The sequence below is a fragment of the Saccopteryx leptura genome, chromosome 6 (assembly GCF_036850995.1).
Source record: "Saccopteryx leptura isolate mSacLep1 chromosome 6, mSacLep1_pri_phased_curated, whole genome shotgun sequence".
Lineage (NCBI taxonomy): Eukaryota > Metazoa > Chordata > Mammalia > Chiroptera > Emballonuridae > Saccopteryx > Saccopteryx leptura.
In genome coordinates, this window is record NC_089508.1 from 31,566,554 (window position 1) to 31,806,845 (window position 240,292).

General features: G+C 47.2%; 3 protein-coding genes and 1 non-coding gene across 11 annotated transcripts; 1 reads left to right on the forward strand and 3 right to left on the reverse strand.

Annotated features, from left to right (window-relative positions):
- Positions 1-7,337: 7,337 nt before the first annotated feature.
- LOC136377867 (U7 small nuclear RNA) lies at positions 7,338-7,400 on the reverse strand. Its single transcript, XR_010746483.1, has one exon. It is a non-coding gene; the product is annotated as a U7 small nuclear RNA (small nuclear RNA).
- A 21,374-nt stretch (positions 7,401-28,774) lies between these two features.
- SUSD6 (sushi domain containing 6) lies at positions 28,775-134,086 on the reverse strand. Of its 4 annotated transcripts, none has more exons than XM_066388395.1 (6): positions 133,809-134,083; positions 85,186-85,386; positions 41,939-42,136; positions 40,510-40,648; positions 35,592-36,019; positions 28,775-32,818 (listed from the first exon to the last, which is right to left on the reverse strand). In XM_066388395.1, the coding sequence occupies exons 2-6, from the start codon at positions 85,304-85,306 to the stop codon at positions 32,793-32,795; spliced, it is 912 nt and encodes a 303-aa protein (XP_066244492.1). In that variant the 5' UTR covers positions 85,307-85,386; positions 133,809-134,083; the 3' UTR covers positions 28,775-32,792. The 4 variants fall into 4 exon arrangements, with proteins under 4 accessions (XP_066244492.1, XP_066244490.1, XP_066244489.1 ...); XM_066388393.1 differs by lacking the exon at positions 28,775-32,818 and adding an exon at positions 131,502-131,643 and having other exon boundaries at positions 35,560-36,019; positions 133,809-134,086; XM_066388392.1 differs by lacking the exon at positions 28,775-32,818 and having other exon boundaries at positions 35,560-36,019; positions 133,809-134,085.
- Positions 134,087-163,985: 29,899 nt separating this feature from the next.
- Positions 163,986-169,417, forward strand: CCDC177 (coiled-coil domain containing 177). The gene is made up of 2 exons (XM_066343459.1): positions 163,986-164,270; positions 165,154-169,417. The coding sequence occupies exon 2, from the start codon at positions 165,182-165,184 to the stop codon at positions 167,279-167,281; it is 2,100 nt and encodes a 699-aa protein (XP_066199556.1). The 5' UTR covers positions 163,986-164,270; positions 165,154-165,181; the 3' UTR covers positions 167,282-169,417.
- A 30,552-nt stretch (positions 169,418-199,969) lies between these two features.
- On the reverse strand, positions 199,970-232,268 carry PLEKHD1 (pleckstrin homology and coiled-coil domain containing D1). Of its 5 annotated transcripts, none has more exons than XM_066388390.1 (13): positions 231,014-232,268; positions 221,665-221,758; positions 220,012-220,101; positions 219,401-219,477; positions 218,463-218,554; positions 217,444-217,496; positions 207,931-208,025; positions 206,003-206,096; positions 204,330-204,508; positions 203,606-203,738; positions 203,145-203,289; positions 202,657-202,806; positions 199,970-202,348 (listed from the first exon to the last, which is right to left on the reverse strand). In XM_066388390.1, the coding sequence occupies exons 1-13, from the start codon at positions 231,160-231,162 to the stop codon at positions 202,179-202,181; spliced, it is 1,521 nt and encodes a 506-aa protein (XP_066244487.1). In that variant the 5' UTR covers positions 231,163-232,268; the 3' UTR covers positions 199,970-202,178. The 5 variants fall into 5 exon arrangements, with proteins under 5 accessions (XP_066244487.1, XP_066244483.1, XP_066244486.1 ...); XM_066388386.1 differs by having other exon boundaries at positions 199,970-202,372; positions 202,651-202,806; XM_066388389.1 differs by having other exon boundaries at positions 219,401-219,504.
- Positions 232,269-240,292: the final 8,024 nt, after the last annotated feature.

Genomic DNA, 240,292 nt, shown 5'->3' on the forward strand with positions numbered 1-240,292 from the left:
CTGAAGCTGGAAATGGGGAGAGACAGTCAGACAGACTCCCGCATGCGCCCGACCGGGATCCACCCGGCACGCCCACCAGGGGCGATGCTCTGCCCACCAGGGGCATCGCTCTGCCCCTCCGGGGCATCGCTCTGCCGTGATCAGAGCCACTCTAGCGCCTGGGGCAGAGGCCAAGGAGCCATCCCTAGCGCCCGGGCCATCTTTGCTCCAATGGAGCCTTGGCTGCGGGAGGGGAAGAGAGAGACAGAGAGGAAGGAGGGGGTGGGGGTGGAGAAGCAAATGGGCGCTTCTCCTATGTGCCCTGGCCGGGAATCGAACCCGGGTCCCCCGCATGCCAGGCCGACGCTCTACCGCTGAGCCAACCGGCCAGGGCTAGAGGCATCTTATAATGGCAGCTTGCCAGAAGGACCTTGGCTTCCCTGTCTGTGGCTGGAGTGCTCACACCCGCCCTGGTGCTGGCACCTCCTGAAACTGGGGCATTCAGCCTCCTGGATCTCATGAGATCCTCCAGTACCTCCCACAGATTTTCCTCTTTTTGCTTAAGCTAGCGCAAGTTGGCTTCTGAAATGAGAGCAAAGTAGCTTTCACACACATTATCCAGTGTAAGCAGCAAAAGTGAGTTTACATCAAGGATTCCGAAGTGTCATGAAATCCAAGGGCAAGCCTGTGCCCAGGCTTGAGAAGGAGTCTGGAAACAGGAAGTGGGAGCTATCCAGAACTCAGAAATATAATTGCCCTCTGCCCTTTCTGTTTTGTTTTTTGTTTGTTTGTTTGTTTTGTTTTGTTTTTTCTTTTCTTTGTTCTCTTGCTGCTGCCTGGTTTTCCCTGTCTCTTGATCCCTATGAAAGAAGATGGCCACACCAGGTCACCCAGGTTTTATATCTCCTCTGTCCAAAAGCAGATCCCAGAATGAGAGTTGAAATTCCAACTTCCTGGAGTGGAAAATCTGATGAGCCCAGTCTGGGCGAGGTGTCTACCTCCACCCAGTCAGAGGAGATGAGGTCATGCAGCGTGAACATGGATGTTGGAGAACCCACCTCGTCGACAAGGATGAAGTTCAAGAGGGCCAGTGTAAACAGGGCTGACATCCTAAATGTTGAACAAATGGCAGCTCAACTTCAAAATGGCCCAGTCTGGCCTAGTTCCAACTTACAACCACCCACCACGCTCTACCAGAGCAGACCAAGCCAGCTTATCTGTCTTCCTACACTGGGCACTGCTTCGGCCAAGACTTGTGAAACCACCTTATCTGCCCGAGTCATGCCTCGCCTCCTCAGTCTAACAGAATAGAAGATAGCCTCATAATTACCTCCTGTACGCTGTAACATTCAGAAATCATTGGGGGCCTACTGTGTGCCAAATACTGTACAAAGGCTTTCAGAGACTTATCTTGTGTGACTTTCTTGAGAACTCTTGAGTACTGCTAACCCTATTTTATGGAAGATAAAATATGCTCCAAAGGTCTAGTTCCCAAGTCCAATAACTGTTTGTGATGGTGAGGGATTCAAACACAGGCTTGTCTGAACTCAAAGCTCAAGTGCTCTTTCTACTGCCAAGGTCAATTCCTACAAGGAAAGGAGGGGCGGGAAGAATGGAGTCGTGTTCCTTAGAAAGCAGGTCCTGAAAGTGAAATTGAGTTTAGACTGCGGGCTCAGACACTGTGGGCTTCCTGCTGGCTTTCTAAGCTCTGACCCTGACTCCCTACAGCCCGAACTCATCCCTCCGCTTCTCTGACTCAACCTACAACAGGAAAATAGGGCCAACCAGGAGGTCAGTGACATGATGGTAATGACAGGGCTCGAGATTCTGTACAGCGATTTATCTGCTGGGTCTCAAAGCATTTTATGAGCATGGCCTGTCCCAGGAAGATTCAAAATAAACTGAATGCGGGGGAACTGCCAATAATAATAATAGCTCACATTTATTGCACGCTTCCTGTTCCTGACCTTGTGCTCAGAACTTCGTGTGCATTAAGTCACTTAAACCTCAAAACAAAACAAGTTTGCACAAGAGGACACTGAGGCTTAGAAAATAATTTCCCAAGGTCACACAACAAGTAAGTATTTGGGTTTCTTTTCGTTTTTGTTTTTGTTTTACAGAGACAGAGAGAGAGTCAGAGAGAGAGGGATAGATAGGGACAGACAGACAGGAACGGAGAGAGATGAGAAGCATCAATCATCAGTTTTTCGTTGTGGCACTTTAGTTGTTCATGGATTGCTTTCTCATATGTGCCTTGACCGGGGGCTACAGCAGACCAAGTGACCCCTTGCTCAAGCCAGCAACCTTGGGCTCAAGCTAGTGAGCCTTGCTCAAACCAGATGAGCCTGCACTCAAGCTGGAGACCTGGGGGCAGGGAGACCTGGGTCCTCCATGTCCCAGTTCAACGCTCTATCCACTGTGCCACTGCCTGGTCAGGCTGGTTGATTTTTGTATGTGCTCTAATCAAGGATCAAACCTACAACCTTGGTCTGTCAGGAGGACATTCTAATCAACTGAGCTACCTGGCCAGGGCACAACACGTGAACTTTCGAATTCTAGCCATTTGTCTCAAAAGAGCCCAAATTTTACTACTATGACAAAGAAATAAATACTAGATATGTGCTGAAGAAAAACTTCAGAATATACCAAGAGAAGTTGAAGGAAAGAATCTGTCACTCCAGAGGGAATATGAGGCCAGAGAGCCATTCTCCCACGTGAGGGAGACCGGCGGAACCACAGGCAGCCCTGGCTGTGATGGGCCATGAAGAGCTCGCTGAGGGCGTGAGGTAGTTTCCACCTCCCAGCCAGTGGGGTTCACGTTATCTTCACCCCAAGTTCTAAGCTGCAGCGGCTGCTCCGCCTGGCTTGTCTGAATGTGAGTGCCTGGGGTGTGTGAACCCCTGGGGGACACACCAAGACTTTCCAAGGGATATCTGGGCGTGAGATTCTGTTTTGTGGTCCACCTGCCATTCTAGATCTGGGCTGCTTTAGTCAATCTGGGCTACTATAACCAGATGCCAGCCACTGGGTGGCTTGTAAGCAATATGAATTTATTTCTCACAGTTCTGGAATCTGGGAAGCCCAAGATCAAGGTAGCAGCAGATTCGGTGTCTGATCAGAGCTGGCCTCCTAGTTCACAGGCTGTGTTGTCTTCTTGCTGTGCCCTCACGTGAAAAAGGCATGAGGGAGCTCACTGGGGTCTCCTTTATAACAGCACGTATTCCATCACCTAATCGCCTCCCAAAAGCCCCACCTCCCAATGCCATCTCCTTGGGGGTGAGGACCTCAACATATGACTTTGGGTGGGACACAAACATTCAATCTGAAACAATTCTCCACTTCAACATGAACTCTTCTCCTAAGTTGATGTGATTGTAAACTTCCCTGTTGGTTTAGGCATCTCCTTTCTAGTAGCCCTTCTCCCACTAGACAAAGATTTGGGGTGGAAGGAAGTTATCTTTCTTTGGTCCAGTGGGAGAGGAGCGCTTCCAAGGCACCAAACAAAGGGACAATCAGAAATATTAGTTAGGTATTGAGAAAGCCAGTGTGTCTAAGGACAGGATAATAATTTGTTTGGAAAATCAAATACCGAATTTTTCGCTCCATAAGATGCACTTTCCCCCAAAAAAAGTGGAGGGAAAAATGCCCATGCGCCTTATGAAGCAAAAGATATGGTATTTTATTAAATATTTTAACACACTATTTGGTTCAGAATAATTTTTTTCTTATTTTCCTCCTTAAAAACCCTAGGCGTGTCTTATGGTCAGGTGTGTCTTATGGAGCGAAAAATATGGTAGTTTCCAGTCCTTTGCTTTTAATCCAATTGGAGGAGGATATAACTAAGTTGCTAACTAAGACCTTAGTAAGTATATATAATTTTTGATACTTCGTAAAATCATTTTTGACATAGAACTCAGAAGAAAAACAAATTGAGCGACATGGCTTTAACAAAATTCCATCCAATCCCATCTACTTGTTTATGTAAACAACGTTTCTCAGCACTTAAACATACTGCTCACAAAAATTAGGGGATATTTAAAAATGAATATGAAGCAATAAAAAAAGAATTTGATTTTTTTTTTTTTATTAAACAAGAACATCAGAAAGCAAATGACGCCTGACCAGGCGGTGGTGCAGTGGATAGAACATTGGACTGGGATGCGGAGGACCCAGATTCGAGACCCTGAGGTTGCCAGCTTGAGTGCGGGCTCATCTGGTTTGAGCAAAGCTCACCAGCTTGGACCCAAGATCGTTGGCTCAAGGAAGGGGTTACTTGGTCTGCTGAAGGCCCGCGGTCAAGGCACATATGAGAAAGCAATCAATGAACAACTAAGGTGTCACAAGAAAAACTAATGATTGATGCTTCTCATCTCTCTCCATTCCTGTCTGTCTGTCCCTATCTATCTCTCTCTCTGACTCTCTCTATGTCTCTGTAAAAATAAATAAATAAATAAATAATTAATTAAAAGAAAAGCAAATGACACGTCAAAGAAAGCTGTTTGATTATGCAAATGAGATGCAAAACGAACTTTTATTTCATTGGTGAAAATGCACTATATAAAAGGCTGAAAGTACTGAAGTATCTGCACGTTCCCTGATCCCCTAATTTTTGTGAGCAGTGTATATGAATATCTCTTTCTTGCCATGAATATTATTCACTCACAGTTATATGAAAAAACAGTCTTGCCTGACCAGGCATTGGCACAATGGATAGAGCATTGGCCTGGGATGCTGAGGACCCAGGTTTGAAACCCTGATGTTGCCAGCTAGAGCACAGGCTCATCTGGCTTGAGCGCAGGCTCACCAGCTTGAGTGAGGAGTTGCTGGCTTGAGCGTGAGATCATAGACATGACCCCATGGTCGCTGGCTTAAGCCCAAAGGTCACTGTCTTGATGCCCAAGGTTGCCAACTTGAGCAAGGAGTCACTGGCTCAGCTGGAGCCCCCTGGTCAAAGCACATATGAGAAAGCAATCAATGAATAAACTAAAGCAGTGGTTCTCAAACTTTCTGAAGTCGGGGCACATTTAAAATCCTACACATAATTGTAGGCACACGATATACAAATTTCTGAGAAATATGTTATAATAAGTAAGTCAAATATTAAACAAAAAATATAAAGTCCAAGCGTGCTTCTATGGTAATTAAACAAAATAAATATGAAAAAATTAAATTTATTCTGACATTAAAAAATATATATTTTTTTTCTGAAGCTGGAAACGGGGAGAGACAGACAGACTCCCGCATGTGCCCGACCAGGATCCACCCAGCACACCCACCAGGGGGCAACGCTCTGCCCCTCCGGGGCGTCGCTTTGTTGCAACCAGAGCCACTCTAGCGCCTGGGGCAGAGGCCAAGGAGCCATCCCCAGCGCCCAGGCCATCCTTGCTCCAGTGGAGCCTCGGCTGCGGGAGGGGAAGAGAGAGACAGAGAGGAAGGTGAGGGGGAGGGGTGGAGAAGCAGATGGGCACTTCTCTTGTGTGCCCTGGCTGGGAATCGAACCCGGGACTTCTGTATGCCAGGCCGACGCTCTACCACTGAGCCAACAGGCCAGGACAAAAAACATTTTTATGTTACATTTTTTGTTATGTGTTTTAGAATTCATAAAAGAGAAGGGTTAAAAAGTTAAAAAATGACAAAATGTTATCTTTTTATATATATATATAGATAGATACATTCTCAGTAATATTTAGTAAATTCGGCAGGTCCCGATGCAAATGTGTTAAGTTTTTCATTCTTGTGTTTATGAGAACCATGAGCCTGATGTGTCCTAGCAATTTCTTCAATGTTTGGGCATATATTTGAAAGGCAAACTCTCATTTTCTCGCCAATACATTGAAGAATTCCTCTCCTTTTACTCTGAATTGTGTTGAGGGTAGAAAATCCTAACTCACATAAATAGGATGTTGAAAATTGTAGTAAAATGTTCAAAGCTTTTTTAGATATTGCCACATATTCTTTCTTCTTTTATAGAAATCCAAAAGGCTTTAAAAGACAATTCCTTATGTTTAATCATCAATCTAAAACCCCCACCATACATATCATCTTAACTTTACACCAAACAAAGGATAGAAGAAACTTGCCTCCAGTCTTTCCGGGGGTAGTGTAAACAATCCAGCACCACAGTTTAACAGCTTTTTGCAACCTAATCAGGCAAGTGAGGTGGGGGTTTTGGCAAACTGTCAGCTTACAGCCAATTCCCCACACCTCTGTCCCCCAAAAATCTAAACTCCAAAAACCCTGTTGGTTTTTTGGTCCCCAACAGGCACATATTTCTCTGGAATACCATAGGGCACACCTGGAAATCTTCTAGGATGCACCAGTGTGCCCTGGCTCACACTTTGAGAACCACTGAACTAAGGTGTCACAAGTATGAGCTATGAATTGATGCTTCTCATCTCTCTCCTTTCCTGTCTGTCTGTCCCTGTCTCTCTCTCTTACTAAAGAAAGTCCTATCCACCTCAGTAAGAGATATGTTTCCAGTAAAATTATTTTCGAAATGAAACAACTGTCAAAATTGGTAATATGTTTATGTTGTTTTGGTCAGATACAAAAAATTTAAAAAAATATTTTTAAATTTCTCTTTGTATACCAGATTTCCATGCATAGAAATATGAAAGGTGCTTAAAAACACTTTCAAGTATAAAAACATGTTACATGGAGATAAAGTTCTGAGGGGGAAGCAGAATGTGTACAGATTTCTGTCCCACTTGGTTTCTCTATATTAAAACGGGACATGATGGGTAGCAAATTGCAATGGGATGTAGATCCCAATGAATTTCTTTTTTAAAAAATTTTTTTTATTTGTTTATTTTTTTTTACAGAGGCAGAGAGTGAGTCAGAGAGAGGGATAGACAGGGACAGACAGACAAGAACGGAGAGAGATGAGAAGCATCAATCATTAGTTTTTCGTTGCACATTGCGACACCTTAGTTGTTCATTGATTGCCCTCTCATATGTGCCCTGATCGCGGGCCTTCAACAGACCGAGTAACCCCTTGCTGGAGCCAGTGACCTTGGGTTCAAGCTGGTGGGCTTTTTGCTCAAACCAGATGAGCCTGCGCTCAAGCTGGTGACCTCGGGGTCTCGAACCTGGGCAGCTCTATCCACTGTGCCACCACCTGGTCAGGCTGGATTTTTTTTTTAAAGACTTCATTTATTCATTTTAGAGAGAATAGAGAGAGAGAGAGAGAGAGAGAGAGAGAGAGAGAGAGAAGGGGGGAGGAGCAGGAAGCATCAACTCCCATATGTGCCTTGACCAGGCAAGCCCAGGGTTTCGAACTGGCGACCTCAGTGTTGTAGATGACGTTTTATCCACTGCACCAGAACAGGTCAGGCCCCAATGGATTTCTTTTTTTGGGGGGGGGCCTTCAGGCAAACACCGGAAGACCTACTAGACAAATTCAAAAAGAGCTGTAAGCACTCCAATGGATTTCTTTAAAAGAGTAATGTGTTTTATTTTGAAATGTCAATACTTAAAATACACTAGAAATCACATCCTTTGTAACTATGTAAATTGCTGATGAAAAGTTTTAAATGTCACCTTAAGTGAACAATCAAATGAGAAGACCATTGGCCTGAGCTGTAGGACATTGGGCAGTGGATTTAAAAGGGTGTCTGTCTGTTGTGGGAAGTACCCTCCCCCCAGAGAGAGTAGGGACCTAGCCTCACACTGACTCCTAATCCAATTTCCCACCAGGTGACATACTGTGATGCAGATGCTTTCTCTGGAAGGCCCTTTTCAGTGCTCTCTCTTGGCCCCTCCCTCCCCTAAGTAGAGTCAGCAAGCCTGTATAAGCACCTTGTAAGTCAATAGCTCTGAAACTCACAGAATCACCAGTGTTAGACCCATTGGAGAGTCTGGTTCACAATGGGATTTCAGTGGACCCTCTTCAGATCCATGGACTCACATTCTCTGGGGGCTGAGGAAGAAATGTCCCAAACCTATGCTGGAATGGAACCCTGTGGTCTGGCATGAACATCTGTTCCATCCCAGAAGAACTTTGCTTTCCTGGTAAAACACTTGAGCAATTTTCTGATGGACTGCCTTCAGAGCCTCTTCTGGGACCTTGCCCAGCCTCCCGAGGACCTATAACCAGTCCTAGCAGGTTTCTGGTAATCTTTAATCAGACATTCTTCTTTGTTCTTTTGTCTCCAGTCTAATATTGATTATCTAAGACAGCACTGTTCGAGAGAAATATAAGGCAAGCTACACTTACCATTTTAAATTTTCTAGTGGCTACATTTCTTTTTTTTTTTTAGATTTTATTTATTCATTTTTAGAGAGAGAGGAGAGAGAGAGAGAAGGAGGGAGGAGCAGGAAGCATCAACTCCCATATGTGCCTTGACCAGGCAAGCCCAGGGTTTTGAACCGGTGACCTCAGCATTCCAGGTCAACGCTTTATCCACTGCGTCACCACAGGTCAGACCTTTTTATTTGTTTTTTTTTATTGTTGTTTTGTTTGTTTGTTTGAGCCAAACTGTTGACAATTGCCTGGAAGCAAAGTCTCAACAGATTGAGAAAGTGCTCTGGAAAATGGTGGTTTCACTACTCATGGCCACACTTTTTTTTTTTTTTTTTTTGGTATTTTTCTGAACTTGGAAACGGGGAGGCAGTCAGACTCCCACATGCGCCCGACGGGGATCCACCCGGCACGCCCACCAGGGGGCGATGCTCCACCCATCTGGGGTGCTGCTCTGTTGCAACCAGAGCCATTCTAGCGCCTGAGGCAGAGGCCACAGAGCCATCCTCAGTGCCCGGGCCATCTTTGCTCCAATGGAGCCTTGGCTGCGGGAGGGGAAGAAAGAGACACAGAGGAAGGAGAGCGGGAGGGGTGGAGAAGCAGATGGGCACTTCTTCTGTGTGCCCTGGCCGGGAATCAAACCCAGGACTCCTGCACACCAGGCCGACGCTCTACCACTGAGCCAACTGGCCAGGGCCATGGCCACACTTTTTAAAAAGTAAAATGAAATAGGTGAAATTAATATCACCTATTTATCACCTGAGTGTCGTCAGGAGGTAAGGACAATTTGAGAGTTGAGTTTCTTAGGAATCTTTGTTCATGAGGTAGTATATTTTATTGAACTAAATATATCCAAAATACTATCATTTCATTATGCAATCAATGTAAAAGTTATTAACATGCAGTTTTACATGTTTACCATATAAAGTCTTCAAATTGCAGAGTGAACTCCACACTATAGCATGGCTCTCCGTTCAGACTGGCCACATTTCAATGCTCAGGGGCCGCGTGCAGCCTGTGGCTACCGTGCTGGACAGCAGACCTTTAAATACTCTTATATTTTCCTTTTAAAGGGTGTCTGCCAAGGAAGAAGTCTTTGAATTGCGTTTTTCCTTTTTTTTTTTTTTTTTCATTTTTCTGAAGCTGGAAACAGGGAGAGACAGTCAGACAGACTCCCGCATGCGCCCGACCGGGATCCACTCGGCACGCCCACTAGGGGCGACGCTCTGCCCACCAGGGGGCGATGCTCTGCCCATCCTGGGGGTCGCCATATTGCGACCAGAGCCACTCTAGCGCCTGGGGCAGAGGCCACAGAGCCATCCCCAGCGCCCGGGCCATCTTTGCTCCAATGGAGCCTTGGCTGCGGGAGGGGAAGAGAGAGACAGAGAGGAAAGCGCAGCGGAGGGGTGGAGAAGCAAATGGGCGCTTCCCTGTGTGCCCTGGCCGGGAATCGAACCCGGGTCCTCCGCACGCTAGGCCGACGCTCTACCGCTGAGCCAACCGGCCAGGGCCTTTTTTTTTTTTTTTTTTTTTTTTTTTTTTTAAGAAAGCCTCCTCCCTTGCAGCAAATTTGAAACAAAATTTTGACATGTGTTTGCAATCAATGCGTCTGGAAAGTTGCTTTACTAAGTGGGTGGGGAGGTTAAAAATCTGCATTTTATCCACTGTTGGGGTGATTTTCAGGCACGCTTCAGTGTTTGAATCACTCTTCTAACTAGTTCACATCTAATTCCAACTTGCAAGTGTCCAGTTCTTTTCCCGCTGTCTCTATGGAAACCTGTTACCAAATTCTTTCGTAGTCCAGAGGCCAACAACTGATACAGCCACTGAATATCGCTTCTCCTGAGCTACTGACCTCAGCAAAGTGGTAGTCCACTCCTAACTCTCAGCCCAGCTGCATGTCCCAAATGTAGAGGCCTGAAGCATGGACCCTGCACGCAGAAGGGCTTAGCAAGCGGCGGATGTGATTTTTAGGTAGCCTGCCTCTACCTAAAACCAGGTTCTCCCATTAAATAGCTACGTGACTTGGACACGTTATTTGACCTCAGGTCTTCATCTGTAAATAAGGGGATATTGATGCTCCTATTTCATAGAGTTGGGCTCATTAGATGAAGCCCACAGGACCATGGCGAACCATGGGCAACTCAACCGGGAGAAGTCGGGAGAAATGTTCACAGGGTTTGGGGCTTCTGCTGAATGACTCAGGGCGGGAAGGAGGGGGAGAGGGAGTGGCTTTGGACTGAGTGTCATCAGGAGGTAAGGACAGTTTGAGAGTTGAGTTTCTTGTTCACCAGGTAGGAGGAACGAGGCTGTCAAAGTTAAGAAAGTAGTAAGGACTCAAAAGAAGAGGGGTAAATAAAAAATAAAAATAAAAAATTTTTAAAAAAGAAAGCCTGACCTGTGGTGGCGCAGTGGGTAAAGCGTCAACCTGGAAATGCTGAGGTCGCCGGTTCAAAACCCTGGGCTTGCCTGGTCAAGGCACATATGGGAGTTGATGCTTCCTGCTCCTCCCCCCTTCTCTCTCTGTCTCTCTCTCCTCTCTAAAAATGAATAAATAAAAAAAATTTTAAAAAAATAAAAAAAATAAAAAAAAGAACGGGTGTGTGGCCCCTGGGCCACAGCTTCTTAGACACATCATTTTAGGTTCTGTTAGATACTTTAAGTCTGACTACCGCCAAGGCTGGACAGTGAACTCAGAACCTTGTTTCTTTACTACAGAATTCAGCTAAATGTGGAATGTCGCGTCCCCAAACCCCTTCTCCCACGCTCTGCACCTCGGTTGGCAATGAAAGTCTCTCTGTTACAGAGACCTGCACAGCTCAGAACCTTCAGGCAGAAGTGGGATAGTCCATTCTCATGGGAAAGATTTCAAATAGCAAAGTTTCTCCTAGTCTATGATTGTATTTTATTTTATTTTCGAGAGAGGCAGAGACGGGAAGGGAGAGAGAGGGTGAGAAGCATCATCTCATGGTTGCTTTCATTTTGGTGGTGTATTGATTGCTTCTTGTATGTGCCTTGACCAGAGCAAGCCAGTGTCCCCTTGCTCAAGCCAGTGACCTGGACTTTCATGCCAGTGACCTTTGAGCTCAAGCCGGTAACCTTTGGAATCGTGTGGACGATCCCCCCTTCCTCTTCCACTCAAGCCAGCAAACCTGTGCTTATGAGCCAGCACTCAAGCCAGTGAGCTGGGAGTTTTCAAGCAGGTTATCTCAGCCCTGTCACTGACATTAAATAACCCAGTCAGGTTTTGTGGTTCATAGGCATAACTAGTGTTAAGTGAGATGTTATATGCAAAGTGCCTGCTGCGTAATAGGTCCCAACACGCGCCAGCTGCTCTTATTAGTGTGTGTTCATGTTAGTATTGGCGGTATTCATCTCAGTTTCCTGCAGCACCCTTCCTTTCCTCCTGCTCCCCGGCTGCTGCCTGGTCACAGTGGGGCAGTTCTTCATGTCAGTCCTAGCCCTCCCCTGGCTGCTCCTGACAGGGGCGTCACGGAAGCTCCCAGTCCAGGAGCCCCGGCGTGCTCACACTGCCAGGCCCAAGGGTCCCTTCACCTGTGACACTGCCTTCCTTACCTGAGCATTATGGCTCCACTCTTTCAGGCTTCACGTCTGGCCCTGGCCTGGTTTCCCATGTACAAATGACCCGAAGGCGCCTGGGAAAGGGAACCTACTTTTATCAGGAGTCAACCACCATTTTCAACCCTGCTGCCCAAAGTGCTGCCACCTACTTTTATCAGGAGTCAACCACCATTTTCAACCCTGCTGCCCAAAGTGCTGCCACACACACACACACACACACACACACACACACACACACACACACACACACACGATGCCAGAAGACTCCTCAGGTGCTACGGGGTGTTTCCTTCCTACACGCCCACACGTGTGCTCCGCCTCCGCTCTCCTCCACACCCGAGGAAGCAGCGTGGTTTTCAGGCCCTCCCTCAGAACCTGTTTTCTGCACACTGGTTTTTCCAGCTCCTCTTCCTTCTGTGAGTGTGGCGCTCAGGGCCACTTCTTGCTTTCCAGTGCAACAATACTGGGCTTATAAAGTAAAAATGTGTACGAGCCCTTTAATGGCTTGGAAACAAAGTGTTTTCTACTTGCATCTCATAGGGAAAAAGTAATGGGAGAGATAAGTAAGAAGACTCCCAATGTTAAGGTGACCAATCGTCCTTCTCTAGGGAGGACAGTCCTTCTTTTGTAAGTTCTGTCCTCCCTCGAAAAGTGTCCTCCTACATGTCCTCCTATTTGATATTGGAAGACTCATCTGTAAATGTCCATATTTGATTGATGCAGAGTTGATCCATTGCGTGTGCTGTGACATATTTGTATCTAAAGAGTACTTTTTTCTGGCCCTGTTCAGTTGGCTCAGTGGTAGAGTGTCAGCCTGGCGTGCAGGAGTCCCGGGTTCGATTCCCAGCCAGGGCACACAGGAGAGGCGCCCATTTGCTTCTTCACCCCTCCCCCTCTCCTTCCTCTCTATCTCTCTCTTCCCCTCCCGCAGCCGAGGCTCCATTGGAGCAAAGTTGGCCCAGGTGCTGAGGATGGCTCCTCTGCCTCAGGCGCTAGAATGGCTCTGGTTGCAACAGAGCAATGCCCTAGATGGGCAGAGCATCGCCCCCTGGTGGGCATGCCGGGTAGATCTCGGTCAGGCGCATGCGGGAGTCTGTCTGACTGCCTTCCCGTTTCCAACTTCAGAAAAATACAAAATAAAAAAAAAAAGAGTACTTTTTTCTTACAATCATTATTAAAAAATTTTTTTCTCTTTTTTTTTTTACAGGGATAGAAAGAGAGTCAGAGAGAGGGATAGACAGGGACAGACAGACAGAAATGGAGAGAGATGAGAAGCATCAATCATCAGTTTTTCGATGCGAGACCTTAGTTGTTCATTGATTGTTTTCTCATATGTGCCTTGACTGTGAGCCTTCAGCAGACCGAGTAACCCCTTGCTCAAGCCAGCGACCTTGGGTCCAAGCTGGTGAGCTTTTGCTCAAACCAGATGAGCCCGCGCTCAACCTGGTGACCTTGGGGTCTCGAACCTGGTTCCTCCGCATCCCAGTCTGATGCTCTATCCACTGCGCCACCGCCTGGTCAGGCAATTATTATTAAAAATTAATAGGCATGTAAGCATAATTACAATATAAAATATTAGATGTTTTTATTATGCATTTAATCATATTATAGTATATTATTGTTGCAATGAATAAAATGTTTCTTTTATTTATGATATTGTTTTCTTCAATCTATTTTTGTCCTCTTTTTCATTGTAAAAAAGGTGGTCCCCTTAGCAAGTCACCGTAAGCAGCCCTTACATCCATCACTAACGTGCTGACCTCTTTCCAGGCCTCCTTCCTCTGCACACGTTCTTTTGTCAGAATCAAAACTAGGGCCCCCTGTTGGCAGTATTATAACTTTTCTTTTCCGACTTAGCAAAATATACCCCAAACATCTTAGTCAAATAGCTCTTGATGCCATGACTTGAAGCAATTGCTTATCATTTATGAATTCAATTGGCAGTGTAACTGAGGCCAGAAACACGACACAGGGCAGGTGAATAGAGGGTTGTAAAACATGTCTGATGTGTGTGACAGACAGCTGTGCATCTCTCTGAGCAGGACAGGAGGCTGCCTCACCCCGTCCCTTTAAACAGGACAACTTCTTTTTTGTTTTTAATATTTTTTTGATTGATTGATTGATTTTTGAAAGAGAGAAAGGGAGGGGTGAGAGAAAAACATTGATTTGTTGTTCCAGTTATTTATGTATTCATTGGTTTATTCCTGTATGTGCCCTGACCAGAGATCAGACCCACAGCCTTGATGTATCAGGACGACGCTCTAACAAGGTGAGCTACGTGGCCAGGGAGGGCTGGACAACTCTTGTTTTAAACAATCCACCAGAATAGGCCGCAGATGCTAAGTGCTTAGCAGCAGTCAGTTGGACAAATTTTTTTTTTTACAGAGACAGAGAGAGAGACAGATAGGGACAGATGGGCAGGAATGAGGAGAGATGATGTAAAGCCAGTGGCCACGGCCACCATCATAGCAGCCTGGCCCATGCAGGTTCACATTGGATTCAGACAGATGGTAAAGAAACAACGGAGCCAAAAACTGGTAGGCCATTATCTTTAATCCTAGCTTGCACCGGGCGGGCAAGTAAAAACACACACTGGGTTCCAATACCCACTCATTCAGTGCTCACAAAGCTACTGACTTATCCGAGTTTCCTAGAATCAAAGGTTTCTAGCTCACCAGACTTTATTCACCTCTGTTCCCCATCTCCTTCCTTCTCTCTGCACAAACTCTGCACAAACTGGCTTCTCACTCAGCACTACACCATCTTAGCTGCTTCTCCTGGCCTCCTCCACGTGGCCTTTATCTGCTCTCCTCTCTAATGCTAATCTCAGTAACCGAGAGAGAGCAAGCTCCCCATCTGCCCCACTTTATAGTGCAGAAATCAAAACCCCTTTAATCTAATATACAAAACAGGGAAGTCTCTGATACAAAGTCCACCCCACATCAAAAAGGGTGGGAAAGGCTTAGTCCTAAAACCAAGCCCCAGGCTAAAAGGATCCTGCCTGCCCACAGCCCACCCCCAACACACATTAATATAATTACGCTCATTCCAAGCATAAGGGCAACTCATATCATCACCTGGGAGATGGGCTTCCACGTGGGCAGCGCCATCTTTAACAAAGTGAGCATAATATATTTTATCTGCCCAACAGTCAGTCAAATAAGTTTGTAAATATGATATATATATATATATTTGTTGTTCACTTATAGTTTGCATTGGGTGTGGGGGACAGGCTGTAAGCAGGCAGGGTCATTATAGCATAAGGCTTAGTTTTAAGACCCTTTTAATACTAAGACCCCACCCTTTTAATACTAAGATCTTCTCAACACCCCACACCCTTGACTGTTGCATGATGTGGGGTGGTGCACTCTCATGAGGAATCCCATTATGCCTCAGGTAAGTGACTTTGTATCAGAGACTTCCTTGTTTGTATATTGGATTAAAGGTTTTGATTTCTATACTATAAAATGGGGCAGAGGAGCCTATGCTTGAGGAGAGCAGAGAAAGGCCATGTGGAAGAGAGGAGAAGCAGCCAAGATGGCAGAGTGCTGAAGGAGAAGCCAGTTTGTGCAGAGTTTGTGCAGAGAGAAGGAGATGGGGAACAGAGGTGAATAAGGCTGGTGAGGTACAAACCTTTGATTCTAGGAAAACTTGGATAAGTCAGTGGCTTTGGGAGCCCTGAATGGAAGGGAAAGTGTTTTCCCACTGTGTGTATTTCTTGCCCACCGGGTGCAAGCTAGGATTAAAGCTAATGGCCCACCAGCTCTTGGCTTCATTGTTTTATTACCATCTGTCCGAATCAAATGCGAACCTGCATGGGCCAGGTGGCCGTGGCTACTAGCTTTACAAAGAGCGACCCACATGTTCTCCTGCTCAGTGTGGCATTGTTTCTTGTTGTGTGAGCATCACTCCACATGTCTAGCCAAACAATTCCATTGCTTTCCAGTGTTTTTGTGCTTTTTTTTATTGATTGCAATTGCTAATACAGTAATTGGATTTACATTGATTCATATGGAAATAATTGCCTTGGTTTTCATCAGTTTCGGATTTTGCCGATTGTTTTTGGATGGATTATCGATGAAAACCAAGATATCACTGCACGCTTGAATTATTAGAAGGGAAACACTCACTGAAGAGTTGAAAGAATAGTACAAAGAACATCTGTGTTCCTTCTACTTAGAGTCAACATTGTTAACAATTTGCCACATTAGTTTTATTAAACGGTGTGTGTGTTTGCATAATTATGACATTCACCTCTAAACACTTCAGCAGGTGTCCCCCAAATCTAAAGACATTATCTGATGTAACCACAATGCCATTGTCACCCACAAAGGAAAATGAACATTTTCTTGAATGTTCATTCCATAATAGCTTGGCATATCCAGGCCATATTTTAAAATTCTGTGATTGTCCAAAAAATGCCTTCCAGAATTTTCTTTTCCACCCAGTCCAGGAACCAATCAAAGATCACACACTACACTTGATAGTTTATATCTCTTCAGGTACCAGCTGTTAGCTGCTTCCTGGAAAAGGGAGCAGCGTCCAAGGGCTTCCAGCGGCCCTCCCCTCAACCCACCCCCACACCACAGCGTGAGTTCCTTGTTTCAGCTGCTATGGCTTTCTAAAACATTAGATATATTGATATTTAAATGAATGCCAAAATCACTTCCAAAATAGGCACAAAGAACCTGGGAGTATCCCGAGTTTTCACATCATATCTCAGGGAGCGGTATCACAAATAAGTTCTGCTGCCATCTAGCACTGTGACCTTGGCAAGTCCTTGGTGATGCCCAGGAACTATTAGATGAATGGATGAGAAAAAACAAACAAACAACACAAAGCAAGCAAACAAACAGAAAAACAAAACAAACAATTGCTTTCACTGCCCTGGACTTATCATCTCTGTAAGAAAAAAAGATTCAAAGGCCTGCTCCAGATCTCACGCCTCTTTTCATAAGTTCCTGGTCCTGGAAAACACACACACACACACACACACACACACACAAATGATTGGATATGGACCTCTCATCTTTTGTTGAAAAATCCGCTCATTATTTCTTCCTTAGATCTCTTCTTCCAGCAGAAATGAACTTCCAACTCTATGCTTAGTGCGCCACCTGATGGACATGGTGCCTTCACTGGAGATGAGAGGTCATAGATGTCAGAAAGCTATTCACGTGTTCTGAAAACAGGTGCTGTCCCTCATTATCAAATCACCTTCACCAGGGTTTTTATTTTAATATGAAAGAGGACCATGTGCCTGAGCAACAAATTATCCAAATAGAACACACGAGAACAGAGTTTAGCATTAAAATTAAATCAACGCATTGCAAAATCCATTGGCATATGTATATGATAGTTCAGGAGAGTGGGCGTAGGACAAGCAACAACTGATAAAACTTCAGGGAGAACAAGGAAAGTTAGCAATTGTAATTTAAAACATCACCACATTCCTCTATGGCCCAAAAGAGATAAGGATCAGAGCAATATCATTAATAAGGGTGAGATATTAGCTGTATATAACCCTGTACCTGGAACAAAATAGAATAAACATTCTTTTTTTGAGATATGTGACATTTAGAATATAGTAAAACATAAAGGAAACCTCAACAACTTCCAACTAGACTCTTTGACACCAAAGCAATAACATTTTAACTTCATAAAAAAATAGAGTTAACAAAATCTCAGGATAGGCAAAGGTCTATGAAATATTTGGAAGGATAGAAAAAATGTAATGACCTCCGAGAAAATGGGAACACAATCTTATAGATTCTCAACCAGCTAAGGGAAAAATAGAGGTGATAGAAAAAAACTAATGAACTTTATTTACATTGGAAACTTCTGCTCTTTGACACTGTTGAGAAAGTAAAGAGAAAAAGAGAGAGAGAGTGCACAAATATTTGCAAAATACATATCTGACAAAGGACTTGTATTCGGAATAGAGAACTCTCAAAACTGAATAAGAAAACAAACAACCCAATTTTTTAAATGCACAAAAATTTGAACAGACATTCAAATGAAAGAAGACAAATGAATGGCAAATAAGCACCTGAACAGATGTTCTACATCAGCAGTCAAAAACGGAAATAACCTGATTGTCCTTCAACCGGTGAATGAATGAACAAATGATACATCCTTACAATGGATATTGTTTAGCTGCAAAAGAAATGACTGCTGATACATGTAACAACATAGATGATAATCAAATAAATGCATTATGCTAAGTAAAAGAAGCCAGACTCAAAAGCTACATAATGTATGATTCTATTTATATGACATTCTGTAAAAAGCAAAGCTATAAAGACAGAAAACAGATCAGTGGTGCCAGGGGCTAGATTGGGGTGTGTGTGACTACAAAGAAATACAAAGGAATTGGGGTGGGGCAGAGAGTGATGAAATGGCTCTCTGTCCTCATCATGGTGGTAGTTACATGGTTGTATGTGTCAAACTAAAAATTACGAAGGGTGAATTTTACTATATATAAAGTACATGTTAATAAACCTGACCAAAACAAATGAAACAGACAAACATCTCATAGGATTGATCAAGAAAAAAGAGAGCCCTGGCCGGTTGGCTCAGCGGTAGAGCGTCGGCCTAGCGTGCGGAGGACCCGGGTTCGATTCCCGGCCAGGGCACATAGGAGAAGCGTCCATTTGCTTCTCCACCCCTCCGCCGCGCCTTCCTCTCTGTCTCTCTCTTCCCCTCCCGCAGCCAAGGCTCCATTGGAGCAAAGATGGCCCGGGCGCTGGGGATGGCTCTGTGGCCTCTGCCCCAGGCGCTAGAGTGGCTCTGGTCGCAACATGGCGACGCCCAGGATGGGCAGAGCATCGCCCCCTGGTGGGCAGAGCGTCGCCCCATGGTGGGCGTGCCGGGTGGATCCCGGTCGGGCGCATGCGGGAGTCTGTCTGACTGTCTCTCCCTGTTTCCAGCTTTAGAAAAATGAAAAAAAAAAAAGAAAAAAGAGAGAGTCACACAAGTACAGAATTCTGAAGATTGAGAAATATAAAAGAGGACATGACTACAGATAATAAGAAATTTAAAATCAAAACAATATCTTGAACCACTTTATACAAATGAATTTAATAATCATACTAAAACAGATAACTTTATAGAAAAAATATCACCAAAATTATTTCAATAAAATGAAAAACCTAACTAAATCAATAATCATTCAAAGGCTCTGGCTGCTCAGTGGATAGAACTTTGGCCCAACGTATGGACATCCCAACGTATGTGCCCAGTCAGGGCACATATAAGAAGTGACCATCTGGCCTAACCTGTGGTGGCGCAGTGGATAATGCGTCGACCTGGAACGCTGAGGTCGCCGGTTCGAAACCCTGGGCTTGCCCAGTCAAGGCACATATGGAGTTGATGCTTCCTGCTCCTCCCCTCCCTCTCTCCCCCCTTCTCTAAAATAAATAAATAAAATCTTTAAAAAAAAAAAAAAAAAAAAAGAAGAAGTGACTATCTGTTTCTCTTCCTTTCCCTCTCCCCTTTCTCTCTCTTCCTCTCTTGCAACAGTGGCTCTATTAGTTCGAGTGTCAGCCCCAGGTGCTGAGGATAACCTGCCTGATTCAAGCATCAGCCCCAGATGGCAGTTGCCAGGCGGATCCCAGTCAGGGCACCTGCGGGAGTCTGTCTCTCTATCTCCCCTCCTCTCATTTAACAAAATAAATAAATCAATAATCACTCGGGAAGCTTCACTGGTCATTAAAAGTCTCTCCCACCAAAAGACCCCAGCACATATGGTTTTATAGGTCAGTTTTATCCACTGCTGAGAAACTAATAAACTTTATATCCTACAAACTTTCAATTAAAGAGGGAAGCTACACATTTCATTTTATGGGGTTCATGTAGCTCTGACACCAAACAAGGACAAGAAAAGAAAATTACTGACCATCTTCACTTATTAACATAAATGCATAAATTAAAAAAAAACCCAGGCCCTGGCCTGTTGGCTCAGCGGTAGAGCATCGGCCTAGCGTGCGGAGGACCTGGGTTCAATTCCCGGCCAGGGCACATAGGAGAAGCGCCCATTTGCTTCTCCACCCCTCCGCTGCGCCTTCCTCTCTGTCTCTCTCTTCCCCTCCCGCAGCCGAGGCTCCATTGGAGCAAAGATGGCCCGGGCGCTGGGGATGGCTCTGTGGCCTCTGCCTCAGACGCTAGAGTGGCTCTGGTCGCAACATGGCGACGCCCAGGATGGGCAGAGCGTCGCCCCTGGTGGGCGTGCCGGGTGGATCCCGGTCGGGCGCATGCGGGAGTCTTTCTGACTGTCTCTCCCTGTTTCCAGCTTCAGAAAAATGCAAAAAACAAAACAAAAAACAACCCAGCAGAATATTTTAAAGCACACAGGCATGCACACCCACATGCTCTTATAACCAAGTAGAGTTTAGTAAGGATACAAAGATGGTTTAATAGCAATAAATTCTATCAATATTCAATAGTGCAATACAGTACATTAACAGGTTCAAGAAAAACATGTTAGCATCTTAATATAATAGATACAGAAAGGATTTGACAAAATCAAAACTGGTTCATTGTTAACAACACTCAGCAAACTAGGAATTAAAAGCCAGTTTCTTAACCAAGTTGAAGACTGTGAGGGTCACATCTATAGGCACACAGATTGGGTTCCTTGGTACTTGTTGCTGCAAGAGAGATCGCACACCTCGGTGAGAAGATGCTTACCAGGGGCTTGTTTTAGAAGTTAGCCTTGTGTTAAGTATTTTGGGGAAGTTTTGAGGCAGCATAGTTTTATTCTAGGTGCTGCCAGAAAGCGGGAGAAGTTCTGTGGCTGGATATTTTCATTTTTATCTAGGAGGCCCTCTGGTCTTCATGGCCTCTGCCTGCTGTACAGTCTGTACCCCTACTAACTGCCGCCCACAGCATGCTTTAAAACCTCCTAGGTTGCCCCTCCACCTACAGGCTAATAGTTAAAGCCATGAGAATGGCCCTTAAAGCCATTCATCAGTGTCAGTCTCCAGGTCCGTGCCATTTGGCTGCACGCCCCCACCCATATTCCCTTTTCAAAGCACACTGCACTCCCCCCAACATCACAGCCCCTTTCACAGTTCTAGTCCACTGTTCACACTTTTAGCTATGAGCTCGGCCTAGAAGGTCCCTCCCCCCATCATTTCTTTTCTGCTTGGCAAACTCCCTTGGCTGCAAGACCCAGCTCAAATGTCACTTGCTCTGCAAAGGCTCCAGCTGACTGTCCTGCACCTTTTCCCCCGTGTCACCTCCCTCCTCATCACTCCTGCAGCCCTAATTCCCTCTCTCCTGCCCTTCCTCTGTCCTTCTCACTGCCTCAGCGAAATGCTGAGTCTCAGGCCTGGCCTGCTGGGTGCTGAGGAATCAAGGGCGAAGCAGGAGGCCACAGATCAGTGACAGGACTATTAAAGAGCCACATGTGAGACCCTCAAGGACAGAGCCATGTCTACTACTCAGCTCAGCAGGCGCAGCCACCAGCACAGGCCTGGCGCTTTGCAGGGGTTCAGGGAACATCTATAGGATGAAAGGGATCCATTGTGGGCCGAATGGTGTTCCCTCAAAAGACAAGTCCTAACCTCCGTGCCCGTGGATGCGACCTTATTTGGAATCAGGCCTTTAGCAGATGTGATCGAGTTAAGATGAGGTCATCCTGGATTGGACATCTTAAGCAGGTGACTGTTGTCCTCATAAGGAGAGGGTGAGCTGGACACAGACATACAGGGAAGAACGCCATGTAAAGACAGAAGCAGAGATTGGGAGGGTGCACATCACCCAACAAAGAACAAAGACTGCTGACAGCCACCAGAAGCTGGGAGACGCAAGGAATGATTCTCCTCTGGAGCCCTGAGAGACCACAGCCCCACTGACACCTTGATTTTGGACTTCTAGCTTCCAGAACTGTGAGGGAATAAAGTTCTGTGGCTTTAAGCCACCTAGTTATTGGTAATTTGTTATGGTAACTGTGGAATTAATACAGTGTCCAAGACTCATTGCTCATAAACTCCTGTTCACATTTCTACCACATCCCAACCTAGGAGGTGGAAGCTGCCCAAACTTTGCGGCTTGCCGGGTCTCAATTTGCCGGCAATCCCGCTCGACTGGCCTAACCCAGCAGAGCGCCCCGCCTCATCCGACACTAGATGGCGCCAGCAGGCTGAGCCATCCGGCTCCATGGGCTCCAGGGGCTCCAGGGGCGGCCAAACGGACTGAGCCTGGGGAGTCAGCTATGGGCTGAGCTCCCACATCCAAGATGAAGATCAAACGTCAACTTCTTTAAATTTTTCCCAGAGAAGTGGCTTTTGCTCTGTCAGCGAAAGGAAATAGGATCCTCTTCCCTGCAAACTGTCCTGCCAACAATCCCTGTTCCCCCGTGGCAGCCTCAGAGTCAGAGTTCCTGCGGGAAGAAATCAGAGGAAGCACAGCACGGCCTCCCAGGTCCTGCCCTCACTGGCTGACTTGGCTTCGGATCTTCAGGTTCCTCTATTTTCACCCCAGCTGCAATTCCCAGAAACAGGCTTCCGTGCTCCTCACTGATCATGTGTGATGGACCCTCCCTGGGTCCCTGTCCCTCAGTCCCATAATTTCTCCACGATTTTCTGGGTTATTTTCAAATTCTGGCTTTCTTAGACAATTGCAATAAATAGCTTGTACACATAGGATATTTCACATATAAGCAAGGACATCTGTAGGAAAAATTCCTGAAAGAATTTCCAGGCCAAAGGGTGCACTGAAATATTTTTAAGTAAACAATCACAAACTTACAGCAAGTTTTCTGAACCATTTGGGAGTTTGTCGCTGAGTCTTCTTCAAATACTTTTTTTTAATTAATTTTGTTATTTTTTTTACAGAGACAGAGAGAGAGTCAGAGTGAGGGATAGACAGGGACAGACAGCCAGGAACAGAGAGAGATGAGAAGCATCAATCATTAGTTTTTCATTGCGCATTGCGACACCTTAGTTGTTCATTAATTGCTTTCTCATATGTGCCTTGACCGCGGGCCTTCAGCAGACCGAGTAACCCCTTGCTTGAGCCAGCGACCTTGGGTCCAAGCTGGTGAATTTTTGCTCAAACCAGATGAGCCAGCGCTCAAACTGGCGACCTCGGGGTCTCGAACCTGGGTCTTCCACATCCCAGTCTGACGCTCTCGAACCTGGATCTTCCACATCCCAGTCTGACGCTCTCGAACCTGGATCTTCCACATCCCAGTCTGATGCTCTATCCACTGCGCCACCGCCTAGTCAGGCTCTTCTTCAAATACTTTAACATGTAATTTCTACACACAAGAACATTCTCCTATATCACCACAATATAACCGACGAATCAAGGCACGAGTACCGATACGTGTCTACCATCTCATCGTCACACCCCATTCATAAGTTTTGCCAATTGATGCGATAAGTACCGTCCTTCGAGACTAAAGGATCCAATTCAGGATCATGGCTCGCATTTCACTTTATCTCCTTCAGTTGAAAACAAATTTTCAGTCTTCCCTCCACTTTCATGACCTTCACATTTTGAAGATTACAGGCCAGTTCTTTTTGTAAAACAGCACTTGACGGGGTTGTGCACGTTTTTCATGTGTACACTTACTCTGCATTTCGGTGGGAATACCGTGGAAGTGATGCTGGGTTCTCTCGCTGCCTCCCATCAGGTGCTGCAGGATATTTATCTGCCCCTTGTGATTAAAATACTGTCTACTTGGCTTCTCCACTGTAAATGTTGTCTGTATGGATGGACTCATGGTCTCCTATTTTATTCAATGAATTAACACCCACAATCATCACTGTTTTCATGCTCAAATTATTCCTGATTTGGTGAGTAGAAGCCCCTTGAGTGGATGTACTTTGGCTCATACACCCATCACTCTTTGAGCACTTTCTTGCTTTCTAAAACAGAAAAATGTTCCAGGAGCCTCTTGTAATCTTTCTTCTGTGCCTCTAGAATTAACCATTTCTCCAAAGAGCCCTAGTTCCTTTCAGTGGAAAACAATATTTTAAAAGCCAAGATCTGAACTCTCTGTGTGCTCAATGCTATTGAAGTGTCATTGCTCCCAAGCCCTCTGGGGAGAGTTAGGGAGTATCTGTGTGTCTGTGTACATGTATGTGTATAAATGCATATGTACATCTATATGTATTTCTTTTGTTTTTCAACTCTCACACTTTATTTTTTATTAAACTTCATGGAGTGGCATTGGTTAATATCTGTATTTCTGTATCTATGTAGGTAAATGGAAAACCATGGTTCACACCAATACCTGCAATTCCAGTCTGATACTGCAGGGTTGGTTTGCTTCCCCTTTCTGATTTGCAGCTCTGTCAGCCCGCCGCCCCCCCCCCCCCCCCCACTTCATGGCTTTAGAATGGAATTGCCCAGTGAGAGAAAGGAAGAGGAACTGCATTGTACTCTGATGGTTGCTGCCAGTTTGCCCTCCATAGAGGAAGTACCAATTTATACTCCCATTAGATATTATAAAGCTTTTCCTTCTGCCAATCTGATAGGTGAAAATTATTTCTGATGTTTAACATATATTACTATTATTATTATAAGATAGCGTAATTATTTTTTAATGTTTCTAATAAAAAACAGAGAAGAAATTGACAAGGAAAGAGTTGTAGTTGGGCTTTAACTACTGTCCCTCAGTTTCTGCCCTAAGGAAAATAATAAAAATGAGTAAAAATGCCTGTTAACATGGGAATGGTTGTCTTGCTGTTGCAGGCAATGGGTGTTTCTTCTATTGTCCATCCCAAAGAGCAACTGAGTTGCCCCTGTACTGGTGACTCGAACCATTCACATGATTTCTGCAGACACTCCCTGCAGGCGGGAGGCAGGGGCTGGGAGGTTGTGACCAGAATCAGCTATGCTTGGTGCTCTATATTTGTAGGGAGCAGACTATGGGTCTGAAAATCTCTGGACACTTGTCTATGGGTCTCCTGAAATTTCTTCCTTGTAATTAAAATAATTCAAGTTTAGGCAACCTAGAGAGAAGAAAGGCATTTCTTATTTTGGCAGATCTTAAAACAATTATGTATTAGGTTGAAATTGCCCATATGTGACCTTTTTTATTTACCTGCAAAAATGGCAGTTTCATATGATTCATAGTTTTATATGTTGGGACTTTTGTTCTTATAGGTCTCTAGAGCCTACAAGTCCTCTTCTTCACACGCCCCACCCCTCAGGTCCTTATCCACTCACTTCCCCATTCATGCTGGTGCTCCAGTGGAGCTTTTCTTTTTTTTTTTTTCTTTTTCTTTTTAAATTCTGCCTTGAATTTTAGGTAGATGTTTAATCTCCTTTTCTCACATTAGTCTGCAAACTCTTTGAAGGCAAAGACAGACTCTTATTCACCGCTGCACCCTGGACCCTGTATCAGGCTTTGCATAAAGTAAATCTTAAAAAGAAAAACAACGTTGTTGTTGTTGAATGAATTAGGAAATGAATGAATGAAAAAAAGATTGCAGCAGGGTGGGAATGGTCTATAGCACAGAAAGGCTATTGCACCAAAAGTTCCTACATCTCTTTGGAGCCTGGATGCTTAAGAGTCTCAAGAGACCACCCAGAAGCCACAGCAGCCTCCATGCTTAGTGTGTTTGGGTTGAACCTTCACACACACACACACACACACACACACACACACACACACACACACACACTGGCCCACACAGTCAGTCCCAGCCAACAGGCTTAAGCTGCAAACAGGCTGCCTTTGCTGGGCCACTGGGCTACTTGCTCCCCCAGTGAAGTTCTGCGGGGGGAAGGTCACACTTGCCCACCTCCTGTGATGCCCTGCCAAGTTGAGCATCATTTCCTAGCCCAGCCTCAGAGACAGCGCAAGCTGCCCCAGATGGGCTTCTCGGGACATTCCTATGTTGTGAAATTTCCTGTTCTGGGGGCACTGGGTGTCATGAGAAATATGAAAAGTCGAACAGCTGTTCACCCCTTAGTGTGGGATGGGACTGTCCCCGAGGTCTGTGATGCCCATAACGCTGCTCACCAGGGAGCACGAAGTTGGCATCCAGGCCTGCCTTGGGAACATCACACATTGTCCCAGGTTCGGATGCTGAAATTCCATATATATAGGGAAAAGTCAAACCCGAGACTCTCCCTTTAAATTCAATAATCCATGTATCTTATACATTCCATATTCCAATAATTCATATTTAATTTAGAGGGGAAATCAGTTTTGACTTTTCCTCTCAAACATGGACATCTTGGACATCAGACTTAAGAGAGTTTTCAATATGTCTTAGCTATAACGAGTAAGCAAATGTATATTTAAATTTTTAAAAAAGTATTTATTTTCTTATTCTGTGAGAGTAGGGGAGGCAGAGAGATGAACTCCTACATGTGCCCTTACTGGATCCATCCAGAAAGCCCACTAGGGTGTGATGCTCTGCCCATCTACGGCATTCCTTGGGTGCTCAACAACTGAGCTCTTCTTAGTGCCTGAGGCAGAGGCCATGGAGCCATCCTCAGCACCCAGGGCCAACTCGCTCCAATTGAGCCATGGCTGCAGGAGGGGAAAAGGGCGGGTGCAGAAGCAGATGGATGTTTCTCCTGTGTGCCCTGACTAGGAATTGAACCCAGGACATCCACATGCCAGCCTGATGCTCTACTACTGAGCCAACTGGCTAGGATCATATTTTAAAAATTAATAAAGCAAATGTGAATCAAAACAGCATGATTTTCTTTCAACTGGCATATTTCTTAAATTAATAATTGCCCATACTGGTGAGGTTGTGGAAAAATAAGCTCTGCCAGTGAGAATTTGGAATAACTTTCATTGTGGGCAATTTGAGGTATATCAAAAACTCCTAAAACATGCATTTCTTTTGATCTAGCAATTTCATTTCCAGTCATTTATCCTAAGAAAATAATTTAAAATATTATTAACCATTGGTCATAAGAGTTGAAAATTGGCAACCTGAGAGTTCAAATTACCAATATGATAGAAAACTTTGCGGCTGTTAAAGTGATGTCGATAAAATGTTTTATGGGATTATAATAGACTGCAACATTTAAAAAACCAAAATACTATTTAAAAAGTGATCTTTTTAAAGTGGAAACTATATATAGGCATAGAAAAAAGAACGTTGCCCGTAGAAGGTGGTATTACGGGTGATTTTAACTTTCTACTGAGATAAAAATGTATCATTACCCTGGTGTATTGAAAGGTATCTTTATGTAGTTTGAAAAACATGCTGAGAGCCAGTTACTCCTTTTGTTGCTGTCGAGAGGGTCTCAATTTTCCAAGCTGTGAGGTGGGGGTTCGGCAGCGGGGCAGGAAATTCTTCTTCTCTCCTCTCACCCACCTTTCTCAACCAGAGGCAACCACTTCAAGGGCTGCCCTGCCCCCAGCAGCCCTACAGGTTCTGTGGGCTTTGATCTTTGACTCCACCCACCATCTGCCTGCCAGAGAAAAGCAAAGACCCCAGTGTTGACCCCATGTTGACACGTCCCCCTTCCCCAGCATTCCTTACCTGATGAGACATGTTTCTCTGCTATTTTCTGCCTGCAGCTAGTTGGGAGAACCGACTCTGAGAGGCAGAAAGGAGGCAGTGAGGGCCTGGAGAGGCAGTGTCTGACAGGGAAGGAAGGGGCAGGGGAAGGAGCCCTTTTAGCAGAACGACCTGGGTCTGAATGAAATCCTGGCTCCACCTGGGGCAAGCTAACGCATGTCTTCATGCCCCAGTTTTGTGGTACGTGGCGTGGGGCTGCGGGCAGTAAGGGTGCCTGCCTTGTGGAGCTAGCTGTGTGTGGGTTCCACAGTAAGTCCTTACAACTGTGTCTGATACGTTTAAGTGTTAAGTCTCAGCTCTTATCACCATTTTAAAAGCTGGCAAAATGCTCTTCCCATCACTCTTCTTGCAACATACTAATGGCAATGATGTTTGTGTGGAACCTCCGGAGGACAGGTGCTACTGGGGCTAAGACAAAATGTTTTCCCACCCAACACTGTGTGTTAGAAAAACACATCCTGACCATTACACCCAGAGCATGTTTCAGCATGGCCTTATTTCTTTATCTAGAAGTGCCCTGTACATCCCTACTCACACTCTTACCACGTTGTGACTGCTCCACACCGTCAGCCTCCTCTAACCGGCAAGGACCTCTACATCCTCTGCCCCTTGGTCTTTAGATCTCCAGCATACCCCCTCTCCCAAACTGGTCTCAGAGGCTAGTGCTGCTGTTCACCAGCTGCTCAAGGCTGTCTTCCCCTCACCACGGACGTTTTCTTACATGGTACAGGGTGCTTTATCCCCCTAAACTCTCTCTTCCCAAGAGATGGAGAGAGCTTCCTCCACTCCCCCAAAATGCAGAGCTTAGTAAGTCAATCTGCTGCTTAAAACTGTTAAGGCATTTCCCATAGCACTTAGGATAAAGTGAAACTCCACAGCCTGGCTGTGAGGGACCCCACAGCCTAACCTCGGCCTCCCTCCCGCCCTCAGCTCATCCTGAGCTCTGAGCTCCTGCTACGCAGCAGTGCTCGACTCCTTTTAGTTTCCCAAACGGGCTGTGCTTCTGCTGCCCTGCACCCAGTGTCCTGCTCCTCAGCCTCGCTGTACCCTGTACCCTTCACATCTCTGCTTAAACGCTATTTTGTCCGAAGGCGCTTCCTGACCGCACACACCCTGACACATCCCTGGTCACAACCAGCACTGCACTGCTGTGACTGTCTGCCTTCCCGGCACATCAGAAATCCATGCAGGCCCCAAATGTGTGTGTGGTCTTGCTCACTGACTGCTGAATCCCAGCTTGAACAAGTGGTTGGTGCACTGAGATTTTTAAAAAGTATATTTCCACTTGTTTGTGCTCTCTCTTCCTTGCAGCTTAGACCACCATCACCTTGTCCCATCTCCATCTGCTGCCAGGTCCCCCCCCCCCCCGAGTTAGTGCTTCATGCCTACAAGAGCTTCTACCCACATACAATCTTTTCACTCTAGTGTTTCCAGAAAAACTGCATGGATCACATTTCTCACAACTACCTCATAAGAATTTTTTTTATTATTTAGAAATGCAGTTATATACATAGAACAATTAAAATTAAATTAAACTTTGTACAAATATTAAAATACTATCTTCACACCCACTGCAATGTACAGGATACCAAAAAAAAAAAAAAAAAAAAATATATATATATATATATAGCAATCCCAAACTGATTGAGTGACATCCTGCACAGTCAATGATGCACATGTCATTTTAAGTCAATGTATGAGTACCATTCTGCAAAGTATTTCGTAGTGGTGCCATAAGCCAGGGCAGGGGGTGGTGGGCAGCCACACAGCCTGCGTCCATCTCTCCTCCCTGCTTGACAAGTGAAGGGCTTTGCCCCTGCACCCTTTCCAGAGAGCTCCGCTGCCTGGTGCAGGGTTCCACTTTGGGGTTTTCACTCAAAATTCTTCTAGGTTTTCAACTGGAGATTAAAAGGAGCTTCCCGGCAAAGCTGAGCCTGCCAAGCAAAATCCTCTCTGAGCCTGTCACTGAGCATCAGTACTGACTGTCCCTGCAGAGCCAGGAGGCCCAGCAGGCCTCAGTTTCCAGCAAGCACACCCAATGATCAGGGGAAAGCCTGAACACACCACTTCCCTTCTCGGTCCTTTTTTCTCTTTAAGGGGGGGAAAGGGGGCAAGGATGTAGAAATGTTTGCAGCATATACTGCTCCTGATGTAAGGACGTGACCTGGGAATGGAAGTGACATTGTTGTGTGAGAGGCAAGTGGTCTGAGAGCTCAGCTGAGACGGGGAGGGGAAGGCCGAGTGCTATCGATCCCTGGGCCACCACTAATGAGGCAGGAAGAGTATACCTTTGTCTGTCTCGCCATTCAGCTTCTCCACAGAACTTGGGGGGGGGGGGGAGAAGATGACATTAGTTCCAGTTTTGTTTGTAAATGGAGTGTTAGTAGAACAGACTGAAACGCCTTAAAAACCAAAGAACTCACAAAGTGGCCAGGACTTGGCCCATTGCACAGTTCATACTGAGTGAAATGGGAACACAGCACACAAAATTCAGAAACAGCAAGAGAGATCCTACTTGCTAAACTAAAGCATTGGAAGGATGAAAGCTTTAAGTGACTCTCATCATACCCCGGCGGCCCTTGTGAGCCACTGGAGGGTGACTACAGGTCGCCAGAATACAATACCTGCATTGACTCAGCTCACATGTACGAAAAAATATTTTTAAAAAAGGTCCTTTGGTGCAGACCATTCTCCTGGACAAGCCCCCGCTGCCCCAGATGTGAGCGCAGCCAAGCCAGGCTGTGGCCAGTTCCCCACTGCCCCCAGATGTGAGCGCAGCCAAGCCAGGCTGTGGCCAGTTCCCCACTGCCCCCAGATGTGAGCGCAGCCAAGCCAGGCTGTGGCCAGGTCCCCACTGCCCCCAGATGTGAGCGCAGCCAAGCCAGGCTGTGGCCAGGTCCCCACTGCCCCTGCTCCTCTGGCAGCCTCCTCCCTGCGGCCTGCCACAGACACCGTCCTGTCTCTCAGCCAGGCCCCACCTTAAGGCAGCTAACTGTAAAACCCCTAATCTCTTGTAAGGGACAAAACCCTGAAACACGGCTGATGGCTAGAATAGCCATCATGGTGTCAGCGGGAAGGAGGCCTGGTTCCTGCACCCTCTGGAGGTAGGCCTCCCCCAAGTCAGTGGCAAAGGGGTGGAGGGGAGGACGGGGAGGGGAGGTTGGCGGGAACGGGGACTCCCATTTACCCTTCTTTCTTTCCTACCAGGCACAGTCTGGGTTTGTGGTTCCCAGGACGGTGTTAATGGTGGCTAGTTGGAGGATGACTTTTCATTTTTCCAAGCCCAAGCTCTTAACCTATGTGGCTGAATGAACTCAACACAAAAAGTGCAAACTCGAGGGAAAAAAAAGCCCAGAGTAATGATGTAAAAAAAGGGTGAAACCTTTCATTAAAAGAAATAGTTCTAGGCTAGCATTCTGGCTTTGTATGATTGGAAATACCCCACAGCATCCGCCCCAGCTTTGTTTCAGAGGCAGACAAGGGGACCCCGTGGAGAAAGAGCTCTTGCAGGGTGAGGCAGCCAGGTCATTAGGGACCCACCCCTCAGACAGGCCCGGAGCAACTGCTGGCAGGCACCCTCTGGAAACGGCCTCTCCTGAGGCCAAGGACAGCCCCCTGGAACATGTATCTCCCTCAGAGGCGTCTGCACCTCCCACAACCTGTTCCGTATCTGACCATGCTGGCCTGGGCTGTGGGCACAGCACTCTGGGGCTCCTGGGCGGGGCGGGGAGAGGTGGGAGTGCCCAGTAGGCACAGCAGGCACTGCCTTACCTGAGAGAAAGGAAGAGGACAAGGGCAGCAAGAGGACAGGAGCAAGTGGATAGTAAAGTGCGTGTGAGAGAGGAGGCAGGAGGCCAGAGGGGGCCACTCCCCTAAACCTCCAGGTGGCCCACTCCTGGCGCTACCCTGTTCGGTCAGGTATTAAAATACATTGGGCTCTGTATAACCTTACCACCCCAAACAGAGGCTCGGGAGGCGCAGAGGTGCAGCGTGGGGTCAGCCCCCCATTTCAAAAACAAGTGCTACTTAATGCCCCATCTTCTGAAGCAGCAGCCTGCCTGTGGCTGCCACCCCAGCCTTGTCAGCACTCAAGACGTAGCTGGCGCGGGTGATGGCGGCAGAAGCCTCTGGAGCACGGAGCCCACTCCTTCAGTGCAGGCTGCTTTGTAACCTTCCACCCACTGCAGCCAGCAAGGTAGGGGGGGGGGGTGAGGACTCAGCTCCTCCCCCAAGTGCCAGAGAGGACTAGGGGTCACCTGTCAGCTGTGAACAGGGGAGGGGACCGCAGGAGAGGGCAGAAGTAGGAACAGCAGCAGTGCAGCAAGCAGCAGGACGTTTCCTGGGAACAGTTACTAAGGCACGTGACTGTGGTGAGGTGGACCCTCGGGACAGGGCTGGAGCTGCCTGCAGCTGCCTGGGGACCCATCCTGTCCCACTCAGGTTCCCCTCCATCACCACGAACCCAGAATGGGGCACCTTGCCCCAACTGTCAGTGACCAGATGGGTGGTCCTTGGCATCTTGGCAATCTCCTGTCCCAGGGGTGACTCACGCTGGGCCTCTGTGGGCAGCAAGGAAGCAGGAGCTGCCCAGGATAAAAACCCAGGAGGCAACATGCAACTTCCCCTTATACTCAAGGGAAAGAGAAAGGAGGAGACTAGGAAGGCCAATGCTGAAGTAGGAGAGAACTTGCATATTAGGAAGACAATCATCATCAGCCACCTTCCTACCCTCCCTGGGATCTTCCAATGCTTCCTGGAAACTCAATTCAGCAGGGCCAGGAAGGAGCTGGCAGCTCTGAGCTAGACAGCGGGTAGAAAGACAGCTTTGGCAGGATTTCCCACATCCTCCATCCCCAGCCAAGGAACTGTGCCGCCAGTGTCAACCAAGGGCAGGCCCAGGGACCACTCTTGCTCCAATTAGAGCCGCTCCCGTCTCCCAGCTCTCACTCTTGGATGTGTTCCTGGTAGAGCGGCAGTGCTAGCCCTCAGAGGAAACACACCAGACCCAGGCCCGGCCCCTCGTGTGGCCGGGCAGCAGTGCAGCCACTAAGGCTTGGAGGACAGCAACAGGCCTGAGGGACAGGGAAATGGACAAGGTGGCGGGAAGGCACAAGTAAACACAGCGGCTCTCTGGCCCATGAGGCTGGTGGGGACTGCCACCAAAGAGTTGGCTGGAGGGGACATGGAGGGCTCAGGAGAAGGGAGAGTTCAATCCAGCACATTCAGATTCGTCCCTGACACAGATGGGAAGGCTGGGCCAGGCAAAAAGCCAGCTCCTCCAGCTGTCCGGCAGGCAGATGTGAGAATCTTCCTTGAGTTTCCAGCGAGGTAGGCCTGCAGGCCCTCAGAGATCCAGAGATCCACAGATCCACAGGTGGCAGCTCAAATATCCGGGTAGGGCGGCTGGAGTACAGAGCGCTCAGACCCACAGGGAGAGGGAAGAAGAGCAGAGGACCATTGCAGAGAGGAGAGGTTGGTGGCAAACCTCATGCTTCTTTCAGCAGTGGGATATCTGCAGGAAGAGAAGGAAGGTGATCCCATGTGGGTCTCTGCAACATACCTGATCCCAAGGCAGGGATCCTCATGCAGCCCTGAGTTTAAAGAAATAAAATCCACTCTTCATATACTTCTAGGTAGTCTACATCCCTCTATTTTAGGCCTTTCTTGTTCACCTTTCCCACTGTCTATGTGATAAAATCCAAATGTTCAGTCTGTATTCAAAACCCTTCTGGTCCCATCAACTTGAACCCTCTTTTGCCTTAACTGCTGGTCTGGCTGCTTCTCTTTCTGTTCTTAGTCTCACCCTATGAGAGTATTGAGCTCTGCTAAAGTCCCACCTCTTCCTTAATGCCATCCTTCAGCTGTGTGACAGTGAATAAATCATTTCCTCTCTCTGGACCGCAGTCAAGGTCCTGACTTCCTACAGTCCTGTCAACCGAACAGCTCTGGCATGGCCTGCTACAAACTTGATAACCTATGTGTTTTGTTTTCTGAACCCCTCATTTGACATGGACCCTGGGATTCTTGGTTTCATTATTTCTCAAGTATAAGCCCCATCTTCCCAAATGAATGACAGTCCTGACTGACAGAGAATATTTCATATTTCTTTGTATCACCCCTGAAACCTAATTTGCACCAGGCACAACTGGGCTCTCAAAATGCCTGATACATGGAAATGTATCTAGGAGGAGAAAAGCTAGGGGAAGAGCAGGCACCAGCTTGACTCCTTAGGAAGGATACGGGCTGAGATCTGCACCTGGGCGTCCGTCATTACGTGCGGACACATAATATGCGTGCACTTGCACAATAGTATGTGTGACTGGCTGCCCCTGAGGTCAATGGCTTGCACCTTTAAACGTGGGTTAATTATTTAGTAGCCTTTTCTAGCTCTATATCCTACCAAGAAAAAAGGCAGGCAGGCTGCTGATCCTCTGAAAACTCCAGAAACATGATCTGCATTCAAGAATTCCCAGTTTCTGGGAGAAGGGGAAAGGGAGGTGGAAGAGGGTAGATGAGGGACAGATGGTGATAGAGAGAGACCTGACATGGATAGGTGAACACAAAATGCAATCTACAGATGATGTATTGTGGAATTATGCACCTGAAACCTGTATTTTTTTTTTTTGTATTTTTCTGAAGTTGGAAATGAGGAGGCAGTCAGACAGACTTCCGCATGCGTCCGACTGGGATCCTCCCAGCATGCCCACCAGGGGGCGATGCTCTGCCCATCTGGGGCGTCGCTCTGTCACAACCAGAGCCATTCTAGCGCCTGAGGCAGAGGCCATAGAGCCATCCTCAGCGCCCGGTCCAACTTTGCTCCAATGGAGCCTTGGCTGCGGGAGGGGAAGAGAGAGACAGAGAGGAAGGAGAGGGGGAGGGGTGCAGAAGCAGATGGGCGCTTATCCTGTGTGCCCTGGCCGGGAATCAAACCTGGGACTCCTACATGCCAGGCCGACGCTCTACCACTGAGCCAACCGGCCAGGGTGAAACCTGTATTATTTTATTAACCAATGTCATCCTCAATTAAAAAAACAAATTTCCAATTTCTTTGCTTTCAGACATGCTAAACCTTAGACACTGCTGTGCCCAGGATCCCAGCAGCATCAAGTTTTCTTGGGGTCGGGAGAGGTTTGGAAGTACAGAAGTACTCATCAAAAAGGAAACATCTAGCCTGACCAGGTGGTGGTGCAGTGGATAGAGCGTCGGACTGGGACATGGAGGACTCAGGTTCGAAACCCCAAGGTTGCCGGCTTGAGCACAAGCTCATCTGGTTTGAGCAAGGCTCACCAGCTTGAACCCAAGGTAGCTGGCTTGAGCAAGGGGTCATTTGCTCTGCTGTAGTCCCCCGTCAAGGAACATGTGAGAGAGCAATCAATGAACAACCAGGATGTTCAATGAAGAGTTGATGTTTCTCATCTCTCTCCCTTCCTGTCTGTCCCTCTCTCTGTCTCTGTCAAAAAAAAAAAAAAAAAGAAAAAGGGAAACATCTAGATTTTGTCTTCATCCTGAACCACACTAAGATTTCATATGGAGATATTTTTTAAAGTGACAGAGTTAATCCCAACATTCAACTCTCCAGGCCCCAGCAAAGGCAAGTGTCAAGAGGCGGCGATTTCATTCTACAGCTGGTTTGCCACAAAGGACCTGGAGTCATCTGGGAGGCAGCAGGGCACCACGGGCTTGTAAATGCAGACTTTGGGACCAGATCCACCTGGCCTCATATCCCAACTCAACCAATTAGCAAGGGGCAACTGCCTTACCCTCTAGGAGCCTCAATTTCCTCATCTGTAAAATAAGGACAGTAATACCTACTTCTCAGGACTGCTGTCGGGTTTAACTGAGATAGTATAAGAAAACCAACTAACTCAGGCCCTGGCATGCTCCTATGTAAGATGAACCAGCTGAATGCAATGGAAAAGAAACAGCACCAGTTTTCTCTGTAATATAACCCACAAACCTCCTTGTCCTTCCTGTCCTTTCAGAAATATGAAAATTATAATGAGGAAACACCCCACCCTCACCTCCAACCAGCTGTCTACCATGTGGTCATGAATAATTTTGAAGATTCCAAACTATCAAAATTCACAGACCACAATGAAAGTCTCCTTATACAGAGCCCAGACAGCTGCCTGGAGCTGAGGGTAAACTCCTGTTTTGCAGGCTACTACCCCAGGTGTTACCTTTGCCCCCCAACACACCAGCTATTACAGAGCCTCACTTCCTCCCTTCTCCCAGTTCAAGGACCTGGAGCCGCTAGTAATTTATGGCCAGTGCAGACCACCTACCATCTGTGTAGTCCTCCGATGTGAGGGATAAAAGGCTTTGTATGTCACTGTTCTCTGAATCTGGGGCTTCTTTGTGTGCCAGCTGGCTGTTCCCTGAGCCGGCCACCCAGGAAGAGCTGGTCGCCTGATGCACCAGCACAGTCTCTGAGCCCCGAGAGCCCCAGGCTTCACACAGTCCAGACTGGCCTGGAGCCTCCTCCTCTCCACCTGCAGAGGAGCAGGCCCCCTGGTCCTGCAGCTGCTGCTCCCTTGGCCCATTTCTCCCACTCGGCCCAGAACCTTCCGACAGCACAATCTGCACCCTGGGGTCAGCGGGCGGCACACAGTGACCAGAACTGCCGTACACAGCCTCCTCGTACGACGGCAACGCAACTTGGACTCCATCCACCATAATGGAGACCTGGTCCCCGGACACACCCTGGTCTCGCCTGCATCCAGAGGAGGAAAAGACAAAGGAAGAATTAAAATACACACACAAATAATACCATAATACTAACACCACCAACCACTATGTGCCAGACACAGCACTAAGTGCTTTATATACACTTTATCACACTGAGTCCTCGCCTGAGCCCTTTCAGGTAGAGATTCACCAAGGGTGCAGGTGAGTCTCAGAGAAGTTAAAGTACTTGCTCACAGTCACACAGCTGGTAAGAGGGGAAGCTGGTATTTGAATCCAGAAACTATGTTCTTAACCTTTGGGGACACAGGCACCTAGCTCTCTGGTCCTGTGAAAAACTAGGAACCCAGAGACCTGGCAGTAAAGCCATTACCTGTATACTTAAATAAGTACACTGACTAATATGTAAATTTTATCTCCATAAAGCTGTTTTCTAAAAAGAAAAGGGAAGTGTCAGCCTGGCGTGCAGGAGTCCCGGGTTCGATTCCCAGCCAGGGCACACAGGAGAAGCGCCCATCTGCTTCTCCACCCCTCCCCCTCTCCTTCCTGTCTATCTCTTCCCTTCCCGCAGCCAAGGCTCCACTGGAGCACAGCTGGCCTGGGCGCTGAGGATGACTCCGTGGCCTCTGCCTCAGGCGCTAGAGTGGCTCTGGTCGCAACAGAGCGATGCCCCGGAGGGGCAGAGTGTCGCCCCCTGGTGGGCGTGCCGGGTGGATCCCAGTCGCGTGCATGCGGGAGTCTGTCTGATTGTCTCCCCATTTCTAACTTCAGAAAAATACAAAAAAAAAAAAAAAAGAAGGGAAAATAAAGCACTATGGTCTTGTAATGGGACACTAGACTTGAACACAAAATTTTGTTCTGACTCAGACATATTTTGCTGGCCTTTATTATTATTTTTTAACTTTGTAAACTATTACATGAGAATTATAACATGAATATAGAAAAAACACATAGAAAAATGTGTAACTCACCAATTTATCCCAAGGTAACTCTGTAGCCCCTACATAGGTCAAAAAAGAATGCTGCCGGCATCCCAGATACCCTGTGTGCCTGTCCTGATCACTTCCCACTTCCCCATTACAAAAGTAAACTGGAATCCTAACTTTCATGAAAAACACTCCTTTGCCTTTTATTTTAATAGTTTTACTGCCTACACATGAATCTTCCCATACTAAGTTTAGTTTAGTATTTCTGATATATATATATTTAATTTTTTTTAATATTTCTGATGTGAGAAGCAGGGAGGCAAAGAGACAGACTCTCGCATGTGCCCGACCAGGATCCACCTGGCAAGCCCATAGGGGGCGATGCTCTGCCGATCTGTGGCGTTGATTCATTGCAACTGGAGCCATTCTAGCGCCTGAGGCGGACACCATGGAAGCGTTCTCAGCACCCAGGCCAACTTTGCTCCAATGAAGCTTTGGCTGCTGGAGGAGAAGAGAGAAGTAGAGGGGAAGGAGAGGGGGAGGGGTGGAGAAGCAGATGGGTGTTTCTCCTGTGTGCCCTGGCTGGGAATAGAAACCGGGACTTCCACATACTGGGCCAATGCTCTACCACTGAGCAAACAGGCCAGGGCGCATTTCTGATCTTTATATGAATGGGATACACAATACATTTGTGAATGTGTGTATGTGTCTGTCTTCTTTTATTCAACATTGCATTGTGAGATTTATTCATGCAGACACCTTTTTGGGGATCACTTGTTATATACATACACTTTTTTAATTTTAAAAAATTTTATTCAGTGAGAGGAGGGGAGGCAGAGACAGACTCCTGCATACACCCTGACCGGGATCCACCCAGCAAGTCCACTAGGGGGCAATGCTCTGCCCATCTAGGGACCTTGCTCCATTGCAACCAGAGCCATTTTTTAGCACCTGAGGTGGAGGCCATGGAACCATCCTCAGCACCTGGGGCCAACTGGCTCTAATTGAGCCCTGGCTACAGGAGGAGGAGAGAGAGAGAGAGAGAGAGAGAAGTGAGAGGGGGAGAGGTGGAGAAGCAGATGGGTGCTTCTCCTGTGTGCCCTGTCCAGAAATCGAACCCGGAACATCCACACGCCAGGGCAACACTCTACCACTGAGCAATGAGCCAGGGTCTATACATACACTTTTTAAAAAATCTGAACCATTCTGAAAGTAAGCAGAAGACATTACTAAGTATACACCTCCCCAGAACCTCATCTCCCATATAACTACAATAGCATTACATCCTGGAAATTTAACACTGGTATAATAACATAACACAAATTTTCCCAACTATCCACAAACACATCCATCTCAGATGTTGTTTGTTTTCATCCAGGACCCAATTAAGGATCAGAATTTGCATTTAGTTGTTCAGTCTCATTTCCTCTTTTATTTTTTAAAGAGTTTACTTATTCATTTTAGAGAGGAGAGAGTAGAGAGGGACAGAGGGAGAGAGAGAGAAGGGGGGAAGAGCAGGAAGCATCAACTCTCATATGTGCCTTGACCGGGCAAGCCTAGGCTTTCAAACTGGTGACCTCAGCATTCCAGGTCGATGCTTTATCCACTGCACTGTCAGAGGCCAGGCTCATTTCTCTCCTTTAATCTAGAACAGTCCTCTACAGCTTTTCTTTCATGACAGTTTTTATAGACTCCAGGCCAGCTGTCTCCTAGAATGTCCCACATTGTGGACATTGTCTCATTTTTCTTTGGGGTTAGATGTGTCACAAGGTGATGTGTCCTCAGTGCATCACAACAGGAGATGTACAGTCTGTGGCTGGACAGCATTACTGCTAGACTGTTATTAGTTCTCAATTTCTTCACCTGTACTTGAAGATAAAAGCTGTGCTACCCAATTCAAATGATGTAAAATACTGTGAGGATGACCGATATGGCACTCACAGAAGTGGTTAGCAGCCGTCCCCAAACTACAGCCTGCGGGCCACATGCGGCCCCCTGAGGCCATTTATCCACCCCCCCCCCTCACTTCTGGAAGAGGCACCTCTTTCATTGGTGGTCAGTGAGAGGAGCACTGTATGTGGCAGCCCTCCAACGGTCTGAGGGACAGTGAACTGGCTCCCTGTGTAAAAAGTTTGGGGACCCCTAGAGAGGTTTCTGTAAGGCAGGCAAACTATGATGGCAAGGTGGCATAGAAAGCAGCTGTATTCTGATATGTGCTTAACTTTCATTACTCAAAATAAAACATATTTGTATAACAAGTAATACATGTATAGAAGTACAAAATTTAAACAGGGTCTCAAATGAAAATCAAATCTCCCTTCCATTCAAGTCAGGCAAAATCAGCCAGTTACTTTAAACAGGCTTACTACTTAACTGCAAAGGGGAAAAACTCCCTAATGTGAATGAAAGGCCAAACAGATCAAGCTGACTTTACGTGAAAATACCTGATTCCTTAAAGTAAGCAGTCCTTTCCAAATCCTCTTTATTCTATTAACTGCTTAACAATCTTTAAAAATAGCTGCTATCCTCCACATCCCCAAACAAAACAAAAAGAAGAAACAGCATGCATAGTACATGAAAATTAAACTGAGCCTGGTTCTTGTCTGTAAATTCCAAATCAGAAGCATTTTATTTAATGTAGTTTAGTTTGTTCCTTCATTCTTTTAGCCTGTGAGTGACAACAGGGACTGATGAAGGATTGAGAATGAACAAAAACTGTTCCTGAGAGAGGAAATGAGCTACTACAGAAGCCATGACGGCCTGGGAGAGAAGTCCCTCCTAAGGGATCCACCTGGGTGGGGCCACTCCCCACCATTTACCAACACCCCCCCGCAACCGCTCCCACCCAGTCTGGGGTGATTTGTGACTAATGCACTCAAATGGAAAAAAGTCGGGTAGAAAACCACTTCCTCTGTTTCTAGTACGGTATAGTGCACTGGCTGCAAGTCCTAGCTGCATATTAGAACCGACTGAAGAGCTTTATAAACCTCTAGTGCCAGATTCCCACTCCAAACCACCTAAATCTGAATGGCTAGGGCTGGAGGCCCAGGTGTTGGTATTCGTTTTCACTCCCAGCAGGAGTCTCTATGGACGGCCAGGACTGGGAATGAGGTACACAGGGCAGTGGCTTATAAATATGAGCCTGCAATAGAATCACTTGTAGAGACTGTGGAACTGTCACTGGACCTTGCCCCAGAATTTCTCACTCAGTTGGCTTGCGGTGGGGCCTGAAAATTTGCATCCTATAAGTTCCCCCAGGTGATACTGATGCTGCTGGAACTACACTTCAAGAAACACTGATGTAGACGAAGGACTTGGTTTTGAAGTTGGACAGATACGAGTTCATCACCTAGAGGGACAACCTTGAGTAAATGACTTAACCTCTTTGCACCCGTTTCCTTATCTGCAGTGTTCCTGTGAGAATTAAGATAAAGTATGCAAAGAAACAAGCACAGTGTGGGGCAAATCCAGGACATGACAGAGCCCTCCCCTTTCTCTGGGCACCTACAGATCAGCAAAAGCTGGTAGACATACCAGCAACCTTCTGCCAGCAGAGGCTGGTCCCTCAGTGACGCTGCTACCACGTGCTCACCTGCTGTGATGGAAAGACTTCAGTTTCGGCTGCAGCAGCACAAACAGCACCACAAGGAGGAGGATGAGGGCCACGGAGCTGGCAGTGGAAGCCACTATGGACAGTGTGGGGACCCCGAGTGACGTCTTGGTATCTTTCTCTACAGAAACAAGCCATCATCAGAAGAGGTCTGTGTCCACACACATAAGACACAAGCCCCAGGGCCGATCTTATCAAAGGCCCCGTGCGTGGTGCCACGCAGAGACACACCATGGCCAGAGCCATTTTAAAGTAACAGTGCAAAGCAGTACATACACACAAGAAAGGAGCCATATCCCTATCTTGTTAGTGAATCTAATATTCTCTTCAATGTGGGCCTTTGAGGACCATCTGACACCTACACCCACTCATCTAGAGATGCTACCTTTATAAACCACTTCTGATCCTAACTTCCAATAGCCAGTTGGTAGACATCAACCATTTTAATGAACACATCAGTCCACCATTTTAAGCCCCACCCATCTTTTTCCCCATGTGGCAGAAAAATTTATGAGTGGGTAGTATTGGAAAACACTGGTTAGGCTTGCTTGCATTTTGCACGATTAGTGCGTGAGCATGTGGCAGAGCCACGTGTGTATGGCCGATATAAGGCTACGGGTACTTTCATTCAGGGTGGCTTTTGCGATTGCCTGCCTGCCACTGCGAGGGGCCCTTTCTTATTCGTTCGCCTGCTGCCATGAGAAGCAGTTTTCCCCTGCCTGTTTGCTCTGTTGTGAGAATCTAATAAACAGGAATGGCCCAATGCTTTCCGGCTCTGCAGTTCCTCTACTGTCTGCTCGAATCCAATGTGAACCTGCCTGGAATCGGCCACTGGCATTACATGTAGCTTTAAGTTGTAACTCGCAGGCTGGTCCCCACCCTTCTCTGGGGTGTGATGGCCTCAGAGCTCCAGTGTGAAGCACAAAGATGGCTGTATGACACATACTTCCCTGCAGGCAGCTGGATTTTCCTGTCATGCATGAAAGAGGCAGGCAGGCAGGGGGAAGACTTCTGTCCAACTAGACTATAGCTCCATAACAAAACAGTTCATTACCATTCAAGAAAAAATAATATAAAAGAGACACTACAGAAGGTGTTAGCATTGTGCTCGCATGTGTTAGCAGAACACGGTCAGAGGTCACCAACACTTGGCTAGGCAAACAGGAGATCACGAGCATCAAAGGAACCTTACTTAGAACAGCTGCCCCTCAGTGGCTGAGCGGAACCACAGTGGGACATGCACCAGCAACCCCAAATATCTTTCACAAAGACATGAAATCCCAAAGGAAGGGAGGACGCTGGGCATCAAAGGGCCTCTACTGCCCCACAGCACAGGATTCTCAGGAGGAAGCAGGCGCCATTCCCTCAGGTTAAAAGAAAACAGAACCCCTTTCTCATCTGCCACACTGACCCTCATTAAGATGGCAGCTAATCTCCATGGCTGGTTTCCATTCGCCATTCTTACACGTCAGGTATTTGTAGTCCCCCTTTAACATGTAGCCTTCAGCACACAGGTACTCGATGACACTGCCTGAGTTCAGGGGGTCTCTGCAGGGCCGGGGGTGGCAGATGTAACCACCATTCTCTGGCTCCGGGGGCAGGGAACACACTGCAAAGAAAAAGAGAAAGTGATGGTACAGAGGGGGCGTTTTCCAGTGGGAGTCCTCTCAGCAACTCAGAGAAAGACAGTTCTGAAGACCTCAACCAGAAGCACTTGAGGAACACAGAGCCGGTCCCTCAGAAAGGCTGGCGGCCCAAGCCTCCAAACGCAGGCTGTCACTCAGAGGGAAGGGCCCCGGCAACAATGGAAGTTTGGCTGCATGGAACACCTCCCCTTCCTCTCCCCACTGTTCCTTAAGAGAACTGCCTCCACAACTGAATAGTAGACTCTGACAAAGTCCTGAACTTACAGAGATGTAGCACCTAATATGGTTTTAATAATACCTACTGAAATACACAACGAATCAGTGAAAAGTGGTAAATACTCTTAAGCTGAGCGGGGGGAAATGTCAGCCTTGCTTCCAGCATCAATACCAGAAAGGACTCCACTGTGTAATAAAAATGAGCCTTCTCGACCACAGAGAGGATTTGATGGATTTCCTGGGAGCACCTCCCATTTCCTGACTAGAACAGTCACTGGCTTCACTCATCTCCAGCCCATAGGAAATCCCACATTTGTTGTTGAGGTAGGACTGTCTAGTTTTAAAAGCACATTCCACAATACGATATATAGATGATGTACAGAGTTGTACACTTGAAACCTATATAATTTTATTAACCAATGTCACCCCAATAAATTCAATGAAAATACTTTTAAAAATAAAAGCACCTTTACCTCCTAACTGATTAATTTGTTCTGACAACACCTTGAGGTAGTTATCATGACTCCCCTTTGAAGACGAGGACACCGAGCCTCACAAAAGTGAACCGACTTTTTTTTCTTTTTTTTTAAATTTTTTTTATTTATTCATTTTTAGAGAGAGAGGAGAGAGAGAAGGAGGAAGGAGCAGGAAGCATCAACTCCCATATGTGCCTTGACCACGCAAGCCCGGGGTTTTGAACCAGCAACCTCAGCGTTCCAGGTCGACACTTTATCCACTGCGCCACCACAGGTCAGGCGTGAACCGACTTTTAACCAAGTGTAAAGCAGACTACATGGCAGGCCTGGAAGCAGAGTCAAGTCTGCTGGTTCTAAAAAGTGTGCTCTTCCCACCAGCCGACACTGCTTCTGCTCCACGAGCTGAGTAGGCCTTCAATAAGTATATCAAGAGTACCATTCAAACAGGTCACTTAGGGAGCTGGCCTGCGTGTGGAGGGAACCCCAGTGCAGACAGGCTGCCGTAATGATAAGTCAGAGGAACTGGATGGTGGAAGGTCTGAGCGGCCCTAGGAGAGAGAGAAGGGTGGCCTCTGATTCCATGGCCTGCCCTTCTGACCCTGGACAGAACAGCAGAACTGAAGTCCCCAAGAAGTGAATAAAGCAGTGCACTCAGACAAAATAGGAGGGGCACAGTGTGGTCACTAAGGGATTACTGTTTGCAAGGCTGAGCTGGGAGAGAAGACCGCTGGCAGGACGGCCAGGCACCCAGAAACTCCGACTCTCCAAAGCCTTACTAATTGAAGAAAAAGAAACGTTTCCAAAAGACATTTGATTTTACCGACAAATACCCCTATTCTGAATATCACAAGGACATCAGTATGAGAACAGGAACTGTGGGTTTCTTTTTTTTTTTTCACTTCCTCTAACAGACCTGGAGTCTCTGTCCCAGATAGGGTGACCTCCTATTCAAAGACCCACTCACCACCTTCTCACTCAAAGTTGCCCTGACAGCCTCTCACCAAATACCACTTCCCATCAACCTACAAATTGTTATTAAGCCAGCTGACTGTTGGCCAGGCTGGGGGTGGATAGTAAATCTAAAAAAAAAAAAAAAAAAAAAAGAGGATGGCTACCTGTCCTCAAGCTGCTTGTCACTAAGATGGGGACAAACTCCATTTTTAAAGAGGTGCTAACAAAACAAAGCTCGGGTAGGTGACATTGGATCAGGAGAAGTCTGGGCAGCTTCTCTGAAACGAATATATGAGCCCACACAAGTCTTCTCAGTCCCCTCTAAGGACACACCATCTTCACACTGTCCCCACACCACCCAGCTCGCCCAAAGTCTTCAACAGGAGAGAGAGAGACGCAAATACTACTTCTGGTGTCTCTTTAAACTTTGGCCAAGCAGTTTAAAGAGTTGGTCAGCTGAATTTCCAAAGAAACCTCAGCAACTGCTTCACCCTTTACACGTTCCCTCTTTTGTTCAGGTAACAAGCCTGACACTGATCCCTCCAGCTCTCCTCAGACTGTGTCTAATTGGTTCATTTCCTGGGCATAATCAATGCTGTGCACCCCAAAACAGCTCCTGAAAGCAGGCAGGACCCACACCCGGGTCCACTGGGCTGGGAAAGATGGTCTCAGGGGAAGAGCTGCTGATTCTAAAGTCACTCCTGCTTTGCTGAGAATTTCTGCCCTTAAAGCCCACATCTTCACGGAATCTTTGAGTGAGACCCTAAAGATCACCTAGCACTCATTTTATAACTGAAAAAAGGAAGGTCTACAAAGAAGTGACTTGCAGTTCAATTTCACTTCAATTCAACTAAAAATACTGATTTTGGTGTACGGGTCATTGTGCTGCGCTCTAAAAGAGGATAAAAGCATAAGCACTTCAGGTACTTGTAGCCAAACAGGGATATGACAAGTACACACACATCTATATACTTTTAATTTTTTTCTGGTGATGAGCACTTTTTAAAAACATTGATTTTAGAGAGGGGGAGGGAGAGAGAGAGAGAGAGAAACAGAAACACTGATCTGTTCCTGTATGTGCCGGGAGAGAGAGAGAGAGAGAAACAGAAACACTGATCTGTTCCTGTATGTGCCGGGAGAGAGAGAGAGAGAGAGAGAGAAACAGAAACACTGATCTGTTCCTGTATGTGCCGGGGGAGAGAGAGAGAGAGAGAGAGAGAGAGAGAAACAGAAACACTGATCTGTTCCTGTATGTGCCGGGAGAGAGAGAGAGAGAGAGAGAGAAACAGAAACACTGATCTGTTCCTGTATATGCCGGGGGAGAGAGAGAGAGAGAAACAGAAACACTGATCTGTTCCTGTATGTGCCGGGGGAGAGAGAGAGAGAGAGAGAGAGAGAGAGAAACAGAAACACTGATCTGTTCCTGTATGTGCCGGGGGAGAGAGAGAGAGAGAGAGAGAGAGAGAAACAGAAACACTGATCTGTTCCTGTATGTGCCCTGACTGGGGATCAAACCCACAACCTTCTCATCTGGACCACACTCCAATCAACGGAGCTCTCTGGCCAGGGCCACACATATTTTGAAAGTCATTTTCTTTATAGCTCCTGAGTTTTGTGTCTTGTTTAAGGACACTTTTCCCTACTCTGAGGTTATAAAAATACTTTCTATTATTTTTAGATTGGCTCTTTGATACAAATAGCACTTTTACAGAAAAACAAACAAACATAGGAAGAACATTTAAAACCTAAGGTAAGTATACAGTCAAAAGTAAGCCTTTCTCTTTTCTCCTAGTCACTCAGTCCCTCTCTCCAAAGGCACTGCACCAGTTTCTTCTGTGTTCTTCCAACAACACTCTATACACAGATTTATTCTAAGACTGTCAAACAATGTGACTGGTGCCACAAGAGAGGGAGCTCAAATCAGGAGAGAGCATGTTGTGTGGGAGACAAAGAAGGCTCATGGAGGAAGCAGCATTTCAAATGAGGCTTCATTTCCTCAGGAAAGGAGGTGGCAGTCTGAAGCAAATGCACTGCCGTAGGAAAGCGTAGGTCAAGTGCAGAGAGCATCACATAGCACAGGTTTAACTAGGTTGGAAAGCATAATAAAGAAAATTTGGCCGAAAGGAAAAAATGTTGGCCCTGACCTGGTGGCTCAGTGGTAAAGTGTCGGCCCAGCGTATGGATATTCCAGGTTAGATTCCAGGTCAGGGCACAAAGGAGAAGCGCCCATCTATTCTCCACCCCTCCCCCTCTTGCTTCTCTCTCTCTTTCTTCTCTTCCCCTCCTGCAGCCATAGCTTGATTGGAGCAAGTTGGCCCCAGGCCCCGAGGATGACTCCATGGCCTCTGCCTCAGGCGCTAGAAAGAGTTTGACTGCTAAGCAACAAAGCAACACCTGGGATGGACAGAGCATCGCCCCCTCATCCCCTCGGAGGCTTGCCAGGTGGATCTCAGTAGGGGAGCATGCAGGAGTCCGTCTCTGCCTTCCCTCCTCACTGAATAAAAACAAAAAAATGAAATAAAATAAATGTGAAGAGCAACGAAACCACCTTGTAGCAGGTTTTGACTGCAACAGGTGTTAACACTACATTCAAAGGAAAACGGGAGCCTCTGCAGGGTTTGAGAAGGGCAGAATTATAGGAGCTGAATTTGATAAAAGATGAGCCAGAAGTAGACACAGCCTTTACAGTAAAAGTCCACAGTATAGCTACCCTAATATGGTCAAATAAACTTTACAAGAGTTCTCTTATATTGACGTGTGAAGGTTATATACACAAAGGAAACAAGCTAGGGCACCTCAGATTCAGCATCACAAGGAGGATGCCTTCAGTCCAAGAAAGGAAATAAAGACTCAAAAGAAAAAAAAAAAAAAAAGAGAGACGTTTTAAGACACCAAAAACACAAGGAAAAAAAATGGCCCTCTTGCTCAAAGAGCATAGTGGGAGAGTCTTGGCAAAGGGCAGGTGTTGGACAGGACCCTCTCAGTGTAGAGCAAATAAATCATCCAGTGGCTTCCTGAAGCTACTGTTTTGGGCAAGAGGCTGACTTAATCTGAGCATCAGGCTTACTCTCTGACAACCCCAGGTCCGCAGAGGGAGTTTCAAGCTCTGTTCTTAAAACCCAAGAAGACAATGAACTCATCTGCTTTGGCAAAGCTGCATAATTTTAAAGAGAGGGAGAAAGGCAGAAGATAGAGATTTTATAGGAAAAAAAAAATCAATTCTCTTTAGCTTCCTTGTCTGCTTTCCATTATCTCTTACAACCACTTAGGCCGCCAGTGAGCACAGGAAGCAGTGAGGTAATTCTTCAGGGGGCCAGCAGTGTGCCTGGAGCACAGCAAGCGCTCAGTGATGGACTCTCCCACTAGCTGGAGAGGGGACTATCCCACCAGCTGGAGAGGGTCCGGACGGAGAAGCGGCAACATGACCTCAGCACCACGGCAGCCTCAAGCCCTCAGTAGAAACCAAGGAAAATCCTTAATGTTTTTTGCATTTGGGGACCAGCTTCTTAGGAGAAGACAAATTAAAATAAAACAAACCTTCACAACACTCCATAAAAAGCGAATAAAAACAAGCTCCAGGAAAGACAGTACTGAAACTGAGGCCCAGAGAGGCTAATGTCCATAGGCACTGAGCACTGACGGTCCTTTTGGGGTGTTTTATTTATTATTTCTTTTAGAGAGAGAAAGGGAGGGAGGGGGAGAGAGGTGAGAAGCATCAACCCGTAGTTGCTTCACTTTAGTTGTTTACTGATTGCTTCTCATACGTTGTCGCGATCCAGCCACGACTAGTCTATTACGGGGTTCTCGAACGGCAAAAGGTATGGCATTAAATAAAATGGTAGACAGAGAATTAAAGATATATACATAAAGATGGGTTCAAGAGTACCGCACGACAAACAGTCTCTACTGTTCCTGAGCCAATGCAATGGCGGCCCCTAGAAGCGCATTGGTCTTTATTCAGGGGGGGAAAAAGTGATCCATTAGCAATTCAATTGTTTCCAAGACAACTCAAAGACAACCCCCCACCATACCATTTAGAGCTAACTTTATACCAATAAGAAACTAGCTTCCAGCCTGTTCCAGAGAACATGGGTGGGACAAGCAATAATCAGGTATAGCTCTTTGTTAACTGGGCAGGTGAGATGGGTGGTTAGGCCCAGCACCTGTACCCTGGATATAAAAAAACACCCTGGGCCCTGGCCGGTTGGCTCAGTGGTAGAGCGTTGGCCTGGCGTGCAGGAGTCCCGGGTTTGATTCCCGGCCAGGGCACACAGGAGAAGCGCCCATCTGCTTCTCCACTCCTCCCCCTCTCCTTCCTCTCCCGCAGCCGAGGCTCCATTGGAGCAAAGATGGCCCGGGCACAGAGGATGGCTCTGTGGCCTCTGCCTCAGGCGCTAGAATGGCTCTGGATGCAACAGAGCAACGCCCCAGAGGGGCAGAGCATCGCCCCCTGGTGGGCATGCCGGGTGGATCCCGGTCGGGCGCATGCGGGAGTCTGTCTGACTGCCTCCCTGTTTCCAGCTTCGGAAAAATGCAAAACAAACAAACAAACAAACAAAAAAACACCCTGTTTAAATTTCAGTCCCCAACAATACATGTCTTGATGGGGTGGGGCCTCAAGCCAAAACAGTGACCCCTTGCTCAAACCAGCGACTTTGGGCTTCAAGCCAGGGACCCCCGCACTCAAGCTGGCAAGCCTGTGCTCAACCTGATGAGCCCATGCTCTAGCTGGCAACCTCGGGGTTTCCAACTGGGGCCCTCAACGTCCTGGGCCGACGTTCTAGCCATTGTACCACCACCGATCAGGCACCTTTGGGGTGTTTTAAAAAGCACTGCTTATATGTTTGCTCTCAAAACCCTTTCTTGATATACAAAGCTCCAATTTCTACTTCTAGTCCTAAATGGTGTGGTAGGAGCAAAGAAAGCAAGGTGAAAACAGAGAAAAAAGGTGTTCAAATGTGCACATTTTTTCTTTTGGGGGGAGGGACATAAGACAAAGGAGGTAATTACATATAGTAAACAGTGTATATTAATGTGTCAGGCACTCTTCAGAGCTCTCCCTTTATGTGAAACGGGTAATGTATTTTCTTCATTTTACAAAGAACACTTGAGTCTTAGCTGAGTTGAGTAATTTGCCCCAAATCAGACATCTGTAAATGATGAAGACAGATTCAACAGACACTCTGGCTCCTAAGCTTCAGGCCTGACCACTAAGCTAACCTGGGTCGGCTGAGCAGGGCAGGACACCGGGTCCCATTCTACAGCTTCTGGACCATCTAGCTACTCTGTATATGAAAGGGAAAGCCATGCTATAGTGTGAACAGGCTCGTTCAAAGGGGAGGTGACTTCCTTCAAGAATGTTGGGACTAGGCATTCCTGACAAATGCAAGTGCAGGTGGAGGGGATGATTACATCTAATTAAAGTCAAAAGGTTTCTTCTGAGCTCGCCTTTAAATCTCAGTAATAACAAATTTATTGACCACCTTACTATACATTAAGCACTAGCATTTTACATGTTTAACTCAAAATAAGCTTTATGAAAACCCTGTAAAAAACATCACACAAAGGGACCAGAGGGAAAGTGGTCAGAGGGAAAGTAGAAGAGAAGGGAAAGAGATTAATGAAATTATATATACATAACACAGCATTATAGAGAATAGGACAGCAAATCCTGGAGGGAAGGGGGAAAGGCATTGGGGGGAGGAGGTATGGGGGGGCAAGGGGGAATAAGGTGTGGGGGGAGATATATTCGGTGGGACACTTGAATCTATATAAACACAAATTTAAATCATAAATTTTAAAAAACAACAACAAGAAAGCATATCACAGCCCTGGCTGGTAGCACAGCAGATAGAGCATTGTCCCAGAACACCAAGGTTCTGGTTTGATCCTGGGGTCACCAACTCGATCCTGGGGTCACCAACTCGATCCTGAGGGCACCAGCGTGAGCCCCAGTCAGGGCACATATGAGAAGCAATCAATGGCATAACTAAGTGAAACAATGAGTTGATGCTTCCCCCACAAAACAAAACAAAAGCGTGTATTACAACATTAGACAGATGAGCAAATTGAGAGGTGAAGAAACTTGCTCATGGTCTCTCAGTAGGGGGCAGTACTTGCTCATGGTCACAAAGGTAGTGATTAGTAACGAAAATTTCTGAGTCTGGCTTCTTCAATACCCACGTCTTGGAAAGGGAGCTACAGTGAGGGGAGCCCAGAGACAAAGACAATTTGGGTACTGCCTGTGGACATGAGCCTCTCTGGGCCTCAGTACATGAAGGTACTGAACCAGATGACCCCAGTGGTCTCTTCTGACATTTTCAAATCTGTCTAAAGTCAGGTGATGTCTTGGCCTCATCCTCTATTTGAGGTTCCTTCACAGAAGTCCTGCAGCCACTGCAGTTTTTGAATTGATCACAGGGTGTGAGAGCTTTGAGGACAAGCATCCCATCTGTGCAGAAGCTACTGTATTCATCAGGGCAGGTGGGAGCAGGGAAAGAGGCAGGAGGAGTTCCATTTCTCAAGAGATAACCCAGGGCTCTTCAGTCCATGGCTCTCCCAGGCTTTCTGCCTTCCCGGCCCCCCACTCAAATAGTCAAAAGTCTAAAACAGGCTGCAGCAGGAGGGAAAAGACAATTTCTCACGCCATTTGCAACCTTCCTCTTCTCTAAGACAAACCTTCCCAGCAGTCCAACAGGAAGCTCATTGTCCAGCCAGGATCCCTTTTCTCAAGAGAACTTTCCACAGGCTGGGGGAGGGCCAGTCTTTCCTAGGATGTGGCCCTGGGGCAGCGGTGGGAAAACAGAGGAAGAAACCACCCACGGCTTAGGCTGCCCCTACAGCTCCTCCTAGGACCCCACCACCACCTTCCTGAGCGAGGCCCAGGCCATGCCCTGCAGTTCACAGGTGGTTCTGGCTTCAGAGCCCATCCATCTCGTTCTAGGTCCCTCCACCTCACAGGAGAGGGGAATGCCAGCCAGCAGCTTCAGAAACAACAAGAAGGAAGATTTTCTTTATTGAACCTGAGTCCAAGCATAAGAACTCTTGTCACCTGGAAGGAGCCACCAAAGTCCTTAGTCATTCTGAAAGAAGAAGTGCTGTTTCTCTCCTCTGCCTGGAAACCCTGACCTGAAAGCACACAAGGTCAGCTGGAACCCCACCCATCTTTCACGATTCAGAACTGTCTTGTGCCAGGAAACCAAAACCAGCCCAAAGAGAACTGCCAGCAAGAATGAGGCAGCACAGGGACAGCTTACCAGCAGGGGCCTAAAATGGGAGTGCCCAGGGATGTACTGCTCAGACAGTCACCCACAGTGTGGGCCTGGCCAGGTCTTCCTACTCCTCAGCTCCCCCTTGGTAGAATGGAGTTACTAACGATGTCTACCTCACAGGGCTGCTGTGTAGATTAATCGCAATTATACGGGTAAAGTGCCTGGTGTTGGGTCTGTGGTTTTATTTTTCCTCTGTGTTTTCGAAACATCTTCACTCTCTATAAACTATCACCACATTGTCTCTACAGTTAGTTTCTCCCAGGTCAGTCCTTCCCCTCTCTGCTCATCCCCACCCACCCACAGGGTAAGCATCTGTTCTGCTCATTTTTGTATCTCCAGTTCTTGGCACAGAATCTGACAGAGAGTAAATGCTTAGCAGAAAACTACTTAACTTGCAAAATTTTGCCCACATTTCAAGGCACTGTCTTGTTTCCAACTGCAAAGGGTCATATGGTTTCTGATTTAAGATAAGTTTCAAGAACAGATAGGTCCCCAGGGTCAGGGCACTGGGGTGGGGTGGAGATGGGAGGGTGTCAGAGCATGGTTTTGGGTGTCAGATAGATGAATTTCGGTTTGAACAGAGGATCTGCTCGGCAACCCTGTCAACTGCCTGAATTCTTCTGAGCCTTACTTACCCTTTAACAGCAAATACTTACTTCTATGAAGCATTTGCAAGGACAGATAAAACTATGTACCTGAATGTGTCTTGCATCATGCATGGCACATATCAGGCACTGAAAACTTTTGTACATTTATTTTTTTTGTTTTTTAAATTTTTACTTATTGATTTCTGTGAGAGAGGAAAAGAGAGGCAGGAACGTCAATCTGTTCCTGTATGTGCCCTGACTGGAGCTCGAACCAGTAACCTCTGCACTTTGGGATAACAACTCTAATCAATTGAGCTATCTGGCCAGGGCTGTACATTTATTTTCACATAGCAAACTAAACCCTTACTTCTGGTTTTTGGGATGGAGTAGGGCAAAGAAAAGAGAAAGGATTGTTTCAGAAATTTCTGGCTATCTGGAGCAGGGAGAGGCAGAGGAGAAAGCGGGATGAGCACTCTGGGGACTCCTGCTTTGCTCTCCCCTTGCTCCAGCTCAGGGACACGCCAGCCCCTTTCCCTACTCCCCCTTCTCAGCAGAATGCACCGGGCTGCTCCTGGCTGACAAATGGCCTCCATATGGCTTGTTACCCTTTCACCTCCTCTTGTTCGCACAGCTCAGGAACTCAGGGGAGCAGGCTGCTGGCTGGGGCCGCACCCTCCCAATCCCACTAGACAAGACTGCTAAAAGAGGGCGGGCAGGAGGATCATTCTTCACCTGACTGGTCCAAGTGACTGAGTGCTCTGGCTCACTCCGTGTCTACAGTCACCCACCCAGTGCAGTGACTACAGCGCAGAGCCCACGGCTGTCCCCCATCCTCATCCCTAGGATGGTGGGATGACAGCAGAGCCAGGGAGCCAGGCCATTCCATGTGCATTAACAAACATGACTATCCTCCCCTTGAGAGTGGCAGTTCAAGGGTTAGGAAAAAGCAAACAACCTTTATTTACTTCCTCATCGGCATTGCTACTTCCTGGTCTCCTCTCCTGCATCCTATCATCTAACTAAAGGCACTTGTATTTGCTCCCCCTCTTAGAATTCCCACCTCCAGGAGGATGCAGGCTGGTCCTCTGGAGGAATGCTCTAGTCAGCTGTGTAAGGCACTATCCCATCTCAGAGGGGTAACTGGTGAGCAGGTGATAATTAATTTAAGAGTCTGCCTTGGAGTTTAAAACAGGGTTGGACTCTTGGATACAAAGGTCACAGCTATAGTTTCATTTCTAACTCTACAATCTAATTGTAACTCCTAATGCTGAGTCTAGTGCCAAGAGTACACAGTAGGCCTCCAAGAAACACAAATTTAAATTTAAAATAAATTTAAAGATGTCTGATGTTCAACAGGGTAAAAGTGAGGAAGAGAGTTAACATTTATTACCGCGCACTACAATACACTGGGCCTTTAAAACTGCTATCCTATTTAATTCTCCTGTCCTGTGAGGAAGGTGCTATAACACTCAGTTTGCTCAGATGAAAAAACTGAGACTTTGAGAAATGTAGTAATGGCCTGAGGTTACAGGGTTACTAAGTATTAACAGTCTAAATTCAACCTCAGGCTTGCCTTCCTCCCTATTATAGGAAAGCCCCTTTTGATTACAGAGGCCACTGAAAAAAATGGAGCCCAAGACCTACAGAAGTGTAGGATGGGGGTGGGGTCTATTTGGACAAAAGTTGCAGTGATTCCTGCATGGAGAAGAATGTGGACTGGTGAGTTTCCTTGAGCCCAGAGGACTCGGCTCATATCTCAAGTGGGGCCACATTTTTCCAGAGAACTGAGGGGAAAAGGCAAGACAAACAGTTTCCTTCACTCACTACAAACAATAGAGCTATTTAAGCATTACAGATACCAAAGCTGCAAGTGAGAAAGGTATAAGAGCATTTTCAGCTGAGAACAGTCTTCCAAGAGGAATATGTGAAAGGAAGTATGCCACTGCACACAGAACGGGGATGTGACCTAGACTTAGTGGGCTGCCTTTCTGCCAGCTGCCCAGACTATACAGGGTCCCTGGGCCCAAAACAAACAGCCTCTGCCACGTACCACCAAACAGTAAGTCAGGCCGCGTTTTGCTTCTCCCAGGTACTCAACAGGCCACTGCTATGCACAGCAGCAAAGAATGAAAGGAAATAATTGGCAAACTAGCTACAGATGATGGCAGAAATCTGTGGAAGAGATGGTCTTAAACCAGCAAAACACTAGAGTTGTTCGAAAACACCAGTCATTGATGGGTAAAGGTCTAGATGGAATTTTCTGGAGATGTTACTGGATCTCCTTGTGATAGACCCTCGAGGCGTAACGAACAGACTATGCTAAGGCATGCCATGAAGTGAGCCCCGTACATTCTGTGGGGGCTTGTATCGGACCTGACCTTCCCATGAGAAAAGAACTAGAAAATATAAAAGGTAAAAGAAACAGTGGGTGTTTTTTTTGGGGGGGATGTAAAGGAGGAGTGGAATGAAGCTGCCATCTTGCCTTTCTCACCTCTGATCCAACTAGGATAAGAATACTGGCGAGTGAGCAGGGGTGTATGGAGTCAAAAGTTACAGTTACAGAGACCAAGATCTGAACAGCCTTCCTGCTCCATCCTGTGGGGGATGAATTCTCTTCTGTAAAGCACCCACTTTAACCACTCTTTCCCATGCAAACACCACAGGAAAAGCAGGTTGTCGGGCCTTTTTGGTTTCCTCTGAACCTCCTAGAAAGGGAAGGTATCACCTTGTGCTCTCATCAGCTGATCAAGGGCAGGGAGGAATTAAAACTACCTGGGTTTTTTGTTTGTTTGTTTTTGGCTCTTCCCTACTTCCGACACTGGGGTCTTTTGAAAGATCTGGACCACAGGGGACAATGAAGATCAATCATGGGGTTGCATACTCCTCATACTCCTCACTGACCCTTCTTCTCTCTCAGACAGCAAGGAAGCCCCTCTCCCCTCCTGTGAATTCTTCCCACAGTTTTCTCTGAGAAAGGCTTACGTAAGCCTCTTTAAGGAATTTGTAAAACAACAGGAATCCACATAAACCTGCGGTGAGGTCCAAAGCTGGGCACCTGGCCTTCAAGGTGCTTTCCCACATACCTGGGACTCGCGTACCTTTGATTTTAGCCTGTGTGTTTATCAGCCAAGCATATTGTTGAGTCTCCCTGATCACTAAACAGACCTCAAAGCAGATAGATTAGCAAATCTGGGGCCTTGATCTGGTTAGTCAGAGTAGAGTCTAAACTCTGCTTTTATTTGTCATGCTGAGCCCGTGGCTTCCCTGTTTCTCTCCTGATCTTTGGACTCTTGACTCTGGCAAGCCACTTTTGACTGACCAGTCCAAGATTCCTGGTCAGAAGGTACTGCCTGCCTGGCCTGTGGTGGCACAATGGATAGAGTGTTGACTTGGAAGCTGAGGTCACCAGTTTGAAACCCTGGGCTTGCCCAGACAAGGCATATTACGACAAGCAACCAGTGAACAACTAAAATGAAGCAACTATGAATTGATATTTCTCACTCCCTGCCTCTCCTCCCCTCTCTCTGTAAAATCAAGAAATAAAATCTAAAAAAAAAGATGCGACCTGTTGCAGCCTCACCCGTTCTGTGTGTCAGTAGATATCTATGTCCAAATGTCACACAGGTGAACAGAAAATACCCTCTCATCTTTTGTCTTCCACAGAGTGGGTTTACTAACTTTCACCCAGAAGAAAGAAAAAAAACATTTACAAGTGTTGATTCTTACTTTCCTTGGGTTTCACTTTCCTGACAGGCACTCCTTCATTCATTTAACAAATACCTATTGAGCACCTAGCAATGCGCCCATGTATCAGACTTAAGGGGAAAGTAGGACTGTGCCCATGTAAAAGACAGTGACTATGGGACTGTTCTGGTGATAAAGGAGAGTGGGAAGAACATGCAAGGAGGAGAATAAGGGTACGAGCAATGGCAGAGAAGCAAGAGGTGGTATGTGTATGGAAACCAGCAAATGATTCTAGGTTTAAGAGGAAAAAGCTGGAAATTCAGGAAGTCAGGCTGGCACCACAACAAGGGCCCTGAATATAAAGCTAAGGAATGAAAAATCTTGGGTTCTTCTTCCATAAAATGAGACTGCAAGGACCCTTCCAGTCCTATAGTGCAAGTCATGTTAATAATAAAATGAAAGTCTGTCCTATAGTACTAATCCAGCCAAAGAAACTAGCCATATAAATCTGCCTATCTACTCTGGAAACTATTTTTCAAGGGAACTGGGTATGCTGGTGTGGTGGAGTGGGGAGGGGGAAGGACAGAGGGAAAACCATGTGAGTTTTCCAGTGTAGAGTCATCATGCTTCTCAAGTTTGTCTAGGAGCCCCAGGCTGGGTAGTTGGGTAGACTGAGCATCAGCCCAATACACCAAGGTTGTGGGTCATGGCACATATAAAAATCAACTAAAGAATACATAAATACGTGGAACAACAAATTAATGGGTTTTCTCCCCCTCCCATCCTCTCTCTTAAAAAAAAAAAAATATATATATATATATATATTGATATTGATATAATTATTATTTTTAATTTAAAGTATGCTTGGGAGAAGGGGGCCAAGAAAGAACTGGAGGGACTGAAGCAGAGGAAAGAAATACAAAGATACCTTGTGGTCAATTTCTTTTCCCAGGGTCCGCTCACATGGCAGCAGATGGCCTATCCCGGGAGGACTAGATCTCAAAAAGCAGCTGCTCACAGGTCCTGCTTCTAGCAGCTGGGGTCACAGGACCTCTCTGCACAAGCTGAATGCCAGAAATGAATGGGTTCCATTGTGCCTGCATGCATGAGTTCTCCTATCCAGGCTCATGTCCTATGTCTGCCTGGAACAGAGCACTGCGAAAAACAACACTACACACTCTCAAAGACCGCACTTGCAAACTGATAAAAGATAAAGTATTATAAAGTCCAATTTTATTAAAATTACCTTGATTTTGCTAGGAACTATTGAGATGCTAATTACTTGAGAGATAAGGGACTTGCCCACAAGAGGTCAAGGGGCAAAGGCCTGTGGGCTAAGGGACGGATCATAATAACCAAAGGGAAATCACAAACTGCCTTTGGTCCTCCTACTCTTGCCAATGCATCAAGGAGTCTGTCTTTACCATACCAACCCAAAAACAGGCTGGATGTACTAGAAAAGGAGATGAAAATTCATAAAATGACATGTGTGTACACAGGAGTTTAAGTGTATGATTACATAATTAGGCACATTAAAGTATTTATACTGTGGAGACTAAAAGCCCCTACTTAAAGGCATTCCACCAAAGTTTAAAGGGGAAAAAGATAGAAAATAAAGCATCTAATTGCAATCTTTGACAAAGCCAGACATCCCAGCTGGTGCCACAGCTGAATTCTCTTAATTAACATGTTGTAATGGCAAGTATGAAAGACACTGTATGCCTATCAACTCCATGCCTCGGCCAGCCAGGCACGGGAGAAGCCGCACACTGCTATAATTAGAGAGGTTCTCCTTTTTCTTTTATAATGGCACCCTGGTGTGAGCATGTTGTTATTTTTTTCCCCTTAAAAACCTAGCTGTTTAAAGCACACACATAAAACAGCTCTGAACCCATAAGTGAGGAACTGAGACAGAAGAACTTGAAAAATTTACAATCTAGGAGCTAGTTTATTTGTTGGTTGTTCTCTTACCTCCCCAAACTTGGGGCTTTACCAGATCGAGAAGGCTAGCAATGTTTGAGCAGTCTAGCCCTTTAAACTGAAGCTCATCTGACAGCTTAAAATCATAGGTGAAATGTATCTAAATGGAAAAAAGTGACAGAAATTACCATATAAGTGAGTATAATGCAGGGGGAAAGGCATTAACACATCAAGAGAGTAAGTCATCATGGAATGTATTAAAGGACAGATTCTGACCGTTTGGGAAAGGCCTTGCACACTTATACAGAAGGGTTTGTTTTTGCACAACTCTTACTCACACCAGAACGTAGTTATAGGTAGTCCTGCATTTCTCTGAAAAGGCCCCCCACGGTCAAACGATAGGTTTATATATTATAAGAAAGTCATGTTCTCTGAAAGCCAAACAAAATAGTAAAATGCCCAATTATACTCTGCCTTTTAGATACAGTCTTGGATAATATAACTGGAGCATTTTACACATTATTCTTTAATTCTGATTTTCATCTTTACAACTGAGCAGGACTACTGACATCCAGTCAATGAGTATTCAACCAACACTAATGATTCCCCACACTGACATGCTCACTGAATTTCAAAATCTTTTCCTCAATTATATCAACTTGAGAAAACCTATCCTTCTTATAACTAACAGCAATGTCATTTTCCCACATTCAACTCATCCTTACAAAATAAAGGTCCAAAATATTCAAGTCACTGCTGCAGCATCCAGGGCCACACGGATGGAGCCGGCGATGCTGCTCAGAGTGTCGTGGGCTGGCAGGCAGCCACACCTCAAGACTGCTGAAGAGGATTTCTCAGCTGCTGCACAAAAGTCCAAATTCATTACACAAAGGCGACTGGGGTGTCGATTTACAAGACACCAGAGTATAGGTTGTTCCTAGGACAAATGTTTAAAAGCTGACTGCTCAACATTGCTTTAGAACCACCTACAAGTATCAAGCTTGGATTTCTTGCCTCCTCACTCCCCTGGCTCCAATGGCCCACGTACATTTTGGTGAACCCAGAGAAAATAAATTTGAGTAGGCCCACATACAAATGAAGACTGTATCCAGAACCAAGGCTCTTTGGCACTCAGTGACAAACACACACCTGCATTTTACAGGAAGCCAGGACTGCATCCAGGGCTCCGAGGTTTGCATTGCACTGGGGAAGTCAAGCTTGTCGGCACCTGCCGCAGGCCTGTCACTCAGGATAACAGCTCATCCTGGGTTTCCTCAGCCTCTATGCCTTGTTAATGGAAAAGATTGGTCAAATGTGCAATCAGGGATCCTTAGAATCCTTGCAGATGCCTCCAGCCAGACCTTACAATAGAATAATGTTAGTAAAACAATATAGTTCCTTCCCCAACTGGTAGCAACCTGACTTATGGGACACAGAAACAGTGTGCCTCACATACTCTGTGCAAATGGGTAACGTCCCCTACAGCTAGGCCATTTGTACTTGCACCCCTTCTGCAAAACAAATGAAACCATTTAACCCAAAACACCACAGAAGTTACAGAGCAACTGATTCTGAACTCTGGGCCTGCTGCTTTCTCCCCTTACCAATCCGCTCAACCTTCCCAGCTAGTCTCCTCTCTCAGAGGCCTGAGAAAAACAAGCCCTCTTTTAGGAACCACCGTTACTCAACTGTAACAAAATGATGACTCAGAACGGTTTTGGTCATTTTATCTACCAGCTATCTAGCGCAGAGTATTGGGGGCCTCACAGCTTTCATGAGAAGGGAAAGTGCTGGTTTTTAAACGTGATGACATGAGGCAAAAGCTGAAGACTCAAAGCTCCAAGCTAAGTGTTTCTCCCTGGTACTTCTCCTGCGCAAGGCCCCCAAACGCCTCAGCAGAGAGAGCTAAGGCTGACAGCGAAGCCTCTGCCTGGTCTACACCCTGGCCTGGCAACAGGCTGGGAGGATCCCCAAAGAGGAACTGTTTGCTTCCGGGGGGGGGGGGCCTGCAGATATGATGTTTTGCACTGGCCACGCCATGCGTCTGGACAAGGGAGCTTGGGGTAGGTCAACCTAGAGTGGCAGGCCCAGCCAGGCACAGCAACTGGTATGGAAACTGTCATTCATTTTCTCATTGAAGAGCCCTGTGCAGTACCTTTCATAGCAATCATTTACTTTTCTCTCCTTCTACTAGACATTAATTATGTGGTAAGCATAACATGTTTATGCTTGTTTGTCCCCACTGATACAATCTCTCTCAACGATTTATTTTCCCAATTTCTGTTTTTCAACAAGAGAAACTACTGGATAGATACTACATTAAGATGAGCACTTTTTGACTGGTCCTCTTTGATTTTACTAATAATCCAAAGTTACCCAGATTCCTTAAGGGAATTGTTAAGGGAATACAGGGCATAGGGGAAGGTGATAATACTCAGCACTGACAAGTATTTTGGAAACAGCACTGTTTCACTGCTGATTAGGCATGAGGTGACTTGTGTCACCAGGACCTAAGCAATAATCCCTGGCCAGTCACATTCTAAAATGACTTGCACAACCTGCTGCACATTATGCCTGGTCCACCGGACCCGCAGAGGATACTTACTGCCTCCACACCGATGAGGGCTGATCAAAGCTTTATTCAGGGTGGCCTCAATAGCTGGTCTACTCAGCCAGCAACAGCCTTATGGCCTGCATTGCTGTGCCTGACAGGAGGATCTGCAGAGGGCCACAGGCCACAGTACTGTGGGACCATGCTCATGCAAGACAGAAGAAGCCATTCGTACCCCCAGTACATAACATAGATCCAAGAACTACGGATGAGGTGGTACTCCCTCCTACTGCCCACCTGGAGGCAACTCCAATGTATTCTGGTCAGCCAATTCCCCCAAAACACAGGCTCTTTTGTTAGAATATTTAAAAGGCTACCAATGTCTTCTTCCCTTGAGCCAAAATGTTTCTGATGGATATTCAAGGCTCTCCACAATTTGGCTTGTCCCATTTCTCCAACATCAAGTACCATTAGGCTACCCTCACAGGCCCCACTCACCCATGATCATGTCCTCAGATCGGCCTCCTGGCTCTTTTCAACTCCTTTTTCCCTTATCCCCAATATCCCCTCCTTTCTCCTCTGTCAACTCAAACCCAACCCAAGGTGCAAGGCCAGATCTTACTGTTCTCTTCTATAAAAATTTCTTCCCCTGAACTAAATAAAGCAGCCACGGCTACACAAACTAGTACATAGTTACTTATCATCTGTCCACTATTGCTACATGTGAATTGGTTCTGCCTCTCCAAGGTACCATGAGCATCTCAAAAGGGCAGAAAATCCACCATCACCAGCCTGGGAACATTTAAGGCACTGGACAAGTATCTGATGGAGTCTGTGTCCACAAGGGCTGATACTTCTTACAACAATGGACTAACTAGATGCCTTGCATCCCGGGGAGTCTTTCCTCCCCACATTCCACTCCTAGACAGTCCTGGCAAACTCGGAGACTTTTCTGCCTGCAGACAGACAGCATTCCTGCTTGCATCAAAGCAGCAGACAAAGGATTTCACAACACCCCCACACCCCCTCAGGCTCCAAAGCTCTTCAAGGGCACCCTGTTTAAACAAGAGGTACAGTATATTTTTGGGAAATGATGAAACAACTTCCCATAAGAGGCAAGAAAAAAATTTCCCGAGTGCAAAAAGGCTTCTTGGAAAACAAATAGAACAGCTTCCCTGCCAGGACAGAAAGAAAGGATCTGACATCCAGGCTCTTCATCCTTGGCAAGAGACAAGAGCTGCAGGGAGAAAAAGGAGGCAAATGCTATGACCAGATGTAGAACTCTGCATAGTTTTCAGAGTCGGAGGCCCAACCTAATGCTTCATTTCATACTGTCCAAGGTGCCAGTGGGCACCTTCTCTCTCTTACACATTTTAAAAAACAGATGTGATCCTAAACAGTTGGGTGTGAAAGCAATCAACTTGTACATACACAGGAACACTTGCTACTAAAAACAACGGCAGTGACTCCTTTGGTGGATGGCAAAATCCTTTGCAAAAATAACAGTTTAAAAAAATTGGTGGGGATTTTTATTTCTTTGGGGCCAGGGAACCTTGCCGGACGGGATGCGCTGTACTCAATAAAGCCTTTTGTTATTACACACACACACACACACACACAAAATTGGTGGGAGTGGCAAGTAATTTTCATACATTTGGTCTGATTATAAGGACTGTCCTCTCATATACTCTAGAGTGCCTGGGCTTCAGGGGAGGGGGCACAGGCAAACTAGGGCAGATCATTCTGCTTGATCTGTAAGGTTTATCTAACTACTTCTCATGTTTCACTTTTATTTTTTTTATTTTTTATTTTTTTCCTTCATTTTTCTGAAGCTGGAAACAGGGAGAGACAGTCAGACAGACTCCCGCATGCGCCCGACCGGGATCCACCCAGCACGCCCACCAGGGGCGGTGCTCTGCCCCCCAGGGGGGGTGCTCTGCCCATCCTGGGCATCGCCATATTGCGACCAGAGCCACTCTAGCGCCTGAGGCAGAGGCCACAGAGCCATGCCCAGCGCCCGGGCCATCTTTGCTCCAATGGAGCCTTGGCTGCGGGAGGGGAAGAGAGAGACAGAGAGGAAAGCGCGGCGGAGGGGTGGAGAAGCAAATGGGCGCTTCTCCTATGTGCCCTGGCCGGGAATCGAACCCGGGTCCTCCGCACGCTAGGCCGACGCTCTACCGCTGAGCCAACCGGCCAGGGCCTTGTTTCACTTTTAAAACTACTACTACTACAGCAACATCAACAGCACTCTTCAAGTAAGAACAAAGAAAAGCTTCACCTACAAAAGAATGCGCTCAGGTGTCTGTCTGTATGAAGACCGAACGTATGCTAGTAACAGCATCTGTGAGGGTTCACACCTCACTTTTTGCGCACAGCCCTTTCTCCTGAACTTGAGAATTCATATCCACCAAGCCTCTTTACACGGGCTAGAAGGCATGTGCAACAGATCAAATCCTAACTGTCTTCATCAGCAAAGGAATAACTCTTGAGCCAAGAATAACTCTTCCCCTTTTGCTGTCTTATTTCCCCCACATACCTAGTAACCACTTTCAAGAACAAAAGGCCCATAAGCAAAGAAAGTCACCTTTTTTGATGAAATAATTATGTGAAGAAGGTTCCTGCGATCTTCCAGCCTCTGGCTTGATTCCCCCTCCCTGCCGAGACTTGCCCTTCTCAGTTCCCCACCCCTGTCCTTTCAGTGCAGGCTGACTGCAGGTTTTCAAGCAGAAGGAACCCAGTTTGGTGTGGATTCTTGATATCAAGGTCTTTCAGAAAATAAAAATGAATCTACCTAATTTCCATCTCTAACAGTGTTCAAGGTTCATGAAATCTTACTTTTTTTATTTTTTTATTTTTCCGAAGCCAGAAATGGGGAGGCAGTCAGACAGAGTCCCGCATGCGCCTGACCGGGATCCACCCAGCATGCCCACCAGGGGGCGATGCTCTGCCCATCTGGGGCGTCGTTCTGTTGCGACCAGAGCCACTCTAGTGCCTGGGCCAACTTTGCTCCAATGGAGCCTCAGCTGCGGGAGGGGAAGAGAGAGACAGAGAGGAAGGAGAGGGGGAGAGGTGGAGAAGCAGATGGGCGCTTCTCCTGTGTGCCCTGGCCGGGAATCAAACCTGGGACTCCTGCACGCCAGGCTGACGCTCTACCACTGAGCCAACCGGCCAGGGCCGAAATCTTATTTTTAGGCTGCTGAAGGGGAGGCAGGAGGCTGGGTATGGCTAAATGGGCAAAACAGCACCATCCAGAACTCCTGTTCTAGGCAGGGCCTTCCTGCGGGCAGCATTAACTCACACACCATTTTTTAAGTATGCCAGTCAGTTTAAAATAAATGTCAATTTATTATTTTTCAAAGTGAGCAATAACTGAACGGGTGGTGAGGACAATGAGGGACTAGGTATTTCCATCCATCTGTTCAATGCATTCCCTCCCTGCAGGCAAGACAGACTTACAGACCATTCGTCAGATGTCCACATCAGCTCCTTAACCACAGAAAAGAAATCCCCTTCTCTTACAGCTACTAAAAAAACTGGGCTGCAAGATGACAGGGACCAATCCTGTAAATAGAATTTATGCAGAAGGAACATCTGGGGAAGGGATAGAGATGTAGCAGCTGTTCCCTAACAAAGTCACAAGTGAAACAGAGACTAATAAAACTTAACTGAGTCTTCATTTTACTTGGAAAGCCTGAGTCAGTGGGAAGACTAAGATGAAAAAGGAATCATCCTCTCAGCATTCACACTTACTGAGTTTTATGGGGTCTGAGAGTCAGACAGGCTCTCCTCCAACAGACAAACAGGGAACAAAATTTAAGATGGAGGGAAAAGGAGAAAGCAAGGCACTGAGGCACATTCTGTGGTATATTACGAGAATGATAAAATTCCTGGTAAGGTTCCAGGACAGAGCACAGGTCAGGGAAGTGGTTGGAGAGCAAGCTGAAAGCACAGATGAGGGGTTATGTTGCTAAGGAGTATGGACCTAAATATAACCCTTATAGAGAGCCCTGAGTTTGTTTTCCTTTAAAGAGAGGAGTAGCGTGCTTTAGTGTCTGAGATTTTGAGTTACCATGACAGCAGGGAGGAAGACAGGATTTGAAGGGAGGGAGGTGGATAAGACTTTGGAGACAGAGAAACCAGTGAGTCTGGTGAGAGATAATGAGGCCTTGGATGTCAGTTGTTTTTTTTCTTGGAGGGGGCTATCATTTTTTACCCGACTGCAGTTAACTTGCTGGCTGCCTGCCCTCCCACACCATGCCCACCGATGCCAACACAGACACAAGAGGGAAGAAGAGCTCTGGTGCTTTTACGCTAACAGAAACTCAAGTGTCCAGGAGAATGGGGGCTTTAGAGAGGTGACATGCTTCCAGAATGGTGAGTTCTGATTCTCTGGACAGCAACCTGTAATGAATTCATGAACTCAAAGATCCAAATGAGTATACATCACTTCAAGGAGAGGCTGCTGTATTTAGCAGAATGCAAGGAGGGTCTCTTGAACAACAGGAGTCTGGAGAAGGTGATAAAATCACTGCCGCCTAGCCTTCCCCCATCTCCTCACACTTGCTGCCCCCCAACCCCCCCCAAAATGATAAGATTGATGAGGAATGTGTTCTATTCAGGCTAATTTAGATGTTTTTGAGAAGGAATAAAATTTAAAAATCTATTCCAAGTGCCTGGGAAATGGCAGATGCCACCAACAAAAATACACCCCAAAACTTCTAAAAGAAAATATAAGAGCCCATCTTTATGAAATGTGGAACGGAGTTCTTAAAACAAGTAAAAGAAAACACATTCCAGAAAGGGAAAAAAAGTTAATAAAGCTGACACTATAAAGCAACAGCAGTTCTCAAACTCTTTGCCACAGTCCACTTTATACAACTGAAAATTATTGAGAACGTCCAAAGTGTTGTCTCTGTTACATCTGTCCATATATACCATAGTTGAAAATAAGACTAAAAAAAATTTGTAAATTCATTAAAAACATAAGAACAGGCCCTGGCCAGTTGGCTCAGTGGTAGAGCGTCGGCCTGGCGTGCAGGAGTCCTGGGTTCGATTCCCGGCCAGGGCACACAGGAGAAGCGCCCATCTGCTTCTCCACCTCTCCCCCTCTCCTTCCTCTCTGTCTCTCTCTTCCCCTCCCGCAGCTGAGGCTCCATTGGAGCAAAGTTGGCCCGGGCGCTGAGGATGGCTCCATGGCCTCTGCCTCAAGCGCTAGAATGGCTCTGGTTGCAACAGAACAATGCTCCAGATGGGCAGAGCCTCCTGGTGGGCATGCCAGGTGGATCCCGGTCGGGCGCATGCAGGAGTCTGTCTGCCTCTCCGTTTCCAACTTTGGAAAAATACAAAAAACAAACAAACAAAAAAACAAAAAACCCCATAAGAACAATAAACATCAGAGTGAACATGTCAACACATGCCATATAGCCTCTGGAAACTCTGACTACACACTTGTGAAAGAATGAATGTAAAAATGGCAAAGAGCATCGTAGTATTAATATGAACATAGTCTGAACCATGTCAATCTCCTGAAAGTATCTCAAGGGTCCATGAGAACCACTGCCACAGAGACAGTTTTAATAATCTACAAATCCGGAGAAGAAAATACAAAATTAAAGCCACATGGGGATTCAGTTATAAAGTGTACATCAGATTGGCAAAAATTACCATAATATCTAACAATACCAGCTGTTGCAATGCATGTGGAGAACTAAAAAACTTCTTTCTTTCTTTCCTTTCATTTTTTTTAAGTGAGAGGAGGGGAGATAGGTGCCCACATGTGCCCTGACGGGGATCCACCTGGCAACCCCCGTCTGAGGCTGATGCTTGGACCAACCAAGCTATATTCAGTGCCCGGGGCTGATGCTCGAACCAACTGAGCCACTGGTTGTGAGAGAGGAAGAAAGAGAAGAGGGGACAAGGGAGAGGAAGAGAAGCATATGGTCGCTTCTCATGTGTGCCCTGATCAGGGATCAAACCAGAGACGTCCACACACCAGGCTGACACTCTATCCACTGAGCAAACCTACCAGGGCCCTAAGAATTTTCTTATACATCACTAGTGGTATATACTAATACTACCAGTTTGGAGAGATATTTGGCAGTATGTGGAGTTGAAATTGTGCACTTCTAATAATCCAGCAATTCTCCTGCTAGATGTCTACACCAGAGGAATCTTGTATACATGCTTAGGACACATGTACAAGATGCTCCTTACAGCACATTGTTCCTAACAGTGAAAAACTGAAGTCACCTATACAACCTGATGGTTGAGAGAATGGTTACAAACACTTGGGTATATTAACACAATGGAATGCCACACTGCACATAAAACAAATCTGTCAACATGGCTAAATTAAAAACAATGATGAGTGAACAAAAGGAGGCTATGGAAGATTACATACATTTTAAAACAATATTCTATATTGTTTAGGAATGTAAAGCCTGTACAAGTAAATGTGTAAAAACACAGAAATATGGTTGGAAGGATACACATCAACTAAGGATACTGGTTACCCCCGGAGGGAAAATATCTGAAGCAAACATGGCAAAATATTTAATCTAATGGCAAATACCCACATTATGATATTAGTCTCTGTAGTTTTCTTTTTTGAGAAAGACAAGAAGGGAGAGAGATGAGAAACCTCAACTCATAGTTGCATCACTTTAGTTGTTCATTGATTGTTTCTCAAATGTGCCTTGATGTGGGGGGGCTATGCTCCAGCCAGTGACCCCGCACTCAAACTGGCAACCTTGAGGTTTTGAATCTGGGTCCTCAGCATCCCAGGTTGACACTCTATGCACTGCGCCACTACCTGATCAGGCTAGTCTCTATATTTTAACGCATTAAATTTTTCACTGAAAAACTGAAAATGGGGTAATAGATTTAAAGCAGCTACCTCAACACCAACAAAACAAAAAAAATAAATCAATTTTAAAAATAGGCGCCTGACCAGGCAGTGGTACAGTGGATGGAGCATCAGACTGGGACGCAGAGGACCTAAGTTCAAAACCCCGAGGTCACTAGTTTGAGCACAGGCTCATCTGGCTTGAGCGTGGGTTTACCAGCTTGAGCGCGGAGTCTCTGGCTTGAGCATGGGATCATAGACATGACCCCATGGTCTCTGGCTTCAGCCCAAAGCTTGCTGGCTTGAGCAAGGGGTCACTTGCTCTGCTGTAGCCCCTGTTGCCTCTCTGTCAAGGCACAAATATATATATGAACAAAAAGGCAGCCTGACCAGTGGTGGCACAGTGGATAGAGAGTATCAACCAGGGACGCCGAGGTGCCAGACTTAAGCATGGGCCCATCCAGCTTGAGCGTAGGCTTTCCAGCTTGAGCCCGGGGTTGCCGAAATCATCAAAATGATCCCAAGGTCGCTGGCTTATGCAAGGGGTCACTGACTTGGCTTATGCCCCCCCCCCACCCACACTATCAAGGCACCTATGAGAAGCAATCAGTGAACAACTAAAGTGACACAAGTTGATGCTTCTCATTTCTCTCTCTTCCTGCCTCTCTCTCAACCTCTTTCTCAAAATAAAAATAAATAAATAAAAAGAAAAGGCAGAGGGCCAGTATAGACATTTCTCCCAAAAGGATATAAAGATGGCTAACAGGCATATGAAAAGATTCAATATCACTAATCATCAGGGAAATTCAAATTAAAAGCACAATGAGGTATCACCTCACACCTGTCAGAATGGCTATCACCAATAAATCAACAAATTGGTTGGAGAGGATGTAAAGAAAAGGGAACAAATCCTCATACATTGTTGGTGGGGTTGCAAATTAATGTAGACACTACGGAAAATACTAAAGAGATTCCTCAAAAATTAAAAACAGAGCTGCTGCTTGATCTGTGGTGGTGCAGTAGATCAAGTGTGAACCTAGAACTCTGAGGTTGCTGGTTCGAAACCCTGGGCCTGCCGGGTCAAGGCACATACCAGAGGAAAGTACAAGTTGACGCCCCCCCCCCCCCATTTCTCTCTCTCTAAAGTCAATAAATAAAATCTTAAGTAACAAACAGAAAACCTCCCAAAAAAGAGCTGCCATATTATCCAGCAATTCCATTTCTGGGTATTTATGTGAAGAAAACAGAAACACTATTTTGAAGATATATGCGCCTCTATGTTCACTGCAGCGTTACTAGAAATAGTGAAGATAATGGAAGCAACCTAGATATCCATCAATAGATGAATGGGTAAAGATGTGGTATACACACCCACACACAATATTATTCAGCAATAAATAAGAATGAAATCATGCCTTTTGCAACAGCATGGATGGACCTAGAGGTATTATGTTAAGTTGGAGGTATTATGTCTCAGGTTAAGTAAATAAATTGGACAGCCAAGCACCATACAATCTCATATGTGGAATCTAAAAAAATAAAATGAATAAAGAAACAAAACAAAATGAAAACAGACCCATAGATATAGAGAACAAACTGACGGTTGCCAAATGGGACGGGGTGGGGGAATATGAAGAAATTAAAATATGTGTGATATAGAAATAAGTAAGTAAACTCATTGAGAATTTAAAAAAAAATAAAGTGGGGCCCTGGCCAGTTGGCTAAGTGGTAGAGCATCGGCCAAACATGTGAAAGTTCTGGGTTCGATTCCCAGTCAAGGCACACAGGAGAAGCACCCATCTGCTTCTCCACCCCTCCCCCTCTCTTTCCTCTCTATCTCTCTCTTCCTCTCCCGCAGCTAAGGCTCCCCTGGAGCAAAGTTGGCCTGGGCGCTAAGGATGGCTCCATAGCCTTCGCCTCAGGTGTAAAAAAAAAGGCTCCAGTTGCAATGGAGCAACACCCCAGATGGACAGAGCACCGCCCCCTAGTGGGCATGCTGGGTGGATCTGTCAAGCACGTGAGGGAGTCTGTCTCTCTGTGTCCCCGCTTCTCACTTCAGAAAAATATAAATAAATAAATAAATAAATAAATAAAGTGGCTGTTGCCCGGAACATACTTCACATGTAAATGTTAATTCTTTTCATTATACCTATTGGTATTTTTATAACAACCCCAAACTAGGGCACGTCATTTCTTAACAGGGTATTTGACAATATCTCTAATCTTCACAACCACCCTAGGTCCCATTTAGTTCCAAAACATAGACAAAAACCCTAAGATTCACCAAGACTGCCCAATCCTATGGAAGATAGGGATTTACCTTTTCCAAGGCTCTCACTGAATATGTCCCTGAATCCCAGACCTGTTTCTACCCACCAACTAACTGACCCCTGACCCCCTTTCCAAATCACACTCAACTGAAAGCTAAAAGTACCAAGCAATATCTGTAAAAACATGTAACAGTCTGAGAAACATGCAGTAACTCTGAGCATGAACTTTGTGGGTGTTTTTTTTTTTAATTTAGTGAGAGGAGGGGAGGCAGAGACAGACTCTTGCATGCACCCTATTTGGGATCCACCTGGCAAGCACACTAGGGGGCGATGTTCTGCCCATCTGGGGCATTGCTCCATTGCTCAGCAACTGAGCTCTTCTGCGTCTAAAGCGGAGGTGGCCATGGGGCCATCTTCAATGCTGGGGCCAACTTGCTCTAGTCGAGCCATGGCTATAGGAAAGGAAGAAAGAGTGAAAAAGAGAGAGAGAGAAAAGAGAGGGCGGGGGTGGAGAAGCAGATGGGCGCTTCTTCTGTGTGCCCTGACTAGGAATCGAACCTGAGACATCCATACACCAGGCTGACACTCTACCACTGAGCCAACAGGCCAGGGCCTGGACTTTATTTTAAAGGCACTCAGCCTCAATGGTCCCACCATGTGCCTTCAAGTCAAGGTAGAAGCCAGAGTGACCCAGCCGCTGTCAGAGTCAACTTATATCACTTAATATCAATTCCTCCCATTCCTCCTTAGTTTATTCTAAACAGTCCTCAGGAGTGGGACCTCTACGATGTCAAAACTCAGGTTCCCAATCCCTAGAGCTTCTTGCAACATGGAGTGTACCAATATTCCCTTAGGACAGTATTTCTCAAAGTGTGGGCTTCTCTTGCTACCTGCAACAGAACTATGGGGGCAACAGCTTCTGCCTCTGGAAGGGCACAAACGAAATTTCCATCTGTGGTTCTCATAAGTAGGGAGAACTGAAGGGCTAGGAGATTTTTTCATATTATTTAAAAACTTTTAAAGAATGCAGATTGCTGGGTATACCCCAGATCATGTGAATGATTCTTTGTGGGCATGGGGTATGGGAATCTAATTTTAAAAGCACAGTCAAATCGGAAAAGCATCACCTCAGAGGATGCTGGTTTTCTAAGTCTGATGAAGGAACCAAACCTCACTAACAACTATTTCCCAGTGTCTCAGGCAGCCAAATGTCAGACAAACTTCCCTTCCCTGTTCTCCTTTGGTTTGGGTCCTGCCTTCCCACAAGGCCCAGTGTAAGTCTCAGCAATTTGGGAAATTATGTCAGGGTTAATTCTCTTCTTTCTAACAGCACTCAGTACCTGAACCACTTAAGGGAACAAAGTACTCTGCCTTATCCTTTCCCCCAATTAGCCTGTGAGGCCCTCAGTTCCTGGCAGAGGGCCCAGTGTATATGTAATAGCTTCTTAACACTTAAGTGGTTGAAATAATACTAAAGACAATGGCATGGGGAAGTCATTAAAAGCATGGGCACACACACAATGTAGTACATAAGATATTTGATTTGCAATAAGAGGACCTGGGTTCAAATCCAAACTTTATTCTTTAGTGGTTGTGATAAGTTTATTGTAAAGACACCAATATGACATAATATAAGAAAGCATTTTATATCTTGTCAATTGCCAATAGTCATAAGCTGTTAACAGCCTTTGCAACCCATTATTTCTCTGATCTCAAGAGGTGGTTCATATTGTTTATTCCCCTTTAGAGTAAAAAAAAGGGAAAGCGCAGAAATAGGTACTACAACCAGAAAAACAAAGAGAAAGAAAGCCTTAGCGACTATAGTTCCCAAAGTTTGTTGGTAGCCACCACCTGCTGAAACCTCACCAACTTAGGCCTCTGTGCCTCCACCAGGACAGGGAAGAAGTAACAATAAGACACTCAGAAATTAGAAAGTGCCTGGCACACCCCAGGAGGTCTACAAATACTGAGTGATGAAACACTTGCATATACTGCCTGGGACAAGAAGAGATTCACAGGGACCCTTTCCACCTGTACACCGAGAACTAAGTAAGCAGAGTTTTATAAGAACAAAGTGAGCAAGACTGAGGCCCCCAAGCAAGTATGAACTTAAGCATAGCAACAGTCTTAGCTTCTGGAAGTACTGTCAAAGCCAGTCATTAAAATCATCTTCAAATTACTCTTCCAGTAAATGAAAAGCAGAGTGCAGTATCCAGCTGCCTCAGATTAAAGCAGGATAGTGGGGGGAAATGAGAAACAGTCAGGATGTCCCATTACTGCTAACAGGAGGATGTTCAGAAGGGAAGAAATTAATGGACTCATCAAAAGGTTGGTGATTCACTTAAAATTAAACTGATCCAATCTTTCCCTGTATCAAAGACCTCAGGTTAGTCAGTGCTAGAGCTGACTGAAGTCTACCCAGGCAGGATGACAGGGGCTAAATGACCATTAACCAAGGCTGGGAAATCTTCCCTGTGCCCCATTAGACAGAGGTTGGAGAGACAGGGCAAGACCATGGTTCTGAGGCAGGATGTGCTGATGTCCTTTAGCCTGCCAATACCAACAGCAGGAACTAAAAGGCTGAAAACAGGGTCAAATTCAGTCTGAAGAACAGCCAACTCCCCTAGGACAGTGAAAACATTCTGCAACCCACAACAAGGTAAAGTGGGCCAAAAAAAAAAGGAAAAAGGCATCTGGTGTGACCCTCACACAGATGGCGTAAGTAGGATCTTCTGTGATATCCATGGGCACGCCACAACCCTTAACACACTCAACATACAAATATTGATGGTAAAGTGCAGAGGAGTTAAGAGTACAGAGGGAGGAGAGGGAGGAGGAAGAGAGAGGGGAGAAGGTGGAGGGGAGGAGGGCAAAGCAGGACAATCATACCAAGTTAAGAAGACGGCAAGGAGGAACTAAAGGAAAGGAAAAGAGGTACGTGGATACTACCTTCTCTTCCATCCACCTAGCAAGGCCCACCATGAGCACAGTGCCAGGCCGTGGAGAATGTGGAATGACAATCCCCAGCACCCTGGAAACTAGAACCGACCATAAAGCCAACGAAACCTTCCAGTCAAATGTGATTATCTGGAGTAAAGGGATCAAACCCAACAAGGACGCTAGGTCATTGCTGTCTGGACACAAGTTTCACGGAAGCAGCGTAACTGCAGAGGCTGGAGACTTTCAAAAGAAAAGTTAATTCCCACTTTTCTATAGTTTCACCTTCAATAAGCCAGTCTCTGGATAAGACTCTGATCCAGTTCTGTTTATCAACAGAAGCTCTCACACACACAAGAAGGAATAAGCAAGCACAGGTCCAGAACCTGGGGGAGGAAGTAGTCAGAGGAATCCAGGGTCTCAGAGTTCAAGGGGCCCTAGAGAGCAAGTCCAACCCTCCCTTCATACTTGAGTATCTCGAGGGGCCTTCAATTACTGCTCACTAGAGATGGGTGCTGGGGCTGATGACTGGGACCCCCAGCTCGGGACTCTGGTCTTCATACCACAACTCCAAGCTGTGGAAAGACTTCCTAAAATGCAGACTTTCAGAGCTTCTTGCTGTCTAAGAGGGCAGACTAAGAGGTGGAGGGAGGAGACGCCCAAGATGACCCAGCTAGGGACTCGCCAGTCTGGCTGCTCTCTGTACGATAAATGGCAAGGACCAAAGCTAGCCCAGAGGAGGTAAGAGACAGACCACCAGCATCCAACTTAATCATTTAACCTCTTACTAGTTGTCAAATTAGGTTGGTCTATCGGTAGCCTCCTACTTCTGAACCTCCTCTCTATCCAGTGGGTTTAAGGTCACTCAATTTCTCTGTCCCCATACCTTAACAAAACTTGCTCTGAAAAGGGTCAGATGGGCTTGTTCATTCCAAGTGTAAATCGATGGTTCACAAAGTATGATCCCCAGATCACCAGCAGCAGCGTGTAGAAATGCCAATTCTCAGTACTCGTTCTAGACCTACTGAATCAGAAACACTGAAGGTGATGACCAGCAATCTGAGCCCTCCAGGAGATTCTGATGCAAACTCAAATCTGAGACCCAACGGAGCCTATAACTTAGAAGGTTCAGCCTGCTGATTCTCTCACAGGTATGTGACTGTTAACTGGCACACTTGAATGACCTCTAGAATTTCAAGCCTAGGAGCCCACAGAGCTGTCACTGGAGGAAGAAGGAGTACCCTAACTCAGCATATTCCCCCACTTCCAGGGCTCAAGACCTTTAAACTGCCTTCAATTCTTGACTAGAGGCAGGAAAGCATGGGCTAAGGGAGAAAGGGTCCTGACTACCCTGGCGGGCCTCACCTGATAGGAGGAAAGCAGGCCTCTCTTCACCAGTTCTAGATATTTCAGCAGGCCTTAGAAGAGAAGAAGGTGGGCCAATAGGCCTAGGCCTCCCCTTGGCTGGAGGGTTGACAGGAGGTCACTCTGCCCGGACGCATCCTTCTAAATGCAGGGTACACTGCGTGTTTTGCAGTGAAGCTGGCCTGGGCCAGACAGACACTCAGGGAAATTCCTAAACCCACCTCCAGGGCATTTCACCATAGGAAAGGCCAAATATAACAGGCACCTTCTGTGGGTTCTCCTGACATTTTCTGGGACACGTCAGAGTGGCAAGTGGGTTTTTACTGGTGTGTGCCAGGAAACTGGCACTGTGATGTAGAATCTAGCACCTCGGTTTCCACCAACTACAACCTAAACAGTACAGAATTAAGAACCCTGCCGGCTCCCTTTCTGCTTCCCTGTTCTTTGCCCCAAACCTGCTCTAATTAGCCCTCTGCTTCTCCAGCTTATACCTGGTCCTCATTCCCAACAGGGACTCAGTGGCTTCTCGGTGGAAAATGGATGTCAGATTTCCAAGTCTCTCAAAATCCTGACTATGACATGATGAGTTGTCTGTGAGAAAAAAATTTTTTTTCATGATCCCTCCCTTTCTCCTCTCACCTTCTTTATTCCCAGGAATGAGGCACTATCATATTCAGAGGTCCAAGTTTTAGATTCAGACAGACTCCATAGATTTGGGCTTCAAACTCAAGATTTGGAGCTCTGTTGGAAACTTTAGTTTGATCTTGTATACAAAGGAGGCTATTAAATGCCAGCATCCTGCCCAGGGGTGAACTTAGTGCTTTGAGCAATTCAGGAAAGAGATTCTGACTAAAAAATAGAGCATAATAATAATCCCTTCCATTGAAACAAACTTTTATTGTTGACCGAGCAATTTAACATATAAATATCTCACTTAATCCTATTATTCACAATCTTAATTACTCCTGCAAGGCCAGGCTCGGCCACTACTGGCTAAAGAATTTCTGAAAGCCAGGGAGAGGGACTACAAAGTCTCTGAATTGCCTAACAACAAATATTGAGAACAATAGCATGGAGAACGGGTTCCTTTGCTGAAAGCTACTTCTAAAGAAACCTGAGACACATCTCTGCTAGAAGTCACAACAGTTCTTTGCACCCCTGAACACATCGAATCACATCTTCACCCCAACATCTCCAATTACCCTGGCCTGATCCAGATGAAGAGTCCTGGAATACAGCCGCATGCACGGATGCCAGCTGTTCCTCTACTTTTTCCTTTCCAGTTAGGAACCTCCCACACCCTCTGGTCTCCCTGTGGAATTTGTGACTCTATTAAGACCCACATGGGATCCCGTGTGGTGCATCAGACTGGCTGAAATAAGTCCTTGTCAGACACAGGCTTGCTGGATTGAAGCAGAGGATGAGGGGCCTGCCATGAGTGCCCCACCCTCAACCTTAGGCAGGCTGGAAGGGCAGCCTCACTCAGCCAGTCATTTCCTGTCCCCCTGGCAAACAGGAGCCTGGCAGCCATTCTTCTCATCCCCAATCTTCTCCACAGCTTGTACCAAAATCAACACCCTCTACCAGCCCTCTTTATTTCCCTCTTTAGGCTCATTCCACCCTTAAGCCATTAACTGGTGTTTGTTTTTTCTTTAACCCTGTGATCCTGAGGACACTCCTCTTTCTCTGTCTCCTTCCTCCTTCCTCCTCCCACCCCTGCAACTCTGACAGCTCCGGAGAGGCACCTGCCTCCACCAGCAGCACCTCACCCCCGGGTGCTTCCTTCCAACTGTGCTTTTGGTGATGTTCAGCCCAAACCTCTGAAATCTTAGGCTGAGGCTAGACTTTATTTTCCTTTTTTGAAACTCCAGCTTCTCAATTTATTCCAAAGTGGAGGAGACCACTCACTCATTCACTCACTACGGCAAGAGGCAATCCAGTTTGGGGGAGAGTATACTGGACTACCAAAAGTGTCAAGACAAGGGGCATGGCAAGTTCCAAAGGAAGGGAATGTCAAGGTGAGCAAAGCAGATACTATGTAAGTCTCTCTCTTGCCTACCTCCAGACTGTCCCCAACATGCTGGCTGTACCTGCCACTGGTGAGGTGCCACGTAACAACAATGATAACACCACAACCCTATAATGGTAAATAAAATATTATCACTCCAACTTCACACATATAAAAACCAAGGGACATCGCCTTTGAGAAACTGGCTCAAAATTACACATGTCAGTGGCAGAACTAGGATTCTGACCAGCTTGTCTAGCCCAAGAGATACAGTTCCTATCCCTCTATGCCATCCTGTCGCCCCTACTCACTAGCCCCTACATGGTGTTAGGTCTCAGTGTACACACTGCTCTCCCTCAGAGAAGTCTTCCATGACCATCCCAATCTGGGTCAGGACCCCTCCAATGTGTATTCCAGTATGGATCAACGACTTTCCTGATTACAGTTACGTCTCACATGGAACTGTAGCTGATATAGTAATCTTAACTCTCAGCAGGAGCTCACTGTGAATAAATCAGAATACCAAACCATCAGCTCTCTATTCCTCCTGGGGTAGAGCGCTGTTCCTAGCTCAGCTGCCCTCCTCTCACAGGCTGACTGAGGACCAAACTACATGTAATAACTTCCATCAAGAGCCAGTCCAATACCTTGTCCCAGAAAGCCTCCATGGCATTACATACCTACCTCCTGCTGCCCTTCCTGCCCACCTTATGCCAACAAATATTAGCTAAACAAGGTAATGCCATTTATGAAAATACCAAACCAAACCTGCCCCACAGCAACCCTGGCAACTCTCACTGGTCATTAGGAATAAGTCTATAGGGTTTGTGTATCAAGATCTGCAGAACAAAGGGTTCAAGTTCCCCAAAGCTGCAATTTCCAGAAGTTTTAAGCAGCTGTCCACTCCCTTCAAATTAAAAATAGTCAAGATTCTTGGAAACAGAATCGTGTTCATAAGAAATCTCTCTGATATTCTCCCAAAAGAAGAAACAGACCAGGAGCTCCTACTAATTCCATTCAAAACATACACACAAAGCTTACTCTCCTTCCTTCAGACCCTACTGATTCTAGGGGTAAGAGGATGGGGGGTGTCTCACAGAGGAGGTGGCTTTGAATTGGATCTTAAAGGATAAAGGGAAGGATGGGAGAAAGGGAAGAAGGCAGGACTCCAGCCACAGAAAGAACATGATAATAGGTTTGAACGTGCTTATGTTCAGGAAAAGGGGAAAAGCAAGTCTCCTTGGCCTTGACTTTAGGGACTAAGCTAGCGGTCACTGTGGGTGAGGATGGAACTCCAAACCCATCCAAGCTGCCCTTCCCCAGGCCGCCTCTCACATCAGGATGTTTTGGAGTCAGCATGGTTTTCACATGCATTCTTCCACATGACCTTTACTCCCCACAGGTAATACAGGTCTCCTTTTCCTCCCTCACCTAAGGGGACCTGCGCTGGGTTCAAAGATCTTCATCCAGGTTGAAAGTTAGTACACTCCATGATAAACTCTTCTGGGCAACCGGCCCAGTCCCAGTCCTTTCCTCTCAGAAGAGCCCCACCACCTGCATCTCCTGAGGCACTTTCACATGCTTCTCAACTTCCCAGACTTATGGGGAGCCATCAATCAGCAGGGAAGCCCCATAGGCGGCAGTCACTCACAGGGCTCAGGCTTGTCCTGCTCATCCTTACATGCAGGACGGGCCATAATTCTGCACAATCTTGCCAGGAGTGACCCTCTCCTTCCCCCAACACCTTCTCCAGTATGTGTTTGCTGGGTCCCCTGAGATGATCACTGGCCTAGTTATAGCGAAGTATAAAGAACTTTGTCCCTTCAAGGGGCTTATGTACAAACACAAAACCAAGAACACAGAACAAGAACCACGACCGAGAGACATGTGTATAAGAAAAGACCTCAAATATCAAAGACTGAAGCTGTCTACTGTATGAGAGGCATAAGCAGAGATCCACACAGCCTACTAAAGTCACCAGCTAAATTTACAGGCCACTAATCAGCAATTCTGAGCAAACACACAGTTATCAGGAGCCTTAATGGGGCTACACTGGCTCAAGACACCACTGGGACCTCTGCAATCTGGCCTACAAAATAATGAGACAACTGGGAAGCAGAAGCATCAAAGGCTTCTCCCCCAACTGCCTTGCACCTGCGCTTAGGTCAGTGCTCAGTAAACACTGACAGGCAGCTCTACATGGCCACTCAGTCCTTACTCAGTGTATGACAATCCCAGCGACTTGTGCCTCCCACCACTGCCAGAGTCAACAAGGCCAAACTATCAGAACTTAAGCCAGTGGCAATCAACACACAGGTCCTGCCCTTTCCCAAGGAGACATGTGCCTACTGCACGTGAACCACTGACTGTCATGTCAGGCCCTTTGTCTTTCATCAGGTGTCATTTGTTATTCACAGTAACACAGGCCACACCAGAAATATTTTATAACCCTATTTGTACTTGGCCATAACTTCCTGAAACACATTTCCCCTCCTGGGCTGAAATGCCTAAAATAGTTTTGTGAATTTAAAAAGAAAAAAAAAAAACTCTGCAAAGAAAAACATTTTCAAGAGAAGCTGTTTATCCTCTCTGCACTACTTCCAGAATTCTGAATGATTACACAATTGTACTTTAAAAGATGTGGCTACTGGCAAATCTAAAAAGTCAAAGAAGTTAAACAAGGGAGAAATACCCATCTCTGGGGAAGCAAATGTATCTAGCTGGGAGAGGCTTTTCCAGGAAGGACTGCTGTCAAGCAGAGCTGAGGAAAGCAGGAGGCGGCGAAGGACTGCCAGAGGGAGGGAAGACAAGAGAGTTCTTATTTTTTTATTCTAATGTTGAATTCTCCCAGATGTGATTAGGAATCTTTTGAAATGTAATCCTTCAATCACATCTCAGTGCTGATGAAATGAAATATCTTTAAAAGAACAGACCCCTGGCATTCTCAAATTTATAAGGTTTCAAAAATCACTCCAAAAGTTCCTTAAAAAGAACAGCTTTGCAGAGCTCAGGCCCTGCAATGCCAGTGAGACAGCTTCACTGAAGGGAATGGCTCACTGTGAGGCTACCGAGCTGAACCCCAGCACCAACACTGCAAAGGGGCACTACTGCTCTTTTCTCCTTGTCTTCATGTGTAGAATGCCAAGATGTGGCATTTGAGAATTAGACATATGAATTATGAATAACTCATGCAGGATGCAGGACGTATTTAATAGATCCAAGAGACTCCAAAAGATAAAAAAGAAACAAGAGCACTTTCCAACCCTGAGTCTGAACTAATTAGCTGTGGTGTCAGAAGTATGGGCTGTACCAAATGGTGCTAGAATCTCACCTTACAACCTATGAATAACTTCTTTGTATGCCAGGCACTATCCTAAGTGCCTTACATATATCATATTATTCAATCATTATAGCAATCTTATGAAATAGGCACTATTATCATTCCTCTTCTTAGGGCACATCCATAGTGAGGTCAAGAAAATTATCCAAGGTACCACAGGTGGCTAGGGGTAGAGGCAGTATTCAAAACCCAGGCAGTCTGACTCTAGAGTCCGTGCTTTTAATCAGATTACAGTGCGTCTCTAAAAACCAAGAGACCTGGTTGGAGCAGAATGACAACTAGATATTACACTCAGCTGTACTAGTGACCCCAGTGGCTCCACGAGAGCTTCAGGTAGTATTTGCCATTTAAAGGCATTTATGAATTGAATCCTATTCCAAATGACAGGAGACAGCTATGTGAAGGAACTCAAGCGTTTTTCACTAGTTACAATCTCACCATCATCTTCCAATGAATTCACTTTTCATGCTTTAGGTTTGCTTAAGGTGAGGTCAGTGAACAGGGCTGGGAGAAGAGATTTCAGCAGTCAGCACCCCTCTCACTCACACATCACAAACTGTCTCAAAATGCTGCTGTCCCTCTAGGCTCCGAAGCTAAACAGGAGATGGGCCAAGGGCACTCCTGATCTGGCCACAGTGCAGGCAGCCAGCCTTACCTGCACAAGCCACCTGGACTGGGAGGGCTGTTCAAACTATCTGAAGCCTCATGCTTCTGAATGACAAGAAGGAAAGGAATCTGTCTGTGGGTAAAAGGTGGTGGAAAAAAAAACACGAAAAAAAAAGGTGGTGAAGAGTTCATCTGCAAACCTACTAGGAAGAAATTAAAGATTGAGTGCTTTAAAGACCCTAGTTTTCTCATTGGCACTCTGTGGCCCTCTTTGGCAGAAGGAGTTGGGCAGATAAGGATAACCTCCCAGGCTCTAAAGTTAGCCCAGGACAGTAGGTCACTTTGCTTCGCAAATGGAATCTGTGTTTAGTGAGGGCTTTCACCCAATTGAGACCCACACACGTGTTCAGTCAGGTGGACTCCTGGTTTCTTTTGTTCAAAAGTTACAGTGCAAGGTTTATACCATGTGTTTGTAATGTCCTAAACATGGCACAACAATTAGCCTGCAGAGGGTAATTTCTCAATGTCTTTTTATGACACCACAGTACAACAAGCCCTGTAATGACCTATCCAGCCTCCTACCACAATCCTCAAGTCTTTTTATAGTGACAGGTAATTACACTATGGAGAGATTACATCGCTTTGTCAGCTAGGTTTGCAGCTGACAGGAAGATGCTCTGCGGATGTTTTGGGAACTACATCCTCACTTAGCAAACAATTTGCTGTGGTCCCTATTGATCCTTCCCAAGAATAGAGCTGCCTTGGCAAATCTTGTGCCTAAACTGTGAACCAAACAACCAAGGGCCATTGTAAATAAGAAGAGAAACAATCACAGAGGGAAAAGTAGTAACTCCTGCATCCTTTATCCAGTCTTTCTTCTTTGTCAAAATGATCTTCTAAAGGTTGATCTGAGTGCTCCAATAGAGCAACATAAGAAATGGGTCTCAGAGAAGCCTGCATTGCAACAAAGGACAGGTTAGTGTGGTTCTCAGCAGACCACATGGGCAATAGTCAACAGACTAGGCACAAATCCCAACCAGAGTCACCACCTACAACTGCCTGTCATTGAGCAAGTTATCTCTCTGTGCCTCAGTTTCTCATTTGTAAAATGGATACATGACCACCTAGGACCATGTATCGGCTCTGAGAGCTTTAAATGAGATAACCCACGCTGACAAATAAACAATGTTCTGCATGCATCAGTTTCCTACCTGTACTCTCCTCTCAGTTCAGTGTACATCATCTATGACTCCAGGCCCCTTAGAGATGGGGAGGTGATCCAGAGCCTCCTGCCAGAATCTTTCTGCCACAGCAATGTCAAGGACCATAGCTACGTCATCCCCCTGAGAGCCCAGTTCTCAATACTGTCCATCTTCAATAAACTCTGCCATGTGGAAATAACCATGACTGCTTTCCCAGCTATTTTCAATTTACTTTAGATGCTTGTGTGATATTACAAAGGGCCTAAAGTGTCATGGCAACATTTTAACAGAAACAAAATCAGAAACTAATAAAATACTGAGTTTTTTCCCCAAAAAATATGCTAAGGAAGGGGTGGAAATAAAAATCAAGAACTTTTTATACAAGTCAGTTGGGATTGTCAGTTGAGACAATCAAACTATGCAAATATGGATGACAAAGAAGATTCCGGAATTAATCAATCCTTCCTCAAATGGTTAAGTTTGATACCATATCCCCATCCCAAAAAGTGACTTTGCTTCTTCAGTTTTGTTTTTTGAAGACAGTACATGATGTCATCTGCATAGTCTCCTGCCCTGCATGACTCAACAGCAGGTCACATACCACTTCTGTTGTTGTTATTATTTGGGAATTACACCACATATTTTATATATATATCAAGTGCCTTCCAATCATTTTTATTAGTCTACACACCATCCAACTAGCATCCTTAAGTGTCTTGTTTCTATTTTATAGAACAGACAAAGAGGTCAAGTGTTGCCTAAGGTCATAGAACAAGTTTCTTAAGATCACAGACAAAGGGAAGGAATTGTTAGATCAGGGAGAAGCTGCTACATAACTGGGGTCCTAATTCCTCTCTAACCCCCACCCCCAAAGGAAAGCTGGGGAGCAGGAGCATAGATCTTTTTATTTCTGATCTTTCCCTGCACAGTGTGACTGGATGTGAAGAATCAGATTTGCTTACTTTGCCACTACTAAAAAGGAAATTTTTCAGAAATTTCTCCCATCTCTGCTAACGGAATGACTTAGGGGGAAGCAAGATCCAATGCCTCTCTGCCACCTTCTCCCTTATAACAACAAACCTTAGCTGTAGACGAGAGAAACCAGGATGGAAAACTGACCGGCAAACATGACATCTTTATTCCAGAACTCTCAAGTGCCTCTTCATACATGATTCTTTTCTCTTAAACCTGAGCAAGTATGACCAAGATTAGGGGGTAACAATGGTATTTATGACCAGAGACTATGCAGATGAATTGCCCCCCAGAATAAGCCCACTAACCTATGTCCAGTGGGATCCTCACAGTCATGACTGAATGTACATACAAACATATTCAGGGTCTAGTAGAGCCCACTGAATAACAAATCTGGGTACTTTACAAGCACTTCATTTAAAAATGTCTCTGGAATGGATGTTCAGAGGCAGCTACAGGAGAAGGAAAGAAATGCAGGAAGAGGAAGGCCTGCATGTCATCTGCTCATGGCAGGCACAGCCATATAGGTGTGCTCTGGGTTTCAGGCCATGGAGTAGGCACCGCCTTATCCCAGAAAACACTTTAGAGAGAGGGAAAAATATTGGCAGCACCTTGGTGCACTGGACCTAAGAAATGGTCCTACCTGCACCCTGATCTGTGCCAATACACACATGCTTTGTGGGTCAAGAAAGACTTGGGAGGTGGGATGGCAGGGCAGGAAGGATTCTTTGCAGATGGGTGAGAGAAAGAAAACAAGAGCCAACTTTCCATCCATCTGGGCTGAGCCCACACTATAGACATACTTTTTCCGTGGGTAGAATAATAACCCCTTATCTGTCTAGTCTGGAACCATCAGTCCCTAATTGATTTCAGACTTTGGATAGAAGCTTGGGAAGGTGTGGAGAATTTGAAAACGGAAGGAGGAAAAGGTGAAGCCCATAAAAAGGAGGGTAGGGTAGGGGGGATGGCTTAATAAAAATAAGAAAAACTAAAGACTTCAAACAGAGAAGGCAGACCCTAATACTGCCAGGTAACAAGCTGAGACAGCTTCCCCAGTGGAGTCTTGGAAGAGGACGGTCTCAGCAGTACACCAGGCACTAGGCCAGGTTCCGGTCCTGGTCCCAAGACCCTGGGCAAGTGCGCAAACTCTAAACTCCACCCTAACCCTGACCAGTCCTAGCTTCCATCCTTCCTGCTCTGACAGTCATTCCATTCATGCATATACTTATTAAGCACTGTCTGTGCTGGGCTGGGGTAGGATGGCAAATCTCTTCTATGAAGGAAAAAATATTTAAAGTCTACATATTTTAGGCTCTGGAGCAACATGGTCTATGTCACAACTATTCAACTCTGCCACTGTAGCACAAAAACAGTCATAGACAATGTATACACAAATGAACACTATGTTCCCATAAGACTTAAATTTACAGGTACTAAAATGTGAGTTTCATACAAGTTTCACACATTATAAATTATTCTTTTTATTTTTTCCAACTATTTAAAAATATAAAACCCTAAATTCTTAGCATGCAGGCCATGGAAAGACAGGCAGCAGGGAGGATTTGGCCAGTGGACCAGTTTGCCAACTTCTGCTCTAGAGATACAGTGATGAACAAGAGTGGGTCTCCAGCCCTGGCCGGTTGGCTCAGCGGTAGAGCGTCGGCCTAGCGTGTGGAGGACCCGGGTTCGATTCCTGGCCAGGGCACACAGGAGAAGCGCCCATTTGCTTCTCCACCCCTCCGCCGCGCCTTCCTCTCTGTCTCTCTCTTCCCCTCCCGCAGCCAAGGCTCCATTGGAGCAAAGATGGCCCGGGCGCTGGGGATGGCTCTGTGGCCTCTGCCTCAGGCGCTAGAGTGGCTCTGGTCGCAACATGGCAACCCCCAGGATGGGCAGAGCATCGCCCCCTGGTGGGCAGAGCGTCGCCCCTGGTGGGCGTGCCGGGTGGATCCCGGTCGGGCGCATGCGGGAGTCTGTCAGACTGTCTCTCCCTGTTTCCAGCTTCAGAAAAATGAAAAAAAAAAAAAAAGAGTGGGTCTCCACATTCTGTGGTTCTGTGAATACCATTCTAGAGGCCGCCTCTGGCAATGGAGTCGCCCTATGCATGTAGGCCCCGCTTCATTCTGTTGCACACTGGTGTAGGCTGTCCTTCTGTTTCTTTGAAACCTCATGCAACTATGATATCCACACTGTAGTGTCCCAACCATTAGTGGTCCCCTTGGTTGTGCCAGGGGGCTCCTCAGGCCAACGATGTCTCAGGCTTAGGGGAAAGGTTTTAAGTGTCAGAATGAGGTGAATGAAAGCAGCAGAAGAGAAAATCTGATGTGGGTAATGAGGAAAGCTATGATGGAACAAAGAAAATCACTAATTGTTTCTCCCTAAAAATCAGAAGAAAAAAAATGATGAAATGATATTGTACCATTATCTGTATGTGCTGGGCAAGTGAGTGACACAAGTTGATAGAAGGCCACACTACATCACACAGCCTCCCTCCAAGACACCTTCAGAATCTAGATATCATCCTCTAGACACAGTGGTTTTCAACCTTTTTACACTTGGGGACCAGTGAAAATAGACAAATGATTTCGGGGTCCATTAAGGCAGAAATGACCCTGAACATAAGTGAATTCAACTAAGACCACTGGGTCTATAATCTCCATACAATGCCAGGGTGGTTAACCGTTTTTGCGGAGCGGCACGAAATTTCTGGCAGACCAGTGGTTGAAAAACACTGCTAGAGAACGCTGGTCAAAGAAAACTGCCGTATACATGTATCTACTGAACTCCGGTGGGGCACCGTTACTGGTGAGCTCAATCATAACTGACTGACACCCCTAACGGTGTTTGAACAGAGGCAGGTTCTGTAGCATCACCCAGAGCCCTAAGATACACACCCTAAATATGGTCTTTCTAAAAAGAATACAAGGTCCAGAGGACCACATGAAGAGAAACTAGAGGGCCTTCAGAGCACTGCTGAAGTCAACAAGGACCACACAAATCCCAAGGGCTCCCTGCTGCAGCTATAGCCGGTTAGGGCTTTTCTAGCTTATGCTCTTCAACCAGAAAATCCTTAGAATCATGAAAGTATAGACTGAGGGAGCTAGATGTGATCTTCAAGGTTATCCAGGTCAACCTCTTCATTTGACAGCTGCAGAAACTGGCCCAGAATGGTTAAGTGGATTGTCCAGATCATAAAGTTTGTAGTGTTAATGACCAGGTCCTGCTTCACCAAATTATAATACCTCAACTGAGAAAAAGAATAGAGAGACAAGAAACAAATAATAAAGAGCTAACCATCAGTAACGCTTAACTGTTGATTAAGACTGATTATGTCAGTCAATCTTCACAACCACCTTCTGAAGTAGGTACTATTATTTTGCCATTCTGCAGCTGAGGAAATTCAGGCTTACAGAAATAAAGAGACTTGTTCAGTCAGAGTCACAGAACCAGCAAGTAGTAGGAATGGGTTCTGAACACAGGCCGTCTGGTATCAAAGCCTGAACCCTTACCTGCACATCAAGCTCTGAGTCCCACATGTCCTACCTGATAACAACAGCTGGGGTGGAGTGGGGTGGGGTGAGGGTGATAATGTCATCACCAGCAGGTTCCTACACAGTCGTCCTCCATCTGGCTCATGAGGCCCCTTGGTGCCACACCAGCAGGACTGGCTCCCTGCTACACTACAGTACAAAAGCATCACCCTTCACTCTCCCTGTAATTGCCCAAAAGACTGAGAATCCCCTACCCCAGCTTTTGGGAGAAACAAGGGTAGTGTGTCCCTTCCCTCCACAGGTAGAAGGCTGGCCGGGACTCACCTGAGGCAAAGCCGTCTCCAAGGAGGGTGCTAAGGATCACCAGCGGAAGGAACACTCCATGTCCCACAGGAGCCACGGCAGACACTGAGGTGCTCTTTGGTGCTATCCTGCCATGGCACATCTTTTATCCGTCCAAGTTATTTTAAAAAGAAAAAAATTAAAAGCCAGAAAAATTCTAAAGTCAGCCAGAGGTAGATTCACCTGCAGAAAACAAACAAAAAACAAAGACGTAAGTAAAGTGAAAACTTTATCCATATATTAGTTATAAGTAAGCACTTTGGTAAAATGAAGCCATACACAGCTGAAAGAATTCTAGCAACTTAATTCCTGCTTTCAGAAGAGAAAGCACAGAAGTGGCTTTTCAATGCGCCCCACCCCACCCCAACCCCACCCCCGGGAAAAATACCAAGGCCTGCAGCAAGCAGCCATCAGCGTCAGCACCTAGGAGCCAAATCCCTGTGATAGGACTAGGGCACAGCAAAGCTTTCAGAGACTGTCCTGGCCCCAGCTCTGCCCACCTGCCGACCTGCCTGCCTTGGAGGCTCCAGCAGAGAAGAAGAGAGGCAGCTGTTAATACACAGCTGCTACACCGAGTCTGGCTTTGCCTTTGCCACTTGGACTCGGAGTAAGTTCAACTTAACCAAAAGAAAAGAGAGAGAACACGTGTCTTAAAGGGAGAACTACACCGCCTAGAGAAGGAATGCAGAAGGGGAGCCAAGGGCCCCCAGCTTGGCCTGTTCAACTACCTGAGGTTGGATGAGGCCCCGAGATCCGACTCTGTCTTAACAGCTCACCTGACACACCTGTGACCCCAGGGGCCATACCCGACAGTGAGTGGGGGTAGGATGGCTACAATTGTTAATTAGCTCCACCACCCACTCTCCTTCAGACAAAGACTTCAGAAGAGGCAGAACCAGTATCTTAAAAAAAAAAAAAAAAAAAAAAATCAGGGGTCAAGACTTTTAAGGAAGTTTTTCTACATGCCTTTAGGGAAGCAGTTGGATTAATGACACAGTATGATAAGGGCCTACTATTTTTTACTTAACTCATTTGATCTCATTTATCCTAGTTTATAACAGGTATTCCAAGGTAATAAGACCACATTTAAAAAAATTTTTAATTCCATATACACCTCCTTCTCCATTAAAAAGACCTTATGTAAGTAGGGAAGCCCGCCATCTACAACCCCTGAAACCGTCACAAATATTATCCAGACCTGACTTTAATCCGTGACTGAAGCCTTGACTCAGGCCTATCCTCCCTTTACAAAAAGAGTTACTTGCCCTGGCCAGGTAGCTCAGTTGGTTAGAGCATCGTCTCAACATGCCAAGGTTGTGGGTTTGATCCTCAGTCAGGGCACATACAAGAAGCAACAAATGAATGTATAAACAAGTGGGACAACAAATGGGTGTTTCTCTCTCTCAAATCAATCAATAAAATGTTTTGTAATCTTTGAAAGAGTTACTCAAACAGCAATGAGTTATCTCAGACCACAGGAGAAGCAGCTGTAAGGGTCTTCAATGAGTATAAGTCAGGGGTTTAAGAACAGAGCTAGCCACTGGGTCCTCACCCACTATCCACAGTATTGGTGACTTGAGTCTTCTGTCTCCAGCTTTTACCCAGACTCCAACTTGAGCTTTTACAGTTGTAGAACAGGATGGTTCATGGAGAGATCTACGGAGGAAGTCTGTGAGTGACCCAAAAGAGTACACAAAACTGTATGTATATAAATGTGTATACATTTATGTGGCTAAGCACCACAAAGTCAGAATGCAAGAATCAAATGTTTCTTCTTTTATAGCCAAATTACACTCTCAGCCTCAGTTTCTTCATCTGTAAAATGGAGACAGTAACCACCTGTTTTCATAGGGTTGGTATAAGGATTAGGATCAGGCAAAGTACTTGACAGAGCGCCTGAACTTTGCAAGTCCTCAGTAAACACGGCTGCTGTTGTAATTAAGAATAAGATATGAACTGTGGGACACTGGAGGTTATCAGGCTTTACCTATTCATTTGAAAGATGCCAACCTAAGGTCTCAAGAGGTTAAGGGCTATGCCCAGGGCCACCAGCCAGTTAGCAATAGGCCCTTTGGCGCTGCTGTTTCACATCCAGCCACAGCAGGTAACCCTACCAGGCAGTCACCATTCCCTCAAGGGAACAACTGTGGATCATCAAGAATGACACCTGCTTTGGCCACATCACAGCATGTACACAACACATATTTCTGCAGTGAATGGATGAGGCTGGATCCAAGTGGTGCTTAGGTGTTCTGTGCAAGAGTGGAAATCATCAGGAAAGACTACCCACAGGAGGTGATGCTAAGCTCACTGCTAAAGGATATGTCTAATGAAAAATAAGGGAAGAAAGGAGATAATGAATATAAGTGGATCAAAGTAATGGGAGCACAGCACTCTGGGCAGAGGCTAGGCTAAGGAGTTAAAACTGTACCCTGAAACCACATGGAGCTTATAAGGATTAGATAAAGGGAAGTTACAATATCAATAGAATACTATGGAGCAGTTAAGAAAGAACTGGACAGTTCAGTCTGTAGTAGTATGGAATGACTTCCAAAATTGTTATGTGGAGAAAACTATTTCTGTGTAGGAGTGTATTTTTAAAGGACACACACACACACACACACACACACACACACACACACATACACACCTCTAGGTGCACTGAAAATCTCTCTGGAATAATGCACCAGATAATGATAGCTAACAACTGCCTTCAAGAAGGGGACTGAATGGTTAACAGAGTAGGAAACTAATTTTTCACTGCATGTATTCCCTTTTAATCTCTTTGAGTATTTTTTATTTTTATTTTTTTACAGAGACAGAGAGAGACTCAGAGAGAGGGATAGATAGGGACAGACAGACAGGAATGGAGAGAGATGAGAAGCATCAATCATCAGTTTTTCGTTGCGACACCTTAGTTGTCATTGATTGCTTTCTCATATGTGCCTTGACCATGGGGCTATAGCAGACCCAGTAACCCTTTATTCGAGCCAGTGACTTTGGGTCCAAGCTGGTGAGCTTTGCTCAAACCAGATGAACCTGCGCTCAAACTGGTGACCTCAGGGTCTTGAACCTGGGTCCTCCGCATCCCAGTCTGACGCTCTATCCGCTACGCCACTACCTGGTCAGGCTCTCCTTGAGTATTTTGCCTGTGTATGTACTACCTATTCAAACAGATAAAATATAAAGTTAATGTAGCAAGGCTATCCTGCAGACCACCTGTTTCCTCTGTCAATAAACTGACATTCAAAGAAATCTGACTGCTCCCTCTGCCAGGAATATCGTCACTTTCAGGGCTCTGCACAGGGTCATCTTCTGGAAGAATTCTTTTCTGACACTTCACACCATGCGTACCTTCAGGAGAAACCCCCTCTTACTCTCAAACCGTCACTCTGATTGGCCTCATCCATTCATTACAAAAATATCTGTTGTATGCCATGATGTGGCAAAGCAGGTGGCATTCTTGATGATCCACTGTTGCCTTGATGGAATGCTGACTACCTGTTAGGGTTATCTGCCGTGGCTGCATGTGGAGGAGCCAGTATAGAATTGGGGGAAAGATGCACATATATGAGCTCCTGCTTTGTTTTGTTTTCAAGAAACAGCTGGCTCCTTCCTTACTGCCATGGAACCAACTCCACCATGAAGCCTAAGGCCTGATCAAGTGCAGAACAGATGGGGTGATGAAAATGGCAGCTTTGCAAAGAAAAAAGATGAATGGAGAGCAGTTGATGGAGTATTTACATGCAAGACTGAGCCAAAGGTCAGTGCTTCAGAAATAATACAGAGAAAAACATATCCCCACAACACCCAATGAGAATTCAGCTACTATGGAGAGAGGGTCACAATATCTATCTAATAAATTTTACAAAAGGATCTGCTTTGAACACACAGGAAGAGAGAGAGGGAAAGAGGGAGGGAGGGAGGGAGGGAGGGAGGAAGGGAGGGAGGCAGGTCTGTCCTTGAATTGTGGCTTTAGACCAAGTCAAAAGCAAGATATATATTTTAGAACAAATTAAGACTAGGTGTTCATTATCCCCAGAGAAACACAAAGGCACAAAATTTAAAAAAACAAAAGAATACATTTCACTTTAGTATTCCTTTGGTGTGTTAGTGACCACTTCCCCTAAGTAAAAAAAAAGTATGATTAAGTAGAGATGGAAAGCATGGTGGTTATCAGGACAGTGGAAGAGGAAGTTACACTGTTTAATGGGTACAGAGTTTCAGTTTTGCGAGATGAAAAGTTATGAAGGTGAATGGTAGTGATGGTCTCACAACATTATGAATGTACTTAATATTACTGAACTGTACACTTAAAAATGGTTAAGATGGTTGATTTTATTTTATGTATATTTCATTACAGTAAAAAGAAAAAGAAAAAAAATACAATTAAAGAAGAACCTGGAACTAAGCTTTATTTTCAAAACCTGCACTTATACCATTACAAGACATACGAAACTTAAACATGAGAAGAAAGAAGGCCAGGCCCTACGGTTAGTCCCACCTCTGCCACTAACCAGAGGGCTGGTCAGGACTCTCTGGCTTCCATTCCCACATCCAAAGAAGGCTCTAAGTCTAAGGTCTCTCTCAGCCACAGAATCCTATATGACTTCTCTTCTTATCAGCCACCTCTTCCTCCAGGAGCCAGCGTTCTCCTCCAAAACAAGGGTGAGGAGTCACAGAAAATCTGCGTTCATCCTTCTTATTTTCGTTCTTGGGAGTAGTGCTGCTCACCTCCCAACAGAATGTGGTAAAGGGAGACCCCATGAACTAGACTGTCAGCCCCTCCAGGGCAGGGTCTGGGATTTCCCAGCTCTCTAACCTCAGAACATCAAAAGCGGGGTGACTGTGCTCTGCTGAATGTGATGGCATGAACACTCATTTCCTGTCCACAATGACCCTCCAAGAGGAAGAGCACTGCCCTTGTGCCATCACTCTGACCATAGGGAAGCCACTTACCTCCTCTCTGCCCATATTTCCTCATCACTAAATTAGGGCTATTGCTTGCTTGGAATATCTCTAATCTCTAGTGAGGTGCAGAGACACAATGTAAGAGACTACTCTGTAAACTGGAAAAGACTCCGGTCTTTCCATTTATAGGCTTAGCCCAGAAGCCACGACAGCCATGGCCTATCTTGAGAAACTGCTCAACATAAAAATGGTGATGACAAGCATGGTAGGTTTACAGTGTTAAGGAGAACCTGGAACATAAGCCCAAAGTTCACATGGTTTGCTTGCTTGTTGTTGCCATAGATGCTTCCAGGTTAACCAAAGAGCCTGCAAAAATTAAAAATATTCTGGAAGTCATCTTCAAAACTGGCTCATAGCCTGGGGAGGTAGCAGCAGTAGGTGGGGCCAGCTATAAAGCAGCAAGGACATCCTGACCCTAGATACCCTGTGCCTGGCTGCTTCGGGGTCTGCTCTGCAAAGAACCATAGTCCTGCTGGAAGGACAGCGTTGGTTTACACTCTACTGAGCTCACCTTTGTGGAGGAAAAAGGGTCCTCCTGACTGTCAAGCTTGGCTCCGAGATCCCAGGTGGGTTTCTCTACAGTTCTGTTAGCTCAGCTTAGTCTATGTCAGGGGTCCCCAAACTTTTTACATAGGGGGCCAGTTCACTGTCCCTCAGATCGTTGGAGGGCCGGACTATAAAAAAAACTATGAACAAATCCCTATGCACACTGCACATATCTTATTTTAAAGTAAAAAAACAAAACAGGAACAAATACAATATTTAAAATAAAGAACAAGTAAATTTAAATCAACAAACTGACCAGTATTTCAATGGGAACTATGCTCCTCTCACTGACCACCAATGAAAGAGGTGCCCCTTCCGGAAGTGCGGCGGGGGCCGGATAAATGGCCTCAGGGGGCCGCATGCGGCCCGCGGGCCATAGTTTGGGGACCCCTGGTCTATGTCTAATTTTCAGGAGAAACTGCTTCCTAAACCTTAGCTCATTTCTCCATTAGTGAGGAAAGGGGACTGGATCAGTAAGACCAATATAAATCCTTTTCTTGACTCAAACTAATCCAAAACGGGGATGATGGTGGTGGAGGGTCTAGAACAAGAAAGTTTATTCCTTTGATTAATCATCTTCCCTGACCCTAATACTGCCATGCAAAGGTGGAAACCAAAGAATAGTTTCTGAAGTGTTAACAGAATATAACTAATTACATTCAGAGTATAAGGATAAGAAGGCCTAACTCTGTGAAGTCTTAAATTCCCCAGAGGGGTGTGATAAGAGAAGTGACTAATATGCTAGGGAGGCCCTCCCTTATCTCTCCTTTTTTCCCTCAATATCTCCCCCTCTTTACTCCCACCCACCCTGAAGTGGCTGGGCCACAGTACAAAATACATATAAATATTGATCAAATCTTAATGCCTCCCACTCTTATCCCAAAATGACAACATTAAGTTACTTCTAGATGTCTTCAGCTTATTCTTCTCTCTGAATAAATGGCTCCTCCCAATCTTGCTAACCTCTATAGCTTTTCCCTTTCTTCTATGCCACTAACATCTGAGTGTTTCAACAGGCACAGTCTTCTGTGGGACACTGAGATCATTGACAGTCAGATTGTTACCTTATCTATTTCCTTTTCATTTCCAGTTCCAAAGCCCAAAAGACATAAACATCAAACTCTTGTTAAAATTCATCTCCTACAAATCACAAAAATAACCCTCACTCAGCTTTCCTCATAAGTCACCTGAGCCACGGTAAAGGTGTTTTTGAATTGCTCTGGTTTTCCTTGTATCCCTGGCTTGCTCCCCTAGAACTGCTCATCGCATCCTCTGATTGTCACGCTTTCCTCCTAATCTATTCTTCAGGCTTCAGACAACAGGAGCAGCAGCAGACCCACACTGCCATCCCATTCTTAAGCCTCCTCTTTAACAGTCTCCAGCATCTCTCTTCTAGAACCTAAAAGCAGGATGACTGCAGTACAGACCTGAATGTGGGCGGGATCCCTAAACCCCAGCTCCACCAACCCACAGTGAGTTAGCCTCAGGCAAGTCAATCCTTCTTCCTAATCCTCAGGGATGGACCTGGATGATCCCCAAATGCCCTTTCAGTTCTGAGAAATCAGGAATGTCTTCTAGGGAATAGGAGGGGTCCAGAAGTATTTCTCTCAAAACAATGAAAGTTCTGACTGGAAGAAATGTGAAAACCAGCCTCTTTGTCCTGCATTAGCAGTCCTTTCTCCCTACGTCTCCCAATACCTGTCCTAGCATCTATCTCCCTCTGCATTGCAGCAGGATAAGGAGACTCCACTTTCCCAGTTAGAGTTTTATCAATCCATCAGTACATTTGTATAGGCCATCTGTACACAATGTTCCTAAAGTGCTTTCCAAAAATAACAAACATCTAACAAAAAACCCCAGCCTCCACACACAAACAGATCAGTGCAGAGCTGTAGTGGCCCAGAGAAAAGGTGCAAGAGAGGACAAAAAAGAACAAAACAAGACAGACTCAGGATAGGACAGAACATGGGAGAGAGAAGGCACAGTGCCTGTGAGCAGGAACTTGGTTCAGGCCCTAAATTTGTGACCCTGAAGGCAGGAAACCACTTTTCTAGGCCCAGCTTCATCAACCACTGAGAGGCCAAACCGGACAAATCTCTTCGCCTCCCTAGTCCTGTTTCCTCATCAGTAAAATGAAACAGTGCAACTAAATATCTCTCAGGGAGGCTGTGATCGTGGAAAGATGCAGCCAGACCAAGCCAGAATCTCTGGTCTGCTTGGATATTATTAGTTTGGTGGCGATCTAGAAAAAGTTATTTTCAGAGCCACCTATAAATTGGATAAACAATACCGACCACACTGAGTTATTGCGGTATGTAAATGAGATAAACACGATGGATGCAGGACAGTATCTGGCACAGTGGACACCCAAATCAGTGCTGGCTAAGGCACTTTCTGCTCTAACAGCCTATGACTGAGCCCCCACTAGACTCCCAAAGGAGCTGGGCTGGAAATATGAGCCCTGAGACCAGGCTCAACACACAAAGTTAGTTTAGACAAAAAAAAACAAAAAAAAAACAGCCAACAGGTTAAACAAGTGAATTGCCAGGGTTCTCTCCCATGATGTTATAAAAATATTTTAAAGAATTTAACAATCCCTCCCCCAAAATTAAATAATTGTGTATATGACTATATTGAAGTGCTATTTGTATCTACGGGAACTAGGAAGTTTTCTATCCTGAATAGGTTGTTGTAGGGAAAGACAAGGGCATGGAGCTTACACATGTGTTTTATTTATAAACACACACACATACATATAGTCTTGTTACCTCATTAAATAGGTGCTATTACCCCCATTTTACAAATAAATGGAGTCCAAGGGACCTAGAAGCCTTTCTTAATGCTTTCCTATTGCAAAGGGCTCCTTGCTCTTTTATTTCCCAAATACATGGTCAAGCTCAGTTGCCTCACTTCTGGGAAAACTCATCAATTCAGCCCACAACCATGAAAGGCTCTTCTGAACCTTTGGCAGAGCTGCCTGGACTATGAATGAGACAACCAATCATATCCCTCTCCAGGGTCACTCACAGTTACTTAACTATTGTATGTTGCATTTATTGCAAGCAGTAAGTTCCTATAGAGACTACCAATTCTGCCTCTTTCTTTGCCCAAGGTCCACAACATTTACCTGTTCTCTGAAAGGAGAAAAAAGATACATCCAACCTGACCAGATGGTGGTGCAGTGGACAGAGCATCAACCTGGAACTCTGAGGTCCCAGGTTCGAAACCCTGAGGTCACCAGCTTGAGGACAGGGTCCCCGGCTTGAGTGTGGGATCATCAACATGATCCTATAGTCGCTGGCTTGAGCCCAAAGGTCGCTGTCTTGGCTGGGGCCCCATCCCCTAGTCAAGGGACATACAAGAAGCAATCAATGAAATGAAGTGCCACAACTATGAGTTGATTTTTATCATCTCCCCCCCTTTCCTGTTTCTCTCTCTCACAAAAAATCGGTAAGTCCAAAAGACATAATTTGTGTAGGCAATACCAGATGGCAAAGTAGCAGCAGATACAAAAGAGGAGGGGTAAAAGGTATAAATTTGAAAGTTTGGCCAGGTAGCAAAATAGATGATTGGCAGAAGCAGCTATAATTGGTCCATAGATCCCAGAGATATATCTATCTATCTATGTGCTATCATATACCTCTATTTGGTTCCCATCAGAACTGACTGGAACAGGCTTCAATACCCATTTGGCAAATAAAGTCTGGGGAGCCAATTTGCTAAATCTGACTTCTTAGAGCTCTGTGCTTGCAGTGACTCGTCTACAATTAAGCAAATATACTGCTCACAAGTATTAGGGGATATTTCAAAATGAATATGAAGTGATAAAATATCCCCTAATTTTTGTGAGCAGTGTATATTTTCTGGCTGCCTTCCATGTAAGGCTTGGCAATCACAGATAGAGTGGGACACAGTTCTTACTCTCAAGAAATTCACAATCCACATATGAGGAATTACATGTTTATCTGTATACCACTGTATACCACTGTTACTAGGGCCCCAAAAAAGGTTTTCAAAAATAGTGGTACGAGAATACAGAGGAGACAGGAACAGATTCTTAACTGGGAGTAGAGGGAAGGCAAAAGAGAAAGCTTTGAGCTTGACCTTGAAGATCATGCACATATTTAGTGAGGTCTCAGGACAGTTTTGCATGCATGGTGCTAATTATAAAGAAAAGGAAATGGAAGAACTACTCACCAAAAGGATGACAGGAGGGGTAGAAGTAAGTGATAGTTTTGTCTGCCAAGACCCACAGAACACTGCTGTCTGGTAACAAGAAATAAATATCTGTCTATACCCCTGTTTACTCAAGGGGATGTTTAAGTGCTAGATTTTGGTTTTCAAAGTATTCATAGCTGTTCAGGAAACACCTCCTCCAGGTCAAAAATAGCAAACCCAAGAGAACTGGCTGATGCAGTTACGTTTACTTTTTACCATCTCTGTGGATCACTATCCAAGGCCTCCAAGTGGGATGGTATAAACAGGTCTGTGTCACTTCCTGGTTCTCAGGCCTTCTGCTACATTCCCAGTCAGTCTGGGAAGACTGCCTATTTTAAAATAAACTTTAAAACCTCACCAAAAACCCCAACTCTAAACCAACCTTTCCTCTATTTTATTCAATTTCACTGAATTTGAAAAAGTTGAGCAAGAAATGAGATAAAAATGACCAGAGAGAATGAATTCTCATGTCAAAACAAAAACAATATGCTCACTGAGTTCAAGATCAGGAGATCTGGATTCTACGCATGTCTGCCTCTAACTGGAAAACTTGACCTTGAGTAAACAAAATGTTTCATCTTTCTGCGCAAAAGCTGCTTCAGCATACTTTTAAGCCCAACGCAGTTATCCAATCTATCTAGACCTGTAAAATAGCACTAATAACAGGTACTTCATAGGGCTAGCATAAGTATTATATGGGGAAATGCATGTAAAGTACTTGGCATAGTACCTAGCTCTTAATGAGTCATCAAAAATGGTAGTAGGGCCCTGGCCAGATAGCTCGGTTGGTTGGAGCATAATCCAGAAGCGCAGAGGTTGCCAGTTCAATCCCCAGTCAGGGCACATACAGGATGGATCAATGTTCCTGTCTTTCTCTCACTCTCTCCCTTCCTCTCTCTCTAAAATTAATAAAAATTTTAAAAAAATGGTAGTAGGTATTATAGTCATCACCATCTATTATTATTATCATCTGAAAATGTAAGGGTTGAGAGGGCTGAGCTAGATGACTGCTTCTTGAAGAGCTTCTCTGGCTCCAATATCCCATTACTGAAATTCTTTAAATCACTTTCTTTGTTTTTCTTTCTTTTCTTTTTATTTGGAGGGTTGAATGGAAAAGAAGGTAGATAAACTTGGCAAAGCATGACAGCTACAAAAACATCCTCAGTGTTTGTTAGAACACTAGAATACAATTGGGAAATTTCATCCGTAAGGGGGCATATTACCCTGCCCAATGGAAAAGTCTTATCCTATTCCTTGCATTAAGTCCATAGCATGTGGCAAGCTCTCCCATTATATACTGCCTCCACTCCCATGAGCACCGAGGAAATGCCCTCCTGGGCCAGCACAATCTAACTTCACCAACCTCATCTTTAACTGTCAGCAGCTCCTTAGAGCAGCCCTAAAAGCACAATGGCTGACTCATCCATTTCTAATAATAACTAATCCTTCCCCAAAGTGTTCTTGTTTTAAACAAAAAGTGCCTTTTCCTTAACATAATGTGAAAGTGGACAAAAATCAAATATCCTTCCAAGAAGTTAGCCTGTAACCAGAGGTGTTTAGCTTTATCAAGGCCAAAGTGCTAGACTGTAATTAAATTCAGATGAAACTACGTTTCTGTTATTCATTCATTCAGTGCCCACGATGAGCCAAACACAGATGCCAAAAACCAACAGGATGGGATAAGTGAGAACAATAAAGATGACATCTAAGTGACTGAGTAAATGGTAGAAACTATCACAGGAGAAAAAGAACACAGGTGGATAAGCAGATTTTGCTGAAGAATGTAATGAATTTATTCCAGATTGAACTGTAGGTACTTGAAAAATATCTAGATAGAAAGGTCTGGCAAGCAAGTCATAAATGAGTATAAAACTGCAGAGCACTTTGAGCTTGGGATACAGCCCTTGAGTTATAAGCCTGTGAGTGATGGCTGAAACCATGCCAAATAGAAGAGCTCACCTAGGAAAGAGAGTTGAACGGGAAGAAAGTCAAAGCCACAATTCTGGGGAGAACACTAACTTTTTAAAGAGGTATATCAGGGAAGGAGAGCCTATGAAAGACACTCCAGAAAGTACAAAGAAAGCAGGTGCATCACAGATGTCAAAGGAAGGACACAGAGATGCAAGGAGGATGTAAAGGGTAGTTGGCAGATACAGCAAAGGTTCAGCAAGATGAAGACTAAGAAACGCCCTTTGGACCCAGCCACCAGGAAATCACTGGTGACCTCACCAAGAGCTGTTTCATTAGAGTGGAAAGGGCAGATCCTCTTGACTTTATCATGAATTCAAAGTGAGAAAGTGGACACAGTAAGGGCAAACCTATTTGGTGATGAGAGGGGAGTTGGAAAAGAAGAAAGACTGGATGATGGCTAGAAGAAATTTGTATCTTGTAAACTGGACCTTCTCCACACCTGACCTTAGCCAAAAGGCCGAGGAGGATGTTGCTGCCTCTTCTCAGCTAACTCAAGGACTTCAGTTAAGGCTTCCCGAACTGCCCAGATAGCTTAGAGATGCTGTATGGAGAGTCCCTCTGAAATGACCTTCCCACAAGCTATGATTGGCCAAACCTAGGGAGAAGCTGGGGGAATGAATATTAAAGAGTTGTCTGCTTCCTTGGTGTTCAACAGCAAAAATGCCTCTCATCCTGTCACCCCTCCTCTGAAACTGCTAACACTTCTGTAGATCTCATCAGTGCGAAGAAACAGTTAACCTAGTGGCAGGGCCAGAGAATTGATCATTTCCTAGTGACTCTCGGGCTTTAAGACTCTCCATAAATATGGTCCAGGTTTCGGCCACTTCCTTCCTTTCTATTCAAATATCACCTAAGTATTTTTTCCTGAGGTTCGCTCAGTTTCAGGATTCTAAGAGCATGTTCTGCAGCTCCATCTACTGAGATTAACAGCCCCCATGAACTACGCACTTAAGCCAAACAAGATACTGTTTTTTGGCTCCAAATGTTCTCCCCATCTTGTATAAGTTCCAAGAAGCCTCCTAATTTATAACCAAACCATGACTCTTCCTGTCTTCTTTCTCACAAATTACCCAAACTTCCTGTACGCTGTCAAGATTGCACTGTGAGGCCCCAAGCAAAAATAAGCAGCAGGAACTTGCCCACTACCCTCCCTCTTTATTAGTTGCACACCCTAGCCCCCACTTGTGCCTTCCTTATATAACACTCTGATTGTACAAAGTCCCTCCAGTAAAGCCTCCAGGCACCACCTAGTTCTAGTTTCAATCATACTTCCAGCTCTCTCTATGTGAGGCTCTCAATCAGGACCCTAGAAGAAATCTAATTAATTCCTAAGGGATACTACCTTAAATATCCAAATAGAGACTCCAAAAGCAGTATCAAATTAGTCAAAGTTCAGGCAGAGGTACCAAATGAAAAACTTCATAAAGTTCAGGTAATGTCCTGGAAGATATTTAAAGGGATAAACAGAACAAATGAGAAAGAAACATCATAAATTAATGAGAGAATCTGACGTTTCCCTTTAGACAAGGCATCTGAACTCATTCCTTATATATCTTTCTTAAGAAACTTACTTCATTCAACACACATACTGCGTACCTACATACACAAGATTCTATGAAAAGTACAAAGATGGACGAAAACACATGCCCTTAAAGAGTTTAAAGTCAACTTGGAAAAGATACATACACAAATAACTACAACATGAGGTAGAAAGTACAAACACATGGGTGATATATAGCCAAAGACAAAACAGGAAAGAAAGCTGGAGTCCAGAAGAGGGAGATGAAACAGTTAATGACAGGATCGGTCAATGCGGGTTTCAGAGTCACACAGAAGGAAGTTCAAATCCTGATTTTGCTTCTTACAGGTCTTAGTTATACTGCTACTGCTGTGATCGGTATATACATTTTGTCACATAAAAATTAGGGTAACAATACCTATGTCATAGAATTGCGAAGTGTCCATGATTCACACATTTAAAGGGTTTAATATAGTATCCGGCACAGAGTAAAGCTAGGTAAGATAGAAAGGTCACTACATATACAGTGTTACTTTCCCCATAGGGCTATTTGGGCCTAATTCACGGAAGGAAAGGAAGCTAGGCACCTGCTATTTGCTCATCAATTCTGCTTATTAGTTTAATTAGTTGCCCAAGTTAAGTGGGGCTATGGTCAGGAGGTAAGGAGTAAGACTCAAAGTGTATGTGTATAAGCATGTTTGTGTTAGCATACACCTAGAACACAGGTAAAGTTACCTACCACGTACAGTGTGATACTGAACCATGCTACTCTTCTGGATACAGTAGGTGTTCAATAAATGCTTGGTAGATTGATATGATTTAAATTTCACTGAATTCTCAATAATGAACACAGAAGGAGAAAAGAACATCCAAGGTCAAAACCTGGTCTGAGGAACTTGTAGCTCTAGTCATGATGGAATAACAAGGTCTAGATTTACTCTCTTTCCTTAAACAACTAGAAAGCTAGATATAACATACGAAATGATGGTTTTCAGATATTCAACCATAGGCAGCACAGGGCAGTGATCCTGAGAAAAGGGATTAGAAATGCAGTGAGCCCTTCTTGTGCACCAGCTAACTCCCTAAGAAGCTTCCAGGCCACAGAGTAGAGAGAAGAACCCTGAAAAACTCCAACAATCTCACTGAGTTGAAGAGAGAATTGGGAACTCAGGGCAGCCAACCAAAGTGGCTAGAATTTGCGGAGCAAAGTAATTGAAAGGAGGGAGAGGCAAAGAGAAAAAACTCCAGATCTGCAGAGGGATCCTCTTGAATCTTTAGCTGAGTAGCTGTGTTCTGATTACACATTTGTGAGACTAGCAAGGTGGGGAAAGAATCAAGGGAAATAAGCAGGTGTCATAACCCCCAGGGCTCACAGAGAGCCAGAAACAGTTCATGTTCCCACCAGCAAAGTGGAAAATATCTCCTCATACATAGGGCATCAGTGTAATTTCCTGATTTCCAGAAGGGTTTAGCCTCAGTAGAGGGACCATCCTAGCCTTAGACTCAAGGATGTTCTAGACCTGTCCTAACAAAACTGGAGACCAAGTCTTGAAAGGATCAAACCAATTTCAAATAATCGAAATTGCTTCTGAGAACAGTCCTATGTTTTTTAGGGGGGGGGGTATTTTTCTGAAGTGAGAAGCGGGTAGGCAGAGACACTCCTGCATGCGCCTGACCGAGATCTACCCAGCATGCCCATCAGGGGGCGATGCTCTGCCCATCTGGGGTGTTGCTTCCTTGCAACCGGAGCCATTCTTGCGCCTGAGGCGGAGACCCGAGACCCTGGAAGCATCCTCAGCGCCCGGGCCAACTTTGCTCCAGTGGAGCCTTGGCTGCGGGAGGGGAAGAGAGAGACTGAGAGAAAGTAGAGGGGGAAAGGTGGAGAAGCAGATGGGCACCTCGCCTGTGTGCCCTGGCCTGGAATCGAATGCAGGACTTCCACATGCTGGGCTGATGCTCTACTGCTGAGCTAGCCAGCCAAGGCTTAGAACAAGTCTTATTTAAAAGGATACAAAATGTTCCATCACCCAGCAACATAAAACTCACTGTATCTAGCTTCAAATTAAAAATAAAAAGGCCTGCAAAGAGGCAAAAGAAAAAAGAAAAAGAAAAAGACCATAACTATTAGAATAACCAAACAATGAAAGATCTAAAAATGACACAAATGATAGAATTAGTGGACAAGAATGTTAAAGTCTCTATTATAAATATACTCCATGTGCTCAAGAAAGAAGAGGAATCTAGAGAGAAAGATAAAAATATCTGAATGAAAAAATATGAGACAGGATTAACAGATTAGACAATGCAGAAGAAAAAATAATAAACTTGAAAACGTAGCAATAGAAACTCTCCAAAGCAACAAGCACAGAACATCAGTCAGCAGTGTGACAATATTAAGTAGACTAACATGTATAACGGGCAGGGGGACACATGGGTAGGCACAAAACATATTTTAAGAAATAATGGCTGAAAATTTTCCAAATTTGATGAAAACTCTAAAATCACAGATCCAAGAAGCTCATCAAACCCCAAGAAAAAGAAACACAAAAAGAAAACACAAGGCATATCATAATCAAGATGCTGAAAACTATGTAGTAATAAAAGAAAGTCTTAAAAGCAGCCGTGAGAGGTTAGGGTAAGGAAAGACAGCTGAATTCAGAGGAACAAAAATTATAGCAGGGCTGCTGTCAGAAACGATGCAGCCCAAGAAGCAACAGACGATCATGTTTAAGGTATTGGGGGACATCAGTCTGACAGTGATAAAGACAAAGTTGACAAGAACTATGAAGTTCCCATCACAAATACTTTTTGTGCTCTGGAACAGTATTTTTCAGGGAGGCTTGTGGGGGTCTCAGTGGCCATAAAAACATTTTTAAGTACAATAGCCTATAGAGTAAAAAGGGGTAAAGACCCTTTCTTCGGCTCACACAAGGGGCATTTACCCATGTTTTTTATCTATGTACTCAGAATATTACAGACTACAGGTCTTATGTAGTCTTATGGAGATACTGCTTAACACTCTGGAAAAAAGACAAGAATGGTCTGTCAGAGGATTAATCCTAAAGCAGAAGTCAGGAATAAAAAATAAATCTCATTAGGAAATGAGTTAGCCTTAACAGGATCAGGTTTAAGTAGGCCTCACTCTCTTCAAGTGTACACATCTATTGGTTTGTGTGTCTGACTGACCTCTATAAATTCAGATAAAATGCTTTTCAGAATGGAAGAATGCTCCTTAAGAAGTAGTAAGAATAACTTAAGAGGTGAGTGACAGTTGCTTAATTCTTAGCTATACAATCCAGTCCAGGGCAGCAAAATCTCCTTCTCCTTCTCATGAAGTACCCTGGACTGGCACCCCATTCTTTAGAGTCCAGCTTGGGGCTCTCCATCCTGGAGGGACCATTCAGAGGCAATTTATCTATTCCATGCATTGGTTGGTCTGGTCTCCTCACTAAACTATAAACTAAACCATAAAGTCTCAGGAGAGCTGGGGCCCCATCTGTTTTATGCTTTCTTTGTAACCCTGAGACCAATATACACTGAAAAAAAACACCAAGAGGGACCCTCCTCCCCAAATTACTTACTGCTTAACTAGTGGTTCTCAAGTGAGGACAATTTTACATCCCTTTGCAAGATGCTTGGCAACATCTGGAAGCATTTTTGCATATCATAACTTGGGCGGGGGGGGGGGGGGGGGGGGGCTTCTGACATTTAGCGGATAGAGGCCAGATGCTGTTAACCATGCTATGATACACAGGAAAATCCCCATAATAAAGATTTGGCTCAAAAATGTCAACAGTGCTGCAGCTGAGAACCCTGGCTAAGTGAATGCATGCTGAACTGCATGCAGCAGTAGATGCCAGTAGAGCTACCTTAGTTGTGCATGTAGTACAGATTCCCTCACACCAGTGGAAAGCTTCCTGTCCTACCTCCAGTCATCAAAACATTTTGATTCTCCAGTTGTCCCTAACTTAAAGGGAGAAGCTCAGGCATACAGATATCTGGCTTTTAATGCCACCTCTGCTACTAGCTATTTGATTCTGGACATGTCACAAAATCTTCTAGGCCCATTTCCTCCTCAGTAAAATAAAAGGGATTGGAAAAGATGATTTAAGAGCTCCTCCATCTCTAAATTCTACTTGAAATGCTGCTACATTTGGCCTTATCTACTTACAATGAGCCAAAGAGAAAGAGGAAGAACCCAGCCTTGTATGCACATCCACCCTCTGGAGCAGTGGTCCCCAACCTTTTTTGGGCCACGGACCAGTTTAATGTCAGAAAATATTTTCACGGACCGGCCTTTAGGGTGGGACGGATAAATGTATCACGTGACCAAGACAAGCGTCAAGAGTGAGTCTTAGACGGATGTAACAGAGGGAATCTGGTCATTTTTTAAAAAATAAAACATTGTTCAGAAATAAAACGGAAATAATGTAAATTATTTATTCTTTCTCTGTGGACCGGTACCAAATGGCCCACAGACCGGGACCAGTCCGCGGCCTGGGGATTGGGGACCACTGCTCTGGAGGACAGAAGTTCTTATGTTGTGGGAAACCAAACTGGGCCAAGGGGAGCTCCAAAGAAGCCAGGATCAGGCACAAGGGACCCAGGAAAGAGCTCTGTAAACACTGGCTGAAAGCCCAGCTCCTGCTCTCAGGTTTAAAATATGAAAGTCCTTAATAGCCTCCCTCCTGCCTTCTCTAGGTCAATCTTTCTAACGGGTGTTAAGAGGAGGAGGAAAGCTAGGCCTTTGCGATTCAGCATACGGGTATGGGCTACTGATCGGCAGCACTGACATCACCAGGAAGCTTATTGGAAATATTGACTTTCACCCTTCCTCCCCATCTACTGAATCAGAATATGCATTTTAATAAGACTGTCAGGTGATTCATATGCTTATTAAAATTTGAGAAGTCCTGGTTTAAGGTTTGCTTCCCTTCTATTACCTGCTTTGTCACCTCTTCCCTTGGTCAAGATAACTTTTAAGACTGTCCACATTCTCCCCTGACCCCACTTCCTTGCAGTTGTACACACACACCACGTACACCAGTTCAGAACCTGCAAACCCAGAGACACCAAGGGTAGCGGGGATAGGTTACTTTCTCTTTGTCTTTGTTTTATGTCCACACAAAGCCAGAAAGAAGCAAGGCCTGAAGTACAAGAAAAACTAGAGCTTTTCCAAAAGTAAGTAATTTGGCCCACCCCTGCTTTTATTCTCCAGGAGGAGGTATGGGAAAAGGACTAGTAAACCCAAAGATACAAACTCTGATGGAAAGAGACTCATCATTTGCATCTCAACACAGACCAATAGGGGTCCAAAGTTTCATTTCTAAAGGTTTCTTTTTTTTCCTGCTGCTGTCTTATATTACATAAAAATTCCTGGGCACATGGGCTAAAGGGCAAAGCACACACACAGAGTAAACAAAAACACAGCAAGGGTTCTCCTGGCAGAGTGGTGGGGGACAGCAGCTGGAACAAAAGCAAGACCTCGATGAATGAAGAGTAGCAGAGGACAGAATGTGGGGAGAAGGGGGGCTGGCCTCTGAATTGTCAGAACAGTGAAGATTAGGTTTCTGCTCACCACCCACTGTCACAAGCAACAGATGGCCCAGCCCCAGGCAGCTGGTGAGACAGCAATCTGCACGTGTCTGTCTGCCCCTCCTCCAAGGCTGGAGATGAGAAGGCACAGGGCAAAGTCTGGGGCCCATCTAGGTGGAAGCTACACCTTGAAAGAGCATCTAGGGCAGGGTGGTAACATCACCCAATGCTTTGCCACAATGAGAAAAGCTTCTAAAACAACTCAGCGTTATTTGAGGTTCTCCAGCACCCACACAGAGATCATCAGAAAAACGGCCTTGGTGAGTTGGGGATGGGGAAAGACCCAGAACAGCTTCTGGAGTGGACTTGGGCTGTACTGGTCTAGGAGGGAGTCATTTAATAATTCAACATTTACTGTATATATACCACATTCTAGGCACCACCCCAGTCAAGTGCGGATCAGCCTAAGTGGTGATAGAAGACAGTCTCTGCCCTCTGGATCTCACACCAGGGTCAAGAACAACAAGGAAACAGAGTAATATAGGGGTAAGTACTGAGCACAGGATGATACAGCAGCACAAAAGAGGAGCCCTCCTACCAAACAGGCAGCAGTCTAAGATGACACTGACTTAAGGAAAGTATTAGAGCAGAGCGGGGTGGGTAAAGGAAGGATGAGATGTTACAAGAGAGGGAAGAGCACATGTAAAAGCTTGGAGGCAAAAGAGAACTGGGAACTACAAGTTCTGTCCCAGACTTTGCTGCCATATGGTTACCCTCACCAGGAGCAGACTCATGGGTTTGTTGTGTAAAGTCCAACTTTTTCCATTTTAAGGGAGGAACTGAGGCCCAGAGATGGACCATAGCCTTCCTAGGGACACGGGGCTTATCAGTGGCTGAACCAGAACTCAGTTCTCCTAACTTTTTTTTTTTTTTTTTGCAAAAGAAACGGAGAGAAAAAGAGAGAAAGGGACAGACAGGAAGGGAGATGAGAAGCATCAATTCTTTGTTGCAGCACCTTAGTTGTTCATTGATTGCTTTCTCATATGTGCTTTGACTGGGGGGGGGGCGGCTACAGCAGAGCAAGTGACCCCTTGCTCAAGCCAGCCACCTTGGGCTCAAGCCAGCCACCTTTGGGCTCAAGCCAGCAACCATGGGGTCATGTCTCCGATCTCATGCTCAAGCCAGTGACCCCACGCTCAAGCTGGATGAGCTCATGCTCAAGCCGGGGACCTCTGGGTTTCAAACCTGGGTCCTCTACATCCCAGGCTGACGCTCTATCCACTGCATCACTGCCTGGTCAGGCTTTTTTCTTTTTTTAAGTGAGAGAGAAAGAGAGTGGAACAGATAGGAATAGACAGGCAGGAAGGCTCCTAACACTTCATAAGCAAAGTTCACTCAAATATCTCCCAATCGGAATCTGACCACTGACCCCTCTAGGACAGAGTGTCAGCCCCAACACTGTTGTCCACTGTGTTCCATCTATTCTGAGCACCCAAGGAATGGCTCGTGTCCAGGCCCTGCCAGATGAGGAAGTCCAGCAACATTTGTCCCTAGGAACTCCAACATGGCAGGAGCAGCTCATGAAAAAAACCAAGAGTGGCTATCTGCCTTTTCTGGAAAGGAGGTGGAAGGCACATAAAATAATACTCAAGGTAGGCTGTAGTTCTGGGGTAGGAGTATTTTAGCAAAATCGGGTAGCCCTTGGAAATGAAGAAAGGCTGTTCTGAGAGCTTAAGGGAACTATCAGCCAACACAGAAACAGGAGGTGAGTCTGAGTAACTGCCAAACCAGGCAGGCTTAATTAAGAGTCCTCCACCTCTACCCTCTTCCCCAGGAAGCCCACCTCCTCCCTCTGGCTCGTCACCCTAACCTAGCTGGAGAAGCAGTCATTTCAGGGAAGCTGCAGGCCTCCCTTTGGCCCAGCCTCAGGGGGTGCGCCATTAACCAGAGAGTCAAGCCACTGGAGTTTCAGGGCAGAGCTGCCCTACTGTCACCTCAATATCAACCTTCCATAGCACCTGCTATATGAAGGTCCCTCAGCCTCTAGCCTGCCATCCACTCTAGATGAGGGTGTGAGCATAATGGAAGAAAGTGTTCATTAGCTTTTTCAGTATAACCTCTATGGAATCTGAATAGAAGGCACAGTTACTAAACTGCAGAGCAGAATTCCTCCTCTGCTCATAACAAAACAAAGATGCATATCGACAATCAGCCAGTTGGTTAAAACAGTGCAGAAAGAGGCTAAGGAGCATTAGGGTTAAGCCCATTTACTAACCTCATCCAGACGCCTGGTGAACCTCAGCTCCAAGGCCTTGGTGCATTGGTATGATCAAAACATCCGAATGATCGGAAATCTTTCCTGACCAAAATATTTTCAGATGCTGCTTCTGACCCCACACGCAAGTGCAATCACCATAGGCTGGTCCTGGCCTTCAGGGCCAACACCAGCCCATGGATACTCAGGGCAAGGAAGTGACCTGCCAAACAACTACGGTGCTGCAATGAAGAATTGATGCTTCTCATCTCTCTCCCTTCCTGTCTGTCTGTCCCTATCTGTCCCTCTCTCTCTGTCAAAAGAGAAAGAAAGAAAGAAAGAAAGAAAGAAAGAAAGAAAGAAGGGAGGGAGGGAGGGAGGGAGGGAGGGAGGGAGGGAGGGAGGGAGGGAGGGAGGGAGGGAGGGAGGGAGGGGAGAGAGAGAAAAAAGAAAAGAAAAGAAACCTGCCAGAAGAAATGATTGAAAAGCAATGTTATGCCCTGCCCTGGGCGAGTAGCTCAGTTGGTTAGAGCATCATGTAGAAAAGCAGAGGTTGCCGGTTCAATCCCCAGTCAGGGCACATACAGGAACAGATCCATGTTCCTGTCTGTCTCTCTCTCCCTCTCTACCCCTTCCTTTCTCTCTAAAATCAATAAAATAAACATTAAAAGAAAAGAAAGGCAATGTTAGGTCTAGAATGGGCACTCTATGTCCTAAGCTCCTTAACATCTGCCATTAGGAACCTCTGGGTGGAAGGTGTTTATGTGTATGTGGTGTACACTCAGGGGTGGGGAGTGTTACTGCAGCCAGACTTGCTCTTTTTTTTTTCACACAAACAACTCTTTAGAACTTGCCCTCCTGAAAAGCAAATGCAGTTCTGATTTCCAAACCTCACTGTTGAGAGAACGTCTTGTTTTCTCTCTCTGCTTTTTAAAATAGATGAATGCTTCCCTAGGGGAAAAGCAGCTGTAAATACAGGATAGAACAGAAAATGAATCCTGCTATGAGTTCCAGGGGAACCACTATACTATTGTAAAAAGCTTTCTCAAAAGAAGCAACACACCCCATTCCAAGTAAGAAACACACAACTTTGTTCCAAGTATTTCTCTAAAGTGTAACCTTTGGGCAGATGATTTCTCTACACTCCAATGCTGCTTCCTCCTCTACTCAATACTAAGACCTTCACATGTAAAGGGAGTTAACTTACTGGGAGATTTAGAACTAGCTCACAGCTCAACCAGTGTACCTGCTCCTGAGCATCTATTATCATTATGAATGAAAAGGGAGCTATGCCATTAACCTGACAGGCTAAGGCAGGGGCCACATGGCAGCCCAACAAACTCACACAGGATGGGCTGATCACAAATTCCTAACTTTGGGTAGGCCACAGTGGTAGTCACTTTGCAGGGTTAGCAAAGGTCAGCCTTTACCTTCTGTGAGAACCCTGTCCACTGTTCTTATATATCTAGGATAACAGAACTTTAAAATATCAAAAAAAAATTCTTTTCCTATTTTGGAAAGCACAGCTGCTGCACGAGAGCACAAGCCCACAGAACCCCACATTGCTATCTTGTCCCCCGAAGACCATCTCTGTCTGCTATACATGTTAATTATTAACTATCCTGGACCCACCGATGTAAAAGTATATGTTTTTCCATTTTGGCTTTTATCCAGTTCTAGAGAGTCCCTGCTCCCATGCTTTCTCCCACGTCTTTAATTGACCTCCAGTAGATTGCATATAATTCTCTTTATGTCTCCTGCTTTGATTCTAATGTATAAAGTAAGTTGCAAAACTGCCATTCTCAGGAGCATTTTCTTAATCTGTTGAGATTTTGCTTCCTAGCATATGTCATCAGTTTGGCTCAAATAAGTTCATAAAAAAATCTCTACAAAGTTGAGCATTTTCGCCCAGGCCGGCTGGCTCAGCGGTCGGGTAGAGTGTTGGCCCTGAGTGTGGAACTCCTGGGTTCAATTTCCAGCCAGGGCACACAGGAGGAGCGCCCAACTGCCTCTCCACCCTTCTCCCTCTCCTTTTTCTCTATCTCTCTCTTCCCCTCCCACAGCCAGGGCTCCATTGGAGCAAAGGTGCTAGAATGGCTCCGGCTGCAACGGAGCAATGCCTCAGATGGGCAGCGTCACCACCTGGTCAGGTGCATGTGGGAGTTTGTCTCTCTTCCTCCCCGCTTCTCACTTCAGAAAAAACAAACAAACAAACAAACAAAAAAACTGAGATGGGTAGCCTGGTTTCTGCACTTATTATTTTCTAAAAGGAAGGATGCCACCCCAATACCCATTTGCCAAAAATGAAAGATCTAACAAGGTGTGCCAGAGAAAGTTTGTGAAAATAAAATTCAAACTGGTTTTACTTTCATACAAGCTACAATTAAATGGCTTTGCCTTTGCAACCACACTTCCTACCTACAATTCCAGTAAGTTTAGATATGCCCCCTAAATTTAAACAGGATTACAAGGAATTTAGTTGGCTAAAACTGGCCCCAGCCCTCAGACGTTACTAACCTTGCTCACAGTGCTAGGTGGGTCTGAGAAATAAAAGGGAAATGGGGTGAGGGGAGTTGGCACAATGCTTAAAAATCTGTCCAAATCAGCCTGACCAGGCAGTGGTACAGTGAATAAGAGCGTTGGACTGGGATGCGGAAGACCCAGGTTTGAAACTCCGAGGTCACCAGTTTGAGCACGAGCTCATCTGGTTTGAGCAAAGCTCACCAGCTTGGACCCAAGGTCGCTGGCTCGAGCAAGGGGTTACTCGGTCTGCTGAAGGCCCATGGCCAAGGTACATATGAGAAAGCAATCAATGAACAACTGAGATGTCACAACGAAAAACTGATGATTGATGCTTCTCATCTCTCTCCGTTCCTGTCTTTCTGTCCCTATCTATCCCTCTCTCTGACTCTGTCTCTGTAAAAAAAAAAAAAAAAAATCTGTCCAAATCAAAAAGACACTGCTTTTAATTTCATGCAAGATTCTATCATTCAAAATAAAATGCAATATAAATCTAACCCCATCAGTGACAAAGCAAAGGGAATGTTTGTATCTGCAGAATACATTCAAATCCTCAAACTTCCCAGAGGAATCAATATAAATGCCATTAATACAAATAAATCAAATCATCAGTTTAACAGGTCTGTACACTGTTGCCCCTTGATTGTTGTTCCCTTAAGTTATAAGCTTCCTCATAGCCAGGGACCTTTCACACCCTCGTTTTGGGAGGGTTTACCACCCAGGCATATGGCCTCGCCACAATTCCCCAAGAACCCTGGTTAACTTCTAGTTTGAGCACATTTCCAACTGGGGTTTCAAGAGAATCTATGAATGAACTCAGGAGACAAGCCTGACCCTTTCTGTCCTTTCCATTTTCTCTCAGGTCTTGGTTTCCATAGTTCTAAAACTCCTGAATGGTTTTCCAGCCACCAGCACCTGCTCTGCTCCAGGCCATCCAAAATCCTGCCAGGAACCACACTCCCAAAGCACCCTCAGATCACCTTCCTTCTCCAATGGATCACCTGGTCTACCTCATGTATCATCATGTCCTGACAGTCCTCCGTATAGTCTGCAAAATGAACAGAAGGCATAGGCCCCAGCCCACCAGGAACCTTCAATGGAGTTGAGGGGGCTGCATACCCAGGAAGCAAACAACCAAGGCACACAATGAGGCAAGAATATCTATTTCAGTATTCTATGTGGGTGCAATAAAATGCTAAGTTGTGAGGTGTAAATAATTAGAAAATAAGAGAGAACAAGCAGCTACCTGAAAGGCTATGGACAAAATAATGAAGAATACAAGGAGAAAGCTATCTGAACCAAGACCATCTAAGAGGCCTCTAAAAAGGAAGAAAGGAAGATTTGATATGAAAGTCTTGAGGGCTGAATAAACATGAAGGAGAGAGAGAAATCGGGGGGCTGGAGGCTAAAGTAAGCATGATAAATTGTGGGGTTAGAGGACTGGGTGAATGGGAGGGGAGAGGAGTAAGAGGACAATAATAGGGGGAGGACAGGGGGGAAAATTCTATTTGAGATCCTTCAGGGCAAGGGACAATTCTTATAGCTTCCCTAGTACCTATCACATAGCAGACTGGTTTTTTCACGAAGTATTAAGCATTCAACTGAATAGTTTCCGTAAGGCCAGTTTGTACAGCCATGAAAAACAGGCAGAGAAATTCAGCCTTGGACCAGTAAGCTGTGGGTCCCAGTGAAAGTTCTTGAGCAGGAAACTTGACCTAATCCAGTCAGCAAGCATTTACTATAGGCCCACTAGGTGAAAGGCACCAGAATAAATGGTCCTTGCCCTCAAGGAACCTGCCACCATGGGAAAGGTTGGTAACTCTACCTCCCACACACACAGGGCTTCTTCCTTCTCTTACCTAGTCTCACTTGAGACAAGAACCATGTTTACAGGAGATGAACCTGGCAAGAGAGATTAAAGCAGCCTAGGAGGTCAGACGGATAACAAGGTCTGATCAGGGTGGTAGTGTTAACAGAAACCTATGGAAGAACTGGCACAGGCTGGCTAACAACTGGGAAGGAGGGGCTCAGTGATGATGACATAAAAATCAGAGAACAGGAAGACTCAGATTTCAGTTCCCAGATGGTGACATTATCTTCAAGCCAAGCTGTGGCTCCCTGACTACCAAATGCTAAGGTCAGTCAGCTTGGCCATTCTGCCTGTTTCTGGGAATGGAGATTACACATTACATCTTTCCCAGTCTGTCCAAGATTTTTTTTTTTTTTTTTTTTTTAACAGAGACAGAGAGAGAGTCAGAGAGAGGAATAGATAGGGACAGACAGATAGGAACAAAGAGAGATGAGAAACATCAATCATCAGTTTTACATTGTGACACCTTAGTTGTTAATTGATTGCTTTCTCATATGTGCCTTCACCGTGGGCCTTCAGCAGACCGAGTAACCCCTTGCTCGAGCCAGCGACCTTGGGTCCAAGCTGGTGAGCTTTTGCTCAAACCAGATGAGTCCACGCTCAAGCTGGCGACCTCGGGGTCTCGAACCTGGGTCCTCAGCATCCCAGTCCGATGCTCTATCCACTGCGCCACCGCCTGAACAGGCCTGTCCAAGAGTTTTTAGACTAGTTGTGACTTCCTGTAATTCCATTTGCAAGAGGGTAAAGGGTAATCAAAACCAATACAGAAAAGCTGACAATTCCTTTGTCTATCACAATAGTGATAAACACATCTCAACAGTCCAGCACTAAAAGTTTTACTAGCAGCTCTTATTCTGGGAAGAAGAGAAAAGGGGGAGGAAGCATTACATTTAAAAAGCCTTGAGGCACTGTTCTCCTTACCCACTGAGTTTTCCTCCTAGGCAGAGCCTTCCCAGCCGCTTTTAGTGAGGGAGGAAGGACGAGAGGGGAAAGTGTCAACCTGAAGAGGCAGTACCAGTTTCTATAGCAAAAAAGAGGTCCAAGGTCCTACATCATTTGGCTCTGTGAAAAATGAGCATAAAACCAGAGGAGTAGAATGTACATGAACCAGGCCAAATGCTTGAGTACGCAGTATCACTGGAAAGCAGCAGCTGGCCTTCCAAACTAACTACTCTGAAGGGGAGAGGACATTTGGGGACAAAGATATTGCTGAGTCCTTGTCCTAAAGTAGCGCTGCCTCATATAAGGCTATGAGCCACAGGAGGGCCAGCATGGCTCCCAGAAATATGGCCCCTCCCTCTAATATCCTGTGAGCCACTCTGCCACTCCTGACCATCCTAGACTGAAGTAGCAAAATAACAGGTAAATATTATAGTAATGATTTTCTGGAAGGGAAATCAAATGACTATGAGTAACCTGTATTTCCTAATCTTCCTTCAAGAACCAAGTAAAACTTGTGGTTTCTTCAATTTTTGAAAACAAGTAAGTTTGGGGAGAGGTGTCGAATCTGAGGTGTGCACCTTTACAAAGAAAAGTTCAACAAGCCCTCTTTCCTAACCATTAAACAAGAATAGTTGGGAGAAAGAAGAGTGCAGATTGCAGGAAGAACAGAGTTGGTTAACACAACTTTGTGGAGTGTCTGACATTTCCTAAACAAGCACTTCCCTCCCACCTGTGACAGATTCTGACTACTTGAGAACAGTTACACTATACCCTTCATACAGGGTCCTCAGAGAACCAGAACTAGAATTTGCCTGAGATTCCCCATTATCAGAAAGCACTTCCCAGCACTCTCCTGATGCTTCCTAAGGATAGCTAAGGTCTTTTTATAAGCCTGAGTCTGACTGTGTCAATGGGGAGTGAGATGTTTGGTCACCTACAAGACTCGATTCTGTAACTGGGGTGGTTATACTACCAGTAACATGAAATCTCAGAATAATAATAGTAATAGCATCATTATTAACTGGCCCTTGACTGCTTAGTTATTGTGCATCGATTTAAGCATCTTACATCTACTATCTGATTTAATCCTCATAGCAACCTTAAAATATAGGTACTATTAGTATTTGCATTTTTAGGCAAGGCAAAGGAGTTAAATTCACCAGGGTCACAAAGATAGCAATTCATGACGCCAAGATATTCTAAGAAACTTCTGAAGCGCTGCAAGATTTGGAAACTAGGTCATTAGATGTTGATGGCTAAGTCCCCTGAACTGCACATGAGGAAGATAAATCACTCTTCGTCCATCACAGGAACAAGCTAAAAAAGCAGTTGACAGAATGGAATGGAGTGAAACAGGAATTCAGACTTCAACTCCCAGAGCTCTCTTTACCTTATGACATGCATCCATGAAGACACTGCCCTCTCCATGATTTGCGTAAATGATTACCCCTAATCTTCCATATCGCAAATAACCTGGATAGAAGTTGCCTCAAAAAATTAACTCGATTTCTCTGGAAAATAACCGCCAAAGATGGATACATTGCATATTAATGATCAAATGCAGATATCCTTAATAGAAACTTCAACAGTAACAGGCTGAGAGAGGAAGAGTTTTTGTTTTTTTAAATGTGTGCTTTAAAAAGTCCCAACACAAAGCACATTTCCTGGGTCTTTGCACTGGTTTGTAAATTTAATAAAGAAGCACTTGCTTTAAAATCCTCCTCTGTTCTAGTCAGTCAGTAAGTGTCCATCTACACATGTGAGCTCACTAATTCTGTTCTTCCTCCTTGGCTTCAATTACCTATTTCAATTGCATTACTATCCAAGAAAGATGGCATCAAGTTCAAAACTGGTTTCAGTAATCTAATTAAGTTGTGCAGAAATGCTAACGCTTTCTCAAGCACCAGCATGACCTTCCGCTGCTCCTTTCTGGTCTCTGAGAATAAGTCCTGGCTGCTGCCTCTCCTTGAGGTGGAATCCTCTATTTCTCTGACTTCCTCAGGGTCTTTACAAGAGGCCACATAGTGTGAACAAGAGTTTCAGACTGCCTGACTCTGCTGCTTACTAGTCTTGAATTCTAAAAAGGCGGGGTTTTTTTATCCTCTTTTGTCATCATTTTTCACAACTGTAAAATGAATATAATATAAGCAATCTACTTCAAAATTGCTGTGAAGATTATATCAGCTAATTCATATAAAGCACTTAAAACAGTGTCTGACACACATAAGTACTCAATATGTGTTGTCTTCTATATGAGTCTACTATGTAATATTAAGTTTTTCATGAATCTAGAGCTTTTTATTTTTCAAAGCAGTCTTCAATTCACTATTACTACAATCAATCCTCAAAATAACCATTTAAGTTAGACAAGACTAGAGTTTATGAACACTTCCTGCTATAAGAAAAAGGACTAACCTGGCCACTAAGCTGTTTACTCAGCATCCCCCTCCCTGGGTCAGAGACCTAAGTCACCTTTGTATACCATCCCCCCACACACATACTAGCACGTCAATAAATCAGCATTGAATTGGACTACAGGGAAAAGCAACCCCAGCCTTGTGGCAAGGAAATGGAACAAATCAAAATCATCATTCTAGGGAATTCCTGGCTACCTTGAACACCAACACAAGAGGCTACCTTTCCCAGTCCTGACTCCAACTAATCCCTGAGAGGAAAAAAAGCATCTGCAGGAGAGGATGCAGGCAGAGGTCACTCAGAGGGAAATGTCCCTGCACAACCTCTGAGGCAGCAGGGAGTCAAGATAATAACAAGGGGGCATTACCTAGCCTCTGCCACTGGGCCAAATGAGGATCTATAAATGCGGTGTTTCAAAGGCAGATACTGCAGCCTTCACTAACTGAAATGGGAGCTGCCTTTCAGTAGAGTAAAGGCCAGTCTATAAATACCAGGGATTAAAAGGCTTCCTGCAGGGCCCAACTGCCACCTGCCTAAATATGAGGCTATCTGGTCCTCTAGGTCCCAAACAAACCCCACAGAGCTTCCTTCAGGGAAGAGTTGTCATTATATTATGGCATACCCCTTCCAAATGATACCCCAACCTTTTTTTTCCCCCCACTGGTTTATTTTTATTAACTTCTCCTTTCCACACCCTTCACCCAGGACCATCCACTCCCAAGCACCCCTCCAGTGCAGCTCCAACTTGGCCTTGTCCTCCTCTCTCCAGGCATTTGTTCTGTCTCTCTCACCACCTCCTTCTCCACCCCAACCTCCAAATCCACATATATTTTATCTGCTATAAAAAAACACCGGCTATAGCCTGACCAGGCGGTGGTGCAGTGGATAGAGCGTCGGGCTGGGATGCAGAGGACCCAGGTTCGAGACCCAGAGGTCGCCAGCTTGAGCGCAGGCTCATCTGGTTTGAGCAAAAGCTCACCAGCTTGGACCCAAGGTCGCTGGCTCGAACAAGGGGTTACTTGGTCTGCTGTAGCCCCACGGTCAAGGCACGTATGCGAAAGCAATCAATGAACAACTAAGGTGTCTCAACGAAAAACTAATGATTGATGCTTCTCATCTCTCTCCATTCCTGTCTATCTATCCCTATCTATCCCTCTCTCTGACTCTCTCTCTGTCTCTGTAAAAACAAAAACAAAATTGCTGTGGCTATAGAGTCACTGCAACCTTGGTTCTAGCTCCAACACAGTAAATGATGGTAATTAACTTTTTAAGCTTGGTTTTCTGATCTGTACAGTGAAGATAAGCCCACCTAGGTATTGTGTATGTACTCAACACTTCTGCCTTGTCCCACTCCCCACAGGATTTTTCTTCTCCTTTTTCTAGGCTCTGTGACCCTGATACAGTCACTCTTTCTAGGTATCATACCTGCTTCACCCACATGTCTTAATCCACAGGAATCATTCGAATGATGAACATTTTCATCACCAATGTTTTCCATGTAGCAGGTACATTCTGGGTACATGGTCCCATTAGCAACCTTCAAAATACACTAAAGAGAGGACTGGTCACCTTATACCTCCCAACACAAATGACCCATTTTTTTGGTGAAGACAGTAACCAGAGGGGGCAGAAAGACAAAAGTTGAGAGTCACTTCTGGCCAGAAGCACAGGATAAATAAAGGCAAGGGTGGCACTAAAACCCCAAAAGGAAGATTCCCATAATTCTACACTTACATGTAAAAATGTTTAAATTAATTCTGACAGCAAGAACATCTACCAGTTTTACCAGAAACACCACTTGGTTCATTTCTTTTTTTTTTCCCAAAGATTTGAGAAAGGTGGGGGGAACAAGGGGGAAGAAAGGGGAAGGAAGAGAAGGGGAAAGGGGGGGAAAGGAAGGGAAAGAGAAAGAGAGAAAAGGAGAAAGAGAGAGAGAGAGAGAGAGAGAGAGAGAGAGAGAGGCATCACTGTTCCACTTAGTTGTTCCATTTAGATGTGCACGATTGATTGCCTTTCCCTGTGTGCTCTGCCCGGAGACTGAACCCATGACCTCGGTGCACCAGAACGACGCTTTATGCACGATGCCGCCCAGCCAGGGCCTCTGGTTCATTTGTGATAAGGCCCAGGCACAACTTCACAAAGGCTAGGGACTGCCTACAGTTCAGCTCCCAAAAGGTGGCATCTTAGGTGCAGCTCCAGGACAGTGTGCCACTGTTCTCTCCCTGGTGCCTACAGCTGCTCCAGCAAGTTCACGACTAGGCCTGCAATAAACCTAGAGCTTGGTTCCTTTATAAGTATCTCCTCCAATACTTCCAGGCATCATCCTTATAACCAGAATTAATTTAAGCAAGTCTATCTTCAAAAACCAAATAAATACTACAGAAACATGATAAACAGCCTGGACAACCTGTGCATTGGAGGGTTTTTTATAAAGGAGCTGGGAGGGGGGCTTCTCTACTGCCGAGTCTTATTTTGTGATTAGCTTTGAGTAACAGAGTCCTTTCCATGAGGTCTTTATGGTCCTCCAGGAAATCTTCCTTTTGCCAAGCAAACAGGAAGCATTTTGATGCCATAAATAAGGAAAAGAAATCAAGCTGGGAGTCAGAGCTGACTTGTCTAAAAGTGCAGTGACTCAGTTAGTATGAAGTGTTAAAGAGCAGGTGTCTCAATAGCAAGCCCCTCATACTCTTTAGATCCTGACAGGGAACAATAAAATGTGAACTCAATACCTACACCAAGCATATAGTCCAAAGAAAAGTGGATAAAAGGTTTGCCAGCCACCATTAACTGTAAATTTGGGAAATGGTGTATTTGAAACACACAAAAACTATCACGTGCAAAAGTCTGTACAAATATGCATGCTCCTTCATCCAGTCCACTAGGCAAACTTAGATTGGTACAACTTTTGACACTGCATTGCCTGTATTTTTTACCAGCTGGTTAATATTTCATGACCCCCATGGAGAAAGGAGTGAATATATAGCACGGAACTCGACAGCAAAGCTCAAAACCTATTTCCTACCAAGTCTGGCTTCAATTCAACCATTCAATCCCACAAACAGGCAGATAGTTACTGAGCAGGTGGGAAGTCATGGGCAGTACCAAAGTGGTGTGGAGAGATGCCATGCCCTAGGGCAGGGGTCCCCAAACTACGGCCCGCGGGCCATTTATCCGGCCCCCGCCGCACTTCCGTAAGGGGCACCTCTTTCATTGGTGGTCAGTGAGAGGAGCATAGTTCTCATTGAAATACTGGTCAGTTTGTTGATTTCAATTTACTTGTTCTTTATTTTAAATATTGTATTTGTTCCCGTTTTGTTTTTTTACTTGAAAATAAGATATGTGCAGTGTGCATAGGGATTTGTTCATAGTTTTTTTTATAGTCCGGCCCTCCAACGGTCTGAGGGACAGTGAACTGGCCCCCTGTGTAAAAAGTTTGGGGACCCCTGCCCTAGGGCGTGGTTCTCAAACTTTCTGAAGTCGGGGCGCATTTAAAATCCTACAAGTAATTGTAGGCGCACTATATACAAAGTTCTAAGAAATATACTATAATAATTAAGTCAAATATTAAAGAAAAGAATATAAAGTCCAAGCGTGCTTCTATGGTAATTTAATGAAATAAATACGACAAAATTAAATTTATTCTGACATTAAAAAACATTTTTATGTCAAATTTTTTGAGTTATGCTTTTTAGAATTCGTAAAAAAGAGGGGTTAAAAAATAAATAATGACAAAAGGGTTATCTTTTTATATATATAGATACATTCTTAGTAAGATTTAGTAAATTGGGCAGGTCCCGGCGCAACTGTGTTTTTTCATTCTTGTGTTTATGAGAAACATGAGCCTGATGTGTCCTAGCAATTTCTTCAATGTTTGGGCATATATTTGAAAGGCAAGCTCTCATTTCCTCATCAATACATTGAAGAATTCCTCTTTTTATTCTTAATTGTGTTGAGTGCAGAAAACCCCCACCATACATATCATATTAACTTTACACCAAACAAAAGATAGAAGAAATTTGCTTCCAGTCTTTCTGGGGAACATGGGGGGTTGTGTTAACAATCCAGCACCACAGCTCAACAGCCTTTTGCAACCTAATCAGGCAAGTGAGGTGGGGGTGTTGGGCAGACTGTCAGTTTACAGCCAATTCCCCACACCTCTGTCCTCCAAAAATCTAAACTCCAAAAACCCTGTTGGTTTTTTGGTCCCCAACAGGCACATATTTCTGTGGAATACCATAGGGCGTACCTGGAAATCTAGGGCACACCAGTGCGCCCTGGAACACACTTTGAGAACCACTGCCCTTGGGAGAGATTAGCCGACTCAGAGCTGTGAGGATGTCAATGTAGACTACAGCAGCAGGGCAGTTTAACAGAGAAGACCAGACCTGAAGGAGCTGAGAGACCTGTACCCACAAGGACAGAGGTAAGGGGTCTACCACCTGCCACACCAGGAGGATGTAAAAGAACAGAGAGAGGACACAAGCCCCTCCCTTTTGTCATTCTGGATGTGGTCTGTCTGCCTTAGGAAGCAGAAGAAACCTGGCTTCTCCACCTCACTCAGCCCCACCAAACTGACCATGGATAATCCCCTCTGTCCAAATCAGTAGTGCCTTTTACATCCAAGGCCCTGACCAGTGCTGATAAGTTAATACTGAGCAGTTACTATGTGTCAGATGCCAGGCTAACTGCTTTACATGTCTCTTCCAAACCCTCTAAATATAGTAGGTACTATTGTTATCCCCCATTTTCAGTTGAAGAGCCTAGGGCCTAACAAAGAGAACTACCCAAAGCCATACAAACAGACACAAAACCTAACACAACAAGAGCAGGGGATAACTACTAATTAATATCACTTCTTCCCCAAATAAACTGCCATTTGAATATCTTTTGGTTATGAGGTACTGTACCTAGTGTTTTTTTGTCTTGTTTTGTTTTGTATTTTTCTGAAGTTGGAAACGGGGAGGCAGTCAGACAGACTCCCGCATGTGCCCGACCGGGATCCACCAGGCACGCCCACCAGGGGGCGATGCTCTGCCCATCTGGGGCACTGCTCTGTTGCAACCAGAGCCATTCTAGCACCTGAGGCAGAGGCCATGGAGCCATCCTCAGCGCCCGGGCCAATTTTGCTCCAATGGAGCCTCGGCTGCGGGAGGGGAAGAGAGAGACAGAGAGGAAGGAGAGGGGGAGGGGTGGAGAAGCAGCTGGGCGCGTCTCCTGTGTGCCCTGGCCGGAAATCGAACCTGGGACCAGGCTGATGCTCTACCACTGAGCCAACCGGCCAGGGTTCTGTACCTAGTGTTTTAAATATCCCATTTTATTTAATTTTCAAAATAATCTCACAAGGGAGTGCTTTTAAACATAATTTTCATTTAGACACACTAGTAAAAAATTCAAATGGCACAAAAATAAAGTTTAAGAAGTTATAGTTTCCTGTTACTCTTCCTCACCTCAGAATTCCCCACTCCAGGTAATCATTAATATTTCTGGTAGCTACCCTGCTAGAAATAGGTAATGTTGTTACCATCTCCATTTTACAATAAAACTTGAGGATTGGAGCTTAAATTCGCTCAAGGTCATACAACTAGGAAGTGGCTCAGCTGAGACTCAAAGCTGGATCAGTAGGATTCCAAGGCCAGCTGTCCTCCACTGCCTCCCACTCAGTACCCACTTCTTAAGACAATCGGCCATTTTCATTCACCACACGAAAGGGGAAAACTATGCCTGGCCACAGCCAGTCTTACTCCTCCGCTTTCCCAACTCAATGGAAAAAAGAGGCAGAGCTGGCCAAGTACACCCTGTTCTAGTAATACTAGCACTGCTTTATGCTTCTTCAAATTGAAGCTGTCATGGATAAGGGAGGACCTTCACCTCTAACTTCCTCACTGCCCATGAAGGCTCATCACCTGCCTCTGTAAACAAGGATAGGCAACGGGGAGGAGGAGTTCAGACCTTGCCTACAGGAAAGCCTGGATGCCCAGGTCAGCAAAAAAAAAAGAAAAAGAAAAAGAAAAAAAGGAAGGACACTACTTCAGGAAGCCTCATGAGTTCTGAAGCTAAGACAACCCCCCTTTGGAACCCATGGAGGAGGGCATCCCAAGGGGGCCCTGGACCGACCACTGCTCTCCGGACTCAGAATACACCTGCAGAAGACAGAAAGAAGACTGCAACAATGCATAAGAGTATGCAGGGCCACTTAAAATCCTCATCACAGAGAACCTTAAACCCTAGGAACTCAGAATTTTTCTCTGGCATAGCCAAAACTGGACCTTCTAATAACCTGGAAACTGTACGGATTTCCAGGTACCAGGGTTTTGCCCCTATGGCTTCCCCCTCCTCTAAAAAATAAAAATAAAAGCCCCTTGGGATGTATGGACATGCTTTTTCCATAGGAGACAAAAGTTGCTCTTTCAAATTATGTACACTTTCACATTTTTATACCATCAGTACACAAAAACATATTAACACACTGACCTTTAGTGTCACCTATGCTGAGATGGAAGTGGGGAACAAACAGGAAAGGCGTTGTTATATGCACTACTGCTTTTCATGAGCAAGCTAAAATTCAGCCTTCAATTCCAGGAGGTTTCCTATTTCCCTGCATGGGATACCAATATTTGATTGAGCCTGAGCACCAACTGACTCAGCATTACTATCAGTATGTACAGTAGCTAGCTGCTAACTGTCTACTGGTTACCAAAGGCTTTTGCTTTCCCAGTTGTAAAATGGGACTAAAACCTTCCTCACAGTGTTATGATGTCTTCTATGAAAACACTCTGTAAAATGAAAATATCTTTATCGCTACTAATATATTATAGATACCCAGCCTGCAGAGAGAACTTAAACCAACCCTTTCCATCTTTGAGGGGCTTGAAATCTACAAAGGCAAAAGAGACTAATCAAAACACTGGAGAACAATTCAAAAACTTGTTAGACTGTGTGCTGCAAAGAATCTCTGTGGGGGTAGGAGGTGACTGTGTGGGAAAGAGCATTCAATAAATATTTGAATGCTCATTCAATTAATACACACATTCAGATGCACTGCTTGAAAAATACCTACCTTATTACTATTCATAGAAAGTTTTACCAATCCCCAAAGCTCTGAAATCTGTTTATTCTTCTATTGCTCACATCTATCCTAAGAAAAGCAGCCAGCATTTGTAAAGTAACTCTTCTTTCAAAAATGTGATTTTGCAAAAGCATACACAGACCTTCAAAGATGACCCACATAATTATATTTTATAATTCCAGAAGTAACAGAACCACCCCCAAAAGAGCTCAATTCTGGAAAACAAACAGAAACAAGCCAAAAAGAAAAGAAAAAGAAACAAGCCAAACTGTGTCAAGTACTTCACTGCCTACAATCAGATCAACAGTGGATGCTGAATATATATATATATATATATATATATATGTAAATATATAAAAGTAAATACATATGTAAATAAAGCCAAACTAAGATGCACATGTGTAAATTGAATTTAGGTAGTGACTAATGCTTCCTGAAGCTCCTAAAAGAATGACAGAATTCTATACACAAAGACCTATACCTGAAAATAGCAAGGGAACTCTCTGGTCTTGGATCAAAATTCTTAGTTTGTTTTTGACTGACCTTGCTAAACATTCTGAGCAACCTCCAATACCCTCTCTTTCCTTCACCTCCTCCCACCTCCATGGGTCCTTAACTGTCTTCTTTTCCTGGCACCAGTCACAGTGAACCTGGTAAATGTTAACAGTATTTTATCACCTAGTTTCTATTTGTTTTTTATTCAAAACAGGCCTCCCTCCAAATGTCTCTTTTTAGAATTTCATTAATAATACTGCTCTTCGATTCCTCCTCATCAAGGCTCATGTCCTCAAAATCACCTTGACCCAGAGGCGGATTAAGTTCAGTTGAGGACCTGGAAGTAGAAGAAAATATTGGGCCCCTTACATTAGAAAAAAGTGTAAAGTTGGGGGTTTTGCGGGGTCCTTCAGATGTTGGGGCCCAGGGCACGCACCTGGTGCGCCAGTCATTAAATCCACCTCTGCCTTGGCCTCTCACCTTTTTTATTTTAATCCTCTTCACCTGGTCAATCACTTATCAATTAACAAATTAATCCAGGCGCTAAATACAAAGGAGTGAATGAGACAGTCACTGACCTGAGGGAAATTTCAACCTCAACCTGGAACCTGGGCCTACACAGAGAGGGCCACCCAAAGAGGTAATAATATATGGGTATATGCGTTTACTGGGAACCTTATCTTTTCTTTGAAAGTGAAAGGAAGAGAAATAGTGAGACAGACTCCTACATGCGACTGGGCCAGGAATCACCGACTGGACCCGGAACCTCGGAGCAACCCAGTCTAGGGCTGATCAACCAAGCTATTTTTAGCACCTGAGGCAGGCTGAGGGACCAACCAGCTAGCCTCAGTGCCTGGGGCCATACTCTAACCCAGGGGTCGGGAATCTATGGCTCGCAAGCCAGATGTGGCTCTTTTGATGGCTGCATCTGGCTCACAGGCAAATCTTTAATAAAAATAATAAAGTTAAAAATATAAAACAGTCTCATGTATTACAATCCATTCATTTCCTAATGCTCATGTTCATGGTTGCGGGTGGCTGGAGCCAATCAGAGCTGTCCTCCGGGACAACACCAAATTTTTATTGGATAATGTGTAAGGTACATGGGTCGTTGTATGGCTCTCACGGAATTACATTTTAAAATATGTGGCGTTCATGGCTCTCTCAGCCAAAAAAGTTCCCAACCCCTGCTTTAACCAATGGAGCCAATGGCTGCAGGAGAAGAGGGAGAATAGGGGGAGAGAAGAGAGAAAGTAAGAGGAGAGAGTAGGGGAAGAGGGAGGGAGGGAGGGAGGGAGAAAAGGGGGAAAGGGAGGAACAGACAAGCAGATAATCGCTTTTTCTGTGTGCCCTGACTGGGCATTGAACCTGGGAGATCCGTATGCTGGGCTAACACTCTACTGAGTCAACCGGCCAGGGCTATTTTTTTTTTTTTAACCAGGGACCTCAACATTCCAGGTCAACATTCTGTCCACTGTGGCACCACAAGTCAGGCTTTTTAAAAAAAAAAAGATTTTATTTAGGCCCTGGCTGGCTGGCTCAGTGGTAGAGTGTTGGCCCAGTGTATGGATGTCCGGGTTCAATTCCTGACCAGGGCACACAGAAGTGCCCATCTGCTTCTTCGCCCCTCCCCCTCTAGCTTCTCTCTCTCTCTCTCTCTCTCTCTCTCTTTCCTGTAGCCATGGCTTGATTAGATGGCCCCCAGGCACTGAGGATGGCTCCAAGGCCTCCACCTCAGGCGCTAAAAACATGGCTCCAGTTGCAACAGATGGGGGGAGGGGGGAGAATAGCAGAGCATCGCCCCCTTGTGGGCTTGCCAGCTGGATCCCTGGCGGGGCACGTGCAGGAGTCTGTCTCTGCCTCCCCTCCTCTCACTAAAATTAAAAAAAAAAAAAAAAAGATTTTATTTAGTCTGACCAGGTGGTGGTGCAGTAGATAGTATCAACCTAGGACACCTAGGACTCAGGTTCAAAACCCCGAGGTCTCACTGGCTTGATCAGGGGGTTCATCTCGCTTGAGCTCGGACTCACCAGCTTGAGCACAGGGTCTGGGTTTGCACGCGAGGGTCATAGACATGACCCCATGGTTGCTGGCTTGAGTCCAAAGGTCACTGGCTTAAAGCCCAAGGTCACTGGCTTGAGCAAGTTGTCACTGGTTCAGCTGAAATCCTCCAGTCAAGGCATGTATGAGAAGTAATCAATGAACAACTAAAATGCCACAGCTATGAGTTGATGCTTATTTCTCTCCCTTCCTATCTGCCCCCCCTCTCACGGGCACGCAAAAAAAAAAAAATTATTTACTGATTTGGGGGGGAGCAAGAAAGGGGATGGGGGAAAGGCAGAAAGTGTCAACTCACAGTAGTTGCTTCTCGCATGTGCCTTGACTGGGCAAACCCGGGGTTTCCAACCGGTGACCTCAACATTTCAGGTCAATACTTTATCCGCTGCACTACCACAGGTCAGGCAGGAGCCTTATTTTTGCCAGTATTGTATTAGGTCCTTTACTGCCCCCAGCAGGTTAGAAAGCCGCAGATATATTGGAAAAAGAGATATAATAAATCAACATTTATATCTAAAATTGAGGACTGGGGAAGATGGGAGAAAAAAAAGACCCCCTAAGGAACTTATGCCACTGATCCAATTTCTCTTCTCCCAATTTCTCACTATTTAATCCAAGCTGGCTTTTTCCTCTCTTAATAACAACAACAAATATATATGTATAAATGTCATAAGTTATTTCATGGTCAGAAAACATTTCCACACGAAAAGTTGATTGACTAAGTAAAGCCAAACAACAGGACTCTTCACACCAAACCAAACTCCTAGACCTAGCTCACCCTGCAGTGAAAGGTAATTTGCTTTCTTCATCGGGAGGACTTCTCCAAGAATATTTTTCAAGCCCTTCTCCCTTTCAGTGTGATTAATGATTTGAGGCACAGATATCACTGAAAAAGAACGATTCCTTCAGAGTAGTCAAGCAGCAAATCAACTGTGTACACAACATAACTCCAATACTACTTTCAAATTAAATAATCCAAGGGTATTCCCAGCAGAAGACACCAAGCAGGTGCACAAGCCTTGGCATGGGGTTTTTTATAGAAAGAAAATGCTTCTGAGAACTATAAATTACTATGATAAGGAAGGCTCTGTGGGGTTCAGGGTAAAGTTCTCTCCATAAAACACAATGATGTGATTTAGAACTGAGACTCCATGAGGGCAAGTATTGTGTCCATTTTGTTCTCTGTTTACCAGTGTATATACCTAGCACTGACCCCAGGTATTCACTCAATACCTGTCAAACAAATAATTAGATTTAGTTCCTTTCAGTTTCTACCACAATCATGTATCTACCTCCCACCAGCTTGACTTCACGGCCTTTTCATATTACCAGTTCACAAATTCTTATGACTTTAAGGTGCAAGTAAAGGGGGGAAAAAGATGAGCCAATGAACTCCTATGAAACCCAGAGCCTGTTTTTCTTGCCATACTGCTGTGTAACAAGCAAAATCCCCACAAGACTGAAACAAGGAGGCAGATGGCCTTCCCATGGCAGAGTTTCTACCTGGAGGTGGATGGGAGTCCAGGACTGAAAAGGTGTGGACCAATCAACATACCATTTCTTAATTCTCTAGAAATGTCTTGAGCATGCCAACTGAAAGGGCAGAAATTTTATTAGCATACATGACCTCAGCCCAGGCAGCTTATTTCCTTCCTGGCTGGTTAGAGACACAGAGATGTGTGTTCGCACTCCATTTAAATGAGTGGCTGATCCCACATAAAATAAACCCAGAGAAATCAGAACCACGGCCCTGAAGGGTTCTGGTCTGGGGTGGGAGGGAGGGGGCATCGGCCCTCCCAGACAGCATGTTCCCAATTACTGGGCAGTTCTACTACACCTAGGGTGCCACCAGAGCTCCTGCCACTGTCCCTGATGGGAAAGGGAGACTCAATGGGGAAAAAAAATTACTCAGAGGACACATCTTATTGGCCTGGAGTCAAGTGTTGTTTTCTAACTGCAAAGAAGCACAGAACAGAGACAATAACGCCTATTTTAAGAACAGTTTTACCCTTAGAACTCATTCCCCTTTGTAATTTCAATATTATACTCAAAACCACAATCACAAGGACGGCATGAATTGTGCCTAGCCATATGAATCATATACCCTGTTGGTCTCCCAATCCCTTCTCTGGACTTCCTGGGACAAGTCCAGAGAAGAGAAGTCCAACACAATGGGACAGAAAGAGCAGTAGACTAGGAATCTGGAGCCCTGGCTCCTACCCTGGCCAGGAGAGTCACCACTTAGGTAAGTCAGCTAAGCATCCATTTTCCATTATTCCTTTCTATAAAATGAGGAGGTAGAATGAGATGATCCCCAAAGTTCCAACCTTCCAATTCCAGAATCTCATAAGCCTACAGTCTCTCTGCTCTGCAAGTTTTATAGTAACATCTGGATACCACAGTCAAGAATTCAGATCTTCAGGTAAAAAGTCTTGTCTCACTTCATTCAGCCTTTGAGACTCCTAGGAGTTGGGAACAGAATTTGCATTAACAGGTAAAGCCCACTCCAAATCCAGAATTTTTGGCAATGAATTGTAGCAGGGAAGTTACGGCTTCATTCACACGCATTTACATACACACAAAGAGGAAGTTTCTGGAAGGACTGATCCTTGGGCTTGACTCCAGGTACAGAAACCTAATATAGGTATAGGAGAAAATAATTCAAGTTCCTGGTTTCTGTCTTGTTTGTTAGCCAAAGAACGTGTGCATCCCACATATTTCTGTGGAGTGAAACCATCTTGACTTTCCAATAAAAAAATAAGGTGGCTGGCATATGCACCCTTAATCTAGGAGCAGGGAAAGCAAAACCAGCTACTGCATTATTGCAGTAACATGACTGGTATGATGTAAAACCACCGAGGGGTAGATCCTGTAGAGGAAATGACACTCCCAGCAGCACCATCTGTTCCTCTTTGTGTCTGGCATAATCTATATTTTTAACCTGTGGTGCAACTGAGGTCCACCAGTAAAGAGCCCTCCCCTTGACTTCGCTGGCTGGCTCTCTATTCAGTAAGCTTTCCACGCCCAGCCTAGCAGAAGCCACCAAGCAGGTGCACAAACCCTGGCATGGGATTTTTATAAGGAAAGGAAATGCTTCTGAGAACTATAAATTACATTTGATAAGGAAGGCTCTGTGGGGTTCAGGGTAACGTTCTCTCCATAAAACGCAATAACATGATTTAGAACTGAGAGATCATGCTGAAAATTCTCTTTTTAAAAAAAGCCAGCAGGCCATGTACACTGAAATTAGGCACTATTGCATCTGTCAATTCATAACACTGAATAAAGTTTACTAAAGATTTTTAAACTTCATAAACACAAGATTCTCCGTGTGTGTGTGTGTGTGTGTGTGTGTGTGTGTGTGTGTGTAACATCGTCCCTTAATTCAGGGCAATATCCTTAACACCAAGAAATTTTGCTGTAACACTGCTCTTCCCCAAACAAACTGGCATAACCAAGTATAATGGTAACTACAAGGTAACTCCAAAAGTAGAAATATGAATGCAGCTTTTAAAATAGCTCCCTAAGAGATAAAAGATAAGTTCACAAAAATCCTTACATGTGGATGTTCACAGCAATATCATTCCTAATAACAGAAAACACAAACAACCCAAGTGTCCATCAGCTGGTGAATGGATAAACAACAGATTATTTAGCAATAAAGTAGAATGAAGTACTGTTACATTCAACCACATAAATAAAACTCAACAAGATTATGCTAAGGTATAGAAGTCAACTACCCAAGACCACATGTTGTCTGATTCTGTTTATACATATTGTTCATATAGGTAAACTATAGCAAGAATAGATTAGTTAGTGGTGGCTGTGGGCTGGGAGCATTGTGGAGGTACTGGAAGTGACTATGAATGGAGTTTCTTTTTAGGGTGATGAAAATGTTCTAAAATTAAATTGTGGTGATGGTTATACAACTCTGTAAACATACTAAAATCCACTGAACTGTACAATTTAAATGGGTGAAATTTATGATAAATTATCTCAATAAGCTTTTAAAAAAAATGTATTAGACAAAATTAAATCACCCCTGAGAAAAATCTCCTTGAGCAAACTTAGAAATGATCTAGATGTTATAAGAGATATATTTAAATCAGAGATGATCTATTTGTTAGAATATTATAATGCCATCAAAAATAATTACAAAAAAGCTAGCATGACCAGGTGGTGGTGCAGTGGATAGAGTGTTGACCTGGGACACTAAGGACCCAGGTTAAAAACCCTGAGGTCACCAGCTGGAGCACAGGGTTGCCAGCTTGAGTGTGGGATCATAGGCATGACCCCATGGTCGCTGGATTGAGCCCAAAGGTCACCAGCTTGGCTGGAGCCCCCACCCCCACTCCACGGCCCATCAAGGCACATATAAGAAGTAGTCAATGAACTACTAAAGTGCCACAATGATGACTGATGCTTCTCATCTCTGTTCCTTCCAGTCTGTCTGTCCCTGTCTTTATCTCTCTAAAAATAAATTAAAATAATAATTACAAAAGGCGATATGCCGTAATAAAGAAAATGTCTATGGAACAGTGCTAAGTAAAAAAAAAAAATACAAAATCAAATGTACTCAGAATACCAACTAAAAAAAAAAAATAGAATACACGAAAATGATGTTTGTATTTATATTAGGATGGTAGAATCATGGTGACTTTTTTCTCCTTTATTTTCCAAGCTTTCTGTAAAATTGTCTCAGTGTATTGATTAAAAAAAAATCCCTCTCAGTCTTCCTTCAGGTTGCCAATCTACAATTTAAAATGCAAAATAAGCAAAATTATCTTGTTTTCTTTATCAATTTCCCTTTCCTAAATCTCTACCCACTTAGTTCATTGAGATCAACTCATAACAGCCCAAAGAAGGAAGAATGGGATTGAATACTCCTATTTTCATTCCCAGAAGCCATTTTCATTTTCCTGGCTTTGTCAGAAGCCAAAGCTAATGTAGCCAAAATCTCAACATGGAAAGACTACACACAGAACAGTTCCACCCTCTGATCTTAAACTTCTGTGGGTGAAGAAGGGTCACTGCTGGTAGGAGGTTGTACTTGCAAGGACCGGACATGCCCCTCCCAAGAAAGAACGCTAAGAAGGGAGGACTGGATAAGAGCCCTTATTTGTGTTTCTTCTCATGAGGTTTTGAGTCCCATCTCCAACTACAGGAGAAAAGAAGAAAAGAATCTTTTTTTTTTTTACAGATAGAGAGAGTCAGAGAGAGGGATAGCTAGGGACAGACAGACAGGAACAGAGAGCGATGAGAAGCATCAATCATCAGTTTTTCCTTGCTACACCTTAGTTGTTCATTGATTGCTTTCTCATATGTGCCTTGACTGTGGGCAGACTGAGTAACCCCTTGCTTAAGCCAGCGACCTTGGGTCCAAGCTGGTGAGCTTTTTGCTCAAACCAGATGAGCCCGCGCTGAAGCTGGCGACCTCAGGGTCTCGAACCCAGGTCCTCTGCATCCCAGTCCAATGCTCTATCCACTGCGCCACCGTCTGGTCAGGCAAGAAAAGAATCTTGAATCATTTCATTTTCACCATAGAAGATCCTTTTCTGAGTAATAAAGAATTATCAGTCACCAACTCTGCCATCTGCAAACCCACTGAGAGCCTATTACTATCAGGAAGAATCCCAGGCGAACTTGCCCCAAAGCAAGGAAAAGGGCTCTGCCAAAAAAAAAAGTATAACACTTGTTTATGTGTGTGGGAGTTGGTAGTACATTTTAAGAGCACATAGATACCAGGTAATTTTAAGGATCTACTAACACTGGCGACAGTAACAGAACTACATCTGTTTCTGTTTGAGAAAAATGCTTCAATAATATCCTGTTTCTGATTCCTGGCATGCAGCCTTCAGATGTTTCGAGGGTAGCTATTTTCTTTTTTTCTTTTCTTTTCTTTTTTTTTTTTTAAATGTAACAGCCAGGGAAAGAGAATACACGACAGGCAACACCAAAGTCTATGAAACCCATTTAGTTTTCACTACAGCTGCATTTTATGCAGTTGCTATACCAATAACATCACAGGGACTCAATTGTCCCCCAGCCTTGACAATAGCACAGGTGGACTTTCATGGCTGCAGTGAACCAGCTTGGTGCCACTGCAAGGTCTACCAGCAGAGTGGAGACTTCCACCATCAGGTAAGAACCAAAGAATGAGAGAACAAACAGGAACCCTGCTGGCTTCTAGGCCAAAGGACTAAAAGGGTAGGAAAAAAGACACCATCACAGAAACACATGAACACAAGAAAAAGAAAACATCTACAGGTGCCTGACAGTTTCTGCTACTAAACCCTAAGCCTTGTAAAGAGGTCATTCTTTCCCCAATTCCTCTACTTTTTCAGATAAAGGTTTTTACACAGACACAAATTTACTATCATCCTAGGAACAAAGGCTGTTGCCTTAAATCCAACCCAAGGTGGGAGTGAATAGATCTTGATGCTCCAGGACAGTCACCCCAACGTTGTCCTGAAACTACTTCACTGGTTTCACATCCACAGCTGTTAGCAGCTTCAAATACTAATCACAAACCCCCCAGCTCCAACCTCAAACGACATCCTTCACTCCCACCAATATGAAAATAGCCCTCCCACATTACTGGCCTTATTTCTCACTGCTCTAGTTTCCAAGTTCCTGAAATGTTGCAACATAACTTATGAATATAAATTTTAGAAAACCATTCCATTGAATATGTAGGTGGCTGGCCCCTTGACTGAAACCATCTTGAGGAAAAACTGGGGGACAGAGTCTCTATTATCACATATGCATTTGTCCCTATGCTTACTCTTAATTCAAGTCTTAACCCTCACCACTCAAGTCTGCACCAGAGCAATATTTGCTTTCAAAGTCTAAAAAAAAAGGGCACTGGGCTTCTCCTATTGCTTGATGGAATGCCCCCTACACAACACATTCCTACTGTCCAGGCAGATAGAAGAGGAAAATGAAGACTGCCTGTCAGATTCAAACGGAGATCACATGTCAGTTCAGGAACTCAGAAAAATGCTTCATGCGTGACAATTACACAACCTGGCCCAATGGATCTGCTGACATCCAGGCCTCCAAGCAGGCACTTCAGACCTGTAAGAGGGCAGCCCTGCTGCTACCTCTCAGTGAACTGTCCCTTGGTAAATGTGAAACTAGAGGGAAAACACAAGCACATGTGCTTTCTGACCTTCTTTCTCTGCCTGTAAGTGGCTCTGCTAAAGACTTTCTCCCCAGTTCACTTGTTTGGGTTAAAAAAAAAAAAAAAGAGTAAGATTATGTGACTCACTAATTTTTCAAAGATATTTTAATTCTCTGAGCTCACAAACATACACCGCAGTTACCTGATTGTCAGAAAAGACAAGGATATGGAAAAAGAGCACAACGAAAGTACTCTTTTAACTAATTAATCTAGTTAAGGCAAGTTTTTATCTGTAGGATGGAAAAGCACGAAGAGAGTAAAACAATGCGTAACAGCAATAAACCTGAAATAAGTTCTTACTTTTTTATTTTTTTTTTTCATTTTTCTGAAGCTGGAAACAGGGAGAGACAGTCAGACAGACTCCCGCATGCGCCCAACCAGGATCCACCCGGCACGCCCACCAGGGGCGACACTCTGCCCACCAGGGGGCGATGCTCTGCCCATCCTGGGCGTTGCCATGTTGCGACCAGAGCCACTCTAGCGCCTGAGGCAGAGGCCACAGAGCCATCCCCAGCGCCCGGGCCATCTTTGCTCCAATGGAGCCTTGGCTGCGGGAGGGGAAGAGAGAGACAGAGAGGAAAGCGCGGCGGAGGGGTGGAGAAGCAAATGGGCGCTTCTCCTATGCGCCCTGGCCGGGAATCGAACCCGGGTCCTCCGCACGCTAGGCCGACGCTCTACCGCTGAGCCAACCGGCCAGGGCAGTTCTTACTTTTAAGAAGTCAAGTGACTTACTACCTTTGGAGGTTGCACATGTGTGTATGGAGGGGAGGGGGTAGCTGTAGGAATTGCTGCCCCAGCAACAGCGAGGAAGGAAATGCTCTGCCAGGAGATGCACCATTACATAACAGCGCACGTTCAATCACCACGAGATGGAGACCTGCCAGCAAACCAGACAAAGTGCGAGGTCTCTTTATTTGCCAGCCTGCATCTGTAACACCTTATTCTACTCTCTTCCTCTTCTTTGTCAGCCCAAATTCTGGGCTTTGAGCAGACACACCTCAGCAAATAAAAGGTGAACTCCTGTTCGGCAGTGAGTTTGCTCTCAGGGTTTAAACACTGCAGGGCAGAAGTGGGGGCAGGCCCAATCTGAGACCCGGGGACTTGCCCCAGTCTAGCTGCAGGTGAGGATTTTGTTTCACATGCCATTTCTACTGCACTACCCAAAAAGTCGCTGTGTGGACAGGAACTCCTAGCTATCAGGCATCTAGTTAACTCATTGGCAAAAATTCCGAAAGCACTGTGAACTCCACAGGGCATGGCTGGGTTCAGTCTTATTTATTCCAGTATCCTCTGTACCTAGCCCAGTCCCTGACATACATTCTGTTATCACATAAATGCTTGTGAGTACTGAAGGAAAGAAAGAAGGACTGAACAAATGAATGCTGTGCAAACATACCAAAATTGTGTACCTTGGAGAAAGAATTAGGGGTGCTCAGGACCTGAAAAATAGCCTTAAGTAGTGCTTTGGAAAGACCTAGAATGACACCAGTTTTACCAAAAGATAAGTAAACTAGAAACTAACAGTAGAATCTAGTAGTTCAGGGTGTGGGCTCCACCACAAGCTATTTTTGTGAACCTGAGCAAGTTATTTGCTTGGCTTTGGTCTCAACTGTAAAAAAAAAAAAAAAAGAAAAGAAAAGAAAAAAAGAATACAGTAATAATATCTACCAATAAAGTTTGTTATTAAATGGGATCATGAAAGTAAAGTTCTTGGCATAAGGTTGAGCCTTCAAGAACTCTTCCCTCTTACTGCTACTGATGCTTTATTAAATACATACCTCCTTCACTGAGGGGAAGGTAGACGACCCCTTCCAAACTGAAAATTTTCACTTCTGGTTATGTGTGTCTAGTTAAAAATGCAAAGCCCATGCAATTCTGAACTCAATGCCAAGCACAGGTCTCTTCTAACCTCCACTAGGTGGTGACAATTTGGGTATGGAATTCCGAAAACAGAAAAAGGTGTGTGCACACACCACTCATACGGACATATATTGTAAACCAGAGGAACGAAAAGGAAAGAGAAAAATTAATGACTTAAACACTGGGAAGGAAGGACGACCCACTTCCCAAGTCTGTATATCTAGAAAGGGAGTAAATACCTACAGTTTAATTGAACTGAGTAGTTTCATTGCATCTCTGCAGAAAGCACACACAAACTCAGTAAGCAAGAGCAGCAAGGCCCAGGGAGCAGCCTGGCACTCGGTGGAAACAACAGCATTAGGCCTCTTGGCCGAGACGTGAACTTCCCTGAAATGAACTAAACACCTGATTTTGACTCCTTTCTTCTGGGTCTTTCGGTTCCCCAAACCACCTCCCCTTCCTTATCTCCTTACAGGTAACTTTTTCCACTTTCAGCAGCCCCACAGCCACAACCCTACCGGAGGATCAGATCTGCACCAATATTTGGAGTCTGTAAAAAGCAGGAGTCAAAAAAAGAAAGTCTACATATATAAACAGGAAATGGTTTCGGGGCGTCTCAGCCGGGATAATAAATTTTTGAGATTAAAGACCAGACAGGACGCGGGGGCTGCAGAAAGCTCCGGGGCTCACGAACACACGAACTCCAAGGTTTGCTCAGGAAATCCGCCGTCGCCAAGTTAACCCTGCCCCCGCGCGGGACCCGCAGCTTCGGTCAGCTGGCGGAGAAAATATATAATAATAGTGATAAAAGAAAAAGGGCCTCTGCCTACCTCCTTTCCAGAGACCCACCAACTGTGGTCTCCACCCTGATCTCCCCGGCAGCGAGCGCGACCCCGCGTGCCGCGCGAGGCCAGGGCGGCGTGCCCCGATCCCGGCTGCACACCAGCCGTCCGGTCCTGCTCGTGGCCTCGGCACAGCTTCTCCGGCCGCCCTCCCGGCACCGGGCCCGTCCGGCCGGGTGACAGCAAGACAACGTAGAGCAGCTAACGCCGGGTGGCCGGCCAGGGCTTCTCACCGTCCCTCCCGGGATTTAAGTGCCACCTCGAGCCCCTGACAGCCGGCCGGGCGCTCCAGTGACACAATGCCGGACCCCGCCGCTCCTCGGCCACGGTGACAACTTACCCGGGGAACGGCGCGGCGACCTCCGGGATGGGGGCGCTCCGAGCTTCCGCGGCGCCGGGATCCGCTCCGCCGCCTGCGCGCGCCCGCAGCCCTCTCGGGTGTAGGTGAGGCCCTTGTCTGGCTGGAGCTGGCCGGCGCTGCGGGAGGGGGAGGAGAGGCAGGCGCAAGGCTGTCGCCGGCTGAGGAGAATAGAACACGGTGGCTTCGGTGGCGGCAGCTCCCGCGTCACTGGCCCAGCTGTACCGCCCGGGCGGGGGAGGCCCGGGTAGGGAGAAGGGGAAGGGGAGGGTGAAGGGGCGGGGCCAGGCGCGCACGCAACAAGCGCCGGCGTCGCGCCGCCGTGACCGCCCCGCTGGGAGGCTCTGGCGTTCCACGGCTGCCAGCACGCACGCGCCGCCGGCTGGGCCACACGCCCCACTGAAGGAGAGCCGGGGGGGGGGGGGGGGGGGGGGCGGGAGGGGCGGGGGGCGCGGAGGAGGGTCTTAAAGAGACAGTCAGGTTGACGCCGCTGGAGTGGATTGGGCCGTGGTGCTGGCTCGGACTGTATCGTTTTTACAGTGCACCCTCCAGTTCTTTTACTATTATCATTATTTAGATGTTTTGGATACTATTAGATTATTGGATTACGATTATTTGCAAAGAAAGAATTGGTCTGCTCTCAAGTTTACAAGGCACTTTCTTGCCTGTTGCCTTATTAGCTTTTGGATCATTCCCCAGACCTATCGCTGAGGCAGGTTTTTATCTCCCTATTAAGCAGTACTTCCCAAACTATAGCACTGTAGCCTGCCTACGTCAAAATTGCGCGGAGGGTTGTGGGGTGGTGTAAAAATGCAGATTTGGGGTCCCACCTCCAGCCTTTCCCATTCAGTAAAGCTAGGGTCAGATTCAGAAATCTATTTTAATGAGCATTCCGCAGTGATTCCTCAACACGCTATAAGCACACAACGAATCTCACGGTTGAGAAAACTGAAGTTTAGAGCGAGGACAGGCAGAGGTGCGGCTAGAACCTGCCACATTCCTAACTTTATTTTCCATCCAGAGTTGCCTCCTGCGGCTATTTTCCAGCACCTGCTTTATGAGTAGTTTGTACACTGTGGTTACTTCAGTTATTGGTCATCTCATGAGAAGTCCTAGGAGATAAACCCTCCGCTGATGTGTTATAGGGTTTGTGGCCCCTTGGTGGCGATGATTGTGATTTTTTTATCTGTGTGCCCCAGGGTCTTGTACAGTGTCTGTCTCAGAGGTGCTCTGTAAATGTTGAAGCGCTCTGTAAAGGTTGAGGCGCTCCTACTTGAGAAGCAATGCCAGAGTCTGCACTTGGAGCCACAGACTTCAGCCTTTCCTGCAGTTTGTAGAGAAGTCAGTCATCCAGTTTGCCTGGGGCTAAGGGACTTCAAGGGACTAGGAATTCCAGTGCTAAAGTAGAACAGTCCTGGTCATTCATGTGGTATGTCAAAGGGCACCGTATTCCTTCTCTCCCAGGAATCTAACTAGTAGCTTGTGCCTGTCCCACTTAGAAGTCAGGAAAGAGGAGCTTAGCTCCCTGAAAGTGATGGAGATAAAAGGTTCAGAATTAGAATACTGTATCTCTGTTGTTATCATTATTACTTGTAACAACAGGAATGACAGCACCTTTTATTGAGCACCTACTGTGTACTAGGTACTGAGTAGGGACTTTTATACATGTAACCACTGTCACACGAACTCAAAAAGATTCTGGAGGCTTTGTCTAGAAATAAGTGATAAAGATTTACTCAAGGGCCTTAGTAATCTTTTGTTTCATAAACCTGAAACAACTAGGCCATACCCAGAGTGTTCCAAAGAAGAAAAAAAGCTAAAAGTTCTTATAGTAAAAAATACATTCTTGCCCTGGCCGGTTGGCTGAGCGGTAGAGCGTCGGCCTGGCATGCGGGGGACCCGGGTTCGATTCCAGCCAGGGCACATAGGAGAAGCGCCCATTTGCTTCTCCACCCCCCCTCCTTCCTCTCTGTCTCTCTCTTCCCCTCCTGCAGCTGAGGCTCCATTGGAGCAGAGATGGCCCGGGCACTGGGGATGGCTCCTTGGCCTCTGCCCCAGGCGCTAGAGTGGCTCTGGTCGCGGCAGAGCGACGCCCCGGAGGGGCAGAGCATTGCTCCCTGGTGGGCAGAGCATCGCCCCTGGTGGGCGTGCCGGGTGGATCCCGGTCAGGTGCATGCGGGAGTCTGTCTGACTGTCTCTCCCCGTTTCCAGCTTCAGAAAAATACAAAAAAAAAAAAAAAAAAAGTACATTCTTGAGAAAAATCAATTCTGCATTCTTAGCCTCTGGACTGATCTGAGATGTTACCGTAATCTTCTATGACCTGTGGTCTGGATTATGGATGTCAGGTGGTCTGGATACATGAACATTTTTTACTTAGTCCTTCAAGAGGTAATCAGGGGATTAATGGAGGTTTGATATATACCCAGGCATTGATGCAGGACTAGAAAGTTCAAAAGTTTAAGTTCCCAGGCTAGTTAAAACAAGAATAGAAGTGTTTCCTCATGCCATAACCTACCTGATTTTAGTATTTAGCAGCTTGACTATAGAGACTCCATTTTATATCTTCACTGTTATTCACAACTAATTTTGATAACAATCCTCCAAGTTTACTATCATTAACACCATTTTACACATGAAGAAACAGGCTCAAAGAGATATTTATGACATCAAAAACTACATTGCATATATGCTGCTGCAAAACCAGAATTCATACTTATTTGTTCCAAAAGTCACACTTTTTCAAATAAATATATGGACCCCTCTACCCTCCATAAAAATAGCAAATGATGGCCTAAATTGTCACTACATATCTCTTGATCTATTAAAAAGTGCTTCCTTGCACACCAGCTCATTATATGCACAACATCCCCAAAAGGAGCCATTATTATTCCCCAGTTCTACCCATAAGGAAGTTGAGGCACCAAGCAGATGACTGACTTGCTTGACTTCAGACAGGCATTAGCATGGAGTTTCCTTTGTTTTGATTCAAGATTCCTTAGGCAGCCTTCAAAGCCCCAAGAAATAAACACATAAACCTACTTGATCCCAGAGGAGGGGGAAGTATTCAAGCCATGTCACCTCAGAAAGTCAAGAGTCCAAGATGCATGGACTGGCAGGACTGGGCCAGCACAGCTGAGGGGAGGTTCCCACTCCTGGGAGGAAGATCTCTTGAGTTCGGGCAGTTGTCTGAATGCATGGGCCTGAGCATGTATTCAGACAACCTGAGGCACCCCTCCTCTAACTTGTCAGAAACCTATCAGAGCCAGGCTTGGTGGCCTAGTCCCTGTTAGCCACTAATTTGAGGGGGCTTTGCAGAGGTCAGAGCTCAGAGAAGAGCTGCCCAGAGCAGCAACTTCCATTCCCTGCACTCCCCAATTCTGAGACCAGCCCAGGAAAATGGGTACCTGAGGCAATGTGCACCCGATGACACCCAGTCAGCAGGTGTGTATAACAGGGTGATCCAGTCCCTCCTGCTTTTTCTGAAGCACTGACGAGTCTTTGACATTTTTATCTCTGACACAGACAAGGTAACCTGAGTAAAAGTATGAGCCCCATTTTACACTCAAAGATAAGCCAAGGTAGCAAAGAGAATGTCTATCTGCCGTGTCTTCATAACTGCCCAGGTCCCCCTCCAGCCTGATTAGCTGCTTCTCCTCCCTGCCCTTTGCCCAGGGAGGTAGCCAGCGGTTCACACAATGTGGGTGAATCTCACAATATGATTTTTTTTTTTATTGATTTGAGAGAGAGAAGGGAGAGACAGACAGACAGACAAAGAGAGAAGCATTTATTTGTTGTTCCACTTAGTTGTGCACTCATTGTTTGCTTCCCATATGTGCCCTGGCCAGGGATCAAACCCTCAACCTTAGTGTTTTGGGATGGCACTCTTAACCAACTGATCCAACCCGTCAAGGCCTCACAGTATGATTTTGACTAAAGGAAGCCAGAAAGAAACAAACAAAAATATATGCCAGGTGATTCCATGTATATAAAGTTCAAACATGTAGGCAAAATTAATGTAAGGTGTTAGAAGTGGTAGAAAGTATGGCAGTTACCTTCAGTGGGAATTGTGACTAGAAGTGAATATGAGGGCACTTCTGGGTGCTGAGAATGTTCTGTTTCTTGAACTGAGTGCTGGTTACACAGAGGTGTGTTCACGTTGCAAAAGTTTATAGAGGTTAATACTTATGACTCATTTTTTTGAAGGATGTAGTTATTCAATAAAGAGTTTACTTTAAAAAATGAATTGATCCAATGTTTGCACCAAGAATCACCATGACTTCAGCAACTATAAGTGCAAGTGGATGTAGGTGTAAGGTTTTAGTGATACAGATTCCTTGAGCAATGTTGCTGTCTACTGTGTGATTTTTCTGAAATGATGACCTCTTGGGAAAGTGCTGAAAAATAAAGCAAACTCTTCCTATAATTTACATGATAGTGGTATTTCTGATCATTAGAAAGTTTTTCTCTACATAAACATCCAAAGGGGCATACAAGAGTCTGTGGAACATAAGATGGTTTCTTGCTGTGCGGGGCTGTCCTGTCTCTTGCAGACCGACTGGTACCCCTGCCCCCCCCCCCATGACACCTTCTCTGAAATGAGGATAATGGCAGTATCTACATTGTAAGACTGTTGTAAAGATTAATGAGTTCACTTCAATTAAGTGTTTGGAACAGAGCCTGGCACACAGTGAGCACAAAATAGTTGCTTGGTATTATTTTTATCACCCTGACCCCTCATCCACTAAATGGTGCCTTCATTCAACAGCCAAAAACACCCCTACAGGTGTCCAAACAACCCCAACAGGGTGACACTGCCCATTATAAACCATGGCTTTAAACCCACTGGGTAGCCAGAGTTTACAAGTAGTAGCATCAAAAACTCATTCAGGCCTGACCTGTGGTGGTGCAGTGGATAAAGCGTTGACCTGGAATGCTGAGGTTGCTGGGTTGAAACCCTGGGCTTGCCCAGTTAAGGCACCTAAGAGAAGCAGCTACTATGAGTTGATGCTTCCCGCTCCTACCCCACCTTCTCTCTCTCCTCTCTCTAAAATCAATAAATAAAAATCTTTTAAAATGAAAAATGAAAAAAAAACTCATTCAGGCCCTGGCCTGGGCTCAGTGGTAGAATGTCAGCTGGGCACGTGGAAGTCCTGGGTTCGATTCCTGGTCAGGGCACACAGGAGAAGTGACCATCTGCTTCTCTACCCCCCCCCTCTTCCCTTCTCTCTCTCTCTCTCTCTCTCTCTCTCTCTCTTTTTCTCTTCCTTTCCCTCAGCCATGGCTCAATTGGTTTGAGCAAGTTGGCCCCTGGCACTGAGGATGGCTCCATGGCCTCCGCCTCAGGAGCTAAAAATAGCTCAGTTGCGGATCAACAGAGCAGTGGCCCCAGATGGGCAGAGCATCACCTGGTAGGGGGCTTGCTGGGTGGATCGCAGCAGAGTGCATGTGGGAGTCTCTCTTTCTGCCTCCCCGCCTCTCACTCAATACAAATATAATAATAATAAAGAAACTCAGTCATTTATTCATTCACAGGTATGTGCTGAGGACTACTTTGTTCTAGGCTCCACCCTCAAGCTGCCACATTGCTGAGTGTTGAGGCAAAGACTTCCACAAATAGTGACAACACAACATGATAAGTGTTGACCCAGCCCAGCAGCAGCAAATTGCCTCATCTGAGGTCCTAGCCTCCTGCAGAGTGGTTTGGTCTGCCTGTGCTTGGTTTGTTTTAATTTTTTTATTTAGTTGCCAGGATTTGAAAATCAGATTTCACATTAAAAACCCAGACTTACGCCTGACCAGGCGGTGGCACAGTGGATAGAGCGTCGGACTGGGATGCAGAGGACCCAGGTTCGAGACCCCGAGGTTGTCAGCTTGAGCATGGGCTCATCTGGCTTGAGCAAAGAGCTCACCAACTTGGACCCAAGGTCGCTGGCTCCAGCAAGGGGTTACTCGGTCTGCTGAAGGCTCATGGTCAAGGCACATATGAGAAAGCAATCAATGAACAACTAAGGTGTCGCAACAAAAAACTGATGATTGATGCTTCTCATCTCTCTCCGTTCCTGTCTGTCTGTCCCTATCTATCCCTCTGACTCTCTCTCTGTCTCTGTAAAAAATAAAAATAAAAAAAAAAATAAGGCCCTGGCCAGATGGCTCAGTGGTAGAGCGTTGGCCTGGCGTGCAGGAGTCCCGGGTTTGATTCCCGGCCAGGGCACACACACAAAAAAGAAAAAACCCAGACTTACTACTTTTCTTTAAAAATCCAAACATAAACATTGAGGCTACATTTGTGTATGGGGTCAGGAACCCTACATTTGCCCGAGCCCCCACCTGACCTTCATTTACTTCTCCTCCCATGAAGACCTGAGAACTTGGGGCCACTGTCACAGATCTGTCTGCTGTTAGTTATAGGGAACTTGAGGAAAACTAAAAGTTTCCAGGAGGGGAAGACAAGTGAGTCCTGAAGGCTCAGCCAGAGACAGTCAAAGTGGGAAAGGTCATTGTGAAGGAAGCAGCATGCTTGAAGGCATGCTAGAGGACCAGTCCCTACGATGTGGAGGCACAGCGCAAAGTCCTTAGGCCCAGTACAACAGAGGGAGGCCTGGGATCATCTGGGATCTGGCCTGAGCTTTGACAATCCCAGGCCTGAGATTAGCCTGCTGTCTTTTCTCTGCATACTTGCTTGACAGAGGTACAAGTTCAAAACCAGAGTTCCAGGATTGAAGTGCTGTCAGACACTACTCACAGTGTGCTTGCACCTGGGCCTACCGGTCACATGCCTGGGGGTGGGGGGGACTTGGGAGATGAGCAAGAAGCAAGAGGAAAGTGGCAGGAACAGCGTGGTTCTTGGGCTGTAGGGCTGGCATGACTGAACAGGCAGAGAAGGGCTCCCTCCCACATGACTGAAATATACCATTAGAGATTCACACCCCCTAGCTCAAGGGTCCCCAAACTTTTTACACAGGGGGCCAGTTCACTGTCCCTCAGACCGTTGGAGGGCCAGACTATAAAAAAACTATGAACAAATCCCTATGCACACTGCACATATCTTATTTTAAAGTAAAAAAACAAAACGGGAACAAATACAATATTTAAAATAAAGAACAAGTAAATTTAAATCAACAAACTGACCAGTATTTCAATGGGAACTATGCTCCTGTCATAGACCACCAATGAAAGAGGTGCCGCCCCTTCCTGAAGTGAGGCGGGGGCGGATAAATAGCCTCAGGGGGCCGCATGTGGCCCACAGGCTGTAGTTTGGAGTCCCCTGCCCTAGCTCAATGGTCGGCAAACCGTGGCTCACGAGCCACATGCGGCTCTTTGGCCCCTTGTGTGACTCTTCCACAAAATACCATGTGCAGGTGCTACCTCAATAAGGAATGTACCTACCTATATAGTTTAAGTTTAAAATATTTGGCTCTCAAAAGAAATTTCAATCGTCGTACTGTTGATATTGGCTCTGTCGACTAATGAGTTTGCCAACCACTGCCCTAGCTCAGTGCTTTTCAAACTTTTATGTGCACACCAATTACATGGGGATCTTGTGAAAATGCAGATTCTGATTTGCAGTGGACACTGAGAGTCTGCATTTCAAACAACCCACCAGGGATGCTGCTCTGCTAGCTTGAAACCACAATTGGAGACCCTAAATCAGGGTTTCTCAACTACAGCACTATGGATATTTCAGACCAGATAATTCCTTGTTGTGGGGGCTGTTCTATATATTGTAGAATGTTTAGCAATATCCTTGGCCTCTACTCACTAGATGCCAGTAGCAACCCCCTAGTTGTGACAACAAAGAATGTCTCCAGCTATTGCCACATGTCTCCTGGGGGAGGGCCAACATTGCCCTCCATTGAGAACCACTGCTCGGGAATCTAGAGGAATTCAAAACATGAGTTTATATGTCTATGGGCTTTGCTAGAGTATAGAGAGCCTTCAAGGAACTGAGGCAGGGCAGAGCACATAACTTGTGGAGCCCAGTGCAAAATAAAAATCCGTTATTCAAAGAGTAGGAAAAAGTGCAGCTCAAGACTCTAGAATATAAAGCTTTTGCCTTTAGAAATATTTTATTCCTTATGAAAGGTTATGGAGTAATAGTGACACAAGTAACAACAAAAACTCACAAATTATAAAAAAAAGTGTTTTTGGTATCATATTTTATCAACTTAATATATAATAATACTTCATTAATGTTAGATCTTGATTTGATCATAAGAATTTTCTGGCTAGCTTTCCTGCAAATTCACTTAGTTAGGGCATCAAAATTTTTAATTTAAAAAAATTATAATTTTAGCAACTTTATTTTTAATCAGTATAATTGAGAATGATGTCAGCTGCTCTTTAGCCAATGCAAGATTGCAAAGAGTTTTCTGCTGATATAACTTACTGAAGCTGTTATGAGTATTTATTTGATGGGCTGTGACAACCAACATTGGATTACATTTCTGATCAATTATTTCAAAACATAAGTTTTAGTGGAATTAGAGCTGATGATTCTCATGGAACATCCTTTGTAAGCAGATTTAATTCTACATACATATCAGTTTCAGTCTGAATTTGATTTTTTTTACAGAGATAGCAACAGTCAGAGAGAGGGATAGATAGGGACAGACAGATAGGAACAGAGAGATATGAGAAGTATCAATCACTAGTTTTCCATTGCGACACCTTAGCTGTTCATTGATTGCTTTTCTCATATGTGCCTTGACTGCAGGCCTTTCAGCAGACCGAGTGACCCCTTGCTCAAGCCAGCGACCTTGGGTCCAAGCTGGTGAGCTTTGCTCAAACCAGATGAGCCTGCGCTCAAGCTGATGACCTCAGGGTCTTCAACCTGGGTCCTTGGCATCTCAGTCCAACATTCTATCCACTGTGCCACCTCCTGGTCAGGCTGAATTTGATTTTAAATGTAAGTTTACACAACAGCCTTTTAATGTTTCCTCTGACATTCTCTTGTGGAAGTTATATAAGAAACTGAAAGTGGTTTCACCTTTTGCTTAAAATTTAAACTACCTATTTATGCATTCTTTCACTGTCTTCAATTACAAGAAAAAATAATTTTGATCATCTTATTAATTGGTTTATCCAATACTTCATATGAATATAGTGTTCTTTTCCATCTAATGCAAAAACTTTTAAATCTAATTTCCATTTCTAAGCCTGTGAATATTTGCTTTGCAATTTTACTGCAGTTTTTAAAACCAAAGACTCTAAACACCTTGAAGATTCTAGTAATTTCCACCTGACCAAGCAATAGATAGAGCAGTGGGTAGAGTGTTGGACTGGGACGCAGAGGACCCAGGTTTGAAACCCTGAGGTCGTTGGCTTGAGTGTGGGCTCATAGACATGACCCCATGGTTGCTGGCTTGAGCCAAGGTCACTGGCTTTAGCAAGGAGTCACTCAGTCTGCTGTAGCCCCCCGGTTAAGGCACATATGAGAAAGCAATCAATGAACAACTAAGGAGCCACAACGAAGAATTGATGCTTCTCATCTCTCTCCCTTCCTGTCTGTCTGTGCCTCTCTCTGACTCTGTCACTCACACACACACACACACACACACACACACACACACACAATTTCTAGTAGTTCCCTAACATACTCTCTTACAGTGTCTATTTATATGGTTTTTTTATTTTATAATAATTTACGACAAAATTTACAGCCCAAAGGCAAGTCTTGCCCGGGAGCTGAGCCAGAGGTTATTTGTACAGACATTGCAAGGATGCGCTCCAGGTGCCCAAGTAGTCCTCCCAGCTGGGGTCCTAATGCTGCCTTCCTGTAGAGCAGTGGTCCCCAAAGTCCGGGCCGTGGACTGGTCCTGTCGGCAGAGAAAGAATAACTTACATTATTTCCGTTTTATTTATATTTAAGTCTGAACGATGTTTTATTTTTTTAAATGACCAGATTCCCTCTGTTACATCCATCTAAGATTCACTCTTAATGCTTGTCTCGGTCACGTGATACATTTATCCATCCCACCCTAAAGGCCGGTCCGTGAAAATATTTTCTGACATTAAACCGGTCCGTGGCCCAAAAAAGGTTGGGGACCACTGCTGTAGAGCCCCTCCACTTTCCTGTGGTGCTGCTGCTGCGGCTGCCGCCGCCACCACTGTCACTGCCACCGATCTGGGCCCAGGTTGAGATCCAGTGCAGTCCCAGACTGCCCCAGGCATGCATCTACATGCAGGGCCACCAGATCCATTGCCCGGTGTTCCTGCTGCCTGCCCTGCCGTGTGCTGTCACCACATGTCTTATCTCATCATGCTCCAATGACCCATTGGATTTCACTTACAAAACACTTATCTCTTTCAAAACTTAAATTCTTAAGAATTTCAAGATGATGACAAAACAAGAGCATTAAACCAAAGCAAGGTCCTTCTGAGCATGGACCTTGTCCAATTACACAGGTGGCACACCCAGGAAGCCCGTTCTGCACCGGGCAGTGATAGGCAGGGCATGAAATGGGCCTTGGTAAAGAATCTGAGGGCCTCTCTGAGGCAGCTGGAGGGCATCTGGAAACAGGAGCCAGAAGACGCCTTGCATAAACGTGGCATTGGTTTTAGAATCAACACAGAGGCATCCCCTCCACAGCTCCTTGGGGGCAGGCCGCTCTGCACTGACCACGGGGACAGCAGTTCCTGGGAGAGAGCAGTTCCATGGGGACTGCTGCTTCCCACAGGTACTCAGGGAATGACCCTCAGGTTTCAGTCACCTGGAGGGTGGCCTCTGATCCCCTGCACTTTCTCTTAGTGCTGCTCTCACACCAGTTCCTGGTCCTGACTTGACTCCAGCTTTTTCTCTCCCTTTTCTGTCCTGCCCCCTCTGCAGATTCGTCTGGGGAAGGCCCAGATCTTCCTTGGTGGTACGAAATATCAATACTTCCAGAGAAAGATTAATTTCAGGGGAGCCGGAAAGATGAAAACCTTCCCCCCAAAGCCAAGAATCAATGGAAAAACATGACAAAGGGGAACTGGCTTCAAAATGCAAATACATTCTGAAGGCTTCAGTGAAATCCAAGCCTCCAGCCTCTCAGCAGCTTGCAGGGAGCATCACCGTGGCTTCTGAAGTAACTAACTGCCCATGAACAAGCCGGAGGCTTGGGCTGAGATGAGCAATGAGGCAGAGAGAAATGCGCTCGCTGATGGGACATCCTAGCCCCAGACAGGCACCGGCAGGGACGACTGGGGCCACGGCTCCTAACAAATTACATGTGTACACAAGGTCTCAGTAAAAGAGCATGTTCACATTCACAACGGCCCTGTGAGTCCGAAATTATTAGCCCACTTTCACGATGGGGAATGGGGGCTCAGAAAAGTCAAGTAATTAGCTCAATGTCACCCAGCCAGTGAGTGTCAGAGCCAGGATTCAAACCCGGGTCAGTCTGACTCCAGATGCAGTGTTCATCCACACTCAGCAAAGTGTATCTTTCACCAGGTCTTTTCAGACTTTCTGGTCTCCCCCCTTGTTTGCTCTCTTCTTCTTTGCCCTGACTCTGCTACCCAGAGCTTCTACTGGGCAGTGGTGGAATATCAGGCATCGAAACAAACCTGTGGAGGGAGATGTCCTCCAACTGGCATACCTGTCTGGTCCCTCAAATCACCTCCTTCCAAAGGCAGTAAGATCACACATCCACTGGGATTTGTGTGTAAAACTATAGTATACGGCCTGACCTGTGATGCCACAGTGGATAAAGCGTGGACCTGGAATGATGGGGTCACTGGTTCAAAACCCCAGGCTTGCCTGGTCAAGGCACATATGAGAGTTAATGCTTCCTGCTCCCCCCCTTCTCTCTCTTTCTCTCTCTCTCTCTCTCTCCTCTCTAAATGTAATATATAAATATGGTGCCTACATTATCTCTACCATTTCTCAAAGCCTGAGTCCTCTGCAAATTTCAGGAATTACGTTCCCATTTAAAAATTCTTTTAAATGGGAAGGCTGAGTGTAAAGCTGGGAGAGGAAAGAACATCCATTGGGAACTGTGTGAGCGAGATGTCAGGGCCTTGTTATGTCCCTTTTCATTCCAACTGAAATAACTCACTGTGATTCCAGTCTCTTGGGCACTGAGCGGGCTTCCCCAGGGACTCCTGACAGCTGACCCTTCCTTGGCCTTTACATCAGCGTAGTGTCTACAGGTCTTTGTTCACCAGTTTTGTGAGCTACCCACATCCGAGTCCATGCCTGCTGCCTGCACAGCTCTCTGAATGCTGGCAACTCACAGCCAACATCTGCTCCAGAGGCTTAATCTAGCATTTGGAAGGTTTCCCTCCCGAAATCGCTAGCCTGGCATCACTCCCGGCCCCAGTCAGCAAAGAGCTGCTGCATTTATGTGGCTTTTCCAGCAATGGCTTTGTATGATCTAGGGAGCGGCTTTGATCTCCACGGAGCTGGGAAGGGCTGGGGATGGAGGCAGGAAGCACAAAGATGAGAAGAAAGGAGGGCCTGCACACACTTGCTCAGGCTCTGGGCTGTCCACCCAGCCCTTGAAGGCTGTGCACAACCCCAAAGAACTGAGAGTGTGACTTCCACACTTAAGATTCAATTTTGATGCCAACCCTCAAGAACAAATAGTTGTCAGTTCTAATGATACACTGTGGAATTTGGAGTTAAGACGGGTGTCTATAAATGCACTTTTTCATCTGGGACATTTGAATATTTTGTGATCATATTAACAAACACTCTTTCCACAGTGCTGCTCTCTGGGTTCCCCAGCTTTACAGGTTATACAAAAGTATTGCCCTATAATATGCCTCGGAAGAAGACAAGGATTTTGTGACAAGGGATAACATAGATGCTCAAAAACAACTAGTAATCTGATGGAGGTCACAGCAGTTCTGCAGAGAAAACCTAACACATTTAAAAAACAATCCAATGACTTGCAACAAACAATTTAACTCATCTCCATGGTCTCTCTGGCCTTAGAGCCCTTCAGCAAGTCCTCCAGACCTTTCTACCCAGTTCCAACCCCCCAAAGCCCTCTTGCCCTTTCCCAATGAGTCTTCTGTACCCTTCCTAGAAGCATTAAGTGTTCACTTTGGGAAAGCATCCTAAGATCTCGCAGGTGTCCCCCACCATGTGCTGTCCTATAGCCTGCCTTGGGCTCTAGCCCTCCAGATGTCTAGTCCTCCCCAGGGCCCCTCGGAGCCAAGGCTCTCAGCAACCCCCCACCTGCACTCCGTCCTATCCCCAGCTTTATAGGACTGGCTCTCTCAGGGCCTGTAGGGTTCAGGATTGGACTAGTTGAAAGCCCATTACCACTGACTGGCCATTTTCTGTACACTCTCCAAGGAGCCAAGGACCCTATTAGGTTCTTATACTCACACCCTATAGGCCTTATCCCTCTCTCCCTGAAACTGGCATTATTGGTTAGAACACTGAGTACAAAGAAGACTCCTGAGCGCTTCTCTCCCATGGCAAGGACTCAAGCGCTAATGGAAGCTGAGGGATCGCCAGCTCACTCCTTCCTGTTGGCCATGTCCTTAACATCATCAGAACATCTCCATGAGTACATCACTTTTTGTGTGTTTTCATGGGCTTTTATGACACTTATAAGTCTTCAGGCAATTTACTAGGCCATTGGTTGAGTTAGTATTGCCTTTAACAGAGATGTAAGTACTGTGGCTTAAACAAACTCAAGATAGCTGCCATAGCTCCAGTCATCACATCCACATGCAGACAATAAGAAGAAAATGGGGTGTTTTCTGGGAAGCCCCACCCAACCACTTCCAAATATATCTTATTGGCCACTCTTATTTGCTAGGAAGTGGAGTATTTTAGCTGGGCATACTTCTAATCCCAATAAAATCAATCAGGGTTCTATATTAAGCAAGATGGTAAGAACAGATACTGGGTAAGCAATTAGCAGTCTTTGCCCTGTTAGTTTTTATACCTTTTTTATTTTTGTCACTTTGGGCTAGATGTGTTTTGGAAGTCAGAATTCCTTGGATTTTGTAAAGGTGATATGGAGCTTACATTGTATATTAAATAACACCCACACGGGTCTGGTACAGCACTATGCAGCCAATACATTTACTTTTCTGTAGTGACATGTTTGAACTATCTCATTAAGTGTGATAAATAAAACTATAAATGGCCTGACCAGTGGTGGTGCAGTGGATCAAGTGTTGACCCGGAACTCTGAGGTTGAGGTTCAAAACCCCGAGGTTGCTGTCTTGAGTGGGGAAATCATCAACACAATCCCAAAAGCTCGCCAACTTGAGCCCCAAGGTTGCTGGCATGAAAAGATCAAGGTCACTGGCTTGAGCAAGGGGATACTGGCTCAGCCCTGGTCAAGGCACATATGGGAAGCAATCAATGCACAACTAAAGTGAAAGCAACTACGAGTTGATGCTTCTCTACCTCTCTCTCCCTTCCTATCTCTCTCAAAAAAAAAGAAAAAGAAAACGAAATAAAGAGGAAAAGAGAAAAGAATATAAACCTTTAAATGACTTCGCATTAGTTCAGGTCAGATTTTGTCACTCAACCAGTTTTTATGCCAAACTTAGGGGAAAACTCAGTTTTTCGAACTTTTGGGAATTGTGACCCTGTATCCTTCTTTACTTAAGGAGAAAGCAAGGCTGTTCTTCCTTGGAGAAGTTAAGTAACTCACTGAAGGTCAGTAGCTGTATGTGGTAGAACCCAAATTGGAATATGGGTTTTCTGACTCCAGAGCAAGTACAAAGGGGAAGAGGCCTGTGGGAGTCCAACGTGCCATGACGATGCCTGGAGCCACACAGACACAACACAGGATTTCCTGCTCAGAGTCTGCTTCAGGGAGATACTGAAGGCAAAGTTTTATAAATTCATTTTAAATGCACATGGATAAACTTAATTTAAAAAAAGATTTTATTTTTTAAAAAGAAAAAAATATTTTATTTATTGATTTTAGATAGGGGCAGAGAGGAGTGGGGAGCATCAAATCACAGTAGTTGCTTCTTGTATGTGTCTTAACCAGGCAAGCCCAGGGTTTCAAACCGGCAACCTCAGGTCGATGCTTTATCCACTGCACCACCACAGGTCAGGCAGATAAACTTAATATATTTTTTAATGATTTTATTTATTGATTTTTACAGAGATAGGAAGCAGGGGAGAATGAGAAGTAGTTGCTTCACTCTAGCTGTTCACTGGTTGCTTATCACGTGTGCCTTGACCTGGCAAGGCCAGGGCTTTGAATTGGTGACTTCAGTGTTCCAAGTCGACTATCTACTGCGCCACCACAAGCCAGGCTGGATAAACTTAATTTTCTTTTAAACAGAGACAAAGAGAGAGTCAGAGAGAGGGACAGATAGGGACAGACAGACAGGAAGGGAGAGAGATGAAAAGCACCAATTCTTCATGGCAGCTCCTTAGTTGTTCATTGATTGCTTCTCATATGTGCCTTGACTAGGGGGCAGTCAAACCAGTGACCCCTGCTCAAGCCAGCAACCTTTGGGCTAAAGCCAGTAACCATGGGATCACAATGATGACCCCATGCTCAAGCTAGCCACCTTGAACTTAAACTGGTGAGCCTGCACTCAAGCCAGCGACCTCGGGATTTTGAACCTGGAACCTCAGTATTTCAGGTTGACGCTCTATCCACTGTGATACCACTGGTCAGGCAAGAAATCTGATTTCTTAAAACTCCTTTCCTTATATCCTAGGTTTTTTTGGACACAGCTTGCATACTTCCCTAAATCTTCTCTACCAGGGAAAATGATTTTTCTGACCTGTTCTGCTCACCACTCTGGTGTGTGGTCCTATAGGGCAGTGGTCCCCAAACTTTTTTGGGCCACGGACCGGTTTAATGTCAGAAAATATTTTCATGGACCAGCCTTTAGGGTGGGACGGATAAATGTATCACGTGACTGAGACAAGCGTCAAGAGTGAGTGAATCTTAGATGGATGTAACAGGTCATTTTTTAAAATCTGGTCATTTTTTAAAAATAAAACATCGTTCAGACTTAAATATAAATAAAATGGAAATAATGTAAGTTATTTATTCTTTCTCTGCGGATCAGTACCAAATAGCCCACAGACCAGTACCGGTCTGCGGCCCGGGGGTTGGGGACCATTGCTATAGGGGACAATTTAATTTGTTTATTGACGTATTAAAGTAGAGTGTCCAGAACACACAGAAATCTCCAGGTGGGGTCTGATCTGCTCAGAGTGGACAGGGTCATCTCCTACTCCACCCCAGATGCTCCTTTTATCAGAGTAACTCAAGATTACATCAACTACCAGATCAACCAAAACTCTAGCTTCTCTCACCCAAGCCCAATTAAGCAAGTCCATCATGTCCTTCGTTTAGAAAGTTTGCTGTTCTGAGCCCAAGTTCAAGACTACATTTATGGCTCACTTAAAACCCATTCAAGTCCAACATTCTGTTTCTCAAAGGTGCCAAACCCACTTCTGCCCAAGGGCCTTCCCCAAGGTCCCCCACCAAGGCTCATGTTTGCACAGATGTCACTTCTTTAGAACCACCTTCCCTGACCATTCAATTGAAAATAGCCCTATGTTAGCCTGACCTGTGGTGGCCCAGTGGATCAAGTGCCAACCTGGAATGCTGAGGTCCCTGGTTTGAAACCCAGCTTGCCCGGTCAAGGTACCTACTACCACCAGTTGATGATTCCCGATCCCCCCACACCCCACTTTCTCTCTTATCATCTTCTCTCTCAAAAAAAAAATACCTCTGTTATTATCACACTTTATTTTTATACAGCACTCCTGTGAAATGATCCTTTTAGTTATTTTTCTTCTCCACTAGGATGTAAATTTCAGGGGATCAGGATCTTATCTACCTTAATTCAAACATTGCCTGGAACATGCAAGGAGTTCAATGAACTACCTGTTAAATGAATGAATGGATGGAGTTTGTCAGTGTTGGTGAAGAGCTTTAGATGGATTTCCAGACCCATCTTACCACTTACTAGCTGTATGACCTCGAGCATTTTAACCCCTCTAAGTCTGTTTCCTCATCTGTCAACTGGGGACAGATGAGGAATTATTCCCACTTCTTGGGGTCACCATGAGCGTTAAATAAAAAGTAAGAAGTATGTGGTCAAGTGAAACATGCCTGGCATATAAATGCTAGCTACAATTGTTTATTATTTCTGTCATCTTTGATCACCCTGTCAGCACAGCATTCAGGACAGAACTGCCACTAGAAATGACACCATCTGGCTAAAGTCTGACCAGGAACACGCTTCCCCATCGCACCCATGAAGTGTATCCAGCATCTTGCTTTTGATTGCCAGCATTGTCCTAATCTGCCAGCCTAGTCAAGAAAAGGAAGTGAAAGCCTAGCTCTGTTCTTGGCTAGACTTCTTTTCCTCTTGAGGCTCACAGACCATCTGTTGGCTGACCTCACCCACAGCTGACGTCAAGTGCACTTTTTGCTCTGGGCTGGACACAGTTGCCCAGCAACGGAACACCTGCGTGCCCTCTTAGTCCCCTGGGCTGCCCCAGACCCTGGCCTTTGCCAAAGCAGGAAGAACAGGCTCTGGGTGTTGCCATTGGGTTGCTCTGGTGTGGAGAAGCCAATAGGTCCAGTGATTAGGGAGAGAAGAAAGATTGCAGAACGTTGTGCTCAAGATACAGTCAGCAGCCACTTGTGATTCCCCAAAACACGGCCAAGAAAAGTGCCTGAAAGTCTCAGTGTTTGGAATCTGTTTTTTGTGGTTTTTTTGTTTTGTTTTGTTTTGAGAGAGAAAGAGAGATGGGGAGGACTGACAGGGAGAGAGATGGGAAGCATCAACTGGTAGTATTAGATGTTCATTGATTGCTTCTCCTATGTGCCTTGACCGGGGGCTCCAGCCAAGCCAGTGACCCCTTGCTCCAGCCAGCAACTTTGGGCTTCAAGCCAGTGACCTTTGGGCTCAAGCGAGCGATCATGAGGTCATCTCTATGATCCAATGTTCAAGCCAACGACCCTGTGCTCGAGCCGGTGAGCTGGGGGTTTCGAACCTGGGTCCTCAGCATCCCAGGCCAACACTCTATCCACTGGTTAGGCGGAATCTGATTTTTGAAGACAGTTCCTTTGTATACATGAGGAGAAGGCAGTCTCCTTGAAAGGGACACATTTCTCAGCTGCCATCTTGGGGTAACTTCCATCCTTGGTGAGTAGGAGGGCCACGGGGCTGCTATGACGTTTGGCAGGTGAGGCACAGCGAGGGCTTTGTGACAAGGAGCTCTGAGTGGGGTACCCACATGGAGCACCCCACAAGTTGATAGGAAAAGATGAGCCAGGGTAGGATGGAAGGGTTCTCTTTTCTCCATGCTCTTGGTCTGCTAATTCCTATTTGTCCTTTATGTCTTGGCTTCAAGGTCACTTCCTCAAGGAAGCCCTCCCATCCCCGAGGTTAGGGTAGAGCCCCATTATACCCTCTCATTGCCCACACTTTTCATCCATAGCCCTATCCCTTGTTTCAGTGTGCACTTGTTTCTCCCTTCACCCCATCCACAATCACCACAGGCTCTGGGAGGGCCACAATTAAGTCTGTCCACCACCAAGCCCCAGCCCCTAGCCCTGTGCCTATACACAGAAGGCACTCAAGAATATGGACTGTTGCCTGACCAGGCAGTGGTGCAATGTATACAGCATCAACCTGGAACCCTGAGGTCACTGGCTTTAGCGTGGTCTCATCTGGCTTGTGCCCAAAGATTGCTGGCTTGAAGCCCAAGGTCACTGGCTTGAACAAAAGGTCACTGGCTCAGCTGGAGTCCCCCTCCCCCATCAAGGCACATATGAGAAAGCAATCAATGAGCACCTAAGGTGCTACAACTATGAGTTGATGCTTCTCATCTCTCTCCCTTTCTGTCTGCTCCTGTCACTCTTGCTAAAAAAAATTAAAAATACAGAGGTTGAATGAATGAATAAATGAATGGCAGAATGGATTAGCAGAACTGGAGAACTGGAGGACACAGTGTAGGGGCCTCCTACCCTTTCCATTTTACCTTGGCCAGTCTGGCCTCTGTTTCCAGAATCAGAGGGCAGGGGTGTGCAGGGAGACTGCTGTTCCATTTCCTGTGCCCGGCAGGGAAAGCCAGTGTTTCCCAAAGATCCGTGTTGTCATTGTTCCAGCTGCATAATGAATAACAGCCATTCTTCTACAGGGATGAAGTCATTTTCCTGGAATCAACATAAAACCCAAAAGAAAGGAAACAAGCATCTATTACACCTGCTATGTGCCAAGCAACTGGGTATCTTATTTAATTCTCACAACAGCTCTGTGAAGCAAACAATTTTTATTTTTATTTTATAGATAATGCAACAGAGGCTCGGAGATGTTAAAGTAATTTGTTGTCTGTGGTGGTGCGGTGGATAAAGCGGCGACCTGGAATGCTGAGGTTGCCAGTTCAAAACCCCAGGCTTGTCTGGTCAAGGCACATATGGGAGTTGATGCTTCCTTCTCCTCCCCCTGTTCTATCTCTTTCCTTTCTCTCTCTCTCCAATAAAAATGAATAAATACAATCTAAATAATAATAATAATTTGTCATGGTCATTAAAACAACATGACCGCTGAAATTTGGACATGTGTGTGTGGTTCCAAAGCTCACACCAAACCATGGTGAAGGGGGGGTGTCATGGTGAACCACACTCAGTCCTGAGTGCTGCTTGGAGTGTCCGTGGCTGCTCCTCAAGGACTGGAGGTCTAGATGGGGAGAGCTTCCCAAACAAGGGAGGGACGAGGAGGAAGAATATGAATAGAGAAATTGGACCAAGTGTACTTCCACTTATACCTCACACCTTTACTGAGTATCTATGTCAGGCACAGGGTAGAGACTCGTTATATCCTCTTCACAGAGGTATAAAATATAGATCCACTCTTCACAGAGGTCCCTATCTTGTGGGGGAAATTAATCAGAAATTAGTTCCATAAGATTGATATTCTTAGATCATTCTTTTTTTATGCTTGAAGTTTTCTATAATAAAATGTTTAAAAACATTTATTGGCCTGACCAGGCAGTGGTGCAGTGGATAGAGCATCAGACTGGGATGTAGAGGATCCAGGTTCGAGACCCCGAGGTCGCCAGCTTGAGCGTGGGCTCATCTGGTTTGAGCAAAAGCTCACCAGCTTGGACCCAAGACTGCTGGCTCGAGCAAGGGGTTACTCGGTCTGCTGAAGGCCCGCGGTCAAGGCACATATGAGAAAGCAATCAATGAACAACTAAGGTGTCGCAACGAAAAACTGATGATTGATGCTTTTAATCTCTCTCCCTTCCTGTCTGTCTGCCCCTATCAGTCCCTCTCTCTGACTCTCTGTCTCTGTAAAAAACAAACAAACAAAAAACCAAACAAACAAAAAAAACCAAACAAACCAACTACACCCCCAAAACATTTATTGTAGCTCCATCCAAATGAAATGCTCAGGATGTGGTGAAAGCACAGAGGATTGGCCCCAAATAAAAGGCCAATCAGGGAAGGCTTCATTGAGGAGGTGATATCTGAGCTGAGTTTTGCTAGACGAGAGGGAGTTAGTGAGGCAAAGTCAAATGGAACAAGTATTGCCAGCAAAGGGTACATGCAGAGACAGACAGAAGCATGAAACAGCATGGCCTGCTTGGAGACTTGTAGGTACAAGTCAGTTCCTACAGCCAAATGCGGCATTTTCAAGTTCCCTTGTGAAATTGTTCTTCAGGTGCGATGGACATTCCTCTGAGTTTCAGGGATTTGGTTTGGTGCTTTCAGACCAGGTTTCTGACTTCAGAGAATTAGTTCTACAGGAGGATGTGCAGAGGAAGGGCGCCACCTGCAGTGAGAATATGATTGCGTTCCCCACTAAAAATTTACCTTAGGTAAACAAAATAATCTTGCCTTCTACCCAACTCTATCAAAGAACTGAGAATCAGGAAACCCTTTGAGCTCCAGGAACAAAAATATAAAATAAGCAGAGGGCAATGTTTCCAAATAAAGCAGAAGTACTAAAATCCAGGTTAGAGTCATGATCTAAAGGAAATCAACCAGAGAGAGCTTGGATTTGCTCACCATTTCATTAAAAAAAAAAAAAAATTCTTTTTAAGTGAGAAGAGGAGAGATAGACTCCCACACATACTCTGACCAGGATCCACCCGGCAACCCCTGTCGGGGGCCAATACTCAAATCAACCAAGTTATCCTCGGTGCCCGAGGCCGACACTCAGACCAACCGAGCTAACCTCAGTGCCGGGGTGACGCTCAAACCAATTGAACCACTGGCTACAAGAGAGGAAGAGGGAGAGAAGGGAAAACTGGAGGGGAAGAGAAGCAAATGGTCGCTTCTCATGTGTGCCCTGACTGGGGGTCAAACCCTGGACATCCACATACCGGGCCAATGCTCTATCCACTGAACCGAATGGCCAGGGCCACTCAAATTTAATAACAACAATGACCAGACATTTTTTGAGTGCTTACTATGCACCATGTACATGGGTACACTGTGCTATGTGTTGAACATAGTTTACCTCATTTAATTCTCAGCAACAACATTATAAGGGAGATATTACTTTATCCATTTTATAGTAAACAAATGGCAGTTCAGAGAGGTTGAGTAACTCTCCCAGGATATGAACAAACTGGGATTCCAACCCAGATTTGTGGACTCAGAAGCTCATGCTCTCAACTATTGGGTTAGATAACTGATGGACATGGCCATTAAACTGGTCCAAAGAGGAGATACTCATCTTTGCTCAAAACTCGTTCCTCTTCCTCCTCCATTCCCCATCTCAGCAAGTGGCACTAGCCCCTGCAATCTGTACCAACACACCCAGGCCCCTAAGCAGGAGACCTGAGAGTTGTGGACCCACACTGAATCCCCACCAGTTTTATTGATTCTTTCTTTAAATTAGCTTCAACATGTTTCTCTTCGCTGTCCTCACTGCTGCTGCCTTAGTTCAGGTGATGGCTGCCTCTTGCCTGATTAGATGCTCTCTCAGGAGTCCCTCTCCTTCCCAGCACGTGTGATTGATTCATAATTGTTTCCCCCATCACAGACTCCGTGTTGATGGGGCTCCACCAGTGGTTCCAGTGCTTGGCACACAATAGGCACTCAATCAATATTTGACCAAAGATAGCCAGAAATCGTTATTTTCATTTTGTTAGTTATGAGCTGCACTGTGGACCCTCAACAGTCATATGCTGCAGTCCTAACCCCGAGTACTTCAGAATGATACCAGAGACGGGACCTTTATAGAGATAATGAAGTTAATGTGAGGTTGTCAGGGTGGACCCTAATCCAATATGACTAATGTCCTTAGGAGAAGAGGAGATTATGACATTGGAAACACAGACAGAGGGATGACACACCAAGGACATAACAAGACAGCAGCCATCTACAAGCCAAAGAGAGAGACCACAGAAGAATCCAAACCTGTGGACACCATGATCTTGGACTTCCAGCCGCCTGAGTTCTGAGACAATAAATGTTTGTTGTTTAAGCCACCTAGTCTGTGGTATTTTGTTATGGCAGCCCTAGCAGGCTAATACAAACAAAGGAAATCAGACTTAGAGGTTGAAGAACCTACCCAACATTAACTAGTAATTACTAATTAGTAATGCACTAATTAGTAATGCATTAATCACATTCTGCCTTGTCATCACTTTTTTATCCTGTGTACCTTGTAACTGATTTAACTTTTTTATTAGTTAACTTTTTGCCTGACCTGTGGTGGTGCAGTGGATAAAGCATCAACCTGGAATGCTGAGGTCGCCAGTTCAAAACCCCAGGCTTGCCCTGCCCGGTCATGGCACATATGAGAAGCAACTACCACAAGTTGATGCTTCCCACTCCTCACCTTCCCTTTCTTTCTCTATAAAATCAATAAATAAAATCTTCTAAAACCTAATAATAATAATTTGGATAACTTCTTAAATGTTTGGGTATTGTTATTGCAACTAGCATTTGGGGCAAGGACCCTGTCTTACCCTTCTCACTATTCCCCGACTTCCTAGCTAAGCTTGGCACTTTTAAACAATGTCTTCTATGCATTGTTGTTGTTGTTGTTCTTGTGTGACTGACTGACATGTTTAGAAGGGTTAAAGGAGCCTGATGGTAGATTCCTGATCCTCAAAAAAAAAAAAAAACTTGCAATAAAGGGGCCAGTAATAGAATATGATTTCTCCCTGAATCTCCAAATGTAAACATCAGATGACTGGTGACCAGTCTAAGACATGATGAAGGGCAATAGTGTACAATGTTTGAAGTTATAATTGTGCACTTAAAAAAAAGTGTGTGGGCCCTGGCTGGTTGGCTCAGCGGTAGAGCGTCGGCCTGGCATGCGGGGGACCCGGGTTCGATTCCCAGCCAGGGCACATAGGAGAAGCGCCCATTTGCTTCTCCACCCCTCCCCCTCTCCTTCCTCTCTGTCTCTCTCTTCCCCTCCCGCAGCCAAGGCTCCATTGGGGCAAAGATGGCCCGGGTGCTGGGGATGGCTCCTTGGCCTCTGCCCCAGGTGCTAGAGTGGCTCTGGTCGCGGCAGAGCGAGGCCCCAGAGGGGCAGAGCATGGCCCCTGGTGGGCGTGCCGGTGGATCCCGGTCGGGCGCATGCGGGAGTCTGTCTGACTGTCTCTCCCCATTTCCAGCTTCAGAAAAATACAAAAAGAAAAAAAAAAAAGGAAAAAAAAAGAGTGTGTTTGTGTGTGTGTGTGTGTGCGCGCGCGCATGCGTGCACTACCAGATAGTTGGAGAAGTGGCCTGTGGGGAACAGGAGCTGTAACCTCAGAGTAGCCTTTTGGAAAACAGGAGGAGCCTAAAGCCTTTAGGCAGAGGATCCAATAAGGGAGGCAGAGAAACTAGAAATCTTGCGCCTGAGCAACAGTCTACTCTTTCAAGCAGACCCATAAATGTCTCAAATGCCCACAGGACAGCACCCCCAATGCATGTTCATGCTCAGGAATGAAGATACTTCTCCATACAGAGTGAAACAGTGGATGGCCCTATAGAAGTGAGAGAAACTCCTGTTAGGTTAATTGTAAGAGTCCCTCTGGCTTGCCTTGCTGATACACCTCCACGGATTAGTGCAGGTTGGGGTCCCGTGTCCCACAGGACAGTTCTCAAACATGAGCATCACCTGCAAAACAAGCCTAAGTGAAGATTCCTCAGAGTGGCTTAATGGATCAGGGTATTTGACAAGGCCAGTTTCATGGTGCACATGCTGGGAAAGTAGCACTTCTTAGACTCCATTCCATCTCACGGATGCACTCAGCAGGAGGCGCCTACTAGGTACCAGGCCCTGCACAGTTGTGAGCAGAAACAGACATGGATGGTCCTCCTGCAGCTTACAAGTCCCTGCTACGTACACCAAGTTGGTGGTCTTAGGGTGATTTTTCTCCTTCCTTTTTTTTTTTTTTTTGTACTTTTTAACTTCAATCAAGTCTGAAATAAAATCCTTTATTTTTAAACAATTACTTTTACCTGCTGGTTTGTGTCCCAAATTTCTCCTGAAGGCTTTAGTCTCAAGAATTAGGAATGGTATCTGACCTGTGGTGGCGCAGTGGATACAGCATTGACTAGAATGCTGAGGTTGCCTGTTTGAAACCCTGGGCTTGGAACATACAAGAAGCAACTATGAGTTGATGCTTCCTGCTCATATCCCCTGCCTATCTCTCTCTCTCTAAAATCAATAAGTAGGCCCTGGCCGGTTGGCTCAGCAGTAGAGCATCAGCCTGGCGAGCGGGGGACCCGGGTTCGATTACCGGCCAGGGCACATAGGAGAAGCGCCCATTTGCTTCTCCACCCCCACCCCCTCCTTCCTCTCTGTCTCTCTCTTCCCCTCCCACAGCCAAGGCTCCATTGGAGCAAAGATGGCCCGGGCGCTGGGGATGGCTCCTTGGCCTCTGCCCCAGGCGCCAGAGTGGCTCTGGTCGCGACAGAGGGACGCCCCGTTGGGGCAGAACATCGCCCCCTGGTGGGCAGAGCATCGCCCCTGGTGGGCGTGCCGGGTGGATCCTGGTTGGGCGCATGCGGGAGTCTGTCTGACTGTCTCTCCGTTTCCAGCTTCAGAAAAAATACAAAATAAAATAAAATAAAATAAAATAAAATCAATAAGTAAAATCATTTTAATAAATAAAAAGAATTGGGGATGGTTGCAGTTTATACTATGTATTATTCTGAGTCTAACCAGGACACAGAAACCATATAGTAATTTAAGCACAAGGAGCTTAATATTAAGAGGCTTTAAACTGTAAACCAAAAGTAAATATAAAGAGAACTCTCAAGGGTTCCCTAAGGCTGAGAGAGAGAAATTGAGGAAAGACAACCGGGAAGAGGAGCACCTTCCAAAAGGTCCAGGTTCGGACGTCAGTGGAGAAGGTATGACTGTAGCCCTTAGGGGCAGCGCCGAATTTTGTCTGGGGCATAGCTGCTTCATAATTGCCAGGCAAGCAGGAAATGACCTTCAAGCATGGAATGAGGCTGGTAAGAGGGAGTCAAGGCACAAGGCTTAGAGCTGCTGGGTGTCTGGGTGTCTGCCTCAGGAAGGCTCAGTCGGGAAGGTGCTTACCAGGCCTGGGCCTGTGCTGCAAGGTCCCCAAGAGACCGCTCCAGGCACCCAGCTGGAGCAGGAAGCCATAGGATGTCCCCACACTCTTGTACCACTCATCATGCAGCAGGAGCACACAGGAACCAGAGAGAAAAGCACCTTTTTTCTGCAACATCCCTCCAGCACCCTCTACTGGCTAACTTCAGGATTGTGCGAAAATGCATCCAGTCCAGTATCCCAGAGTATGTAGTGAAGACTGAATTTGGAGGAGCAAGGCAATAAGCTGATAACTGCCACAAACTGTTATCAATCATTAAAACAGGTATTGGTAATATTTTCCTGTAAAAACCCTTATAATAGCCTGACCAGGCGGTGGCGCAGTAGATAGAGCGTCGGACTGGGATGCAGAGGACCCAGGTTTGAGACCCCGAGGTCACCAGCTTGAGCGCCGGTTCATCTGGTTTGAGCAAAAAGCCCACCAGCTTGAATCCAAGGTCGCTGGCTCCAGCAAAGGGTTACTTGGTCTGCTGAAGGCCCGCGGTCAAGGCACATATGAGAAAGCAATCAATGAACAACTAAGGTGTTGCAACGCGCAATGAAAAACTAATGATTGATGCTTCTCATCTCTCTTCGTTTCTGTCTGTCTGTCCCTGTCTATTCCTCTCTCTCTGACTCTCTCTCTGTCTCTGTAAAAAAAAAATAAATAAATAAAATAAATAATAAAAAAAAACTTTATAATAAATGTTTTAAGCTTTAGGAGTCCTACAATCTTGGCCAAACCCATTCAATTTTGCCATTGTTTCATGAAAAGCAAGCAGTGTAGACAATATGTAAGCAAATAAGCATGGCTGTATTCCAATAAGAATTGATTTACAATACAGCCAATGGATGCAGCCCACAGATCAGTTTACCAGCTCCTGATTTAGAACTGTGGAGCGAATAATCTCTATTTGGTGCATAGAATTGTACTAAAGGGAATAAACACACATATACAGAGCTGAGACAGGTGGTAGGGACTGATTAGAAGGAATTTAAGTAATAATGTCTACACTGTATAAGGTTTTTTGTCCAAAATAAGTGAGTGCTATAGACTGAATGTGATGTCCCCCTGCCAAATTCGTATGTTGTAACCCTAACCCCCAATGTAATGAATGGCATTTGGACGTGGGGCCTTTGGGAGGTGATTAGATCATGAGGATGGAGCCCTTACAATGCATTAGTGTCCTTATAAGACAAGATAAATGAGCACTTGCTCTCTCTCTCTGGTTTCCTCCATGTGAGAATACAACCAGAAAGTGCGCCCTCACCAGACATCAGGTCTGCAGCCCCTTGATCTTGGATTTCCCAGTCCCCGGAACTAGGAAAAAGAAATTGTTGTTTAAGCCACTCATTGCATGATAATTTGTTACAGCAGCCCACACTAACAGTGGGCTATTACTGTACATTCAAGGATCTAACAGGGTACTTAATAAATTATTATCTCAAGGGGTATATCTCTGTCTATACCAGGGGTCGGGAACCTTTTTGGCTGAGAGAGCCATGAACACCACATATTTTAAAATGTAATTCTATGAGAGCCATACAACGACCCATGTACATTAGGCATTATCCAATAAAAATTTGGTGTTGTCCCGGAGGACAGCTGTGATTGGCTCAAGCCACCTGCAACCATGAACATGAGCGGTAGGAAATGAATGGATTATAATACATGAGAATGTTTTATATTTTTAATGTTATTATTATTTTTATTTTTTTAAGTATTTTTTTAAATTTTTTATTTTATTCATTTTTAAAGAGGAGAGAGAGACAGAGAAGGAGAGAGAGGAGAGAGAGACAGAGATAGAGAAGGGGAGGAGCCAGAAGCATCAACTCCCATACATGCCTTGACCAGGCAAGACCAGGGTTTCAAACCGGCGACCTCAGCATTTCCAGGTCGACACTTGATCCACTGCACCACCACAGGTCAGGCCATCTATTATTTTTATTAAAGATTTGTCTGCGAGCCAGATGCAGCCATCAAAAGAGCCACATCTGGCTCGCGAGCCACAGGTTCCCAACCCCTAGTCTATTCTATGCATTCCTCTTTTGAGGCAGTTGAGGCTCTGAGGGGCTAAGAAACCTGCCTCAAATCACACAGCCTGGCTGAACTGGCATTTAAATGATTAGTGTCTAACTCCCAAGCCTCCCTCTGGGGAAAAGGTCAAACAGGTTTGCTAGTAGCCCCCTTGAAAGGATAAGGGTTTACTAACTTAAGGTCGTTCAGCTGCAACACATACCGACTGTATGTGCAGTATGTATCTGAGCCCACCTCTTCATTACTCCATGGACTTGAGGAGCAAGGTCAACCAACAAAAACATTAACCTCATGTTGCCAGCTGTACCTCAAGTAACAAAGTTCTTTGTTTCTGATCCAAATGTCTCCTATCTTCCGCCAGCATCTATGACCCTGCTCGCATGGAAGTAGTGTAAAACCTCCAACCCTTCACAGTCTTGAACAGTCTCATCCAAATGTCAAGAGTCAGTAACTCTCACTTTCTCAGCTTCCATTGCACCTCAACCTCCTGTGCTTTGGCATCAGCCCCTAGTACAATACTGCAGCTGTTTTTCTGATGTTACCAAAGACGCTCATCACCAGTTTCAGTGGGTATTTGATTGCAGGCAAAATCTTCTGACCTCTGCAGCCTAACACTGGGACACACCCTCTTTCTGAAGTGCTCTGCTATTAGTCTCCACAAGCCCCTGCTTTCCTGTCTGTCCTTATTGGTCCCTTTAACGGATTCCTTGTCCCTTAGCAATCTCATCAATGCCCTCGTCCCTATTGCTCCACCTGCCCTCCCTGGGTAATATCACTCACACTGTTGGTTTTAGGAATCTCAAACATGGTGACGATGCCCTAAACTTTAGTTCCAGTCCAGACCTCTGAGACAGCTTACCCAGCCACCTGCTGAGCAGCAACACCTCCAAGTCAGGTGTCCAAAAGGAGCCCATCCTTCCCTGGCCCTCCACACCAACCTCCTAATCCTCCCACTTGAATCCACACTCTCTGCAGTACACCCACCACCTCATTGCTCCTGGAAGTCATCCCTGACCCCTCACCGCTCCTCACACCCCAAACCAAGCTCTCTCTGAGCACTGCTTTACTCTCTACTTTAGGAATCTCTGCCCCCACCTCTCACCGGGCTGCTCCTACTGTTGTTCTCCTTCAGGTCCCAATCATTGCTGCTTCAGGTGACTGCAGCGTCCAGCTAAGTGGGCTTCCTGCCTCCTTCTGGCCCTCTGAAAGCCTTCATTCCATTGTTGCCAGAGTTGTGTTCCTAAAATATAAATCAAATCATGTCATTTCCCTGCTTTGAGCCATTCACTTGCTCCTCACTGCCTGACAATGTCAAGGTTATTAACAATGTAGTTCACCATGCTCGCTCATGTTATCTCTCAGCCACGCTCCTGCCCCTCCCAGTACTCCTCCCACCTGTCTCCTATGGCCACCATCACTCAAAATGGGGGGAGGGGCCCTGGCGGATTGGCTCAGCGGTAGAGCGTCGGCCTGGCGTGTGGGGGACCCGGGTTCGATTCCCGGCCAGGGCACATAGGAGAAGCGCCCATTTGCTTCTCCACCCCTCCCCCTCCTTCCTCTCTGTCTCTCTCTTCCCCTCCCGCAGCCAAGGCTCCATTGGAGCAAAGATGGCCCGGGCGCTGGGGATGGCTCCTTGGCCTCTGCCCCAGGTGCTAGAGTGGCTCTGGTCGCGGCAGAGCGACGCAGAGCGACGCCCCGGAGGGGCAGAGCATTGCCCCCTGGTGGGCAGAGCTTCGCCCCTGGTGGGCGTGCGGGGTGGATCCCGGTCGGGCGCATGCGGGAGTCTGTCTGACTGTTTCTCCCCGTTTCCAGCTTCAGAAAAATACAAAAAAAAAAAAAATGGGGGGAGGTAAGGAGGAAGTGCCTCGAATAATACTCACTAAATGGCACTAACTGGTTTTAGTTTTGTTATCTTGAACCAGGAAGTCTTAAAATGTCTCATCAAACACTAGTCCACACATCGTATGCTTGCCTCAAACCTATCTGAATGTTTTAGTTTTACTTTCTTTCTTTCTCTTGAGAGAGAGAGAGAGAGAGAGAGAGAGAGAGAGATGAGAAGCATCAACTTGTAGTCGTGGCACTTTAGTTGTTCACTAGTTATTTAATTAGTGAGATAATAATTTATTAACTGGAGCCCCCCCCCCCCACCCGTCAAGGCACCTATGAGAAGTAATTATCCCTTGCTCAAGCCAGCAACCTTGGGCTCAAGCCAGTGACCCCGCTCTCAGGTTGGTGAGCCTGTGCTCAAGCTGGCGACCTCGGGGTTTCAAACGTGAGACCTCAGCGTCCTAGGTCGACGCTCTATCCACTGTGCCACCATCGGTCAGGCTGACTGTTTTTAGTTTTTCTTTAAAAATAACATCATAGTTTGGATCAGGAACCATATTTCCATCCCATTATTCACTGTCAAGTTTGTTTCTCAAGGATACCCTCGAGGAAAAAAAATTTATTCCTTAACTTTACCCAGTTAAAACATCAAAAGAAATATGTAATATACAAATCTATATTTTATATGTATATGTATATACTGTATTAAATTTTTCTTCTTCACCTTCTAAACAAATGAATACCCTTCAGTGTCCACCAGGAGGCGCCAGGGGGTATGGAAAGACCTGCGGTACTTCTTGGCTGGAGAGGCGGCAGTGGGTGCAGCAGCGATAGAACCGCTTCCTTTTTAAAAAATCAGTGAGAGGAAAGGAAGCCGAGCCGCGTTATTTTAAGGAAACCTTGTTGCACTCCCCCTCCCGCTTGTAGGTAGCGTGTGGGGTGTGTGCGGGCCCCATGGAGAGACGCTGGAGGTGGCTGCGGTGGCAGCTGGAGCTTCTATCTCGGCTGCAGCGGGCAGTAACCCGACCCCGCCGGCGCGGGGACTGAAGAGGAGCTAGGAAAAGCCGCGAGCTGCTAACAAAAGCCCTCCGCGCGGGGCCTGAGCCCGGGACCTGCGGTAAGTGAATCGGCCTGGGGACCTGGAGCAGCCGGACTAGATGAGTCCCAGGGATTCACCTGGGGTACGGTTTGGAGGGGGAACTCGAAGGGCATCTGGGGGCAGGTGTCCGAGCCTAGACTGGGGTGGATGCTGCCTTTAGCATATCAGACTTGGAGAAGGTCGAGTGTAACTGGGAGGACCTAGGCGCCTTCTCCATCCCCGGCAAAAAAAGGGAGGGGGTTCGCGGAAGAGGAAAGCCAGGCACAGCTCCTACCAAGCTCCCTACCCAAGAAGCAGGAGAAAGATCGATCACCCCTCCGGGAGAGGCCTTTTAGGTTTGAGGCATTTCTGTCAGCCCTCCCATCACCCCTGGGCCCCATGCCTGGTCTCTTTTGGCAAGGAGAAATCAACCGTAACTTCTTTCCTAGGCGAATGGGGTCCTCGCAGCAATGCACTGTGGGGGATGAAAAGGCCTATTCCCTTTTTGTTCCTGCAAAGCTGCATCCCCCGTTGCCCGCCTAAGCTACAAACAAATAGGCTAATCCTCCCGGGAATCCTCCAGCGCCTCCCTAGTCCGCACCTCGATTTTTTCATCTTAACTTGCCCCAAGGAGGTGCATCTAACGGGCCAGACGCCCTAGGGAGCTTGGTCACGGCTTCTGCCGGGCACTCCGGGGCTCAAGGAGATTGAGGCTGCTCTCTCTGCACCAGTACCGACCCCCCTCCCCCACCGGGCTGCCTAGGTTTTCAGAGAATCTGAATTATGATTTAATTTACGTCCCATCATCGAGCCTCTAAGCCTAATCCCAAAGCGGATTAATTTGGGACAGGGTGGAACTGAATGGGGAGGAGGGAACTGTCCTTATATGTATTCCGCGATGTCCCTCCCTTGTCATCCGCAGAGACTCCACAAAAGGACACGTTTCAGCCATGGTGGACCCCGTACCTGAAGAGGAGAAGGCGGGAGCCGAGCCTGCAGGCTCCGGAGGAAACGGAGCCGCCGCGTCCGTGCCCACCCCTGATGCCCAGGGCGCCCAGCAGCCCGCGGCTCCTTCGGCTTCGGCCTCCGCAGCGGTGCCCCGCAAAGCGGAAGTTCCATGTGCGACAGAAGGCGGGCGGCGGGAGCAGTCCCCGCTGCTGCACCTCGATCTCTTCAACTTCGACTGTCCAGAAGCCGAGGGCAGCCGCTACGTGCTGACCAGCCCTCGCTCGCTCGAGGCCTGCGCGCGCTGCGCCGTCAAACCAGTGGAGCTGCTGCCGCGAGCCCTGGCCGACCTGGTGCGCGAGGCCCCGGGCCGCTCCATGCGGGTGGCCACCGGCCTGTACGAGGCCTACGAGGAGGAGCGGCGCGCCAAGCTGCAGCAGTGCCGGGCCGAGCGCGAGCGCATCGTGCGGGAGGAGAAGCGGCGCCTCTTCACGCCGCTGGGCCACGCGGCCGCTGCGGCCTCGGCCCCCAGCGCCGGCGGCACCAGCAGCTGCAGCAGCGCCAGCCTCCCGGCGTCGCCCGCGCCGCGCGCGGCCCGCAAGGCATCCTCCAATCCGTCCCCGGCCCGGCCCCAACCTCCACCCGCGGGTTCGCGGGCGGGTAGAAAGAGCCATTCACTAGACTCACTGTCCCGCCGGCGTGAGGGCGCCCTCAGTTCGGAGTCCGGTGCGTCGTCATCATCCTACAGCGGGGAGAGCCTGCGGGAGCTGCGCTGGCCGCCGCGGGCCTCCGCTAGAAACAGCTGCCCCGCGGGGTCGTTGTCCTCTGTTCCCAACCGTCTGGGCCGCCCGTCTGCCCTCGCCCTAGTGCCACTCACGGCCCGCAGCTTCAGCCTCGGCGATCTGAGCCACTCACCGCAGACGGCTCAGCATGTGGAGCGCATCGTGCGTCAAGTGCGCGCCGAGCGGGGCCTGCGCGGGGTTCCCGAGCGCGACCGAAAAATCGCTGCGCTCATGCTGGCGCGGCATCAGGAGGAGCGCCTGTTGTTGGAGCAGCGCGCCGCGGCCCACGGCCAATGGGAGCAGCAGCGCGTGCACGCCGAGCAGCGGCGGGAGCGTGAGGAGCGCGAGAAGCATCGCGCCCTGGAGCGGGGCCGTCGGGCCTGGGCCGCGCAGGTGGAGGAGCGGCGCGGCCGCCGGGGCCGCGAGGAGCGCGAGGCAGCGCGGCGGCGGCAGCGGCAGTGGGAGCTTAGCGAAGAACGGCGGCGGGAACTGACCGAGCGCCAGAGCCTGCTGCGGCGGGAGCGGGCGGAACGCACGGCCCGGGAGGACCGGCTGCGCAAGCTGCAGCAGGAGCAGAACCTGAAGCAGCGGCAGGAAGGCCTGCAGGAAGGGCTCGAACGGGCCGAGCAGGTCCGCAGGGAGCGCGCCCAGCGCGCGGCGTGTATCAAGCAACGGCAGGAGGGCCAGTTGCAGCGGGAGAAGCGGGAGCTGAGCCGGGCCGAACAGGTGCGCCAGCAGGCGCTGCTTCAAGACCGGGCCCGCCAGGAGCACGAGCAGCGCGAGGGCCTCCGGAGCTCCCTGGAGGCCAGCTTGGGTCGCGCTCAGGAGAACTACGAGCACTTGGTGGAGCAGCGCACCCGGGAGCTGCGGGAGCGGGCCCGGAGGGAGGAGCTGCAGGGCCGGCGGGCCAAGGAGGCGGCCGAGCGCAAAGAGCGCGAGCATCAGGCGCACCTGGAGGCGCTGGCCCGGGCAGGGGAGCGGCGGCTGCAACACGCGACGCAAGTGGCGGAGGAGGCGGTGCAACAGAAGGCGCGGCGCGTGGGCCAGAGCCGGCTGGAAAAAGAGCGAGCCCAGCGCGCCAAAAAGGAGAAGGTGGAGAAGGACGAAGACTGCCGCCGGCGGGAGCTGCTCCAAGCCATCGGGCGCAAGCTGGAGCGCAGCGAGCAGCTGTCGCGGGATCGGCGGAGCGCGCTGGAGAGCGCTCGCTCCACAGCCCGGGCTTCCTTCCACGTGCGGGAGAAGGTGCGCGAGGAAACCAATACGCGCTCCTTCGACCGCATGGTGCGGGAGGCCCAGCTACACGCCAGCCTGGACCGGAAATGACCGCCGTCCTGCGAGGGCCACACTGTGGGGCCTCCTTTGGCCACTTTGACCAGACATTGGGAGGCCCCCGTTGGGGCGCACGCAGCACGCGCACCTCTCGAAGCTTCTGACCAGTGAGGCAGTAAGAGGACCAAGACGGCAGGCCTGTCAGTTTCCGCCTTTGTTTTTAAAAACTAACTTCGTATGGAAATGACACAGCACAATCTTTAACCATACCCACCCGTGGTGGTTCCCGCACCGGTTTTTGCTAAGCGTCCCTGTGTGTCTCTTGAGTTGGAATGGAGCTGGGAGACAGGCGCTGGGTCCGGACTGGTGGGAGGGCCCCCTAGGAGAGAGAGCAGGGGTGATTGCTCCATTCTGCAGTAGTCGCCTCAGGCTCTTTCACATATTGGTGTCTGAGACCACTGCCCTTAATGCAGTTGAGGAGGCATCTTTCTGGCTCACCTCCATCTTTTAAAACATGACAAGTTTCACAAAGCTCAGAGGCCTCCCAGAAAAGCACAGCACTTCGAAGGTGTTAGGCCACACCCAAGTGACCTGAAAAGCTAGTGATTTTTGTATGCTTGACCTTTATCCTGCCACTTGAGCAAATTCTGGTCTTAGCCCTGATAGGTTTTTCATCGGTTCCCCTAGGTTTTCTAGTTAGACAATCACCTGCAAATAATGATCAATTTGTGTCTCTTTTTTTTTTTTTCTCTTTATTCTCCCAAGTGACACACACAAAAATCAGTTGATTTGGTCATGCTGTTTAGCTTTAGCGGAAGCCCTCAGCCCCTGGGGGGAGGCGGGCTCGTTAGGTAGCAGTGTTAAACCTGATGAAGCGTTCTTGCAGGGTAGTTTTAGGGGAGGAAACGTCTGATGCCCACCTCCCAGTGTGGAGCTCACTCCTCACAGAGAGCAGCCATGCCTTAAGAAGCAGAGCTACCTTATGTGCCTGCCCAGGCCAATCCTGCCTAAATCTCCAGCCCTGGAAGCTGTCCCAAGGTGGGCCCCAGGGAGTTTGGACTGTAGTTAGTATTATTCCCTCTGTGAAGGAATCATCTCGATGGCTCTGAGGGCAATTGACTGGCAGCCGCAGAGCTAGAATTGCCTCTTTGCTGTTGAGAGTTGTGCTCATGGTTGTTGGCAGTGTATCTTCTCCTCCCCTCCTCCCCCTCTACATTCCCTCTCTCCTATGACTGAAAGTATTGAATGGGTCTCTCTGTGCCTCGCCTGCATTGGCCAGATCGGGCCATTAGTACTCTTCTCCTGGTACCTCAAGGTCTCCCGGATCCAAAGCACCACCTCAGTAGTATTTGTTTGGTCGTCTTTGTGCCTTTCTTGACCTGAAGTTGGGAGGCAGGAGGGCTGCTGTTGGCTTAGTTTGTTTCTGGAATTATGGAGTCCTAACATTGGAAGGAACAGTGCATCATGGACATATGGTCATTTAGCCTCTGGGGGAAAATATTTGTAAGACCAGGCCACTCCCTGGTCCCAAAAGTCCTGTTCAGTTAGTTATCTTCAGGCAACTTAACCCCTGGAATACTTCCCTTCCATGAAGCCAAAATCAGCCCCCAGCAGCACCTACCCACTGACTCTGCCTTCATCAGGGAAGGTGGGAAGTAAAACATTACTTTTACATTAAATCAGGGTCAGGAAATAAGAATTACCAAAAAATAAAAATCAGGGTAGAGAACTACTATGTTAGGCATATTTCATGTATATTCTGCTGGGCAGAATTGTCCCTAAAATGTCTGGTATCACACACACACACACTTCGTCAGTACCCCTTCCCCCCAACCGTGTGCCCACAGGTACCAAGAGTATTGTGTAGAAAGAATGGTGCTTAGGTGTTATATTTAGGATGTGATAAAACCAGGAAAGAAGCTGTGCCAAGATTTATTTCTTGAGTGGCTAAATTTTCCCTCAAATTTTCTTCTTGTCAGTAACCAGGATGTCAGTGAGCTGTAATAATTGGCATTGTCTGTGAGTCAGGGGCATGTAACTAAAATGTTAATGTGATACTGGTTATTACTTGTGGTTCCTGATTTGCTAGAGGGCTTTAGAAACCTTAACAGGAAGTTCTACCTAAAACTACTTACTTCTAAAGTAGGTGCATTCAGATGAGGACACAGTCTGTTTTGGGTTTTGTGTGTGTGTGTGTGTTTTTATAAAACACTGAAAGATACAGAGGGGATCTTACTTCACCCTTTATTCAGTTTGTTTTCTGACTCACTGAGTGACCATGTAGATCACCTTTCTGTGCCATGGTTTCATGGCCAAGGTGAGCATATCTGTCCTCTTCTCTCACAAACACTATGAGGATGAGTCAGGATCAAAGTGGTGCTCTCTGTGCTATGACTTTGGAACTGCAGGTGCTGTCACTATAAAGAGAGAGGATCATGTGACTGCTATGCCTAGAGAGTGTACTGTCCTGTTATGACCTAGTGCAGAAAGGAATAGTCTCAAAAAGCACACTGCAGGTCATGTGATGCAAAGGCCCAAGTCTATATGTCACCAAATGAGAATTTTACACTTAGAGAAAAGTACTGTACAAAGGAAGAAACTTTTGGATTCTTAAAAAAAAACAAAACAAAAAAACCCATATAGCTAAGTTGAATTAAAGCAAACATAGAAGCCAAGCCTAGTAATAGTAAAGAATGGTTCTCCCAAATTTTAGACCATCCTCTATATAGACCCATCTTTATATACTAGGAAAAGTGGTCATGTTGCTCTTTGAGGAGGAGCAATTTCCAAGACTCTTTGTTGGGCCCTTTATTTATAGTCTTCTCTTTAAAATGATGCCAGAGAGGAGAAGTGTTTCTTATCCTTAAATACGGCAAGAGAAAATTGGAGGTGTAGGTGTGGTGGAGCTGACGGTGAGAATGCCTTGCTTCTCCTGATGTGAACATTCAAACCAATGCCCAGAATTTGCCTTAGACTAGAGCACCATGCTGGAAGTTCTTACCATCCAGGAAATGGCAGCCTGGAAGTGGCCCAAGACCTTCACATTGGCCGTCTTAGAACATCCTTTGAATTGAGGTGAGGAGGAATGGAAAGTGTTGGAAGAAGCTTCAGTTTGGTTCATTACCAAGGAAACAAGCAGAACATTGTTTCTGGTGGAGTTACCTGTTAAGCTAGTCCAGTGTCCTGCACAGGCAGTGACCGATGCTTACACCACATCTGGAAAGGAAGTTGGAAATCTTCTTGCAGAAGCACACGGACTGTAAGTCTTCAGTGGAAGCAGTAAGCAGGATTTGCCAAAGGCGAAGAGTCTGTGGGTTAAAGGGCATGTGAGAATGCAGCTGTGTTCATGCCATTTTGTAACACCCACCACTTATTCCCCACCTTTTAAAAGTCTATTGAAACACAGGGTTGACTGACTCTTTATAAGGGGCTATATCTTGTTTACCATTAATTCCCCTGTAGCCCACAGTTTAGCACTTCACACAAGGTAAGCACAGAAATACTGGGCAGAGAAAAAGAAAGATGGATGGATGATGGACAAATGAATGGTGACCAGGGTAAATCTGTATAAAATAGATCAAGTAGACAGGCCTCCATTCATTCAGCATATTTGTATTGAGTACCTGCTATGTGCCAGCAGTACTACTCTTGTTGCTAGGGAAACAGTCTCTCTGATCATTGACCTTGGGAACCATTTATGCTTCAATGTCATGAGCGGACACATTTGTTTCCCCTCTGGGCTTAACTACCTTCCCAGCCTGGTATCCATTCACAGGCACACCTGGTGGTTCTTCAAGAACTAATTTCAAGCATTTTCAGTTTCCCGAGGACACTCCATCTGCCAACCAACCATCATCGAAGACGTTGTTCTCTTTCCCTCGGAGGAGACTTGATTAATCAGGTCAAATTCATAAGGCCATGTACTTAAATTACAGTAAAAAGAGAGAGATTAATTACCTTCAAGGGCATTACTCTGTGTTGCTGTTAACAGAGGCAGCAGAAATAAAGATTATGGACCTAGAGAACCGTGCCTCAGGCTGTGCAGGTCCCAGATCACCAAGACAGGACCAGCTCCGTCGGTCAACCACTCTTGCTGAGACAAGAAACAGCATTTCAGAAGTATTTCCAGTTTTAAAGTCCCAACAGAAAAAGATTTCTGACCCCTACTAAATCAATGAGAAAGTTTAGTGATCTAGAATATTCCACTTCTTAAAACTTTCAGATGAATGAGGTGACACATAGGTTGCTGGGAAGGCTTGTCTTTTTCCCATCATATGACTGCATCTTCACCCTGGCCACGTTTGGCAGGGGAACATAAGGACACTTGGAATTTCTTGACAGAGGCTGGATAAGGGCTTTCAGGGACCTAGCCAATAACTTGCAGTTCTAGAAATTATATTTAGGCTTATATGTGACACATTTGGCCTTGGGTGTCAGATGCAGCACCTACAGTATTACACCCAATCACATGCTTTGCAGAAGAGTATCTTGTCTGCTCACATATGTGCTGTCCCACAGAGCTCTGAAGCGCTCTCCACATGTGCCCTCTCCCAGCCCTGTGCCCTCCCCGCCGACACCCCCTCCTCCCCAGCCCTTCATACTGTCCTTGGTGCTGCTTTGGCTGGGACAGAGGATGGAGTTGGTAGCAAATATTAGGATATAGGAGGGGACTGTGGTCTTCTGAGGAACCCTGATAATCATTTGCAGTGTGATTCCTCAAATAGTGTCACCTCCCACATGAGCACAAAAACCTAGTCCAAAGTGATTTTTAAATTAGCTGCCATTTTGAAGTGTTCATGACTTTCTCCCTCTTCACTAGTACAGTATCGATGGCATGTGTTTGTGTCAGACACTTACTTGCACAATTCACATGACAGTCAGAAAGATGAACTATAGCTACTGTATTTGAGTGTGCACATGCATGCACACACTTCTACTGATTCTAACATCACCATTCTTGCAGAAGGAAGGAACCTGTAGCTACCTTATTCTTCTAGGAAGGGTAAACTCTGGAGAAATTGAGCTGCCCCTTGAAAATCCAGTCCATGTGGTTACTGTACCTTTATTTTATTTTATTTTATTTTTAGTGAAGTGAGAGGCAGGGAAGCAGAGAGACAGACTCCCACATGTGCCCTGACCGGATCCACCTGGCAGGCCCACTAGAGGGCGATGCTCTGCCCATCTGGGGCCGCTGCTCCATTGTTCGGCAACTGAGCCATCTCAGTGCCTGAGGCAGGCCATGGAGCCATCCTCAGTGCCAGGGGCCAACTTGCTCGACCAATAGAGCCATGACTTCAAGAGGGGAAGAGAGAGAAAGAAAAGGAGGAGGGGGGAGCCCTGGCTGGTTGGCTTAGTGGTAGAGCATTGGCCCAGCATGTGAATGTCCCAGGTTTGATTCTCAGTCAGGGCACACAGGAGAAGTGACCATCTACTTCTCTCCCCCTCCCCCTCCCCTTTCTCTCTCTCTTCCCCTCCTGCAGCCATGGCTAGAATGGTCAAGCAAGTTGGCCCCAGGCACTGAGGATGGCTCCATGGCCTCACCTCAGGCACTAAAATAGCTCAGTTTCTCAGCAACAGAGCAGCCATCTCAGATGGGCAGAGCAGGCCCCATAGAGGGGCTTGCTGGATATACCCCAGTCAGGACATATGCAGAAGTCTGTCTCTCTGCCTCCATGCCTCTCACTTAAAAATTTTAAAAAAGGAGGAGGGGGAAAGAGTGGAGAAGCAGATGGTCACTTCTCCTGTGTGCCCTGACCGGGAATCAAACCCAGGACTTCCCCACTCCAGGCCAACACTCTACCACTGAGCCAACTGGCCAGGACCTACTATACCTTTAAAGCAAAGCATTTGGCAAAGGAACAAGTGTCCTGAATCATATTACCTACTATTCCACACGCCCTTCTTTTGTCTGTAAAATGGGGACAATAAATTCTACTTGGTAGGGAGTTGTTAAATGAGTTAATGCTTGGAAAGCAGCACCGTTGCTGGCAGATAGCACTCAATTTGTGGATACTGTTATCTTGAACTTGGAAGGGTGGTGAGAGAAGGAATGGGGTAGGTGGACCTTCAGCCAGGTGGTATGGGGGGGACACCAGGCTTGGATGGCAGCCCTCTGTGGTTGCGTCCCTGGTTGTGCAGCCCTCTGTGGTTGTCTGTGTGTAGCAGTCCCACAGCCATTCCAAAGGAATGTGTAGTAGTCTGTGGCTGGGGGGAGGGGAAGGGAGTACTTTGTTTACTGAATGTTTGGCAATAAAATTAACATCTGATGATAATGTTTGACATTTTAAGACTTCTTAAATGATGCATAAAATGACAGTATAGTTTAAATTTTGTATATCTTTCTTGGGAGAAAGCGGGTGTTTTTCTGTCCTAGTGAGACCCAAATTCTGTGGTAACATGTTTAGCAGAACCAAGTGGGAGAGGCTTTGAGAGAACCACTATTGAAGGGGGCTCCAGTACTGCAGGATGTGGCACCTGGCAGGACATCTGGGACGAGCACCCATCTCTGCTGTGGCCACATGGGAATGAGGGAGAGGGTCTGGGACAAGCCCAGTGTGGGAGAGGGCTGGTGTGCTCACTGTAGGAACAGATATTGAAGCAGGAAGGAGAGAGGTGGGTGTGCAGTAGCATCACTTCATCCTCAGCAAATCAGCCTCTAAGAAGGCTCTAAAAATGCCCCAGCCTCCTTTCCTGCCCACAGACAGCTGCATGGACATTAGCAACAGTGGGGTTAGCTGGGTTTATAGAAGTCTGCTCCCCACTCCGGACACACATCATTGCACAGAGGTACTGAACAGGCCACCAGTCCACGCTAGATCTCACTGTGCATCAGGAAGTGAGGACACAGAGAGGGAGCTCTCCTGCTTTGTCACCTTTCTATTCCCTGTGGATACCCTACAGGGAGGCCCCAGGGGACCTTAGAGGCTTCCTGAGTCCTCAGCAAAATAATAGAGAAGGCAGACTGTGCCTCCTAGGAACATCTGCTTGTTTGAAGAGAACCTGCAGGGTGAGCAAAACATAGCCAAAGGGAACAATTTGCTAATGCTGTGATTGCAGAGCAAATGATAATTAATGTGTACTAAGCACTTACACTGTGCAGATGACGGTCTTAAGAAGTGAACCCTCACAAAATCTCTATGAGGTAGATACATTATCATTCCCATTTTACAGATAAAAACTTTGAGGCACCAATTTTAAAGTAACTGACCTAAGGACACGCATCTCGTGTTGAGCAGAACTGGGCTTGGACTCAAATTAGTCTGGCTGTACATGAAATGTTCATAACTAGTATGCTTGGCTCAGCCGAAAACTCTGGCCCTACATTTCATAGTCTGCCTCCATTGCCATAGGGGGGTGGAGAATTCTGCCTGGGCCCCCACTTTCTGCAGCTACTAACAGAAATGAAAACAAATGACAAGAAGAGAGGGAAGTGAGCTTCCTTGGAAAGGGAAAGGGATGATTTATAAATGTTATTAAAGTAAGTAAAAGCATCATTCTGTTCAAGAAAGGAGAAAACAGTGTGCGCAAGAGAGGAATAAAGAGAAGGCTGGGGAATACTAGGATGAAGCCCTAGGCAGAAAGCTCAGGCAGAATAGGTATCTCGGGAGGACACCTGAGCATGGCTGAATAAATCAGCGCCTCAGCACTGACCGCAGCCGTGTAAGGAAGCTGAAGCGAGCTCCAGGGAGGAAAAAAGAGAGCAGGTATCTTAGAAACTGACAGCTGCTCTTAGGTCCTGACTCAAAATGTGTCCGTAGTCTATAGGTGGCAGGTCTACATAGACAATGGTAGGCAAGCTGATTCTAAGGGGCTTTCTAAAAGTTGCCAAAACAGTGGTGGCGCAGTGGATAGAACGTCGGACTGGGATGCAGAGAACCCAGGTTCAAGACCCCGAGGTCGCCAGCTTGAGCGCGGGCTCATCTGGTTTGAGCAAAAAGCTCACCAGCTTGGACCCAAGGTCGCTGGCTCGAGCAAGGGGTTACTTGGTCTGTTGAAGGCCCATGGTCAAGGCACATATGAGAAAGCAATCAATGAACAACTAAGGTCTCGCAACGAAAAACTGATGATTGATGCTTCTCATTTCTCTCCGTCTCTGACTCTCTGTCCCTGTGAAAATAAATAAATAAATAAAAAATAAAAGTTGCTAAAAGTCCTAGCAGAAAAAAAAGTACATGTATGGCCCTGGCCGGTTGGCACAGTGGTAAAGCGTTGGCCTGGCGTGCAGGAATCCTGGGTTCGATTCCCGGCCAGGGCACACAGGAGAAGCACCCATCTGCTTCTCCACCCCTCCCCCTCTCCTTCCTCTCTGTCTCTATTCCCCCCCTCCATTGGAGCGAGGATGGCCTGGGCGCTGAGGATGGCTCTGTGGCCTCTGCCTCAGGCGCTAGAATGGCTCTGGTTGCAGCAGAGCGACGCCCCTTGTTGGGTGTGCCGGGTGGATCCCGGTCGGGCACATGCGGGAGTCTGTCTGACTGCCTCCCTGTTTCTGGCTTCAGAAAAATTAAAAAAAAAAAAAAGTACATGTAACAAAAACATATTTTCTTGTGCTTGTGAGTAAACCAGTTAACAAATCCAGGGAATCCACTAGAAGGTACTGTTGAGATACCTCTCTCTGTGTGTGCACCAAAATTGATCTTGCTCCTACCTCAAGTAGCAGAAAAGATGTACAAAGCTCAAGGGGAAGTCAGTCTGCTTCGTGACCTTGAGGGAGTGGTTAGTAGCAGGTACATCATTTGGAAGGTGAAGACTTCAAATGTACACAGAACATTAGAATTTAGAATGATTTAGGTTATGTTTATCAGGCAAAAAGAAAATCTATTACTGATTTTCTTTAATGTTCTTATCATCTGACCCTGAAGAAAGATGTCAGATTGGCCCAAAACTTCCAATTAGGCTGAATGATATGAAGTTGTTGATATTCAACTGTTTCATGACCGACAAAGGCAGCAGACAGTGGGGGACTGATGCCCTAACTGGGCTGTCTGAAGCCCTTGCAGGAACTGGGGGCAGGGGTAGATGGGACATGCCCAGGTGGCTGGGACCTCCAGGTCTCGTGTGGAAAGAGATGTACGTCCCTTAAGGAGCTGACCCAGACAGGCCAAGGGCAGCCTGCTAGCCAGCACAGGCAAAGGGCCACTTTTCTGCCTGCACGAGGCAGAAATTTATGCTAGTGCGCCTAAATAGGAGCTCACTTGTTCTCCCCCCACAGACTGGGCCGCACAGCTGTTCATTTCCCTAGTTTCTGCGAACTTTTCTGCAGAGGCTGTGGCCTTCTGTCTGAGGCACGCTCCCAGGCGGCCCACGGGAAGCTAGTTGATCAGCACGCGGCTGCCTGTCCGGAATACCAAACAGCAAACAGCGGTGCAGGCTCCGTCTCCGCCACAGCCCACGACCCTGCCTTTAGCTCTGCTCTCTAAAAGCCCTTTATCTCCCTCTATTGTGGCTTTTCTACAAACCCCCTTGTTTCAAGGTGGTAGAAATAAGCTCACAATTCAACAATGTGTTTCTAAAACTTTCTCCATGATAATGCAGGGCCACAGACTGCCAGCTTGGAGCCAGCCAGGGCGTGGCCCTGGGGACAGACAACACAGAGACACAGGGGGCAGCTGGGATGCCAAAACTCTGCCTCAGCAGGAAGGCAGTCCAGGGGGCAACATGCCCCAAGCTCTGGGGAAGCAATGAGTGCATGTCTACAGGTGCCCAGTGATAATTCATAAACCTTGACGTTAGCACGGAAGCCACACAGTCCAGAGCAGCTTGGGCGTCTTTTCTTCTTAAAAGATCTCTTCCATCTGAACAAGAGGGGGGACATCATGAGACTCCAGAAAAAAAGAACCTGGGTGTTTTAATGGGCTGCAGTACTTTGTGATGGTGATGAACAGTTCTTTATAAGTCTCAAGTATGGTCCAGATGGTCTGCCTCACAGATGTCGCCTCCCCCCCTCCCCCACCACCCCTCTCCTGTCACTCCCAGCAGCAGCTGATCTCACCGTGGCCAGAACCTGTGAACCAGGATCTCTACTCTCCCTCCCTAATATTTAATGACATTAACCTTGGGGCAGAATGTCAGCCACAGCAGAGAAGGCTGCTTGAGGCCCAACACCCACAGAGATGCTTCCTAGGAGACGGCGTGTTGCTGGGAGAATGTGGGGGTCATCAAGAAGAACTATAAACGAGTAAGAAAGACAAAGGAGCAAGGTAGGGGCATTTCTGTGAGTTGGAAACAGAGGTGAAGACAGGAGCCAATTTTCCTTCTCAATTCTGCCCTTTGGTTTAGCTCCTTTATGGCTAAACGAGAGGCAGGACCCCCAGACCTGCGGGCAGCCGTTAGTGGGAGCAGGGGGCTTCTCCTGGCTTCCTCATACTGCACCCTTCCCAGCCTTCACCCCACCTGTTTAAACAGAACCCTCTTCAATGGTTTGGTGGTTCGATGATTTGGTTTCAAAACAGGGGATACTAAAGATTCTGAACTGCTTAGAAGGACATACTCACATCAGAAGCATTGAAATCAGACCATTTGGTACCAGTCAGGGTGACAAGCAAACCTAAACTTGACTCACCTATCCCCATTCTCCTGGAATTTTCAAATAGGAGCAGGGCTCCCTCCGTTTCTGTTCCCCTTTACCTTTCTGATGGGGTCAGTGCTGAGCTCCTGCTCTGACGTCAACACCAGCTCTCACGGCAGGGTGGGGCAGTGGATGTCCCCTTTGGGTTACTACTCCCCGTGGTCACTGAACTCTGCACACGCACTGAGTGAATTGACAAGGGGTGCCACAGGCATGTCAGCTTTGGCTCTGGGGTAACTAGTTCATGACTGTAGCTACTCCATGTCATAGAGGGTTATTTTTATCTCCTAAATTAAAGCATCAGTTGCATCACTTGCAGTCCCAGTCCTAAAATGAAAATGCATGGTCTCTCATTCAAAACTCACTAACAACTTCAAGACGGCTACAGCAGACCAGTAAACCAAGCACGGGGCCCTGTGCCGGCACGAGTTGCACCCCCATGAAACTGGCTCTGCCAGATCGTTGTGCCTGCTCGAGGAGGCTGAGGTCAGACATCAGGAGAGAGAAGTTCTGGAGTTTGAAACCGTGAGAGTAATTAGGACTTTTCCAGTGGCAAAGCCAGACTCATATTAGAGAAAGAAATTCAGACACCCTATTTTGTTTTATCTAATTCCCCCTCAGAGCCTGCCTTACATATGAGTACAAGACTGAGGAGTGTTTTTCCACAACCATCAGACGTGGGTGGTAGGACACAGGGAGAACCTGGTTTCTGCCTATTTTGTTGAGAATCAGCCCTCCTGCAAAAATTGTGTAATTGGTTAAAACTATAGAGTTAGACACACTTGGCCTTTGGTAGGTTCACTCTCAGAGAGAATGTGCTGGAAAGGGTGCAGAGAGCCTGGCTGGAGGTCTCCATGTTCAACCCAAATCACAGGCTCTAACAGGCAGTCCATCAGAGTGGAATCACTCACCCTCAGCTAAGCTCTGGGGGTACCTGCACCCCCAAAGCTTATTAAAGTCAGTTCTCTTCCTAATTCTGAGTTAAGTCAAAGCATAAAACTGTTCATTTTAGATTCTCCCTGTGCTTCTTTTCTTAAGACCCTGATGCCCACTTCTGGACAGCTAGACTAAAATGTACTATAAAGCAGCAACCACTTAAAACCAATATATACTGAGTACTGTACTGGATCACCAAGATTCCTCGCTTCCACATGTTTCACCTGAACAGTAAGTAAGATGAACGCTGGAACAGTCATCCTGCATCAGCATTCGCTCGTGTGAACCCATGAGCAGTGAGCAGAGGGCATTAGGATACTTGTCACAGGAGAGGACAGGCCTGAGATAAATGTGGGGGTTGGATGCCCTGCTCGGAGGGGGTGGCTCTTCCTTCTCAAAAGCACCAATCTCATTCTTCTTAAGCTACAGGCTGCAGCCCTCTTGCTCTGGGGCAAACTCAATCCCCACAGATCTGCTTCCACCCCAGCCTGAGGGCCCCTGAGCCCAGGAGCCCCCAGGAGAGCGGACAGGGTTTCTGAGCCTCCTGGGCTGTGGCATCACAGCTGTGCGCATGCGGAGGTTGGTTCAGGAGTGTGGGGGGCGCTGTGCGTTTGGTCCCTGAAGCCAAGGCTAATGCGTGCGGGGGGGGGCAGGCAGGCTGCTCTTCTCAACCTTCAGGCCTCAATGAGAGCTGCTGTCTGCACAGAGAAACCCAAAGAAGGGTCTGGCAGAAGAGAAGGAAGCACTAATAAAAAGCAGCAGCAGCTAACCGCTGCCAAGGCCAATGCTCTTGGGAAGTGTCTTCAAGGAAAGGCTGGCCTGGGGCCAGATCCCCAGCTTTCGGAGTCGGCTGCCAAGCTCTGGTCCATTGGAAGGTGCAGAGTTCCCTCTACACAATGACCAGAGAAATGCACCAGCCTGCCATATCCCAGGTTTGTAAACAGACCTCCACAGCTGTATGGAAATGAGAGACAAATTACATAGGAGTTTGCACAGCTTTTCTAATTAAACTTGATGTATGCTCCCCCCCTCCAATACCCACCTCCCATCATTTACCAAGAGACTCTATTTTTGCCTAGGTTTTCAAAGCAAAAATAATCTAGTAAGAGTAACTCCGGCTACACCTTACAGACCTAATCAAAACACTACTGGGGCCCTAGCCGGTTGGCTCAGTGGTAGAGCGTCGGTCTGGCGTGTGGAAGTACCAGGTTCGATTCCTGTTCGATTCCCAGCCAGGGCACACAGGAGAAGCGCCCATCTGCTTCTCCACCCTTCCCTTTCTCCCTTTCTCTCTCACTCTCTCTCTTCCCCTCCTGCAGCCAAGGCTCCATTGGAGCAAAGTTGGCCCAGGCACTGAGGATGGCTCCACGGTCTGCGCCTCCGGCACTGTGGTGGCTCTGATTGCTGCGGAGCAACGCCCCAGATGGGCAGAGCATCGCCCCCTGGTGGGCATGCCGGGTGAATCCCGGTCGGGTGCATGCGGGAGTCTGTCTCTCTGCCTCCCCCAGCTTCTTGCTTCAGAAAAAACACAAAAAACAAAAACAAAAACACTACTGGGTCTCACATTGGGGTGGAGCTCTCCTGACAACAGGGGTCTTACAACTGGGGTTTGGCGCTGGGCTCTGCTCTGGCCACCGTCAACAAGCCCTCTTGGGAAGCACTTCTTCTGGGCCTGGCCTGGCAGACTGGATGTAAAAGAAAGCCCTGCGTGTGTTTGGAGGAAAGGAGAGAAGAATAGGAACTGTTCTTCAGTTACTGCTTGGGATTAAGCAGGTTGAAGTGCTTAACATCCCTTTAGGCAAGAACCAAGGTAGCAAGTATATGGTACATTGATTTATTCAATATTTACTAAGTGCCTACAATATTCCAGATCCTAAGAAAAGAAGGCCGGTGACGCTGTGCTCCCAATCTGGTTGGGGTTGCAAACAAGCCAACAAGTGTTTTATAGGACGCTGTGGTATGTGCTCCAGCGAGGGGCATGGATACAAGCTCACAGGCAGTGAGGGTCCTGGGAGGGCCAGAGACAGCTTCCTAGGGAAAATGGCATCTAAGCTGAGTGCCAAGGGCTGAGCAGAAGGCAGAGAAGAGGCTTATTTTTCTCTTGCATGATAGTCGCTAGGCGAGGGGGTGGTCTAGGCTAGGTAGATTATCCCACGGTACAAAGCTGTCCAGGGCCCAGCTTCCTTCTCTCTTGCCTTCTAGGGAGTTTAACTTATGTACATGATCAAGGCTAACAAACCAGCGCCACTTCTACATTCCAGGAGAACAGAGGACATAGAAAGCCAATCATTTCCTCCTGTTGCATACATCCCTTTTGCTTCTGCCTCACTGGCCAGAACTTAGTCAAATGGCCACTTCTGGCTGCCGGCGAGGCTGGGGAATATAGCCCCTGGCTAAGTAGCCATGTGTCAAGCTGAAACTAAGAAGGGAGAATGGACACTGATGGACAATTAGAAGTCTCTGTCACACCAAGGAAAGAATGGTCTATGGAAGAGCATATACCACAGTCAAGGGCAAAGACCAAGGAAGGTACAATGAACTTGGGGAGATATATGCTATGTACTATATACTAAGGACCTTCTCTACATTGTTTTCTTTAAACTTCAAAATCCTATAAACAAGGAGTATTACTATTTTCATCTTACAGCAGAAAAAAGTGAAGGGCAGAGAGGTTAGGTGATTATGCCAAGGTCACACAGCTGTAACAGTGAAGCCAAGCTATTAATCTAAGTCTATTCAGCTCCAGACTTTCTGGTCTCTCCACAGGCTACACTCCCTCTCTGTAAAGCCACCTAGAAGGTAGGAGAGGCTACACTCTAGGGGTCCCTGGAAGAATGGTGCCAATAGTGGGCACTGCAGGAAGTACGGTAAATGAAGACTGGAGGCGGGGAGGGGATTGTAATAGTTGGCAGGTGAGTCCAAGACGCAGTGTCTGATAAAGCCAACCAAACATATTTTAATCTGAGAGAATCAAAGTTCAGATTTTGCTTTGAGACCAAATTATTCTTAGTAGTTGAATTCTAGACTCTCAGGATGCTCAAATGTGAGGACAATCTTGATCCCCAAACTGATCAACAGGCTGGTTTGGAATGACCATCCATAGACTTAGTCCAATCCCACCCAAGGAAGGAGCCCCTCCCACAGTATGCCTGATGGTTGCTCATTACTGCCGCTTTGAACACTTTCAGAGCTGGGGAGCTCACCACCTCCAGCTAGAGCAGGGGTCGGGAATCTTTTTGGCTGAGAGAGCCATGAACGCCACATATTTTAAAATGTAATTCTGTGAGAGCTATACAATAAATTGAACACTAAATACAAGTAAATGTGTGCATTTTATGTAAGACCAACACTTTTAAAGTACAATAAGTCTCTGAATTCTTTTTAATAACGTTGTTATGCTGTTGCTAACCAATGATAAATAAAGTACTTCTTACCATTAATGCGACTTCTGGTGCTGCATGGTTTTGCTGATGGTTTTGTATTCTGGTTGATATGTGGTGAGGTTAAACTTCATGCAGGCGTTGAGACTTCCATCTGTTAAACGTGATCGTAGGTTGGTCTTAACGTTCTTTAGATGTGAGAAAGACTGCTCACATGCATATGTAGAGCCAAACATTCAGTACAGCAATACTCACACGCTGCAGTGTGTGGTATGTGACAGGAAGCGCATTTCTAGTTTTGACAATCAGCTGGTCCGCAGGTTGAAGTTTTTTCATTTCTCCCCACTTGTGTTTGCTCACCAACTCTGCTTGCTGTTGTGCAAGTCTTTCCAAATCTTCATTCAGTGACTTGAACTTATTCACCCACATGTCTGAGGCCTTCAGGTCAGCAGCTGTAGCTCAAAATCTCTGATGGAGACACCGGGGATGTAACTCAGGTCAACACTGTCCACTGCACACTCGTGTGGATGGGTGATGATCTTAAAAAGACAAATGCGCTCACAAAATTCTCAAAAGCGCACTTTGAATGACTGCAGGAGATTAGATGTGAAGCCCGCTAGTTGCTGGAGATCAAGATGCTGAGCAGGGTCACTTGCTGTGCATGCATCTTTTAAACTCTCCCAGTTTTTCAAAGTGTAGTAAACAACCTGTTTCAATGTCAGCAATGAAGAGTTCCAGCTTGTTTTCAAATGCAAACACTGCTTATGGAAGGGATAAGACTGTATTTCCAATGCCTTGCATTTTCACAATGAGCTGGTTCAGATGTTCAGTCATGTCCATGAGATAGTAGAACTTCAGGATCCACTCAGTGTTAGCTAACTCAGGATGCTTGACGTTTTGTTTTGTTTTGTTTTGGTGTTTTTTTTTGTATTTTTCCGAAGCTGGAAACGGGGAGAGACAGTCAGACAGACTCCCACATGCGCCCGACCGGGATCCACCCGGCACGCCCACCAGGGGGCGACGCTCTGCCCCTCCGGGGCATCACTCTGTTGCGACCAGAGCCACTCCAGTGCCTGGGGCAGAGGCCAAGGAGCCATCCCCAGCACCCGGGCCATCTTTGCTCCAATGGAGCCTCGGCTGCGGGAGGGGAAGAGAGAGACAGAGAGGAAGGAGAGTGGGAGGGGTAGAGAAGCAGACGGGTGCCTCTCCTGTGTGCCCTGGCCGGGAATCGAACCCGGGACTTCCTCAAGCCAGGCCAATGCTCCACCACTGAGCCAACCGGCCAGGGCCTCAACGTTTTTCATTTCAAGAAAAGTCTGGATTTCGCTTAGACAAGCCGTGAAACGGCTGAGCACCTTCCCTCTTGACAACCAATGCACTTTGCTGTGCAGAAGCAGACCAGGATAATTATTCCCAACTTCATCCAGCAGTGTTTTAAACTGGCGATCATTTAAAGCTCGAGCAACAACAAAGTTGACCACTGGAATAACCAGCGACATCACCTCACCAAGCTGCTCACCACACATCTGAGCACAAAGTGCCTCCTGATGTAGGATGCCGTGAAAACTTAGGATGGGTCTCTTTTCATCTTCACGAAGAAGCGCTATGAATCCTCTGTTTTTCCCCACCATTCATGGAGCACCATCAGTATACACCGAAATAAGTTTACCCATTGGTAGATTTTTTTCTTTAGTGAACTCAGTGAAAGACTTGAATAAATCCTCCCCTCTTGTTGTCTCTTTCATAGGCAAAACAGCAAGACTTTCCTCACGTAGTGTGTCACCGACAGCATACCTTGCAATCACACTGAACTGGGATAAATGGCTTATGTCTGTTGACTCATCCAAAGCGAGAGAAAAGAATGGTGCTGCATTTATGTCCTTCACTTGTGTTGCCTCAATTTGATTTGCCATCATAATGGTACGATCATGAACAGTTCTTGCCAACAGAGGCATGTCTTTTATTCGTTTGATTATCTTGTCTTTATCCAAAAAGTCGTCAAAAAGTTCATTGGCAACATCAAGCATGAATGTTTTGGCATACTCCCCATCTGTGAATGGCTTTCCGTTTCTCACAATTGCTAAAGCACCAGCAAAGCTAGCCGAATTCCAGTCACCTTGTTGGGTCCAAACACAGAGTTGCTGCTGACTAGCTTGCATTCTGCACAGTAGCTCTTGACATGCTTTCTTCCTGCTGTCCCCCGCTGGATATTTTGACGCAAATGTAGTATGGCGTGTGTCAAAGTGCCGCTTTATATTTGACCATTTCATCGATGCAATTTTATCATTGCATATTAGACACACTGCAGAACCTGCTCTCTCCACAAAGGCGAATTCCTCTGTCCATTCCTGCTGAAAAGTACGATACTCCTCATCTTTTTTTCTTTTAGCCATCTTCTTTGTCAAAAGGCTTTCTGCAATTAGCTAGCTGACTACTTGATTAAAAGGAGGGAAGTTTACTTCCTGACCTCACAACAACCTATGTACATTACTCATTATCCAATAAAAATTTGGTGTTGTCCTGGAGGACAGCTGTGATTGGCTCCAGCCACCTGCAACCATGAACATAAACAGTAGGAAATGGATTGTAATACATGAGAATGTTTTATATATATATATATATATATATATATATATATATATATATATATATATATATATTTTTTTTTTTTTTTTTTTTTTTTTTTTTTTTTTTCCTGAAGCTGGAAACAGGGAGAGACAGTCAGACAGAATCCTGCATGCGCCCGACCGGGATCCACCCGGCACGCCCACCAGGGGCAACGCTCTGCCCACCAGGGGGCGATGCTCTGCCCCTCCGGGGCGTCGCTCTGCTGCGACCAGAGCCACTCTAGAGCCTGGGACAGAGGCCAAGGAGCCATCCCCAGCGCCCTGGCAATCTTTGCTCCAATGGAGCCTTGGCTGCGGGAGGAGAAGAGAGAGACAGAGAGGAAGGAGGGGGGTGGTGGAGAAGCAAATGGGCGCTTCTCCTATGTGCTCTGGCCTGGAATTGAACCCGGGTCCCCCGCACGCCAGGCCGACGCTCCACCGCTGAGCCAACCGGCCAGGGCCGAGAATGTTTTATATTTTTAATGTTATTATTTTTTTATTAAAGATTTGTCTGCGAACCAGATGCAGCCATCAAAAGAGCCACATCTGGCTCACGAGCCATAGGTTCCCAACCCCTGAGCTAGTGTCTCTGTCAAAAAACTCTGGGTACTCTAGACCCTTTCTGAATGGTCCAGCTGAGGGAGATGATTCCACACAGGTTAGAGGTTGGTTGAGGCCAGGCATCTACTGATGTGTTTAATTCATCAATCTATAGAGGAACCAGGGTTCCGTCCATGCAAGGACGAGGTTGTGTGAGTCCCTGCACAGAGAATTTCTTTTCACTGTGCTCAGCATTGGATCTCATGAAATGGAGACCTTGGATTGTCTGGTTTCTGATGGCATTTCTAACCTCCATGGATGTTAGGTGTGCTCATTAGTCCTATTACCTCGTAGTCTCACAACTACAACCTTGAAGAAAAATCACTCTGAAATTTGCAATGGATTGTCTATGAATAATTCAGCATGGCTCACACCTCAGGGGGAGTATTCGGTTTCTGATGCTTCTTATCCTACAGGAGACAGCAGACAGCAAGCCACAGGGGGTGCGTCTGCGTAGATTTGAGTAAATGGATGGGAGGAAAGAGGAAGGGGAGAAAAGATAAAAGGAAAGAAGACAGGGAGGGAGGGAGTGGAGGAGGAAGGAAAGTTAGATATAGAATAATTTTCTGCTTCAAGCAGTCTTAGAAACTCCCAAGGATTTTAGCTCATGCTGGGTAACAGGCTCTGGGGGAAGAGCTGTGGTCCAATCATGGGAGCTGCCTTGGGTGACAGGCCACCCTGTGTCCCAGGGCAGCTGCAGGAGAGTTGACAATGGAGTGAGGAGTTCAGGTAGAAACCTGTAACCAGTGTGTAAAGCTCTTCACAGAATGTTCCAGGCTTCTGGACCATCTCCCTGTCTTGGTTTGGCATTGTCTCAAGACTAGAAGGGACAGGGACTTGAGTCCAGAGGCAGAGTTCCAGCCCCTCCTACCTGTCGTCGCAGTGAGACCTGGGGCAGGTCACTCGTCTGTGGTGTGAGCAGGGTAAGGACAGGATAACGGTAGCTGACCAGAGACCCTGTATCCTCCAACCCTATCCTATCACAGGACAGAAAGATGCAAACTCTTTATTACTGAAGCTTGTCTGCCCTGGTGGACCAAGCTGCCCCTTGTAAGACACTCTTTAATGTAAGCTGAGGCTTCAATTCCGGAATCCACAGAACTACTTAACACTCTCAGAGTAAAAAAAGGTGAGTCCCAGGAAAAACATGTCAAGAAAAAGTGAGCAAGAATTTCTCTCCAAGATCCAGGCAGAGCTGGCCCAATCCACACACTTCACACTCACTGTGGGAGGGGGGCTCTGGGCACGGAGAGGAGCCCAGGGGGGCGCCCCTCCCCATCATGTTGTCGTGTCGGTCTAGAGCATTCATCGCCCTGCCTCCTCCTGTTCCTCGGGGCTAGGCAGAGTGGGAATTCAAACTTCTCTTGAAGCCAGCTTTCTCTGACCTCTGGTTTTTGGTTTTTGATCTTTACGATGGAAACTGTAAAAGCATCAGCCTGTGTTTCTTCATGGGGTGACTAATGGGTGAGTGGGGTAAACTGAGGCAATGGAGGTGAAATTGTGCTATCAACAGCAAAGAGTCTCATGACATTGTCAGGGTATCAGTCCCCGTCTCAGTGAGTCCTCGCTGGGCTGGTCACGGACAGTGACCATATCCTGGCTGCCTCAGGCCCCTTAGAGGGGCACGCAGTATATAAAATACAGCCGCTGCCTGCAAGCTGCTATATACTTTTGTGCACAAAACAGACTCCTATAATACCCTAAACAATACATGGTGGTAGACAATCTGAAACAGATTCACTGCTGCAGACAGAGAGATGGTTGCATGCAGTTAGCATGCTTTCTTTAGAAGAGTCCCATGGCCTCCTCCAATCACGCACCTGGCATCCTCCACACCTTGGTGGAGTCACCACAGCCCAGTCCAGTCCAGTCCTTGACTTCATAGTTTCAAAAACCCTTTCAGAAACTGACCCACCCTGGGAGAGGTCAGTCAGCCTCCAGTTCAGACACCAATGCATTCTTTTTCTTTTTTTTTTTTTTTTGTATTTTTCCGAAATTAGAAGCGAGGAGTCAGTCTGACAGACTCCTGCATGCGCCTGACTGGAATCCACCCAGCATGCCTACCAGGGGGCGATGCTCTGCCCATCTGGAGTGTTGCTCCGTGTGGCTGGAGCCATTCTAGCACCTGAGGTGGAGGCTATGGAGCCATCTTCAGCACCCAGGCCAACTTTGCTCCAATGAAGCCTTGGCTGCAGGAGGGGAAGAGAGAGATAGAGAGGAAGGAGAGGGGGAGGGGTGGAGAAGCAGATGGGCGCTTCTCCTGTGTGCCCTGACCAGGAATCAAACCCAGGACTTCCACACACCGGGCCGACACTCTACCACTGAGCCAACTGGCCAGGGCACCAATGCATTCTTTACGATGGAAAAGCACGCCAATATGCACAGAGCACATATCCTTCTGAGATGGCATAAATCCACTCAAAGGACACTGTGAGGGAACCAGAAGTTGTCCTTATAAAAAAGAATGAAAACAGACCTGTGGTGGCACAGTGGGTAAAGCGTTGACCTGGGAATACTGAGGTCACCGGTTCAAAACCCTGGGCTTGCCTGGTCAAGGCACATATGGGAGTTGATGCTTCCAGCTCCTCCCCCCTTCTCTCTCTCTCTCTCTCTCTCTCTCTCTGTCTCTCTTCTCTCTCTTTAAAAAAACAACTGAATAACATTTAAAATATATATATAAAGAATGAAACCAGAGAGTACCAGTCAACCTCATGGGCATCACCTATTTGCTCCATCACAGTAGCATGGTGACTGCTTCCTATGCCCCTCTCATCCAGGCTCTTTCTCTCTGGGTGTCTTGGGAACACTGAATCCTCATTTGGGTAGGAACAGTCACTCTCCTGACAGTCCTGTGCCTCTTTACTGTCCTTCATGAACCATTCTTCCAAGAAAATACACAGTGAGTTATATCACAGTTTACCTGGTGATGCACTCATGTTGGACTCAGTCTTCTTAATAAGATTTACTGTGGCCCTGGCTGGTTGGCTCAGTGGTGGAGCGTTGGCCTGGCGTGCAGAGGTCCCGGGTTCGATTCCCGGCCGGGGCACACAGGAGAGGCGCCCATCTGCCTCTCCACCCCTCCCCCTCTCCTTCCTCTCTGTCTCTCTCTTCCCCTCCCGCAGCAGAGGCTCCATTGGAGCAAAGATGGCCCGGGCGCTGGGGGTGGCTCCTTGGCCTCTGCCCCAGGCGCTAGAGTGGCTCTGGTCGCAACAGAGCGACGCCCCAAAGGGGCAGAGCATCGCCCCCTGGTGGGCAGAGCGTCGCCCCCTGGTGGGCGTGCCGGGTGGATCCCAGTCAGGCGCATGCGGGAGTCTGTCTGCTCTCCCCGTTTCCAGCTTCGGAAAGATACAAAAAATAAATAAATAAATAAAACTAAAAAAAAATTTACTGTGAACCAAATCTCCAAGATCTGCCCCACTCTGTCCTCAGGCTTCCAGCCCCAGTGAGCAGCAGTCCTTTCTGTGATTGGCCGAGCTGTGGTCACTGTCCCAAGAATCAGCTCAACCCTTCAGAGGAGATTCCATCCTCCAAAACAAAGGAATTCACCAAAATCGCTTAGGCCCGATTTTCAGTATTTTAAAAAATGTTTTTCCATTGATTTGAGAGAGAGGGAAAAGGAGGGAGACAAAGGGAAAGAGAGAGAAGCATCAACTCATTCCACTTAGCTGTTCCACTTAGTTGTGCACTCATTGGTTGCTTCTTGTATGTATCCTGACTGGGTATCAAACCTGCAACCTCAGCGTACCAGGACAACACTCTATCCACCGAGCCACCCAGCCAGAACCCTGATTCTCAACATTTTTAAAAAGGTTTTATTTATTTTTTTAGAGGTGGGAGAGAGAGAGAGGAAGGGGGAAAGAGAGAGAGAGAGAGAGAAGGGGGGAAGATTAGGAAGCATCAACTCCCATATGTGCCTTGACCAGGCAAGCCTAGGATTCAAACTGGCAACCTTAGCTTTCCAGGTAGATGCTTTATCCACTGCGCCACCACAGGTCAGGCTCAACATTTTTAAACATATAGCCCACCCACAAAGATTTAATCAAGCTTTGTTACTATCTATGGTTTGGGGACAAAAATGCTGAATTCTTATTATCTTCATTTTAATTTATACTAGAATATTAGATGCGTTTTCAAACTCTGCTCTACCCAGCCCCCATGCCAGCGCCCTACTTCCTCCAGAAGAATGTTCCGGCCCTGGCCGGTTGGCTCGGCGGTAGAGCGTCGGCCTAGCGTGCGGAGGACCCGGGTTCGATTCCCGGCCAGGGCACACAGGAGAAGCGCCCATTTGCTTCTCCACCCCTCCGCCGCGCTTTCCTCTCTGTCTCTCTCTTCCCCTCCCGCAGCCAAGGCTCCATTGGAGCAAAGACGGCCCGGGCGCTGGGGATGGCTCTGTGGCCTCTGCCTCAGGCGCTAGAGTGGCTCTGGTCGCAACATGGCGACGTCCAGGATGGGCAGAGCGTCGCCCCATGGCGGGCGTGCCGGGTGGATCCTGGTCGGGCGCATGCGGGAGTCTGTCTGACTGTCTCTCCCTGTTTCCAGCTTCAGAAAAATAAAAAAAAAAAAAAAAAAAAAAAAAGAATGTTCCCTCCCATTCCCATTTTGCTGTAAATCACTGTTTGAGAGTCATCTCTTCAAGTAGACCTTTGCACTTAACAGTGAATCAATTCCACAAGTATCAGGAGTGCCAGGCTCTGTGCTAATATTGCCCATCATTTTGTGAGTGGAGGGGTGTGGAGAGAGAGACAAAATTCAGTAGTTAGTTATTTTTATTTTCTTATTCTGCTTCGAATTCTGAGGGTGGATCTGGGGTGAGGGTGGCACCTCACTGAATATAGGAAGATTTATTTAGTTATAGAGGTGAAGATAAGGACCCTCCACAGGGAGCTGAGGAATTACTGGGGAAAGGTGTCTGGTGGCCCCTGGCACCACCGAGCACACAAAGAACTGGTTCCCCTAGGACCCTTAGCTGCCTTTTCCCTCACAAGGCAAATGAGAGCTTGGAATCTCAAATTAAAGGTGTCCCTTTCCTGCAGTGTTGGGAGGACTTGGTGGAGCATTGCGGGGAGTTTTCTCATTATTAATTATCCTGTGAAGCCCCCAAGGTTTTTTTCTGTGCTCAACCAGGATGCGATGGCACCAGCCTTCCAAGGAATCTCAGGGTCAGGAGACCCAAACTCAACCCCACACTCCTCTACTCAGAATGAGACAGACCCAAATAGCTGGGCACGTCATTCTTTGGCTCTTAGCAAGAAAGGATTCATCTACAGGCAAATCTCATTCAAAACATTCCAGCTTCACTTTTCCTTAAGACCCCTCAGTCAGGCTGTTGCCATGACAACCACTGCTGACCCAGCCTTCAGGAAGCTGCTGGAGCCTAGGGAAGATGTGGTCCTGCTGCTGCCGCTGCTCAACATTGCTCACCCCAGTCCTACAGGGTGGCATGTGCATGTACACAGACACACACGTGTGCGCAGCACACACACACTCCTCCACACCCATCCTCTGCACATCCCACCTTCCTCTGTGCTGGTGGATTGTCTGGGCAATTATAGATCTGCATTCTCCCCGCCCACAACAGTGATTCAACCAAGTGGTAGGCATATGACCTGAGCTGCAGAACCAATTTATTCCCTGGGATGAACACAGGGAACCTGAAAAAGCAGCTCTCGCCTGACCAGGCAGTGGCGCAGTGGTTAGAGCGTCGGACTGGGACACAGAGGACGCAGTTTTGAAACCCCAAGGTCTCCAGCTTGAGCAGGCCCACCAGCTTGAGTCACTGGCTTGAGCCCAAGGTCACCGGCTTGAGCAAGGGGTCACTGGTTCTGTTGTAGCCCTCCCCCCCAGTCAAGCCACATATGAGAAAGCAATCAATGAACAACTAAGGTGCCACAACAAAGAACTGATGCTTCTCATCTTCCTTCCTGTCTGTCTGTCCTTATCTGTCCCTTTCTCTGTCTCTGTCACAAAAAGAAAAAAGTGCTCTCTTTTCTCTGGGGTACCTATGGCTATGTCCTTTCCAGATATTTGCAGCAGGAGAGAGCTAGGTCAACACACAAAGAGAAACAAAGACAAGGAGAAAGAGCCAACATCCCAGTGGCAGAGTCCCCAGTTCTAGGCCCTAGGATTCCTGTGGCTAACACTACTTTGATTCAGAGTCCTTCCCCACCTTATGAGCACGTGTTCTGTCATGACAACTAGAAGTGTCCTGATGAGTTCTCTATTTTTCCAGGTGAATTCTTCTCAGTTATTGCCCATCCACCTGTTTGGCTGAAAAAAATTCCTTTTCCTCTCTGTGCCAAAATTGGCATAGCTCTAAAATGAGTAGGGCACAACTTTTTTTATTTAAGTGAGACAAGGGGAGACAGACAGACTCCCACATGCATCCTGACCAGGATCCACCCTGCAAGCCCCCTACAGGGAGGCTCTGCCTATCTAGGGCCATTGATTGGCAACCAAGCTATTTTTATGCCCAAGAGGCTCCAGAGAGCCATCTTCAGTGCTTGGGGCCAACTTGCTGGAGTCAATTGAGTCATGGCTGTGGGAAGGGAAGAGAGAGAGAGAAGGGGGAGGGGGAGGGGTGGAGAAGCAGATGGTTGCTTCTCCTGTGTGCCCTGACTAGGAATCGAACCCAGGACATCCACATGCTGGGCCAATGCTCTGTCACTGAGCCAATCAGCCAGGGTTGGGAGGTCACATCTTGTTTTCAACCTCTCTTTACTCTAGTAACTGTTAGAGGAGCAAGAAGAGACAGGAAGGCTTGAAAGCCCTAGAACTCAGGAATATGTCACAGGATTCAGGGAGAGACAGAAATAGTTCATGTGAAAAGAGGTGGAGGGACAGAGAGGAACCAACCCACAAAGCTGGCCTGAGGAAGGGAGACAGAGCTGTGTGCTGTGACACCTGGCATGTGTGTATCCTGGGACAGCCAGCCTCTGCCAGCCACTGCCAACAGAAAACACATCCTGCTATCACACAGGTGAGAGGGCAGCCACAGCCCCCAGCCTGCCTCCCTTCCCCAAGCCCTGACTTATAGACTTTACCCTGAACATCAAATGGAATAAGCTACAGTGTGTGTGTGTCTGTGTGACAGAAGGAGAAAGACAGGCTTTCAAACAAGTGGCTTATTTTTTTTTTTTTTTCATTTTTCTGAAGCTGGAAACGGGGAGAGACAGTCGGACAGACTCCCGCATGCGCCCGACCGGGATCCACCCGGCACGCCCACCAGGGGCGACGCTCTGCCCACCAGGGGGCAATGCTCTGCCCATCCTGGGCGTCGCCATGTTGCGACCAGAGCCACTCTAGCGCCTGAGGCAGAGGCCACAGAGCCATCCCCAGCGCCCGGGCCATCTTTGCTCCAATGGAGCCTTGGCTGCGGGAGGGGAAGAGAGAGACAGAGAGGAAAGCGCGGCGGAGGGGTGGAGAAACAAATGGGCGCTTCTCCCGTGTGCCCTGGCCGGGAATCGAATCCGGGTCCTCCGCACGCTAGGCCGACGCTCTACCGCTGAGCCAACCGGCCAGGGCCAAACAAGTGGCTTAGAAATGACAAATTGGAATATATTCAAAGAAACCCGAATCACTAATTTGAAAGAATACGTACATCCTTATGTTCACTGCAGTTATTTACAATAGCCAATATTTGAAAACAGCCCAAGTGCCCATCAGTAGTAGATGAGAGAATAGAAGAGCAGTGATACATTTACACAAAGGACTACTACTTGGCCATAAAAAAGAAGGGAATCTTACCATTTGCGACAGCATGGATGGACCTGGACAGCATTACGCTAAGTGAAATGAGCCAGTCAGAGAAAGACAAGTACCATATGATTTCATTCATATGTGAAATCTAAACAAAATAAACTAACAAACAAAACAGAAACATACTGACAGTCATCAGAGGGGAGGTGAGTTGCAGGGCTGGGTATAAAAAAGGTGAAGGGATTAAGAAAAAAAACAACAACAAACAAGCAAACTAAGATACAGACAACAGTACGCTGATTACCAGAGGGAAAGGAGGGTGGCGCAGGTATAAGAAGGTGAAGGGGAAATGAATGGTGACGGAAGGAGACTTGACTTAGGGTGGAGAACACAGTACAATACACAAATGATGCGTTATAGAACTGTCCACCTGAAACCTATATAATTTTATTAACCAGTGTCACCCCAATAAATTCAATAACAAAGAAAGAAAAGAAATAATGAATTAGAGGCAGTGAGCATAAGCAAGGGGGAAGGTTCATGTGGCCCCTCCTAAGTGCAGACACTGTGATCTCATCATCTACACAATACAGTGCTTGTACTCTGTTGCTTTACAATCCACAAAGGTCTCCCCTCATTGAAGTTCTCTAAATCCTCTCAACATCCTGTGAGGTAGTAAGGGCAGGTATTACGGCTGCATTTACTTTTGAGGAATGTATATACATTGACAACTGAGGAATCCAGCAGCAAGAAACATTAATTTAGCCTCATCACACAGCTTGCAGTTGGTGAAACCCGAACTCCTCCACAGGACTTCTGATCGCCTCTGCACCCATCGCTCTGGACTGTATCCTGGAGGCTGGAGCCCTGCATTTCTAGTCTGGCAGGTCCTCTACTGAACACGCAAACCGTCCCCTCCAGCCCCGGAGCAGGCAGAGTGGTCGAGTCGGCAGCACCCAGTGATGACCCTTACGGGCACCCCTGAAAAATCTCTTCTGCCCCAAAAATATCTCAAGTAGAGATCCTTGGTTTAGGATAAGCACCACAGATTCCATTAACAATTAAAACCTGGTTACCCATGGGGTTAATATTCTGTCATCTACATCTTATTCAGTGATGTGTCTGATATTCAGGACAGCATCCTCAGAGACAGTGGCGGGACAGGCAGGTTGGCATCTTTGCTTTCTTACCTTTGGGGAGGCCCTGAGCTGCTGGGATTCTGCCACGCCTCCACAGCGTTGCCTACAGTGCGTGGCACAGAGTGATGGTAGTTCATCAACATCAATATTTACCTTTTTTTCCTGGGCACTCGGCCAGACTACACTTCCCAGGCTCCCCTGCATTCAGCCAATAAAAATGAGAACAAAGGTGCTCTGGGTCACTTCCAGGCACAATGAAAAGGAGCAAGAAATCCTTAAAAGTGGCTGAAGACTATGATCCCACGGTAACCTTGGAAGCCTCGGCTGATAACAGAAAGGTAGCTGTTACATTGGTCCCTGAATGACATGTAAAGGACACTCTCCATAGTCAACCTGCACAAACAACTAGGATTTTGACTCTTGTTTAATTCTTTCTTTCTTTCTTTTTTTTTTTTTTTTTTTTTTGCATTTTTCTGAAGCTGGAAACAGGGAGAGACAGTCAGACAGACTCCCGCATGCGCCCGATCGGGATCCACCCGGCACGCCCACCAGGGGCGACGCTCTGCCCACCAGGGGGCAATGCTCTGCCCATCCTGGGCGTCGCCATGTTGCGACCAGAGCCACTCTAGCGCCTGAGGCAGAGGCCACAGAGCCATCCCCAGCGCCCGGGCCATCTTTGCTCCAATGGAGCCTTGGCTGCTGGAGGGGAAGAGAGAGACAGAGAGGAAGGCATGGCGGAGGGGTGGAGAAGCAGATGGGCACTTCTCCTATGTGCCCTGGCCGGGAATCGAACCCGGGTCCTCCGCACGCTAGGCCGACGCTCTACCGCTGAGCCAACCGGCCAGGGCGACTCTTGTTTAATTCTTGTTTAATGTCACATCCCCAGCACCACAACACTGCTTGGCACGTACTACATACCATCCAGACATCATTGAGTATAAGGCACACCATTATTTTATGTAGCACTAAGAAATTAAGAATGCTGCCAATTAAACTACGACACTAAACTTTTACTCAGAATTTTTATTTTGCAGTTAATGAAGAAGCACTTTTAGACTTGGTTTGTTGCAGATTTTCATCACAAATAACTCTTGTATGTAATAAAATGGGAAACAGAAGTGAAATAACTGGGCTAAGGTATTTCTAGAACTTCTCATTCCAAATCTGAGCCCTCTCTCTTTGACTGAGAGTGACTATGTCTTTTCCTGCACACTGCTGTCCTCAGGCATCGGGGGCTGCTGATGCAGCATTTCTCAAAAGAATCCATAAAAGAACTGTCATATGTGCTGGGCTCCTAAGCCAGCTTTATAATTTTGGGGATCTTAGCTGTATCACAGAAGTGCCAAACATACCTGATTCACCACCTTCCCCACCACCATTTGCTCCTTATTTATTAAAAGCATGCTCCCTGAGTATCTTGGGAGTTGTTTGTTTGTTTTTTGCCAAACTATTGACATACGTCTGCACATTTTGATGCTGGAAGTTGATGTCTGCAAAGGCAATGACAACCTCATCAAGACAGCCAAGTGACCAGCAGCAATGGCAAGATGCCATCAATTTAAGATACATCTCAATTTTAGGGAGCTTCATATGGGAAGGAAATGTTTTAAAGAACTTTTAAGAATATGATTGTAGGTTCTCAGTAAGTAAGTGTTGAATCAATGAATATATGAAGTCTAGTTCTCAGTCTGTGATTAAAAAATGTTTGGCTTCTTTTGGAAAAGGCCTTCAGACTTTGGAGGTCACATAACAATTCTGAAAAAGCTAAAATGACTATCAATTAGGCAGCTCTTGTTCAGAAATGTCTAAACAACGAGGAGAGATACATTAGCTCCCATAACAAGAAGCCCTGACGTAGGGCAGATCTAGTGTTGGTTGACTCACCGACACCTCAGTAAGGACCAAAGCTCCTTGCTGTCTTTCTGCTCAGTTACCCCTGGCATCCTGGCTTGGTCCTCAGCATAGCTGCCCTCATGGTCACAAGGTGGCCGCCTTACTTCTAGGTGTCCTATCTGGACATGACATGTCCAGTGGAGGTAAAGGGATTGTCTCTTCCTTATGACTCTTTTCAAAAGTGAGACAACCTGGCCCAGGAATCCCCCAGCAGACATCTCCTCTCGTTGGCCAACCTGAGTCACATGCCCACCCCTAATGCAATTTCTAGTAGAGATGAACAGTCTATAATTGAAGAAGGGTTTTTTGTTTGTTTGGTTGGTTGGTTGGTTGGTTGGGTTTTTTTTCTTTTGTCTTTTTCTGAAGTTGGAAACGGAGAGGCAGTCAGACAGACTCCCGCATGCACTCGACCAGGATCCACTCAGCATGCCCACCAGGGGGCGATGCTCTGCCCATCTGGAGTGTCGCTCCGCCGCGACCAGAGCCATTCTAGCACCTGAGGCAGAGGCCATGGAGCCATCCTCAGTGCCCGGGCCAACTTTGCTCCAATGGAGCCTTGGCTGTGGGAGGGAAAAGAGAGACAGAGAGGAAGGAGAGGGGGAGGGGTGGAGAAGCAGATGGGTGCCTCTCCCGTGTGCCCTGGCCAGGAATCGAACCCGGGACTCCTGCATGCCAGGCTGACGCTCTACCACTGAGCCAACCGGCCAGGGCCAAAGAAGGGCTTTTTTAAATATAAACTGTTAAAAAAGATTTTATTTATTCATTTTAGAGAGGAAAGAGGAGGAGGAGGAGGAGCAGGAAGCATCAACTCCCATATGTGCCTTGACCAGGAGCACCTCTCTCCACACTCTCATTTTACAAAGAGGAGGTTAGATGGCTTGTCCCTCTCTAGGGATTAATCACTGGCTCTGTAGGACCACTCAGGCCTCTAGATTCCCAGCCTAGGATATTCCCACTGGCTGCCCACCCCCAGAGGAGTCTTCTGTTCCAGAGGACACTGGACTGGGAACGCGGGGCAGGACGGAGTAATATGAAGGTTAAGAGACTGCCAGTCTAAAAGTGGTTGGAGGCAGAAAGAAAACGCCTGGTTGTTTTGCAAAGTCTTTAGGATGAGAGGCTCTGATCCTTAGGCCCTGCTATGTTGGACTAGCCAGACTTCCAGAAAGGAAGAATTCTCTGGAAACTGAGTTACCAAGCAGTTGAGTCAATCCCTTAACAACCCATAATAGAAAAGATCTTGGTGGAGATTCTTGGGGCCTATAACATAGAGGAGCTCAATATATTTGTGGGAGGAAGGAAGGAAGGAAGGAAGGAGGAAGAAGGAAGGAAGGAAGGAGGAAGGAAAGGAGAGAGGGAGGAAGGAGGGAGGAGGGAGGGAGGGAAGAGGGAGGGAGGGAGGGAGGAAGGAAGGAGGGAGGGAGGGAGGAAGGAAGGAAGGAAGGAAAGAAGGAAGGAGGAAGGAAGGAAGGAAGGAAGGAAGGAAGGAAGGAAGGAAGGAAGGAAGGAAGGGAGGGAGGAAGGAAGGAAGGAAGGAGGGAGGGAGGAAGGAAGGAAGGAAGGAAAGAAGGAAGGAGGAAGGAAGGAAGGAAGGAAAGAAGGAAGGAAGGAGGGAGGGAGGGAGGGAGGGAGGGAGGAAGGAAGGAAAGAAGGAAGGAGGAAGGAAGGAAGGAAGGAAAGAAGGAAGGAAGGAAGGAAGGAGGGAGGGAGGGAGGGAGGGAGGGAGGAAGGAAAGAAGGAAGAGGGAGGGCAGGAAGGAGGGAGGGAGGGAGGGAAGGAGGGAGGGAGGGAGGAAGGAAGGGAGGGAGGGAGGAGGGAAGAAGGAAAGAAGAGAGGGAAGAACCTGATTTCAAAGGTTCATAAAATAATTTACATATTAATGTATAATTAATTGCATATGCTAGGAAAAAACACGGTCTTGAACCTGATGGCTGAATACCTAAATCTTTACTTAGAAGCTGTGTGACATTGGGCAAATCCCTTAACTTCTGGGGCTTTCATTTATCTACAAATTGAGGAGAGGGTGTTGTGAGAACAAAAAAGATAAATCAACATGAAAGTGCTGGTATACAACAGACTCTTAATAAATGATGGTTGAGGTGATTTCTGTTTCATATTTTAAAGAAGAGAACAACTGGGAGGTTCAGCAACAGTAATACAGAACCTTGGCAGTGTCACAGAGCCCTCCCCTTTCTCCAGCAGCAACTCCCTTTCACTAGCCCAGCTCAGAGCATGCTGCCATCTGCTGGGGAGAAGGGAGAAGTAACACCAAAGCGCTCCTTAACAAACACTAGACTAGACCATGATGAGGAACCACCTGGAAATCAGAAGCATAGGGACCCAACATCCTTTCGGCTGATTCTTATCCTTTAAGACAGGCAGCCCCCTCCAAAAATAAATCCAGGTAGCCCCCTCACCACTGGCCAACAGTCCAGTCTCACCCAGAGGTAAAGCCAGAGGGACACAGAATGCCAGGCCATACTGAAACATTTAGTGACAATTGCAGGTACAATTCACCACAAGGGTATTTAGTTTATTGACCTAGAACCTCCAGGATCCCCTGGCTTGGAGTGCCTCCTAAACTTCCCCTGAACACCTCCAACTCAGCAGGCTGGAGAGGGGAGTTCATTTCTGGGTGACAGGAGTTGGTAGCCCAAGTCTAGGAAAGGGAAGGGGAGACGGATGTACCAGAGCCCGGAACTGAACCCGGAACGCCACGTCACACCCACCCACACCTGCTTGGAGTTTGAATTACCAGGCCTCCTAGTTGCTCTGGATGTCTGGGAGTGGATCTCTGTTTCCCTAGCATCAAGAACAACACTGTGTCCTCTCCCAAAGCCTTACAAAGGACATTCCTTCACCCTTACTCACCAGGGGTAGAGCGAGATAAGTGAGCAGCTCCCCCACCAAAGCGGCAGGATTTCTCATTTTGGGGAGCGCTTAGGCATACCTTGCAGTAGTATAAGGTCTGAGCAGCTTCGTCCTTGCTCATCACAGAAGCATAAGGTTCCCAGGGGCTGCTGGCCTTTATGTGAGGGCTCCAGAGCAGCTCCCTCCTCTGGTGGGTTTAAGGAACCACCTTCCAGTTAGACCAAATCCAACACACTCTGAGACTTGAGCAAGTTTGTTCCGCCATCATCTTTAATCAGGAGCTCCAAATTTCACATGGATGGCATCTGAGCACCCACAGGCTGCCCAGGTCCTGTGGAGCTGGCTGGGATAGGATGGGTGGGGGCGAGAATTCCATCCTCCAGAGACAAGTACAGACAGTGGATCCTTCCCAGGGGCAGAACCCAGTGTTTTACAGGCCTCATGCTTCACCATTAACGTATCATCAGAGAAAAGTGGGTGACTGCGGAACTACCACCCAAACGGGGACACTTACGATAGTAAAAAGGGAGACCGTTCATAATTTTCTGAAAAACAGCACAACCCAAGACAGTCCCAGCATGATGACAGATCATCCACCTCATCAGGAAATAAACCAAATAGGAACAACCAGTCATCACTATTTCTTGCTCCCCCTTAGGTGATTATGAAACCAAAGCGTAAACTGCTCATCAGAGCAAGTAAAACTTTCAGTTTTTGGTGAGATACTGAAACTAGGCGGCTATAAAATGAGGTTTAAAACTCCCTGAGGCTATTCTCACTGGTAAGGTGTGCTGCCCCTTTGGTTTGTGCTCAAATCAGAAGAAACTCCAGCTGACAGCTCTTGTTACATGGAGCTATCCAGGACCTCAGGGCAGGAACACAGATTTTTCAGTTAATTATTAAGAAGCCACTCCCAGGGGGTGCAGCAATAGGGACTTCTTCCTCATATGTGGAGAAACACGTGCATGTTAAGAGTACAAGCCAGCAATTCTGTAATTCCACATTTGGCCGGCGGGGGGCAACATCTCTTTAGCAATGACCAACCACAGCGATAATGCAGGTAACATTTAATTGGCAAAGGAATAAGGGTTTAAAAAAAAAATCCCATCCATATTATTTCCAGTAAGCAATCCCCACATTTACATATTTCGTTCCATTGATTTGAGTGAGACAGAGAGGAAGGCAGGGGGGAAGGGTGAGAGAGGCATCAATTCGTTGTTCCACTTGGTTGTGCACTCATGGATTGCACCTCCTATGTGCCCTGACCAAGGATGGAGCCCACGACCTCGGCTTGCCAAAACCACGCTCCATCCACTGAGCCACTTGGCCACTGTCTGTATTTTCTGTATAGGGATTTTGTTCTCTTTCTATTTACAGTGGTAGGTACATAGTGAGTTTTTAACAAATAAATACTTATAAATTGACCAGTTGGTTAAAGATAACCCAGACTTGCCTGAGGCAATGGTAAGTACAGAGTGAAACAGAAAGAAATAAACTAGGATTGGTGATTATACATGGAAAAACACTTTCCTTTCCGGTCAACAGCTGGCCCACAAAAAATATAGATGTGTGTGTGTGTGTGTGTGTGTGTGTGTGTGTGTGTGTGTGTTTGAAAATTTCCAAAAGATCTTTCTCCAAGAGCAAACCATTATTAATCAAATTCTTTAAAAACAAAGAAACAAAAAATAAACATTAATCTTGGTTTTATAAATCTTCCCTCTCATTTCAAAGTCCATTCCATATACATGTCAGACAAATTATTTCCAGATTTATGCAGGTTTCTACATATTTAAAGATTTTACATTTAGAGATCCCTTTCAGATGCACTGATCCTGAAACACCTCCACCCCTGTCCCCACCAAGCCATCGAAGTCCACCCACCACTGAGAAGGGACCACTGAGATCAGTTTCACCAGGCAGGTCTGAGCGCAGAGCAATGGACTTGCACGAGTTTTAAGTCAGCAACACTCCTCTTCCCACGGAATAGTCCCACACAAGTCCCCGGGGACCTGCACTTCTGCAGCCATCTGTCCAGCTTGCAGACTGGGCTTCTCACTCAGCTTTCCAAGCAGCAGAAAATCAGCACCTTTAATCCCACCAGTGTCCCTGAGCACCATGATCCCAATAGATTCCTTTCTGTAGAGAAACAGACTCAGGAAGCTTTGGGGGGGGGGGCTACAGGGAAAAGAGCTGGGTAGACTGCCCAAGGGCAGGAACACACCCCACAGCCCTCATCCTCATGGTGTTTTCCACAAAAACTGCAGACAGGTGTTTCAGCTTCAGCCCTGATGACATGGGGCCAACCAATGGCTACTGGCCATTTCACAGGCCCACGCCCCATCTTCCAGGGTTCATGGTCACATTGTTTCACTGGGTAAAGCCCCTACAGGGAGGGGACAGCTGGGAGGGAGTCGTCTGAGATACCAAAGACCAGCAAGGCTACCATTGCCACAGGGAGCTGCCTCCCTGGCCAACCAGAAGATAATGTGGCAGCCAGGGCCACCTTCATCCACTACCTGTCTTGCTATGTGTCCTCTGGGAGAGCTCTTGTTGTCACTGTTGTCCCAGCTCCCAGCCAGGGCCCAGGGGCCCTAGATACAGATGCAGGTAGGGTGCAGTGGGGGTGGGGGGAGGACAGTGACATCACCCTCCGAGGGCGCTGAGGCTACAGGTGGGTGAGCTCACCTGAGGAGGGCAGTGAGCAGGCAATCCCACAGCCAGGGCCCAACTTCAGGAAAGGTGACACTGTGGCACTGTGGTGGGCCATGCGCCCAGAGCTGCTGTGCCCGGTCCCTTGCTTCCTACCGTATAATGTGGTCAAAGTGGAGGCCCTTGAAGGAGGGATGTCTATGGCTTGCTGAAGCAAAGAGAGGATTAGGAAGTCCCCCTCCCCCCAGGGGAAGCAAGTACCAAGGTGGGGAGGCGAGGCCTTCACACACCAGAACAGGAAGGGTGGCAGTCACAGAGAGGTAGAGCGGGGACGGCAGAGAGCTGTGGGCCCTGCCCACCACACTCCCCGGCCAAAACCAAAAAGCCTCCACAAGCAACCAGGCCTCTTCCTGGCCACATCATGACAACCAGGCAGCACCCAGATGGGGGCTGCATGGGCCTGATATAGACCCCAGGGTAGGGCCTGGGGGGCGGGGAGAGGGAGGCAGCATCCCTGTATTTTGAGGGTGAGGCTGCTCTCAGGTACAGCTCTGGCCTAGAGGAGAAGCCAGGTGGTCAGCCTCCCCCAGGAAAGGCTCGGGAGGCAGGAAGCAGAGCCCATCACTTTCCACCCCGGGGAAGCGCCGAGGCTGGTCCGGGCTGAGTCACCATGATGTGGTAGATGGACTCCCGGAAGCGCTGGTCTCGGCTCAGCCGCTTGGCCACCTCCTTCAGCTCCTCCATGTTGTTGGCATCCAGCTGGGAGGTCATGAAGGACTGGGACGGCTTCACTGGGAAGAGGAGGGCCCCACCCGCTGTGAACAGCCCTTCCTCCATCAAGGCTGGCTCTATCCCCAGCCCCTGCCCACCTCCCTCACCCAGCATCCTAAGTGCTGCTAAGCGTCTCCCAGCCCTTTCCCACCCACGGGCTCCCCTGGTTCTGGGAAAACCCCAAGGCTGGCGGAGCAGTTCAAGGCCACAGTGTCGGCCCCGGAGCTGGGCCCGCCGTTCCCACTCGGTGCTCTGCCTCTTCTTGCCTTGTCACTAGCGGCCCGTGACAGTCCTGTCCCCACCGGGGCGCACAGACGCGCACACTCACTGTCGTTCCAGGAGGTACTGGATCGGCGCCGGTGGAAACGGCAGCTCTTGATGCGGCGAGTGGCCGCCTTGTGGATGTACACGGAGTTCTTCATGATGACCGGCATCTTGGCCTCCAGCTCGGCGTTCCGGATGCACTCCTCGAAGAACCCTGCGCACAGATCCACGGCACCCTCCCCTTCCGTGCTGTGGCCCGCCCCGCCCCTCCCGGGACACACGGGGACCCCAGCCCTCCCCAGAGTCACTGCTGGAGGGGGCAGAACTGCAGGCTCTCCCCACCCCACCCCAGCTCCAGCCCCCGGAAGGAAGCTGCATCCAGGAGATGCCTGCAGGCAGGAGTCTGAGACACTCCATCCATATCTATTGTAGATATCTAACGCACACCAGCCCCTGCGTGGGGCTTGAGGCCCCTGTTCCCAGCTCCGGGGGCCTGGACTTGGCTGGGGCTGAGCTCGGGGCTGAGGGGCCGGCACCGAGGGCAAGGCTTACTTTTCAGGTGGCTCACGTCGGCGCGCATCCTCTCCTCCTTCTCCCTGTTCCGCACCTTGGAGTTGAGCCCTTGTTCCAGGCTCCTCAAGGCCCCCTCGGCCTCCCGCAGACGCCTTTCCAGGTCCATACGGACTTTCACCTCAGCCTGAAGGGAGCGGGAAGAAAGATGTGGGGTCCTGGGGGGCAGTGGCCATCTCCCCTGGAAGCCTTCCCTGATCACCCCTGGCTCGAGTAGGCTCTCTCAACTTTGGACGTGGATGGAAGTTGCCGCCTCCTGCCTTAGGTGACACCCTTGGCAGATGGCCTGGATTCAGCCCCACACCCAGCAATGATGCCCCAGAGAAGCTGCAGGCCTGCTGCTTCCCCTCAGGGTGGCTCCATCCCCTGCACCTGGCTGGCCATTCAGGTAGCTGCTTGGTAAAGTGCAGGATGTGAGGGAAATCTCCAGGTGAGTGGGGCACCTTGAGCTCCTGCTCAGCCTGCTGCTTCTGGGCCGTCAGCTCCTGCAGCGAGTTCTGCAGCGCCTGGGACTGGCTGGAATAGAACTCACGCTCCTCCTCCAGGGCCCGCGAGCGCTCCTCGTTCTCCTTCATCCTGCAGTGGTGGTGGTGGGGGGGAGCACTCAGTCAGGGCTCCCTCACCAAAGGGGCCTCCAGTGGGAGGGCAGCCCCTCACAGAGATCTGGCTGGAGAAACACTGAGACCTAGGTTTCAGAAGCCCCCAAACTTTGTGGTCCTGTCACCCACGTGATGAGAGGAGTGATGTGGTCAGCCGAGGGCAACCCCAGTGATAAAGTCAGAAGATCTAAGTCCTGGGTCTATGTCATGCTGGTCCTGTGACCACAGGAAAAAGGACAAGCTGAGTTATAACCCCTCCAAGGCTGAGTTTCCTCTTCTGTAAAAAGGGGCTAAGAGCACACTCCCAGCAGGCCACAAAGCATTGTTATACAGACCCAATGAGTCTCTGTACAGCTTACACCATTGCAAGAGATAATGACCCAGTCAGCTCTGTGTAGTGAAGGTTCTATTCCCATTTGCCTGGTGGGAAAACTGAGTCCCAGGCAAAAGGAAGTGAGCGACCTATCCGGGCAATGGCAACTAGAACTCAAAAGTCCAGGTGTCCAGTACAAGGAAAACGACCAATCCCCAAAGCCAATCATGGACTCCAGGGTCCCGGGCTCCTCACCGCTTCTCTGCCAGAAGCTTCTCCTCCAAGAGCTGCTGCATCTTCTCCTCTATCTGCCTTAGGTTGCTATGGAGACCACCCGTGGGAGTCGGCTGCTCGCTCTGATTGGCCAGTGTCTGCAGTTGGTTCTCATTCTCCTCCAGCATTTCCAGGGTTTTCTTCTTCTCTAGGGACAGTTCCTGGCATGGAGGGAGGGAAAAAAGGGAGAGAAGAAAGAGGAAGAGCCTAACTTAGGTTCTCCAGCATGGCTGCTCTCACCTGCCTTCCGGTTCCAGGGAGTGATGCTCTCCGCTCAGTCCGGTATGAGGGACACTGGAAATGTCTTCGTTCTTCCCATGAGGTAAAAGGCCAACCAAGATCTCCTTCCTCACAACAAGGCAAGGTTATCCCCTCCATTGAGGGAGTCAGAGAGCAGCCCAGTGAGGCTTCTAGGGGAGGTGGCACCTACTACAACCCGGGCTCCAGACCCAAGGGCACCAAGGCCTTCTGGGGTTCTTGTTCCTCCACAGGCAAGTGAGGGAGTGTGTTGGGGTCATATGAAAAACACCCACCAAGGTCAGACCAAGAGCTGGTTTACGTTCACCCATTTATCAGACTGGAATCTTGCACTACTCAGAAATTCTGGAGTTGAAAAGACCCATGTTAAAACCACCTCCCATGATGTGAATTAAAAAAAGATAAACAAATAAAGGCATCTCAAACAAAGCCCCAGTCAGTCGAGGGAGAAGAGAAACCCTTGCAGTCTGCCAGGCAGCTCATAAATTCAGTAAACCTTATGATCCTCTCAGCATGCCAAGTTCACTTTAAGTGCTGGGCTTGGAAAGACCTTAAGACACAGTCTAGTGAAGTTCACAGTTCACAGAACACAACCTAGTGTGTTAGGAGCCATAACATATGTACAAAAGTACAAAGCACCATGGGAGATCAGAGCAAATTCCTGCCTTGAGGAGTCAGGGAAGCTTGACCAAGGGGATGTCTGAGCTGAGCCTTAGAAGGATGAAAGAGTTCCCCGGGCAGAAAAGAGGTGACAGGGCATTCTGTGCACAAGGGACACTGTGGGAAAAGGTGTGAAGGATGAGAGAGCTTGTCTTCTTTGGAGCACGTGAGCTCAGTGGTTCAAAGTAGGGGGCGGGGTGTCTTTGTTCGGGGTGAGGAAGGGCAGCCCAGGGCAACAGGGGGGCAGAAGCCGGAGCCAGAGTTCGCACTTGTATGCCATGCTAAAGAGTTGGAGCTTTGTCCTTGACACATGCCACCTCCTCCCTCTCACAGTTTACGTGTATCAAGTGGAGGTGACCTGGCGGTTGATTTCCCTTCGAGCTCAATTTCACCCTGGAGCAGCTAAGTGAATGAGCCACAGAAGGAAGTGGTGGGTGGCCCCGCCGCCCAGCCTAATCAATCTTCCGTCTGGTATAAAAATATAAGCACTGAAGAAGGTGGATTTCCTGAGGCACAGTCATAGCAAGGGCAAAATAAAATTTGCCCTTCTGGGTCCTGCTTTGGGCCTCATAAGTTGGCTGCAGTTCCCAACAGTCCACAGAGAAGAGACCTTCTCATGCCCCGTTACCCTTACAGATGGCTCAGTAACTGGGGAAACACTGTTGGAAAAAAGAGGATCACGTGGCCCAACCAACCAGCCCGCCACCCAGTCAATCAGCCCGCCAGCGGCCCCGCACCTCCAGCGTCTGCTGCAAGGACTCCGTGAAGTGCCTCAGCTCCTTCTTCTCCTGCTCCACTCCCTTGAGGCATCTTGCAGTCAGTTCTAGCTCCCTGCAGGGACAGAGGGCGTGGGTATGTCAGTGCGCACTCCTGCCCCTCCCCTTTGTACACAGAATAGCTTTTTGTCACCTCAGTAAGGCCCATTGGGGTTCCTGAAAGGCCAGCCCTTCCGCAGGGCTGAGTCCCGCCAGCAGCGGTAGGGGCGGGGCGCGGCGCTGAAAGAAGACCCGGCGGAGTGGGGCTGAAGTCACTTGCTCCAGGTACCCGGGCACTTATCAATGGGAAGAAACCCGGACCGGGGTGCCCATGCCACAGGCAGAGAAGCACTGAGGAGCACTGGGGTCCTAGCCTCACCCTGTCTTCCCTGGACGGTCCCTGGACACTCACTCTGACATGGGACATGGCTGAGTTCTTTCTCTGGGGTGACAAACTCCTTACTGCTTTCCTAACAAGCCTGGGCCACCTCAGGCCTTTATGCTTGGTTTCCCCCTTCCTGCTTGGAGTTCCTTTCCATTCTCCTGCCCAATGTTCCAAATCCATCTTCAAGGCCCAGCTCGATCTAATCTCTGTTCAAACCCATAAGGATTATATATATAAATATAAATATTTAAAAAAAAATTTTTTTTTCAGGGAATCTGCCCCCCATGCCTCCTAGCATTTGGTTATATATTATTCTGTTGATGTTTTCTGGGTGTGAGTCATTTTTCCAACCAAACCCTCAAGGCAGAGGCCTACTCTTCTATTCCAGGGTCTGGCAGAATTCTGGAATTGAGCAGGTGTTTGGCTGTTTACTTTTTTTTTTTTTTTTGTATTTTTCTGAAGCTGGAAATGGGGAGAAACAGTCAGACAGACTCCCGCAGGCGCCCGACCGGGATCCACCCGGCACGCCCACCAGGGGCGATGCTCTGCGCACCAGGGGGCGATGCTCTACCCCTCCAGGGCGTCACTCTGCCACGACCAGAGCCACTCTAGAGCCTGGGGCAGAGGCCAAGGAGCCATCCCCAGCGCCCAGGCCATCTTTGCTCCAATGGAGCCTTGGCTGCAGGAGGGGAAGAGAGAGACAGAGAGGAAGGAGGGGGGGGGGGGTGGAGAAGCAAATGGGCGCTTCTCCTATGTGCCCTGGCGGGAATTGAACCCGGGTACCCCCCACGCCAGGCCGACGCTCTACCGCTGAGCCAACCGGCCAGGGCCTTGGCTGTTTACTTGGTAAGATTCTTGAGCTTCTCCCTCCCCCAATTATATGTCGAATGACTTCTTTTATAAGGTTAGCACAAGGAAAATCTTCCTGGGCTCTCACTGAGGACCAGTCGTGATAAAGATGCTGACGATCACCACACTGTCACCACCAGTGCCCAGAGCAGGCTCTCCGTGTTCCTGGACAGGCCGCATCGGAATGATCTGGGGAGCTTTTCTAAAATACTGAGTTCCGGGCTCTACCGTTAGGAGGTTCTAATTCTGTTAAAGGATTATAATGTGCAAATGGTTTGCAAACCATACACAGGATTAAAGATCCCAAGGGCTATCACTAGCCAGAATGTGAAGGGACTGTGTAAGAAAGACAGGGAATGTCGGGGATCTTGGCTAATGGCACCCCCAGACCAGCTTGGGCCTGTCTGCCCTGGGTAAGGAAGGTTTGACAAGGCAGGAGGGCTTGCAGCTTAGGGGGCTGGCTGTTGTGCCCCAGTGGCCTATTTGTGTGGAATCTACAGCTTTTCCTGGGCACACCCCAAGACCTAGAGCATTGGGAAGATAGACCAAACCAAGTCATCAAGTAGGGAGGATCTCCTGGGTGGGAGCCTCTGCAGGGCTGCCCAGTAACGGGGTTCCCAGGTGCCCAAGCCCAGCTGCGCCTTCCTCCCACTTCCCCTTGGGGCACCCCCACCACCTCTTGATCTGCTCCTGCTCCATTCTCAGCTCCTGCACCACCTCCTCAAACTGCTGCTTCTCCGCCTCCAGCACCTGGTTAAGGCGCTCGAGCTCCTGAAGAGAATACAGAGAAAGAAGAGTCATGGGCAGCTGGAGAACCCCCACTCTAACCTAGAAGACCTTCTGGAAATCCAGCACCAAACTGGAAATTAAGTCCTGCAGAGTCCTGGACCCCTCAATGACACGCAGTCTTAACACTGACGTCTGTGATAACCTAGGCTCACTTAAATCACTTTTAGCAAGCTGAAGGCAGGGCTTAGAAATGATCCCAACATTATTTCTTGCGATTGGACATGATGATAATTCTAGATGTCACTCACCCTTAGGCATGCTGACTGGCCCTCAAGCCCTGAAGAATAGAGTGGTATGTATTTCCATTAAAGATCTTTGGAGTGACAGCTATTAGAAGTGGCAAAGAAAAGCCATTCCAAACCCAAAAATCATAGAATAACAACTCTTTTTTCTCTCTCAAGGCATCTGCAAAGCAATGAGCATAGGTGGCTGCAGCTTCCCCTGTCCTGAGCCCCAAGCGAACGGGAGAGCCAGAGCCCAGGACAGGCCAGCCCAGTCCTTTCAGGAATGCCAGCAAGCATGAGGGTTTTCCCAAGTATGTGCCCTCCGGGGGTCCTGTTTTCCTGGGTTTCAACAGCAGGTGGTGTTGTGGAGTACACTTCAAGTGAAGCATGGCTAGAAACATTTTTGTGATGACTGCTTTGCTCCTCCACATATCACACGGTGGGAGGATATCATTTCTAGATCAACTTTCTCTCTCATCTTCTAGGTCCGAATTATACTCTCATTTTGTCAGCCAGGGGCTTTGTTTGCAAGGATCATGGAAACGCCCCCAAGGAGTGGGGCTGCCTGGAGGGCGAGGTTGCCATTGGCTTTGAGGAGACACAGAGAAAGAATAAAACCTAAAAGAAAGGGAAGAGTCTCATTCCAAACTTCATGCCCTCCTTTCCTAAATTTCTTACCCAAAGAAATTGCTCTTTCTTTCCCTTCTGATCATTCTTGGCATTCTTGGCAGGGCTCACTAATGGTCACTGTGAGGCCTGCTCACTGGCATTCTAATGTCCCTCTGGGCACACCGAACAGTCCCAGTGTACCTGCAAAAGCTGGGTGGGCCCATGGGATTGGCTAAGGCCAGTGGAACATGGGCTGAAGTGTGTTACTTCCAAGCAGATGCCTTTAAAAGATAGGGCATGACATGCTATGTTCCCTTTCCCTTGTCATGGTAGCTAGTGCTGCTGTGAACGATGGAGGCTTGATTAGCCTGGAGCCCTGAGAGGAGATATGGAGCAGATCCCCCAGCTGACCCAGGGAACTCAGTGGAAATAGATGTTCACTGTTCAAAGCCACTAATATTCTGGAGTTAGGTATTATTGCAGTAGATATAGCCATATATAGATATAATATAAATATAATTAAAATTTTTTTATAGAGTCCCCCCCACTTTTTTTTCCCTATTTTTCTGAAGTGAGAAGTGGGGTGGGGAGAGGCAGACAGACAAAGACTCCTGCATGCGCCCGACAGAAATCCACCTGGCATGCCCACCAGGGGGTGATGCTTGGCCTTTTTGGGGCTTTGCTCTGCTGCAATCGGAGCCATTCTAGCACCTGAGGTGGAAGCCATGGAGCCATCCTCAGCACCCGGGCCAACTTTGCTCCAATGGAGCCTTGGCTGCGGGAGGGGAAGAGAGAGAGAGAGAGAAAGTAGAGGGGGAAGGGTAGAGAAGCAGATGGGTCCTTCTCCTGTGTGCCTTGGCCAGGAATCGAACCCAGGACTTCCACACACCGGGCCAACACTCTACTGCTGAGCCAATCAGCCAAGCCCCACCCCCAACACTTTTTTTTTAAATAAGTGAGAGGTAAGAAGGTAGAGACAGACTCCTATATGCACCCTAAGATCCACCCAGCAAGCGCATTGGGGGGTGATGCTCTGCCCATCTGGGCCGCTGCTCTGTTGCTCAGCAACGAGCTATTTTAGTGCCTGAGGTGAGGCTTTAGAGACATCCTTAGCACCTGGGGCCAACTTTGCCTGAACCATTTGGGCCATGGCTGCAGGAGGTAAAGAATGAGAGAGATAGAGAGGGGGGAGGGAAAAGCAGGGTTGCTTCTCCTGTGTGCCTTGACCAGGAATCAAACCGAGAATTTCCACACTCTAGGCTGACGCTCTACCACTGAGCAACTGGCCAGGGTGGTGAGTCCTTCCCTTTTTTTTTTTTTTTTTTTTTGTGGCAGAGACAGATAGGGACAGACAGACAGGAAGGAAGAGAGATGAGAAACATCAATTCTTTGTTGCGGCTCCTTAGTTGTTCATTGATTGCTTTCTCATATGTGCCTTGACTGGGGGCTACAGCAGACCAAGTGACCCCTTGCTCAAGCCAGTGACCTTGGGTCCAAGCTGGTGAGCCTTACTCAAACCAAATGAGTCCGTGCTCAAGCTGGTGACCTCGGGGTCTCAAACCTGGGTCCTCCACATCCCAGTCTGACGCTCTATCCACTGTGCCACTGCCTGGTCAGACTCCCTCCTTTTTAATAAAAGTTCAGCGTTTCAAAAAGTTTGAAAACCTTTATGTTAATACATTCTCAGTAGCTGACCGTTGGAATTGCTAGGGATGATAAGCCTCTCTGTGGCCCCAAATTTTGAAAACCTGGCTTATTTCCTCTCTCTGATGGCCTCTGTCAGCTGTGGTAGGGCTGTTCAGGGGGCAGGGGAAGTTATAGGTTACAAATGTCTTCAAGCCTAGACCTGAAAAGTCATAAGGACAGCTGGCTCTTATAGGCACCTGGCTTCTGCTGCTTCAGAGCCGATCGCCCAGGACCCAGCTGGAGGACGCCACCTCACACTCTTGGTTTCTCCTTCCTGAAGAGCCCCTTTCTCCAGTACTCTGGCCTACAAATATTTCCCTGTACTTACCATGGCACTGGGATAGCTTTTTGTAATTGAAAATGGGAGAAAACAAATTACTAAAATGCCATCGAAATGTCCATATGCTGCTGGTAAGAGTGTAAATAGGTACAATTTTTCTGAAAAGCAATTTGGCAATAGGCATCAGGAGTCTTACATTTCCTTGCCCTTTGAGTCAGTAATCTCACCTATAAGAATCTATCCTAAAGAAATCATAGGCCTGGCTGGTTATTCCAGTGGTTGGAGTATCATCCTGAAACACCAAGGTTGCAGGTTCGATCTCCGGTCAGGGCACGTAGGGAAAGTGACCAGTGGGTGCACAGCTAAGTGGGACAACAAATGAAAACTTCCCTCCCTCCCTCCCTTCTTCTCTCTTTTTTCTCTTTCTCTCTCCTCCTCTCTCTAGAATCAATCAATAAATTAAAAAAAAAAAGAATATCAAGAAATAATTAGAAAAGTAGACCAGGATTGATGCACAAGGATGTTCACTGTAGTATAATATATAATATAATAATGAAAACAGCCTAGATGTAAAAAAATAGAAAGTTAATGAAATTAAACATTACATATTAATCAATCTGTACATGGTCACTAAAACACATTTTCAAAGAATGTTGAATGACATTAAAGATTGCTGGAGGTACAGTACAATGTTAATAAAGGTATAATTAAAAAGCAGGCCATAAAATTGGATATCTGATTTGATCCCTAAGACATATATAAAAATAATGCATTTTTATTTTATTATTTCTTTTTCCCCTCCTTTTTTTTTTTTTTAAAGATTTTATTTCTTTTAGAGAAGAGAGAGAGAAAAAGGAGAAGGAGCAGGAAGTATCAACTCCCATATGTGCCTTGACCAGGCAAGCCCAGGGTTTCAAACGAGTGACCTCAGCGTTCCAGGTCAATGCTTTGTCCACTGCGCCACCACAGCAGGCCCTCTATTTTTATTTATTTAGAAGTTAAGTTTAACGAGGTGACATTGATCAATAAAAGTACATAGGATTCGAGGAACATTTCTATAGCATTTGAACTGTTGATTGCGTGGTGTGCCCATCACCCAGTCAAATTATTTCCCGTCACTGTATATTTGAATAATGCACTTTTTAAAAAGACTGAAAAGAAACACACAGAGAAGTTAACAGTAGCTGTCTGTCGATTGTGGGATTAAGGATAAGTTTGTTTTCCAAGTTTTCTACAAAGAGCATGGTTTCTACCATGAGGAAAAGGTTATGCATTAAAGAGGAAAAAGAAAGACAACCTTCCTAGTTTGCGCACTTCTTTCCCACCTTTCATCTCACCTGTCTGGTGCTTACATGAAGCTGATGTCCACGTGCAGCCTGAGAATGCTGCAACCTATAAACCTGCAGCAGCCAGAACCTCTGTTCCTGCAGCCCAGGATGGTATGAGTGCCTGCAGCAGCCCTGCAGCCTGAGAATGCTGCAACCTATAAACCTGCAGCAGCCCTGCAGCCTGAGAATGCTGCAACCTATAAACCTGCAGCAGCCAGAACCTCTGTTCCTGCAGCCCAGGATGGTATGAGTGCTTGCAGCAGCCCTGCAGCCTGAGAATGCTGCAACCTATAAACCTGCAGCAGCCAGAACCTCTGTTCCTGCAGCCCAGGATGGTATGAGTGCCTGCAGCAGCCCTGCCACAGACTGAGGTCAGCCAAGACCGGCCTCAGCTAAAGCCTTTCTCCACCATACAGTGTTTGTTCTGACTCTTGGGCCTGACTTAAGTTGCAAGAGTATAAGGTTGGAAAGAAGTCACAAGAAAGCATATTCCAGCTCAATGAAAGGGAAGAACTTTCAAATAACAGCAATAATGCGAAGGTTCCCTCTGGAGGTACTGAGTTGCCCACCACAGGCTCAGGATCAACATCCATCAGGAAGGTAGGCCAAGAACCTCACCTTGAAGTGGGAGGTTATTTCCAACTCTAAGAGTCTGTGTTCTGATGAGAGCACCCCGGGTGGAAAGGATCCTTCCTGACTAGTGCTAGGCATTTTTTTTTTATTGATTGATATTTGAAGAGGGGGAGTGGAGAGAGAGAGTGAGAAAGAGGGGGAGAAGTGGGAAGCATTTACTCATAGTAGCTGCTTCCTGTATGTGCCTTGATCAGGCAAGCCCAGGGATTCAAACCAGCGACCTCAGTATTCCAGGTCGACGCTTTATCCACGACACCACCACAGGTCAGGAGGGGCATTTCTGATTTCCCATGTGCTCACCCATGTACAAGGCTGAGCTCTCACAGTCAAGCCAGAAAAGGAAAAATAGGCAGGCTGCCCTCCTTCAGGGAATGAGAGATGAGGCCACTGGGAGCCAGGGACACCAGAGGGACCTGGCACCAAGGAAGGGGACAGCCTTCTGGCTCCAGGCCAGTGAATCCAGGATGTCTGCCCCTGTGCGTTCTGCTCGTGCCCCCAAGTCCCAGACCCTTTCCATCCCATGGAGGCTGTCACCGCTGCACAATCATACAGCATGCACTGCACGGGCACCAAGCACTCCTCTGCTTTCTATTTCATTGAGCCTCACGACGACCCAGGAGCTAGGTGAGCACAGCTATTACTGTTATTGGAGTATCACAGATGGAGAAACTGAAGGTCAGAGAGGCTAACTTGTCCAAGACCACACAATCCAGTGTTAGAGTTGAGACTCTAATCTGGGGCTCCTGATCCCAGACCCTGAGTCTTCCTTTAGGCCAGGCAGGCTCTTAGAGACCAGAGAATCTTCATCTCATCACTGGGCCATTGTTCCAAATGCCTTTCTAATGGCAAGCACAGGCAGACCGAGACAATCTCTGTGACCTGGAGTAGAGAGGGGGAAGGTGCAGGGGACAGGCAGATCCACAATATGGATGATAAATTTAAGGAAGGAAAACCTTGACAGAATGACTCAGGTCTATTCCCGATCTGGAGTGACTGGCTGACACGGGGCTATAACCCTGGGCACCGTCCTCTCCCTCCTGCCTGCTCAGAGCAGCCTTCTCCGTGAGAACCAGCTCAGCCCGAGGGAGTTTCACATGTTAAACCAAAACCAAAACAAAACAAACCAGGGAGCTCACAACTGATAGGCTTCCCTCCTTCAGCGTACTATGGCTTTAAGGGAAGCCGATGTGCCGTGGGTCGCCGCTGTCCTCATTTCCTGGCTAAAGACCTAGATAGTGTGTCTAAATTTTCCTCCGGCTAACTGCTGCCCCAGATTTAGCCTCTCTGATGGATAAGTCTGTCTCTCCCCTGCCAGTGGCTGTGTCTGTCACCCCATTCCATCCCCTGGCTTCCTCAGTTACCTGTTGTTAAGTCACTGACAATCCGCCAGAAGTCCCATTTCTCGAAATGTACAGAACAGTTGGAAAAAAAAAAATCCAAAATGCTAATGCAGGGCCTAGCATGAGAACCTGGGCACACGGAAGCCGGATGTTGCTGTCACCACACCAGTCCTCATACCCGTGCGATCCTAACCCAGATTCTCCACAGGTTTGGGTTTGGGAATTTCATTGGTTTGGGTTGGATTTTTTTTTATATTGTTGTTAATTGGCAAAATGATTCGTAAGCCCAGCTGAAAGAGTAAATGGGCAAGACTATCTGATAAAATTCTGGAAGAAGAAAAATGAGGGTGAATTGCCCTACTGGATTGAAGTCAAGATGTAGTGTACAATTACAAGAATAAAAAATGTTCATTCATTGTTCGAGGGTCTTTAAGGAGAAGCAAAAAGATAAGGAATATAAATAATAAAATGGCAATAAATACATGTCTATCAATAATTACTTTAAATGCAAATGGATTAAATGTTCCAATCAAAAGACATACGGAGGCTGAATGGAAAACAAAACAAGACCCTGTCACATGCTGTCACTTCAGATCAAAAGATACACACAGACTGAAAGTTAAAGGATAGAAAAAGATTTTTTTTTAATTTTTATTTTATTTTATTTTATTTTATTTTATGGAATCCAGAGAGAGGAAGGGTGGTAAGGGGGAGGCAGAAACATCAATCTGTTTCTGTATGTGCCCTAGTCAAGGACTGAACCAGCCACCTCTGCATTGCATGACAATGCTCCAGCCAAGTGAGCCATCGAGCCAGGACAGAAAAAGATATTTCATGAAAAGAGAAACAAGCCAACAAACAAAAGGCTGGGTTAGCGATACTTATATCAGACAAAATGGACTTTAAAACAAAGAGACAAAAGAAGACTCAACAATTCCACTTCTGGGTTTTTATCCAAAGAAACTCAGAACACTACATTCAAAAGATATCCATATGCATCCATATGTTTATTGCAGCATTATTCATAATAGCCAAGATATGGGAGCAACCTAAGTGTCTATCAGTAGGTGAATGGATAAAGAAGATATAATGCATATAAATAATGGAATATGACTCAGCCATAAAAAGGAGTGGTATCCTGCCATCTGCAACAACGTGGATGGGTCTAGAGGGCATTGTGCTGAGTGAGATAAGTCAGACAGAGACAGACAAATGCCAGATGATTTCACATATATGTGGAACCTAAATAACAAAAAAAGCAACTTTGGATGATGGGCACACAATGCAATCAACGGTTCAAATGCCATGGAGATGTTCACCTGAAAGCTATGTACTCTTATTGATCAATGACACCCCATTAAATTTAATTTTTAAATAAAAAATAAAAATTCTTTTGGCCCTTGAAAAATATAAAAAACAAATAAGCAGAACAGAAACAGACTCCTGGATACAGACGACATTTTGATAACAGCCAGATAGGAGGAGGTTGGGTGGATGGGTGAAAAAGGTGAAGGGATTAACAAGTTCAAACTGTTAGTTATAGAATAGTCACGGGGATATAAAGTACAGCATAGGGAATATAGTCAATAATATTGTAATAATAAGTACGTACGGTGTCAGATGGGCACTAGATTTATTGGGGTGATCACTTTGTAAGTTATATAATGTCTGTCACTTGATTGTACACCTGAAACTAATATAATATTGTCTGTCAACTGTAATTGAACAATACAAAAATTATTTAAAGTAAATTAAAAAAATGTTCATTCACTGACTCATTCCACAACATTTATGAAGCGCTCAACCTGGGCCAGATGCTGTGCCAGGCCCGGGAACGTATGGGGTCGTACGGGGACATGACTGTGGGGCCTGTTTCAGAGCCCAGAAAGGGGTGGCTGGGAAGGGTGAGGGGTTAGCAAGAGTCAGGTTGAGAGACAAGCACCGAGCCAAGGTCCCAGCCCTATGACTTGTCTGAGAGAGGACAGGAAAAGCAACTGGGGCAAAGAGAAGTGATCTTCCTCTGCAGGCTTCTCTGGGCAAGCCACTCTGCAGCTTTGGGCCCAGGCAATTCACATGCAGGGTGGGCCCATAACTAATAACAAGATGATTATAGCTTGACCAGGTGGTGGCGCAGTGGATAGAGCATTGGACTGGGATGCAGAGGACCCAGGTTCAAGACCCCAAGGTTGCCAGCTTGAGCGTGGGTTCATCTGGTTTGAGCAAAGTTCACCAGCTTGGACCCAAGGTCGCTGGCTTGAGCAAGGGGTTACTCGGTCTGATGTAGCCCCACGGTCAAGGCACATATGAAAAAGCAATCAATGAACAACTAAAGTGCCACAACAAAAAATTGATGCTTCTCATCTCTCTCCCTTCCTGTCTGTCTGTCCCTATCTGTCCCTCTCTCTGACACTATCTCTGTCTCTGTAAATAAAAAAAAAATTTTTTAAAGAAAAAGATGGTTATACTAACAAACACAGATATACATTAAGCATGTATTATATGCCAAGCATTTTATAGTTAACATCTTACTTAATCCTCACAACATCCCTAATAAGATGGGTTTAATTATCATCCCTGTTGTTCATGTGAGAATATTGATGTTCAGAGAGGTTAGGTAACTTGCGCAAGGTCACACAGCTAGAAGTGATGAAAGTCCAATACACAGGCAGCCTGGCTCCAGAGTCCACACTGCTAACTACTATCCTACTCTGCCCTCCAGGGGAGGTAACAACTCCTCAGAACAGACAAGGCCCAATGCTGCATGGGGATTCCAAATGAAGTGGACTTCAGCAGCTCTCTACCCTCAAATGCAGCAATGGTCTACTTTACCCCACAGACTGCCTCAGACCAATGCCAACGGGACTAGTATTATCCACATTCAGAGAACGAAGGAATCCCTGAGATCATCCAACCCGACTACCCTTAAGGTGCCAGAACCCCTCTATAAATACTAGAGGCCAGCTTGCTGTGAATATCATCAGTGACAAGCAGTGCATTACCTATCAGCACAGCTGGTACAATTTGGGGATGGCTCTTTCTCTAGGAGGTGGTCGCCCACTCTTTTTACTTTCCTCCCCACAACTGGCCAAAAGAAACACGCTTCTTGCCAAGAAACCCCGGCAAACCTCAAGCACTGCCATCTCACTGAGCTCCCTGCTCTTGCCAGTGACTTCCCCAGCCATTCTCCCCCACCTCCCCGTCATTCCCTAACGCCAGAAGCACGAGCCTGTGGCTGTTCGGGGACCCACAGAGCAGCAGGTGGGGAGGGCAGCATTCTGAGCGGCCGCAGTGGGCACCTACCTCTCTCTGCTCCCTCTGCAGGCAGAGCTCTTCGGTCTCCTCCATCAGTTTGTCTGCCAAAGTGAGCACACACACACATTCTCATGAAAAACTCACTCCAGACCCGGTCCTGCGGGGTTAGTGCCGCGGTCACCTCTGTCACTCGCAGCATCTCCCAAGGAAGAGGTCAGCACTGCTGCACCGGGCCAGCCAAAGGGTGGGGCCGGCTCCTGGGACTGAAGCTGCTACCCTCCTTTCCTGTCACTGTCCCTGCTTTGTGCAGTCGTAAGTCAAGAACGGCCTTATTCTTGGAAGCTCAAGTGAGTCTCTGCACCCCCTTAGTGTCTGGCTAGAGGGGAAGGGCCGGTCCCGGGAGGAGAGGGGATGTCTGGAGCAGGCAGAGGGGAACCAGTGTTGGGGCTCCCAGTGTCTGGGGAGAGGCAAGGGAGAGGGTCCCAAGCGAAGGACCAAACCCCCAGACTCAATTTCCTCTTTTCCAAACAGCACGTTAACCAGACGGTCAGGGGTGGAAGGGCCTGGAACCTTGTGGTCAGGTTTAAAGCTGGCTGGGTGTGATAACCAGAGGCAAGCCCAGGACCTGGGGGCCCAGGACAAGATAACAACACCGACTCCATTTACGGAGTCCTTACTGTGCACCTGACATGAGTACTTTCAGGCATTTTCTCATTTAACCCATCCCCACACACCACCCCCAACAGCTCGGGACTATTTTTTGTCTCCATTTTAAGGATGAGGAAATGAGGCTTAGAGAGGCTGAGCTGCCTAAAGACATAGAAATGTGAGAGAAGTGTCAAAGCTGGGTCCAGAGCCCAGGCTCCTGGCCTCCAGGGTCTCCTGCCTCCTTCGTGCTAGCCAACAGGGCATTTATTACAAAGCCATCCAAGCTCCAAGCTGGTGTCTGGCTCCTCGTCGCCTGCTGTGCCCCACCCAAGACATGCGCCTCGGTCCTCCAACAAGGCCCTGGCCCCAAAATGCCACCATCAGGGAAGCTCAGCTTCCAGCCCATCCCTCCAGCCAACCTAAATACTCCTGCTTCTCCTTGGCCAACTGCAGCCCCTGGGCCTCCAGGCTTTTGATCATGGCTTCTCCCAGCTGGGCATTCTTCCAAGTCCTGGGGAGGGAGGGCAGATGGGACAGAGGAGAGAAGAGGAAGAAACACAAAATTGTGAAAACAGAAGGGTACCAGGAAAGAGCGTGTGTGTTTTGTAGTCGCCCATCGTTCCCTCCTGAACCCCAGCTCACAGTCACCCTGGCACCCCTGGCTCTGGGCGTGCCACCAGCATTGATCAGTTACAATCCCTGGAGGCTGGCCCAGGCTGCAAAGTGGGCCACCGTGGGCTGGGCCAACAGCATTTTTGGAGCAAAGAAGAGATTGCTTCCTGGCTGCTTTCTACAGCACTGAATACCCACCTTCCAGTGCAAGGCCTGGCGCAGGGCACGCACTCAGTACTATCTGTCCAATTAAAAGCACGCCCAGCTTAAATAGGCGGGTGCCAGGACAGGGGTTTACATGCAAATGAGCTGAGTTGGGCTGGAGGTTTCTGTGCTATGGACCCTGATTTACACAGGCCTGGTCTGGGCGAGGACTGATGATGAGCCTGGGGAGGGGAGATGGGGATCGAGAGGCAGCCAAACCCTACTAGTGATGCTGGACTCGCTCTGAGAGTGGGAGACAACTGGTGTCCACGCCTGCCGCCTGTGACTCCACAAACAAAGCTCACTTTGCTCAAAGTTCACACCGAAGACCTCAGAGATGCTCTAAACCCGGCCTGGGTCTCCTCTCACCCACCCTAACCCACTCCTACAGCTCCCTCAAGGAGGAGGCATTTTCTTCCCCACCCTGCCCGCTTCGAGGGCCCTCGGTGTCCACCAGGAGAGGGGGCGATGAGGGCCAGCCCAGCTCAGACCCCTGCCCCTTCTGGACCTCAGACTGCCCCCTCCTGTGGGGAGGACTTACACCTTCCCTGACTCCTGCAGCATCTCCAGCCACTGCGTCTGCTCAAACTCGGACTCGGCCGCCAGCAAGATGTTCCCCTGCCGGGAAGAGGGGCGACGGCGCACCTGAGAGAAGGCCGCTCTGAGGACACGGAGGCCGCCCCAGGCCCCCGCAGCACAGCCCCGCTCTCCGCCACCCACACCCCTCCGGCACTGACGCCCCTCCCCGGCCAGCCCGCACCCACACCCCTCCGGCACTGACGCCCCTCCCCGGCCAGCCCGCACCCACACCCCTCCGGCACTGACGCCCCTCCCCGGCCAGCCCGCACCCACACCCCTCCGGCACCGACGCCCCTCCCCGGCCAGCCCGCACCCACACCCCTCCGGCACCGACGCCCCTCCCAGGCCAGCCCGCACCCACACCCCTCCGGCACTGACGCCCCTCCCCGGCCAGCCCGCACCCACACCCCTCCGGCACTGACACCCCTCCCCGGCCAGCCCGCACCCACACCCCTCCGGCACTGACGCCCCTCCCCGGCCAGCCCCTGGAGGGCTGCCCCTCGGGGCCTGCGGCATCCCAGAGGAGCTGCTCTGTACCTGCTGAGCCCAGGGTGAGATGAGACCTTTACTCACATGAAAATCCTGGTGGGAGATTTTCATGGCGTAGGGCATGCTGGGCTCTTCCTTCGCCTCCACCAGGCAGCCCCCCAGAGGGATGACTCCCTGAGAAAGAACCAGAACAGGCGGCTCTCACCCTGCCCACTCAGATCCCTCAAGGCTTCTGGGAGCCCTCAGCCGAGACCAGGTCCTGCGGAGGGCCCTAGGCTGGGAGCCAGAGAGGAGAGGCTGGGCCAGGTGGGCGCCAGGGCCCGGGAGGTGGGGGCCCAGCCCAGGAGGGGCAGGACCTCTTGTGCCCTAGGAAGGATTTGTTCTCCAGACTGTGTTAGAGCAGAACAAGAAAAGAGCCAGTCCCCTACCCTAACAGAATACCCTCCCCCATGTCCCACTGGTCTCCTGCCCTAACAGAATACCCTCCCCCATGTCCCACTGGTCTCCTGCCCTAACAGAATACCCTCCCCCATGTCCCACTGGTCTCCTGCCCTAACAGAATACCCTCCCCCATGTCCCACTGGTCTCCTACCCTAACAGAATACCCTCCCCCATGTCCCACTGGTCTCCTGCCCTAACAGAATACCCTCCCCCATGTCCCACTGGTCTCCTGCCCTAACAGAATACCCTCCCCCATGTCCCACTGGTCTCCTGCCCTAACAGAATACCCTCCCCCATGTCCCACTGGTCCCCTGCCCTAACAGAATACCCTCCCCCATGTCCCACTGGTCTCCTGCCCTAACAGAATACCCTCCCCCATGTCCCACTGGTCTCCTACCCTAACAGAATACCCTCCCCCATGTCCCACTGGTCTCCTGCCCTAACAGAATACCCTCCCCCATGTCCCACTGGTCTCCTGCCCTAACAGAATACCCTCCCCCATGTCCCACTGGTCTCCTGCCCTAACAGAATACCCTCCCCCATGTCCCACTGGTCTCCTGCCCTAACAGAATACCCTCCCCCATGTCCCACTGGTCTCCTGCCCTAACAGAATACCCTCCCCCATGTCCCACTGGTCTCCTGCCCTAACAGAATACCCTCCCCCATGTCCCACTGGTCTCCTGCCCTAACAGAATACCCTCCCCCCATGTCCCACTGGTCTCCTGCCCTAACAGAATACCCTCCCCCATGTCCCACTGGTCTCCTGCCCTAACAGAATACCCTCCCCCATGTCCCACTGGTCTCCTGCCCTAACAGAATACCCTCCCCCATGTCCCACTGGTCTCCTGCCCTAACAGAATACCCTCCCCCATGTCCCACTGGTCTCCTGCCCTAACAGAATACCCTCCCCCATGTCCCACTGGTCTCCTGCCCTAACAGAATACCCTCCCCCCATGTCCCACTGGTCTCCTGCCCTAACAGAATACCCTCCCCCCATGTCCCACTGGTCTCCTGCCCTAACAGAATACCCTCCCCCCATGTCCCACTGGTCTCCTACCCTAACAGAATACCCTCCCCCCATGTCCCACTGGTCTCCTGCCCTAACAGAATACCCTCCCCCCATGTCCCACTGGTCTCCTACCCTAACAGAATACCCTCCCCCCATGTCCCACTGGTCTCCTGCCCTAACAGAATACCCTCCCCCATGTCCCACTGGTCTCCTGCCCTAACAGAATACCCTCCCCCATGTCCCACTGGGCCCTCCCCCACTGTGGCCCTGGGGAGAGGCCCCCTCACCTTAGGATGGATATTGAAGTATTTATTGGTTTCAAAGCTCTTTTTTTCACTTTCAGAGTAGTAAAGAAGAAAGCTCTCTTTGATGATGAAAAACCTATAGCAGATGGCGGAGAGAGAGGGACAACCAGGAGAGAAGGGTGAGGTTTCTTGGGACAAAAAGAACATCCTTGAGGGTCCTGCACCCACAGGGGGACCTATGGGGACACCAAGGCTCATCCTCCCCAACACAGTTCCACATCCGGGCAAAGGCTTCATTTGGCCAGCTGCCACCACTCTGGGCAGCCCGACCCTCACCCCAGTGGGCAGCAGAAGTGGGAGGCCTGCAGTAGCCCCCAGGGCCAGCTCCTCCATCTCTCTTGAGCCACCACCCTCGGCCCAGCAGGGCATCTGTGGTACTTGCTCCTAGGCACCCTCAGGCCCTGAGCCATTGTCTCCAGTTCCTTAGGGTCTATCCCAGGAGGGACCGAAGAGGGGCAAGAAGACACAAGATTCCAAGATGGGTCTTTTTTTTTTTTTTCTAAGTGAGAAGAGGCGTGATAAAGAGACAGACTCCCACATGTGCCCCAACTGGGATCCACCCGGCAACTCCAGTCTGAGGCCGACATTTGGATCAACCAAGCTACTCTCAGCGCCCAGGGCTGATGCTCGAACCAACCGAACCACTGGTTACGGGAGTGGAAGAGAGAGAGAAGGGGGAGAGGGAGAGGAAGAGAAGCAGATGGTTGCTTCTCATGTGTGCCCTGCCAGGGATCAAACCTGGGACATCTGCACACCGAGCCAATGCTCTATCCACTGAAACAACCAGCCAGGGCTCAAGATGGGTCTTCTGACAAGTGATCAAGAAAGCTAGTGATGAAATGAAGTGTGGGGACCAGACTACTGGGGCCACGCCTGCAGCCTGCATGTGACATCTGCACTCCGTTTGTCTCAGACTGTTCACAGCCCCCTCCTGAGACTCAGGTCTAACTTAGGATTTCTGGGACCCTGGTGTTGACTATTGAGGAGAAGACACCTTGATGCCCACACATGGAGCACTTGGACCCACCTGGGGACCCTCTTGGGATTAATGACTGGAACTGACTAGGACAAGATGATTCCACTGGGTCCCAAAGCCCTAACGCTCAGGGACACCCAGAGCGCCCTTCTTTCCAGAAACTTTGCGAAAGCCGCCATTGCAAGGACATGCCTGGGGGAGCTGGGAGCCGGCTCAGATGGGCTCATGATAGCCAACAGTGTGATTCTCCTCTGTTAAGAGTTCAGTGACCTTGTATTGGTAGCTTGATATCAGTCACGGTGGCAGTATTTACATCATCCCGAAACAACAAGGTTGTGGATTCAATCCCTGGTCAGTGCACACAGGGAAGCAACCAAAAAACGTATGACTGAGTGGAACAACAAACAACAAATGCTTCCCTTTCCCTTCCCCTCTCTCTACCCTCCTCTCTCTGTCTTTCTAAAAATCAATAAAAATTAAGCCCTAGCCAGATAGCTCGGTTGGTTGGAATGTCGTCCCAGAATGCAGAGGTTGCCAGTTTGATTCCCCAGTGGGGGCCCATGCAGGAACAGCTAGATGTTTCTCTCTCTCTCTCTCTCTCTCTCAAAAAGGAATAAATCACCAGATACTACGAAACACTGTTTTATCCCACACCACCTCAAGAGAGCCTGCTGTTAACCATTGACCAGCACACCTCTTGCGAGGGACTTGAAAAGTCACTGGTGGGCATCAAGAAGTCAGTGATGCCCTGGCCGGTTGGCTCAGCGGTGGAGCGTCGGCCTGGCGTGCGGGGGACCCGGGTTCGATTCCCGGCCAGGGCACATAGGAGAGGCGCCCATTTGCTTCTCCAGCCCCACCCTTCCTTCCTCTCTGTCTCTCTCTTCCCCTCCCGCAGCCAAGGCTCCATTGGAGCAAAGATGGCCCGGGCGCTGGGGATGGCTCCTTGGCCTCTGCCCCGGGCGCTGGAGTGGCTCTGGTCGCTGCAGAGCATCGCCCCATGGTGGGCAGAGCGTCGCCCCTGGTGAGCGTGCCAGGTGGATCCCGGGCGCATGCGGGAGTCTGTCTGACTGTCTGTCTGACTGTCTCTCCCTATTTCCAGCTTCAGAGAAAGAAGAAAAAAAAAAAAAAGTCAGTGAATCTCTGAAGGTTCCCCCAGCCATGTGATCTTTCCTGGGGCCACAGCTGCCACACGGAGTGTTCCTGGGACTGCTGACAGCTTACCTCTCGCCTCCCCCAGGAAAGGGAAGCACACTTTCTCCTTTGGTGTGTGTCTCACGCCCATCCACACTCTCTATTAGCACCGAACCTCAGCCCCACCACAGCCTGAATGGAACTGTGGACCTTAATGGTGACATCTTGTTAATATCGACTCTTCCCCAGGCCTCTCCACCCCCACTGGGTAAAGAACACATAAATACCACCCTCTGCAGGATGATGAGGATGTTCTGGGCCCTGCAGCACCTGACCCTTGCCCACTTTCTCAGACTTCCCTCCCCAATTTCTGCTCTTCACCTCTGCTCAGAACACTGAGCTCACCGCTTCCCACCTCACTACGTTCTGTGCGATCCCCCAATGACCACGCAGTTTCCCCTGGAACACCCTCCCTCTCTCCCATCACCTGGCTGAACCCTTCTCACCCTCAGTGACCAGCCCAGCTCACCCTGCCACCTGAGCTCCTTCTGCACGTGCTGATCAGGCTGTGCTCTGACACCTAGAGCTATTGCCACACCCAGTGTGCCCATCTTGTCCCGAGGATGCCACCGGGCTCGTGGAGGGCAGGCCACGCCCCTCAGTCCTGTGAGCCCAGGGAGAAATCCCTTGCTGTTTCAAGGGAGCTTCACAGAGTCATTAGGAACACAGGTTTGGGCATCACACAGACCTGCCATTTCCTAGCTGGGGGGCCTTGGGCAAGAAAGCTCACCTCTCTGAGCTTCAGTTTATTTACCTATAGAATGGAGGTGATAACACCTACCTCACCTGATCATTGTGAGATCAAATGAGATTGTGCTCCTCGCTCTGACAACTTGCAGAGGCTCCTGGACAGGGCTGAGTGATGCATCTCCCTGGCCTGAATACATATCACCCGCAGGAAAGTGTGAGACAGGCAGCACAGGGTGGCTTCCCGGGGGGTCCTTCTCCCCCTTTCAATGGCTTCTAAAATACTGTTATGGATTGAACTATGTGCCCCCACCCCAAATTCATATGTTGAAGCCCTAACCCCCAATATAATGATATCTACAGACCAAGTCTTTAGAAGGTACAATAAGCCTTCATTCACTGTCATCAATAGGTTCTGTGACCTCAAGCAAAATGACATATAACAAAATCAATTTATATAAACAAGAGTTAAGTTCCTAGGGCACCTCCTCAACATTATAATGAAGTGACATTGAACACAACAATATTATTCAAGGACCTAGTGTAATAAGGTTAAATGAGGTCACAAGAGTGGGGCCACCATGTGATAGAACTATGGCCTTATGAGAGGAGGCAGCATCCGCTCTCTCTGCCAGATGAGGACGCAGTGAAAAGGCAGCCGTCTGCACGCCGGGGGGTCCTCACCACAGCCGGCCCTGCTGGCACCCTGACCTCAGACTTCCAGCCTCGGGAACAGTGAGAACGGGAATTCTGTTGTTTTAACTGTTTAACAGTGTTCGCCGTCTATGGTATTTTCTTGTGGGAGCCTGGGCTGACAAAAACAGATACTTTCTTGCTTCTCTGACACTTCTGGAGCCTCCTTTCCACTCAGGGCCAGGGACTTGGGGGTGGGCATGGTAGGGCGAGAACAGAGGCTGTCAAGTCCAATGATCTCCACCCCTCCAGCCACAGCCTCAGGGAGGCCCCCAGTCTGGCTGAGCCATCCCTTCCAATCTCCTCTATAAAACAGGGGTGCAAAGTTGGCTCAGGCACTGAAGACTGCTCCACGGCCTCTGCCTCAAGTGCTAAAATGGCTCCGATTGCAAAGGAGCAATGCCCCAGAGGGGCTGAGCATCGCCCCCTGGTGGGCATGCTGGGTGGATCCCAGTCGGGCACATGCGGGAGTCTGTCTCTCTGCCTCCCCATTTCCAACTTCAGAAAAATACAAACAAAAAAAAAATGGGGATGCAGCTATCTGTCTCTTGGGGATGCTGTGAAGATTCACTTATTAATTCAAAAAATAATTACCATCTCCTTTTGGGCCCTGAAGAGTCGGACCAGATGTGAAAGGCCTGGGATAGTCACTGTACTTTAGGTGTTCTCATGTGCAGGCTGCTGTGCAAAGTGCGCTACAAGTATCAAATACTTGATCTATATAACTCTCCTGCAGAGGGCTTTGTTCCCATTTTACAGATGTGAAAACTGAGACTGAGAGATGAAGTAATGTCTGCATGGTCAGACAGCTAAGGCAGAGGCGGAGCTGGGATTGGAACCCACAGACAACATCCCTGCCCCTACTTCCCACAACACACTGCCTAAGGAGCCGTTTCCTCCCTGTGCCAGCAGCGGGGCAGGAAACCGATGGGGTAGTCAAGGGCCAGAGCTCTGCCACTTCCCAGCAGTGTGACCAGGGTAAGGCCTCAGATCCCTCAGTGTAACTCAACGATAATAATAGTACCTATGTCTCTTAGGATTGTCCAGATACTCAAGTGAGTTTGTTCACCTAAAGACTTAGAACACTGTGTGACACACTGTAAGTACTCAATAAGTGTTTGCTTTTATTACTACCATTAGTGTTTATAATTATTAGGTTCAGTGTCTGCTGCAGCCCCCCCGGACCTTTCTCATTTGTGCTCACACGGTTCCTACCGGCTGGAGCTCTTGGCTCCAGCCCAGCTGGCCAGCGCCCTGTCCCCAAAATGACACTTTCCCTTCCTCCTGTCTGAAGTCCATCCTTCTATCCAGGCCCAACTCTAGTCCTGGGCAAAGCTTTGTCTTCAGCCCAAGCCCTTAGGACCCCCTTGCCCACCCCTTTGGGCTGTGCAAGAGTGTGTGTGTGAGCCAAGGGGTCTGTGCCAACCTTGGCTACCCCCTCTCTCTAGTCTTAAAAAATAGTATTTGCACCTCTAGATTAAGGAGCGTTTACAAGGTGCCAAGACATGCACTTTGCTAAGTGTTTTATTAACACTATCTTATGTAAATCTCTGACAATCACTCTAAAGATGGAGAAACTTGTTTTTCTACTTTGCTGGTGAGGAAACCGAGAGATTAAGCAACTAGTAAGCAGCGAACTTGGAACTCAGCTTTCTGCTGAGAAGCCTGTGTTCCCACTGCTGTGCCTGGGATGCCCGGTCCTCTCAGCCTCCAGCACAACTGTGAGTGCCAGCTTCCGGTCAGCTCGGGTCAGGAGCATTGAGGAATCACCTGACACAGCCAGGTACTGCCCTGAGCCCAGGACTTGATGATTCCCTGCCTCAAGGAGCTTTTAGTCAAATGAGGGAAAGTGGAAATAAATAATTTAAAAAGTAACTGTTTATTGAGCCCTCCTTTTGTGTCCGGCCCTGTTCTAGTAAAATCATTAGGTGTGTTAACTCATTCGTTCCACTTTAGGTGAGGTAAGCACAGAGGAGGTAAGTAACACACCTCAGATCCCACAGCCGGTAAGAGGAGAGCTGAGGCAATTATAAATGTTTACTGCAACATTGTAAGCACTAGGGTACCAGCGACACTGGGAAGCCCCAGGGTACACTGTGACATTGTAAAGCACCAAGGTACACTGTGGCATTGTAAAGCACCACAACAGTGACAGTGTAAAGCACCAAGGTACCAGTGACACTGAGAAACACCAAGGTACACTGTGACATTGTAAAGTACTAAGGTACACTGTGACATTGTAAAGCACCAGGATACCTTCTGTATATTTCTACGAGATACAGGAAGAGTGCAGACCAAGGAGGAATGAATGGTTTGGGTATCTGGCCAAGGGAGTTCTCTGAGAGGAGTACTTTGAAGAATGAATAAGAGTCTCTTGGGAATCTGGGAGAAGAGGGTGATGCATTCCAGACAGAAGGAACAGAATGGGCGTATGGGGGTTGGAGCCACCAGCTCCATGGTTACCCCGGCATGAGTCGACATTGTGGGTATCCCGTAGGCAGGGACCCACCGATGTTCCACAAGAGTGAACTGTTGTTGGGCTGGATGCAGGGCCCACTGGGCACCTCACATCTGGGGGAAAGAGAGATAAGGAGTATAGCTGCCCCTGCTGCAAGAAGGACTTGGCTGGGACCTCCTCTCAGGGTCCTGGCCTTGAATTTATTCAGAAGGAATTTGGGAGAGGAACTAGAATTCTGGGGAGAGCCTTCTAAACCCTGGGAAAGAGTTCACCTGTGTGCAGGCCCAGCCCCACCACGGGGCTGACACTGGCCACGGCTGAGACTCTGCACTCCCTTCCCTCGTCTCTGAGCTGCCCAGGCTCCTGCCAGCAGCACCCCTGCCTCCACCGCTCACAGCCTGAGGGGAGGACAGTCATCACCCTCATCCTCTGAACACCTCTTCCTGATTCTTCTGTCTCTGCCAAGTAACATCTTTGACTCCTTTCTCCTTTTGTTGTCCATGGGAAAATAGCTGACTATTTAGCTCAAGGGCATCTTCCCAGCCTTGGAGGGAAGGGTGTTTGGGTGGTAGGTGGTTGGAGGCCTTGAGACAGACCCCAAGTAAAAGAGTTTTATGGAACCCAGCTGGTCACAGGCGGTTCCATCTGCCCATTCCTTATTTATTCAGCACAGGAGCCTTTCCAGGCCCCCTCCCCTCGGCTGCCCAGCTAGGGCATCGATCGCCCTAATGGCACGGCTCTGTGGTTTGCGCCTGAGCTGCCCCCTCCCCAAGCCTTCCTGTGGCTGCTAATTAGCTGAGGTCCAGAGACTCCATTTCACAAATGGGGAACTGGGGCCCAGGGGGCTCTGCTGGGAAATGAGAGGCCTAAGCTTAGCATCATGCCCCCCCCACCTGACTCTCTGGCTGGTTCTGTCGCTGACCCAAGGAAACCATGTATGAAGTGGAGTGTATGTGTGCGTGTGTGTGCGTGGTATATTTCCACAACTGTGAACATGGACAGAGGCCAGAGTGGGTGGATAGGATGTTAGTTCTTTCTGGAGCCCCAGAGGAAGGGGAGTCTTTGCACAGTGGCAGCTCTAGAATCCTTAGACTGGATGGTTTTGTGAGTGGCTGTGGGGCTGAGGGAAATTTGTGGGGTGGGGGTGAGGGGCTGCTACAGCTCTCCAAGCCCTCTTTGATTCCACTACTGTGCTTTTAGCTGGGAGCCTTCATCCCCAACACCTCCCAGCACTGGAATCAATGCTGGATACAGAGGCTAGGTCCCCATAAGTGGGGGTGAAGCGAGGTCAGGGACATAACCTGGGGGTGGGGGGGGGGGTCACAGATACTCAGCATTTACTAGGGATGCAATTAGGTGAAAATGTCTGGCAGGAGAAGTCTTGGATAGCAAGATCCAGAAACAATACCAAGGACAGCAGCCAGCCCCAGTGGAGGAGTGTTGGTTGCCCGGAGCAACAGAGGCAGAAGAGAACAGGGTAGGGGGCATGCTTCTAATGGGATCTGAACCTACAAGCAGCTTTCCTGCCCCTCCTGGAACGCCCTGGTAGAGACAAGGCTGCCCCTGGCCCTTGGGAGCTACAGCTCAGCCAACATAATGCTGGAAGTACCTCACAAGATGCCCCCCAAGATGCTCGCCTCCATTTAGGGCAGTGGTCCTCAACCTTTTTTGGGCCACAGACCGGTTTAATGTCAGAAAATATTTTCACGGGCCGGCCTTTAGGGTGGGACGGATAAATGTATCATGTGACCGAGACAAGCATCAAGAGTGAGTCTTAGATGGATGTAACAGAGGGAATCTGGTCATTTTTAAAAAATAAAACATCGTTCAGACTTAAATATAAATAAAACGGAAATAATGTAAGTTATTTATTCTTTCTCTGTGGACCGGTACCAAATGGCCCATGGACCAGTACCAGTCTGTGGCTCGGGGGTTGGGGACCACTGATTTAGGGGATCAAAGACAGCTTAACTTTGGAGGAACTCAAGGAGCCTATATCCCACTAAGTCCCAGAGAAACCTGGCAAGACTAATAAAAGTGTGTATGTGAAACCAGCTATGTAAAGTGGGACACACATTCACAGTACCATCTGTTCTGTGGTCTTGTAGAAATATTATTCATCAAAATAGAACATCAGAACCAACCACTGCCACATCCCCGTGATCTGTGGGCCTGGGGACATTTGAGACCCCTTGCTCAGGGGCAGACCCATGACGTGGGATAGGAGGGAGCCTCTGGACACTCCTAGTTTCCTGGCAGGTCACACCTACAGGGAGCTGGATCAGGGTCGAGTTCTGTAGGCCATTCCAGTAATGAATCTCAGAAATGAGATTGGCTTGAAGGTGGAAACTATCCAGAAGACGAATCATTGCTCCTGAAACCAGCGTTGGGAGCTCGCTGCAAGTTCAGGGCTGTGAGCTCCCCCTTCCTTCAATACCTTCCAGGCTCAAGTGGAAAATGGCTACTAACGTCTAGGGAAGTTGCCTCTGAGTTAGGAACCAGGAAGCTGGCGCTGAACAACTAAGCTGGGGGCTGCTCTGACCCACCCCACCACACCTTCCCAGGGATCAATCCTTTTGACAGGACCAGTCCATTGCTTCCCTCTCTCCCCTCCGTCTCTGCTCCATCTCCACCTCAGCTTGGCCCTTCCCTTCTGTTTCTCTTCTCTGCCTGAAGCACTGGGATCTCTTTTCCCTCAGCCCAGGATTTTCTAAAAAATTATTTTAAGGGCTAACTGGAAGGGTTGCCAACATCAGCGAATCCAGAGCTGGGCACAGACCCTGCCCTCCCTCCTTCCCCTGGCCCGAGTCAGAAGCTCTGGTTGGGCACAGCCTGGCGGGCAGGACACCCCTACCGCACCTCTGAGCCTGCTCCCAGTGTCCATGGCCTAGGGGAGAGGAGGTGCAAAGATGAGGGAACTGGCAGTGCGGGTCCCAGCAGCCTGTGGTTGGCTGGAGATGGAGCCTCTCCTGCAGCAGAATCTGGCCCAACCTGACCCAGCTGGGCTCCTCCCCCGGCCACATCTCTTCAGCCCACACCTAACCTCCTTACCCAGGCTTAGGCCCATTCCACAGAGAATTCCCCACCACCCCAGGCCAGTGGTTCCACCCCAGCTCCACCAGCTCTCAGGCAAAGAAGAACTCAGCCCAGCCTGGGATCCACACTTTTTGGGGGTGCCAGCTTAAAGTGAAATGGGGCAAAGCCAAGGTCACAGAAGAAGCAGTGGCAGGATGGTAATAATGAAGGGGCTGGTAGGGAGTCCTTCGGCCCTGGGTCCCCCCCCCCCGCCCCGGGCGGTCCTCACGGGGCGAGAGAGGCGCACTCACCGCCGGGACCACTTGGCGGATGGTCGGCCGAAGGGCCGCTTCCATAGCACACCATAGAGCTGCACTTTGGTGCTGATGTCCAGTGCGTCCGAGTCAGCTTGCTCTAGGGACGGCGAGGGCGACACTGAGTTGGACTTGGACGTGAACATCCTGCCTCGGTGGGGCTGGCCGGCCCGGTCCACCCACCCCGCTGGCCCGCAAGGACGCTGGGTTCCGGGCGAGAGCGGGCGAGCGGCGGCGGCTGCAGGGAGGCGGTGTCGACAGACCGTTCCGGGCGCCGTCGGGGCGCGTCCCAGCCAGCGGAGACCCGGAGCGGCCGGACAGAGAGCTGCTGCATAAAAGCGCGCGGGCCAGAAGCGCCACACAGAGGGGGTCCGGGCGCGGGCCGCGCAGCCGGTGGCTTAGCTCGGGAATGGGCGGGCCCGGCGGGCTCTCGGAGGGGAGGGCTGCTCAGCCGCCAGCCGGCAGCATTCCCCCCATACCCCTGCCACCTCCGGCGACAGCCCCAATTCTGCTGGCCCCGATTGGCTGGGCGGGGCAGGTGCGCTCGCGGGAGGCCGGCGGCGAGCGCCAATCACTGCGGGCGCCGGCTGGAAGGCCCGGCTCCGCGCGTCCGGAAGGTCCCGGCGGGTCGCTCGGCCCGGGATGCGGCCACTGCGCGTCCCCACCCCCACCTCTCGCGCAGATCGCTTCCCCGGCTTCCGTTCCGCGTGCAGCACCCACGTCGGACCTGGAAACACGTCTGCTCTGTGCTGGGCTTGCGGTCGCCCTGCAGATCCCTGCTCGCCTCTGCGTGGGGGCGAGTAAGGAGCAAGGGTTTGGGGTCAGACAGCCGGGCTTCGAAATCCCATCTGGGTCCTTACGTAGCTCCATGAAGCTGCGGTGAGCGTTGGTTTTCTCACTGAAAAGCGCAGGTGCCTCTATCTCCCCAGGCAGGGCGATAGCCAAGTGAGACTACGGTAGGTGTCCGGAGCGCCCACCCGAGAGAAGGTTCCATCCCGGCCGGCGGCCGCTCCCTGCCCTTCCCGCCCCCTCAGGAGGGTGTCACTCTGCACCGCCGCCGACTCGCCGGGATCAGGTTTCTTTTCCAGGAGCTGGTCTGTCTGCGTCGGCAGTTGGCACTCGGTGCCAAGCCCGCACTGTCAGTGCAGTTGGTGTCTGTGATTTATCTGCGCGCCTGGCCGGCGCTCCCGGGGGCCCGCGCTCCATCCACTTCCGCCCCTCGCAGGGGCTGTAGGTGACCGTCTCTCTCTCAGGCCGGGGCAGAGACGACTGTTCGGTCCCGCGGGACGGCTGTGTTCGCGCCGCTGCCTGCTGGCACCGCTCCAAAGCAAAGAAGTGAGTTTAGTTTGCACAAGGAGCGGCTGCGGGCCAGACCGCGCTGCAGTTACTCTTCTTTTCTGGCTTGAGCAGCCGCAGGCCGTCTCCAGGCCAGCGGGATTCACCTGCGCTCTCGGGAAAACCGCTCCCCGCTCAGGCGCTGTGATTCCTTATTTTAAAGAAGTCCGATGGAAAGAGAAGTTTGCAAATGAATAGTCTGGGAGCCAAGTCAGTGTCTAGATAGACTTTAACTTGCCCAAGTGGCAAAATGAGGTATAATTAATCTATGATAAAATGCACAGATCTTAAGTAGTTATTTGATGGAGTTTATCTGACGAATGTATACATCGAGTAACCACCACTCAAAGCAAGATGCAAACATTTCCATCAACCTAGCTAGTACCCTAATGCTGCACTGGTCTAGTCAACTCCACTGTCCCCCATTCTCTCCCAGGCAACGACTTTCCAATTCCTAACCTATGCACGCCCCCCCCCCTTTTAATTTATTGATAATAGCGACAGACGGGGGAAGGAAGAGAGAGAGAGAGAGAGAGAAATCGATCTGTTCCTGTATGTGCCTGCACTGAACGGGTATCCAATTGGCAACCTCTGTGCTTTGGGTGGATGACCAACCGAGCTATCCAGCTAGGGCTGGACGCCTTTTTTACGTTTAAATTTTTAAATGCCTGGCCCTGACTGGGTGGCTCACAAGGTTGCAGGTTCCATCCTAGTCAGGACACGTACATGAAGCAACCAATGAGTGCACAACTAAAATGGAACAGCTAAGTGGAACAATGAGGTTGATGCTTCTCTCTCTCTCAAATCAGTGTAAAAAAATATTTTTAAAAATCTTTTAATGCCTAAAATGGCATTCTCTGCAGAGCCAGCATCCTTTGCTCAGCCTGCTTCCCTCGTTTATCGCCTTCCTGGCTCCTTGTAGGCATTTGAGTTGGTATCCACACTATATGCTTCCCCAGGCCTTTCCAAGTATAACATTTGATGAGTCTAGATGGGGAGGGGTCTCCCAAAGGGCTCCACACCCTGGCTCCCTTCCCCTACTAACTTTGGGGTTCCCAAACACAGGCAGCATCCCCTTGATGCTCATTGTCTGAAGGGGCCCATCTGAACTCCCTTGTGTCCCTGTAGAACAGGGGTAGTCAACCTTTTTATACCTACTGCCCACTTTTGTACCTCTGTTAGTAGTAAAATTTTCTTACCACCCACTGGTTCCACAGTAATGGTGATTTATAAAGTAGGGAAGTAACTTTACTTTATAAAATTTATAAAGCAGAGATACAGCAAGTTAAAGCATATAATAATAATTACTTACCAAGTACTTTATGTTGGATTTTTGCTAAATTTGGCAGAATAAATCTTTATAAGACAACTTACTATAGTTAAATCTTTTTATTTATACGTTGGTTGCTCTGCTACTGCCCACCATGAAAGCTGGAATGCCCACTAGTGGGCAGTAGGGACCAGGTTGACTACCACTGATCTAGAACATTACAGGCCAAGTCTTAACACAGGGCCTCAGGTGGGTTTTCATCAATCGGAGGAGACAAGACTAGGAAGATGATGAGAGCCCGTGGATAGAGCACAAAGTAGACATTTCACATGGTTTTGGCTCTGTTTGACATGTCCAAAATTTCCCATTTTGGGAGTCCTGCTTTTTCCAGGTAGAAACTGGAAAACTTGTGTTAGAAGGCTGTAATGTGGAGTTCACCAGTCAGGGACACCAGGACAGGACTTTGAACTCAGAAGTTCAAAGTTGTAGGTGAAAAACATAAGGAAAGACTATGCCCAGGCATGTTTTCTCAAGGGAAGGTGGTACTAAAGGCATCTGACTTGAGTTGGGGGTCAGTTGTGGCTGCAAGGTGGTGTTCCCAGCACAGCAAGCAGTATTTGCATTGGCTGCAGTGGCAGCCACGACTGGGTGGGCTCCTGGCTGCACACGGATGGCAGCACCAAGTGCTTTGTGATGGCGGCAGCTTCCCCAGCATGGTTTTGGGTGGCATTCCTAGAAGCTTTCACCTCTGGTTAGGCCTGGTTCTCTGGCCCTACTAATATCCTTTTTTTTTTTTTTTTTTTTTTTTGTATTTTTCTGAAGCTGGAAACGGGGAGAGACAGTCAGACAGACTCCCGCATGCGCCCGACCGGGATCCACCCGGCACGCCCACCAGGGGCGACGCTCTGCCCACCAGGGGGCGATGCTCTGCCCATCCTGGGCGTCGCCATGTTGCGACCAGAGCCACTCTAGCGCCTGGGGCAGAGGCCAAGGAGCCATCCCCAGCGCCTGGGCCATCCTTGCTCCAATGAAGCCCCGGCTGCAGGAGGGGAAGAGAGAGACAGAGAGGAAGGAGGGGGGGGGGGTGGAGAAGCAAATGGGCACCTCTCCCGTGTGCCCTGGCCGGGAATCGAACCCGGGTCCCCAGTACGCCAGGCCGACGCTCTACCGCTGAGCCAACCGGCCAGGGCCCCTACTAATATCCTTTTAATAAATTAATTCCTTTTTTGCTTAGTCAGGGCAGGACCAGATTTGGCTGCTTGTGATGTAGGACTAGGGATGAACTCATAAGCCATAGGTGGGGGAAAGGCAGGATCCCTGGAAAAATCAGTCTTAAGGAAGTATTGATACTTCCGTGCAGAGGGCTGGGTGAGCCCAGATGGTTCCTGGGAAAGATCCAGTATCTTCAATGGAAGAAATAAAATACAAGTTTCTACAGTAGCAGAGAGAAACCAATCTTGCCAATCCCCTCTGCATACAGGACACCTAATAGACCACAACTAAGGATAGGTAAGGGGTGGGGGAGACTGCCCTGAGACAAATAGTATGAGTTTGAAGGACCCCTAGATAGTTAAGTGGCCTCTGCTTCGCTCAGCCAGCCCAGATCATGCCAGGGCAGCCTTGGGAGAAGCTGTTTCTGCTTCCCTTGTGCTCTCTGCTTCAGCTGGTGGGAGTGCTGAATGCCTGGCAGACAGTTCTGCCAAAGACAAAACAAGCTGGGTGCCAATTCAGTGCCCCAGACCGAGTGTGGGTCCCAGCTGCCCAATCTTATCATGAACTATGGTGAGACCAGGCAGGGATGCAAACTCGGGGTTCTCAGAGACCTACATGCTCAGACACAGAGCTGATGTTCTAAATATATTATTTACATCTTACCTATTTCATTTAATCTTTGAAACAGCCCTAATGAGGTACATATTACTTTTAAGTTTTCCAGATAAAAAAATTGAAGTCCAGAAAGGTTGTCTACCACAGGTCACTGAGTTAGTCATTTCCTGGAACATGACAGGCTCTCAAATTTGTGTTGAATGAGAAAAAAGTGGCAGGATCAAGACAGAGTTACTTGATTTGGTCTGAACCTAAGCCCAGCCCCATTCCCCTGCAGCACAGTGCCAGTGCAGTGCAGTCTGGGAAAACACTAGGCCTGTCTTCCCTTCTTTTTCCTCACTTGCCCACTCAGCTGAGGCTCCAAGTTCCTGCAGAACTGAGGATGTAATTCTGTTTGCACTATGAAACTGCAGCCTCTCAGCTGTGCCTCAGGGTAGACTCCTAATAGTGAACACATATTTTCTTACCGTTTTTATTTCCCTCAGCTTCCTTAAGATTGAAAATAAAAATTGTATATATTTGTTGTACAACATGACTTTTTAAAGGTGTACAGTGTGATTACTTGATATACATATACATTGGGAAATGCTTTCCACAGTCAGGTTAACATATCCATCACCTCATATACTTACTGTTTTTGCATGTGTATGTGTTTAGAACACTTAAGATCTACTCTTAGCAAATTTCACGTATACAATATAGTATTAACTGTACATTAGCTCTCCAAAACTTATTCTTGTAACTTAAGGTTTGTACCCTTTGACCAACTTCTCTCCATTCTCCACACCCCTGATAACCACCATTCATTCTACTCTCTGGTTCTGAGTTTAACTTTTTTAGATTCCACATGTGAGATCACACAGTATTTGTCTTTCTGTGTCTTATTTCACTTAGCTATGTGTTTATGTCCCTTCCACACTGAGAATAGAGTCCGCGGCATGTAGTAGGTGCTCAACAAATGCTTACTGAATTGTCTTCACTTGGCCCCTGTTCAGGTGCTGCAACATCTTTTTATTTTAATTTAAAAAAATTATTTATTTTAGAGTGTGGAATGGTGGGTGGAGAGAGAAACACTGACTTACTCCACTTATTTATGCAGTAATTGCATGCTTCCTATATGTGCCCTGACTGGGGATTGAACCCACAACCTTGGCATATTGGGACGACACTAACCAACTGAGTTACCTGGTCAGTACCATTAACTGTACGAACTAAGACAATCGCTGGACTTCTCTGAGCCTTCCAACTTGCTTCATGTCGTCCTCTTCCACTTTCCAAATGACTCTCCCATTGATCTGCAGCAGGACCCCAAAGAATCCCTGCTCCCCACCATCACTCATGTGATCTCAAGGCCCAGAGATGATCTTGTGAGCTTTCTGTTTAAAACCCTTGGCTGGGCCTGACCAGGCGGTGGCGCAGTGGATAGAGCATCGGACTGGGACACAGAGGACCCAGGTTCGAAACCCCAAGGTCGCCAGCTTGAGCACGGGGTCACTCAGTCTGCTGTAGCCCCTTGGTCAAGGCACATCCGAGAAAGCAATCAATGAACTAAGGCGCTACAATGAAGAATTGATGCTTCTCATCCCCCTCCCTCCCTATCTGTCCCTCTGTGTCTCTCTCTACCTCTGTCACACACACATGAAAACCCCTCGCTGGGTCTCCATTCCTTTGACTCCAGCTCCCAATCCCTGACCTTTGTAACACCCTCCACAAGCTGGTCCTGACCTACTGCCCGGGCTTTCCTCCTGTTGCTCCCTAGCCCCTGCCCCAGCCACACTGGAGCTAATATTCTGAGAAGCCACCAGGCTCAAATGACTATTCTTTTGAGAAGCCTTTTCTGCTGCCATTCCCTCCTCCTCTTCTGAGGATTCAAACATCTTTTTATTGCCTGACTTGTGGTGGCACAGCGGATAAAGCGTGGACCTGGAATGCTGAGGTCGCCGGTTCAAATCCCTGGGCTTGCCTGGTCAAGACACATATGGGAAGCAACTACTGCAAGTTGATGCTTCCCACTTCTCCCCCCTTTCTCTCTCTCTAAAAACAAAAAGACATCTTTTTATTGAATTATATTCCACTTTGGTGTCATTTCCTAATGCCAGGGTAGATCTTAGGATCCTTTATCTGATGCAGAGCTTGGTTGCCCCCAGGGGAACTGAGAGGGAGAGGAGGTGGGGTAGAGGGCATCACCTGCAGGTTCAAAGCCAGCAGGCCACGGGGGCGGGGAATCAAAGGAGAGCATGATCTTAAAGGAGATGGGAGGGTACAGGAGTGTGGGGGAGGGAGAACAAAGGATAAAAGGCAGACTGGGCACCCCTCCCAGGCCAGGGTGTGACAGATGTTCAGAAGGGGAATGAGGGGCGTCTTTGGGCCCCAGCCAGGAAGTGGGGGAGACAGGCAGGGATAAGGGAGGAGAAAAATCACCAAGCTCTACCTGGAGGTGCCAGGGGAGCCCCTGGAGCACAAGGATCTGGAAACTGAACCGCCACACCCCTGAGTCATCCATGTGGGGACAGGAACTCGGAGGCCAGCCAAGACTACACCTGGGAAGGGGGTCCAGCTGAATTTATGTGTCCAGGTGGGAATTACCAAGGCCATTGCTAGGCCTAATTATCTATAGAATTTTAAATCTGAATCTTAGCTAGCATCCAGGGCATGACATGTCTCAATGTTTATTGAGAACTAGCTTCCTGGAGCTCATATTTTATTGAGTGCACACCACTCTTGCCTCCCCTCTCCTTCAGCCAGTGGCACTTTTATGCAGAATCCGCATTTTAAATTGATTTTGGAGAGGGGGAAAGAGAGAGGGAGGGGGAAAGGTAAGGTGGGGAGGAACAGGAAGCATCAACCTATAGTAGTTACTTTACGGGCAAGCCCAGGGTTTTGAATCAGTGACCTCAGCATTAAGGTCAGGAGAGAGTCCACATTCTTGCGTCACCAAGCCTTGGTCACACAGGTGCTCAGAGAACCTTTCCCACTTTCTCTAGCTCACTCACTTAGCCTTTGAGTTCAGCTCTGGTCTCATTCCCCTCTGGATGACCTCCCTGAAGACCCCACTCTGGGTTCCCTGCACTGGTGCGTTCTCTAAGCACGCTGTGCTTCCTTGTCTCCCAGTGCTGACCTGCTAGCAACTGTGTGTTCCTGTTTGAATGCCTCCCTGAACCACAAGCTCTTTAAGGACAGGCACTGACCCATACTCACTTCTGTACACTCAGCACCTAAGAGTGTCTGGTCCAGAGGAAGCGCTCAGTTAACTGAGTGAAAAGGTAAGTAAGAATAAGTGGAGAAGAGATGGGACTCAGCTTACTTCCCACTCTACCCTCTGGAGAAGATAGGTCTGTGCTCTCCTGTATCTGACCGCCTTTGAGTGTCTGGTGATGGCTATCAAATTCTGCCCCCAGGAACCTCCTGAAAAGAGGTGGACAGTCTTGTCTCTCCCAGGTCTCCTCCAGTGTCCTGGCACTCCATCTCCTCTCCACTGGGCTCACTCTTTCGGTGCTTCCTGATTGTGTCAGGATCCCTCTATAAATGAGGCAACCAGAGTGAGACACATGCTTTCGCTCACAATCCTGGCCAATGTTTATAAAACTGAGCAACAACTAACACTACAGCAGAAATCAGTAGCTGAGCCAGAAGTGGGATCCAGATTTTCCCACCCCTCAATCAGCCACACAGTACCTAACTGAAGTCACCTGAACACAGTTAATTTCCCACCTGCACCTTCAGTCTCAGGTCTTTTCTGACTCCCAGACTCCTTGCTAATATCCAAGCAGACCTCACCCCAGGGTGAGACCAAGGTGGGAATTAGTGGAGTTCCCCAAAAGCTGGTTCTGCCAGGGATCAGGGCAACAGCGAGTTGGGGTGGGAGCATAGATTAGGAAAAAAGTACCCCTCAGGACAGACCAATTCACTTAACATATATTTGTTGAGAACTAGCTTCCTGGAGCTCATATTTTGAGAAAAAGGGACAAAGTAAAAAAAATTATTTTTTATTTATTGATTTTTAGAGAGAGGGGAGAGAGAGAGAGAAAGAGAGAGAGAAGGGGGGAGGAGCAGGAGGGAGGAGCAGGAAGCATCAACTCCCATATGTGCCTTGACCAGGCAAGCCCAAGGTTTCAAACCGGCAACCTCAGTGTTCCAGGTCGACGCTTTATCCCACTGCACCACCACAGGTCAGGCCAAAGTAAAAAAATTTAATAAAGCAGATTAGAAGGCTATCAGTACTATAGGAAAAGAAACAGAACAGGTTGAGGAGCCTGGGGTGGGGTGGGGCAGATTATAATTTAAATAGGGCAGTCACAGGGGCCTAATGGGAGATTTGGATCCAGACCCAAAGACCGGAGGGAGCTGGGGAAAGGGTATTCTAGACACCGGGACAGTAAGAACAAGGCTGCTTATTCCTTACATGATAAAAACCACATTGTCAGACCCAGCTCTAGTTTTGAAGAATCAGAAATGTAACTAAATAGAATAAGGATTGCTGGCTATTTGGGTTAAACATATATACTGTATATACGTCTTGACTTCAAAGCAGCAGGATGAAAGGGCTATTACTTAATAATTCTGGTTTCCTAAGATTTCCAAGGTCACCCTGCTCAAGGCAAAGGAGGCATGTAGGCACTTCATTCAAAGGCTTCTTTAAGAGATGGCAGGAATTGTAAGTACATGTCCTTGCTGCCTATTCACAAGGTTTTCAGAAAATGTGTAACTGTGCAGTCTTTGTAATTTACTGCAGCACATGTGATACACTATAAAGAAAATCAGCACAAAGTGGGCCAGTAATAAATAATGGAAACACACAAACTATATTTAAGTAATACATTGCTGTACATAATGCTTATCTCTGC

What these genes read in the sequence shown, in the direction of transcription:
- SUSD6 (XM_066388393.1), bottom strand. Translation starts at nt 85,306, where the DNA reads ATGTGCCATGGCAGGATAGCACCAAAGAGCACCTCAGTGTCTGCCGTG. An exon ending in TGGAGACGGCTTTGCCTCAG is followed by an intron (nt 42,137 to 85,185) that starts GTGAGTCCCGGC and finishes TTTTCTTTGCAG; the next exon opens with TGTGTTCCCTGCCCCCGGAG. An exon ending in AAGTCTTTCCATCACAGCAG is followed by an intron (nt 36,020 to 40,509) that starts GTGAGCACGTGG and finishes CTCTGGATGCAG; the next exon opens with GCGAGACCAGGGTGTGTCCG.
- CCDC177 (XM_066343459.1), top strand. Translation starts at nt 165,182, where the DNA reads ATGGTGGACCCCGTACCTGAAGAGGAGAAGGCGGGAGCCGAGCCTGCA.
- PLEKHD1 (XM_066388384.1), bottom strand. Translation starts at nt 231,162, where the DNA reads ATGTTCACGTCCAAGTCCAACTCAGTGTCGCCCTCGCCGTCCCTAGAG. An exon ending in TCCGCCAAGTGGTCCCGGCG is followed by an intron (nt 221,759 to 231,013) that starts GTGAGTGCGCCT and finishes CATCTGCTATAG; the next exon opens with GTTTTTCATCATCAAAGAGA. An exon ending in CCTTGCAGCAGACGCTGGAG is followed by an intron (nt 204,509 to 206,002) that starts GTGCGGGGCCGC and finishes CCTCCATGCCAG; the next exon opens with GAACTGTCCCTAGAGAAGAA.